The sequence below is a fragment of the Eublepharis macularius genome, chromosome 1 (genome assembly GCF_028583425.1).
Source record: "Eublepharis macularius isolate TG4126 chromosome 1, MPM_Emac_v1.0, whole genome shotgun sequence".
Classification (NCBI taxonomy): domain Eukaryota; kingdom Metazoa; phylum Chordata; class Lepidosauria; order Squamata; family Eublepharidae; genus Eublepharis; species Eublepharis macularius.
This window is the reverse complement of record NC_072790.1, coordinates 182,900,988-183,189,345: the sequence shown is the minus strand read 5'-3', so window position 1 is coordinate 183,189,345 and position 288,358 is coordinate 182,900,988. Positions and strand designations below refer to the sequence as shown.

Sequence of the window (288,358 nt, the reverse complement as noted above, 5' to 3'; positions counted from 1 at the left end):
ACTGAACAAAACAGAGCATGTTCGAAAGAAAGGATTCTAATGTACACCACTCAGTTCTTCATAGAATACAGGGTGCTGTATTAACTTGATTTCTTCCATTGTTCTCTTCTTTATGTGGTTAATAGAATCATAGAGCTGGAAGATATACCAAAGGTTATCTAGTTCAACCTCTACACAATGCAGGAAATTCTCAGCTATCCTTCCCTCCTCCAGCAACCCCTGCTCATTGCTCAGAGGAAGGCAAAAAGCCTCCAGGATCCAGACAGGGGACAAGGCGATGGCAGGGAGGTGTGCTGGCATCACCATGCATTGGTTGGCTGCTTCCTTGTATGGCCGACCTGGGGTGTTGTCAGCATGCCATTCCATGATAGGTGGGTATGGGCAGTGCTGCTTTAGATTCCAGTGCAATTGCAATGTTCTAAACTCCTAAGAGTTGAGTCTCCTCCACATTTTCCTCTCTCTTTTATATAGGATGCAGAATTGCAGACTAGTTACTCCAGTGGGGCTGGTTGAGCTGCCAATCAATTTGAGTGGAAGAATTTTCAACTTTTAGTAAAATTCTTAACATCTTTTTTCTTTTAAATCACCAAATATTGTGGAACCAGTGGAAAGTTTTTCTTTCAAAGCTAGTTTCAGTGAATATGTCTGTTGTATCAACGAATTCGAGCTTTTGCTTGGAAAGACAAATCCTTAAATGACTTTTTAAAAAGATGTTTTTAGAAATAGCTAGTGAAATATGCCTCACTCTGCTGTGTGACGCATGCACTAATAAATAATGTTGCAACCTGTAGGAATGTTAATTTGAGCCAATTATAACCTGACTGGCCTGCCCTGCCATTATGCATTCAAACACTCTTTATTTTTATTCATCTTGATCTGGGATTATCAGTTTCCTTATTCAGAGAACAGAATTTCAGTTCTTCTATTACTATGATCTCAGTATTCTGCATCTAATGGTCATAGATGTGTATGTGTGTATTATATGCTGTCAAGTCACTTCTGACATGGCAATCCTATGAATGAATGGCTTCCAAAACATTCTCTAATTAACAGCCTTGCTCAGGTTTTGCAAACTGGAGGCTGTGGCTTCCTTTATTGGGTCAAGCCACCTCATTTGGGGTCGTCCTCTTTTCCTACTGCCTTCCACTTTTCCTAGCATTATTGTCTTTTCCAGTAAGTCTTGATTAGAGGTGGGCACGGTCCGCATTACGGACCTAATTTCGTCACGAACTTACCCAGTTCGTGCTTCGCGAAAACGCGGGCCGTGGGCTTGTGTTTTTCTCACGAAAGCGCCGAACATTGGGGCTTTCTGTCCGTGTGTCCATTGGCCCGTCATGCCAGGATTCCCGCTCAAACAATTTCCTAGGCAACGGTGGAACCACCTTCCCCGTTTGGAACACACCAATCGTAGCCCAGGAAACCTTGATTGGCAGCTCTGTCAGCCAAACAGAGATCACCCTTTCTGTATAAAAGACAACGCGCGCAAAGCGTCGGCTCCATTCTCCTGGCGCGGGGACGCGAGTTAGTTCTAGCCTAGCAACTGCTTGCTGTGGGGAATTTTTGTGTGTGCGTGTGTGAGAGCGCGGCTTGTGCCTTGGGGCTTCAGCTGCAAGAGAGCATTCTCTTTTCTCCATTTCTCCTCCTTTCTATTCTAGAGCACTTTTTAAAAAATCCTTTTACCGCGCTGATTTCTTTCTGCGTTGTGAGTCCTTGGGTTCTTCTCGGGCTTAATCCCCCCCCCAAAATCTCTTCCTTTTATCTGGGTTGCCGGTGGATTCTATTGTGCTGTGACGCCCCCCCCACTCACAGACCCACAGTGGGTGCAAGGCAGCTTTGGGCATTGTCTGCTTGAGTTCTTGCCTTCATTTCCCCACCTTCTTTTTTGGCTGCGCTTGTGCCTTAGCCGTGCTTTGGGGCTTCTGGTGCAAGAGAGCTTTCTCTTTTCTCCATTCCTGTTTAATTTTTTTCTCCTCGTTTCTATTCTAGAACACTTTTTAAAAAATCCTTTTACTGCACTATCGGGTTACTCTGATTTCTTTCTCCGTTTTGAGTCCTTGGGTTCTTCTCGGGCTTAATCCCCCCTCCCCCCCCCAATCTCTTCCTTTTATCTGGTTTGCCGGTGGGTTCTATTGTGCTGTGACGCCACCCCGCTCATAGACCCACAGTGGGTGCAAGGCAGCTTTGGGTGTTGCCTGCTTGAGTTCTTGCCTTCATTTCCCCCCCCCTTTTTTTTGGCTGCTGATGAGATGCAAGGGGAGGAAGACTGCTGTTAGGCTCTGTGAAACACCCACTCTCTGATGACCGGCAGCACATTTTGGGGGGCTCTCTCTGCTTCACTTCTTTCAAAGCCTTTTTAGTGGGTGACTTGGGGGGACATTTCCAGCCTGGCTTTTGAGGTGCAAGGGGGAGTCTGCTCCTGGCATCTGTGAAACACCTACTCTCTGGTTACCGGCAGCTCGCTTTGAGGGGGCTCTCTGCTTCACTCCTTTCAAAGCCTTTCACTCCCTCAATTGTGGGTGACTTGGGGGGACATTTCCTGCCTGGCTTTTGAGGTGCAAGGGGGAGACTGCTACTGGCCTCTGTGAAACACCTACTCTCTGGTGACTGGAAGCTCGCTTTGGGGGGGCTCTCTGCTTCACTCCTTTCAAAACCTTTCATTCCCTCAATAGTGGGTGACTTGGGGGGACATTTCCAGCCTGGCTTTTGAGGTGCAGGGGGAGATTGCTACTGGGCTCTGTGAAACACCTACTCTCTGGTGACCAGCAGCTCGCTTTGGGGGGGCTCTCTGCTTCACTCCTTTCAAAGCCTTTCACTCCCTCAATAGTGGGTGACTTGGGGGGACATTTCCAGCCTGGCTTTTCAGGTGCAGGGAGAGACTGCTACTGGCCTCTGTGAAACACCTACTCTCTGGGACCACTGGCAGCACGTTTTGGGGGGCTCTGTCTGCTTCACTCCTTTCAAAGCCTTTTTAGTGGGTGACTTGGGGGGACATTTCCTGCCTGGCTTTTGAGGTGCAGGGGGGAGATTGCTACTGGCCTCTGTGAAACACCTACTCTCTGGTGACCGGCAGCTCGCTTTGGGGGTCTCTCCCTGCTTCACTTCTTTCTAAGCCTCTCTAGAGTGTCTTTTGTGGTGCATTCTTCCCTCAACTGGGGTCCAGCTGGGTGCCACTTGACTCTGCCCTGGGGAGGGGGTTGTGGCTCAGTGGTAGAGAATCTGCTTTGCTTGCAGAAGGTTCCAAGTTCAATCCCTTGGATCGCCAGTTAAAGGATCAAGTAATAGGTTATGTGACAGACCATTGTGTGAGACACTATAGACATTCACTGTTAGTGTGAGTAGAAATATTGACCTTAACAGACTGATGGTTTAAATCAATATAAGGTGAACGATGATGACTTGGCTCTGCCCTACCCTGCTCCAAGCTTTTGGGGCTCTCTGCTTCATTTAAAATTCTCACTTGTTTGTAGAGATCTTTTCTCATAGCACCATGAGGGGTGGAAAGAGGAACAAGAGTGGTCGTGGTGGGAAGAATTGCAAAGGTTGTCCTGGGTGCCCATCGGTGCCCAGTACAAGTGGCACCAGGGACAGGGAGACCTCAGAGGCAGCACCTCATTCTACAGATTTGCTTTTGGAGATCAAGGAGCAGGCAGAAGAGCTCTTAGCATTGCCCACTGAGGATCAGCTGCCAACACTCTCCATGGATCGATCTCAGGGGGCACTGGAGGGTCCGGCAGAAACATCCAGCTCCTTCCCATCCCAACCTCCTGTGGCTTCCCCTGCCTGCACTCCACCCCGCCCCCCAGCCCAGCCGCACACTTCAACCATTAAGGCTTTGTCCTCTTCCTGAGCCACAGATTCCTGGTGTCCGTTTTAACCCCATGCTTTGGCGGCACTTCCGAACCATCCCAAATGACCCATGTTCGGTGCGTTGCCAGGTATGCAATGCCATGGTGCGTAGGGGTGTGGACCCCCAACACCTGTCGTCCAGTGACCTCTGCAGGCATCTTCAGAGACATCACCCAAGCCTGCTGGCTCACAAAAAGCCATCAAGCAGTGGTGTGAAGAGGGCTGCTGATCAGGGAGAAGGGCAAGTGGAACAGGAGTCCACCCCTAGTAAGGCTCACACCCCTGAGAGGGCTGTGGGTGGGAGTGGAACTTCTAGGCAGGCTACCCTTCAGGAACTTGTTCCCTCTGGTTTGTCCCTGCCAAGCAAAAGATTCAGGGGGAAAGCTCAGGAGGCGGGAACTCGTGTACTGGCTGAGATGATAGCCCTGGATGGACTCCATTTGTCTGTGTTGGAGGGTGTGGGCTTTCGCAGGGCAATGCATCATTTTGTACCCTGGTTCACGACGCCCACACGGCGGACTGTTGGCCGGCAAGTCTTGCCCGCCATCTACAACTGTGTGGCAGAGATGGTCAGGAACCAGCTGGCAAGAGCAAGAGGGTGGACTGTGCACTTCACAGCAGATCTGTGGAGCAGCTGTCATCACGGCTAACTTGCCATCACTGCCCACTGGTGGCAACCGGAGGACCTCCGGAACACCGTGGTCAAATTGGGGGCCCAAGAGGAGGAGCCACCCCTGCCGGCGGGCTACAGAGTGGTTCTTCTCCAGGCACGGGGGATGGATGTGGATAAGAATGGGAAGAACATTGCCGCTGTGCTGAAGGGTTCACTGAGGGACTGGTTGTCCCCAGGCATTGCTGTCTGTGGCTACATGGTCACAGACGCCGGTAGAAACATGCTGGCGGCCCTGAATGAGGCATCCCTGGAGGGCATTGTCTGTCTGGCCCATAAGCTGCACCTGGTGGTGGGGGATGCTCTCGGGTTGGGTAGCGCGGTCAAGCCCAGCTGGGACCAGGGAACATTGGAGATGCACAACCTCTTGGATGGCTTTCGTCATCTCGGTGCCCACTTTTCTCGCAGCATTAAGTCTGCCCGACAGCTGCACAAGAAGCAGGGGGAGGGGGGAGATCCAGAGCACGAGCTCTTCCAGGACATGGCAACCCGTTGGAACTCCACCTACGTGATGATAGCTCATCTGGTGGAGCAAAGACATGTGTTGGAAGACATCATGTCCTCAACGCCCATCATGCATGCAGGAAATGGTGTGTGTCCTCAACCATTTCGGGACACCACCTATCTCCTCTGTTCCTACCAGTCCAGCCTGGGGCAAGCCATTCCCCTGATTCGTGGGCTGGACCGGGCACTGGCCAAAGAACTGGAGCGGGGGGAAACCCTTCCAAGTGTCAGGGCCTTGGTGAACAGGTTGCAGGCAGGAGTGGCCGCCCGCTTGCATCCTCTCTGCAAACAGTGGCCATACAGAATAGCCTGCATGTGCGATCCACACGTGAAGGGTGCTGTTGCCATGCACCAGTGTGAGCTAGAACGATGGAAGAAGGAGCTTCGCAAAGAGGTTCGCAGGTTTCAGGCTAAAAGACACGGCCAGAGGGAAGAGGGCACGGAAGAGGGGCTGGTGGCTGAGGAGCTGGAGGAGGAGGAGGAGGAGGGGGAAGTGGCAGAGGATGAGCCTGGCACTTCATCCCATGAGAGCCCACCACACTCCAACTACTGGTCCTCAGTGCTGAACTGGGAGGTTGCTGGCATGAGGAAGGACAGGATGGCACCTGCAGAGGACTCAGCAGAGGTGATGGTGCGGGAGTACCTTGCCGAGACCCCAGAGTCCCCTGAATCCAATCCCCTGGAGTACTGGGCATGTAAATCTGCCTTCTGGCCAGACCTCTCGTCTGTGGCCATGAATTTCCTCTCCTGCCCTCCCACCAGTGTCCAGAGCGAGCGGGTGTTCTCCCACCTGGGAGACATCCTCCGTCCCCGCTGCTCACGCCTGGATCCCGCCCTAGTGGATCAATTGGCTTTATCAAGATCAACCTCCCCCTGCTGGGGTATCCTTCCCTAGACCTTGGGGACCTGGAATCTTGGCTCTGACTAACCCCAGTCTCTCTCTGCACTGATGGCAGGTTGCTTCACTTTAAGTCATGCTCCAGAGCACCCCCAGTCCATGTTAGGATAGGAAGCCCTCCTCCTGAAATCGTCCATTCTTCCCCACCACAGCTGCCTTCCCTCTCTGCTCCAGACTTTCTTTCTCACCTCTAAGCCTCTCCCTTCATAATCTCTTACGACCTGCTGCAACCTAACAGCAAATCCAAGATCCATCATTTCAATACCCACTCTCTCAGTAGATCCTCTGTCCTGAAGGAGCAGGCTATGAGTCTGGTTTTCTGGACCATCAGTCTGGCCCAGCATCTCCTCTCCCTGTCCTTTCTTGTTGTGGCCTTCTTCAATTTCATTATTTTCTGCAAGTTCAATTTTGCCTTCACATCAACGATTCAAACACAAATTAAAAGGAAATCACATAATTTCTTTTTTAGAAAATATTTTTATTAATTTTCCACTTAACAATTTCATTAACACATTCTGTACTGTTCTCCTGTCCTTTGACTCAACTTAAACTGGGACAAATTTGTAAAAGAACACTGTGCTGCTGAACTTGCTTGTGGCATGGGGCTCCGCACAGGCCTGTTCCAGAGAAGTAAGTTGAAACTAGGGGGTTCCTCTCCTATTTCACTCGTATCAAATCCTTACTTGCTGGTGGTGCAGTACTCTGATCAGGTCATGCTCAGATCGGTGGTGGTCCCCACATCACAGGGGCAGGGCCTCCCTGAGTGCAGAGGCCAGTTTCAGCAGAATGCAGGGCATGTTCAAGGAGGGGTGAGGCCAGGCCACCATCAAAAGACACCTCTCCGGTGTGGTGGCCGCCCTCTGGGCCGGCCACTCGAAGTCCAACCTGGGCCAGTGAGGGGGGCCCCCGCAGGGAGGGGGTGGCCACCGTCGATACCCACCTCTCCCACGTGGTGGCTGCCCTTTCACCAGCCACTCGAACCCCAACCAGCATATCCTTCCTTTGCCAATGCCACCACGTTTGGTGAAGTGAAGTGACACGCCCTGGCCCTTTCTGGCGAGGCAGGAAGGTGGGTGAGGTCGGCAGCCACCGCCAAAATGTTGTGGGACAGTCGGTTAAGGACACTAAGCATCTGTGGGACTTCATGGTCCTCCACCTCCTCCCGACTACACCCCACTAACAGTCTAAGGCACATGATGAGCTTCCTTGATTGACTGCATCACGTTCGGTGAAGTGGGTTTCGTTGGCGACCGACCCTCCTGCTCTTGCGAGCACAAGGGCCCCTCCGAGGGTCAATCCCCAAAGTCCGGTGACAAGGAGGACAGTGGCCCAGGTCAGAGCTCTGCCCCTAACCCAAGCAAGCAGACACAGAAGCCCTGTCCCTGGCACCTTCTAAGTACTTTGTCTTTTTCTTGATATGATTTGTGTGTTAACATACAAACCAGTGTAAGGCACATGACGACTGACTGAGCTTATACAAACATATAGTATCCTCTTCCCGACGACAAGGCCTTTCCGTGGCACCTTCTAAGTACTTTGTCTTTTTCTTGATATGATTTGTGTGTTAACATAAAAAACCGGTGTAAGGCACATGACGACTGACTGAGCTTTAAAAACATATATTATCCTCTTCCCGACGACAAGGCCTTTCCGTGGCACCTTCTAAGTACCTCCTCTTTTTCTTGATATGATTTGTATATTGACAAAACAGTCTAAGGCACATGATGAGCTTCCTTGATTGACTGCATCACGTTCAGTGAAGTGGGTTTTGTCGGCGACCATCCTGCTCCCGCGAGCGCAAGGGCAGGGTGGGATGGTGTCATGCTGCAACTGACGAATCTGGCTGCAAGGCAGGAAGGTGGGTGGTTGCAGTCGGGGGATGTTGGCCGCTGTGCTGCTCTCTCTTGGGTTTGCCAGGTTGTGTGATCCCGCATCTGAAGGATATAGTCGCTTGAGCATGTGGAGGATCCAGGACGGGACCTCTTTCGGCTGGGTGGGGGGAATGTGTCGTGCTGCAACTGTGAGTGGACCTTTCCGGTGAGGGAGGAAGGTGTGTGGGTGCGGTCCGGTGCTTTCGGATATTGTGCTGCTCTCTTTGGTTTTACAGTGGCCGGCTGCGTGAGGATACATTTGGTTGACAATGTGGACGGGACCTCTTTTAGTTGGGTGGGGATGTGTCCTGCAACTCTGGTCCTTTCTGGCGAGGCAGGAAGGTGGGTGATGCCGCCAGCCGTGGACTGTTTCTGAAGCTGGAGCCTCAGGTGAGGACACCCGGTAGCTGTGGGATCAGGCTTCCGTAGGGCAAATCTCTCCTCCTCCCCCACCCCCACCCACACAGGGCTTAACCACGTGATGGAGTTTGGCCCGCCGGTTGTAGGGGAGCTTTCCCCCCCCCCCCATGATGACACGTCGTGTGCCAGAAATCTTTTTCCGGCCAGACAGGAAGGTGGATGCTGCCAGCGAACGTCACAGACTAGTTCTCGGTGGGAGCCTCAGCTGAGGACACGCAGTTGCTGGGGGACCTTCCCCCTCCCCCTTCCCCCCTCATGATGACATGTCATGTCCCAACAATCCTTTCGGGCAGGGCAGGAAGGTGGATCTGCTGCCGCTGCCACACTTCCAAGGTGGGACCCCCGGCTAAGGAAAGGAAGACACTCAGTACAGTAGCTGTGGGACTTGCCCCCTCCTCCTCCTCCTCCTGACGACACGTCCTGTCCCTGGTATCCTCCTCCTGATGACAAAGTCCTGTCCTGGTATCCTCCTCCTGACAAGCCCTGTCCCTGGTATCCTCCTCCTGACAAGCCCTGTCCCTGGTATCCTCCTCCTGATGACAAGCCGTGTCCCTGGTATCCTCCTCCTGATGACAAGCCATGTCCCTGGTATCCTCCTCCTGACGACAAGCTGTTTCCCTGGTATCCTCCTCCTGATGACAAGCCCTGTCCCTGGTATCCTCCTCCTGACGACAAGCCCTGTTCTGGTATCCTCCTCCTGACGACACGTCCTGTCCCTGGTATCCTCCTCCTGACGACAAGCCCTGTCCCTGGTGTCCTCCTCCTGATGACACGTCCTGTCCTGGTATCCTCTCCTGATGATAAGCCCTGTCCCTGGCACCTTCTAAGTACCTCCTCTTATTCTTTATGAACTCTACTACTTCCATTATAATTTGTATATTAACAAAACAGACTAAGGCACATGATGAGCTTCCTTGATTGACTGCATCACGTTCGGTGAAGTGGGTTTCGTCGGCGACCGTCCTGCTCCCGCGAGCGCAAGGGCCCCTCTGAGGGTCAATCGCCAAAGTCCTGTGACAAGGAGGACAGTGGCCCAGGTCAGAGCTCTGCCCCTAACCCAAGCAAGCAGACACACAAGCCCTGTCCCTGGCACCTTCTAAGTACTTTGTCTTTTTCTTGATATGATTTGTGTGTTAACATACAAACCAGTGTAAGGCACATGACGACTGACTGAGCTTTACAAACATATATTATCCTCCTCCTGATGATAAGGCCTTTCCGTGGCACCTTCTAAGTACCTCCTTTTTCTTGATATGATTTGTGTGTTAACAAACCAGTGGCTGCTGACAAAACCCATGGTCTGGCTGACCATGATGACTGACTGAGCTTTACAAACATATATTATCCTCCTCCCGACGACAAGGCCTGTCCCTGGCACCTTCTAAGTACCTCCTCTTATTCTTTATAAACTCAACGACTTCCAGTATAATTTGTATGACAGAACAGGCTAAGGCACGTCTGTTGTCCATCTCATTGTTTCTAGCGAGGCAGGAAGGTGGGTGAGGTCGGCAGCCGCCATTGTAATGTTCCTCGGGAGTGGGACCCTGGCTTCAGGATACTGGCCATTTGTGGTACTTCATGGTCCTCCCCCTCCTCCCAATGACACATCCAGTCCCTCCCTGTATCCTCCCAAGGGTGACACGCCCTGCCCCTTTCTGGCAAGGCATGAAGGTGGGTAAGGTCAGCTGCCGCCGTAAGCATGCTAAGTCAGCAGTTGGCACTTCAGGTGCAGTCCCCCGATAGCGGGGGGGAATCAGGCTGCCCACTGGGCAAATGTCAACTCTCCCCCAGTGACAATACCGGCACACTCCCGTGGGGCCAGACCTCCCCGTCCCCTGAGGGGAGGCATTGCGACGCCGCCTCCCCAGGCCTGCGAGGCTTGGCGGCCTAAGTCATCACCCACCTCCCTTCCTTTGCGGGGATTCTGCCCCGCTGTCCTTTGGCTCGGCGGCCAGGCACATGGAGGTTGCTGCCAGCTAGCGGCCAGACCCCCCACCCCCTCAGGGGAGGCAGCTGGGCCCCGCCTCCCCGGGCCTGCCGGGCCCAGTGGCCGCCATCCTCACCCACCTCCCTTCCTTTGCGGGGATTCCGCCCCGCTCTCCTTTGACCCGGCAGCCGGGCACATGGGGGTGCTGCCGGCGAGCGGCCAGACCCCCCACCCCCTCAGGGGAGGTGGCTGGGTGCCACCTCCCTGGGCCTGCCGGGCCCAGCAACTGCTGCCAGCAGACACCGTCCTTCCTGGCGGGGAATACCGCCCTGCTCCCCTCTTGCCAGCCACTCGAAGCCCAACCGGGGCCAGTGAAGGAGGCCCCCGCAGGGAGGGGGTGGCCCCCATCGAAACCCACCTCTCCCACATGGTGGCTGCCAGCCACTCGAACCCCAACCAGCATATCCTTCCTTTGCCAACACCGCCACATTCGGTGAAGTGGGTTTTGTCGGCGACTGTCCTGCTCCCGCGAGCGCAAGGGCCCCTCTGAGGGTCAATCCCCAAAGTCCGGTGACAAGGAGGACAGTGACCCAGGTCAGCTTGCTTGAAAGCAAGCAAGCTGACACACCACATCACTGAAATTGGACTCGTTGTCCACTGCCCAAAGAGGCTCCTTCTGAACAGGGTAGCATGAATTTCCTTCCCTCAAGGTGTGGAAGACATCCTTTCCCTCCCTCGCATGCCTTCCATTCCAGCAAGGGGCCTTTGAATTGCTGCATGATCTCCTGTTGCGGAGTTGGCTTTAATTCAAGTACATCCATTCATTTCCCATCATGGAGAGTTGGTCTCCCTGCCCCCAGGGAGGGCGTCTCTTGTTGATGCAGCCCCATGTAGGTGGGTTTTGTGGACAGCCACCTCTCCTGGACAGGAGCACAAGTCTCCCTCCTTCCCCCAAGGGCGGGTAAGGGTCAGTCAGAATAGGGGAGGGGAAATTGTTGTTTGTCTCTTTGGAAAAGTGCTAATCAAGGAGTGTTACATGAGAACCTTTGGTGGGGAAAGTCGACTGAAAATCTGTGGGAAAACCAAGGCTTTTCTGACCCGAACCGGGCCTGGTCCGTTAAAAGTTCGTGGACCATGGTCCGTGGAAGCCCACGAACCCCGAACGAGCAGTCCGTGGGAAAATGCCGGTCCGTGCCCACCTCTAGTCTTGATGTGAACAAAGTATGTTAGCCTCAGTTTTGTCATTTTAGCTTCTAAGGAGAATTCAGGCTTGATTTGATCTAGAACCTACTTACTTTTCTTTTTGACTGTCCATGGTATCCATAAAATTTTCTCCAGCGCCACATTTCAAATCAACTTCTTGTCAGCATTTTTCACTGTCCAGCTTTCACATCCAAATTATCATAGATAGATGATAAAAATCATACACTGCAGAGAAGAAAAATAACAATGGCCGTTTTATTTTAATTTAATCCACATATAAAAGAAATCCAGAAAATGACACAGATCTTTACAATGTACAGTTTGAACATATTAGACTCATTTATTTTTATGTTAATAGATTTGCTTTATATACCAGACTGTAGAAACTCTTTCTGTAAAAGAAGGGGAGATGAGACCATTTTGTATTTTATATTGTTCTGGTAGCAAACATATGAAGCCGCCTTTTAATTAGTTCAAACATTGATCCTTCTAGCTCAGAACTGTCTACTCTGATTGGCAGCAGCTCTCCAGGGACTCAGTCAGAGAGCAGAGTCGATTGAAGTTGAACCCTGTGAAGACGGCGGTCCTATATCTGGATCATGGGTCAATGGGTTTAGGAATATGGCTCCCAGCCCTGGATGAACTGCCGCTGGTGCCCATGCTGACGGTGAGGAGCCTGGGTGTGGTCCTGGATGCTTCCCTGTCAACGGAGGCCCAGGTCACGGCAGTTGCTAGGTCTGCATTTTATTATCTTTGACAGATCAGGCAGCTTGTTCCTTACTTCTTGACTAGTGACCTGGCGGCAGTGATCCAAGCAACAGTCATCTCCAGACTAGACTACTGTAACTCGCTCTATGCAGGGCTGCCCTTGAGGTTGATCTGGAAATTACAGCTGGTCCAGAATGCAGCAGCACATATCCTCACCAGGATTCCAGTTAGGATACACATTAGACCTATTTTGTGCCAGCTGCACTGGCGTTCCGGTTGAGTTCCAGGTGAAGCTCAAGGTATTGACTATGTTGTTCACAGCCCTAAATGGACTGGGACCTACATACCTGCAGGACCGCCTCTCACCATATGTTTCCCAGAGGGCTTTATGTATAGCCAATTAACATCTTCTGGTGGTCCCTGGCCCCAAGGACATTTGCCTTGGGCCAGGGCCTTTTCGGCCCTGGCACCGGCCTGGTGGAACTCTCTCTCCATTGAGACCAGGGCCCTGCGGGACTTATTATAGTTCCTCTGCGCCTGTACTCTTGAAATATTCAGATATCCTGAAAATCTTGTTGGTCTCTGAAATCGTGCTGTTCTACCAATGCAGCTACCAAGATAAAATTAACCATTTTTATTTGTTTATAAATCATATTTTTTCTATGATTTGTGTGTGTGCTTGAGCAAAACAGTGAATGTTCAAAGTCTGATGAAATGTTGACATGGAATGGGCACAGTTCCATGTAGAGTGAGGAAATAGTGGCCTGTATCTCAGTTCCTATGAACAGCATTTCCATTTGTAAATTTCCTCTGATTTCTCCATTGCAGACTTTCTGTTTCCTGTGGTGTTCCTTAGGCTCCACTGACCCCTAGAACACCATTTTGTGGGACTGCAGCAGGAAAGGGAATCAGAAAAGTCTCACTCTGCAAAGCCCGTTAACAGGCAGGGAAGGGATTAAGTATTTGCTGCCTATTACTTCTTGCTTATAATTATCCCTACCATGGCTTTCTAAATTGGCTACTTTGCTCCCAGAATATACTTATGTACCTAATATATAGCAGTAGGGTTACCAACCCTGGCTTGGGAAATTCGTGGAGATTTGAGGTGGTGCCTGGGGAGGGAGCTAAGTGAAGATGCAATGCCTTAAAGGCTGCCCTCCAAAGCTGCCATTTCCTCCATGTCAACTGACCTATATAGTCTGGAAATCAGTTACAGTTCCTGGAGAACTCCAGGCTCTGCCTGGAAGTTGGGAACCATATACAGCAGCTATAGGCAACCTTTTGGCCTGAGTTTACTTGTAAAGATATTGATGAGTCAGCAAACAAAAGAGAGGGTTGTACTTGGCCAGTGGGAGCAAGTTGAGCCTCAGGCCTTGCTTCAGATCTGGCTGATGGCTGTGTGGATCTGAGAAACATTGAAAGACATAAACCATGTCCATCACCTTATCCCATACCTCCAGCTGCAGGCAGTCATCTCCGTTGCTTAGATGGGGAACCAGCCCGTCTGGTATACCACACTTGGAATTATATGCTAGGAGTTACATACATCCTTGATACATAATTTAAAATCACAGTTGGAGCTGGATCAAAGTCATGAAGCTCTGCCATTTTGCATAGGTGGTTATAATGAGGGGAGAAACTGCACAAGGGAGCTTTCAGTACTAGAGGTAGGCAGGGACTGAAAAATGGACCAAGATTTGACACAGATTGGCCTGGTTTAGCATTTGCGAACAGGCGGGCCATGGGACACGGGTTTTTTACAGATGTGAAGCTTTTGCTTGAGATTCTGGCTTCTTCTGTTCCACAGCCAGGCTCAGGGGCTAAGCTTGTGAGGACTCACAGAATACTTTTATATATTATACTTATTAACGGTATCATTATTATTTAGAGCACTTGTCCCGGCTGGGAAGGTGCCCGGGTGGGTCAGCACTCTGGACCACCCCCTGTCCTTGCCAAGTGTGAATGCACCCCCCCACACACACACACAAGGGGAATCTTAACCTCCTTCACCATGGGTCCTCCCATCCCCTAGTCTACCAGTGCCTGCCACCCTCTGGCTACATCCCAGCAGAGGGAATTATTAATAGTTGGGTTCATTCCAGGAGGATCTGACCCTCCTTTTGGGAATTCCTTACCACTAGACCATGAGGATCCGTGGCATTTTCTCCTTAACTAGTGATCTCAGCTTACACTGACACAAAAGAGTTAGAATGCAGGTGTACATTCATTTTGCCACTGTAGCGAAAATCAGGGACATACTAAAATAAATGACAGAGAATTGCCTTATGTTAGTTGGTTGTACTGTGAGTCCTGAATTTAAAAAAAATCTGTTTACTATATCTGTCTCTGCCTGATCTGATCGGTGTGGATATTTTTCGGAAGATCCATGGAACAGAAACTGACATTTTGCCGAGAATGATCTTTTCCTCCTATGGACCCCAGAGGACACACCGTTGGCCCCTGTGAAATGGCAGTCGAGCCAAGAAAGAGCAGTCTGGTGAAATCCAAAGGAGACTAAGGAACTCAGTGGGATACCGCAGACAGACCTGGACTTCCTACCCTGGCTGGCAGTGACTCCCGAAGCTGGGCTTCTCGTTCCTGTACCACTGCAGACAGCGAGCTTAGAGACAGGAGGAGGTCTAAGCTTTTCATGCCAAGTGGGGGGAAGGAAGAAGCCATCCTGAGTGATGAGAGGGAAGAGAGCGAAGAGGAAACAGAGGGGGAAGACTCCAAAGGCTGTGACACCAGGGAAGTACAAGCTCTACAGGAGGAAGTAGAAGAGCTTAAAGTGGCAATGACGGAGATAGTGGGAACTCCTGCAAATCACCCAAGTATTGAGAGCCCCAGCTGATTTGCCACAGAGACTGTCATGAGTTAGCCTCAGCCTTGACTGGCCACTTTACCTCTTGCCCCAGAGTCTTCCTCAGAGGACGAGCAGGAAGAGCCAGCAGGATCTACTCTGGAGCCAGAGCCAGCCGTGACAGCTGGTGCTCTGAAGGAAACTCAGCAGGAGCAGCCAGAAGCCTCTGCAGAGGCTGTTGGAGACAAAGACTCCCCAGAGCAAAAGAGAAACCTGGGCGCCCTGGGCCAGCTGAGAAGAGGAAAAATAAAGCAAAGAGAGCTCTGTTGGAGAGGAGAAAAAGTGCTCATTTGCAGGCACAGCACCGGCTGGGGCTATTAGGCAAAGAGACAACACCTGCACCTTGTTAGGACAGTATAAGAGAGAGAAGCTAAAGAAACCAAGTGTGGAAGCAACTCAGCTTGCCACTCCCTGTGACCAGAGCGCTGCGCCTGGAAGCTCCTGACCTGACTTGCCCTTGCCTTGTGCCTTGCTCTGCTTCTTGATTGATTGAACTCTGACCTTGGCCTGCCTTCTGACTTCCCTTCTGCCTGCTTCCCTCTCTGACTGACGTATTGGCTCTGACACTTGGCCTGACTTCTGGACTCTCATTTGCTGGCTCCTTGACTACTGACTTCCTGGCAATTAACCTTGGGATCATCTGCAGTACCAGTGAGCCACCTGCCTGTCATGTCCATCCCTGAGCATGACAGAGACATTCCAATTTACCCAGGGACCCTTCTCCCTTACCACCCTTTCAACAGGGAGTCCACACACCATCTTATCACAATCAACCAGTGAGGCCCTTGATCCAGGGTCAAGCCCCCCTGAGTTGGCGGAAGTTAGAAGCATGATTTGAGGGGGACCCTGAAGACCTGACATACTTCCTGGTACCAGTGGGGGAGTTTTTATGCAAGTGGGGCTATACCTTCCCCAGTGACCTCAGCCGGGTGAGCTATATCGGGTCTTATTTAGGGGGATCAGCAGCCAAATGGTACATAACCCTCTATGCAGCACAAGCCCCCGAGTTACAAAATGTAAACACGTTCATACAAGCTCTTAAAGAGCAATATGAAGACCCTTTGGAGGAAAGAGCAAGAACCCACCTGAAGAGCCTGAGGCAGGGCAATTGCCCTGTACGCAAGTATGCAGACGAGTTTAGAGAGCACGTGGCTAAACTGAGGGATTGGACAGAGGGAGCGAAAACTGAATTTTTCCAAACCGGCTTAAATCCAGATTTGGTGGCTAAAGCCCTGGTACAGGATGATCCGAAAACCTTATTAGGATGGATCCAGCTAGCTTGCGAGATCGAAAACAGGGAACAGGTGGTGAAGTTGCTGCGTCTACAACACCAGGCCGGACAGCGAAAGAACCTTGGGGAAGGGTGACCATGAGATCTAAGGAGGGAATGGAACAGCCCCCTCCCTCTGGATGAGAACGGCCAAAGGATGAGCCAGGGGTTATGCCTACGATGTGGGGAAGGCGACCATTTCATAGCGGAGTGCCCCGAGACTAGAAGAGTGTACCCAGAACAAAGACAGAAGCTGAAAAGGACTGAAGAGAGGCGGCCTAGACCCAGACCTCATCACGCCAAGAAGGAGATGGCAGGGGCGGTGGATCAAGCATACAGGGACACTGAGGTATACAGTGGGGGTCATCCTCAACTGAAGAAGGAGACACCAAACCACTTGTGGGAAATGATGGAGACCTGCTGTAAAGGGCACCGGTCAGCAGGTCACAGAGGAGCAGGTGCCAATGAAGGTGAGACAGAAGGGAGCTTTATTCTTCTGTGTCATCATCCTGCTGAATCCGAGGTGGGAGACCAATCTCCGAGTTTGGACATTGATCAACTCGGGGTGTACTAGAGATTTGATTGTCCCCTCTCTAGTGACTGAACTGGGACTAAATGTACACCAACTGCCAGAACCATTAGTGTTTGAACAAATGGATTGTACGGTCATGAAGGGAACACACACACCCCGGGATTTGAAACCAAACCACTTCTGATGGGGCTAGGGCACCACTGGGAGGATAGGACTTTCGTGGTCAGCCCAGCCACAAAGTTCTCGCTGATGCTAGGGGTGAGATGGCTGTATGATCATGACCCATATGTTAAGTGGAAAGTAGGCAAGTTGGATTTTCCCTCGAAACATTGTCATAAACATACATAGAGTGACCAGTGGGGGTCCCAACCCCCTCCTATCATTGATGCTATATGTTTAACCATGGAAGAGAGGGATAAGATTCCTCTGGAATATCAGGACCTGAGCAAAGTGTTTGAAGAAGGAGAGGTGGACGAACTGTCCCCTCATCAGTCAACTAATTGTGCGATCGAACTAATACCGGGGGGAAAGCTACCAAAAGGGAAACTGTATTCAATGAATTTAGGGGAGAGAGAGGAATTGCGCAAGTTCATAGATAAAAACCTAGCTAGGGGTTTTATCTGCCCAGTGAAATCTCCCCAAGAACGATGGGGTGGTTGAGGTTATGTACTGATTATCGGGGAATTAATGCGGTCTCCATGTCCAATGCTTACCCCCTCCCACTTATTAGGGATATCGTGGGGGAAGTAGCTCAAGGAAAGATATTAACAAAACTAGACTTATGTGATACGTATTTCAGGGTACGAATAAAAAAGGGTGACAAATGGAAAACGGCATTTAACACCCAACTGGGCCAATTTGAGTACCGATTAATGCCGTTTGGTCTACAAGGGGCCCCAGGAGTGTTTATGAACCCAATTAACAACGGTCTGCATAAGTGTTTGTACAAAGGGGTGGTGGTCTATTTGGATGATGTGCTGGTGTACACGCAGGACCTCGCTTCCCATGTGAAGCTAGTAAGAGAAGTGTTAAGAACCCTGCTTCAGCATCGATTATTTGCCAAACTTTCTAAATGTGAATTCCACAGGAAAGAATTGGACTTCCTAGGCTACCGGGTGTCCCCCAAAGGTTTGGGCATGGATCTGGCAAAAATTGAAGCAGTGTTAGGGTGGGAAGCCCCCTGAACTAGAAGACAATTGCAATCTTTTTTGGGATTCATGAATTTTTATAGACCCTTTATTAGGAATTTTGCTCAAGTTGCATTACCACTCACTGATTTACTAAAAACCAAAGGGAGAGGCCCGAATGGAACTAAACCAAGCACAAAGTTAGTATGGTCTGGGGAATGCCATAGAGCATTTATGGAATTAAAATCTAGGTTTACCTCTGAGCCGGTATTGCACCACCCAAATGAAGCTCATAAGTTCGTAATACAGGTAGATGCAAGTGATGTGGCTATGGGAGGAGTTCTATTACAAGAAGGGGAAGACAGGAAGATGCATCCCTGTGCTTACATATCAAAAAAAATTTCAGATGCCAGGCGGCACTGGGCAGGCTGTGATAAGGAAGCAGCTGCTGTTAAACTGGCTTTAAGCACATGGCAGCATTGGTTGGAAGGGTACCTTTCAAGGTGTGGAGAGATCACAGGAACTTGGAAGCTTTAAGAAAACTGTGCAAACTGGGAGCGAAGCAGCTAAGATGGGCAGAGTTTTTCTCCAGATTTAATTTCACCCTTAAACTCTTCCCAGGGAAGTCAATTTTTTTGGCAGATGCCCTGTCTTTCCTCCCACAGCATGCCAGCCAGAGAGAGGAGGTTGTAGACACAATGTTTCCCCCTGCCCAATGTGGGGGGCAGTAGTTACTAAGAACCAAACTAGAAAGGGGACTTCCCCGCTGCCTTCCCTTTCCATGGATTGGGAAGAGAGGGTGAAGAAAGAACTAAAAAAAGAACCAGGGGAGGGATTACCAGAGCAATTGGAAAAGAGGATAAATGGATGTTGGTATCAAAATGGGAAGATGTATATTCCATCAGGACTGAGGGGAGAAGTATTAAAAAATTGCTATGATAGTAATGATGGTAGTCATTTTGGCTACCTCAAAACGTTGAATCTAACCCAAAGGCAGTTCTGGTGGCCCAAAATGAGGAAGGATGTGTCCCAATATGTGGCCACCTGTCAAGTATGCTTAATGGGAAAACCGAGAGAGGGGAAACCACCAGGATTGTTACAACCAATGGAGAACCCCCCTCAACCTTGGTCTGTAGTATCAATGGATTTTATCACGGATCTTCCTCCAAGTAAAGGAAAGACAGTGATTTGGGTGGCGGTGGACCTGTTGTCTAAACAGGCTCATTTTATCCCTTGTGCCAAGCTACCCACAACCAAGGAGCTAGCCAGTCTGTTCATGTTGCACGTAGCGAGGCTTCACTCTTTCCCTGATAAAGTAATTTTGGATAGAGGCCCACAGTTTATTGCTAAATTTTGGAAACAGTTAATGGAAGTGACCAGCATCACCCAAGGGATGTAATCAGGATACCATCCAGAAACAGATGGGCAGACGGAAAGGGTCAATTAGGTGTTAGAACAATTTCTAAGGTGTTATATAAACTATTAGCAGGATAATTGGACAGAATATTTAGCTTTCGCTGAACACTGTTATGACAACAGCATTCACAGCTCTGCCAGAGCATCGCCTTTCAAGATCACCCAAGGGTTTAAGCTATATGTTTGGTGTGGATTAGAGAATGAGTAACCTTGACCAATCATAAATTACTAATATTGGACGGACATAATAAAATATTTGGATGGCATGCATATATGTGGTATGAAAAATATAAAATGGATGCAATGTTTCAGCACCACTGCTTAAGAAAAAATTTACTGTTAACCTGGCTCAAATACAAGAAATATATAGAAGAAAAGAAACCACTTTGGATTGTGCTGGCAGAAGTAGTTAATCCAAATTTGGAATATCAGGGGAAAGAATGGCTTACCCTCAAAGAACTGACAGTACTAGAAAATGATCAATTGAAGCTTAAAAGAAATGAGGACTTGCCATTTAGATATGGTTGGCTACAATACAGACAAATCAAAGACTTATTTGATTCAGAGCAAAGAAAAGTAGGTTTTAGAACTAAAAACTCAGACTTGGAAGAGATACTATTGGGAGATAATATTAAAGTAATATCTAAAATGTACAAGTTGTTATTGAAGTGGTTCACAGAAGATGGGACAGTAAAAGTTCAAATGGTAAAGTGGGCTATAAACTGTAATAAAGAAATAACTATGGAAGCATGGGAAAAGTTATGGAAAAATACCTTAAAAATATCAACTTGCACCAGTATTAAAGAGAATGGTTATAAAATGTTGTATAGGTGGTATTTAACACCAAAAAAGCTAGCCATTGCTAACAAACAGTTGTCAAACAAATGTTGGAAATGTAAAGAGCATGGAGGTTCTTTGTTTCATATGTGGTGGACTTGTCAAAGGCTAGGGACTTCTGGTCTAAAATATGTGCTGAAATGTCTTTGATATTACAATATAACGTTGCAAAAAATCCAGAAAAATTATTATTATCTTTACATTTAGAAGAGGTTAATAGAAATGATAAGATATTGCTATATTATATGATAGTAGCAGCAAGAACTCTGTATACTCAGTATTGGAAAAAAGAAGAAATACCGAATATTGAAGAATGGACAAGGAAGCTGTTGTACATGGCCGAAATGGACAAACTAACTAGAAATCTGAAAGAGCAAGATCCAGAAATTTTCTTGGAAGATTGGAAGAAGTTCAAGAAATATTTGGAAAAGAAATGCGATGTTAAAGGGCAATTGTGGTCTTTTGAGGGACTTTAAATTTTATACAAAGGACTTTAACGAAAGAAAATATATTAAGATCTATACCATGGTATAAATATTAGCAATATAGTGTAACAATAATAATATCTATGAATAAACGGGGGGCTCGAGTGTTGTTGGAAGTCAACAAAGAAAAGGGGAAGGGGAGGGGAGGGGTATATAGACATGTAGAAGAGTTAAATTGGATAAATATATTGTATTAAGTAATGATTGTATATTACCTCATCCAATAAAAATTTTATTTAAAAAAAAAACATCACCCAAGGGTTTGAGGGCAAGGCGATGCCGTTTATTAGAGACTCATCCAGAGAAAGGAGGAGAGGAGAAAACTGACCTCCACAACTGGTGGAGGGGAATTGTAGAACAGTGGGACCTAATTTCACAGACCCTGAGAAAAGCAAAAGAGGCTTACAAGACCCAAGCAGACAAGAAGCGCTTGCCTCAATGGGACTTAAAAGTAGGAGGACAGGTATTTATACCTACAAAGAACTTATGGGGAGAACAGTCTAGTAAAAAAATTAGGTTGGAAGTTCATATGCCCATTTGAAATAATAGAAGTCATTAATGGAGTAACAGTAAGATTAAAACTGCCAAAGAATTTAAAGAGCATCCACCCTGTTTTCCATTGCAGCCTCCTAAAAAGGGCACCAGATCTGGATCAGTGGCACCCAGAACTGGGGACTCCCCCCCGCCCCCCGTGATGGTGAACAGCCAACCGCATCATAAAGTAGAATCTATTCTAGATTCAAAATGCAAACGAGGGAAACCTTATTTGGTGGAAACATTTTAATCAAAGTCACCAAGAGTGGGTCACAGCGGAAGATGTTAAAGCTCTAAAATTAGTTAAGGAGTTTCACAAACGATAACCAGATAAACTGAAGGGGAGTTGAAAATAAGGGGGGGCAGAATGTCAGACAGGGGTTAACCTGTCTGGCATAGAAGGCAGAAGTTACATAGTTGCAGTTTAATGTCTGACAGGAGTTAGCCTGTCAATTATAGCAGGTAGGGAAGTTACATAGTTACAGTTTAGTTTTCTAGTGTTGAAAGGCTGTCAAAGCCAAGAGTTCTGTTCCATAGGAAAAGGGAGGGGCAAGGAGTATATAGTCAGCATTGTTACAGTTAAACAGTCATTCTCGGCAACTGCCTTATGTTAGTTGATTGTACTGTGATTCCTGAATTTAAAAAATCCTTTTACTGAATCTGTCTCTGCCTGATCTGATCAGTGCAGATATTTTTGGGAAGATCCCATGGAACAGAAACTGACACTTATTATTGAATCTTCCATTGCCTAACAAGATTCACATTTATTAAATTATTTTGGAAGATATTAATTGTACTAATTTTATTACCAACATTTCTTTTTAGAATGTTCTGAGTAAAATTACGATAAAGAATTGCAAACAGGTAGCATCCAGTTAATAATCTTTTACTCCCAGAAGAATCACCCATCCTTGTTTGAATGCTTTCCAATGGCTCTTAGAAAGTTCTGATTGATAAAATAAGACTCTTGATCCCTATTATGGCAAGGAGTGGGAGGACTCCCCAAACATGTTTGCTCAGATCCTGGGCTTCTGTCGTGACAAGGTAGAGTTTGGAGCCCTTTTAAGTCATGCAAAAAAGGATCCAACAAGTTGATTCCTTGCTGCTATATTGATGGGAATTTTCACCTCTTCTTCCTCTGGCCCCAGTAGAGCTCCACAATACAATCCATCCACTCCATAGGCTTAGGAGGATGTCACTCTATTTAGGACTGCACAGCCAGCTCCTCCCCCTGTCTCTCCCTTCTACTTTATTGTCTTGACCCCTGGTTGATGGGAGCTCCCAGCAGGTATTGATTTGGCCTCCCACACTAGCAACCTCCTTTCCTTGACTCATTGTTGCTATACTAAAGGCTCACCTGTCATTTAAAACCATTTCATCCAATATTATCACAAAATAAAGCCTATGGGGTTGGTGGCAAAGACTTTTTCTTCTTGGTAAAATAGGGTTTATGTGAGGAAAACACATCTGGATATGACTGTGATCTGTGACCTGATGTTCTTCCCTCTTCAGGAAGGCTGGGTCTAGGTTTCTGTAAAGCAAGCCATAAGATTTGGCTGACTAGTCTTAAGAAAATAGACTGGAACTTGGAGCTGACCGCAGGGATCCTGGAGTGCATAGCTTGCACCTAGTAGACCAGTTGATCCAGCAAGGCAGCCTTCTCAAGCCTCGGCTAAAATAGACTGAGTGTCAATCAGGCTCAGCTGCACCTGCTGGCAAGTGTTGAAGTTCTTGATTCTGTGCTATGCTCTAGCCAGGATCCTGTGAGGAAGTACCACTCTCAGCACTCTGCTCTAGGTCTACAAGGAGGCTGTGAGTAACCAGTCTGGCACTTTGCCTCCTTTGTGCCAGCTCATCCTGGGCCTTCCACTGCTACCCTTCCTGCAGAGTGAGAGAGGATCCTGGAGGGATACAGGCATAGAGTCAAATTCTGCCTGGAGGCCTACCAGCTAACTCATAGACCAGAGACACAGTTTCTCTTGCAGGCTTTGGCAGGGTGACCTCTGGTACTGCTGGTTCACTCAGCAGGCACCATTGCAGTGCCGGTCCATGGTCCCACTAGTCCTCCTTAGCCACCGACATGGGGTCCTCAGGTCCCTCCCCTGAGAACTGTCAGTCAGAGTCACTGAGATGGTCAGAGGGGGTCATGACTAGACATGGGCACGAACAGAACCCCCCCGAACACTTTGTTTGTCGTTCATTGCCATCCACAAACAACAAACAACAAACATGGACAAACATGAACTGTTCCTGGACATGCTCATTGTTCGTTGTTCATGGGGGCAAGAACCACCCCAACCCCAAACCCCCCCACTTAGCCCCCCCTCCCCTCAAACCCACTTACCTGACCCTTTAAAGACCCCTTTAAATTATCAGCTGGCAGGCAGCAGGGGGGATTCCTACTGCCTGCCAGCTGATAGTTTAAAGGGCCCTTTTCTGCACATGCAAGGCCCTTTAAACACCCCACAAACTGACCTTCCCAATGTCCAATACCCACCAAATTTGCAGGGGACATAGTCCTCACTGTCTGAGGAGCCCTAGGAGTGTATAAATAACATGTTTGTGGGTCTTCCTAGTGTGCAGGGGCCAAGCCAGTCAATTTCAATATCATAATAATGTGGGGAGTATTAGGGTCAGCCTAGACATTTTGATCTTTCATTTGGAGACAGTTCCTAAAAAGAAATCAATCATCCATGCTTTAATGTTTTTCAATTGCTATTCAGAAACTCAATTAATTCCTTTAATCATTCAGAAGGAACCAATAGATTCCAGTCATTCCCTGTCACTAATTTTGGAATAGTTGTATTCTTATCTGGTGAGTATAAGTTAGGGAAAGGAGAGTACTGTTAATCAAAGCTGTATACAATCCATGTGTCAGTGTATATGATGATGCACATCTGTGTATACATTTGGGAAAAAAAGGGAAAGCAGCTGTGGGAAATAGGATCTGAATAAAAAATGTGTCTGGGCACATTGCTGTATACGGGATCCATGCCCCTCACAACTTGTGAAATCTCTGCAGACAGAAGCTGATAAGACAGCTGGAACCCATCATTAGTCACTCACTAGAGGACAGTATAGTACTATTCATACTTAAGGAGCATATAGTTAAACCGCTATTAAAGAAACCATATTATCCAGTCAGATCTGAATAATAATAGACTGGTCACCACTTTTTGGAGAAGGTTTTAGAGAAGATGATGGCCAAACAACTCCAGATAACTAACATTATTTTCAATCAGGATTCAAGCCAAACTGTCCCTGCTGACCCTCCTGAACCTCTCAGTGGCTTCTGATATCACTCACCATGTATCTTTCTGGTTCATCTGATGACGATGAGCCTGGGAGGTTCTATGTTTTGCAGGCTTCCTGGAAGTAGGTACTAGAAGGTGGTGCTTAGGAATAATTGTTTGTCTCTTTGGTCATTAATTTGTTGAGTATTGTAGGGTTCAATCTTGTCCCTGATTCTCTTTGGCATCTACATGAAGTCACTGGGATAAATCTGACTCGCCCATGGGAACAAAGACACATGTGAAGTATATGTGAAGAGTACTGTGAAGTGAAAGATCAAGATGGGCAGCCATGTTAGTCTGTCTATAGCAGTAGAAAAGAGCAAGAGTCCAGTAGCACCTACAAGACTAACAAAATTTGTGGTAGGATATGATACAGTATCTGAAGAAGTGAGCTGTGACTCACAAAAATACATACCTCAAACCTCATACCTCATACATAGTAGATATTAAATTCTGCATTAACCTTAGCTTTATTGTACCACAAGTAACCATGCCATCCAAATCTTAAGTCATGTCCTTCTAAATCCAATAGTATTCTATTTTTTGGCAAAATCCATTTTTCCATCCATACAAAACAGCTTGCGGCAAATATGATTTCAAATCAGGTAGACACAATCCTCTTCTTTCCTTTGCATCCTGCAATACCTTAAATTTAACTCTTGATTTTTTTTCCTTTGCCATATAAATCTACGCATATTTTTCTGCCATTGATTGAATGGTGCCTCCATTGTCAAAACCAGAATTGTCTGGAATAAAAATAACATTCTGCGAAAAACATTCATTTTAATTGTAGCTGTTCTTCCCAGAAATGATAATTGGATTTTCTTCTGTGTTGCCAAATCTCTTTTAATTTCATTCCAAGTCTTAATGTAATTATTTTGAAATAGCATATAGTTCATATTTGTCAAAACAATACTCAAATATTTTATCTTTTTCTTAATTTTAAACCTTGTTTTATTTTCCAGTTTTGATTGATCCTTAGTTGTTAGGGATGCCTCATGTTTTAGTGATTAAAAAATATTTATTTCTCATTGTGGATTTTGAGGTCATTTTCTCAGAAACTGTTATTAAATATCGCACATATCTCCAATGACCTAATAGACTAATGGTGCAATCTTATTCAGAGTTACATAAAAAGTGTTTTAAGCATTATTTAATTACACTTATACTCTGATTTTTGGCCAGATTTACCCCCAAGCAGTTTACAGTTCAAAATCCACAATGATATACAGCTGAGATAACAATAAGATTTGAGTCTAGCGGCACCTTAGAGACCAACAAATTTTTCAAGGTATTTGAAAGTTAAGGCTCCTTTTTTCAGAATTTTGATTCTTGAAAGCTTATATCCTGAAAATCTTGTTGGTCTCTAAGGTGCCACTGGACTCAAATCCTGCTGCTCTACTGCAGACCTACACAGCTACTTACATGAAGCTCAGATAATGACAACACTGAAGTAACTTGCAGAATGCTGTCTGATTGATGGAGTAGTACAGTTTTTCTTTTGGACAGAAGAAAACACTTGCTTGCCTATGTTGGACAGATTTTTCAAGGACTGATGTGCTAGAAATATGGAACAGATGATTAAAGGATGCCTCTTTCAAATATTCAATCCTAGTTGACTCCCCAAGCTTCTTGCTAACCCAGCTAGTAAAGTCAACAATGTGAACTAGCAATGGAAAGTATTAAGTACCTTTAAGGTAGTACCTTAGAGATTAACAAATTGACTGCAGTGTAAGCATTCATGGGCTTGAGCCCACTACATCAGAGGCAAGTTTATGCTACTGTAAATGTATTCCATTTTTAAGGTATCATTTCACTGTTTTGTTTTTGCTGTACTAACACTTCTTTATCATTGGAAATTATGACACCTAGTGGCTTTGTACAGAATATGATCATTTTAGAAATTCCTAGATTTGAAAGACCTATCTCAATTATAGCTTTAAATTGTAAGAAGAAATGTGATTATTGGAAATGTAAGACATCCTGCATTTTAGGATGCAAAGAGACTTGTTTGTTTTTGTGCTAGTGAAATGTAAAATGCATTTTAGCAAATATACAAAACCAATTTTTGTATGAATATGAATTTGGAGAGTGCCCACTAGCATCTGGTGATAATGTCTGAATTCAAAAGTCAGCATTATAGCAACGTACATGCTGTGTGGCTAGCATGTCCTGTTTCGGAACTCTAACCGGTACCCCATTTCCAGGGGCACAAACTGAAGGGATGACCATGTAGTGACACATGAGCAGCAGCAGAAATCCAAGTGCCTGGGATGGGAGTCTGCCCCTGCCTCCTCTGCCCCCGCCCCCTCACATGAACCTGGGCATCACCTTGACAGTGCTGGTTCCCATATCTGAGGCTAGTGGTGTATGCATATGAGGGTGACCTGAGCTAGCCCACCCAGCAGTATGCCCCATGTCATGCAATGGGGAATTCTCCCAGAAAAGTGTACCCAGGAGAGCTGCGGGGGGGGGGGGAGTTGCAGGGACTCTGGTGGCCCTGTACTGAGCTGTTAGCACACTTTCTTGCCAGGATGCCCCACCCCACCCCCAGGCAGGGGTCAGGGTACAACTGTGGTTTATGGAGCCTAGCAGCTGCCTCACTGTGCTCTGTCAATCAGCTGGACAAGCAATGGGACTAATTGCCTTGCAGGATAGAAGCCCTATGCTGCTATTGCTGCTGCTGCTGAGGATTTCCTCATGGAATCACTTCAGTGTCTTTTGGATGTTTATGGCATGCACATGGGGGGTGTCCCTTGGCAACTGGAGCTGGGAGGTGGAACCCCATAGGCATGGCTGCAGTTGGTGTCTATGCTGTTTGCCATCACTGTGCATATTTCTGTATGGCATCCCTATAGGTGGGGATTCAACAGGGAAACCTGGGAGCATGACCAGTCACTCTGTTCAGTCACCTATTCCAGCTTGCCCCCTGGAGCATCCTGCCTCAGGCAGCTTTCTGCCTGGCATGCCTGCCCCACTCACAAGCATGCTGTGATCAGCCTACATCTCCGTGGTCCATGGGAGTGGATAGCAAAGGCACAGGAACAATCCTAGACAGAGGGAGTTGGCAACCATATTCATTGGATCTCTTCATTATTTGCTGTTCAATAAAGTCTGGGGTGTTCTATAACTCTGCACCTGTCTGTTTGTTTTTTAAGCAGGAGGAACTTGCTCCATTCCCCTCCCTGATCCACCTGCTCCCCCCACCATCCGAAACATCTCCTTAGAGCTTTCTGAAGTGATCTCCCCTTCTCATATCCAAGGGGTATGGGCTCTGGCTGAGGTATGCTCATGCTGGGATCACTGTTGTTGGTTTTTATGATGCCACTGGACTTCTGTTTTGTTCAGCTACATAATACAGCAGAGGTCCACTGGCACCTTGAAGACTGACCACACATATTGGTCCCCACTGCTTTCCCACATGCACACTCTGCTGGCTGCTGTGTGCAGCTTGCCTGGGGAATGGACTGGTGGGTAGTTCAAGGGAGTATATGGCTGCTCTGGCATGGTGAGGTCTCTGGGTCCCACACTATTCACAGCATTTCTAGCATCTGATCACCCCTACAGCTTGGCAGTGTAGATGTGCAGAGGGCTAGGGGGCAGAAGGGAGCTGCTGCTATGGATGCAGCCTGGAGGGGTTGTGGTCTCCCTGCCAAAATGACGAATCTGCAGTGTGGTCTATCATCTTGGCCATCCCATCCTCCCTTTTCTGGTTTGCAGGGGGGAGACATTAGTTCTTTTAAGGCATTTGCTTGCTTTCCCCCACAATACAGCTGGGGAGCTGGGGCCGAGAGGAGTAGCTTACCCAAGGCCACCTGCTGAGCTGGAATTGAACCAGCAAAGTGCTGATTCACAGGTCAACCACTTACTAGGACTTCAACCAGGTCATCAAAAAGGGTGGGGATCCCAGCTGCTTATATAAGACTACATAAGCTTGAAAGCTTTCCTAGTTCAACAGCTCCATGAGGTTTGCAGTTGCAGTCTTGGTTTTGTTTTAGGATGCAAAACAATGGCAGGGATAGAATGTGAATAAGTCTAAAATGCTGTATATGTAATTTGATATTAGAAATAGTGTATGTATGTATGTGGATGGGTTAAATGCATGGAGAGAGAATGAAAGTGATTAATTATCAATTTATTCCTCAGTGCCAAAGTATTTAGATTTCTTACTGGTGTTCTGTGCCTTTCCAAATCTTAATATTTTATTCCACATGCTGATGGTTAAAAAGGACAGTAGGGGGCACCAAATCTGTATAATTCTTGTAAAATGAGTCATTTGGAAAAAAGGAATTTATAAAACTGATGTTAAATCAACCATCGGTTGGTGGGATATTAGTTTAGTTACTTTCAAGTGGGTTGCCCTACTGCACTGCAGTAGAAGAGTAAGATTTGGCTCCAGTAAGGTACTACTGGAGCTGAATCTTGGTTTATTTACTTATTTCTTTTGTAAGTGGGTATGACTGCCTAAGCAGATAGGATGGGAGAAATAAATACCGTTTGCCACAAATGCTTTCAAATATTCAATCTTTAGTCATCTTCTTTTGAAGAATCTTGATTATAACAGCATGTTGGTTAGAGCTCACAGAGTATGTTCTTTTTTAGTTGGTATTCCTCCTCCGATAAAAATGCCAAACTATTTGAATTAACTCTCCCAAAGTACAGAAGGGCAAATTTATGCTTGCACGTTTGAATACTTTGCCATCAGCAGTATTTTTTAGAAGGTTTTGTGGTATTCCATACTCTAATGGACTCTGTGGATATGGCACTAACCAAATTGATTCTATAGATCATATTCTTTTGGAGTATCCTGAATTAGAGCCAATTAGAGCTAAATTGATTCTTCTTCTGTTTAAGCAGAATTTTATCTCTCTTGAAGCTAAATCTTCTTGGCTATTAAGAGATGAAGATAAAAAAGTAACTTTGTGTGTCGCTAAATTTTTGGCAACTGTAGTAAAATCACATAACTTTGACAGTAAAATGTATTGTCGAAGGCTTTCACGGCTGGAGAACGATGGTTGTTGTGGGTTTTCCGGGCTGTATTGCCGTGGTCTTGGCATTGTAGTTCCTGACGTTTCGCCAGCAGCTGTGGCTGGCATCTTCAGAGGTGTAGCACCAAAAGACAGAGATCTCTCAGTGTCACAGTGTGGAAAAGATGTAAGTCATTTGTATCTACTCAGGAGGGGTGGGGTTGAGCTGAGTCATCCTGTAAAAGTTTCCCAGGGTGTGGAATGCTAATGCCGGGAGGCTTCACTGTATCCTGAGGAGGTTCTTTTGCATATGGATTGGTGCTTGATGTGCTAATCTTCTCTGCAGGGCTATTGTCGGGGATAGAATGTTTTGTTAGCCTGGTGTTTTTCAGAACTGGAAACCATGCTCTGTTCATTCTTAAGGTTTCTTCTTTCCTGTTGAAGTTTTGCTTATGCTTGTGAATTTCAATGGCTTCCCTGTGCAGTCTGACAAAGTAGTTGGAAGTGTTGTCCAGTATTTTGGTGTCCTGGAATAAGATACTGTGCCCTGTTTGCGTTAGGCTATGTTCAGCCACTGCTGATTTTTCAGGTTGTCCAAGTCTGCAGTGTCTTTCATGTTCTTTTATTCTTGTCTGGATGCTACACTTTGTGGTCCCGATGTAAACTTGTCCACAGCTGCAGGGTATACGGTATACTCCTGCAGAGGTGAGGGGTCTCTACTGTCTTTTGCTGATCGTAGCATCTGTTGTATTTTTCGGGTGGGTCTGAATACTGCTTGAAGGTTATGCTTTTTCATAAGCTTTCCCATCTGATCAGTAATTCCTTTGATATATGGCAAAAACACTTTTCCTGTAGGAGACTGTTTTTCCTTGGTTGTTTGATTCATCCTGGGTTTGATTGCTCTTCGGATTTCATTTCTGGAGTAGCCATTTGCCTGAAGTGCATGGTTTAGATGATTAATTTCCTCATTGAGAAAGTGCAGCTCACATATCCGTCTTGCACGATCCACTAATGTTTTCATTATGCCTCTTTTCTGTCAGGGGTGGTGATTGGAGTTTTTGTGTAAGTACCGATCAGTGTGAGTTGGTTTCCTGTAGACCTTGTGACCTAACTGAAAGTTTGCTTTGCGGATGACCAAGGTATCCAGGAATGGGAGTTTTCCCTCGATTTCTTTCTCCATTGTGAATTGTATGTTCAGGTGGATGTTGTTGAGATGATTCAAAAACCCCATCAATTCTTCCTCCCCATGGCTCCAAATGATAAATGTATCATCCACAAACCGGAACCATACACTAGGTTTGTGGGGTGCTGATTCTAGAGCTGTTTTTTCAAAATGTTCCATGTAGAAGTTTGCTATAACTGGGCTGAGTGGGCTCCCCATGGCCACCCCATCCATCTGTTCATAGAATTCGTTGTCCCATTGGAAGTAAACTCTAAATTTCCTTTTTAGTAGGTAATGGCTTGCTGTTTACAAGTCAGTTGTGAAAACAGTAATTAAGAAGCCTTTCATCTTTAATTTATATTTCCTATAGGTGTTTATGAAGTGGGAACCAAGCCTACAAAGACAAAGTCCACAGGCTGTACTTGTATGTGCCCATTTTTTAAAAAGCCAACAGAACTTCCTTGGGATCTGTTTAACACTGAAATGCAAGAGCTAAAAATATGTCTAAATTTGACACTTCTTTCCCATTGGGAGGTCTGAATGTGTGCATTTTCATGAAGATGACTTCTGCAAGAGAGAACTACTTGTACAGAAAGTATGCAACCTGACTCTGTGTATGTTTACTTGGATATGAGCCTTACTGTGTTCAAAATGTGTGTAGTAGCAATCTTTAAGCACAACCCTCTGCATGTTTACTGTGAACTAAGTCTCAGTGCACTCAATGGCCTGCCTGTGCCTGCTAAGTGTCTCTTTCTCAATAACACATCTGCATGCATCTGACGAAGAGAGCTGAGGTTCTCAAAAGCTTATGCTACAATAAAGTTGATTAGCCTTAAAGGTGCTACTAGACTCTACTATTTTGCAGCTACAGACTAACATGGCTAACTCCTCTGGATCTACTTCTCATTAACAAGAACAGAATGTAGGGATATTCAGAAACATACTAGAGGGACTCTGTGAAGCAGATAGATCTTAAACATCCAATTTTTATTTTATTTATAGTCCACCTTTCTCACTCAAGGGGGATTACATAATGGAAGTCAGTACAATCAACAGGATGAGGACACATCTAATAAACAACGTAATAGGACTAGGATTGCTTAAATTTGAAACAAAGCATAAGTGTTAGACATGACATGTTAAACAATGCTAGAAATGGTATTATGTAAGTAGAAATATGATACAATAAGATCTAGACAAAACTTACAGCAACAGATAATGCACATTAGCAGTATAGTCCGCTGTTCTGTTTTCTGTATTGAAATGTCTTTTTGAATGATTATAATACAGCCCTATTCCTTTATAAAAGGCCTTTATGAATAGTTCTATTGTACATAGCTTGTGGAAAGCTGAAAGTGTGGAAGTCTTCCTTATGTCCTCTCAGGCAGGCCATTCTACAACTTGGGAGCCTCTACAGAGAATGTTTGTCTACGAGCAGTTGATCATTTGCAGGATGGCACCTGCAGAGTGTTCAGATGAGTTAAATTGTCATGGCAGAACATAGGCGGTGGTCTTGCAAATATGAGTGTTCAAGGCCATGAAGGGCTTTGTACGCGATGGCCAGTACCTTAAAATAAACGTGTTGATGAATGGGCAGTCAACAAAGTGACTGCAGAATGCATACAAAGTGACTGTAATATGCATATACTGCCTAGTTTCAGATGATAACTGAGCTGTGGCATTCTGCACTAACTGGAGTTTCTGATTTGATTTTGAGGGGACAACTATACAGAGTACATTACAATCTCAATGGTACTGTAGGATGGGTCCTGGCTAAATCAGCCAAGTCAAAATAGAGGCCATCTTTCAGGCAAACTAAGGCTCATTCTGCATGGCACACTTTAAGCTGGTGATGCTGAGCATTCATGTGGATCAGTGCTGAAATGGCTTGGGGTCCCATCATTCTGCGCTGCACGACCTTGAGGTGATTTGATGTCTGCTGATGAGTTGATAGGTGTCTGTTTGGAGCTCCATTTTCTGGGGGCTAGAGTAGATGTCATTTTTTTTTTTTAAAAAAATTGCTTGCATTGTAACATTGCAATGTTGGATCCCATCCCTCCCTTTATTTGCTGATTGGGCTGTCCCATGTCACTGGAGACGCAATTGGTGGCAGAGTTCTGGGGGGAAACATACTTTTTATGCTTGTTCCACTCTCATTTTTTAAAAGCCAAGCCAGGAAAGGGTTAAAATGCTGCTTTCATTGTTTTGCAAACAGCTGTGCAAAACCCTTGTTTAAGACTGAAACACACCCGGAGGGAGGGAAAAGCAGCCATTTAACCCTTTCCTCACTTTTAAAGCCAGAAGGAATGAGCAGTAAGTTGCAACTCATTCCTGGCTTTAAAAAAAAATAAATGAGAGTGTGCACATACCCCCAAGAGAGGAAGGGAAAAGCAGCCATGTAACCCTTTCCTGGCTTTTAAAGCCAGGAGGAATGAGCAGTAAGATTACAACTCCTTTCTGGCTTTGAAAAGAAATAAATGAGAGTTTGCGCATACCCCCTGAGGGAGGAAGGGAAAAAGCAGCCATTTAATCATTTCCTGGCTTTTAAAGCTAGCAGGGAATCAACAGCAATGTTAGGACTCATTCCTGGCTTTGGCCATTTTCACATGTCCTTATTTTAGTGACACAGCATCACAATTGTTCCACTATACTCAGCTGTACACACATCCTCGTAATTCACCTGTAAAAAACCCATCCTCCTCCTATCATCATGGCTCTTTCTTCGAGAATGCAGATTTCCCATTTATTCTGCTATGTAACATGTTTTTAGTGCTTTTTCACATGCATGAGAACGCTTGGAAACACTTCTCCAGAGACCACCCACTCAGCCCCTCCTCCTTTCTCGGTTTCTGCTCCCTAGGAAGAGATTTTCCTGGTCACAACCAAGAATCCCACAAGCCTGTGCGGGCTCCTAGTGACAGTTATGCCTAATTTTTTTAAAAAAAATTAAATTTAAACCTTTGTTGCGCTATTGCAATGTCTCATTTAAAAGGAACCGACTGCACTAACAGACAACTTTTAAAAACCAAGGACATTAAAATGTTTAATGTTTTTTTTTTAAATTTTTTATTGGATTAGATTATAATATCATTCAGCACATTCATTACCCCCTTGTAAGTCTATTTCTAACCCCCTCCCTTTCCTCCCCCCTTTTTAGTTGACTTCCAACAGTTTTCCAACCCTTAGTCTATTTTATTACTTAATTACTTAATATCTCATATACCCTGTTAAACACACACTTAATACTCTTTTCTCTAAGCTTATTAAATCTCTACTAAAAATATCTCTATATCTCTATGGTACAAGATGTATTGTCGAAGGCTTTCACGGCCGGAGAACGATGGTTGTTGGGGGTTTTCCGGGCTGTATTGCCGTGGTCTTGGCATTGTAGTTCCTGACGTTTCGCCAGCAGCTGTGGCTGGCATCTTCAGAGGTGTAGCACCAAAAGACAGAGATCTCTCAGTGTCACAGTGTGGAAAAGATGTAGGTCATTTGTATCTACTCAGGAGGGGTGGGGTTGAGCTGAGTCATTCTGTAAGAGTTTTCCAGGGTGTGGAATGCTAATGGCGGGAGGCTTCACTGAATCCTGAGGAGGTTCTTTTGCATATGGATTGGTGCTTGATGTGCTAATCTTCTCTGCAGGGCTATTGTCGGGTGTGGAGTGTTTTGTTGGCCTGGTGTTTTTCAGAACTGGAGCCCATGCTCTGTTCATTCTTAAGGTTTCTTCTTTCCTGTTGAAGTTTTGCTTATGCTTGTGAATTTCAATCTTTCCATCTTTTCTCACAACTAAAAGAATCTTCAAAACCACACAGGCGAACCGCATTTATGACCGTCTAGAACAGGCCCTCTTACGTGAGAGAATCCACACTACCCGCAGAGAACTTGCTGCCACAGACAAGGAGCTATTTTGCTTGCATATCAACACCAGCCATAAAATGAGAAGTCAGGATTGGGACAAGGTCGATAATCTCACCTACAGGAAGATGGAACAAGTGTTTACCAACCACACATCCAGACAGAAGCAGAAGTTTAACAAACTACAGGAAAAAAGACAGACAAGCCCAATGCTCGACAATGCACGCATTGTCATCAATCTGACAGACCGTCAACTCTCACCAGAAGAAACCTCCATCTTGGCAAAGGGAGGAAACTTTGCAGTCACCCCCACCAGAATTCCTGTGGAAGACATCATTGCAAATGTAGAAGCGGCCATCCGTCATCTACCGGAAGAGGAAGCTGAGGAAATAAGAGGAGAGACAGCCAGGATTCTACGAAAGGCAAAGCTTCCCACCAGCAATTTAACACGCAAGGAGAGAAATGCCATCAAGACCCTCAATGCAGATCCAGACATCATCATTCTACCAGCTGATAAAGGCAATGCTACAGTGATCATGAAAACGGAGGAATACAAAAAGAAGATTAAGGAACTCCTGGACCCCTCCACCTACAAAAAACTAAAACGAGATCCCACTTGCAAAATCACCAGGCTAACAAATGCGCTGATCAAGAATTCCTCACTACATCCCGACAGGCACAGAAAACTATGCAAGACTGAAGCACAGCCACCTAGACTATATGGACTCCCCAAAATACATAAAGATTCAGTCCCACTCCGACCCATTGTGAGTGCCATTGGTTCACCGACATATGAATTAGCTAGACATCTGGCAGATCTCCTGCAGGACCACATCGGGAAAACCTCGTCTTACATCAAAGATTCAGCAGATTTCATCAACAAAATCAGTTCTCTGAAACTCAATCCACAAGACATACTTGTTAGTTTTGATGTTGTATCCCTGTTTACCAAGGTTCCAGTAAAAGACACTATTGCACTGATTAATCAGATTTTCCCAGAGGATATAACAGCCTTATTCCATCATTGTCTGACAACCAGTTACTTCCAATGGGACAACGAATTCTATGAACAGATGGATGGGGTGGCCATGGGGAGCCCACTCAGCCCAGTTATAGCAAACTTCTACATGGAACATTTTGAAAAAACAGCTCTAGAATCAGCACCCCACAAACCCAGTGTATGGTTCCGGTTTGTGGATGATACATTCATCATTTGGAGCCATGGGGAGGAAGAATTGAGGGAGTTTTTGAATCATCTCAACAACATCCACCTGAACATACAATTCACAATGGAGAAAGAAAGTGAGGGAAAACTCTCATTCCTGGATACCTTGGTCATCCGCAAAGCAAACTTTCAGTTAGGTCACAAGGTCTACAGGAAACCAACTCACACTGATCGTTACTTACACAAAAACTCCAATCACCACCCCCGACAGAAAAGAGGCATAATGAAAACATTAGTGGATCGTGCAAGACGGATATGTGAGCCGCGCTTTCTCAATGAGGAAATTAATCATCTAAACCACGCACTTCAGGCAAATGGCTACTCCAGAAATGAAATCCGAAGAGCAATCAAACCCAGGATGAATCAAACATCCAAGGAAAAACAGTCACCTACAGGAAAAGTGTTTTTGCCATATATCAAAGGAATTACTGATCAGATGGGAAAGCTTATGGAAAAGCATAACCTTCAAGCAGTATTCAGACCAACCCGAAAAATACAACAGATGCTACGATCAGCAAAAGACAGCAGAGACCCCCTCACCTCTGCAGGAGTATACCGTATACCCTGCAGCTGTGGACAAGTTTACATCGGGACCACAAAGCGTAGCATCCAGACAAGAATAAAAGAACATGAAAGACACTGCAGACTTGGACAGCCTGAAAAATCAGCAGTGGCTGAACATAGCCTAACTCAAACAGGGCACAGTATCTTATTCCAGGACACCAAAATACTGGACAACACTTCCAACTACTTTGTCAGACTGCACAGGGAAGCCATTGAAATTCACAAGCATAAGCAAAACTTCAACAGGAAAGAAGAAACCTTAAGAATGAACAGAGCATGGGCTCCAGTTCTGAAAAACACCAGGCCAACAAAACACTCCACACCCGACAATAGCCCTGCAGAGAAGATTAGCACATCAAGCACCAATCCATATGCAAAAGAACCTCCTCAGGATTCAGTGAAGCCTCCCGCCATTAGCATTCCACACCCTGGAAAACTCTTACAGAATGACTCAGCTCAACCCCACCCCTCCTGAGTAGATACAAATGACCTACATCTTTTCCACACTGTGACACTGAGAGATCTCTGTCTTTTGGTGCTACACCTCTGAAGATGCCAGCCACAGCTGCTGGCGAAACGTCAGGAACTACAATGCCAAGACCACGGCAATACAGCCCGGAAAACCCCCAACAACCATCTATGGTACAAGTTTCCCTTTAAATACCTCAGGTAAACCATATATTCTACCTAAAATAATGCTAGCATAATCATATATATTAGCAATCAAGATATTAAAAATATAACATTACATCCATTTTACTTTCCGATTATTTAAACTCTTTACTTTCCACAATCCTCCTGATTCTAATATTAACTTAAACTCTAATATTCTATTACACACCCATCTTTTACTTTTTCTTGTTCTGAGCTTATTTTAAGTCTATAAAGTAACTGTTATACTCAAATATCTATTATATACTCTTTACTTAAACTATATATTATACATAATATCTAGCTAGCTTAATCTTATATATCTTATATATCCATAGTAAAACATCTATTATTTAATACTCTATAATTTTTACTTTTATCATAACCCCAATGGTAGCTTAGATTTCTATAATTATATTCCCCCTTTCCCGGTAAAGTCACTTCTCTCTTCTTCTTCTATTCCATTTCAATAATTCTCGAACTGCCACAGTCCCCTTTCACGTCCCATTTTTTTTCTAGATATTGTTTCAATTTCTCCCAATCTGCATTAAATTGTCCTGGATCAAGATCTTTAAGTTTTCTTGTCATTTTGTCCATCTCAGCCATGTACAGCAATTTATAGATCCAATCTTCTGTAGTTGGTATTTCTTGTACTTTCCATTTCTGCGCATATAAAAGTCTTGCTGCTGTAATCATGTAAAATAACAATGTTCTATACTGCATTGGAACATCTTCCATTCCCAAGTTCAGTAGCAGCAATTCTGGGTTCTTGTTTATTTGGGTTTGCAAGACCTCATTAATTACTTCGATTATATCTCCCCAGTATTGCTTCGCTACCTCACAAGTCCACCACATGTGGTATAGTGATCCTTCATGTTTTTTACATTTCCAGCATTTATTCGACATATTAATATTTCCTAGCGCAATTTTCTTTGGTGTCAAGTACCAACGATAAATCATTTTGTAAACATTCTCTTTAATACTTGTACATGTTGTAATCTTCAAAGTCGTTTTCCACAGGTATTCCCACACCTCCATTGTTATTTCTTTGTGAAAATTTATAGCCCACTTCACCATCTGGACTTTTACTGTCTCATCCTCTGTAAACCATTTTAAAAGTACTTTATAAATCCTTGAAATTTCCTTTTTACCTTCTTGAAAAATTGCATCTTCTAATTCTGCATTTTCCATTCTTATTCCTCCTTTCAAACAGTCCGAATTGTAAAGATCTCTGATCTGTCTATATTGAAACCATCCATAACATGGAGACAGCTCTTCTTCTGTTTTTATTCTCAATTTTGAAAATTCTACTCGAGTTATCTCCTTGTAGGTTAAACATTGCTGCTCATTATCAACAGCTCTCGGATCTATTACTTCATATGGAACCACCCAAGAAGGAATTCCATCTTGTAGGTAATTTTTATACTTCTTCCAAATTGTGAAGAGGCTTCTCCAGATATAGTGGTGTATAAACATAGAGTCTGCTTTTACTTTATTGTACCACAAATATGCATGCCATCCAAATGTTTTTTTGTATCCCTCCAAAGCCAATAACTTGCAGTTTTTCAACGTCATCCATTCTTTTATCCATGCCAAACATATTGCTTCGTGATATAGTCTTAGATTGGGCAGCTGCATTCCACCTCTCTCTTTAGCGTCCTGCAATACTTTCATTTTCACACGAGGTTTCTTGCCTGCCCACACAAAGTCCGATATTTTCCTTTGCCATTTTTCAAATTGTTTGGAGTCTCGGATAATTGGAATTGTTTGTAACAAGAACATCACTCTTGGCAATACATTCATCTTTACTGCTGCAATTCTTCCCAACCATGACAAATTCAACTTATTCCATTTTATCAAGTCTCGCTCTATTTGTATCCACAATTTCTCATAGTTATTCTTAAATAAGTCTATGTTTTTCGCAGTTAGTTCAATACCAAGATATTTTACCTTATTTGTTACTTCACAGTCCGTTATTTCCATTAGTTCTTGTTGTTTCTGTTTAGTCATATTCTTACATAGTATCTTTGACTTCCTTTTATTTACATAAAATCCTGCCAAATCTCCAAATTCCTTTATTTTCTCCATTACCTTTGGCATGTTCTCAATTAGATCGTCCACAATTAACATTATATCATCCGCAAATGCTCTGACCTTGTAGGAAAACTCTTTTATTTTTATTCCTCGGATTGCATCATCTTCCTGTATCTGAATCATCAATATTTCCAAAACCAAAATAAACAACAATGGTGACAAAGGGCAACCCTGTCTTGTACCTTTACCTATTGTTAATTTTTTAGTCACATCATCATTCACCACAATTGCTGCACTCTGGTCCCTATAAATTTCTTTCACTGCTCGTATGAACTTTTCTCCTATTTGCAGCTTCTCCATAGTGGCAAACATAAAGTCCCAGTTCAAGTTGTCAAATGCTTTGTCTTTGATTTGTCTATTTGGCAAAAATCCAGCTTGCTCCTCCGCAATAAATTCAGACATCCATCCTTTTATTCTCTCAGCCAAAATCTTCGCAAAGATTTTGTAATCATTGTTCAGCAACGAAATTGGTCTATAATTTTTAACATTGGTCAAATCCTGTCCCTCCTTAGGAATCAATGATATATTAGCTTCTCCCCAAGTATCAGGGATCCTCTGATCTCTCATGACTCCATTAATCACTTCTTTCAGGAAAGGCGCCAGTTCATTAGCCATTACTTTATAGAATTTAGCTGTTAGTCCATCCGGACCTGGTGCCTTTCCTAATTTTGTTGACTGAATTGCCTCTTTTATTTCCTCCTCCGTCACTTCCCTATTCAATTTTTCTCTCCAGCTTTCAGAAATTGCAGGGAGCTTCATCTTTTCCAAATACCTCGTTATAGAGTCTTTATTCACTTCCTTTTTTTGGTACAGCTTTGCATAAAATTTAAAAAAAGCTCTACTAATGGCTGCCTGCTCCAAATATGTCTTATTCTCCTCACAAATTTTATTTATGATTCTCTTCTCTTTTCTTTTCTTCAGTTGCCACGCCAAATATTTCCCAGGCTTGTTTGCACCCTCAAACGACTTCTGGTTCATTCTCTTAAGATTCCATTCCAATTCCTTGTTATTCATTGCCGTCAATTGTTCTTGTAGGATTTTAATATCCTGATATATCTTCTTTTTTCCCGGTCTCTTCTTAAGTTGAATCTCTTTGGCTTTTATTTTCTCCATAATCTCTAATCTCTTCTCCTCTTTTTTCCTTCTAGCTCTTGCATTTAAATCCATTAGTATGCCTCTGGTCACTGCTTTATAAGTGTCCCATACCTTATTAGTCGAAACTTCCTTATTCATATTATGTTGTATAAAGAATCTGGTCTCTCTTTGTAACAACTCAATGTTTTCTTCTTCATGCAAAAGATCTTCATTTATTCTCCATCCTTTTCTTTTATTTCTTTTCCCAAATCTCCACATAATTGGGTTGTGATCTGAGCCTACCATAGGCATTATTTCCACATCTTTAGTCCATAACGCTAAGTCTTTGGAGGCCCAGATCATGTCAATTCATGATAAAGTAGAATGTCTTGCAGAATAAAATATATATTGTCTAGTTTTGGGGTTCTGTCTCCTCCACACGTCTTCTAAAGTCTCTTGTTCCTTTATTGCAAAAAAAGACTTTGGTAGTAATCCTCTTTTCTTTTGTGCAGTTCCTGATTTATCTTCATCCAAGTTGGTAACTCCATTGAAGTCTCCAGCTAAAATTATCTGATCATAAGATAGTTCATCCAGTTGTTTTCCCAAGTCCTCAAAAAAATTTTCTTTTGCTCCATTAGGTGCATATATTCCAATCACCAACACCTTTTTAAAATTCCACATAATTTCCACTGCTAAATATCTGGCTTCCACATCGCTCACTACTAATTTCGGCTGTAATTCTTCTTTTATATACAACACCACACCTTTTTTCTTTTTTTTTTTAAGCAGCCACAAATTCACTTCCCAATTTTGCAAACTTTAAATACTTTATATCTTGCTTTTTAATATGGGTTTCTTGCAAACATACAATGTCACATTTTTGTTTTAATAGCCAGTGGAAGATATTTTTCCTCTTATTAGGCGAGTTAAGTCCATTTACATTCCAAGATATTATTTTGCACTCCATAATCATAATCTTGTTGTTGGTAAGTCCTTTACATTGTCCCTAATGAACTTTTCCATCTCCAATTCAGATCTGATGCACTTTTTAGCTCCTCCAAATTTGAAGGACAGTCCTTCTGGTATTTCCCATCTATATCTTATCTTCATGTCCTTCAAAATCTGGACTAAATCTTTATATTTTTTACGATCTAACAGCACCGATCTGGGCAATTCCTTCATAATAATCACCACCTTGCCGTCAACCTCCAATGGGTCCTGGAATTGTTTACTCACAATCATTTCTCTTGTGTTTCTAGTCGTGAATTGCACAATCATGTCTCTTGGTAATTTCCTCTGGGTCGCGAATCTTGATTTTATTCTGTATACCACATCTAGGAAAGCCGCAATTTCTTCTTCCTCTTTCCCCAGGTATCCAGCCAAAACTTCTATAATCTGTTCTTGGGCAGATTTTCCTTCACTTTCCGGCAAACCACGAAATCTCAGTTGTTTCTCCATATGTTTACTTTCTGCTACAGCCATTCTGCCTCTCATCGCCCTCATCTCAGTTCGTTGCGTGTCTGCTAAAGTGTCCATTGCATTTTCTACTACATTAACTCTTTGCTGTGTGGCTTGCAAGTCGTTTTGTATTTTTTCCATACCTTTCGTCAGTTCCACCAATTCCTTCTTAAGTGTCTCTTTAAACTCCTTTGCCATCTCTTGTATCATATCTTTAACTTCTTTGTTTCCTTCTGAAACTTTTTTATCCAAACTTTCAGTTGCTGCTTGCCACTCCTTTTTCGACATCGTGGGGCTAGCTTTGCCTCGCTCCCATGAGTCCGCTCTTTTTCTTAACTCCGTGGCATTTAACTTTATATACTTTTACTTTTGAAAGTCCTGAATTTGATCTATTCCTTTAAGAAAAAAAAACACATTTACACAGTCCAAAATGTTGGGCGTTTTTTCTCTATGGTTATTTCAACTATACTTCTAATCCAAGATGGCCTACTTCCTCTTCCGCTGAAGCCATGACCTTTCCCTTCTTCAAAATGGCGATCTTCTACTTCCTGTCACATAGAAAAGGCCGCTTCTCTCCAGCTTCTCTATCGTTCTGACGTATTTCCTGTTCCTCTGCCACACACAGCAGTTCTCGTGTTGTTGAGACTTTCCCACAGTCCACTATCTCTTACTCTCCGCAGGTATGTAAATAATAATCAGCTTTCTCTTCTAACTCCTTTATACATAGTCCTTTTTAAAAAAAATTTCTTGCCGGAACTTCCCCTCGTTGTAATCAATCTGTGGCAGTTTTTAAATTTCCTTTAGTACTTTATTTCTTAAAGCAATCTGTCCCGTTTCAAGAGATAGTAATCTTTACCTTCTTAGTCGTTTTCGCGGGTTGTAATCACTGTTTCTGCATTCAATTCACTTCAAGTCCCCTTGTCCCTGTATGAAGCTTGGGCATGCAGGTCTTATGCCAACCAAATTGGCTCCAAAACTGCTGTAGAGATCTTGGCAAAACCTTTCTTCGGGTGGGACCTCAAGGGATGGGAGAGAGTCCATTGTGCAGGACCCCCCCTCGCCCGAGATCAACACGCCCTCTGGTTCTTGAGCGCTCTACGCCTGTTCTCCGCCTGAGAACAGTTGGCTACGGGCAAATCCTCGCCCCTCTAGCCTCCAAAACAGCAGCCCGGACAGCTCAGCTCTTAGAGCTGCGTTAGACCTTCATGGATCCCAAACCGGAAGTTTGGGATCCATGTTTAATGTTGAACTTATGCTTTGCAAATAATGGAACATCTCTATATTGTTAGATTTTTTTAAAAAAAATTATAGTGACAGCACAATTGTGCAAATTCATTGAAAAAATGCAAACTGGGTTTTGAGCAGGAACATAACAGCTGACATAACAGGAATATAACAGCTGAGCATGCAGATGCCATTTTGAGATCACTGACTCCCAAGGTTCTCCCTACCAATGATGCTTGATCCACCAATGTCTTTTAAAGTACATTAGTTAGCAAAAATTACAGCCTATCACATGCTACCGTTGGGGAGCAGAGGTTCAATCTTGCATATAGAAACAGCGATATAGCGCAAATCAGAGTTCCTGTTTTTTAAAAAAAAGGCAAAATGAACAGGAAGGTGCTTTCATCAGCTGTGACACAAGCTCATCCTCCACCCAGAATTGCTCTTTTTCTGTGGTATGTGAACTTCTGGAAGCATGACACAGCCACACAAGTCAAGGCAAAGTGAACAGTGCATCTTTATTGCAGGATTGCAACTAACAGACTCATAGTGCAAAAAAGAAGCTAAAATAAGGATGTGTGAAAACGGCCTTTGGAAAAAAAAATAAGAGAGTGTGTGTATACCCAGGAGGAAGCAAGCAGACAGAAAAGCAGCCTTATGGCCCTTACCTTACTTTACTGATAACCATGGCAGAAAAGGAGTTCAGAGAGCTGAGGAGGGTGGGAGTAGTTACCAGCAGACAGACCAATCAGCTCCTGGGGGAAAGGAAGAGGGGGGCACGAGAAGTAGAATGGGAGCTTTTGATTCTTCATGGACATAATGTGCCGGTAGCAACTGGGCAGCGGCTTTAAAAAAACTGTAGAATGTGTGCAGGGGGGAAAAATTGAGAAAAGACAGACAAAAAAAAGTTACTTTTCCCAATGACCCTTGCATATGCAGAACCCTGAAACGGTGTAAAGTGACTGTGCGGAAAACACCTAAGTTAAAGGAAGTGCTTTTGCAGCTGCATTTATTTGCTTCTCCAGTAGAAATGCTGGATCCAGTATAACCCCTAGGTTTTAGGCTGTTGACCAAGTCATAAGGGTCAGTTGAACTCCATCAAAAGCAAGCAGCAGAATGTTTGTGCTAGTAAATGATTATCATCCCAAAATTTCCTGTTCCAAAGATAGCAAAGGATCAGATTTAGGATACCTTCAACAATTGGGATGGCCATGAACTTAATGCAATGATAGTCGAGAAATAATACTTTTTTTTACTATTGTTTTTTTTAAAAAAAAAATTTGGATTAGAAATCACTATAATATCCATTACTATAAATTTCCTTTAAATATTCCAGTTCTAACCCCCTCCTTTCCCCCCCTTTTGTTGACTTCCAACAGTTTTCCAACCCCTTATCTGTTTTCCCCCTACTCATTTCAAACTTATTTTATTCTATTAAACATATACTTTCACTCTCTTCTAAGCTTCTCTATTATAACACAGTGCTATCTCTATTCCCTTTCCCACTTAACTTATCAACTAAATATTACATTCCTGGCATATATTCTTTAATAATAACAATCATTTGTCTAATTTTTGTACTCCATATTCTATCTTGTTCATTCTTGTCTCGTCAATGTGGGACAAACAATTTGTCCCTTATTCTACATAACTTTAAGTACTTCTATAAGCATTGTATACATTCACTATAAGTCAATCAATTTAACTTGTACTCTATATGTTGCTCTTTACTTCCTTCTGTCTTATATTCATTCTATTTTAGTTATATAATTTCTCCATTATACAATTATCTGCCAGAAATAAAATTAGTTAGTTTCTATCCTTATAATTCTTATAATAACACCTCTATTACTTAATACTATGTCTAGTAGTCAAATAAAATATTTGCTTAGAATTTCTCATTTAATTCTCCTCCCCTCGGTAAAGTCACTTCCCTCTTCTTTTGTTATATTTCAGTAATTTTCAAACTGCCACAGTTCTCCTCCCACCTCCCATTTTTTCACCAAATATTGCTTCAACTTTTCCCAATCCATGTTAAACTGTCCTGGATCAAGGTCTCTCAGTTTCCTTGTCATTTTGTCCATTTCCGCCATGTACAGCAATTTGTAAATCCAGTCCTCGATAGTTGGCACTTCTTGTATTTTCCACTTTTGCGCATACAAAAGTCTAGCCGCTGCTGTCATGTAAAATAACAATGTCCTGTATTGTGCTGGAATATCCTCCATTCCCAAGTTCAGTAGCAGGAGTTCTGGGTTCTTATTAACTTGAAATTGTAAAATCTCACTTTTTTTTACTATTGTTATTGCTGTTTCATAGGTGTTTCATTGAGCTCTATAATACGTTCTCAGATTCATTACGAGTTTTTAACCAATGTCATTCTAGACATCTGCTGGCCTTCTTTAAGTTACCCAGCTCTATCATAAACAATTTTGCAAGTTCTCAGTGCATCCTCAGCAGAGCTGTTTGGATCCTAAAATCCCCCAGAACATTCTAGAATCCAGTAGGATCCGTGAACCGCCATGGGTAGACCATTTTAACTTGGCCCCCTCTCCTGTGAAGTATTGGAGCCCCACAGGAGTAGATAGTGACAGAATATAGTAACGGCACCCCCTGTGGTAACCAGGATAGCAAAAATAAACCCACAGCGAACTGGTCTGCAAGACCACAATTCCTTAAACAGCACCGTGTATCAAATACATCAATGAGTTAACGAATCCTTAATGAAATTACTCAATTATTCTCTTTATAATATAAAGTGCCAGGTGCTTTGTAATTGACAAAGTTATTAACAAGAATACACAACCCAAAAGCATGAAAAGATAAGTTCTCAGTCCCAAGTCTTGACAAATTCCAAATGAAGAGCAAACTCTCTTGTTCTTATGCTGCAGTGGTCCCTGACACAGTGTGCTCTGAAGACCAACTCCTGGACAAGAGGACCCACAGTGGAACTGTAGAACTTTGAGTAGATAGTGGTCAGACCATGGTTTAAGCCAAGTCTTCATCTCTGAAATAAGACCTTTGCTCAAAGGCTCAGTGCAAAATATGAAGTACTAGCATAAAAGAGGTCACACCATCACAACTTGAGAGAGGCCTAGGCCAGTTAAAGAAGATGTAGCGTATTTCTACTGGGCAAAGCTTCACCCATCCATTGGGGTGTATTAGGCTGGGTCTGACATATGGGTGGCTATGACAAGCCTTCTTGCACTGTTTTCTGTTTTATTGTATTTTAATGTGATAAATGTATTTAATGTATTCTAATGTGATTTTTACTGATTGATGTTACCTGCTCTGAGCCCTGCTCCCTAGTTTCAGTTTGTTGTTCTGAGGTAATCAGATACTAGTTTCACTGATAACTACAGGTGATAAAAATGTCTGAAAACTAAAACTGATCTTGGCATTACATCAGCAGCATATTGAATTAATTCAGTCACTGCAGCCTACCAGTTAGAGATTAATTTATTTGACTCGCTTGGAAAAATAGAGAAAATGGAGATTTCAACATTTTCCACTTCAGGTGCTTTATGTCTTATCTATAAGCAGGTAAATTCAGACCATTGTCCAATCAATCAGTTACAAACTGTTCTATGCAAGTACCTAAACTGCTAATAAATGTCATTTGGTTGGAGGCAGCTAAATGAGACAAAAGGAATGATGGGACTTTATCAGTATGGTATACATGCAAAGAACAAATAAAGTCTATAATATAACTAAACATCATGTCAAATCACTTTGTGATGCTTTATGAAGATCACCTGTTTAAAAAAACATGAAGTTTTCAGAAGCTCTTTATGTGAGCCTAAGAATCTTTTTGAATCCTAACTTATCTCATTTTATGTGACGAAGAGGCATCAGGAAGAACAAGACAAGACTAAGACTTGAGACAGACAGTATTTACTGACTTATTTAAAAAATGTCTATACCACCTGTGAGGAAACAGGCTCACAAGTCCCATTATCTCAGACTCTGGTAGCTTGGAGCAGTCCACAGTTGTCCCAATTTACATGATGAATGTATTGCAACAACTTCTGCTGAGCCTGTTTAAAGATTGTCTACAGAGTGGTAACATTTTAAGTTTCTGAAATGATGCCAGTGTAACTTCTCTTTACATGGGTTCTATGGGGCTTAGAAAGCAACTTTCACAAAATTTTAAGAAACAACTTTTTTTTCTTTTAAACTTTTTAACAATTAATAAAATACAACTTTAACAAAAAATTAACTTTTAAGTACAACCATACAAAAATACTCCAAATCAACAATGTCCTTGAAAAGGCATCCAAGAAGTGATGATGTGTCCTCTCTCATCCATTTAAAGCAGCTGTACCCCAGGCTTCAGGCTTCTGGTTGGGAATTATAGCCCTTATTCAAGGTGATAAGAGCTTATAATTTATTAAGCTCCCCTGCAAACAGCCTCCTCCTCAGCAGCCTGCCTCTAGCTTCTGACTCCACCCCACTGGGCTAAACCAATTAACCTCACAGGGGTTACACCAGCATAATATTTATAAAAAGAATAAGGATTCAACTACACCTAATTAATACAGACCAATACCTTTGCTACACATAGATTATAAACTATATCAGTTCTTGCAGCAATGTTAATCAACATTTTACATAAATATATCCATTCTGACCAAACTGGTTTTAGCAAAGGTTGTTACTTAACAATTAACACCAGACGTGCAGTCTTAAGTTATGCTGGCAAAAAATGTATAGCCAAATGGTCTTAATGCTGTCAGATGCCAAGAAGGCATTCAAAGAACAGAATGGAAATTTTTGTTTCAGTCTTTAGAGGAATTCAACATTAAAGGCAATTCTTTGAATATAATGAAAATATTTACAATTGCCCCAAAGCATGCCTGCAAGTGATTAAAATTTTATCAGTACCTATTACTAGGCATGTGTGCTGAGAAAAAATTCGTTATCATTTTGGATCCAGATTTTGGTGGGGTGGAGAAGATTTTTGATTGCTTATTTTTGGGTATGACATTATTGGCTCAGGATTCAAATTATTCTGGTTTCGGGGGTTCCAGAGGTTTCAGACCATTACTTTCAATGGGCAATATATTGGAGAGTCTGGAGTTGTTTGTAAAGATCATGGCCCCAAATTTGCACATAACATAGTCCTCCTTCTAATCTAAAATGTCCCACACATTTCAAGTGATTAGGACCAAGGAATCTGATTACCCCCAAAGTAGGTATCTCTGGGCACAGGCACATTTGTCTATCTATTATGGGGAAATGGTGCCAGCTACTACCATTTAAAAAAACTTCATTCATTCATTTTCCTACTATTATACTGACTAACAATTAAAAAATGATCTTTTGTCTGAAAACTCTGCACTTGCCATCTTTCCTTGTTGAGGTCTGTTGTTTGTTTCCTTTCACTGAACGAGGAAGGCTTCCTTACAAAAAATTCTGATCTTGGCTGGGGACTTCCGGTTTGGGATTCATGGAGGTCTAACGCAGCTCCATTTGTGGAGCTGACCGGATTGCCGTTTTAACCGGCCGGAGGGGTGAAAATAACCCGCGGCCGACTGCTCTCAGGCGGGGAGCAGGCAAAGAACGCTCAAGACCCTAGGGTGAGTTAGATCTCGGACGAGGGGGGGCTCTACACAAGGAGTCTCCCCCCCGATCCTTGAGGTCCCACCTTGCGACGGGTCGGCTATAATCTCTGCGGCAATTTTGGGGCCAATTCGGCTGGCATAAGACCTACATACCCAAGCTTCGATCGGGGAGGGAAGTCGAGAGGAGAATTTAAGATCGAAACAGCGATTACAACCCGAGAAAGCTGGAGAGAAGGTAAAGATCACTATCTCTTGAAACGGGACAGATTGACAAAAACAGAGAGGAAAGAAAGTAGACTTTTAAACTGCAACAGACTAGCGAAAAGGAGGTGAAGACTCGGCAGGAGTTGTATTTTAAAAGAGACTAAGTTTAAAGAAGTTATTACAAAAATCGGACTATTGTTTTGAATACCTGTGGTTTTGGAGCTGTGGGAAAAAGACACCATCGCGAGACCTGCTGTGGGAAGACGGGAGACAGGAAGTGCGTAACAACAATAGAGAGGCTGGAGGGAAGCGGCCCTTGCCAAAGGACAGGAAGTGGGGAATCGCCATCTTTGAAAGTGGAAGGGTCGTGGCTTCAGCGGAAGAGGAAGTAGGCCATCTTGGATTATAATAACATAGAGAAACCATAGAGAAAAGACGCCCGACATTTTGGATATAAAAAATTAATTTTGGCAAAGATTGGGACATTTAAAAAAAAGGAAAACGTTTAATTATACGCCACGGAGCTGAGGAAGAGAGCAGATTCGTGGGAGCGAGCTAAAGCAAGCCCCACGATGTCGAAAAAAGAGTGGCAATCGGCAATAGAAAACTTGGACAAAAAACTTATAGACATGATGAAAGAACTTAAGGACACGAAATTGGAGCTTATTAAAGAGGTCAAGGAAGTTACACAGACAGTAAAGTCGGAGCTGTCAGAAGTGAAAAAAGGTGTGGAAACGATTAGCAGTGAATTACAAGGAACGCAGCAGAGAGTTAAAACAGTAGAAGACGCGATGGAGAATTTAATAGACACGCAACAAACAGAGATGAGGCTGGTGAAGGGGAGGATGTCAGTTGCAGAAACTAAACACATGGAGAAGCAGCTTCGTTTTCGTGGTCTGCCAGAAGTGGAAGGGAAGTCAGCGCAAGAACAGATGACTGAGGTGTTGGCTGATTACCTGGGGAAGGAGGAGGAGGAAATTGTGGCTATCCTAGATGTGGCGTATCGTGTGAACTCGAGAATTGCAACCCAGAGGAAACTACCAAGGGATGTGATTGTGCAGTTTACAACTAGAAATATGAAAGAGAGGATTGTGACCAAACAATTTCAAGATCCATTGGAGATTGATGGCAAGACGATTATTATAATGAAGGAACTGCCCAGATCAGTGTTATTGGACAGGAAAAAATATAGAGTGCTAATTCAGACTTTGAAGGACATGAATATCAGATACAGATGGGAGTTACCGGAAGGAGTGTCCTTTGAGTTTGGAGGGGCAAAAAAACGTATCAGATCTGAGCGGGAGATGGAGAGATTTATCAAGGACAATGAAAAAGACTTACCAACAAAACCATGAATATGGAGTGTAAAGTATTATCTTGGAATGTAAATGGACTAAACTCACCGAATAAGAGAAAAAATATTTTTCATTGGCTACTAAAACAAAAATGTGATATTGTTTGTTTGCAGGAGACCCACATTAGAAAACAGGATGTAAAATATTTAAAATCTGGAAAATTGGGCAAAGAATTTGTAGCGGCTTCCAACAAGAAAAAAAGAGGAGTGGTGTTGTATATAAAAGAGGAGCTGCAGCCAAAATTTGTTATGAGAGATGTGGAAGCTAGATTTGTAGCAGTGGAATGTAATTGGAACTTAAAGAGAGTGTTGGTAGTCGGACTTTATGCACCTAACGGTGCAAAGGAAAGCTTCTTTGAGGACTTAAGGAAGCACCTAGACGATCTTGTATATGACCAGATAATTCTTGCTGGAGATTTCAATGGAGTGACAGACTTGGAATTAGACAAAAAGACTACAAAAGCACAAAAGAAAAGAGGACTATTGCCAAAGCTTTTTTTTGAGTTGATTCAACAAGAGACTCTCGAAGACGTATGGAGGAGAGAATATCCTAAAACCAAACAGTTTACTTTTTATTCTGCAAGGCATCTTACATTATCAAGAATTGATATGATCTGGGCCTCAAAGGACTTAGCGCTATGGACTAAGGAGGTAGAAATAATGCCGATGGTAGGCTCAGATCACAACCCAATTATGTGGAAATTTGGAAAAAGGAGAAAAAGGAAAGCCTGGAGAATAAATGAGGACCTGTTACAGGAAAGTGAGAATATGGAAACACTGAGAAGAGAGACTAAGTTTTTTATACAATACAACGTGAATAAAGAAGTACCAACCAGTAAAGTTTGGGACGCGTACAAGGCGGTTGTAAGGGGCATACTAATGGACTTAAATGGTAGAGCAAGGAAAAAGAAAGAGGAGAAAAGACAAGAGATTGAGGAGAAAATAAAGGCCAAAGAAGTACAGTTAAAAAAGAGACCAGGGAAAAAGAAAATACATCAGGAAATCAAAATTCTTCAAGAACAGTTAACAGCAATGAGTAACAAAGAATTGGAGTGGAACCTTAAAAGACTGAATCAAAAAGCTTTTGAGGGTGCTAATAAACCTGGGAAATATTTGGCATGGCAATTAAAGAAGAAAAGGGAAAAGAAAATAATAAATAAAATTTGTGAAGAAAACAAAACGTATTTGGAGCAGACTACCATTAGCAGAGCCTTTTATAAATTTTACGCTAAGCTGTATAATAAAAAAGAAGTAAATAAAGAATCAATAGCATCATATTTGGAGAAAACCAAACTTCCAGAGATCTCGGAAGCTTGGAGAAATAAGTTGAACAGTGAAGTAACTGATGAGGAAATAAATATGGCAATACAATCCGCAAATCTAGGAAAGGCGCCAGGGCCAGATGGACTTACGGCTAAATTTTATAAGACAATGGCCAATGAACTGGCACCATTCCTAAAAGAGGTGATGAACGGAGTTTTTAGGGATCAAAGAATTCCAGACACTTGGAGCGAAGCGAATATATCATTGATCCCAAAAGAGGGCCAAGATCTGACTAGCGTGAAAAATTATAGGCCTATATCACTACTCAATAATGACTATAAAATTTTTGCGAAGATATTGGCGGAGAGATTGAAGGGGTGGCTCTCGGAAGTCATAGAGGAGGAACAAGCAGGCTTTTTGCCAGACAGACAAATAAGAGACAACTTAAGGACAGTGATCAATGCTATTGAATACTACGACAAGCGTTGTGACAAAGAGGTTGGTTTCTTCTTTGTAGACGCTGAAAAAGCGTTTGACAATTTAAACTGGGACTTTATGTTTGCCACTATGGAAAAGCTACAACTGGGAGAAAGATTCGTCAGAGCAATCAAGGAAATCTATAGAGACCAGACTGCAGCAATTGTAGTGAATGATGAATTGACCAAAAAATTGACGATTAGTAAAGGAACAAGACAAGGTTGCCCGTTATCTCCATTGTTGTTCATTTTAGTATTGGAGATTCTGATGATACAAATTCGACAAGATGAGGAAATACGAGGAATAAAAATAAAGGACTATTCATATAAGGTCAGAGCATTTGCAGACGACATAATGTTAATTGTAGAAGACCCACTGGAGAACATGCCAAAAGTGATAGACAAGATCAAGGAGTTTGGAGATTTGGCAGGTTTCTTCATTAACAAAAAGAAGTCAAAGATATTATGCAAAAACATGACTAAGCAGAAACAACAATTGTTAATGGAAACAACGGATTGTGAAGTAACTAGTAAGGTGAAATACTTGGGAGTTGAGCTGACTGCAAAAAATATAGACTTGTTCAAGAATAATTATGAAAAATTATGGACTCAGATAGAGAGAGACTTGATCAAATGGAATAGATTGAACCTGTCATGGTTGGGCAGGATTGCAGCAGTTAAGATGAATGTGTTACCAAGAGTAATGTTTTTGTTACAGACAATACCAATCATCAGAGACTCTAAACAATTTGAAAAATGGCAGAGGAAAATATCAGATTTTGTTTGGGCAGGCAAGAAGCCTCGAGTGAAAGTAAAAGTTTTACAAGATGCAAAGGAGAGAGGCGGAATGCAACTGCCCAATCTGAGACTTTACCATGATGCAATCTGCCTAGTTTGGCTAAAAGAGTGGATGACATTAAAGAATAAGAAACTATTAGCCCTAGAGGGATATAAAAAAATTTTTGGATGGCACGCATACCTATGGCATGACAAAGTAAAGGTCAACTCGATGTTCCTGCATCATTTTGTAAGGAGAAGTCTATTTACAATCTGGAAGAAGTATAGAACTTACCTACAAGAAGGAACCCCCTTGTGGGTGGTTCCATATGAGGTGATAGATCCGAGAGCTGTGGATAATGAACAACAATGTTTAACGTACAAAGAAATAACTAAGATTGAAGTATCTAAACTTAGAATAAAGATGCAAGAGGAACTATCACCTAACTATGATTGGTTTCAGTATAGACAGATTAGAGACTTATACAACTCAGACTTTGCAAAAGGGGGCATACGAACAAAGAACTCGGAACTAGAGCAGACCCTTCTTAAAGAAGACAAGAAAAGAATATCCAAGGTATACCAAGTATTGCTGAAATGGTATACTGAGGACGAGATAGTTAAAACACAGATGGTGAAATGGGCTATAAATTTCAATAAAGAAATAACAATGGAGGCATGGGAATACTTGTGGAAAACTACAATGAAGACAACGACATGTATCAATATTAAAGAGAACATTTTCAAAATGATCTATCGTTGGTACATGACACCAAAGAAGATTGCGCTAGGGAATTTGAATACTTCTAATAAATGCTGGAAATGTAAGAAACATGAGGGCTCCCTCTATCATATGTGGTGGTCGTGTGAGGTAGCTAGGCAGTTCTGGGGGGAAATAATAAGAGAAATGAGTGAAATTTTACAGTTTCAAATAAATAAGAACCCAGAACTCCTGCTGCTAAACTTGGGAATGGAGGGAATTCCAGCCCATCATAGGACGTTGATTTTTTATATGACTGCAGCAGCTAGACTTTTGTATGCGCAGAAATGGAAAGTACAAGAAGTACCAACTATTGAAGATTGGATCTACAAATTGCTGTATATGGCTGAAATGGACAAGATGACAAGAAAACTGAGAGATCTGGACTCAGGGCAGTTCAACACAGACTGGGAGAAGCTGAAACAATACCTGGAGAAGAAATGGGAGGTGGGAGGAAAACTGTGGCAGTTTGAGAACTACTGAAATATAATAAAAGTATAAAAGAGAGGGGTGACTTTACCGGGGGAGGAAGAGAAATGTGAATTTATAAGCAGTTAGATTAATTGATTGAGATATATATAGATATGTATAGGTCAACTGATAGAGAATAATTAATGATAAGGTTTAAACATGAGGATTGACTAACTAACAATATTTTCTCTCTTTGACAAGATTTATATGCACCAAACTGAATGTATAGAAGAGTTAAATTGATTGAGTATCTGAGGAGTTATATAGAATTACCATAAAAAGTTGAAATGAGTAATATATAGAGAACAAATCAAATTGTTTGATTTAAATGTGGGAAATTTTTATGGTTTATGATATATAGGTTTATATAGAATTATTCAAAATTGGAAAATGGGATAAATTGTTTATCTAAAGACGTATAGTTTGGGTGTATAATAATTAAAGGAGTTAATGATGCACTGCTTAATATAATGGAGAATGTATATCTGTTTTAGACAGAGGAATTTAATAGAAGTAAGGGAAAAGGGACAGAGGGTGGGAAAGCTGTTGGAAGTCAACAAAAGGGGGGGAAAGGGAGGGGGTTAGAAACGAAAAATTAGGGGAAAATTGATTGTAATGTAAAAATAAAAATGTTCTAACCCAATAAAAAATTTTTCAAAAAAAAAAAAATTCTGATCTTGGCCCATAGGTCTACCATTGTTCTCTATGAAGGACTTGGCAGATGGGGGAGTGGGCTAATGTGGCTGTTTTTAAACTACATGACACCAAAATTTCAGGACAATTAGTGCTGGCTTACGCTAAAGAATTCCCAATTTTTGATCAAGTTGGATCAAGGGATGCAGTTCTGCGCCCCCTTGTATTTGCAAAGAAGTATAGCTCATTCATTATTATCTATGGTGATTATTGGGAGAGGAGCTGGAGTGGCTGTTTTTCAACCAAATGCCACTAAAATTGCAACAGAGGTAGTACTGCCTGTCCAATAAAGCTCTTAGAAGTTTCAAGCAAATTGGAGCAAGGTATCCAATTCTATGAGCCCTGTACAAGATACCCCCAGCCATCATACCTGCAAAGAAAAAATGGGCTCTATCTCCACCAAGGATGGAGGGAAGGAAAACAGCAGTTCTCTGTGGCATGTGTTCAAAGATAAGTGCTGGGATTGCTCTGTGCTCCTCCCTTGCAATGATCCAATTGGTTGGGAGAAATGCCATTGCCTGAAAAATCATTGGAATAAAAAACAAACATAAGTGTCTGCTGTAGCTGGCTAATACTCTCTGAAGATGAAATACAACACGGATTGTTCAGGGAGGGGGTTTTCATAATAGAGCCTGGATTTCCAAAATCCTAGTCTGACACTACATCACACTATCTAGATGAGGGGTGGGGGACGTCCGGCTCGCAGGCCGTATAAGGCCCGCGAAATCATTTGGTCTAGCCCTGCCAAGATGTCTGGCTTCCGATGGGCCCAGCAGCTCCAGCACTAGCAGGGAGATGCTGCAGAGAGAGATGAGCAGTGATGGTGCTGCAGGTGAACACATCAGCCCAGGAAGCAAGGCTGCTGCAGCGGAGGCCCACCAGCTGCCCAGCACAACTTGCCAGCCTTGCTCGCCGCTGCAACTGGCCTGGGGACTACGTGAGCAGCCAGTGAGACAAAGAGCCGCAGCGGCACAGCCTGGGCCAGGCATCAGATGGGGGAGGTGAGGAGAAGTGGCAGCATGACAGAGCTGCAGGTCGACGTGCCAGCCCCCACAGCAACAGCAGCACTGTGCCACCATGGCAGATGCTCACCCTGCCTGGGCTGAGAAGGCCCAGCCCCAGGGCAGGCATGCCCCCACAGCCCACCAGAAGTATGGGGATTAGAGGGCGAAAGGGCAGCTTCCTAGGGGAGTGAATACTGGAGTACCTCACTGCACACCAGAGCAACCCCATTCTAAGGACTGTGGGGGGAGCCCTCTCCCTCTGACCCCCAAGGTCATCAGTGCAGGCCGAAGAGGTGGCCAAGGGTAGGGAAGGTAGGATAGACCCGCGCTACAAGGCCCGCACGGCCAGCCTCCCAGACCCAACACTGATGGACCCGCTCAGCGCTCACACAAGACAACCGCAGGCAGGACTCGATATTCAATGTCTAGGAGCTTTTTTCATAGCAACATAAATGTATGTTAAGTGAATAATAATAACGTAAATTTTGAGGGACAAGCAAGGAACTTCCATTACAGTTGTGAGGGGCAACATCATCAATACCAGCTAACATCACACGCCTCACCAAAGAGAAGCAGTTCCAGCCATCACATTAGGGGTGAGTTAATTAAATGTTTGACCAAATATAGCAGGCTAATTTTTAAGTTGATAATATTGTATGACCCGCGAATGATGTTATAAATATCCCAACTGGCCCTTGGCAGAAAAAAGGTTCCCCACCCCTGATTTAGATCATGGCGATCCTTCAACATTTCCCCACTTTTAGTATGTTCAAATTTATTTCACTTTCCTTGTATCATATCTTGGTTATACTACCATTTTCTGGGTCTTGAAATTCAAGTTTCTTGTTTTCTCATGTAGGAGAATTTTATAGATCTGTCAATCATGACCTACCTGCATTCTCTGCAATTTATTCTGTTGTTTTGAACAAAGACAAAATTAATTTAAACCTCATGTGTTAATTGCTGCTCCACTTTCTTCTGCATCCTCTGTCTGAAAGCACCAATAAAAAACTAGAACAATTTTAATGTTCCACTAGCAGGAACATACACATAACAAAAGATCAAAGTGTTAAAGCAGAAACGTTTTGTTTGAAAAATGTGCTTTACAAATAACACCAATTAATAACTGGTTAGGTAGTTGGAAGATGCCAGACAATTCTGGTTGTGTTTTCCTGTTTGATACTTAGAAAAGTGCTAAAGGTGGATGACTATAGAAGAAACTAGAAAACTGGATTAAAATTCTAAAATGAGCATTTACAAGGAATTTGTGGGACTGACCCTCTTGCACGGGATGCAAATTGTGTACACTTCTTTTAAAATGTAATCCTTGCAGCAGTTCAGCTTGGAATGAAGTAGCTGCACGGGGCCCAGCCAGATGTTTGGGAGGAGGAGGAAGACTTAAGCAAAAGTTTTGTATCTTTTGTAAGACAGTAGGGCTGATATGCTTTTTTGGGGAAGAGCCAAAGAGCCAGATGCCAACCTTCCCTCCTTGAGATTGGTAGGAGTATTTTGCAGAGTGGGCTCATGCTTCTCCCTCCCCTAATTTTTTTTCCAGGTGGAGGATGGTTCAACTCAAGAACTGGCCGCATCCCTTGTTGCTTGTCTTGCAACTATGAAGTTGCTTCAAGAAAAACAAATCCAAAATATTGGGCAGTATTTCACCATCCCCAATGGTAAGAAATATGGATTTCCCACACATTCTGCTACATTGCTGCAGCTCTTTCCAGTCCTCCCCAAAGATCATTCCTGGGATTGCAGGATCCATGCAGAGGAACAGCTGTGAGGGTAAGAGGGCAGCAATTAGGTTTACCATCCCCCCTTACCACAGAAGCAGGGTGGGGAGGTTGCAAGACATGTGTGGGTCCCAGTCCAGGCTCCTTGTGATTGTAAGCACGGCCAAAATCAGCCCCGAACATAGCATTTTCACTATGCCTGGCCATTTTGCTGCATGCTTCAGTGGCTCCAGGCCTGCCTCCCCCCATCTTGCCCTGCACCAGCCAAGTGAATAGGGCCAGGGGCAAAAGGTGGGGACAAGGGATCCTCCATCCCACCAGGAGGGCTGGCATCCCTAGACTGGAATAAGGAGTGAAAACCTCATACAACTAACAGTTTGATGGAGGATGTGATTTCACAAACTGGAATATGGTTTGCAGAACAGAAAGAAACAATCTCTGTCACTGTTCTAAACTTTAGTGGAATTGAAATAATATAATAAAGAAAGACAAGTAAGAGACCTTCAAGGACTTCAGAGACATCTCATTTCCCCTCATTTCCCTCTTATCCCCCCTTCCACTATTTCCTCTTTCCATCCTTGGCAACTCCCATAGCCTCTCCTAGGGTTGCAGGTCTCCCTCTAGGTTGGAAAACCTCCCAGCAGCAACTCCTGCTGCCTGCCACTACTCTGTTGGCTGGTGAGAGAAAAATGAAGAAAAAGATCACAGTCAGTATGATGACATTGCAACATGTCTGGAGAAAACCCTGAAGTGATGTCATGCTCCTCGAGGAATCCTAGAGAGGCATGATGTCACTTCTGAGTTTCCTTGGAAGTGATGAACACCATTGTGCCAACAGCACCCCCCATGTCCTTTCCTCCCTAAACTCCCACTGATAGCCTTTCCCCCTTTCCTTTCCTGCTTCATTATATCCTTCCCACCCACCAGCCAACCTATCCTCCTGCCTTCAGCTTCCCTCCTTCTTTCCCTTGGCAGCCTTAATCACGAAAGTCTAGCTAAGTTGTGTGGGAGCCACTGCCAGTGGTCGCTGAAAAGTTGCACAGAGGCCACTACTGCCAGGTCTGGCTGGGGTGCATGGTAGCCATCACTGCAGGGCTTGGCTAAGTTGCATGATGGCTACTGGTGCTAGGCTGATCAGTACAGGGTCCACTGCCACTGGACTAGTTTGAACTGCAGGATGGCTGCTGATCGACCAGGCTAAATTGTATGGTGGCTGCCGTTGAGCCAGGCTATATGGTAGCTACTGCTGGGCTGAGCCAAGTTGCACAGTGACTGCCGCTGTTGTATTTAGTTGTGTGGTGGCCACTGCCAAGTCAGACCCATCACAGTTGTGTGGGTGAGTCTCTGGTGGTTGCTGGTGGGCTTGTCCTCACAAAGACTTCTGCCATCAGGGGACAGGGCTCCCTAGCAGCCCTAAAATGTTCCTGAGCTCTCAGAACATGGCCGAATCCACACTTCCTTTTTGTTTCCGCGCCTTTTTCGCAGGCGGTGTGCTGTTCATGCAGATACTCACATGCTTTCCCATTCCGCCTGTTCCCCGCCATCACCACTCCACGATTGCGCCTTCCTTCCAAACCACATGATAGTGGCAGAAATCCGTTTTCTCTCCGCCTTTTTTTTTTTTGCACAGTGCAGAAAGGTCAGTATACCGGTAAACCAACTGTAGTGAGCAGCGGTTTGCGCTGGAAAAGAAACGGACACCGGAGCATGCGCATGTCACACGGGGATCATTTCCCTACTGTGTCCTGCCATTTTTAAGAGCACGAGGAGCCAAGCCGAGCAATCCTATATTTCCCACAACGATCGTCTCCAGTAAACAGCAGGTGTGGAAAACAAATATATTCCTGAAATTGCCGTGGTCTTGGCATTGTAGTTCCTGACGTTTCGCCAGCATTTTGAAATGGAACATTTTGAAAAAACAGCTCTAGAATCAGCACCCCACAAACCTAGTGTATGGTTCCGGTTTGTGGATGATGCATTTATCATTTGGAGCCATGGGGAGGAAGAATTGATGGGGTTTTTGAATCATCTCAACAACATCCACCTGAACATACAATTCATAATGGAGAAAGAAATCGAGGGAAAATTCCCATTCCTGGATACCTTGGTCATCCGCAAAGCAAACTTTCAGTTAGGTCACAAGGTCTACAGGAAACCAACTCACACTGATCGGTACTTGCAAAAAAACTCCAATCACCACCCCCGACAGAAAAGAGGCATAATGAAAACATTAGTGGATCGTGCAAGACGGATATGTGAGCCGCACTTTCTCAATGAGGAAATTAATCATCTAAACCATGCACTTCAGGCAAATGGCTACTCCAGAAATGAAATCCGAAGAGCAATCAAACCCAGGATGAATCAAACAACCAAGGAAAAACAGTCTCCTACAGGAAAAGTGTTTTTGCCATATATCAAAGGAATTACTGATCAGATGGGAAAGCTTATGAAAAAGCATAACCTTCAAGCAGTGTTCAGACCCACCCGAAAAATACAACAGATGCTACGATCAGCAAAAGACAGTAGAGACCCCCTCACCTCTGCAGGAGTATACCGTATACCCTGCAGCTGTGGACAAGTTTACATCGGGACCACAAAGCGTAGCATCCAGACAAGAATAAAAGAACATGAAAGACACTGCAGACTTGGACAACCTGAAAAATCAGCAGTGGCTGAACATAGCCTAACGCAAACAGGGCACAGTATCTTATTCCAGGACACCAAAATACTGGACAATACTTCCAACTACTTTGTCAGACTGCACAGGGAAGCCATTGAAATTCACAAGCATAAGCAAAACTTCAACAGGAAAGAAAAAACCTTAAGAATGAACAGAGCATGGTTTCCAGTTCTGAAAAACACCAGGCTAACAAAACATTCTATCCCCGACAATAGCCCTGCAGAGAAGATTAGCACATCAATTACCAATCCATATGCAAAAGAACCTCCTCAGGATACAGTGAAGCCTCCCGCCATTAGCATTCCACACCCTGGGAAACTCTTACAGGATGACTCAGCTCAACCCCACCCCTCCTGAGTAGATACAAATGACCTACATCTTTTCCACACTGTGACACTGAGAGATCTCTGTCTTTTGGTGCTACACCTCTGAAGATGCCAGCCACAGCTGCTGGCGAAACATCAGGAACTACAATGCCAAGACCACGGCAATACAGCCCGGAAAACCCACAACAACCATCGTTCTCCGGCTGTGAAAGCCTTCGACAATATTCCTGAAAGCTTAGGATGCAGGTGGGAGATTCTACCATGTGCGAAAGACAGAATGCATCATCTCGTGGTGTCGCGTGGCTGTGCTGCGAAGCATGCCAACCACAATCTGAGCCATCATCTCAAATATCACACTCTGAGCATCCATGTTGTTAACTACTAAAAGCAGAAAACCACTCTGAGCAGCAGAATTTCTGGACAATGTCTTTAATGTGACAATCTAATTTCAAATTTGCCCGCCATACCAACCAGCCAATTGTTAGAAAGTGGTCTGTGATGAGCAAAAAATGAGCCAATCAAAGATGAGGGGGAGGGTACATTGCCATTTCTTAAAAGTCGGAATATCGGTATACTGGAAAATTGACTTTTTTTTTTTTTTATAAAAAAAGGGAAGTGACGTGCGCCATCAATTCTGACTGCGAAGGATGGAACCGCCCACTGTAATGCTTTATTCAGTGGCGTGTGGAGAAATGATTGTGCCATGAAGACGCACTGGAAGGGTGAATGTGATGATGCACAGCATGGTAGCGGAATGAACCCGATTGCCACGACTACGCAAGATAAGTGGATGGTGAGTGAGTGTGGATTCGGCCCATGTCAATGGGTGTTCTTTTCTTAAAGCTACAAGTACTGTTTCTGTCATTCTGGGGAGTTTTAATTCCTTTTTTAAAAAAGGATTTCAGGTTTTTCTGTAAACCTGCAACTTCCTTTGGGTTTGTGGAAAAAATCTCCCATCTTTTCCTCCCTCCATTTTGGGGATTTTTGATTCACACTCTATGACTTGGTTCAGAATTAGATATATACAAGCAGGGACTTGGGGGCATTTCCCCCTCCACCACCATGTCCTCTTTTCCTTCCCTGCCCACCATAGCCTTTCTCTCTTTTCCTGCTTCCTTCTTTCCTTTCCACCCACCTTCGGCTACTCCCCATCTTCACCTCCCCCAATCCAGCAGTCTCTCTCCTATGGCCCAGTTATGTTGTGCCAGCTGAGCTGAGCCCAGTTGCATGGCAGGGAATCTGCAAGGACATGGGGGGGGGGGAGGTACTTCAATTTTTCATGTATCTCCTTTTTCACACTATTTCCTCTTTCCCTCCTCCTGGCTGCCTCCACATGCTCACCTTTCCTTACATCCTTCTCTCTTTCAAACCCACAAAACAGCTTAATCTTTTATCACCCCCTATCTTCATATATATTTCTGAATCTACTTCATTTATATACTGACTTTCTCCACAATGGGTACTCAGAGCAACTTATGTAATTTTCATTTCATTTCATTCAGGTGAGAGTAATGGATCAAAATCACCCAGTGAGTTTCCATAGCAAAATGGTGATTTGAACCTGTGTCTCCTAGATCCTACTCTAAAACTCCAACCACTACATTACACTGGCTTGGGGTGGGGGTAGCAAGCAGCCAAACCTGGGTGAATCATACAAATCATGTAGTATCAAGTTGCCTGGTGGTTGCTTCTGGGCCTAGCCCCAATGAGCCCTCCCTCTAAGGCCAAAACAACACAGGAAAGGGCCTGCCCCTCCCTCTTTTTCCTGACCAAAACCAGTCTTGGAATATTGGCTAAACTGTTATGGTTGCCTAGCAACAGCCACTGAGGCTGTCTTGTTAAAGCTATAGTGCTTTGTTTGTCTTTTTGGGGATGGGATTAAAATCCCCAATGCTTTTTTTTAGATTTCAGATTATTCTGCAAACCTGGGGCATTTTTCTAGTGTGAAGGAAGATCTCTCTTGTCCATACATGGCTCCAGTCTCTGGATTTAAGTATCCTCAGATCATGGCCACTTGGCTATTAATATAGAAGATGATATTATACCATTTCAAATGAACTCCCAGATTTCAGGCAAAGGGGAGATTCCATTCCTTATTTTTAACATTATGCATAAAAATATGTATTCAGAATAATTATTCATAGAATGTATTTAGAATGATTTCCAAATTACCTTGATTGTGCAGCATCTAACCCCTCTATTCATGGGTTTGTTTAGTCATGTGGAGTAAATTAGAGCCTTGTGTGTTTGACTTTTTAATGAGGAGATGATTAAGACTGATGTAATTCAAATAAGCCATAGCATTAAACAATACTGAGACTGAGGGAGAAACCTTGATATATATGTGACATGAAGATTGAGTTGTTTCCTCCAAGTGCACAAAGTAGCAGAAAGATTACTTTTATGGAGTTCTAGAGAGTTTGCAGTTCAAATATCTTCATATATGTGTGTCTGTGACATTTCTCTGAGCCATGATACTTTATTGACTGTTCATGCTTCACAAGTTGTCAAGTATCATTATTCTCATTCAGGTAATGAATAGAGTTATATTTAGCCGTTTCATTTTCCAGAAATTATATTTCATTGATCTTCTAATCAACCCTGCCTAGAGGATTCTGAGTGGCAGTACTCTTTGTAATAACTTTGGAAACTACGTAAGACAAACAGGGGACTAGCAAGGACTCATGGTGGAAGACAAAGCCTTATCTGCCTGTCCAGCCCTGCCCACATTGTCCACTCTTGCTGTCTCCTTCTTTCTCTTTCCTTGCTGCCTTAGTTCTGCTTCATTCCCTCCTCACTCCCTCCTTCCTAGTCTTCTGCCTCTGCTTCATTTCCCTCACCTGCTCAATCCTGCTTTCTTTCCCCTCCTCCTGTTGCCTCTTTCCCTTCCTATCCCTTCCTGGCTGTCCTCCCTGTCTCACAGCTCCTGCAGCCTTTCACCCCTTTTATCTTCTATTTCCTAGCTCCTGTTTCCAGCCCTCCTCACCACCATGGAGGATTAAATAAACACACAATAATTTAAAAGTAGCAAGATCTCACAATACTGTCGAAGGCTTTCACGGCCAGAGAACGATGGTTGTTGTGGGTTTTCCGGGCTGTATTGCCGTGGTCTTGGCATTGTAGTTCCTGACGTTTCGCCAGCAGCTGTGGCTGGCATCTTCAGAGGTGTAGCACCAAAAGACAGAGATCTCTCAGTGTCACAGTGTGGAAAAGATGTTGGCAGGTCATTTGTATCTACTCAGGAGGGGTGGGGTTGAGCTGAGTCATCCTGTAAGAGTTTCCCAGGGTGTGGAATGCTAATGGCGGGAGGCTTCACTGTATCCTGAGGAGGTTCTTTTGCATATGGATTGGGGATTGTTGTGCTAATCTTCTCTGCAGGGCTATTGTTGAGTATAGAGTGTTTTGTTAGCCTAGTGTTTTTTAGAACTGGAAACCATGCTCTGTTCATTCTTAAGGTTTCTTCTTTCCTGTTGAAGTTTTGCTTATGCTTGTGAATTTCAATGGCTTCCCTGTGCAGGCTGACAAAGTAGTTGGAAGTGTTGTCCAGTATTTTGGTGTCCTGGAATAAGATACTGTGCCCTGTTTGAGTTAGGCTATGTTCAGCCACTGCTGATTTTTCAGGTTGTCCAAGTCTGCAGTGTCTTTCATGTTCTTTTATTCTTGTCTGGATGCTATGCTTTGTGGTCCCGATGTAAACTTGTCCACAGCTGCAGGGTATACGGTATACTCCTGCAGAGGTGAGGGGATCTCTACTGTCTTTTGCTGATCGTAGCATCTGTTGTATTTTTCGGGTGGGTCTGAATACTGCTTGAAGGTTATGCTTTTTCATAAGCTTTCCCATCTGATTAGTAATTCCTTTGATATATGGCAAAAACACTTTTCCTGTAGGAGACTGTTTTTCCTTGGTTGTTTGATTCATCCTGGGTTTGATTGCTCTTCGGATTTCATTTCTGGAGTAGCCATTTGCCTGAAGTGCATGGTTTAGATGATTAATTTCCTCATTGAGAAAGTGCGGCTCACATATCCGTCTTGCACGATCCACTAATGTTTTCATTATGCCTCTTTTTTGTCGGGGGTGGTGATTGGAGTTTTTGTGTAAGTACCGATCAGTGTGAGTTGGTTTCCTGTAGACCTTGTGACCTAACTGAAAGTTTGCTTTGCGGATGACCAAGGTATCCAGAAATGGGAGTTTTCCCTCGATTTCTTTCTCCATTATGAATTGTATGTTCAGGTGGATGTTGTTGAGATGATTCAAAAACCCCATCAATTCTTCCTCCCCATGGCTCCAAATGATAAATGTATCATCCACAAACCGGAACCATACACTAGGTTTGTGGGGTGCTGATTCTAGAGCGGTTTTTTTCAAAATGTTCCATGTAGAAGTTTGCTATAACTGGGCTGAGAGGGCTCCCCATGGCCACCCCATCCATCTGTTCATAGAATTCGTTATCCCATTGGAAGTAACTGGTTGTCAGACAATGATGGAATAAGGCTGTTACATCCTCTGAGAAAATCTGATTAATAAGTGCAACAGTGTCTTTTACTGGAACCTTGGTAAACAGGGATACAACATCAAAACTGACAAGTATGTCTTGTGGATTGAGTTTCAGAGAACTGATTTTGTTGATGAAATCTGCTGAATCTTTGATGTAAGATGAGGTTTTCCCGATGTGGTCCTGCAGGAGATCGGCCAGATGTCTAGCTAATTCATATGTCGGTGAACCAATGGCACTCACAATGGGTCGGAGTGGGACTGAATCCTTATGTATTTTGGGGAGTCCATATAGTCTAGGTGGCTGTGCTTCTGTCTTGCATAGTTTTCTGTGCGTGTCGGGATGTAGTGAGGAATTCTTGATCAGCGCATTTGTTAGCCTGGTGATTTTGCAGGTGGGATCTCGTTTTAGTTTTTTGTAGGTGGAGGGGTCCAGGAGTTCCTTAATCTTTTTGTATTCCTCTGTTTTCATGATCACTGTAGCATTGCCTTTATCAGCTGGTAGAATGATGATGTCTGGATCTGCATTGAGGGTCTTGATGGCATTTCTCTCCTTGCGTGTTATATTGCTGGTGGGAAGCTTTGCCTTTCGTAGAATCCTGGCTGTCTCTCCTCTTATTTCCTCAGCTTCCTCTTCAGGTAGATGACGAATGGCAGCTTCTACATTTGCTGAAGATCTTCCAACCTGTCTAAGGTAGGATTTTAAAAAATAGTTAGGTATCATCATGATCACCACACAGATCTAGTTAGTGAGAAGGAAGACCAAATCTCTTTATTTTATTATGACTGTATGACAAGAAGTTAGAAGACTGTTCTTCTAAAATCCAAAAAAGAACAACTTGACTCATAGATCTGAAACAAACATGTTCTAATTTTTAATCACTGTTTTGCCTCAATCCACAAACATACAGATTTGAGGAAGGCAGCTTTTGTCTGCTTTTCCTTTTCTCTAGAAGGTGAATACTGGCCAGTTTTAATCTTCAAGCTGCTTGCACCAATTTAGAACAATACTTAATTAAATGCTGATGAATATGCTAATATGAAGCCATGCTTTTGGAAGCTAACCTTTTCATCTGACAACAAAGATTGCTAATGCCATATGTGCATCAAAACTACAGCATGGTGAATTTTCTGAATAAATGTATTTGTACTTGTTGTATATAAATGATTCAAAGCAATTCTGCATGCAGAGTTTTAAATTACTTACTCATGCATGCTTGTACTTGCTAAAATAAATGTTCACAACAGTAATTGATTCTGTTAGGACCCTTAGGTTGGCCTAATGGTCAAATGATGTGGTTTCGGAGTTATGCAATAAGTACAAAGATTTAGATTTATACTATACTGGCTTATTCCTTGGATAGAAAGAATATCAGTTCATAACAATATACGGGGTAGGCAGGGCTTTTTTTCAGCAGGAACATGGTGGAATGGAGTTCCAGCACCTCTTGAAAATGGTCACATGGCCAGTGGCTCCGCCCCCTGATCTCCAGACAGAGGGGAGTTTAGATTGCCCTCCGCGCTGCTCAGTGGTGTGGAGGGCAATCTAAACTCCCCAAAACATTCCAACTTCCAGCAGGAAGACACTAATATCTAAAACTCAAATCCTACTGTGATGGACTCAGCTTCAGATGCTGAGATTTCCAGTCAGTGAGCTATTACTGAGATGTTTCCCCCCCTCCCCATGTGGCTAGCCTGAAATGACAGTTGGGGATGGAATGTTGGGGAAGCTGTCAGTTGGAGTGGGAGAGTAAACAAGAGAGTGAAAGGGAGTTGGAGCCTGGCTTTAGACCAGAGAGGGTCAGCCAGAGGATCCTCTGTGAGAGGAAATAATGTTTGTGAAACACTTTTAGTCCTAGGACTAAAGTGGGGAAAACCAGCACTAACTCCTACTTAGACTCAAGAGATCTGGGAATTATAGAGGGCCAAGGAAGTGGGTAGAGAGGAGTCTCCCCTTCAGTGCCAGGAACAGGGTTATAGCTCATAATTATAACGCCTGCCCAGTATCTAGCAAGGGTTTGTCTCAGTGGAGCACCCTTAAGTCTGGAGAGGAGGGAAAGTTGTGCTGTGTTTGGGTTTGAGTATATAAAGTGTAACATCTGTGAAGCAGTGTCAACCTCTGAAAGAAGCCAACAACCTACTGTTAGTCCAAGTGTTTTGTGCCTCACACCTGTGAAGTTGCTGTATAAAAATCTTTCTGTTACTTAAATGCAAACATCTGCCTACCTGCCTTTTGATTGTAACCTTCTGTAAATAAACCTTCAGTTACGTTTTGAACCTCCCCAAGCCTTGTGTGCCAGTTTCTGCTGAAGGGAAGCGCAAACCCCTGATCTGTCCCCTACTAAGACTTGGCTGGGTAACCATTTTTAATAATCCTTAAGGATGGGACAAGAAGAAAAGTTGAAGCTTAACATTAACCACACTACCAGAGGCTTCCCAGCCCAGTATACAGTTTCATAGGCTTAAAGAGGAGAAGTTTTACCTCAGGGTAGGGGAAGGTCAGCCTAAGCCTGAGTTGGACATGGGTTTGTGGCACCTACATTTTGCCGGCTGCATGATGGTTCTGTGACTTGGATTTACTCTACCTCTTGTCAGGGCTGATGGCCTGGAAGTGAGCCAACATGCAAGGATGCAGGCAGGGACACTATGAGAACTTTATATACCTAAGCAGACTGAGAAATTACCCCATAGTCAGCAGCTTTCTAGGACCCAGAATCCTGTTGGTATCTTTGTTGAGTTTAAAGTTGTAGTACCATCTTCTAGTCTTCAAAAATGATGGTACTAAAAGTGTGGCAGAGAAGAATTCTGCATATCCCTCCTCAAAGAAAACTACCACAATAGCATGAAGAATCAAGTATATTGGTACTGTTGCTAGAGTCCCTAATTTGACCACTTTATACCTTTACTTAAATTTCTTCTTGCATGTATGAAGCATGATGGGAAAAAATGGGAAGGAGGGGGACAAGAGAAGATTTCTCTTTCCACTTCAGTGGCTCTTGCATTGAATATGAGAGAGAGGGGTAGAAGATTAGGGAAGTTGCTGGCAGCTTCCTCGTAGTCATTTTAGTTTTAAGAATATTAGTGATTCTTCTAGGCAGAACAGGTTCAACATTTATTGACACCAATAACATTTATTGGCACTATTTTTGTACAGGAAGAAAAACAGCACTGGTGCCATTCTTATATTATCTTATGTCTTCTGGGACATGCCTGTACAAAGAGGATGCTGATATTAATTATGTATGGCCACCATCATTGCTAAGTGATTTTTCTAAACATGGGGTCTGTCACAGGCAGTGGAAGCACTGGTTCACCTGTAGACCATGATTAATATTTTGTACATCCATGACCCAAACCATATAAACAGTAGGTAACTGCTTCTTATATGCTGACTGGAGTTAGTTGTAGGGGTCACATCATACCAGTCTTGTTCCAACTACAGTAGCTCCCAATTTGTTTCTGAGACCAATTCCAGGAACTGCTTATGAATCCCCAAACTTGTGCAGGGAGATTTATGGTGAGTGATAGTTTATAGGGTGGCCACATAAAGTGTTGCATCAGCAGTGGGATACAAACCCCAAAGCAAAGGTGTTCTTGAGTGAAGGAGAGAACACCTGTAGCTGTGTGAAAAAATTCATGGTCTGACCAAAGCCCTTTTGAGGTAAAAGTTAAAAAGTAAATGTAAGATGGTGATGTGAAGAAAGTCACAGAGGGAATTATGAGAAAGGAGTGATTTAATAAAACGGGGTTGTCCTCCTGAGGTAAAAGTTTATATGATTTCCCCCCTGCTACCAGAATTGGTCTCCTTGTAAGTAGGGGGGAGTTAGCGGCAAGAAGAAGGCTATGCAAGAGGGTTAACAAGTGGGATACTCCACCAATTTTTACAGGGTCCCCTCCCGAAGGAAACTGACAAGACGGGTGTTCTTTGAAATAAAAAGTAGTTTTTATTTAAAGGGGAAAACTCACACACACAAGAGACAAATAAACAGTTCATACAAGCACACCTAAGTCCTAGGAAATTACCCCAAAGTTGGAATAGAGTAAGGGATTTGAATTATAGTTACCATCAGAGTAGTGTAGTCCATGGAGGAAAAGGATTTTGAACATCCTCCGTCTTTAACCAGAGAGGAAAGTTCAGAGAGTGTCAGACTATGGAATCTCAGTTATCCAGAGTTCGTTTCCCCCCTATTGCAAGAAGCACAAGGTTTCTTGATTCCAAAAGGTTTATTGAAAGACTATGCTCATGATACAGGTGTCCATAATTCAAAGGCTGATGAGGCCCTTGGCTGAACGAAAGCTTTGTTGAGAATGGCATGCAAAGCGAAAGTTACAATACTTCAAACACCCATTCCCAGCCTCCCCCCAGTCCCATCTGCGAATGCATGAGAAGACGAGGACATCAAGGTCATTGGCTGGACTGGGTAGATAAGGACTCTTCGCTCCCATGGATATGAGCGGCCTGGATGATCCAATTTGAGATCCAATTTCGAAAAGATCTTACCCTGCGCCACCACACTGAGTAGGTCTCAAATCAAAGGAATGGGATAAGCGTTGGACATAGACACAGCATTAATGCCTTGAAAATCGGTGCAAAGCCTGAGTCCCCCATCCTTCTTCATGAACAACACTGGGGCTGCATGCGGGGAGCTGGCGGGGTGAATGAAGCCTCTTTCCAGGTTCTTATCAATAAACTTTCTGAGTTCTTCCCGTTCTGCGGGGCTCATAGAATATAACTTTCCTTTGGGGAGCCTCTCACCCAGAACTAGTTCAATGGCACAGTCTGTGTTTCAATGGGGAGGTAACCCATCCGCCTCCTCCTCACTGAATGCTCGGGCCATATCCCGGTATTCCGGTGGAATTAGACTTAGCTCCTCCGTAGTAAGGAGAGCGACCTCCAAATTAGCCAGCGCTCCCTCGCCCCATTCAGATCTCCAATGATGTTTCTGGCAATATTCTCGGTCAAAGACCACCATCCCCTTTTCCCAGTTGATGTAGGGGTTGTGGTCCCACAGCCTTCTACTGCCCAGGATGAGTGGGTACTTGGCTACTTGGCTGACAACGTAGGGGCAGTTTTCCCAGTGCTTGCCCATCCCGGTAGGTACTAACTCTGTTTCCAGTACGGCTGGGTTCATGTTAGAGCCGTCCATCTGCTCAAAAATTAGAGGGGGTTCTAGGGCATGGGTTTCCAACCCTAACCCATTTACTAGCGCCGGAGCAATAATGTCCCGTGAGCACCCAGAGTCTATTAAGGCTTGTACTCGCACATGCATTCCTCTTTTTGGATTAACTAATGTGACGGGGATAAATGAAATGGCCCCTCTTTCTCTCACCTCCTCCGGGGTGGTTCTTTCTTTGATCTGTCGTTGAGGCCTCCTCACGACAGATCCTCCTCATTTCCCGGCTGCCCAATGGAGGTTTCGTTGTCTTGAGTCTGGACTTCCAACTCCACTAATACCTCCTCCGCCTCTAATCCAGTATCAGGACGTCCTCTTTTGGCTTGCCCTCTACCCCTTCCAGCCCACGGCGCGGGGACTGGACGGGCCGGTGGAAGCTAGGGGGTCTGCGCCCGATGAGGGCATTGGGCGGCAAAATGCCCACTACTCCCGCATTGTAGACATAGCCCCTGTCTCCACCAAGTCTTTCTGGCTCCCCTTGTTAGGGGAGCGCCATGTCCTCTTCCCGGTGTTGGAGGGCCCTGACGAGACGCTGAGGCCTGCTGCTGCTCTACCAGGCGGACTACTGGGGTGCGGTTCTCCACTTCACACGCCAATTGAATCCAGCCCAGGAACGTTGGTGGATCATCCTGCATTAGCGCCCGATCTAAAAGTTTAGGATTAATTCTGTTACAAAACAGTTCTACTTTCACTGCTTCTTCATAATGTGGGCATTTGGCAGCTAACTGTCGGAACTTTGCTGTATACTCTCTCACAGACTGTGATTCTTGCCAAATGGTGCGGAGTGCGGTGCGGGCCCTCTCGCCCTCCAGCGGGTCTTCATACTGGGCTTGCAGTGCTGCTATGAAGGCTTGTAAGCTTCCCAATTCCAGGGCCCCCATATCGTAGAGAGTCACATACCACTCTGCCGCTATGTCTTCCAGGCGGGCCGCCAGATGCATCACTCGGCTTTCTTCATTTGGGAACAGGTGGCCCCATTGATTGAAGAACTGTAAAGCTTGCACTACAAAGAATCCCAGCTTACGTTGCTCCCCATTGAACGTAGCTTCCAGCTTTATCCAACTCATAGGTAGCTCGATTCCACCAGCAGCTAGCGCTTCAAAGGGTTGAGCTGGTTGATGGGGCGGCAACTGTGGCGCAAAGCCTCGAGCTCATGGTGGAGCAGGCTGTTGTGGTTGAAACAGTACCCCCGCTCTCGGCGCAGGTCTCGGCGGTACCCCCCGGGGCCCTGGTTGTGGTTGTGGTTGGGGGGGAGGCTGAGGCCATAGAGGGGTGTGCGGGCAGACATGAGGCCCCGCTCCTCCAGGGGGTGGCGGAGTCCTTGGCCGTGGCTGACGAGGCACCGGGATGTGGGGTGGAAAGATGTGAGGTGTTGGTGCCACTGGTGTGGTGGGATCCGGCCCTGTTGGGGCAACTGGTGCTATTGGACCTCCCGCCGCCGGCACCACTGGGCCTGCCAGCAGAATCATGGGACCTGCTGGCCCGGCTGGAGCTGCTGGCGCTGGACCTCCAGGTGCGGCGGGGACGGCTTGGCCCAGTGGAGGTGGTAATGGAACTGGCGCCCTTGGGGCTGGCGGGGCAGGTGCCAGGACAGGGACTGGTGGAGCCGGCAGGGCGAGGAGTGGGCAAAGGGGTGCTGGGGCCAGCCTTGCAGGTTGCGCTGGCCCAGCCGCACTGTCAGGGCCTTGAGGGCCCGTCGCCCCCGTAGCAACTCCCGGTGCCAAGCTCGTATCTCCCATAGGCCCCTGGACCATCAGACCTATGAGATAGGTGGCCTGCACCAGATCCTCTCTCAGTGCCTCCATTTGTGCCTCCAAGGCTCGGTAGTGGTCTTCTTCTTGTTCGCTCGGGCCTTCAACGTCCTCCCATCCAGCTGTCTGCAGTAAACTCTCCTCCCAAACTCTCTGGGTGCGATCTGCCCACTGCACCTCCTCCTCTGGAAAGTTGGAGCCAGCAATCTGTGGGCCCGGGGCCGCAGGGGTCTCAGAGGCGGACAGGCCAGGCATCTCCGAGGCGCTTGTGACCCAGCCTTTGACAATCCTGGTCATGGTGAGCAGTTTGTATTGCATCACCTGGGCTTGGTCTTGCAGGGCACTCCAACACTCCTCACCCGCTGGGGCTCCCGACTCACTGTCCCAGGTTCCAACCAAACGACATCAGCATAGTCCCAGCTCATGAGCTCCGTCCGGGGTGTGGTCCAATCCTGGAAACTGCCCCCCTCACCCAGCGGGGAACACTCCACTAAGCAACCCGTGGCCTCGTCCCAACGATATTGGGGAAGGGTGCTTATTTTGGCAGCTCCTGCGGAGAAAGTGGACATCTAACCGGTTTCCCAAACCGGACCACCAGTAGCCTCCAGGTTTTCCGACACTGGGGCTAAACTCGAGTCAATCATAGAGTGAAAAAACATAGTTCCACGGCGTCTTTCTCGGCTATCCCGGGGTCGCGGATCCCACTGCTGGGGCGTAGGCACAGATGTCACAGGGAGGAAGCCTCGTCTCGCGCTGACTCTAGGTCGTGCTCCTTCCCGGCTCGCTCTCGCCTGCGCGGTTCCACCGTCAGGCAGTGTTGATGGCCCCGCACCCTCCATTCCAGGGTCAGACGGGTCTGTCGGAGTAGCTCCGGTATCCATCCTTCCTGGGTGAGGGGTTGGGGGAGTAACGAGGATTCTCAACAAAATGTCAGACTATGGAATCCCAGTTATCCAGAGTTCGTCTCCCCCCTATTGCAAGAAGCACAAGGTTTCTTGATTCCAAAAGGTTTATTGAAAGACTATGCTCATGATACAGGTGTCCATAATCCAAAGGCTGAGGAGACCCTTGGCTGAACGAAAGCTTTGTTGAGAATGGCATGCAAAGCAAAAGTTACAATACTTCAAACACCCATTCCCAGCCTCCCCCCAGTCCCATCTGCGAATGCATGAGAAGACGAGGACATCAAAGTTGTTGGCTGGACTGGGTAGATAAGGACTCTTCGCTCCCATCGATATGAGCGGCCTGGACGACACCTGGGCCTGGAGGGAGGAAAACTAGACAACTACTGATTATAACATAAGTTAATATGGTGTGACTCTGGCTAGAGAACTGACATCCTGACAGAGAGAAGAGAGAGACTCTGAGGGAGCAGTGCTAAGATTCAAAGTAGGTGCCTACCACACTGCTCAATTTGATTGGAGCAGTGCTAGGGTTCTTATAGGGCTGAATGTGCCCTGAGGCTGGGGAGTGACTTCAGCCATTAGGACAAAGACCTTAAAGGTCACCTCCTGGGAATGACAAAGGTTTGAGTATCTTAATTGGTGCTGCTCAGGCATGACAAAGGAATTGGATTGGTTGCTTTGGGTATTTTACAAAGAAATGGCAGATAATTAAATGTTCCCGGAGATGGCTGATGAATTTAGACTTTTGATTAAATGTTCCCATGAAGTTTTTAAACTTATCAGAGTTGATCGATGGCCCTCCATTGCAGGATAGGATTTAATCAATGGTAAGAGGGGAGATTGGAATGTTCAAGGTGGTGAGTTGACTCACAAACACCTCTACTGTCAAGATAGCACATTCTGCAGTGTGGGGAGGCAGGAGCCAATCACGCCCAATCATTCAGCTTTGCATTCATATTCCATTCATGACTCACTCTCCTGGGTGGGATCTGACAACATTCTGCCAGCTGGGCAGTTTGCTAATGCGAATTAAAGCGCATTGGATTCAAAAGGCTTATGATTTTTATATCATAAGCAGCTATTAAAGATGGCAGAGGCTGGGCTGACTGCTCATACACACACCCTTACACACTGCCATCTAACATAAATTTCCCTGCATAGCTCTGGGGCTTCACAGGCAGTTCAGGGCAGTCACCAATCACCACCTGTCTGGTCCGTAATAGGCAGAGAGCCCTGATTCAAATCCACACAGGGTCTTCCCTATTGTCTTCCCAGGGACTTCACCAGATAGGCAGCCGTTCCTCGTATTCACCACCCCTCACCCTTTACAACCCAAGGCTACTGGAGAAAGGGAACTCAGTTTATTTCCCATATACACTGCCACCATTTAGTTGATTAAGCTCATTGGTTGTGTGACCAGAATGTTTGATATTTGTGAGTCTGTTATTTCCCCTCAGCCAACAACTTCCAGTCAGCCTGGATTAAACAGGGGAAAAAACCCATTTTTATTTGCAAGATATATAACATAGGAGTGAATTATTCAAACACATAGATACATTGTTGTTAAGAGTTGAATTTATAAGCTCCAACAGTGGATGGTTAGGTTAAAATATAAGAAAACAACTGTCAACAGCCAGCTTTTTCTGCTGCCTTCCTTCAGCAGCTTGTTCATTATAACTACATAAATAATTTGAGGAGAGCAATTACATGAGTCCAAAAAAGTAACTTACTCAAAGATAGAAAGGTCACAGGCGAGGAGCCCCTTCTAAGAGGAAGCTCCCAATCAATTCAGTTTGTCATATTTATAAGGTTTCAGAACCATCTCCTTACAATAGCTACCTGTCCTGCTTCAGAGGGACCCACATTCTCGGCTATCTATCTTTTAACTTCAACCACCAGATGAGGTTATCCATATTTAAAACATCTTCTTAAAATATATAAAAATAGTTCATTCTTGCTGCCTTTTATCTTAACCAAGGCTGTGTAAAATTAGCGATTACAAGTTTCTCATACATATGAATATCAGTTATCCCTCAACCAATACATTAAAATGGTCATCTAATAAAACAAAACAAGACCTCTATTATTCTATGGCCTACCTTTAACCATTGTATATATTGATTTTTCTTCTTGTAATATTAGACTCTCAGTAATCTGGGCACAGAGAACAAGAGATGTGAAGATAACTTTCACTTTATTTATTTTTTGTGCTGGTTTTTTTGTGAGTTGTAGCAATTTCTAAATGTTATTTGTTGGTGTTCATTGTTGTTGTAGTTATTGTTGACTATTGTAAAATCAAAAACTAAATAAAATACTATTTGAAAAACCAATACATTTATCCTTGAGTAATACTGCCAGCTTCTATGAACATTCTCTGCACCTGGGCTTTAATATATTGTATATAGTGATATGAGTTAGATGGCTCTTCTCGTATACATGAGGCCATATAACTGTTACTCCATTGTTTCATGTTCCTCCCCAAGGTTGTTTTATTCTAAGCCTCTAGGCTCCCTTTGAGGCAAGTCTAGTTATGGGGCTGGGTTATCCCTGTTTCTGTGTGCAAAGGAAACTTCTTTGATTTTCTTAGTTACATCCAGCAACTGTTCTCCTATAGTTTTAGCTATATCCATGACAAGCCTAAAATCCTTTTCCTCCTCTCACTAAATGCCCTAACAGATTTCAACTGTCCAAAGCCCCAGCATTCTACCAGCTCCCATTGGCTGTTCTCCAGGAGAGGTGGAGCTGGAACAGGTTCTGTCTGTCACACTGATATTGACCTTTAAAGTCCGATTAACGCTTGGGACCAATATATCTTAAGGACTGCCTACTCCCATATGAATCTATCCAACCACTCCTGTCTTCTTCAGGGGCCTTTCTTTTGATGCTTCTGCTGTCTGAGGCTGTAAGAGTAGCAACCCAAGAAGGGGCTTTCTTGATTGTGGCACAAATATTATGGAATATCCTCCCAAGGCAGATCCCTCTTCCCCCCCTTTCATTTTTTTTTGCTAACAGGTAAAGACTTATCTGTTTCTGTCATTCCCTAAAATGTGTTAAATAAATAATATCACAACATTTGTAATGTAGTATCCTGTCAGGTCCTCCCTTGGGCATCGCCCTATGAGGCGCCAGCATGCCTGACTTTGGAACAGGGGTACCATCAGGGATTATGCAAGCTCCTGCTCTGTGGTAGGAGGGGGGGTATACCTCACCCTCGCACTCTCTCAATCCTCTCGCAGGCCCACTCAACCTGACAGAGTCCCGGCTGCCTTCCATGACAGCTGGCCCCTTCCCTCCTCCAGACTTACTCTTCCTTCTCCCCTTCATCTTCCTTCTGCTCAGTTTCTCTCTTGCTCACGCGCACGCTCTCTCTCTCTCCTAGCCTCCACACTCCTACACAACCCACCCCGCCCTGTGGGTGGACTTCCCTTCACCAATTCCCTGCTCCATCTGTCAGCCACGCCCCCCTCCTGCACTCTAGCCACAGCCCTGGCTGACTCAGGCAGCTGCTCCTGGGTTTGCTCTGCACCTGGGTTTCACCAGTTGGACTTTAAGAAATATTGATTGATCCTGCTGATTTATACTATTAATTGTATTTGTGTAAGGTTATTTATACTCTATGTAGATGGGTTTGTTGATCTTTCCCCTACATTAGCACTTTGCACTTTAATATTAGATAAAATACTAAATACTATTTGAAGTCTGTTTGTGGAACCTTTGAGTTCCTTTACACCGGAGTTTCTTTTGTATTTAGGAAGCTTTCTCTACTGAGCTGGCTGCTTGGGGCAGGCACACCTGTGCCTCCTTGGCTAGCTGCCAAGCTTTTCCTGCAGAGTGCTGCAGGCAGCCCCACCTGGGGTTGTTTTGCTCCCAGCTTCGCCTGGACCAGGCTACTGCCTTCTAACTGGCCTGCAGGCTGGGGCGTGGTTCTGTGCTGCTTTGGCTGCCTCTCCTCCCTGACTGGTAAGGCTGCTGGCTGACTGCCCTTGCTTCCAGCGCCTCCTCCCTCAGGTCTACTCCCCTCCTGGGGGTTCTCACTCTCCCTGCCTGGCCCCCTGCCCCCCCACCAGAAGGTGGGGCTAGCTGGCTTCCACCTGCCTTGTCCGACTCTCTGAGGCTTGGGTGCTTCTATGCCCTCCTGTGCCTCCCCTCCTTCAGTTTTGGTCTGTTTTGGTCCTGGGTGCCCATTGGAGTGGCTGGGTGACTGTCCCCAAACTGCCTCCTGTCCCCTCCTCCTGGTATGTCCGGGGGCTGAGCATCAGATCCTGGACAATATCCCATAGCACTGCCTTAACATTCCTGCCTCACTGGTGTAAAATTAAATGTTGTGATGTAACTTTGCAGTTGCAAAGGAATTATGTTTTAATTCAGTAACTCTTACTAGTTAAAAATGCAACACTGAATTGGAATTGAACCTCTACAATAGAAATCATAGTTAATCAGTTTGCGCTACAATTATCTGGACTCTTAAACTATATTCTGTGTTTTCTGATGATAGATTTGCTTGAAAACATGTTTTTCATAGATTATCCACAAGCCATCTGCTATTTTTTTCATCCATATTAATGAAGATGATAAATATTCAGGTGTTGGAGGAAATGTAACACAATACTGTTCAAATGAAAGTGACTGTTGCTTCAAAGACTTATTGTTCCATAGTCTTTTAACAGTCTCTGTCTAAAATGTGCTGTTATTGATAAATAATTTATCTTCAACATTTGCAAGAGAAAAGGACTTTCAGATGTAGAAAGACAAACAGCCTAGAGAACTGGAAGTGAATTCAGCAGATTCCAGCATAACTGAGAAACTTGATTTGCACTGGATTAAAATAAACACTGTACCCATGAGGTAAAAATGTATGCTAGCTAAAAATAAAACCTAACATGACTAGAAAATTAGCTTTGAGAGCACTGTCATTCAAGGGGTAAACTGCGCTTAATTGGCTTCTCAAAGAATTAGGCCTTATTACATCTTAGTGAAACATAATTTCTCTACAGTAGTAAAGAACTAGTTTTTCATCATGTCTCTGTTTTGAATGATATTGGAAAATTTCAGTCATATAACTTCCATAAGCCAAAAGCCTACAGTTTAAGATTCTTCAATAACAGAGCTATGGCGAGGAACTTGTGCAAGGGAGCTGAAGAGGCATAGAAGATCATATAAAACATAGACATTTATAGTCATGATGTTAAATGTTGTCATATTTCTGCTTCTTAGTTGTCCTGAGTTGCACCCTAGTGCAGTAATCCATATTCAAACCACTAAATGTTGCTGGCAGAGGAGAAGAAATGCAGATATGTAACACTGGAGTATAGCAGCCAACGTGCACAAAAAATTATTTGGTTTGTTTTGTATTCATTTTACTCTTAAAATATTTCTATTTTTATCTTCACTACAAATGTTATAAGTGTTTGGATTCTTGGCTCAGTTCAGACATAATGCAAAACCATGGTTTATTATGTTTAGTTTGTGAAAAAAGATTCAGTTTGCAGATGATCATCCAAAACTTGGTTTGCCTCAACAAATACTGGTTTCATTGCCTTCACTCTTTTCTCTGCAGTATCCCAGGCCCTATTAGGCTGATGATGGTACCAAAACAAGCTACAATTAACCAGAACATCTGTATTCACATCATCCCAAACCATAGCTGGCTAACTTGATCCAGGGCTGGTCCAAGGGCTTTTGGCACCCTAGGCCAGCCAGCCAGCTCACACTTTGAGCCACTAGCCAACCTGAATGCATCCCCCACGCTAGCCAACCCAGGTGTGCTCTGAGTGGCTGGCCAGCAGCTTGCCACAAGCAAGCTGCTCTTGGTACCCCTGGTACTCTCACCCTCTGGGGTCCTAGGTCCAGTAGGCAGACTGCCTCTAACTTGGTCCAAATATCTTATCTTGATAAACCAGATCCTGGTTTCAGATTCTGCTTTGATGCACCCTAACTAACGATGGTTAGCTCAATAGCCTGAATTTGGACAATCATACATACCACAGTTAGTTTAATTAAACTATAATTTTGATATATTCAGTTTATGTTTTATTGATTACAAAGGAAACATAGTCCTACCTGTAACTTTTTTTGTTCCAATCAATAGAGATGAAATTCCAAGGGGTTTTATCCCTTAGCAAAGCTATCTTTCCTGCTATATTTTGGCCAAATGGGTAAAAGAGTTCTTGTTTTACAGTCAATTAAAATTCTCAGAGAACAGGCACAGAGAAATTTGACAGCAATAGTATGTTTGCAAGTGGGGGTGGGGTGAAATTAAATTTTAAACAAGCTGGACTATGCAGGAAAGAGAAGCACACGTTAATTTGCTCCCACATCTTAACTTGCTGCACTTGGGGGAGAGCTTAGCATTTTCCTAGGTAGGCTGATTTCCAATACTGGAGCTATGTGTGTGTGTGTTATGTACTGTCAAGTCGCCTCTGACTTGTGGCAACCCTATGAATGAAAGACCTCCAAAACATCCTATCATTAACAGACTTGCTCTGATCTTGCAAACTGGAGGACATTGTTTCTTTTATTGAGTCAAGCCATCTCATTTTAGGTCTTCTTTTCCTACTGCCTTCTACTTTTCCTAGCATTATTGACTTTTCCAGAGAATCTTGTCTTCTCATAATGTGACCAAAGTATGATAGCCTCACTTTTGTCATTTTAGCTTCTAGGAAGAATTCAGGCTTGACCTAGTACCTACTTATTTGTCTTTTTGACCGTCCATGGTATCCGCAAAACTCTCCAGAATTTTCTTCCTGCCAGCTTTCTTCACTGTCCAACTTTCACATCCATACATTGTAATGGGGAATACCATTGTTTGGATTATCTTGATCTTGGTCCTCAGAGAGACATCTTTAAGTATCTTATCTAGCTAGTTTTAGTATGTATATGTAGCCTGCCATTCAAGCCTTATGTTTTACACTTGTTTTTAATCTATATTGGTGCACATCTATAATAAATACTCTCTAATACACACACACACACACACACACACACACTCCAGGTGCTTTGTTTCTTCCAATTGCTTTGAATGCAGCTTTTATTTCACTTTCTAAGATTTCTGGTTCTTCATCAAAGGACTCTTCTTCAAAAATATCTGTCATCCTTCCATCTCTTATGTAGAGTTCTTCAGTGTATTGTTTCCACCTTTCCTTTATTTTGTCCTGATCAGATACTGTATTTTTGTGTTGATCTTTCAGCATCCCAAGCCATGACTTGAATTTCCCTTTGATTTCCCAGATCTTGTGGAATGGATCTCTGTTCTTCCTTTTTTCTTGTTCTCTTCTATTTATTTGCACTGGTTATTATAATAGATTTCTTTGTCTCTGCGTGTAAATCACTGAAAAGCTGCATTTACAATTCTGACTCTCTTTCCATCACCGTTTCTAATTTGCTTCCTGTCTGTCTCTAGCAATTTTAAGAGTTTCTTCAGTCATCCATTTAGGCTTCTCCTTTCTTTTGGCTACAGGAATATTTGCGCATTTTTCCTTGATAATATATCTGGTTTCAGCCCATAGTTCTTCTGGTTCATGATCAATTAAACTTAGTATTGCAAATCTATTCCTTACATGAACTTTAAATTTTTCAGGAATAACCTTTAAATTGTACTTGATTGTATTTTAGCACTATGATTCTTTTAGTATTTCTCTTCAGCTTTATTTTAATTTTTGATATTAGCAACTCATGATCTGTACCACACTCAGCTCCTGGTCTTGTTTTAGCAGACAGAATAGAGCTTCTCCATCTTCTGTTTCCAATTATGCAATCTATTTGGTTCCTGTATTGGTTACTTGGTGATTTCCACATGTACAGTTGTCTTTTTGGTTGCCTGAAGTATGTATTAGCAATGAACAGGTAGTTGGCTTCACAAAATTCTATGAGTACTGCTTAATTTTGTGATCCTAGTCCAAATTTCCCCACAATATCTGATTCTGCTTTGTCTCCTATTTTTGCATTCCAATCACCTATGATTATCAGCATATTAATGGGCCTTCCCTAACAACGACAACAAGCCTCACCAAGGGTGCCATCTTGCAATGGTGGCGGTGCTTGTGTGTTCCGATGAGGCTGAGAGCTATGCTGGTGGTAGCGCTGCTACGAGTATGGTCACCCAACCAGACAGGTCTCAACTGAGGAGCCAGACTAAGTGCACCCAACAACCATCAGTAATGATGAGACAAAATAAACAGAAATCCATACCAGATTGGTCATTGCCTGGGTCAACAAGGACCGCAGCAGGTGCTATGGCTCCTGGACACCTGTCGACAAATGGGCTACGGGACTCAGCAGATTCTGTTGAGGAACCAGGACAGACTGCTATAGTGCTACTGGAACGAAGTAAGCGCAAAACTTGGACAACTGCTGAAAATTGAGAAATAATGAAATCTTATTATAAGGCAAATCCATCTGCCCATGGTTTCCAGAAAAGAATGATGCAAATTTGGAAGAAAATTACCCACAATGTGGTATAACAGAGCAAAGAATAATGGATCAAAGACAGTTCATTATTCGGAATAAAGTTTTCACAGAACTGGAATTGCAAGAATTGGGGAAACTGGCAAAAAAAAGAAACTACAAAAAATAATGACCAAAGAAGGGAAAATATCACGGGTGAACAGACTAAAGCCACAGTGGAAGAACATGCTGTACCTGAAATACAAGCTATGGATCAGCCTGATAATAATGATTTGAATGAACAGCAAAGATTTCTGAAAGAAAATATTTTGAGACATGTCAACCAAGGCAGGGAACGACCAAGACTGCCTATAATTTGACAAATACAAAGAAAACAAGTGAAAACTTTACTGAATGTAGCCAATGACATCATCGATACAATTCCAACCAACACTTTAAAAGAAACAAATCAACTCATGAATAGTACAGCTGCTATAATAACAGCAGAGCTTGGCTACAAACTGCCAAAAAAGAAAAAGCCTGGCATACCAAAATGGAAAATCCGACTGGAAAAGAAGATTAATAAACTACGTGGAGTTATCAGTAATACCTGAAAGATGGAAAATTGAAAAATGAGAGGATAAAAGATGGACTATGCCAAAGGTATGATTTGGAAAGGACAACAGTTGCTGAAACCATAGAAGAATTAAAACAACGGGTAACAGCAACAGCAAAGAAAATAGAAAGATATGATGGGCGAATAAAGCAGTATAAAGAAAATTTGCAATTTCGAAGCAATCAGCGATTATTCTATAGGTCACTGGGAGAAATACAGTGCAGGAGGACATCGTCCCCTGTAAAGAAGATGCCCTGAAATTCTGGCAAGAAATTTGGGAAAGCCCAGTAGAGCATAACAGAAATGCCCCATGGATTAAAGACATTAGTAAAGAATTTAAAGGGAAACAGATGAATGATGTGGTAATAACAACTGAAATAGCTGCCAGACAAGCAAAGAATGTGAAGAACTGGAGTGCACCTGGGCCAGATGAATTGCATGGGTTTTGGCTAATGCATCTAACAAGTTTTCACTGATGTATATAGATCCAGAGGAGTTAGCCATGTTAGTCTGTAGTAGCAAAATAGAAAAGAGTCCAGTAGCACCTTTAATACTAACCAACGTTACTGTAGCATAAGTTTTTGAGAATCACAGTTCTCTTCGTCAGATGCATGGAGGGTAAGAAGAAACTGGTCAGATATATAGGTGGAGAGGGGAGCAGGGAGTAGATGCAATCAGTAGCTTCTGATAATGGGATCAGTTTGCTTCTGATAATGAAATCAGTTACTTCTGATAATGAGATAACCATTCATAATCCCTATTCAATCCAAGCCTGACTGAGTCAAATTTACATATGAATTCCAATTCAGCAGCTTCCCGTTGGATTCTGTTTTTGAAAGGTTTCTGTTGAACTACAGTGACCTTTAAGTCCTTGATGGAATGTCTTGATAGACTGAAGCGTTCTCCCACTGGTTTCTGGATGTTGCCATTTTTAATGTCAGATTTATGTCCATTTATTCTTTTGCACAGTAAAGTTCATTAGTCTTAAAGGTGATACTGGACTCTCATCAATGTATGGCAATGTAGTTAAATGAAATGCTTCAAAATTCTACCAGTGAAGAATGGCTCACAAAAGGCCGCACATTTCTGATTGTGAAGGATGATGGAAAAGGCAATGAGCCTGGCAATTACCACCCAATCACATGCTTTCCAACAACATTCAAATTTTTCACAAGGATATCAGCGACATCAGTATATGATTATTTAATGGAAAACAATATGTACCCTATTGAACAGAAAGGCAATTTTAAAAAGTCAAGAGGCACTAAAGATCAACTGCTAATAGACAAAATGGTACTGAAAAATTCAAGAAGAAGAAAGACAAATTTGAATATGGCATGGATTGACTACAAAAAAGCTTTTGATTCACTGCCACACAGTTGGATTTATACCTGTCTGGAAATTTTGGAATTAGTGAAAACATCAAGCTGTTCCCTAAGGAAAATATGTGAAAATAGAAAACCATGTTAATGGCCTATGGTTAAGAAATTGGGGGAAGTTTGTATCAAAGAGGTATATTTCAAGGGGACTCCTTGTTGCCTTTATTATTCAACTTCTCATTAATCCCCTTGATAATAGTCCTAGAGAAAACAAAAATGAGTTATTATATTTCTAATCAGGCTGGGAAAATAAACCATTTCCTGTACATGGATGATTTGAAATTTTGTATGCAAAGAGTCAGACTAAAGCAAATGAGTCCAAAACGTTCCAAAGTCTCAAGGTCCAGAGTCAAAGATCCTGGGCTGACACTAGGCTTCCCTGCCTAGGCTGGGGATCCCTTGCTCCCACCTGCCATCCTCTGCCCTTGCTGATTTGACTGGTGAGGGTGAACATGGGGTGGGGAGAAAGCATGCACAAACTTCCCCTCTGCAGAGGAATTGCAGTGCATTCTGACTGAAAACCACCTTTTGGAGGCAGTTTTCACTTTGAGTGCACACGCACGTGCTGCAGCTCCTTCCTTTGTCCCGTAGGAAAATGAGCAGAACAGGATGAAGAAAGGAACTGCAGTGCATACTTGTACACTCAAAATGAAAACTGCCTCCAAAGGGAGGGTTTTCACTTAGTGTGCACTACGATTTCTCTGCAGAGGAGGAATGTGGAAGCATGTGTGTGCATAGCATGTTCATGGGAGGTAAGTGCCCCTCTGTCCCCTGCCTCCCAGCTCCCTGCACCCCCGCTTGGGCCCCTGAGAACCCTAGCAACTCTAGCAGGCATCAATTTTAGTGGGCAGAACCAGAGCACAAAAGCAGGTAGCAGCAGATATCCTTTAGCAACCACACAGAATCAAGTAGGGGAATGGGGTGCAAACTAGAATGAGGAGGACCCTTGTTTTACCCAAAACTGTTGCAACTAGCCTGACCTTAATTAGCCAGTCAAGGACAATGCTTGTATTCTCACCAAAGGTCCTTTGCTAGGATGATGTTATGTAGGTGCAAGACCTTGAAATGATCTTATTAGACCTGCATAGTTCAGTCCCAGCTCTGAAACTGCAGGCTCATGATTAGATATGGGCATGAACCAAAAAAATTTAACGAACCAGCAGTTTGTGGTTCAGTGCCAACGACGAACCTGAACCAGTGAACCGAAATGAACTTTTCCCATTGCCAAAATGGTTCAAGGTTCATGGGCGTCAGAATGGCTCCTGTTGGACGTAGAGAGCCCATATTCCCAGGGAGTGTTTAGCAGGCTGTCCTCCAGCCAGCACCCAAGTTTGGTCAAGATTGCAATAGGGATCTTAGAGTTATACCCTCTCCAATCCGAGGCCCCCAGGAAACTCCCATTCGATACAATTAGAGCCACCAGTTGACGCTGGCCCAGTGTACAAGGGGTTGGCCATCAGAACTGCCTATCAGGGTTTGCAGGGATGAGATTGGAGTGCCCATGGCTACAGAACACCCCCCTTCCCCCTTCCTCCCCCCGGGTGTCTTCTCCCATGTAACCAATTGTAACCAATTTGCAGCTCCATGGTTAGAAGGAAGACCTGCCGATCAAGGTAAGCTGGGCTTTGATTCGGGTTTCCAGGGCAACAGGAGTGCAGACAGAGTTCAGGCATTCCACCAGCTCCGTTTCCAAGGGAACTGATTGATGGTCCTTGACTGTCTGGCTTCATGAACCACAGGCGAATGCAACAAACCGGGCTTCCAACGAACGCTGGTTCATGGACCCTCACGAACCGCTGGTTCGCGAACGGACGATCAGGCGGTTTGTGGGGTTTTTGGGTTTGTACTGCGGTTTGTGCCCATGGGCAAATCCACACTCACTCATCTTCCGCTTATCTTGCACTGTCGTGGCAATCGCCTTCATTCCGTTACCAGGCTGTGCATCCTCACATCCACCCTTCTGGTGCGTCTTCATGGCGCAATCAGTTCTCCACACACCACTGAGTAAAGCGTCACAATGGGGGGTTCCATCCTCCGCCATCAGAATTGACGGCGCTCGTCACTTCTCGTTTTTTTTAAAAGGGTCAATTATACGGTATACCGATATCTTGACTCCGGTCACTGTTTCTTCCCGCGCAAACCGCTGCTAACTACGGTTGGTTTACCAGTATACTGACCTTTATGCACTGTGAAAAAAAAGGGGAGAAAATGGATTTCCGCGAATATCACGTGGTTTGGAGGGAAGGTGCAATAGTGGCGCGGTGATGGCAGAGAACACGCGGAATGGGAAAGCGTGTGAGTATCTGCATGAATAGTGCACCAATTGTGAAAAAGCCGCGGAAACAAATAGGTAGTGTGGATTCGGCCCATGTCTATTCATGATGACTATATAGGCTTCTATCAGACCCAAAGCCTGAACTAAACCAAGAAACAAACTAAGCCAAGGCAGTTTCTTGACATGCTGTGCAGCAGATTATTATGTGCATACCTTTCAGAGAATACAAACAACACATTTCTCTCTTTCTCTGAAGTTATGTAGCTTATTACCAGGAAGTGGGGTGGAAATTTCCCCCTATTCCTTCCCAGTCTGTACCATGTATTGTTCTGGATCACTATGGTCAGGCCTGATTAAGATATAGGCACTTAAGAAGCCCTAAGCATCTAATTAGCTTTTCTATGTCAAATCATTTAACCTCTAGAAATAGGTACATTTAAATAATGTTTTAGGTTAATTATTGGATACAGTACCCAAGTAATATTACTACAGAATCTCTTACTTCCAGCCTAATCTTTTATTAAAACATGATTATTCAACATTCTTAATATTAACTCAATCAACAGAAAATCATCTCATCCATTATTATTATATAGATCATTAAAAGAGAGCAATTACATGAATACAAGAAAGTATCTTACCCAAAGATAAGCAGGTCACGGTTAAGGAGCCACTTTTAAGAAGAAGCTCCCAATCAATTCAACTCCTCATATTTATAGGATTTCGGAATCATCTCCTAACAATTAACTATCCCACTTCAGAGGGGGTCACATTCGTGGCTAACTAATTATCTTATAACTTCAAACAACATAAAAGGTTATCTATATACTTTAGGAAGATGTTTCAAATATATAAATTATTAGTTCATTCTTGCTATGTTTTGTCTTAACAAAGCTATGTAAATTAGTGATTACAAGTTTCTCATATATATTATTATCTTTTGGCCCTCAACCATCACTTCCATCCTTGAATCATATCTTCAACTTCTGTGAAGTTAGATATTCCTGCCATTATCAGATGCTGTCTGCATCTGGGCCTCAACGCTTAGTATTTATTGATCTAGATGAGATGGTTTTTCTAGTCTACAGAAGACCATACAACTGTGTTACTCCTTTGTTTCATCCCACTCTCCAAGATTGTTTTCACTTCAAGACTCCCTTTGTGGCTTGTCTAGCTGTGCAGCCAGGCTATTCCTGTTATTGTGTGTAAAGACATCTTCTTTGATCTTCTTCTCAAATCTAGCAATATTTCCCCTATATTTCTAACTATATCCATGACATTATCTTCATAAATTATAAGCAAAACATTTAGAATAGCAAAGAAACAGGAACCTTTCTTCTTATACATTGTAGAATCAAGAAACACCTTGGTGCAATAATTGAAGAAAATGGAAACAATGGGCATAAATACCTAAGGGGTAATGGTCCTCTTCAATGGGAATGACTGCTAACGGGTTGGATAATAATCATGTCAGATCATCTGCTGTGTCAGTCTCTCTGTGTGAAACCTTTGCCTCATGATACTAGAAAAAACATACAATGAAGCACCACAATAACAATAATTTCCAAAGATTTCTGGTGATTATTAACTTATATTTAATTATCAATTTAGTTATCTAAAAGATACTGATGGAAGGGGGAATTTGGTTCAGATTTCAATTACTTAAAGTTGTGGATGCTCATCCCTAGAAGCTAAAAGCTTCAGCTTTGATCAGGAACAGTTTATCTGAACAATAAATTTCATTGCCCTTAAAAGTTAGCAACCATTCTTGTCCTTGTGTCAGTTCTACAGTATAGGGGGCATAGAATTAAGAGTTTGCCTTGGGATTCGAAATAACTGTTGATGGTGAAGAAAGATGACTCAAGAACATAGTGATTGTGAAAGAGATGTATTAAATCATGAATGGTGAAACTAGAAAATAGATTGCTATCATTTAGAATAGAAATGTCTAATTATGCTTTTTATGCTCATACTTGCTGTCTCTGCTATTTTGGCTAGTAACCACTGTTAAAACTTGTTCTTTATATGTTTATCTAAGCCTTGAAAATCCATTTAGCTAGAAGCTATAATAACACCCTTTGACAACAAGTTATGACGTGGGCTGTTCACAGGCCTGCACACCAGCCATCACTATAAAAAGCTTTGCGATATCATTCAGTTGTCTTCACTTTCTTACAGCTGATCCAGCTTTTGTGTATCAAATTATCTCTTACCCCCATTTCCCACCCTTTTTATGCCTTCTCAGTCATGCCACAACATCCTTTCTGAGAACTGGATCTGGTACAGGTGAGAAGGAAACAATAAAGGTTAATGGAAGATGTACTTACATAGATTAAAGGTGCCTGAATGATGAGAGAGAATTTTTTTAAAAAAGTTGAAGAATAAGGATGACAGACTGATCTTTAAAAATATTCTATTAGTTTTTCTCCCCATTTGTCTCTATAACACAGCCAGACATCACGACCAAATTTAAATTATAGTCAAAATAGCATTTGCAATACATCTGTAGCTGAATCATATATCAATTAAGTTTGCATAACAGGTAAGTAAAGATTTTAAAAATTCTATTCTTGTTTCTAAGTCACAACTTCTATATACCTACAGTTTTTTGCTAGATGTTGAAGCTGATGCTAAAATTGCAGAGAAAAAATTCAAGGGGAAAGAAAGCATAGCCATAGTAACCACAGTGAATGAGTGAGAGAAATATTAACAAAAAGATGGATACATATCATCAGGATTTTCTCAAACCATAAAACTATTTGAAAATATTTGTGAATAATTGAATGACTTAATCTAGTGGTACCTTGCCTCCCTCCATCCCCAATGTTACTTTTTTCCTAATGCAACAATCAGAAAATGTATATATTTTGAAACTTTCAGATAGTCCTTATTATGTCCGTTTAGCTATAGACACACAGTTGAGAATTAGCATTTGCATCAGCTTCCCAGTCAATACAATGGTGGCTGAAAAGATTGCGAGCAGCCTGGAAAAAACTTGCCCAGTTCCTTTAATGGAGAGTTAAAGAGATGCTATTTATCATGTAGTGTTATTTACTTCCATACCCTGAAAAGCTTCACCAGGCTGTTTTTGCATATTAAAGATTCATTAAAGGGAGGGGACATTTTCCTCTACCTTGATGTGTGTGTGCTCCCATGCCATGCTTTTACCAGCACACAGATTGATCTTTGTTGTTAAAAAGAGTATTGGATAAAATAGACTTGAAGTATGGATAGATGTAGGCAGAGTTTTTGAGGTTTGTAGATCACCTAAGAAAACAAAGTCTTGCAAAGCCCAAAAGCCTGTTCACATGATCATATACAAAATAATGTTGCTGAAAATTTGTAGCATTATGATTAGCCATCATAATCCATAACCAGTACAGCTGTCAACTCTGAGTTGGGCAAGTCCTGGAAATCTGAGAGCGGAGCCAGGGGAGAGCAGAGCTGGGAGGGATGGGAGCTCAGCGGGAATGTAATGCAATATGGAGATCACTTGTAATTCCTAGACAACTCCAGCCCCATTTAGAGGCTGGCAACCCTGAATAATCAGATAGAGAAAAATATCTAGGCAAATAATACAAAGTGGTTTATTGTCCTTCAAAACTAACAAAACAGCCCATGAAATACAACTAGTCTGCTTTCTCTAGTTGAGAATATTTCATTATAGACTGAAATGATTTTGTGATTTTCTGGTTCATTTAAGTAGCAGAGAGAGATGTCAAAGGCATATTAAAAAATTCTTACCTGCGGGGGAGGATAAATTTTGCTTATTCTTTTTTTCAGAATGAGTAAATCGAATGGTGCCTATCAAGACAAAGCTAAGAACACTTTCTGGGAGTCAAGCCACTGAATAGCCCCAAGTAGGAGTCTCGATTTGCCCCCCTTTTTTACCATTTAGCCTGGAACGACCCTGAAGTTAAACGACCCCACGAGATCAATTTGGCAGAGGAGCAGAGTGGAGGGATGGGGGGTGGGGGAGAAAAGAACCGGCATCGATAAGGAGCCACGTGGTTTCTTCCGGGCTTCTGCTAAAACTCGGAGGGATACGCACAAGTTGGAGGGGAGGCAAAGAAGCCTCATGAGTGAGAAAGCAAGAGGAATCCAGTCAGCTTGTGCCGCTAGAGGTATAAGTCTGAAACTGTCGCTTTGTAAAGGAAAGGGAGAGTCCCCCAAAAGAGGCGGCAGCAGGTGACTTTCCTTTTTTCGTCCAAAGCAGCTGCCTTCAGTGCTGGTTGAATGGAGGACGTTCCCCTTACTCTGCATTGTCGCCAAGAAGGCGATTGTGGAAGGCAGTGAGGAGGATGCCGCGGAGCCCTCGTCAGGAGACCGAGGAACAAAGGAAGTCTTGCTGAGAAGTCGAGGAAGCCGGTGAGCGCGTCTCTCTGCTGTGACCCGCTTCTAGGGAGCAGAACTCGCTCCTGGAACCGCGAACCAGGATCGAACGAGGCTGTCTCTAGTCCGGTTTCGTTTAGACTTGTGAAATACGGATGGCTCTTTCCTGGGTAGGGAGCTTAGGTTTGGGATGATTGGTTTGCTAACCGCGCCGTGGGACTTCCCTTCGTTGTTCTTTTCCCTTTGGATGATTTTCCCTTTTAGGCCAATTTGACCCATAGTTTGGAAAGAATTTGGCCTCTTCAGCCTCTGTTCCTGGGTGGCTGTTCCAGCGGATGGTTTATCTGGATATTTGCCTGCTGTTCATGCTTGAGAAATACCTTTCCTACGTTCACGGAACTTTCCTGGTGTGAGGTTCTCCCTTTAATTTGAAAGGAAGAAACTCTGTCCGCTTCGGATTCCTGCGAAGGCGGCTGGAGTTCCGAGTTGGGTGCATGCGCACCAGTTCGGCTTGGTGCTTCTCCCGCCATGGCCTTCACGTTTGCTGCCTTCTGCTACATGCTTTCCCTGGTGCTTTGTGCTGCCCTCATCTTCTTCGCTATATGGCATGTGAGTAAATCTTTAAGATCTCTTTCGTCTGTCTTCTCCACATGCGACTCAACATGGCATATACATAGCATTCCCGGGAGGTGTTTCATCGAGACGCTGCCCAGAACTGCTTAGCTTTGGCAAAGTCACTTGTGAGCACGTTTCTCCTTTGTACCTCAAGAAGGTTGGTTTTTGCAGTTATGTATGGCTTTATCTTACCTGGCAATCGACTTCTTAATAGTAATAAAGGAATGTCTATAAATATATATTATGCATTGATTGTTAGGATAAGAGCTCATTAAGAGCTTTCCAAATTACACCCCCCCCTTCAACAATGAGATTTAAAGGACAGCTAATATGTCCAAAGTTATATAATTGTATAAAATATCAAAATGTAACTAGCATTTTTTAAAGTTCATGGTGCTTATTAGTTATCTTAGTGCCTTTGTTTCATTGGCCAGGACACTGGTAGATGGGAGGTTTGATTGTTAATAGCAATCTGCCCAGAACCCTGGATACACATTTTGCCATGTTGTTTCTCTGCTAAGGAACAAACATTATTTTGAAATGAAAGCTAAACACTAACAAGAATGCATGACAGTGCTGGGCCTCTGCAGGCCCTCTTGTGGCTGTAACTCCACTAGGGCAAGTGCTCTTTAAAGAAAGGAGGTGATGGGAATCTTAGTGATTTGTTTTATGCTATCACACAATCAGATACCATTTCACTAAAAAGGGATACTCTAACCCCATCCAAATGCTTCAGTGGAGATACAGCAGGACTTCGGTCCAGTCGTACCTTAGAGACCAACAAGATTTTCAGGGTGTAAGCTTTAGAGAGTGAGAGATCTCTTCTTTGTATCTGAGCTTTGACTCTCAAAAGCTCATACCCTGAAAATCTTATTGGTCTCTAACATGTCATTGGATTCAGATTCAGCTTGTCTCCTGCAGACCAACACAGCTATCTACCTGAAACTATCTTCTGTGGAGATGGTTTGACAGCCAGTATTGGCAGGGTAAGGAGGATAAAGTGAACATGCTTCCTCTCTGCTAACTGTGGTCTTTCATCTAAATAGTAATGTAATTTCTCTCTTTGTATAATATTGTTTAGGTATAACATTACACAGATTTTTTCATTCACATTTTCTTTTGTGCACTAAAACCTGATTCCAAGTATGGACTACTGAAGGGCACAGGACTTTGATTTCTGTGGCAGAGCAGGCTCCATTGGCCATGAATATGCATTTGGCGTGGCGATCTGAAAAAAGTTGTTCTATTAACTTTACCTGGCTGCAGATTTGGGGTATTGTTATGCAGCATTTTTTTAAATATATGGAGGATCTACATTTGAATTTTCTGTCTCAGACAATGAAATAACTTGGGCCAGATGGGGTGGAAGTATAAGAAAGTTGTGATCAAGAAGGGATTGGGTAGCAGTAAAAATGGTGCCAAAAGCATGTTGAGGGGGAAGGGAGTTTAAAAGCCTTTAAATACCACTGAGTTTTGTGAGTGAGGTGATCAGGCTCTCTCTCTCTCTCTCTCTCTCTCTCTCTCTCTCTCTCTCTCTCAGCATTCCTCTTTAGAGGATGGGGGTGTAAAGACAGACAATTTTTTCTGTCAAAGTAGCTCAGGAAATGTAAAGGGCAAGAGAGCTCTGACTCCCTCCGTCACTGAGTGCTTCTTGCAATTAGTCAAGTAACTATAACAACTGAACATTGAAAATGCCTCAACAGTTTCTGTGGTGATGAAACCAGGAGGTAAAGGAAAAGAAGAGGCACTCAGCAGCACCACAGAGATAGGCGTTGGAGGTGGGGAAGGTAGAAGCACATTTCTGTTAAGGCTATGCTTTTACAAACAAATCCTGCGCAACCTGAAGACCTTCTCACACTTGACCCACACTTTAGCTCAGACTATGAGAGCAATGCAGTGAGCATTACTGTATTCTTTCTTTCAATAACTTTTTAAGAAGATAAAAACAAAGCCTTTTACTTTCTTCAATTAAATTGATAATGTTCTAACATTAGCGGAAGAAGTTCTGAAAACTCCTTTGCTAATTTAATGTGTTAATTCCTCTGTTTCTCACACAAATCAAAATGATCTTAAAAAGCTGGTCTGGTTCAGGTTGTTTAAAAAGTTTTCACAAGAGATGTAAGTAAGACATATGAGAAATGTTAATCAAAGTCCATAAATTAAAAATATGAAATTTAAAACAAATGTTTATCTTCCCCTTTATATCTGTAATTGAAACATCTGTCTTTGATCCTGCAAGATCTTGAATAGTCTCAGAGAATTCTTCTTATTTCTCTATGTATTCTAGTTTCTGATTAGACAATCTGTGAAAGTCTTTTTTTTTTATAATATTTTTATTTTTTATTAACTACATTAACTAACAATACAAAGGGAAGAAAGGGAACAAGGGGAGGAAGGAAAAAAAAAACACAACAACTACAACATGTAACAACTATGCTACACAAAATGTTTTCCCTTCATACTGCCATTATTCAAAAGTTAAAGCTTTATGTTATATTGATGGAGTGGTTGACCTTACTAAATGCAAATTACAATTTAAATTCAAATTAAATTTTCCTTCCCCTCCTGGGTCCCGGACGCAATTCTCTCTGAGCAACTGCAGCCGCAGTGCTCGTTTCCTCCCCCCCCCCCAGACTTCTCCTTTTCGTCTTGCTTGGTGCACTGAAATTCCGGATTTTTATCCTCAAAATCCCTTAGTTGATCTTCTGATAATATCTTGAAAGCTTGATCTTTGTGACTGAACCAGATTCCTTCCGGAAATAACCATTTGTACTTTATTCCACGTTCTCTCAGAAGAGCTGCGAACTTTTTATACTTAAAACGTCTTTTCCGAACTAGAAATGGGACGTCTTTCAATATCTTAACTTTATTACCCAAAAAGTCCAAATCTGCATTGTATGAATTATATAGGAATAGTGTCCCGGATCCTCTTAGATGAAAAATCAATGATGATCTCGCGAGGCAGCTGACGCTTCATTGCATATTTTGAAGTAGCCCGACGGACTTCCAAAATGGTGCTTTTTACATCTTCTTTAGTTGGCCTCGTGGGTGTCGCCAGTAGTTCCGAGACCAGACCCCGTAAATCCTCATTTTCCTCCTCTTTCACATTCTGGAGGCGCAAAATTGTCTGTGTTCGTTCCACTTGTAGCCCGATCAGCTGGTTCTCCACCAGCTTAAGCTCTTTACTCGTAGCCTTCACAAGTGATGCACTTTCCCGAGCAGACTTCTCTGCCCCCCCCGCTGCTTCCTTAATGGTTTTCACTTCGCTCTCAATTAAGCCCACCCTTTGATCTGTTTCGTTCAGCTTGTCAACAAAGGGTTTTATGGCTTCACCAACCGCCCTCCGCACTACTTCTTCCAACGACTCTCCCTTCAGGGCAGCCGAAACTGACTTGCCCAGAGCGGGACTTTGTTTTTTCGTTGCCATTTTAGGGGGGGGGAAACTGCCAACCAGATTCTGAAACTCAGCGAAGGGGAAGAACGAGCCTTCTTAGCTTCAGATCCCACCACTCCTTCGCGTGCGCTTGTAGTAACAGAAGGGATTCCCTTACTTGCAGGCTTTCGCCTAATTCTGCTCTTTGCTGTTTTCCATGGCCCGGCAGCACTCGAGGCGCCGCGCACGTCTGCCGGCCTCCGTAGGGACAAACGGGCAATTAACCCCCCGCATTGATTCCGGGGGGCTCTTCCCGCAGCGTCCCGGACCCAGCCTCCCTCACTGGGAGTTTTGGGGGCTAATCTTCGCAGATCAGCCGCCCGGACAGGGTGCTCGGGCGCTTCCTCTCGGACCTGCGAAGAGGAGCGTCTGACATGGCTGAGAAAACGAAACCGAATCACAATCTGTGAAAGTCTTTAAAGGATTGTTTTAGACAGAGGGCACCTTGAATGCCAGGTGCATAGATTGAGTGCCTGACACCCTTAAGTTACCTAAGGCCTATGAACAGCCAGTATAGACCGATGAACTGGCAGCATAATTGCAAGTGACAGTCCAAAAGGTATTTTTAGTGGGAAACCTCTGGTTGGCATCTCTCTCTTAAAAAAATTGACCACCCTATTGAAGTTAGCAATACAATACTAAATCAGCCATGAGAGTGCTTCTGTTTTGTCTGCCTAGTCAGTTGTAATATATCGGCATGGTAGTACTATCATTAGTTCTTATGTCTTTCATTTCCAGCTCCAGTTTTTCATTTCAATGTGACATCTGCTCATGAAATGTTCCAAAATGATTTTTGTTAAAAACTTGACTGCATTGGATGCAGTCCAGTTAAGTTTAAGACCAGCTAAAAAGCTGAGACTTGATTGCACTGAATTTTGTATTGGCTGACACACCATCTCTCTCAGTTCCTTTTGCAGATTCCTTGGTTATTGGACTTTTCTAAACTATATTGCTATGCAACGATTTACACTAGCGTTGAAGTTATCTTTTATGATACAAATCATTTTAAAGTTGCTGTATACTTTGAGATTCATTGAGTGAAATCTGTTCAATTCAAGGTGTTTACACAAGACAATCTGGAGAGGAAGAAGCACCATAAAAGCATGCAAAATTAATCCAAATTCACATAAGTGAAGAAAACTCTCTTTATGTTGCTATGTTAAAAGAATTACTGGCTTAGGTTTTATGCCTGGTTTATGAAAATGTGCCATGCGTGGACACTGATATATACAATTGGCAAAAGGAACCTGCTGATAAAGATCCTAAGCATATCAGCTTAGCAGCTCGCATCTGTTCAGTGAGCCTTACTACCACGGAAGTGTTTCCTGGATTGCACTGTGACACAATTCCTTCTTGAAAGGGATACTGAGGACCCAGATAGAGTGAAATCAGAGATAAAGTTTAATAATACAAAGTGTTGGCTAGGAGGAATGGCAGTAAACTTCAAGCATGCAGCAATAAGACCTATATGGGTTATGGTGGAGACTGGATTGTGATCAGAAGTAATCCAGATAGAGAAACAGTAGACAAATGGACAAGAGGGGAAAAACCATCAGGGAGAGCACATGATCAAGGAAAATGTTCACAGAAGATATGGGACAAACAAATCATTGACCGTGTAGGCTATTTCAATAGTGTTACATGAGATGCAGTCAGTTTATGGAGGGAAAACCGTGTAGGTTAGTTCTTCATCATTCTTTTCTTACTTACTATTATAGGGGCTTCTGAAATGCAGTGCACAGTGGCTTCTGCAACGGAGCCAAAACAACCAAGTAGCTGTATTCCTTTACATGAAGAAAACTAAGGAATTCCTTTACAGAAGAAAACTAAGGAATGTGTTTTGACATAAAGACTGCAATGCTATGTACACTTATTTAGGAGTAAGTTCCACTGAATCCAGTGTACTCTGATATACATCTGTATAGTACTGTTTGTGACATTACAACAGCTGACACTGGTTGACTGACTCTGACCTTGTGCGGTGGCTGAGAATGTTCCGAAAGATTCTAGCTTCTTAGGAAACTTCTCAATGATTCAGTTTCTGACTGGGTTTAAAATTTACATACAATGGAGAAAAAATCACCCTCTACTCAAGTTCTTTTGACTTTACTTTCTAATCTGTTTTCTTCCCTTGTAACCTAGTCTCTTCTAAATTCCCCTCCCTCACCTATTCAAGGCTCATCTTTTGCCTCCAAATTGTTTCGTCTATTCCTTTGGGCCTTTTCCTTGTCCATATCTTTAGTTACTTGTCTTTAGCAAACATCTTCCATCCCCTTTGACACACGTGGACACTCCCTTCCACTTGTTCACCATCATTGTGATTGACAAATTGTATATACCCTCTCAGCTACGTGACAGTTTACCCCACAACGTGACCTATCACTGCAAATTTGTTTTAGTTGTGAGGGAATACACCTAGAGAACTATGCTTCATATGATTAATTTTTCCTCCTTTATTACAACACATTGCAGATATTTATCTTGATAAATTGACAGTACCATCCAAGTAGAGTTGCACCATTCTAACTCCATTGGAGTCAAATGGCTTAGAAGAGTGCTGAATGGCATTGCTAGTATGACTTTTGGATTAGTAGCAATCAGCACAGAGTTTGCCACAGACTCCTTTTTCATGTCGGTGTCAGGCATGATGATGCCTGGCATTGAAAACTCATCTGTTAGGAAGTATCTTCCAGGATTCCTGAGAAGCCTTGAGTTACAGAAGAATGTACTGAATTTTGTTGCACCTCCATCATTTTTGAGAAGCTGCAGAATGGCATGAGATGTTAAGATATATTTGATCTTACACATGTTAGCCCTAAATAGTTAGATCCTACATTCTCTTGAGGCCTTCCCCCCCCCCATGTTTCTTTGTGGTCTTCAGTGTTTTTTTTAAAGAGTGTAAGTATCCTTTTTACAGTACTACAGTACAGAACTATAAATGACATAAATAAATAAATAATATACTATCCATGCATAAGGTTCTAACTGAAAACAGAGATGCATTTTCAGTGGTTGCTTCACAACTGTGGAACCCCTTCTCTATGAATTTAGCTGAACATATTCAAGAAGTTGCTGTTTGACCTTTTTATGGAAGCCATACTTATGTAAGTAAAGGTATTAAATATTATAGATCCTGAGCATTAATGATAAGGAGGACTGTGAACTTTGCAAAAAATGTGATCGGCCTTTGAACTTACCTTTCTTGCAAAGCCTATGATTATCTTGGCAATTTTCTGTCAATCAAGGGTCAGACTAGATGCAACATTTATTTTAATTTATAGTCCATTCTCCCTGCTCTGTCATTTAAATGAGGCAGGTGCAGGTTCCTTAGAACTGACTCACTTTTCCTACAGCTGCTCATTTTTACTTATTTTTAAAGCACCACAGAAACCCATGCAACTCAGAGCCAAGCCATGCCTTTTCCCATGCTGTTTTCCTGGGCTGAAATGGCCATGAGGCACATGCAGTAGTTAGTGTGTATACAGCCCCTTGATGGACCAGTTAAGAGCCCCTGAGACTTTTTGAGATCAGGAAAATGGGGCTGGGGGGAGGGTTGAAGAAGTCTCTTCTCCACTGCATACTACAATCCTGAGCCAAATCAGGCCCCTGTAGTGGTTTAAAAATTAGTTTAGTACTGTGGGGAAAATGAGTTAACTTGTTAAAATAGTAATGCCTAGTAGGAGTGTGCATGGAAAAAAATTCAGTAAATCTGAACTGAGAGTACCAAATTAGAGGGAAAACATTGGTATTCCTTGAATACCAAATTGATTCTCTAGTTTAGTTCAGTAATATAGCAGAAATTTGCTCCAATTCAGCCATTCTTTCCTATGGGAAACTCAATCCAGGGGCTATCTGGTGGGCTGGGTGGGTCATTTTTCAACCAAACTCCACCAAATTTTCAGGGAACCTATTCCTGATTGTCCTCTAAAGACCGCCCCCCCCCCCAGTTTTATAAATATTGGATCCCAGGGGCCAATTTTATTGACCCCCCCAAATATGGTGCCCCAACAAATCCCCATTATTCCATATGGGGAAAACTATCTAGGGGTTATCCAGGAGGCTGTGGTGGCATTTTTAAAAAACTCACCAAATTTGCAACAGATCTGCTCCTGACAGTCCTCTAAAGACCTGACAAGTTTCAGAAACTGTTGTAACTTAGCCTGACAGAACCAGTATCATTCACAGTAGCCAGACACTGGGTTCAGCTAGCGGGGAAACACCAGAAAACACAACCAATCATTACCCAGCCACAAGCACAAGGCATACCTTTGCTTCAGTTTGCTTCTTTTGGGCCAAGTTGCAAGGGTCCCTTGCTTCAGTTTGGTTTGAGTGGAATGGATGTGATTTTCTGATGTGATGTTGGTCCTCTTGCTTCACTGTGGTTCTGGGAAAATTTCATTCCCATGCTTCACTTTGGTTTTGTTGAGCTTTCTCTTGCAAGTAGTTTAAGATGGTTATCATATCACTTCTCAGTTGTCTCCTCTCCAGTCTAAACATACCAAACTCCTTCAACCCTTCCTCAAAGGACTTGGTCTCTAGACCCTTCACCATCTTCATTGCCCTCCTCTGGACATGTTCCAGTTTGACTATATCCTTCTTAAATTGTTGTGCCCCAAAATGAACACAATACTTTAGGTGAGGTCTAACCAGAGCAGAGTAGAGTGATACCATCACTGCATGGTCTGGAGTCTCTGGACACTATACCTTGTTTGGGGAGCCCATAGTATTGGCCCCAGATTGGAAGATCCAGTCTTCCTGAAGCTTGGCAGGTCTTTAGAGAATAGTCAGCAGGAGGTTCCTGACTGCAAATTTGATGATTTGCTTGAAAAATGTCATCCCCAGTCAGCCCCCTTGAACACTCCAGGCAGTTTTCCCCTAGGGAATAATGAAGAATGAGTGGTGGCACCTTCTTTGGGGGCCCATAGAATTCCCCCCTAGTGTCCAATCTTCATGAAAACAGGGGAGTCTTTAGAAGACAGTCAGAAGTAGGTTCTCTGCAAATTTGGTGGAGTTTGGTTGAAAAATTACCTCATACCATCTCTGCAAAAAAGGCAAAAATAACTGTTTCTTTGCAGGGAAACAGCAAAAGAACGGCCAAGCCTGGTTTACTGAATTTCACCAAATTTTACCAAATTAATTTACTGAATCAGCTAAAGTCCAGGTTTTAATTCTGAATGCCAAATGAAACTGCACACCCTTAATATCTAGTTTGAACATACAAGTATGCCTGTTGACCAGGAAGTTGTTGCTGATGTGTGCTCAAATGTAATGGTCTGTTTGGCTGATCTTACACCATTTAAAATCAACTTTGTTAGAATGAATGTGTTGCTTGTGGGACTGCATACTTCACAGCATTCATCAGTGGGTGGCATTCATTGTAATAGTGCTTGCTCAGAACTGAATAGATTTGAACTACATTTCCCAGGTAACAGTGTGAGAATGTATTAATTAGATTTAGGCAAATACAAATGTGTTTAGCTGTGGGAGGCAACATAGATAGGTCTGGAATGCTACAGAGACAAGCAACATTCTCTACCCCCTCCTCTGAAGGACCAAGACTATCAAGAAACCTCTTTTGTAAGGTGAGTATTTTCTTGGTTGGGTGTGAGGGGAAATGTATGGGGGAGGAAGACAGCCACAACAAAGAGTCAGTCCACATTAGTTCACTCAACAAAGAAATTACAATCTGGACCCAATTAATAATAATAATAACATCATAATATTCTATTTATATACTGCCCTTCAGGCTGACTTAACACCCACTTAGAACAGTTTACAAAGTATGTTATTATTATCAGCACAACAAAACACCCTGTGCGGTGGGTGGGGCTGTGAGATCTAGAAGCTGTGACTGACCCAAGGTCACCCAGCTGGCTTCAAGTGGAGGAGTAAGGAATCAAACCCAGTTCTCCAGATTAGAGTCCCACACTCTTAATCACTATACCAAACTGGCTAATTCAATTAACATTGAATTAGCCAAACAAAATGGACAAGGCTAAAATAGAGGGACAAACTATGCAATTTCTCCTTCCCTGCCCCAAAGTACAATTGAATACCTCCTTTAAAATTGATTTTTAAACTCAGAAGATAGCTAATAGGTGGGGAAGGAGAAAGTAGCATGAGAATGTTTGGGTGCAGAACTTTTTTCATCCAATTTTGAATATTTGAAAAACAATTGAAACATTTTCAAGGTCTGAAGTCCTGCTTGCAATGAAGCCGCAATCTGTATAAAAAGATGCTCAAGTATTCCTGCTGAAAATAGCATGCAAGTTATGAACACAGATATATTGAGCAGGCTAAAACCATAAAATATATTCAAAATATTTATTATACAGTGTAAACAGTAATTAAATTAAAAGTGTAAAAAAAAGGGCCTGAATGTCAGGCTACGTAGGAAAGCTTTAGATAAGCTGTAACATTCTTCAAATACAGTTGATGAACATGTCCAATGACCAACATAAGACCATATGTGTTGCGGCCTGAGGGCCTTCCTCAGTTGTCAATAATACACTCTTAAAAATATACCCTATATTTGACTTCAGTTACAGATTGATGATACACTTATCCAGAAATATTGGAAATTTAATACCAGAAAATCAATGAAGAACTTTGTGTGAGTGCACTTACCATGTGAAGGGATCCATGGCCTGCTGTAATTTACATTATACTACAAAATACAGGAGATAATAACATCAAGGCAGAACTGATATATATTGGTTTCTGCATGTTTGGGTCTATTTATTGCTCAAGTGTGTATTATTGATCACTGAAGAAGGCCCTTGGGCCGAAACATGTATGGTTTTGTGTTGGTCATTTGACATGTTCATCAACTATATTTGAAAAATGTTACAGCTTATCTAAAGCTTTCCTACGTAGCCTGATGTTCAGGGCTTTTTGTTTTTAATTTTTTAATTTAATTGCTGTGTACACTGTATAATACATATTTATTTTGAATATATTTTATGGTTTTAGCTTGACCCTTGTAGCATCTACAGTATATTTCAGGTTGTGGGTTCCCCCCCTTCTTTGTTCACAAATATATTGAACAATAACTCAGTTGTGACTTGCTTCTATGTACTCACGCATATTCTGTGCTGTAACCCCTGAGATGGTCTTTAAAATGCTGTTTTATTGGAATAGACATAAATGTGACCATCCCCTTGAAAAATAAGGGGGAAAGATCATGCAATTAAGGCATACATTCTTTTCCCCCTAAAGTTCCAGAACCGTTGATGCCCAACAATAGGTAGAAGATTCTTTGATAATTATATGAATTGGGCATCAGACTATAAAGTATGACTTGTGATTCATAAAACATAGCAATACTCATAAAATTAGGCAACTACTGTCTTTATAACTTACTCAGCCTCCTACTTCAGAGCTCTTGTGCTGCAAATGCTTATTAGTATTTAGCTGTCAGCAGCCTGTCGAGCAAGGTCTTCATCAAGCGCTCCTCATTTCATAACACTTGGAGGATTTATTAACAGTCATTAATTGCTTGCCTTGTACATCAGCTGGTGCAGCCTAGAGACCACAAAAAAACAGAAAGTTACCTTGGGCCTAAGTGATCCTTCCATTTCAGGTCCTAATTCTATGGTGTGCAGGTAATAAGAGTCATTAAAACCATTAGGAGTTAATTGTATTCTGTATGCAGAAGAGTACAGTACCAGCATATCACTCCCACACACACTTCCTCTACCTTTTAAACATTTGCAAAGTGGGAGATGAAAATGGTAATCCTTAAAAACCTGCATTTTTACAACCAGAAAATAGATTCACAACTAATTGGATTTATAATTTGCTCCCCCACCTGTTGTGCCTAGACAATGCGGGGGCAGAGAGTGCTTTTCAAACAGTGATAAAACCTACATAATTTGTTCCATTGTATCTATAGGTATAAATGGAATTGTGGATAATTATACAATATTAGGTAGGTCCAGAAGAAACTTGACGATAATTATCTCAATTCTATATGCGAAGACAGGTTTGTTCTTGACAATGTGCCTCTACCATGGCTGTATGTATTCTGAGTATCAGATGCACAGGCAAAATTTAGCTTGTGTTGGTCTAGTGTCCATGATACTTAAAGGAAAGGAGTACTTAGTGGGCAATGTTTGCAGTGGCCTAGTGGTAGGATACTACAGAGGTGGAGAAGTGCAGGAGGGCAACCAAAATGATTAAGAGATTGAAGAACTTTTCCTATGAGGAAGGGTATGGACCTTCTCAGTTAATTGTCAATAAATTCTGTTAGCCAACCAGTTTTGTTAACTTCCCTTTCCACAAACTATGTTAGTCATTTGTGCTGTATTGACAGCTTGGAAAAGCAAATAAAAAGGACCAACTTTGTGGCTGCAAAAGATTCACTGAAAGGATTCTTACTGGTAACATGCGATGTGGTAAAAAAATTGTTTACAAGCCTGACTTACATCAGAAAGTAGCTGCAGACAGAAGATTGGCATCCAAGCCCAAAATAACAGGTGTGAAATGTGGTAACCTGCACTGTGAAAAATCCCAAAACATTCAATAAAACTTATGCTAAAATAAATGTCAGGCCTTTATCAGGATCAAAAGGTAGTTAGCATAACCCTAAACTCCTTATTTTGCAGCCCTACAGTGTAAACACAATTAGACTGTATCTTTCATTATGAGAAAATGGGTAATTGAACAAGAGGAGAGCCAGTTTGGTGTAGTGGTTAAGAACATGGGACTCTAATCTGGAGAACTGGGTTTGATTCCCCACTCCTCCACTTGAAGCCAGCTGGGTGACCTTGGGTCTCAGCCCAACCCACTTCACAGGGTGATTGTTGTGAGGATAATAACACACTTTGTAAACTGCTCTGAGTGGGTGTTAAGTTGTCCTGAAGAGCAGTATATAAATCAAATGTTATAAGGTGATGTTATTATTAAAAGTTCTTAACTGTGTGGAAAGAGGCTTTTGTCAACTCTGAGATAAGAGTTTCTGATGGTGGAAAAAATCTATTGTACGCTAAACTTTTATAACACTCTACAAAAATATGTCTCTAATGTGGACAACAAAATTAAATTTAATGAGAGAAATAATACACTGGAAATAAACTATTGGTCCATTTATTCTGCTTTATTTACAAAATAGATTTAAGTGTTTCCTAATAGGTTTCCCCCTTTGCTACTGTATTAAAATAACAACAACAACAACAACAACAACAACATTCAATTTATATACCACCCTTCAGGACAACTTAATGCCCACTCAGAGCGGTTTACAAAGTATGTCATTATTATCCCCACAATAAAACACCCTGTGAGGTAGAAGCAGCATTAAACTGGGTGTTTCTGTTTGAGTTAAGGAGGCTATCTTGGATAGGATTGCTTGATCCTCACACCTCCAAAGAATTAGTTGCTCAGGCCTCTGGAGTTAAAATGGCTGCTGTATTGCTACTAGAGAGCCTCTATCAGTTGCTGAGTCCCTCCCAGGAGAACACAGCATGCATGGAATGCCACACAGGAATGCGGAGTGATTAAGAGGTGATTGGATTTGCAGTTCCGCCAGCCCCATAGGTGTCCAGTGCAACAAAAGTCTCGCAGGGTCATCCCCACTTAACACGTTCCTTTCCCTTCTTCTGTGATGAGATCTCCTGTGCTTGACTGAGGAGCTAATCAAATGACAGGTATGAGTCGGGGCCTGTGTGTCAAAGTGCTTTCTAATGGAGCTAGTGGATATGCTAACAAATCACCCTCCACTCTGTTTTTACTCCTGTTGCATGTATCTGTTGTTCTACTCTGGTATTTTTTATGCAGGCTGAATTTTGAATTATATAATTTGAGCTTTTTATCTGATAGTAGTCATAAGACTACTATCCAGTGCCAAAACTGAGGAATGCTCCTTCCTATTCCGGGACATGGAGGTGAATGGGAGGATCAACTCAGTTGAGGATAGCAGGATTCATGTCCAGTGGCACTTCAGAGACTAATGAGATTTTCAAGGCATAAGCTTTTGAGAGTCAGAGCTCCCTTCTTCAGATGCCAGAGAACTCTGACTCTCAAAAGTGCATACCCTGAAAATCTCATTCATGTCTAAGGTGCCAGGGGAGTCAAATCCTTCTGTTCTACTGCAGACCAACATGTTCAATGGAAGGCACCAATTGAGAATATTGTCTTTACCTGAGAAGAATGAAAAAGGGCCAAATTTTGCGTTTGGTTCTAATGATATGGATCATATTAGGAGGGGTTCATATGTTTAAATTGTTTTACACATTTGAATAGATGAATACCTATGCATTGAAATGTGTGAACAAACAAATATATTTACATTTTAGTTTGACCATTATGGTAAGGTTGTCCTTGTCTTACTTGCTCAGTCCATGAGGTTGTAGTGTGCGAATCTGTTCTTAATTAGAGAAGTAACTCTCCACAAGGAAGTTACCATCATCAGCTCACAAACAGTTCCAGATGTTCCCCAAATCTTTGAATCTTCAGTGTCATTGATCCATGAATTTTCCTGTGGAGTGTCATGTGTTCTTTTACTGTGGAGAACTCTTGTAATGGGATTTGATCACCAGCCAATACTATTTTCTTAGCTTTTGTTCTCTTGATAACAGTGAAGTGTGTTTATTCCTGGAATGTTGTCAAAGAATTACTTTTAAAAGGTTTCCTAATAAACATGGTAGATTTACTTGAAAGTAAACATTCTGCTTGATACCCCCACGTGCATCTGTTTGCAAGCCACTAGTTGCTATACCTATTCACAACCCAAATATTCCTGCAAGTAAACGCCTCCCCCACCTGCTAGTGTTCCATGTTTGTTCCTTTGTCCTTTCTTGTGTGCTTTCCCCCCATGCATGGGTATCCTATGCAGCCCAATAACAGTGAAGTACATGAGCTACAGAACTTGAGATGAATAATAGGAGAAACTGCAACTAAAGGCAATGATTCAGCACAATGTTATACATTTATGTTAGGCAGGTGGGCATGAGAGCCCCACATAGGCCCTGTATCACCACCGGCTTGGCTGAACTTAAAAGCAGCAGGGTGGGACAGCTTCCTCATCTTCGGGCTGGAACCTGATAAAAGGTAGGCCCAGCTAGCAGGAAGGATGACAGACTGCTAGGAAAGAAGGCTGCCAAGGGCAAGCAAGGGAAGGCTTATTAGCAAGCAGCTTACTCAAGAGAAGAGAAAAGATTGCTTTTAAGGATAGGAAAGGCTCTGGGATGGAGATGGTGAGGAGCAGGCAGCAGAGATCAGTGCTAGGCAGAGTTGCTCCCTAGGTGAGCCAGGGCCAGAAGGCAGTGTCCAAACCTCAGGAACAGATTGCAGGGTCAAATTACTGCAATCGCACTCTTTAGCTGTGTGCGAAAGGGGGCAGCTGATGATGAGAGTGGGCGAAGGGGAGGAACTCTGTGTGGTAGGTGCTCTTTCCCCCTGAGACACCATTGAACCCACATTCTAGTCTGTCATATATTGCGGAGATGGACAGAATCCTTATACATACTGCTAGCTGAGATCCTCATCTCAACCCAGCTCTCTATGCTCCTCACTTGCAGAAGTAAGGTGAGTGGTGACTAGATACAGAACTTTTAAAATTGGTGGCACCTTATCTTTGGAATGGTCACTCTCTTCAGGCTCATTTGTCACCTACTTCACCCTCCTTTGGGTGCCATTTCTCTTTACCCAGGATTCTAAGTGAGGGTTCAATCTATTTAGATGCTTTAAGGCTTGAAGATTGTTTTATCAATATCATTTTAGACTACTCTGTTTTATGTGCTGTTATATCCTGGATTGCTTTTTTTGACTGTTTTTCTTGGCATGGTTTTTATTGACTTAGATTATTTTATTGATACATTTTATATTTTTGAGAGCCTTGTGTGTTGTAGTGGCTAGAGTGATGGACCAGGATCTGGGCATCCCAGGTTCAATTCCCTGCTCTGCCATCGAAACTTGCTGGGTGACCTTGGGGCAGTCACACACACTCAGCCTAACCTACCTCACAGGATTGTTGAAAGGATAAATGGAGGAGAGGAGAACAATGTAAGCTGCTTTGGGTCCCCATTGGGGAGAAAGGTGGGTATAAATGAAGTAAAAATATAAGTAAAATTTAGTGGGAATATTTTTAAAAATTATTTTTACTGTCTTGTTTCGTTGTTGAGAGCAGATCTGGAGAGGTGGCATACAGATTACTTAAATTCATTTTAAGAGTTAAATATGGTTAAGTTTCATGCCAGTAAAAGCTTTTGCTACATTTAAGGTCTTGGAGGAAATTTGTACTACAGAACACAAGGGCAAGGGGAGGGAATGCATATTCCTCCTGCCCTATCTTTTAACCATGGCTAACAATTTGGGAGGATTATATGTTCACCAGCCTTTTGTTGTTCTTGAAATTTATTGGTAGAAGTTACAAATGTGTGTCATCAAACCTGTTTTTATGAAATTTTATATTGCAAATTTCCTTAGTATTCACTGAGGAAAAAGTGTGCTAGAAATTTTTTAACTAGATAAATATATTTCTGCTTTGTGTTTCTGCTCAGAAATTGGATTGCTGGAAGTAAAGAACAAATAAAACCACTCTTGAGTTCCCATGCCATGTTTCACACCATATCCACAAGGTGTTAATCTGAAAGAAGAATCTTTTCCTTGTCTCAAAAAGCTTCTTTTTCAGTGTGTCAGTTCAGATGTAATGTGACACCATGGTTTAATCAAACTAGTTCACTGATTATCTAGCCACCAGACTAAATTTTAGTACCTCAAACTAGGATCTGAAACCAGAATATAAAGTCAATTTATTAACCACAATTAGACTACTTTCAGACAGGCTCTCTTTGCAGACTTCATCTCCTAGCAATGAATTAGCTGTCTGAAGAGGTTGTTTTGATTCTGGAGGCTACGCTGGGACTTTCATGGTGCATTCCTTATAGAGCCAACTCCCTGTTTCCTTCCTTGTTCTTGTTAAACTGTCTGAAACCTTCCCATCTCTCTTCAGAGAAAGACAAGGCAGCACGGGAGGAAAATTATGTTAAGGTAAAGCCCTTAACTGTGGTTTTGTGTTACAGTATCCTTCCTTAATCCTGGTTTGTTTCCTGCCAATGCTTGTCACATGCTCCTACAGAAGTGCCTGTGCTTGCCTTCAGTTGGTGCTTGCTAATGCCAAGCTTCTCACTGCCCTCAACTCCAAGTTCGCCCTCTCACTACTCTTCTCTTTATAGATATGGCAATCCCTAATGGAAAAAAGCTCTGACTATCCTGTTTCCACAAGCTTTTTTACAGAAGCACATAAACCTCTCACCTTTATTACCCTGGCAGGGCTGGATTGACGGGGGGCAGGGGGGATAGTCTGCCCCTGGCGCCACCAGGGAGGGGGCACCGGGAGCAGGCGCCGGCTGCCAGAGGGCGCAGGCAGCAACATGGGCAGCCTTGCAGCCCCCCGCACTGCCTTTCGCCTGCCCCACAGGACAGGGGGCGGCCGGCTTGCCGCGCACCCCCTGTCCTGCAGGGCAGGCAAAAGGCAGTGCAGGGGGCTGTGGGGCCGCCCTGCTGCCTTTTGCCTGCCCAGCAGGGCAGGGTGTGTGTGGCAAGCTGGCCGCCCCATCCTGCAGGGCAGGCGAATGGCGCAGGCGGCCTCGTAGCCCCCCCACGCTGCTTTTGCCTGCCCTGTAGGGCAGGGGGTGCGCGGCAAGCCGGCCGCCCCCTGTCCTACGGGGCAGGCGAAAAGCAGTGCGGGTGGCCGCGCTGCCTTTTGCCTGCCCTGCAGGGCAGGGGGTGCCCGGCAAGCCGGCTGCCCCCGTCCTGCGGGGCCGGCGAATGGCGCGGGCGGCCTCGCAGCCCCCTATGTTGCTTTTGCCTGCCCTGTAGGGCAGGGGGTGTGCGGCAAGCCGGTCACCCCCTGCCCTGCGTGGCAGGCAAAAGCAGCGTGGAGAGCTGCGAGGCCGCCTGCGCCATTCGCCTGCAGGGAGGCCAATGGCGCGGCAGCTTCCCAGCCCCGCACGCTGCCTCTGCTCCGTCCCACGTGATGATGTCACCAAAGTGACGTCATCACGCAGTGCGGGAGCACGTGCACGCTGTGCGCGTGCACAAAGCAGCCCAGCGAAGGTTGCCCCGGGCGTGGGCAACCCTAGATCTGGTGCTGTACCCTGGCGCACACAATTCATATTTATGCCACTGAGACAATGGACTTGGGGTGGGGGCTAGGTAGAGTGGGAGCCAAGCCTAGTGTTCCCCCAGCAAAGCCCCCTCCCATTTTATATCTAACCTTTCTATGTTAACATTTACAGTTGTTACTGATATCTTTGTTCAGTAAAGTACATTTGACACTTCCCCCCCAACTTATATACAACTTAATGCCACTCAGAGTGGTTTACAAAGTATGTCATTATTATCCCCACAATCATAATTACCCTGTGAGGTGGGTGGGGCTGAGAGAGCTCCAGAGAAGCTGTGACTGACCTAAGGTTACCCAGCTGACTTCAAGTGGAGGAGTGGGGAATCAAACCTGGTTCTCCAGATTAGGGTCCTGCCACTCTTAACCACTACACCAAACTGGCTCAGTTTAGCACAATTCACTCTTGTATTTATTGTGTAAGTGAGAAACTGCTGTGGGGCAAGCAGGCTCTTCCATGGGCTTTGATGGGGTTTTGGACACCAGGGAGACAAAAACTTATCAGGGCATATGAATGCAGTTTGTGTGTGTGTGTGTGTGTGTGTGTGTGTGTGTGTGTGTGTGTGTGTGAGAGAGAGAGAGAGAGAGAGAGAGAGAGAGAGCTTGCCTGCCTTTGCCAAAGGCCCAGGGTAAGCAAGTTGGTGGTACAGTGAGGCATTGCCATCAGTTGGGCATGGTGAGGCAGCCTGGGATAGTGGCTGGGTCTCTGGCAGGGTGGTTGATGAAAGAGCAACAATTCAGAAACTAGGATTTGATGAGACAAGTCAGGATTCAATTATTGTGTACATGCTGTGAATCCTGGGCCATTTCCACACAGCTCCCCGCTGCTCGTAACAACCCGGAATATCGCGAAAAACCCGTGGAAGATCACATTGTCTCATGCGAGATTTGCGCGACGTCATGTGATGTCGTGCAAATCTCGCATGAGAAAACACGAACTTCCGCATTTTTTTCGCGATATTCCAGGTTGTTACAAGCAGCGGGGAGCCATGTGGAAACGGCCCTGATTTCACTACAGCTAAAATAAGCCATGGTTTCATGTTGTGGCTGAACTAAGTCAAAGTATCTTGTGTCTTTGAGGTTCTCAAATTAATTTGAGTCAATCATCTTTTCAAGACCAGCAGAGAACTCTGTGGCTCTCTCATCTTTAAATATTGCATCATACAAACTTTTTTCAAACATCAATAAGCAGGAATTCAATGAGTTCTGCTGAATGGAAAAATTATAGCCAACCTGAGACCTGTAGGTTCTATTTTGCTTCTATATGGCATGATGTGAACAGTTTGCCCTTTAGATTCTTTGATGCAGTACAAGTGGGTGTGGTATGATTTTTGTTTTACACGGACAAAATGGTTTGGATGAATTTGCTTTATATTTTAAATGTCAAACTCTTCTGTGCTGTGAGTCAGCTAGTAAAGGATTTTAATGTCAACTTTCTTGTCATTGTTCTGGTTCAGCATTATGGTATGTTAAGAATGCTTCCTAAGAAGTACAGGTCCACAACTAATGTCACTGTATGTTATTTTTTCTCTCTTGCTTAACAAAAATTTAAAGCCAATTTAGTACTTGCAGAAAGCACCACATTGTCATCCCTGGAGACTAGTTCTTTACATGACCATAAAATGGATACAGATGAGATGAGCGCCAGTAAAGCTTAATCATTTGGCACCATGTATCTCAAATATATCTTGTTTTAAATATGACCTGAGCATTGGGGTACAGTTGACCGAACAATACTTTCTAATATGTGTCATATTCAAAGTGACATGGAGTATGTATTTGAATGGAGCTGGTAGAATAAGAACTGAGGAAGCAAGCTAAGAAAATTTTGTGTAATTTCTGTGTCTGTAAATTCATCTTCTTTGCTTTGTTGCACCATATTTTTATTTATAGCCTCTGAATTAAGTATGTCTAAGCCCATTGAAATCCACATTAGCGTTAAGAGGAAGTAAGGCAACATGTCCCTTTGTTATGTTTGTCTTCAGTGATGTTTACACCAGACTTGCTGATAGCTAAGGGTGGATGCCTGCACTCCTGCCTTGAATGCCTTTGCCTACCATAGATCTGCTCCCTTATGGGCTCTGCTGCAGTTGACATAGGGCAATATTGCATTTGCCATTTCTAGCTTCGAAGAGCTACTAGAAGAGAGAGGGAGAGTGCCCAGTAAAAGGCAGGTTCAGTTTGCTTACTGGTGCAAACTGGTCAACAGTACTCTCTACTGGACATATCTGAGAGCCAAGCTACAAGTGACACCTGACACAGGTTGGACACTTGTCAGCTTCCCTCAAGTTTTGATGGGAAATGTAGGCATCCTGGTCTTGCAGCTGTAATGGAGAGCCAAGCTGTAAAACCAGGATGCCTACATTTCCCATCAAAACTTGAGGGAAGCTGACAAGTGTCCAACCTGTGCAAGGCGTCACTTGTAGCTTAGCTCTTAGAGAAATGCAAATATGGAGGGTTTGTCTTTCTAGCCTCAAGAATGCTAACTTTCCCTATTGAGTGTGTTCTGTTTGCCAGTGGCCAACTGGGGCAACTGTTATTGATCTTGGTGAGCAGTAACATATAGACATATTATGCAATTACTATGTATCTCTTCAGTGATTCTGTTTGCAAAGGGAACAATTATTTTATTTGGTAGAGAGAAAGAAAAAAGTCTTCTAATCTTTTCTCTAAGGTGTCATATACCTCTACAGTTTTCCATATCCGTTCCTAACTATGATCTCTTCTCAGGCTTCAGTTGTTAGAAGAATTTGAGGTCAAGAAAAGAAGTGTATATTTTCATATTGGTTTTATATCTTATTTCTAAGTTATGAAAAGTCAGCCTGGGGAGAACTAGAAAGTCCTAATAGCATTTAATGAGTGTGAAGGTGAGCTTGGGAAATAAGAAGGGAAAGAAGTTTTGAATGTGAAAATTAGATAATGGAGGAATGTACAATGTCTTGTTGGAAAAATGAGGAGATATTGTGTACATCTCTTGGTGCTGTAATTCTAATTACATTTGCGCTGTTTTTATCTAATCTTATTTGCTTTGTATGTTTTATTTCCACTAATTTATATAAATGCACTTTATATGTCTTAATTTAGTTGCTAAGGTCTTTCTATAGCAGTGCTACAGAGATATGGTAAAGTCTATGGGATTTTTGGACTGGTCTTGAATAAAAAACTTTGCACTGTTACTAATTAACGGCATACTATTCCAGAAAGACTTTATAGTCATTTTTGTACCTCCTTGAAAAGCATTGGGTCAATGTGCTGTGGTCTCAAAAATGCATAAAGAATATATAGATTATATTTGATATACCAGTTGTATAAACAATTAGGTGATCAAAAATGCGAATAAAAAACTGTAAACATGCAGATAGATCAAGATGGGTAGCCGTGTTAGTCTGTCTGTAGCAGGAGAAAAGAGCAAGAGTCCAGTAGCACCTATAAGACTAACAAAATTATGTCCTACCACTAATTTTATTAGTCTAAGTGCTACTGGACTTTTGCTCTTTTCTGCTGTAAGCATGCAATTATTGAATTGGCTTGCTCTAATCACTAAATGAAATTTAGCTACCTTCAAATTGTTGTTAAACCTTTGCCATTTTAATAACAACAACAACAACATTTGATTTATATACCACCCTTCAGGACAACTTAATGCCCACTCAGAGCGATTTACAAATTATGCCGTTATTATCCCCACAACAAACACCCTGTGGGGTGGGTGGGGCTGAGAGAGCTCCAGAGAGCCGTGACTAGCCCAAGGTCACCCAGCTGGCTTCAAGTGGAGGAGTGGGGAATCAAACCCAGCTCTCCAAATTAGAGTCCCGCACTCTTAACCACTACACCAAACTGGCTCTTTAGGATTGCCAATGTACAATACTATGGATAGAGTAAAAGTGAAACTGCCAAAATTCCCTTGTACTTAAAGGCACAGCAGGGCCCTTTTCACACTGCTTACCGGGACTCGCAACGACATGGAACATCGCACTACAAACGCGGAAAACCTCGTTTTCTTGTGCGCGATTTGCACGACATTGTGTGAGATTTGCGTGATGTCGTGCAGATCTCGTGCGAGAAAACGCGATTTTCTGTGTTTGTAGTGTGATGTTCCGCGTTGTTGAGAGTCCCGGTAAGCAGTGTGAAAAGGGCCCTGTTCTCAAGGCTAGATTCAATAACTAATGGTTCTTAGGGTTGTCAGCCTCCCTAGGGCTGTAATCAGAAGTGACATGCTAGTAGGGGTGTGCGATTCGGGTTTTGGCAAACCTGAAAAAACCCGAATCACCCCGATTCGGATCAATTCGGAGAAATCCAAATCGATTCGGAGAAATCTGAATCGATTCGGGTTTTCTGAATCACCATAACCAAATCAATTCAGATTGATTTGGATTGATTCGGGTTTTTCAATGGGAAAATGCCTCCGTCTTCCCGGACGCCTGGGGGAGGCATTTTCCCACTGAATCAAGCCACAATTGGTGGGGACCTTCCTCTAACTCCCCTCTAACAAGCCCCCAAGGTTCAGACCGATTGGACTTTGGGGGACCATGTTATGGCCCCCCAAACCAGGTCCCCCTATCCTCGCATAAGAAATGGAAGGGTGAGCATATTGTTAGCTCGCTGCTGCTCATCTTCTTCATTATTTCCTATGGGGAAAAATGAAGAGGTAGGCTTCCTTTGCCAGGGGTGGCATTTCGCATGCAAAATGCCCCCCAACCCTCAGGGGCCCTTCTCCTACCTTTCCTCCCACCCCCCACCAAGGCTCAGCCTGCTCCCACTTGGGGGGGCCATTTCATGGCCTCCCCAAGTAGGTGCTCTTTTCTCTACTACAGCTGGGGGAGGCTTGTCTTGCCAGGGGTGGCATTTTGCATGCAAAATGCCCACCTACCCTCAGGGGCCCTTCTCCCACCTTTCCTCCCACCCCCCTCCAAGGCTCAGCCTGCTCCCACTTGGGGGGGGCATTTCATGGCCTCCCCAAGTAGGTGCTCTCAGCCCCCAAAGTCCACCCCTTACAGCCCCACACAAACCCAATTCCCCCCCAGCTGCCACAAACAGACCCAAATCCCCACATTAGCCCCTCACAGACCCAAATCCACCCCCACCAGCCCCACACCCATAACCCCAGGAACAGGCTGGCAAAGGCCAGCCCTCTCCCTTTGTTCCCTATGCTGGGAACTTCTAAACTCTCTTTCCCTGGGCAATTCTGCACAGCCCAGGGGTGCCACAATGGTGGGCACACTTTTGAGTGCCAGCTGGTCCCTGTGAAAGAGCACCTGAACCACAGACACCCTCCCTCAAATTCCCCCACCGCCTACAGAGATGGCTGGCCAGCCAGCCCCATTGTTCCCTATGATGGGAACCAACTGCACAACAAAGAATAAAACACGAACAACACAAAATAAAGTTTTTAAAAAATTATTTTCTCCCCTTCAAAGTACAAGTAGGCAAAGCATTATGACACATTACACCAGCAGTCCCCCACGCAGAAAAATAACACAACTCACTTAACATCAGAGAATCAAAAAAGCACAATTCCTGTCAAAAACACTATTTCTCGAACAGCTTTCAGTTACACAGCAAAGGGCATTCCAGCATTCCACCTCACAAAAATAACACAACTCACTTAACATCAGAGAATCACAAAAGCACAATTCCTGTCAAAAACACTTTATTTCTTGAACAGCTTTAGGTTACACAGCAGGGGGGCACACCAAAGGGCATTCCAGCATTCCACCTCACAAAAATAACACAACTCACTTCACATTAAAGAATCACCCCAAAAAATTGCTGTCAAAAGCACTTTATTTCTTTAACTGCTTTAGATTACACAGTAGGAAGGCACAACAGGGCATGAAAGCAGTGTACTATACAAAAATAACACAACTCACTTCACATCAGAGAATCACCCAAACACAATTGCTGTCAAAAACGGTGAAGTGGGTTGTATTATTTTGTGTAGTACACTGCTATCATGCCCTGTTGTGCCCTCCTACTGTGTAACCTAAAGCAGTTCAAGAAATAAAGTGTTTTTGACAGGAATTGTGCTTTTGTGATTCTCTGATGTTAAGTGAGTTGTGTTATTTTTGTGAGGTGGAATGCTGCCATGCCCTTTGGTGTGCCCCCCTGCTGTGTAACCTAAAGCTGTTCAAGAAATAAAGTGTTTTTGACAGGAATTGTGCTTTTGTGATTCTCTGATGTTAAGTGAGTTGTGTTATTTTTGTGAGGTGGAATGCTGGAATGCCCTTTGGCATTCCAAAAAGCTGTTTGAGAAATAGTGTTTTTGACAGGAATTGTGCTTTTGTGATTCTCTGATGTTAAGTGATTTGTGTTATATTTCTTCGTGGGGGACTGCTGGTGTAATGTGTCATAATGCTTTGCCTACTTGTACTTTGAAAGGGAGAAAATAATTTTTTAAAAACTTTATTTTGTGTTGTTCGTGTTTTATTCTTTGTTGTGCAGTTGGTTCCCATCATAGGGAACAATGGGGCTGGCTGGCCAGCCATCTCTGTAGGCGGTGGGGGAATTTGAGGGAGGGTGTCTGTGGTTCAGGTGCTCTTTCACAGGGACCAGCTGGCACTCAAAAGTGTGCCCACCATTGTGGCACCCCTGGGCTGTGCAGAATTGCCCAGGGAACGAGAGTTTAGAAGTTCCCAGCATAGGGAACAAAGGGAGAGGGCTGGCCTTTGCCAGCCTGTTCCTGGGGTTATGGGTGTGGGGCTGGTGGGGGTGGATTTGGGTCTGTGAGGGGCTAATGTGGGGATTTGGGTCTGTGTATGGCCGCTGGGGGGGGGAATTGGGTTTGTGTGGGGCTGTAAGGGGTGGACTTTGGGGGCTGAGAGCACCTACTTGGGGAGGCCATGAAATGGCCCCCCCAAGTGGGAGCAGGCTGAGCCTTGGTGGGGGGTGGGAGGAAAGGTGGGCATTTTGCATGCAAAATGCCACCCCTGGCAAGACAAGCCTCCCCCAGCTGTAAGTGGTAGAGATGAGAGCACCTACTTGGGGAGGCCATGAAATGGCTCCCCCAAGTGGGAGCAGGCTGAGCCTTGGTGGGGGGTGGGAGGAAATGTGGGAGAAGGGCCCCTGAGGGTAGGGCATTTTGCATGCAAAATGCCACCCCTGGCAAGACAAGCCTCCCACAGCTGTAAGTGGTAGAGATAAGAGCACCTACTTGGGGTGGCCATGAAATGGCCCCCCCAAGTGGGAGCAGGCTGAGCCTTGGTGGGGGGTGGGAGTAGAGGTGGGAGACGAGCCCCTGAGGGTAGGGGGGCATTTTGCATGCAAAATGCCACCCCTGGCAAAGGAAGCCTTCCTCTTCATTTTTTCCCCATAGGAAAAAATGAATGAAGATGAGCAGCAGCAACCTAAAGCTATGGCTTTTTTTTAGGAGAGGATAGGGGGACCTGGTTTGGGGGGCCATAACATGGTCCCCCAAAGTCCAATCGTTCTGAAACTTAGGGGGTTGTTAGAAGGGAGTTAGAGGAAGGCCCCCACCAAATTTGGGGTGATTCGGTGGGAAAATGCTTCCCCCAGGCTTCAGAGAAGCCTGGGGGAGGCTTTTTCCCATTGAAAAAACACCCGAATCGATCCGAATCGGTAAACCCGAATCGGCCTCTCGATTCGGATTTAGCAGATTCGGAAAAAACGAATCAGGGTGCCTTTGCACACCCCTACATGCTAGCAACTAGGCTGGGCATTTTTCCATAATTTTTCTCACACTGCCACTTGGAGCAGTGGTAAACAGCACATTGAATCCATGGGAGACTGCCTGCCATAAGCAGGTCCATGGTAATATTGGAAGTAGCAATGTCTAGTGTACAAAGATAAAGAGAAGACCCTACAAGGGGGCAGAATGGATTAGTTAGACAGGAACATGAGGACAGCACCTCTCTATTATGTGTCACTTCCTTGTCTTATCTCCAGATTGGTACTTTTAGGGCAATATCCTTCTTCTCATCACAACACATTCTCCTTCTTAGCCAGCTAGATAGCTACACACTGTCTCTATCTCTCCTCTTCATTATCAACTATGTAGTTCCTAAATAAACTTTCTTTACTCTTGTCAGATTCCCCTTATGGGGGTTGTTGGTTCCTGGAGGGGCAGGCCTCCAGTGTGGCCTATGCGCAGATGTGGTGCAGGGATGACCTCAGAATTTGGTGAGGAGCGGGGTTGACAACACCCTTGGTCTCTCGCTCGCTCTGTGGGGTTAGCACAATAGCTTCTGTGGTCTCTCTTTCCCTTGTCATGCTCCAATACTCGCTCGCTCTCTCACTGTGCCTCCATCCACTCCCACCTACTTCTCATTGGTCATTCTGGCACTCCTTATATACCTCGTCTGGATAGAGCCTCTGCCTTTCCCCTCAGGCTCGCCCTGTCTGGTTGGGCTTTTCCCTTGCTCCTTGATGGACAAGCTGACCGGCCAGCCTAGGGTTGCCAGCTCCAAGTTGGGAAATTCCTGGAGATCTGGGGAGTGAAACCTGGAGAAAGTGGGGTTTGGGGAGGGAAAGGACCTTGGTATGGCATAATTCCATAGAGTCCACCCCCCAAAGTAGCCATTTTCTCCAGGTGAATTGATCTCTGTGGCCTGGAGACCAGTTGTAATTCCGGGAGATCTCCAGCCACTACCTGGAGGCTGGCAATCCTAGGCCAGCCCCTGCTCCTCCTGGAATGTTGCTTGACTCCTGACCCCTCCCCTGGCCTGCTGCCCTGCACCATTGGGTGTGGCTCAGCTGCTGGGCCTGTTCAGCCTGTGGGCCTTGGCCTGGGGCTGTCAGCATATCTGGGCCCCTGATGCTGCTCCCAAGTGCTCTGGCCAGCTGAGCAGTGGTGTAAGCGGCGGGGTGATGTGCCCTCTGGCCTTGCTGGCAGGCTGACAAGTCCAACCGCAGCCCCAGCACCTCCGGGCCTCCCTGCCAGTCCTCAGCTCCATGCCAGGCTCTGCTACCTCCAGGATGCTCCTCAACTCAGTGGCGGGCTGTGCTGTGGCTGTGGTTCACCTGGATGCCTCCCTGCCACTCCATGCTCCGGAGGTGCCCTTCTTGGGCAGCTGTGGCACCTGCTGCCTGGCTTTGCTGCCACTGTGTCCTTCGGCTCCCAGGGCTCTGTGTCCTTGCTGCCAGGTAAGTCAGCTGCTGGGGCCCGGGGGATCAAGTCTGGGGGGCAGACCTCTCCCCCCAGACAACTCTTTAATCAGTAATCTGTGGCTATTGTTGTGTAAGGCACTCTGTCAACAGGTAAGGCTACTCTTCCCTCAAATCTCTAGGAATCTACCAACTTGGAGTTGGTAGCCCTAGTGGTCCTTGACCTACTGTCCTCCTGAGATGTACTCCAGAAAAAAGCTGGCTGCATTTCCTCCATGGACTAACAGTGGAATAACTAAGGAACACTGACATTTTTGAATGGGTGAAATGCTTTTAAAGTCAATGTTTTACTCACTAAAAATGCTTTTTAAGAACTGTACAATATGAAAATGTTTATCTACAGTATTAGACATTGATAAATCATGTATATTCTGAAATACAAGCTGCATTCCTTTATATACAAGATGCTGCCATCTTCATGAGATAAGTATACAGGGGCAATTTGCTACATAGATTACTGCTGGTGTTCCTGGGGTGACTTTTACTTATTTTTGTGGTGTATTTGCTTTACAATGGAACAGTCTGTTTCCCTGCTATGATATTTTTGTATGTTGGTTTAGTGTCATGGAATGAGTCCCTGTTTTTTTGTTTGTTAGAATGAAAAACTGCATGAGCTCCCTTGCCCAGCAGCGGGGGTGGGGGGATGGGGGGGATGGGGGACGGGGCCTGGCACTCACTGTGGAAGTCTTCTCATGCATGCGTGTACTCCTGGAGAGGGTGCGATGACGTCAGTTCTGGAACGGGCATATTGTCTTGCTTCACAGAGTCCAATGTGGGCCCCTGTGAAGTGTGGGAGCAAGCCTGGCATGAAGATACCACTTTTGAAAGTGATGTCATTGCGCTTGGTGGGAGCATGCCCACTGTGCACTGGCCTGGGAGGTTTTTGCCTCCTGGGCCCGTTGTCCAGGCCTTTCTCCCCTGCTAGCCAAGTGAGCGGTGGTGGAGTGAGGCTGGGGAGGCAGAGGCTGGGAGCAGGGGATCCCCTGCCCTGACTAGGGGGTTGGTAGCCCTACTCCCCCTCCTTTTACATGTGCTTATCCTACACTGCTGTTTCTCAGGCCATTTCTTAGTTTGTAATAGGCACCACTCCACTATCCTCCTCCTGCTTTCTTATTTCCTTGGACTTCATTACAGTCTTTAGCTTTCCTCACAAAGCTATTCTTATCCTTAGTGTCTTTGTGAGGTTTTAATCCGAGCAAGACTGACTAGAAAAAACAATAGTGCTAGGAAGGGTGGGAGGTAGTAGGAAAAGAGGAAGATCCAAAATGAGATGGCATGACTCAATAATGGAAGCCATGGCCTCCAGTTTGCAAGATCTGAACAAGGCTGTTAATGATAGAATGTTCTGGAGGTTGTTAATTCATAGGGTCAGAAGCCACCTGACTGTATATAACACACACACAATCCCAGAAAACCCGGGATTGAAGTTAAGCTGCAAACACTGTAGCAACTTGGTTCATGAACATTCTGTTCCAGTTCCGCAAGTCATTCATAAGCATCTCCTTCAGAATGCAATCTAGATTGCTGGGACTGTAGAAAAGAGCATTCAAATGAAGAAAGAATGAAAGATCCTGTAAAAAAAGTACAGTGAAAAACTAAATATCACTGAAATTAGTAACTGTGATGGCTTGAAAACTAACATTTTTTAAATCAAAAACCAGAAATCACCTGTGATTTCCTTAACTACAGAACCCTCAACTACAGAGCCAGTGTGATGTAGTGGTTAAAGTGTCAGACTAGGATCTGAGAGAACCAGATTCAAATCCTCACTCTGCCATAAAAGTATGCTGGGTGACCTTGTGCTATGGTTGCCAGCCTCCAGGTTGGGCCTGGAGACTTCATAGAATTACAACTGATCTCCAGACGACAGGGGTTAGCTCCTTTGAAGAAAATGGCTGCGATGGAGGGTGGGCTGTATGGAGTTTATTATAATCTGCTGATCTGATTGATTGTGCAATATGAGTGCAACTCTTTTAATGGATTATTTTATTGATTGATGTTTTAATTTATGCTACCATATATTTTATTGGATTTTGCGATCCGTTCAGAGCCCGCTTGCAGGGACAGTAGAATATAAATTTGATAAAATAAATAAAATAAATCTCCAGCCCTTCCCCAAACCCTGCCCTCCCCAGGATCCATGGCTAAAATCTCAAGGTATTTCCTAACCCAGAGCTGGCAACCCTGCCTTGTGCCCAGTCATATACTGTCAGCCTTAACCTACCTCATACGGTTGTTGGGCAGATGGAATGGAGGAGGGGAGAATTCTTTAAGCCACCTTGGATCCTCATTGGGTAAGTCTGTGTATATACAAACATACTTTGGAGTGATTTTAGGAAAGAAGAGAGACAATTCTAAAGGTTGCAAGATTAATTTTATTGGCTATAGAGAGATAGAGAAAGGCAAGAAAACATTTAAAATGTAATTCTAAAAAAGCAATTCCTAGTGTAGATAATAATAGGGTTCCCTGCCCCCATCATTTGCCCCTTGCCACCACTTACCTGGTCACCAGGGGGGAAGGGCAGGGAACAGGCCTCCTGGGTGTGCTCCTGGGGCTGGAGTGATGACATCACTGATGTCATTGTGCTGGCCCGAGAGAGCTCCCATGCTTCACTGCAGGCTGATTTGGGGCTGAATTGGTCCCATTTGGGGCCTAAATTGGCCGACTGTGAAATGTGCAGGCATTCCCTGCCTTGCGCCAGCATGCACCAGAAACCTGCAGGAGGTAAGGGCTGGGTCCCCCCACCCCTGCCAGGACAGTAAGGAGACCTGGTAACCCTAGGCTGTAGTAGTATCCAAGAGTGTCCCAGCCATGGCCACTACAGTAAATCTCAGCCATGTGATGTTGCAAATATAGTACCCCACATAACAGGGGGAGAGAGCAAGGGGGGAGAGGTAAGTCATACATTGCCTTATCCTGAATTATGAGTGTAGTCCAGCTGCCTGGCCATTGAGGGCAATTTTGAGGAAAACTGAACGTCATTTGCCTTCTTGAAAACTGGTCTTTTTATCTTCTACATTCACATACTTTATGGTTATGTGAATCTAGTAGAGGGATAGGAATGATCTAATCAAGAGTTACTCTGGGAGTTATGCTTATCTGTGGCAGGAAATGTATCTTTTTAACTCCAGCGGTCATTTTTGATATTTACTGAATGTGCTGGAATCTCTTAGTTGCTCAGAAGGAGCTTTGCTGCATGGTTTTTTCCTGTTGCTTTTGACTCCATAGTGCTTTGGTTCATCCATTCATTTTCATTTTTGATCTTTTTAAAACTTCAGCCATTATATCCATATATAGCTATTATTTCAATATTTGAATCACAAAATAAAATAAATAATAATAATAATTCCATTTCAAAACAATGCAAAACCAAATTATTCAAAAAGGCTTTTGTAGGGAGGAGTCTCAGATGCTCCACTAATGAGTGAGGGACCATAGACTTCACCCATAAACTTCACCACTATATTGCCTTATCATTAAAATATAAAAAATTATTATATATCTGTTGCTTCAAATATGTGCTTCTATGTCAGCCCTGGAATTGCTTATGTTCTGTTTCAGCATTTCTTCAACTCTGTATTGGATTCTTGCTAATGTTATGTCTGTGTAAACGTGTGTTTATTTACCCTATGGTGTTGTTTATGAAATTGTCCTTGATACTGACTGTATGAATCTCACACTGTGTAATCTGCCTTGAGTCTCAGTGAGAAAGGTGGGCCATAAATGACATTAAATAAATGCATAAATAGATGCACTCCACAACTGTAGAAATGCAGAGGTAGGGCAGTCATGCAGAAGAACTGTGCCCAAACTGATTCCAGTGCTTGTGGATTGACTGCCAAAGAAATCAGGGCTAAGTTGAGCATGTTGAAAAGCCCAAGTGTTGGTTATCCTGTTTGTCCTTTTTTAAGGTGATGTCAATCACAAGCTCAGAGGAGTTATACAGTTCTGTTACCTCATAATGAGACAGCATTTTATTTGCTTTAATATCTTCTGAGTTCCTTGGCCTGACAAAGATGGAGACTTCCTGTTATACCAGTGTCTTCCCTGGACACAGGATGTAACAATGGGCTGGTATAAAAACTGCAGAAAAATATTATATATAATATAGAAGCTGGTCATCAGAGGGAAAATATTGACTTGAGTTCAGACTAGTTTTTCCTTGGGTGCAAAGGTTTCTGCCTATGAAGTGTGATTTTTCTCACACACACACCCCTTGCAGCAGCCTGAAATGCCTCTCCCCCTTGAACATGTTCTAACTTTACAAGTCCCCTGTTGCCTAGGAACAGGATTATGGGGAGCATCTCAGGTTGCCATGGGAGGAGGGTGATGAGAGAGTCATGCTCTATGAGCAGAAATTCTTGTACCCATGGAAATGATAGTCTCGATCCAAGCCATTAGAGGGTGTTTGATAGATGAAAATAGTAATCAAATTGTGTTAAACAAGTAAACCATTTTCCTGTAGCAGAGTTTGGCAATGTGACAAGATACTTCATAATTTTTTTAAATGAATAACTTAAAATATGTGGTTTCCTATAAAGCAAAGAGTAGTTTTATATAGCAGTAGCACAAGCTGTTGTAATTAGAGGTAAGCTATGCCTTAGGATAATGATGGCTCTCTTGCTTATACATTTCCTGAGAATTTTGCTTTTTTCCTGTTGAACATCATCTTTTCCGTTTGGTCCCTCCCGCAATTCTTCTGTTATCCCATCTGTTATTCTTTGCTTGAAGTTGTGTGTCCTTTATAGTTTCATTTTTCCAACTTTCTATAGATCAGTTATTTCTTAATGCTTCATGCATATAGACAATTCTTTATCATTTCCTGCTGAGAAAAGTAATCTCTGAGTATCTGCATCTTCTTCCTTGGAGCATGCATATGGAGAATCAGGTATTGACCAAATGCGATTTCGGTTTCGTTTTCCTGGCCATGTCGGACGCTCCTCTCCACAGGTCCGGGAGGAAACGTCCGAGCAGCCTGACCGGGCAGTTGACCTGCGAGGGTTAACCCCCAGGACTCCCAGTGAGGGAGGCAGGGTCCGGAGTGCGGCAGGAAGAACCCCCTGAAAGCAATGCAGGGGGTAAATTGCCCGTTTGCTCCAACGGAGGCCGGCAGACTTGCGCAGCACTTCGCATGCTGCCGGGCCATGGAGAACGGCAATAAGCAGATTTAAGGTGAAAACCTGTAAGTAAGCGAATCCCTTCTGATTTCTAAGCGTATGCGAAGGATTGGTGGGAGTTGAAGCTAAGAAGGCGCGGATTTCTTCCCCTTCACGGAGTTTCGGAACTTAGCTGGCGCCCCACCCCTAAGATGGTGACGAAAAAGCAGAGCCCTGCGATGAGTAAATCGGTGATGGCGATGTTACAGGGGAAGGGGGAAACCCTGGAAGAGATGGTCAGACGAGCGGTCTTTGAAGCTATGCAGCCCTTTGTAGCGAAGCTAAATGAAATGGGGCAAAAGGTTGATTCAGTGGAAAGCGAACTGAAAACCATTAAAGAAACAGCGTCTGGAGCAGAGCAGTCTGCACGCAAAAACGCAGTACTCATGAAAGCAACAAGTAAAGAAGTGAAGCTCTTGGAGAATCAAATAATAGGATTACAAGTGGACCGTGCCCAAACGGTACTGCGTCTCCAGAATGTAAAAGAGGAGCAAAGTGAAAATCTAAAAGATTTGGTGTCGGAACTTTTGGCGTCATTCGCAAAGGCAACTAAAGAAGAGTTAAAAAGCGATATTTTGGAAGTCCGTTGGACATCTTCAAAATATGCAATGAAGCGTCAGCTGCCTCGCGAGATTATTTTTGACTTTTCATCTAAGAAGACTTGGGACACCATCTTATATAATTCGTATAATGTGGACTTGGACTATCTGGGCAATAAGGTTAAGATATTGAAGGATGTTTCATTTTTGGCTCGTAAAAGAAGATTTAAGTATAAAACACTTGCGGCTTTCCTGAGGAAATGTGATGTAAAATACAAATGGTTGTTTCCGGAAGGCATCTGGTTCAGATACAAGGATCAAACCTACAAGATAATATCGGAAGTACGGCTGAGAGACTTTTTGTTTAACCATCAGGAGTTTCAGCAAGAAGAAAGTCCAAAGTCTGAAGGGGAGAGTGGGGGGGGGGGAGGGAACGAGCGCAGCTATTGTAGCTGCGCAGAGAGAACTGAGACCGAGACGCGGGGGGGGGGGGAGAAGACCTGATCCTGAATGTAGTCTGTATTTTATAAGATCTACCAATCTGATAGCATGTTAGAAAGTTAACTTTAAAGAAAAATTGCAGCATGAAGGGAATACAAGACATGTAGACGTAGTGTGTGTTTTCTGTTTATATGTTGCTCTTCCCTTTTCCCCAGTCCCCTTTTTTCCCTTTATATTTCTGTAGTTTTTTGTAGTTTTTATGTTAGAAATTAAAAAAAAAAATTAAAAAAAAGGTATTGACCAAATGCATGTGTAACAGAAAAAGGAAGAAATTAAAACAAGAGCATATTGAATGTAGGGGAAAGCTGTAAAGTATCACAATTATATAGAGAAAGAAGATTATTGTGAAAGAAAGTTTTTCCTCTAGAGGATTGATTAGTTTTCTACGAAGATGCAAACAGTTGTCTTAATCCTGCAAAAGGTGCAAAGGCACATCTGAAGATACATTTCTGTGCCCCAATGTTCATCCAGGCATGATCAAACTTACTAAATGCTGAATTTAATGTAGATGGGAATTTTGGGAATACACATACCCCTCTGGTGCTCTTAATTCTTGCATAGGATCATTTGTATTTGTATAGTTGTTGAATTGTGGCCAATAAGTTGAAGCCAGTGAAAAGCTTGAGCCAGACAACAGTTTAAAAAGGTTCGACAGAGGCTTCACTTCTTTTTTTTTTTAATTTTTATTGGTGAGTACATACAATATTATTCAATACACAAATTCCCCATCTTATCTAAATTATATCAGCCCCCACCCTTTCCCCCCTCCTTCCTTACTTCCAACAGCTTCCCAACCCCAAACCCCTCTTATTACTCAAATTTCTCTTAACCATAATTTTACTAAATCCTATATATGTTATATCACTTATTCTAAGCATGTTCAAATTCTTCTGTATCTCCAGTTTTCTAATATATCAATCTACATTTCACTATTTAAACTATCTATTTTTAATACAATCTCCTTATTACTAATGTTAGCTTAGATTAATTAATTGCTAAATTTCCCCATTAATGGTAAAGTTACTTCTCTCTCCCCTTTGTAAAATCACATATTAATAATTCTCAAACTGCCACAATCTTCCTTTCACATCCCATTTTTTTTCTAAATATTGTTTCAATTTCTCCCAGTCTGCAATATATTCTCCTGGATCAAGATCTTTAAGTTTTCTTGTCATTTTGTCCATCTCAGCCATGTACAGCAATTTGTAAATCCAATCTTCTATAGTTGGTATTTCTTGCACTTTCCATTTCTGCACATACAAAAGTCTTGCTGCTGTAATCGTGTAAAATAACAATGTTCTGTGCTGCCTTGGAACTTCTTCCATTCCCAAGTTCAGTAGCAACAATTCTGGGTTCTTATTTATTTGGGTTTGCAAAACCTAATTAATTATTTCTATTATATCTCCCCAGTATTGCTTAGCTACCTCACAAGTCCACCACATATGATAAAATGATCCTTCATGCTTTTTAATTTCCAGCATTTATCTGACATATTTGCATTTCCAAGCGCAATCTTCTTAGGCGTTAAATACCACCTATACATCATTTTGTATACGTTCTCTTTAATGTTGGTACAAGTTGAAATCTTCAAAGTATTTTTCCACAAGTATTCCCATGATTCTATTGTTATTTCTTTATGAAAGTTTATTGCCCATTTCACCATCTGGACTTTGACTGTCTCGTCTTCCGTATACCATTTTAAAAGTATTTTATATATTTTCGAGACAGAGGCTTCACTTCTCATGGTTTATATGCACATTCCTTTTATCCAAGTATTGCCTATGGTCAACAAAGTTTAGAAATTTTAAAAGCAACACAAACCCCAGTTTTTTTAAAAAAGCAAAATAAATGTAGACAACTTGAGTAGTGATCTCCCTTGCAAAATGCCTTCCGCTCTCTAAAGATAACTATTCCTGTGTCTAGTCTGTTTCTTCTTTGAATTATGGATGTGGCAATGCAATGTGGCAATTTAAATGACTTGGCGAAAATCTTCTGCGGAGATCTGAATCAGGAGCCAAGGCCAAACAGAGTCACAGTAGCTATGTATTTTATATAACTAGAAACAATCATCATAAAACATGCCAAAGTTCAGAAAAGAACATTCTGTGGCTATGAGGAAGTAGTTCAGTCCTGTGCACATAAGAGGGGTTCTCCTTTTGTCAACACAGCTCCATCTGCTATAGTTGGCAACAGGAGTGGAATAGTTTGGTAGCAGAAAGCAGAGGAAGAAAAGGCTGGTACTAGGCAGAGTAAGAAGAGGACAGTAAAGCGATTTCATTGGTTATTGATTGTTCTGATCATAGAACTGGGACTTAGTACTAATTCTACATTTGTTTTGTGCCCATTGCTAGGTACTGGATAAACAACACAGCAGCAGGTAGACAAAGTGTGAAAGCTGACAGTGTTAAATGTCTAGGGTGAGATCATAAATGGCATCACTACTATGGGAAAACCCCACCCCAAAGGGAAATTAAAATGGTACAGAAAAGGGTTTACAGTAAAACTGGAGTTTGTGGAAGATTTGAAAGAGGACTATAAGATGAAGAAAATACAAGAGTCGGAGGTGGCGTAGTGTCAGACTCCAAGAGATAAATTCATAGGGTTGCCTTGGCAAACACTAGAAGATTTTGAGGGTGGGACCTGGGGTGGGTGGAATTTGGGGAGGATGTGACATCATTTCCATGAGATACTCAAGGAATTCCCCTAATCTTTATGGGTAAAACCATAGAGACTTGGGGAAATTTCTAGAGCATCATCAAGGGGGGTGGGGGTGGAATTTCCATCCACTTTTAGTTTCCACTCCTCAATTTTTCAAGGGTGGAAGCCAAGGGTGGGAGGTTATCCTCCACGAACAGGGATATGGCAAGCCTACAAGATCAGCTGTTGAAATTCAGAAGGGAGTAGGCTGTCAGCCAGGTAGGATCCAGGCTAGTCATATATAAGATAGAGAAATGGGTTGGTTACCAACGCACTAGCTAATATGTGGAAGGACTGGAGATAAGCAGCATAGTTCAGGCAAGCAAATATTCAAGTTATGGAGACAGCATGTGTGGTCTCTGGTATGATTTTTTTTTCAGTAGGAGATGTCTATGTCTGATAAACAGACCATGGGGCTGTGGCTTTAATGGACTAACTGGGGTTTTATTTGAATCCCTTGGAGACACTCCTAGGTGCCAAATCGGCTAATAGGGCTTGTGTAGATAATGCCTCTGGATAGTACAGTTCAGACAGCAATTCTTTTGCCTGTCCCTTTAGCATAGGAGATAAGATACGGTAGCCTGTTTGCTGGGAGTCCTAATTCTGATGCCTTATGGTAGCAAACGGATGTGAATGGAGCAGAAGAAGAGAGAGAAGAAATGACTACGCCGCCTCCGGGGCTGTTTGCAGATGGCTTACCTGCCTCCGGAACGTTGCGCCATCTTGCGGGGAAAATGCGAAATATCGCGTTTTCTCGAGCGAGTTTTGCGATGTCGCGCAAAACTCGCGTGAGAAAACGTGATATTTCGCATTTCCCCCGCAAAATGGCGCAACGTTCCGGAGGCAGGTAAGCCATCTGCAAACGGCCCAGCTCTTGTATTTTCTTCACCTTATAGTCCTCTTTCAAATCTTTCATAAACTCCAGTTTTACTGTAAACCCTTTTCTGTACCATTTTAATTTCCCTTTGGGGTGGGGTGCCCTCATTTGGAGGAGGGCAAAGAGCTGTTCCAGTTGGCAGCAGAGGGCAGGACCCGAAGCAATGGGCTTAAATTACATGCACAAAGGTACAGGCTGGATATTAGGAAAAACTTCAAGAGTAGTTCAAAAGTGGAATCAGCTGCCTAGGGAGGTGGTGAGCTCCCCCTCACTGGCAGTTTTCAAGAAGAGGCTGGATGAATATTTGTCAGAGATGCTTTAGGCTGATCCTGTACTGGGCAGGGGGTTGGACTAGAGGGTCTGTATGGCCCCTTCCAACTCTATAATTCTATGAAATTAAGGGTTCTCCCACATAACCCGAATTACCAGTATTTACCATGCTAAGAACACTAGTTGTCTGTATGTGGATATAGGGGTGTGTGATCCAGGTCCAGGATTTGGGGGAAAGCTGGATTTCTGCCAATCTGGCTTTCCCGAATCAAATCAGAGTAATTATTCCTCTTCCCTTCACTTTGAACTCTTCTAGAATATTTGCCCTGTTGTCACAGTGATAGAATCTGTGGCGGAAGTGATACCTCTCATCTTCTGTTTTGAACCTCCTGAGAGAGAGAATACAAATAAGATATATATTACTTTCAGTCTTCATGTATCTGCTGTTGGCCCAAATCTTTTTCATCGGTTATGGAAAACACAGTATTTGTACTCTCTCACTTCCTCACTTTCTCCTGCATACATGCACACAAACATACTCTCCTTTAAACTTTCTATAAAAGCTAAGAACAACTTTGAGTTTAGGAGTGTGCAATCTGGATCTGGGATTCAGGAAAAAAGATGGATTTTTGTTAATCTGGCTAAATCTAGTTTACCCAAATCAAATTTGAAAATTCTGGATCAGATCTGGGAACCCGGATCCAGACCCCTAGATAAATCTGGATAAATCTGGGAAATGTGGCTTTAGCCTCTGGATGACTCCTTCCTGGGCTTCTCCCAGTTTTTTTTCCAAGAAGAGAGGGAGAGGAGGAAGGGAGAATGAGGCAAGATGAGGGGAGTTAGTGGCCATTCTGTGCAGGAGTTATGTCTGCCTGGCCCTGGTTCAGTTGGGCTAAGTTGCAACAGTGTCTCTTGCTTTCAGTATGGTTTGGCTGGAATTCATTGTTTTGACATAATTCTCTCATTTGATGTTGTCCCCTTGGTTTGCTTTGGTTCTGGGGGGGAGGGGATTCCATCCATTCCCTTGCTTCAGTTTGGTTTGGGTGGAATTCTCCATTTTGACATGATTCTCTGGTTTAATGTTGGTCTTGGTTTGCTTTGGTCCTGGAAGAATTCCATTCTCTTGTTTTGTTTTGGTTATGTTGGGCTTTCTGTGTATTGAGCTTGCATTTGGGAGTGTGCCTCTGGCCAGTGGCAGCCTTGCTTCTATGTGTTTCTTCCTGGGAGAGAGGTTGGAAACATTCCTGCCATAGGAATCAATGGAGAGTGGCTGGGCAGCTTGCTCAGGGGGCACTTGGGCTTGGGGGACATCAGTTTGGTTCTGTTGGGCTTTCTGTGTGTTGAGCTTGCATTTGGGAGTGTGCCTTGTCCATGGCAGCCTCGTCCCAGTGTGCTTCTTCAGTGGAAGTTAACTTTGACTTTTTACCTGTATGAAACAATGGAGACTGGCTGGGGGCACCTTGTTTAGGGGCCTATAGAACTGAACCTCAGATCCCCAAGTCCCTCCCCCCTGCCGCAATTGGAATTGGTTTCCACCATAGAAAATAATGGCCAAATATATCTGAGATTCTCTAGTCTTGCCAAACTGGATTAGAGAATCTTACCCAGATTTCAGGGAACCTGGATTTTGTTTTTGTTTCCCTGAAACCTAGATCTAGATTTCTTGGATGGGGGGGGGTGCTGGTTGGCCCACACCCCTATGAGGAGATTTTTTCCTGCTTGTTAAGAATAATAATAGCTGTTTCTTCATACTTCCTGATTTGGTACTGTCACAAGTTGGAGAAATATCTGCAAGTCAGGTGTGGAAAGGACTTGACAGTTGTGCTATACTAAGGAATAGCTCATTATGGAACTATGATTATTGGCAGTATCATCAAAGATCAGAGCCTGATTGAATTTGGTATTACCCTTATATTATAAAATATCCTGGTAGTTCTACAAAGTTTGTCCGGCGACGCCGGCCTTTTGTCCACCCTCACCACCAGCCTTGCAGCAGCAGGCGCCCCCTTTAGGTCCTGCAGCACAGCCTCTGGCAGTACCTCAGTTGCAGGAGCCCCTACAGGCCTCCAGGCCTCTCCCACCCTTAGGCCAGTTGCAGCCGACGCCCAGGCACAACTCTGGGGAACAGCCTGCAGCCACTCAGCAGACTCACCCGTCTCCTGCAGTTGCCCAGATGGCTACACTTCATCCAGGCTTACAGGAGGTTGCCATCAGCACAAGGCAGGCAGGCACAGGCCCCAAGATGCCAAGGGAGCCACTGGGGAAGGTTCAGAAGCAGCAGGGGCGAGCCAGGCAGAGAGCAGACCAAATGCCACACCCTAGGTGGGGATGGAGGGGGTGGAGCCAGGAGACTACAGAGTCTACCCAGCCCTCCTATCAGATAGGCTGGGAGCAGGGCCAGTCAGGGAGATGGGGTGATGATTGGGGCCAGAGCCAGGGAGGTGGGGCCAGGGGAGGCCTTTAAATTCAGGTTCCTATGAAGGCCGAGGAGGATTTTGCAGGGAGAGACAGCTGCAGCGTGCTGCTACTCCCAGGGCAGGAGAAGGAACAAGGTGGTGCAACCCCCTTTCCTGCCCATCTGAGGCCGGAGGACACCTGCCTGGAGAGTTGGTAGGATGGCAGGCCATCAGGAGAGGGTGCCAGTGAGGGAGGATCCTCACAAAGCTGTTTGGACAGCAAACTGTTTTTGGCAAACACACTGCTTGCTTGTTCTTTTCTTGTCTGTTTTAAAAACCTGTCCCACCATATTTCAGGCTGTATTCCAGTTCTGTTGGGAAGTTTACAAAATCACAAATATCAAAGACAGTAAGTACAATAGAGCTGTAATATTTGTTCTGTGGAATTCTAGGGGAGGTGGGGTTTTTCCATGCAGTGTGGAATATGTTCTATGGATTTGTACCAGTCTAGATTAAGTGGCAATCTGGCCGTTTTTCCAGATGAATTAAAAGTAGTGGTGTATTCAAGAATTCTTATTCTGTGCATGGTTGTAATGTGGCACCACTAAAGGTGCTTATTATAACCTTGATCAGTCCTGAATGGCTTAGGCCCCAAATACTTATTAAAATGCCTATACCTTCCTTTTTTTTCAGTTACCCGGAATCTCAAGGAAACTTGCAACAATAAAAGGAAGACCGTTAAGGTACAAAAATGAAAATGCAGCCAATCCACAAAGGCCATAGCTCACTTTATTAAAACAACTCTGCTACATTCTATCCAAACTTAAATGAGCCCCCAAAGAGACAAAGCAAAATCATTCTGCTTCCTTAATGATAACAGTAGAGCCACAAGCCTCCCTTGGGAGGGATCTTCCACTACTTTCAAAACCATATGGAGTAGCATTAGTGCAAGAGCTGTTCTGTAGCTAAGAAGTGCATCACTGCCATCTGTTGCAATGGGCAAAGCAGACATTGTCTACATTCCTTCAAAATTACAGCTATCTAGAATTGTCCACATATTGGTAATGGACAACATGACCCATATGCACAAATCTTCACGGCTGTGTCTTTTAATGGCATTGTATGTATAACACAATAATACTATCATATGTTCACTGAACCAGCACACTGTAAACCTGGTACAAGGACATTATTCATTTGAGTTGTACAGAACCTTTTTTCAGTGCAAAACAGTTTCTCTGGAAGGATATAAAATTATAATGAATCTAGTGTTGCTGAGCATGTAAAGAGTTTCAATCTATCAACAGTGAATGAACACAACCAATGAGTCCTGTGTGTTAGATTAGAGGTAAAGAAAGGTGTGCAAGTGGAAATTGAGAGTTATTAAGTAAGGGCAAGCGAGCCTGGTTGCAAATCTTTACATTTATATCCCATCTTTCTTCCATCATGGAACTCAAGGCAACTGAGGGACACACTCGAAGTTACAGTGGCCACTGTTCCTACCTGTGGCTGCCAACACCCTTTTAGAGGGCGTTTAAAAATGCTGCAAGGTCCCAATCCTGATTGGGCCTGCAGCATAACAGGAACAGTGGATCTTCTCCCCCCCCCTCATTTTCAAGTGCAGAAACAGCTCCTCAAAGCATTTTTAAATGGCCATATTCTTATATTGAAGAAGGCTTTCACAGCCAGAGAACGATGGTTGTTGTGGATTTTCCAGGCTGTATAGCTGTGGTCTTGGCATTGTAGTTCCTGATGTTTCGCCAGCAGCTGTGGCTGGCATCTTCAGAGGTGTAGCACCAAAATACAGAGATCTCTCAGTGTCACAGTGTGGAAAAGAGGTTGGCAGGTCATTTATATCTACTCAGGAGGGGTGGGGTTGAGCTGAGTCATCCTGTAAGAGTTTCCCAGGGTGTGGAATGCTAATGGAGGGAGGCTTCACTGTATCCTGAGGAGGTTCTTTTGCATATGGCTTGGTGCTTGGCCATATTCTTGTCTAAAATGGTAGTACCCATGGCCACCATGATGTCTAGTTTGGCCTTTATACAGGACTCCCAAGATCTTCCATATACCACTGTTAGCTTCAGCACAGCTGCTGTACCTTGTGCCCTCCAACCATAACCTGGATCTGTGTATGAGCAGCAGATATAGTCAAGAGAGGCTGCTTGAAACAATACTAAGGTATATAGTATATAGTATAATAGTCATAGAGATCGTGGTGTATGATGGGCCCATGTTACTTTGTGTATTCATTTGTATTTATTTAAAATATTTATATGCTGCTTTCCCACCTAAAATAGGGTCTCCAAGACAGCAAACAACAGATAATTAAAACATTACAATTAAAATACTTACATAAATGCACTAAAAACAAATTGACATATACATATTGACATATACAAACACACACACCCATGGAGGAGGCTAATAAGAGTTTGCTGGGGGTATGCCAAACAAAACAGAAAAAAGTCTTCACCTGCTGGCAGAAGACAATGACAGAGGGAGACAGGTGATTCTTGCTGGGAAGAGAGTTCCAAAATCTCAGTGCCATGGCCAAGAAGGCACTTTCTTGGGTTGCTCCCCATCTGGCCTCAGATGGTGGGGGAACCTGAAGCAAAGCATCTGAAGATGATCAGAGTTGATGGATAGGTTCATATGAGAGAAGGCTGTCTAGTGACAGCATTACTATAACTTTCTTAAGATTTGCCAAATACCTTTATAACCTTTAAGAAACAAGTTGTGTAAACAAATGTTGTATAATAGTAAAGAGTCCAGTAGCACCTTTAAGACTAACCAACTTTACTGTAGCATAAGCTTTTGAGAACCACAGTTCTTTGTCAGATGCATCTGATGAAGAGAACTGTGGTTCTCGAAAACTAATGCTACAGTAAAGTTGGTTAGTCTTAAAGGTGCTACTGGACTCTTTACTATTTTGCTACTACACACTAATGCGGCTAACTCCTCTGGATCAAATGTTGTATGATTACCAGTTTGAAATGAAGCAAAACAGTGATTTCCCATTCACAATTAACATTCAACTGCACAGAGGCAAAGCAAAGCAAAATGTTCTGCAAATACTTCATTTCACAAATCCGACTTCCAATGAGTTCATTGCTATTAGCAACCTCTTCTTATAATACTTTAAAAGACACCACAGGCATGTCAGATGCCCTATTTTACCCTTATACTTGTTTGCCTTCACTGCTGATTTTTAAGATACTCCGTGCCCAATTCAAATTCCTCTGTCCCTTTTCCCACCTTCAGCTGCTGTTTTTGATTATTCCTGTTGTCTAGGTCAGTTTTATTTAGTAGTTGCTGTAGTGACAAAATGAGACATGTAGTAGGGATAGTATGAATGCTATACATACTGCATCAGATGAACTATTAATCCTATTGGCTCTTTCCTCAGAAAGGCTATAGTGACACTCTGAATACAGGTGGAGTGAATTCAAATATTTGAGTTGTAAATCAATTTTATATTTGAAAGTTTAGTTTCAGTGGAAAAGAACCTACATTTAGTTTGTTCAGATCTGCAGTCTGCATCCTATTGAATTTAATGACAAAAGCTCCAGTGAGGTTAATGAACCAATCTCTCAAGTGTTCTTGTGAGAATTATGCTCAAGATAGCAAAGGCTTTGAGACTGTCTAATCTCATTATAAATTCTTCAGAAATTATGGTGTTGTCATATCTGAACTTGTATTTTCAACTATAGCTTAAAATCATCAGGATCCAGTGAATTACTTAGTCTTGGAAAGGCTTGAAATTGTCAAGGACTCCGTTCTAACTACATTCAGAACTCTGTGACAACAACTGGTGTTTATTAGCTACTGGGGACTCTAGTGATGCAGAAAAATTCCTGTTGCTAAGAAGCCTGGGGATTCACAAAACCTTCCTACACAGAAGGGCTGTTTCTAACAGCTTGTTTAGTAGCTTGTTTCTCAGGAGTCAATTGCAGCAGAAGGACTTTACGAAGCGTATCACTTGTGCTCACTATACCTCCTGAGCTAGTCCTGGCACAAATGTACCATTTGCCTGATTCAGAGGCTGGGCTTCAGCATATGCGCATGTATATAACACACACAGTTTATATAGAGTATTCAGAGATATTCTTTAAAGGCCAATAAGAGAAAAGAAAAAAAAATACATTTCTTAGGTTCTCTGTGTGTCTCAATGTTAAATTGATATTTTCAGCTTGTTTGTGAAGACTCCCAGTTTCACTGGAAAGTTCTGAAACCCCTTTTCTTGTATAATCAAAGGCATTTAATTGAAAGGGCTGCCATTTGATGACAAAAGATAAAGAATACAGAATAATAAGTTGTGGGGTATCAGGAAGGCTCCCTTATCTGTTTTGAAAGATTTGGAATGATCCTGAAAAACAGCTGCAAATGTGAAAGAAGTTATTTATAATTATAAGAAGTCAAGAAGGTTGCATTTCCAGTGAAATTATATTTGACACTGTAAAGATTACCCTCAAATTATATTGCTTTATGTTCTATACTTGCTTTAGCATTCATTCACTTTCTAAAAGGATCTAAAGCACTTTAAAGTTAACAGAGATGCAGATGTGGTTTTCTACTACAACTTAGTGCATCAAACAAGTAGTTAAGCTCATAAAGAGAAAAGCAAGGAAACAACAGTGCAATCCTAAATCTGTTGAAATAAGTGGATATAGAGGGATGTAGCTGTGTTCAGAATTGTACGGTTAAACAACCAAAATCTAAACTAAAGAACAGGATAACATGACTAGTTGACTAATTGGAAGGATCTGACATTGGAGAGACTGCTGAGTTTTGAAGCCAGTTAATTAAAAAGAGAGAGAAAGGGAGAGAGAGATCAGTGTTAAAGTTTGACTCTGATGCTGTGATGAGTGCATTAGAAGCTATACATATCTTGCTCTATAACAAAATGTGCAGCAAACTAAAATCGTGAGAAAGTTTATGAGACTAATTTTTCCCACCACAGAATTTTACTAGGAATTAATGTTGTTCAATTATATAGCAATAATATGACTATTATTAGATACTTTTTAAAAATCATTGTCTCATTTGCAGCATCCTCATTTTCTGGAGACAAACATAAAATTGAAAAATTAACTGAATACATATGTGGGGATTCTTTTCATGCAGAGTAAAGCAAATCTGACATTCAGTAGGCAAAGCCTGGGCACGTTATATAGTAAATCCTAACACAGCTCAGTAAAAGTGAGAAGTATGATGCTATTATTGGGGAGGGGGAGGGTTCAGTTATCCTGGCATGTGGCCATTAATTCCTCTACCACTCTTCATTGTGCGATTTTTTAGATATCTGAAGGTAGAAAGGAAGAAAGGTGTTCTTTGTACTACAGCCAACAGAGCTGGATAGTTGCTTCATGAATGAAATGACTTTGGTTGGATACAAATGAGATTTAGGATGCTGTATAGAGGGACCCCCCCAGTGTTATTGTCTATATATACAAGCAATAATCCAATCTAATAATGTGACTGTTTCTCTCGCTGTATAAATTAAACACAAGGACTTTATCTGTATGTCATGATATTTAGTATATCACTCCATGCTGGCACAGGTGCTTCATCAGAGGTTTAGATTTCTTTTCTACTTCAGTTTTTTTAAAACTGCTCACTTTTCTCCTTTCCTTCCATCTGAAACCAGCGGTAACTATTCAGCCTCATGTTAAGAAAAGAACAAATTGCAGGAAAAGAAACCCATTTGGCTGCTTATGTAAAATGATTCATGAAAGTAAATCTCTATGTACTTTTGATATGATAAGTGGAACATTAGGGTGTGATTGCTCACTTCTCACTATGTCAGAGGATTAAATATCACACCTGCTCCATGTTAATTCTGAAGTGATGAGACTTTGATGCAAGGAGAGAGATGACAGCTGTGTCAAATATCCCCACTTAGGCGAGAGTCTCAGGTTGAAGGAAGCTGCTGCTGCTTCCCAAACAGGAGGTCTCCTTAATTGGTTGTGGGAATTATCATTAAGGAGGCAAGTGAGAGGGGTTAACTAGGAATCTCCACCAATGTTTATGGGGATTATTCCCTTAAAGATCTCTCAAATAAGTCAGGCAGATGTTCAACTGGAAAGATTTTTTATTAAAGAGAAATAAAAAGGGCAATAACACAAATACACACCGCTCACATACAAGGCTAACTAAGAAACTCAGAGAGGAAAATGGGAGAAAGCAGTTTCAGGGAGCGCAATAGTTACCAGTCTCAAAGAGCAAAAGGTTCACAGAGGCAGCAAAATGACCAGCATTTCATGGAGAGAAGAAGAGGGAAGAGAAGGCCTAAACGAATTTGGGGGTGTGTAGATGGGTCCCAGAACACACACACAGAGCACATCACTAGAGAGCCCAGTTATAGGACAAAACGTTCCCTCGGGCAAACTTGACATCTTGCTCTCAAAAACAATGGCTTAATAGTTTGTCCCGAGGTAGAACAATCAGTGGGGAGAGGTTTGATGGTTCCTATCTGGGATGGACTTACTTACTTCATTATGGACTTACTTACTTCATTTATACCCTGCCTTTCTCCCTGCGGGGACCCAAAGCAGCACCATTCTCCTCTCTGCCATTAATAAGCATCAATTAAATAAATTCTACCCCTGCTTTCTCCTGACCATTTCTCACTTGGTCCTTTATTTATTTATTTAAAGAATTTCAGCTCCTCTTTCCCAGCTAAATAGGGTCCCCAAGGCAGACATCAAAACACATAATTATTAAAAAATTTAACACAAAGTACATGTAAAATAATTCATTAATATATATATATAAACATGCATAACACCACAACCAGGGAGGAGGGCCAATAACAGTTAAAAGTGGTATGTCAAACATAACAATAAGCAGAGGGAGATACACATGTCTCCCTGGGAAGGGTGTTCCAACTTTTGGTGCAGAGACCAAGAAGGCCGTCCTTTCTTGCCTTACCACCTCTGACTATCGCTGCAACCTGTTTATCCAACAGGAGACCTGGGACCAACAACACCCCCCCCCCGAGCTATGAACCTGTTCCATTCAGAGAAGTGACTAATAAAAGAATCAGAGGAAGGATCAGGCAGAAGGCGGTGTGACTGCTGCATCTCCCACTTGCTAGCTTTAAAGGTGCAGAGATATTAACTGTAGTCAATTATCCTTAATCCTTACGTAAAACAGAGTCATCCGTAGAACTTTGCTTTTGTTCTCAAAATCTAGTATTCGGGGGTGGAGTTTTACCACATCAGCCCCTGGTGTGACCTGGGGAATGACATCATTCCCAGTGTGATGTGGAAGCATTCCAGAGCCCACAGGAGCATGCTCCAGGGGTTTCCTGGCCCATTCCCACACCTTTCTCCCCTGCTGGCCAGTTGCCAGATGGCAGCGGGGTGGAGGTCAAGATCAGGGGATCCCCTGCCCCTTCCAGGGGAATAGAATTCCTAGCCAGATCCCAAGACTCTTGGGGGGAAAATGAAACCGCTCCCTGAAATATACAGTCTGCTCTTCCCTGGTTCGTCTAGTCCAGTATCATGTGTTTTGACTGATGGAGGTCTTTGGGGAAGAGGTTTTTCCCAGTCTTGCCATTCAAGATCCTACTTGTATTACTACTGGGCCCATGTCCCCACAGTTGGGGAAGCTTCTGGATTTAAATCCACAGGTTAAAAATTTTTAATTTAATTTTAATTTTATCATATTTATATTCTGCCCTCCCCGCAAGCAGGCTCAGGGCGGATAACAGCAAGAATATAATAACAACAACAACAACATTCGATTTATATACTGCCCTTCAGGACAACTTAATGTGCACTCAAAGCAGTTTACAAAGTATGTTACTATTATCCCCGCAACAATACATCCTGTGAGGTGGGTGGGGCTGAGAGAGCTCCAGAGAGCCGTGACTAGCCCAAGGTCACCCAGCTGGCTTCAAGTGGAGGAGTGAGGAGTCAAACCCGGTTCTCCAGATTAGAGTCCTGCGCTCTTAACCACTACACCAAACTTGCTGTCTGTGGCCTAACCTGCTGGCTCATTTCAGACATAATGTGCAACCATGGTTTAATTAAGTTAACTATGGTTAGTGTGATTGTCTGAACTCTACTAACTATGGTTAGTTAGGATCCCAGGTAGAGAGATACTTAGCCAGAATGATAGAAATGAACCCAGCATTTGAAAATGATACCAGAATTTAAATGATTGTTTGTGAGTTGTTTCCTGGTTTCCCAAATAGTTGAAATAAACCAAGGTTACACGTTATGTCTCAGCATAACTATTGAGTCACACTTTTGTAATAGGGAAAAATGAGTACTGAGTCTGCTGACAAAGGGAGCTCTGATTCTTGAAAGCTTATACCCTAGAAATCTAGTTGGCTTTAAAGGTGCTACTAGACCCAAATATTGCAGGTATAGGGAATCTTTGGTATTGATTATGTATTTAGAATTCTGTTATGTTCATTCATTAATACCAAGGAGCAGAATTTTTTTTAAAAAATTTCTTTTAAAGAGAAATCATATACAAACATGTAAATAATATTTTGGGGAAGAATCGGATCCTGAGCATAGGGGAACCTAACATGGAAAATGCTGTTTTTTGATTATAAAAATTGAAAGCTAACCATGTTATTCAGTGCTTAACTTAACGGTTTGCCATTATTAGCTTTGTCTTTGCACAGTGCTGATTCTCACCTTTGTTGTGCAAATTGAAATCTTTTATCATGGAACACCAGATGGATTACAGTGCCATCAAGTTGCAAAAATATTCAAAATGGACTGGGATTCTTCATGCTGTTCAGCAGTAATTGGCACCCTTGTGGACATTCTCTGCTGGATAGGGAACTAGCATGGCTACATAAATGCTAATCTATTTTGAAAGGGAATACATCTGTTTTTCCAGCTGTCCTCTTTTGTAGTCATTCTAGAGGTGAGGAGTCGCTCCCAACTTGTTCTACCTCTTTTGTGAACTAATAGTGAAACCATTGTTCTTTTTACCAAGTTTGTTTTTCGTGTCTACAATTTATAAAGACCATCCGGTAACCAAGGGAATATGGTGTTAATGCTCAGATGTTCTATGCAAGCAGTCCTCAGTCTTTCCAAGCTTGCACCCACTTTAAATTCTGAAGCAAGGAGGCACACACTGCTACAAAATGGTTGCCACAGGAGGCAGAGCTAGGTATACACACACACAAGAGGAAGGGGTATGGGGAAGATAAACACATATACACAGAGAAGAAGATGACTGGGGATGGGGGGAAGGTTAAAATACAAAGAGGAAAGTACACCAAGGGAAGAGTTAGGGTTGTCAACTCTAGATTGGGAAATTCCTGGAGATTTGTGGTTGGAGCCTGGAAAGTGTGGGGTTTGGAGAGGGGAAGGGCCTCCTTGGGGTATAATGCTACAGAGTTTAGCCTCCAACGCATCCATTTTCTCTAATAATAATAGCAACATAATAACATTAGATTAATATACCGCCCTTCAGGATGACTTAACACCCACTGAGAGCGGTTTACAAAGTATGTCATTATTATCCCCACAACAAACAAACACCCTGTGAGGTGGGTGGGGCTTAGAGAGCTCCGAGAAGCTGTGACTGACCCAAGGTCACCCAGCTGGCTTCAAGTGGAGGGGTGGATCAAACCCGGTTCTCCAGATTAGAGTCCCGCGCTCTTAATCACAACACCAAACTACACCAAACTAGTCCAATGCACGCACACGCACGCATGGAAGTGGGTGCTAGGGAGCCCACAGATGCCATGTTAGAGAGCCCTATTCTAAGCTATTCATTGTAGTAAGATTCCTCCCCACTTTTAAATTTCTTCTTCTGAAATCACATCAAAAAAATCTGACAACTGTGGCATAATAAATGGTTTGGATTCCACAGAAGATTCTATGGAAGGGATTTCCAGCCATCAGTGGAGTTCAATTTCCTTGCCTCTGCCTCCTGCTGCAGCCCAAAATGCTCTTGGAAATGCTGCTTCTGGATGATGGGATCCCTAGGAACAGTATGAGGGGGGAGTTGGCAAATATTTACCCCTTCAGTCCATAAAAATCCTCCATGGGATCGAGCCTTCAATTTTACTTTCAGAATCTATTGAGTTTAATGACAAAATGAAACATCCAAGACAAAGACATTTGTTGCAGATCCCAGTAGCACAAGCACCTAAAACATAGCTCCTCAATTTATTCAAACAAATCCAAACAAAATTCATCTTCTTTTATTTTTTCTAAAAGAAAAGAAATAGGATGAAAACCAGCCTCATTCTTATCTAATACTTTCTGTATTCAGAGCTGTCTTTGTCTGGGAGAACATGTACATCTATAAATATCTTAATTGTTGCTCTGTTGAAACAGACAATGCTATTGCAGAATTTTTGAACTATGTGTCATGAGGATGCGTAATCTAGAATCCTTACTTGAAGCTAGTAAGTTTGGATGAGATATATAGCGCCTCAGAATATGGTCAATATGTTCATAAATCAAGGTGAAACTTGAGGAATTAATTACATGTAATGCAGAAATGCATGTAATGTAATGTAATGCATGTTATTAGCCTCTTTGGCTAATAAATAGGTATTTAGGATCCATTTTAAGAACAAAAGTTATTTTAACCACTTCTGTTTTTATGAAAAGATATATAATATAATCAACATTGTAAAACAGAGGAATGGACCTAAACTGAAAGCAAAATAAAGAAGGCTGCAAACTATTTCACATCTCAGAGAAATCCTCAAACAGCTGAATAGGAGTAGAAATTATAAAGAAAATTTGCATAAAATTATGAATTAATATATGATTAAGCATTACAGTTGTCCATATGGGAGCTTACCAATTGCATGTAGAGCCTCCTAGTACATGTGGTTGCTATCTTGTGTAAATAGAGACAATGCACATATTTACTGTATATGCATAGCTTTGGTATGTGTAAATTGACCACTAAATTTATCAGAGTTCATATTCACATATACCAAGGTTGAATATGCATGATAAATACATGTGTTGCCCCTGTTCACACAACTTGATGACTGTCCATATCTGAAGGATCATGAGTAGTATGCTCTCCTGATATGTGTGGTTGGTAGGCCTGGTATGCATGATTGAAAAAGACTCTTCACGTGCATCCTTTGGGTGCTCTGTCTGAAGCTGTTTGGATGTTCTCATTATTTGTTTTGTACAATTAGATTAAGAAGAGTGTGTTTAATAGTGTATGCACAAGTATAGATTTTGGTCTAAAAACATCTTTAGGAAGCTAGAATGAACAAAAATATTTCAATATATGCATTAGGGCCCAAAATTTACAGCTTTCTATATGTTACTTTGCAACACTGTTTCATCAATGCATCAGAATTCTCCTGTGGTCTGGAGTGGGGCAGTCGTCACTAATGGGTAGCTCCTCCTCCTTCTCTTTCGCAGGGCCGGCAAACTTGCGATCCTTCGGGGGAGGGGCTCCCAGGCTTCCTCAGTTTTTTCCGGCCCTGCTCAGCAGGCGGATGCAAGTTTTTGTGCTCTCCGGAGCAGCGATCCTCAGAAGAACAACTTTGCAGGCGCGGGCTCGCCGGGGGCAAAGGAAGGCTTAGTCCTCCAACCCCCCCCTCCCTCCCTCCACACTTAACATCTAGAGGCGAGCGCAGAGCCAACGAACCTAGCCAGCTAGGTCCCGGCTGCTGCTTAGAGACCCAGGGGAAAGCGGCAGGAGTCGGAGCCGCGGCAGCACAGCCGAAAGGAAGCCCGGAGGCTCCAAAGCGGCGGGGACTCTGCTAAACGCGCCAAAAGGAATCGTGAGTTTAAAAGGCCCCGAGGAGAGGTTTTTGGCGCCTCGGGGAAGTGGGGGGGGAATGGATTGGAGGGCTGGTGGATTGGCAGGGGCTTAAAGCAGCCCTAGTTTGTTACAGAAGGTCGGAGCAAGCCGTTAGTAAACGGCGCGGGCCCCAGATCATGCCTTTTGATTACGGACCTAGTTTTGTGCAAGGGAAAATAACTCTGGCCTCCCTGAGTATTCCAACCACAGGGTACGGAGGGGGGATGTAATTATGGCCAGACACTAATTTGCGCCCACGCTTGCTTTCGCTTTAGGCTGCAAGAATTTGGCGGGAATGGCATCCCAGGCTGGCACGAGTGACAAACAACCAGGGGAGTCAGACATTAATAGCATGGACTCCCTGGAGAGCTCAAGTCAGCAACACCCCAACCAAGGGGGCAATGCAGGGATTGGTGACCCTGACCTTGCAGGTCCAGAGGCAAAAGCAAATATTTTAGCATGGCTTCAAACAGAAATTAAAAGAGGCATTGATAATGCAGTTAAGGAATTAAAGACAGCCTCTCAGGGAAAATGCAAACAGAAATCCAGCACCTCTAAAGGGAAAAGGAAACTGGAATCTAGTTCCCAAACTGAAACAAAAAAGAGAAAATTAAGGGAATGGCTAGTGGAGGACTCCAGTGAGTCAGATGAGTCTCAGGGTAGTTCTGTACAGTCACCTCACTCATCAGGAAGCGAGGAAGGGGAGTTGTCAGAGGAAGAAGAGACAGACTTAAATCAAACGCAACCTAGGCTTTTTCCACAGGACATGTACTCCAAGTTACTTGCTAAAGTGCTAAGAACCCTGGAAATCTCACCACCAGTGGCAGGGAAAGCAGAAACAGAGCCTGTCCACCCGCAAGGCCTGGCGAGGGCACTCCCCAAAATGGGTCCCAAACACTCAGGGGTTCCCTTGCCTGCTATCTTCCATGACACCCTAAGGATGGAGTGGGATAACCCTGCAAAAGCAAAACTCTACCAATCTGTTTTTCACAAGTTCTACTCACTAAGTCCTGATGATGCAAAAAAGATCAAGCTTCCGGTGGTGGATGACCCAGTCACCAGCCTGGCAACCACATCAGTCCTCCCTATGGACTCAGAAGGCATGCCTAGGGACCCCTCAGACAAGAAAATTGAGCAGGCCCTATGCAGAAACTTCGAAGCTTCGGCGGCGGCGCTGAAATCCTCAGCTACTGGCTCCTTGTTTGCTAGAGCGGCATACACATGGGCATCGGACCTGGCGGCGGCTGGTAGGGAAGTTCCAAAAGAAATCAAGAATGAAGTTAAGAAGATAGCGTTGGCAGCAGCCTTTGCAGCGGATGCCACCCTGGATTCCTTTTAAATGTCCTCTAGGGCCATGGGCTTCAACGTGGCAGCTCGGAGGAACACGTGGCTGAGGAACTGGGACGTGGACCCCCAGGCGCGCAGTAAGGTTGCAGCGATCCCATATTCCGGGGACAAGCTTTTTGGAGAGGCGCTGGACAGGTTCCTGGTGGAGAACGCTGAAAAGAAAAAGGTGCTCCCATCAAAAAAGAGAGATACAAAGTACAAAGGAAGGCAGTCCTTTCGTGATCTCAAAAGACCGGCCAGACAGCAGTCCGACAGGCCATTTAAAAATCGCTGGCAAACCAAGCATAGATCGGACAGCAGACCCTTCACCTTCAGGAAATCATCCTTTCAACCTAAAGGGCAGAAGAAAGCCAGCCAAGCATGACTATCCGCACAGAGAGACAACAGAACCAGTAGGAGGCCGCCTTCAAGCCTTTGCGCTCCGATGGAGACAAACTGTGTCAGATCAGTGGGTACTGGAAACAGTATCCAGGGGCTATTCCTTGGAATTCGAGAAGGCGCCACGCAGGCGTTTCACCCAGATGTTTCGAAATCCTTTCCGACGGAAACACCTGGAGATAAAAGGAGCCATCAAGCACTTGTTACAGATCAGAGCAATAGAACCGGTGCCAAGACTTTGCAGAAAACAGGGTGTGTACTCAATCTTCTTCACCGTCCCGAAGAAGAACGGGGAGATCAGGGCCATCTTAGATCTCAAATGGCTGAACCTCCACATCAAGTCCAGGAAGTTCAGGATGGAGACGATGAAGTCCACCACCTCAGCCATTCAACATGGGGACTTCCTCGCGTCCATAGATCTATCAGAGGCCTACTTACACATCCCCATTCGCACAGGTCACAGGAAATACCTACGCTTTGCATACGACGGGGAGCACTATCAATACAGAGCCCTCCCCTTTGGCCTGAAATCATCGCCGAGAGTCTTCACCAAAGTGCTGATCACTCTAGTGGCATTCCTCAGAGTACAAGGAGTAGCCCTGTCCCCGTACCTGGACGACATCTTAATAAAGGCCCCATCCCTCCATTCAGCGGAGGAGGCGGTAGCAACGACGATCGGTTGCCTGGAGGAACACGGATTTATCATAAACCAACAGAAGAGCTTGCTCTTACCGAAGCAAAGAATTGTCCACTTGGGAATGATTGTGGACACAGCTCTGGACAAGACCTTCGTATCCTTCGAAAGGCGACAAAAGATTCTCTCACTGATACGGGATCTCCAGTCACGGAAGTCGGTGGAGATCTTGCAGCATGGCATGGGCATGATGGTGTCCTGCCAGGATGCTCTGCAATGGGCCAGGTTCCATACCAGACCACTACAGAAGTTCCTACGCCCCTACCAGAGGTCCATAGCCCAGCGGTTGCAGATAACAGTGAGGGTTCCCCAATCGCTTTCCAGGGACCTGGATTGGTGGCTGGCACTGAACAGATTCACCAAAGGCTCCCCTCTCAGGGAACCGAACAGAATGACAATCACGACGGACGCCAGCCTACAGGGATGGGGAGCCCACAACGGCGACCGGATTGCCCAGGGGCAATGGATGCAAAGCGAGAGAGAGGCCAGCACAAACCTCCTAGAACTCAAGGCCATAAGAAACGGGCTACTGGAGTTCGCAGACATCATACGGAATGGGCACGTCATGGTAAACACGGACAATATGACAGCAAAGGCCTACATCAACAGACAAGGAGGCACCAGATCCAAGCGCCTGGGGGAAGTAGCGGACGAGATCTTCCTCTGGGCAGAGAAGAACATCAAATCGATAAAGGCAAGCCACATAGCGGGTCAACAGAACTCGGTGGCGGACTGGCTAAGCAGAAACAAAGTGGACCAGTCAGAATGGATACTGAACAGCCAGGTGTTCTTGTCGCTATGTCAAAGGTTCGGCACTCCAGAGGTGGACCTATTCGCTACCCTCGCCAACAGAAAGGTTCCGCACTTCTTCTCCAGGTTCAGGGAACCGGAGGCGAGGGGAGTGGATGCGCTGAGTCGGGATTGGCCTCGAACACTTCTCTACGCTTTTCCTCCAACCAAAATTATACCCAAGGTGCTTCAGAAAATTCTGGAACAGAGGGCGAACATTATCCTGGTCACACCGTTCTGGCCGAGGAGACCGTGGTTCCAGGACCTCATGAGGATGTCTTGTGCGGAACCATGGACCTTGCCATCCAGGGAGGATCTACTGACACAAGGGGAGATCAGACATCCGAACCCATCGTCCCTAAAGCTGACAGCTTGGCGGTTGAACATCGACAGCTCAGGGAACTAGGATACCCGGAAACAGTAATCGCCACAATGCTGGCTTCACGGAAGAGTTCCACCAATAAAAGCTACAGTAAGACATGGAAATCGTTCACAGACTGGTGCACCCAAAGGGGTAGAGATCCCATGTCAACATCAGTGAAGCAGATTCTCTCCTTCCTGCAAGATGGATTGGAAAAGGGCCTGAGCACCAGCACCCTTAAATGGCAAGTGGCGGCACTTTCAGCGATTAAAGGATCTAAGACTGGGATGTCTCTGACTTCGCATCCTCACGTCAAGAGGTTCCTGAGGGGAACCATGCTGCTGAACCCACCTCAGGTTCACCGCTTTCCAACTTGGAACCTCAACGTGGTACTGAAGGCACTCACTAAAGAACCTTTCGAACCGATGGCGACCTGTTCCTTAAAGATATTGACCTTTAAAACAATCTTCCTAGTGGGCCTGACCTCAGCCAGGAGGGTATCTGAGATAGGGGCCCTATCAGTAAATAGGGAGTTATGTATTTTTCACCAGGATAAGGTAGTCTTGAGGACGGATCCGACCTTCATTCCTAAAGTTAATTCATCCTTCCACAGGGGGGAAGATATTGTTCTGCCCTCATTCTGTGCCAACCCCAAGAATGATAGAGAAAGGGAATGGCACAAATTAGATGTGAAGAGAGCCCTAAGCTTCTATTTAGACAGGACCAAATCGATTTGAGAGGGAGAGCATATGTTCATCTCCTTCAAAAGCAGCTCCATGGGCAAGAAGGTTTCACTATCAACACTGAATAGATGGATAAGGGAATGCATTGTGTTAGCCTATAAATCTCGGAACCTTGCCCCACCTGAGGGGATCAAGGCCCACTCCCTTAGAGGGGCGGCAACATCAGCGGCCTATAGGGCCTTCCCCTCTTTAGACAGGATGTGTAAGGCAGCAACATGGAAGTCAGTACACACGTTCACCAAACACTATAGGGTTGATCAGCTGGCTTCAGCAGAGGCGGCGTTTGGCAGAAAGGTGCTACAGCACGTCCTGGCCTAACCGAATGCCCCTCCCCTTGGGTAAACTGCTAGCATATATCCCATTAGTGACGACTGCCCCACTCCAGACCACAGGAGAATGGAAGATTTATATTCACTTACCGTGAAGCTTCCTTTCTCGATGGTCTCGGAGTGGGGCAGTCGGGAACCCACCCACAAAATAAATAAATATTAATATTAATAGAAGGGGAAATGGAATGAAGAACGAGCAAGAGGGAAAGAAGGAACATTAAGGTCAGGGGACTACAGTTGTAAATAGTTCCACCTTGGTTAGTGGCCGATTGGTTTGGCCGAGTTGGACTCTTGCTGTTTTTTAGTTATATAAGTTGCAGGACAGGGAAGACCTGGATTGAATCTGCTTTGGGGACCAAAGAGGGCTTGGAAAGGAACTGAGGAAGCCTGGGAGCCCCTCCCCCGAAGGATCGCAAGTTTGCTGGCCCTGCGAAAGAGAAGGAGGAGGAGCTACCCATTAGTGACGACTGCCCCACTCCGAGACCACCGAGAAAGGAAGCTTCACGGTAAGTGAATATAAATCTTCCATTTTCATGCACAAAAATACACAGAAAAATACTGAACATTGTTTTTTAAATGTCTGCAAGCATTTATGATGCAGTAACACAGACTGAGTCTACGCTAGCCGATAGTCTACAATCGCTTCTTCAGTTCGCTCAGTTTTTATACGAAAAAATCCGGATGATATCAAAGTCAGCCTGTTGCATTCCAGTGTTTTCTGTGCTGTTTTTTCCATCCTTTTCTGATCCCATTTGTTGTGATTAAAAAAATAAAACTTAAGATGCAGGTATAGCGTCAAACTGTCCCATTTAGACAGTTTAAGTGCTATTGAAGTTTCCCAGGGCTACTGTCCCTTTGAAAATTTGTCACTTCTCCTAGCTTAATTACTTTCTGTTTTTTCTAGTGTTCATGAATCAATTGTAAATTATCAGCCTTGTTTCCCAGGGTAGGTGGTGTTTAAATTCTGTTTTGCACCTTTTACTCAATCAAAGCTGCTGCTGCTCATTTTTTGTTATCATTATTTTGTGAGTGTAGTATTATGATCATTTACAATAAATTTTTTAAAATGAGCTATGACTTTGGCTGGTTTCAAAGTAAAAAGCAGTATTTAAGCCTCCATCTCCCAAAGTGTACAGAAACCATTAAGCATTGAGTCATAAACTTCCTAAGTCAATCAACTGTTTGTTAGAAAAGAGGAAGTTACAAATTAGGCTGAACACAAAGTTACAAAAGGAAAACTGAGGAGAGAATTAGGAACATTGCTGAATAGGACACTTTGGAGGGGAGGAATATGCCTGGAGGTGTGTGAATTTTTATGGGGATTATATGTGTGTATTAAGTGCTTTGTCCCACTTGATACACATGTATAATCCTGCTCCTTTCAATATTGTTTGCAGCCAATGTGGAACAGAAAATCTTCAGCTGTGGAAAAAATTCATAGTGTAGAGCTGTCCTTCATGTCTATAGTCTTTGTGCTCTGTAATGAGGGTGCTCTTCTAGAATGATCTATAAGATACAAGTACTAGTAGTTGAAGAAGGTTTCTTCGGTGTTGGTCCTAAAATATAGACTTTGAGACAACCAGTCATTATTACATTTCTAAATACTGAATTTCTTATTACTGAAATTAGTTTGCTAAGACCTCATCTATGCTGGAATTAATCTACATTAAATCTATTAAAATAAAATTGGAATGAGGTTCCTTCAAAGTAAGAAAGAATACATTTTGTTACTGATTCTGGTTGAACAACGTAAATTTGCAAGTCCTACTGATGTAATTGCAATGTTTGAAAAAAATTTCTCTTGCAGATAATTGCATTTGATGAGTTAAAGACAGACTTCAAGAGTCCCATAGACCAATGTAACCCAGCACATGCGGTATGTTCTATTCTGATATTTTGCAATAACTATATTTTGATAAAAGCACTAAAATGTTAATAGAAAATATGATTTTTGAATCAGGATTTAGAATTACCAAAAACTGATATGAAAGCTAATTTTAATGTGAAGAAATTGTGTTCATTTTGATACTATTATTTCTGATTCAGAAATGATGGAACGGAAAATCAGAAACCAAGGTCTGATTCACAGGTCCCTCCACCATGGTACCAGATAACTTTTAACTGAAGATCACAAGGACTGAATCTGGAACCTGTTCTACAATTATGTTATAACCCCTCCCCATTGCGTATATATGTGCGGGAGAGAATGTAACCCAGTGTGGATAACTGTGAGCAACCCATTTGTAAGTATAGGTTTCATAGACCATCTGCTCAAAAATAATTTTGTCATGGAAAAATAGTTGTGTTAAACAGCCTACAGGTGACTCAAAGTAAGCAATTTTCTATGTGACTGCTTTGCAATAATGTGTGACTCAGGGACTGATTTATAGGTTTTGTCTTGTTTGATCCTGATCATTTAATAACTACTTTGCTGTTGCCAGATAGGAACACAGACTACCCAGCCTAAAGTCTTAAGGAGTAATTTTTCCTCTTTAAACATTTCAAGTTTTGTAACAAAAAAGTTATCTGCATTACTGTGCCTGCTGACTACTCAAGAGTGGTGCTCTTAACAGCTAGGCATTCATATAACCATCTGGCCTAGAGAAGCAGATAGAGCTCTTGGTATAAGAGGGAGTTGGCCATTGTAGCAAATCAAATTAAACTTGCTTCTAAAGTGAAAGAATTCAGCTCTGATGTAGTAGCTGATATATTACATGGCTAAAGGTGCCACATCCACATTTATCTAAATGGAACTTGAAGGAGGAAGGGGACCCAACATTTCTGAAAACCAATGGAGCAACCTGAGTAATGAAATGAGTGAAGTAAAATCATACAAGGCAAGTGACAATGTCTGCTAAATGTAGCTGGTGTTTGAGCTAAACTGGAGCACTGGAAGGGGCTTTCTAACACTTGGTAGGAAAGTCCAAGTTTTCACATAGGATGAACCAGCTGAGTGCCTGATCCAGACAGCCCAGCCACTGCTGCCTCCTCAGAGTGACAGCAGATAAGAGAGAGGGGCCCCTCTTCCACTTGGTTGTGGAGGTTTCTTCCTACACACCAGACACTTCCAGGCTGACTAAAAATAAAATATAATAAGAATAATTCCATTGACTTCAAATATATGTCTACATATTTACAGTGTCATAAGAGAAAGCAGTACTTGCTTTAAAGTTTTAAGTTTGAAGTTCTAATATGAATGGGTTGTGCTTCAAGCCAAAGCTCAAGAGATACAGATTCCAGTATAACTTTATATAAAAATAATGTTGAGTTTCATTCTTTGAATAAAGGCACTAGTGTTTATCTGTTGAATGATCAGAACTCTGTACTGCCTTGGGAATACAGAAAAGCTGCAGAGCTTGGTACTGGGGCACAGAAGTCACTTTAGTGAATATCATATCTTTCATTTTAAAAGTAGGATATACTATGCAAAGTCAGAGATGATCATGCAAATCTGCTTAATATATATATGTCACAGAACTCAGAATTTATATTTTTGTTTGCCCACATTTCTCACTAAAACTCAAGGCAAATTACACAGTGGAGGACAATGCAATGAAGTGGCAGGAGCCAGGAAGGAATTTTTCCCCATGGAGCCCAGATTGGCTGTTGGTCCTTTGGGCATGGGGCAGGAATCTCCTGAGTGGAGGGGGGTGGCTCCAACTAGGGGCTGCAGCCATTGGAGCATTGGTAGGAGATGGACGGCACGTCTGTTTCTGGTGGTGGTTTTAGGGCATTGGACTGGATCCCCGGGAGTGAGTCATGCTGAGTACGCAACTCACTCCCCTTTTCAGGATCCTTTAAGGGATCTGGCAGAAGTTGAAGGTACATACCAGATTGGGCCATTGCAGACTTCACCCTGGGTGGCATGGAGCACCGAGGTCACGCCTGGATGGATGCTGTACCTTCTGCCACCTCATAGTGCTCAATACAAAAATTAGAGGTGCCTACTCAAAGTTTACAAAATAAGAGTGAAACCACACAAGTAAGATGAATACAAAAAATCAAGACATAAATAAAGGAAGTCAGTCTAGTCAAGTGACTCACAGTCAAATCAATCACATCCGGCATCCTCACACAAGGTGATTGTACGGTGCTGTAAACTGTAAATTGTTAACTGCTTGATTTTTACATGGTGCAAGTTTCTTGCCCCTGAAGAGGTGGCTGCTACGAAACCTCGGACTCAAGCCGCCACTGTATGTCAGGCAACGCGGGTCTGTAGTTGGTGCCCTGCCTTCACTGGCTCCACCTGTAATTAAACACAGAGATATACATGAATATACTTAGACTTTTCTAACACTGACCATGTAACTTCTTTTGGAAGCTTACTTGTGGGACGTCTTGTGGGATGTACTTTTGCTGCACCTAGATAATTGCCTTACTTGTATATTTGCTGGTGTCAGACTATGGATGACAGGATATGGTGCACCAGACCCTGGACCATTGCAGCAAGAAATCCAAGCTCTTGAGTAAATGGTTTTATTCAGAAATTTAGGCTTTGCCATATATATGTCCATAGGATAATCAGAAGCAATAGAAAGGCCTCTGGCTGTACACAGGTCCTTTGTTACGAATAGGAACTTGAATACAGTACAGATTCTAAATACCAACTCCCTGCTCCCCCTCCCATCTAGCGTATAGTATCACAGAGTATAGTATCAACAGCAATGTGAACAATAATAGTGTAGCCATCTCAAGGCCAGAGTGGTAAGCCTCCAACTCAAGATAAGCCAGCTGCATTCCCAGGCCCTGAAGAAACGGAAGCTGTAGAAGCAAAAGTTAAACAGATGCACGTTGGTCAAGACACAGAGCAATGGCTCAGTACAGAGAGCAATGGAATGGCTGTGGGGGACAGACATGACAGCTGGACGCCTTCTTATTCAAGAGTTTTCCTTTTTGATTTGTTTACAGTGGTTGTGAACTCTGGATTTATAGAAGAGATCTTTGTTCCAATATATACTGATTTGACTTCCTTTATTTATGTCTTGGTATCTCATAGTGCTCAGCAGGTGGGCTGGGGAAGGCATGTCTTCGAATGGCAGGTGGGTCATTTGATGCTGGGGATCTGTGCCCTGTTCAGTGCCAATGCTGTAATAGCTGTAATTAATGAAGTTGTGGGCTATTTTCATCCAAGAGCCTGTGTGTGTTTATTGTATTGTGCACCAGATTCATAATAGCCAATATAGCTGCAATGCAATTAAATCACATGAGACATCCAACAAACAATGCAATAAGACTGATGACAACAATTAGAAAAAATGCTAAAAAAGTATCTTACAAGATATGTCAAAAGAAACACATAAAATAAATAAAGGAAAAGCAGAAATAGTACAGTAACAATACAATAAACCTTGGAATAGACTATAATTTCCCTTTATAAAAGCATCCTCCTCTCTATTATACTACGTCGGGGTTCCCAACATTTTTTGTTCCTGTGGGCACCTTTGTAATTTTGAGATGGGGTGATGAGCACCACGCCAAAATGGTTGCCACAGGAGGCAGAGTCAACTAACAATGGCTGCCATGGGAAGTGGAGCCAAATGCATCTCCCTCAGTACTTGTAAAAGAATCACATGGCAACCACACTGAACACATGAAGCTGCTTTATTCAGAGTCTAGCCATTGGCCTGTTAAGATTATCACCTGTACTTTGGTTGGAAGCATGGTCCAGCTACTGTGAGGGACAGCAAGCCTGGAGAAAGATGGGCTAGTGCTTCTACTTCTGACACTTGTCTCTCCTTATGCTCAACTCCCTGGACTCAGAATAAAGCTCCATCTTTGCTTTGCAAAAGACGCTTATGGCACCAGTTGGTCAGGTCACAAACTCCAGTCCTTCATTCTCACCACCTCTGCCTCGTTTTATTCCACAATGAACACAATGAAGCAGTCTTAAACTATTGGTCTATCATGATCAGAATTGTCTTTACTCTGACTGGCAAATGTTTTTGGTGACATGTCATTGAATTTTTTTTCTGGCTTCCCATATTAATAAGCCTCTTATTTTGGGGGGGGGACTGCTTTTAAAAACATTTTTTCCTGTAAAAATGATAAAATCTTGTTTCTCAAAGAAGAGAAAGGGATATTTAAAAAAAAGAAGGAAAGCTTGAGAGGGGAGGTGGAGAGAAAGAAAAAAGTGGGAATAAAGAGGAAAGCCTGAAGAGGGAATAGAACCACAAATTGACTAAGGAAAGCTTATTAGTCTTCTTGATCCTCCCGTGGCTGCAGCTGTTATTGCAGCCACAGAAAACTTTCATTTGAATAAAGGCAGCCAGTAACAAGCTCTACTTTTCAGTGGCCCTGCTCTCTTTTTAAAGAACTCTGCAGGCACCGTGGCACCAATGGGCACTGCATTAGGGGACTCTGTACAACATCTGTATTCCCTTTATAGAAATGCCCTCCTGAACAATTCTGACCAAAGTGCTTCTCCACTCATTTTAGTGTTGGGGAAAGTTCCATGCACAGAATGGAGCATAATGAATTTTTAAAGACTGAAGACAATGGTTCTATCTCTAGTCATACAAAACTATGAGTGGGACTGCCTGATGCTCATTGTACCTCAGCGAAACTTAGAATCAATGCAAAAGGTCATTGCAAATGCTTTATCCCCATCAAAAGTAGGCCCAAGTTTAGGGTTGCAAGTTCCCCTGGAGTCCAAACCAGGGGATGGGGGGGGTGTCTTGCGGGGGGGACATGCTCAGGAGTATGCAATTCCCGGTGCAACAATGAAGGCTCTGATGTATGCAGGAGTATGCTCCCAGGCCCATTCACTGCACCTTCCCCCCTTGCTGGCCAGGTAAGAGGTAGTGGGGGGCAGAGGCTCCCCTGCTCCCATCAGGGGACTTGGAACCCTTCCCAAGTTACTTCAGATGCAATGCTTAGAGTCAGATGCTAATTCTAAAAAAATGGTTTTCTGATCTCTTGTGCACCACAGTAGAAATGAGATTGAGTATCAGCTTTGGGAACTGATATAGCGTAGACTCATCTAGACCAAACACACACTCTGGCCTTAAACAAGCTGCTCTCTTATATTCTCTCTGCATGAGATGCCTGGGTGCATGTTTGTCAAGTGTTGGGAGAGGCAATGTTAGCCGGGAAGCATAGTTTTGAAAGACAGAGCCAGTGAAGATTGCTCTGGAGGGGACGGATTCTCTCACAGCCCTACACCACCTCTGGCGTGCTGAACTGTCTCCCCTTCCAGAGCTTTTACCCTTCCACCCGTGCTGCTTAAAACTTTGAATTAACCAAGCCTCGACAGGGCAAAGGCTCTGGAAGGGGAGATACCAGAGGTGGCAGAGTGCTGTGAAAGAATCCATCCCCTCCGGAGTGATCTCCATTGGTTGTGTCTTTAAAAACTACCCTTCCCAGCCAACATTGTGTCTTCTGACATGTGAACATGTATCAAATGTCTTATGTTGAGAGATTCTTAGTCTCAGTCTCCCATCTACACTATGAAAATGGAGATTGGATCTGCCTTAGAGGACTGTTGCAAGGATTAACATGACAATATGTGTCTGTCATTTTTTCAAAGCACTGTAGAAATGCTTAGCGTAACTTTAATGAAAGTTCTGTGCTTAGGGACCAGTGGTGGCTAACTTCTGAATTTGTGAATACAAATGTGGTATTCAACCAGAATCAGTTGAAGGCCATCTACATTGGAGTCATTACATTTGTGAAGTGTTTTCCTTCATTTACAAGAGTCTCTAATATTCCATACCTTCTCCCCATCCTGCCCTCTTTTTTTTCTTTGACAGAGAGAGCGATTGAGAAATATTGAACGAATCTGCTTTCTTCTGAGAAAGGTATGGGTTAACCTTGCACTAACTGCATATTATATGAAGGGATCTGAGCCAATAAGTTTGGACTAATAGAAACAATAGTTAACTTTCCTTAGGTCCCCCCTCTGTTGTCTTCAGTGAGGATGTGGTAACGGCAGGACTGAAATTGGAACTGAGGTGACCTTTGAAAAAAAGGAAGGAGGCTAATTAGAAGGGACTTTCATCAGTCAATAATCCTCTGAAAAGAAACAAACTTTTAAAAATATCATTAGGTTCACTTTAATAACCTCATTTCTGAATGCAATGGAAGGAAGACTTTTGGAAGCATAATATATGTCTGGCATGTGAATCAGGTCCAGGTGCCTTGGTCCCAAGCTTTCCACACAGACACAAAGGAGCTGCAGGGACCATTGTTTTAAGAGTCTGCAGGGGCCTGATTTGGCTTGGGATTGCGGTACAGGTTCTTCCTTTGGTAGAAGGGCCACGTAAGTTGAAGGAAGGCTCTTTGGGGGATGGCTAATCTACCCCAATGTGTTTCTCTTTTCATCTTGTTTTGAAAACTAGATTTCCCTCTTCTAGTGGCATGTGGGTCTATCTAGCCAAAATCTTCACTCTCCTGTCCAGTCTGTTCATTCGATGAAATGGGGCCTTGCCTTTGAAAGCTGATGCCAAAATAAATTTATTAGCCTTTAAGGTGCTGCGGTGCTCTGTGGTTTTTTGCTAAAAGACGGTAACACTGTTGCTCTTCTGGAAGTAGTTTTATTGCCAACACAGCAACCTTCTAGTTTCAAGTTGTGTCCCAGTTTTTGTAATGTAAAGCAACAGACAATGGTAATTTTATTAATATATGTGTGTTGCCTGGAGCTGTCTTGCCCACACAGGTGTTTAATTTTTATTAAGCCTAAGCATCCTTGCTAACAGCAGAAATGGCACCTTTCGGCTAATTACATACTCTACACTGAACATACTCTAGGGGTCAGGTTACTTTATGTACACTTAAATTGTTTGTTAATGTAAACTCTCTTCCAAAGGTCTTCTGGGACACACTGCTTTTAATTGGGAACTGTGTACAAGGAAAACAGGATAATTCAACAGAAAGGCAGCATTCATGCTGGACAACTGCAAACAGTAACGTTTGTCTACATAGCAGTTTTGAGGTATTCATGGTTTGTGGCAGAGCTTTGGGGAGCAATTAGAATACAAAAGTAGTTTATGAATACAGGAAAATGTTAGGGCAGGTGCAGTTTTCAACAAATCCTAAAGGTATCTGCCTTCATTAAGATATTGCTCTCTATGTGGCCTTGAGTAATTAAAAATGTTGTGTCTCTTTCTTTATAAAAATACTCTGCTGGGAGAACCTTTCGAAACAAAAAACGTTGCTGGTCTTTTTCAGATTTGATTGAATGCAGGATCCCTAGCGTGGTGCCTCTAGGCGCCATTGCACCTGCCAACAGCTTACCTGGTGCCCGCCCAGCATTTTTAGAAAGTGGGTATGGCCACGTGGGGCTTTTGCCAAGCATGTCTTCTTTTTTATTATTTTTTAAAATAACAATAAACTATTAAACTATATACAATCATGAATTTGCAGTCATACAAGAAGTTAATACTAAAATCCATTAATAAATACATACATCAAAATTAATAAACACATAACATGTCATAGTAAGTAACAATTGAATGCATATTAAAGCAGTTTAGAGGGTTATATCTGAGCATATATCTGAACAAACATAAGGAGAAAGTACTTGTAAATTCTAACATATTAAATTAACAGATTACTTATATATTTGCATATGTATGAAAGAGTTTAAGACCAGGTAAGGAGCTATTATTTTCGAGGTATTCAGAGAAAGGAAACCATACTTTTGGAAACCATACAAGCATGGCTTCTGATTGACTATTGGAGATTTGATTGGCTATGCGGATTTTTAAAAACACTGCTTTGGAAGACGCTGTTTCCACAGCACAAGGATCTTCTTTATGTGACTGAATGTAAGCTGCAACCGTCATTTTGTGGCTGGATCTGCCTCCTGCGGCAGAAATTTTGCAGCAGCCATTTTGTTGTTGCGCCCACCACACTGTATCAGAGCTCGAAATGTGCCTGCAAGCTCAAAAAGGTTGGGGACCCCAATCTAGTGAAATATTTCACTAGTATTCACTAGGGTACAAATTACTGTTTATCCATAGCAATTTAAAACCCCATTGAATAAAATTGGAGTAGATTGGTTTAGGATTGCTTTCATACCTTATGTGGTTAAAGTCACATTATATATTACAGCAAAAAATTAGTTCTTGTATTGGCAGGTTTTCTATAGCTTTCTATAGCATTTGGAGATTATTAGCATGTTTGAAGATGCAACAACCGTATATTAAGGGAATTCCTGCTAATGCGAACTCCTAAGGGCATTTTTACTGTGTATTTTCTGATGGTGGATACCTTTCACAAGTTACAGAAAAAATACAGCCAACCTGCAGCAGAAACTTGTATGGCCATTTATTATTTTTTTTGTAATGTGTGAGGTGGCTCTTTTGTGTTTTTTTATTTCTATAAAATCTTAAGCACAATCCCTATTTCCATCAGACATATGTATGGCCTGTGTTGTGAAAGAAAATCAAGAAATGAGTCCAGGAGCACCTTAAAGACTAATAAGGTTTCCAGGGTATAATCTTACAAGAGTCAAAGCTACTTAAGGTGCTCCTAAACTCAAATCTTGCTCGTCTATTGCAGACCAACATGGCTACCAACCTGAAACTGTTTAGAAAATGTAAACGTTAAAGATTACTAGAACTTGGCACTGTCTGATGTTTTATTTTAGATCCTACATCCAAATGTATTTAAAGTAGAAACTCTCTAAAAATAACTAGAGGCATGATTCAGCCAAATATAAGTGCATTTAAGTCCTATTGATATCAGTGGGAGAATTTAGGACAGACAACATTGAAATTTAAATTTAGTACAGATTTAAATCATATTCATTTTAGTTGTAATTATTGCTGCAATTCTAAGCTCACTCACTTATTAAGCTCATTAAATTCTACATTATTTAAGATGACAAATTTTCACAGGCGCCATACATTTAGAGGAGGGGCTAACGATTTATACTGAGTTGGTGGCTGATGGCTACAGGACACCTATATCCTACAGCTTTGTTTGTCTCTGAGATTTTCATCTGTTGTCCTGCTACTGGAATAGAAGCTGCACTGGAGAAATCTGAATCAGAGGTCTGCAGTCTTTTGAGACTGGAACCTCTCTTTAACTGCTTTTAACCAATAAGGGACCTACTTGTAATTTTTATCAAATATACCTTTTATCATATACTTCCTCCTTTTTTTCTCCTTTGGAGAGGGTGAGTTTGCAGTTGCCCACCTAGCATGCATATTCCACCTCCAAGGCACCAGAAGTCCATAGGTGGTTTTAATCTTTGAATATAGTAATTGCAGGCACACAGAAATTAAATGGGATAGGCTTGAAGAGTGATTAATATCCCCAATAAAAATTGAGATTTACAATCTAGAAACAGGTGTACCTTGGATTTTACATGTGTAGACCCCAGTAAATGTTTCTTCCATAGGTGGCCACACAGGTGGTATAGATGCACTAAATAGAGATGGAAGGGACACAGTCAGGCCCTTCCTTACCCAACACTTGGAGAAAGCATATCACGGGAAAGAATAAGCAAAACTGAACTTATATATTTCTTCCTTCCTGCTTTCTATAGAATCATTAAAAACTACACACGCACACAGAAAATAGTGGTGTGTGCTACACACACACACAAAATGGTGGTGCTCCAACTTTAGGTTGGAGTATGTCCCAGCTGTGCACTATTGTTGGAAAACTGTTAAAAGCACTTAATTTATATTGCATCTCGCAATCCTGATAAACATCCTTATTTATCTGTAAATGGATTGTAGCAGGTTTGAACAGAACTGAGTGAGTGGGTGGATGAGTGAGTGAGTGAGTATGTGTGTGTGTTTATGGCATACTGACTTATATGACATATTTTGAAAGTGCATCTAGAGAATCATAAATAGGACTGATCACACAAAATACTGCGACCATTCATTTTAGTGTGTGTAATTTTGAGGTAATATATTTAGATAGCATGACAGTATGTGTCACAGAATGTCTATGCTACTGGTGTTTAAACAGATAGTAAAAGTAGGAAAAATGTCCAGTGAACATTAGTACAGATTGCATTTACACATTGCAATTATATTTGCACAAATATACATAAACATCCTCAGCATAACCAGTCCCCTTGCTGCCTAATGAAGTGGTTTAAGCTGGGAAGAGGCAGGAAGAGTGGCATGATGGTGGAGGAGGAAAGGTGGAGGACCTGATGTTCCCCCCTAGCTTCAGCAGAAGTGGAGGAGGACTGAGAGAAGCACAGGAATTAAATCCCTCTTAATTAGTTAGTGGAGGAGGGGATACCATGGATGTTGTGTTTTTAGATACCAACATGATGTTGGCTGGCCTAACCACCACACTAGTGACTAACTCTACTGTGAGGAGCTCCCCCCTATTTTGGTGTATTTCAGCATAGTGTATTGGTTAGAGCAATGATACCTAATGTTGCATCTGCTTGCTCCCCTCCCCCTCAATATTTATTCCTCAAAGCAAAGAGCTCATCTCATTTTCTCTCCAACTCAGTGGAGCAGGAGATGCTTCAGAAGACCCTAGGAGGCATCCCTTTGGGTCTACAAGAGAGCCTGTTTGGAAATATCTCTGCCCATCATAGGAGGATGTTTGGCATGAAACCATTCAACACTTTGTAACTGCCTTCATGGCAGCCAGTTTGGGGTTGGTCCTGCGTCCCATGGCAGCTGTTTAGTGATAGGGCCCATTAGGAAAATTTCAGAAGTGCCCACTGGCTCCACAAGGTTAAGGACCCATAGGTTAGAGTATCAGGATAGGACTGGGAAAACCCTTACCCAGCCATGAAGATAACTGGATGCTCTTAGGCTTGTCACACTCTTTCAGCGTAACCTCCTTCACAGGTGTGTCTGCTGACTTGAGCAGTAGCAGCTAAGAAGTTTAAATGGCCCAGAAAGAAGCCAAGCTTAGCAGCTGCTGTGGTACTTTAAGCCGGTACTGCAGAGGCCGCTCGGCTTAGACTTGGTCACCAGTACCAATAATTTGCATTGGTTCACCCATTGCTTTTGGTGGTGGTGAGGAAGTAACTGGTGAGCTGACACTGATCACTGCATAAGGGCCTGAACCAAGGAACTCCTACAGCACTGACAGAGCTACTGGGGCTTAGCTCTGCTTGTTCTCAGCCAACAAGGGGCCTCCAGGGCAGCACCCATCAGGAACGCTTTATGGCAGATTACATGGTCAATCTGTTTCTTGGAGAAAGGGCAGGATAAAAATGACATAGATGGATGCTTCCTATTTGGAGGAAAATAGGAAATCTTGAGTTCCTTGGAAGAATTGTAGAAAATAAATGTAGTACATAAAATGCTTATTAAATATTGCTGCTATCACTGTGGGAAGCTGCTGTCTGGACACAGACAGAGTTCAAAGCCACAAATAGAATCTATAGTCATGCCTTGATTAGCTCCATAAATCATTGTCATTGGAAGCTAACTTAGGTCAGCCTGTTTCTTAATTTAGAAATGGCTTAATAGGAGATGTAAAACTTTATTGCATAGTCACATGGCAGAGAAAGTTTTCTTTCATTTGAGATGCCCAGAATTCTTATCTATGGTGTTGACAGCTTTTACATGGATGTTTAAGGCTCTTACTGTCATGCATGCCTGATGGGATTTATTTATTTGAATGTGAGTGCAGTTCTGTCTACAAATTTCAGAGTGGAAATTTGTACAATTGTCTCTAACATCTAAAATTAATTGAAAAAAGCACTGATGACTTAACCCCTTTAACAAAGGGAAGGAAAGGAACGGAAAACTATTAAGGAAACTAATTTCATAATCAGCTGACACCCATGGTGTTTTCATTAGTAGGACAAATTAGTGCTCTGCTAATTTCTCATATGTTTAATTTTCAACACAGAAGTTTTCACAGTTATGTGATGACAGTAATGAAGCCATATTGCCCATGACCCTCATTTTCCAGTCCTATTGCTTTGCACCGGTATGCAGAAATGTCTGAATTGAAGAGGCTATGTGTGGACACACACAAAAATCCTCTGTAAACATTAAGTGTATTTTTCAAATGGATTGTCAGAGAAACAGTGAAAACAGGAGGGCAGATTTTGAGATGTGAAGATGTTCATAACTGTTGCCCCCCTAGTTTGGCTCAGCACTATCAGTTTTTTTATTTCACCACTCAACCTAACTTTTAAAATATTTATGGTTACTGTTTCCACTAGACCTTGTAGTTTTTCTTTATCATGAAAAGCATACTCATATTTTGAGGGAAAGGAAATTCAGAACTCTAGAGAACTCTTTAAAAAGAAGTAATTTTAGATTAATTTTGATAAGTACTATCTGTTTCTATGTGCATGAATAGCAGCTGCTGGCAATTGTTGTTATGCTTTGAGTCAATAATGCTGCTTATCAAACTATTAGTTTCTGTTCTTCATTATTAAAATGAAGGTAGGGGTGGAATTGTAGGCAAATTATTACACAGGGCTGGGGCAGATTGTTTTGCCTAGTGAGGTCAACACACTTGATTGTTTTGCTGTTACTTTTAAAAAAATAATAAAGGGGTTTTTTTTAAAGGTTCATATTTGTCAGATAACCCTCGAGCATATCTGCCATGGGTTAAATGTTCCAGCATATCTGTCATGTGTTATGAGTAGAGATGGGCACGAACCGCATTACAAACTTCAAAAACCCACGAAAATGGCGATCGCGATCCGGTGGTTCGTGATTAGCCACGGCTAATGAACCAGCAGTCTGCAAAAGCCTGGTTCAGTGCGTTCGGCCGCAGTTTGGGAAGCAAGACAGTCAGGCACCAGCAATCAATTCCCCTGGCAACGGAGCCAGGGGAATGCCTGAACTCTGTCTGTGCTCCTTCTGTCGCCCTGGAAACCTGAATGGAAGCCCAGCTTACTTTGATCGGCAGGTCTTCCTTCCAACCACGGAGCTGCAAAGCGGTTACAAGTTGGGAGAAGACACCCAGGGGAGGGAGGGGGAAGGGGGTGTCCTGTAGCCACGGGCACTCCAATCTCATCCCTGCAAACCCTGATAGGCAGCTCTGACGGCCAAACACAGACCTCCTGTGTTGCTCAATGGGACCTGTGCTTATAAATAGCCATGGGCTCCCAGGCTGGGTTTTACTTTCAGCGAGCAGTGGAGTGGGACAGAGCTCTTGCTTGCCACTTGCTAGACTTTGGGGAGAGAGACAGAGTATAATTGAGCTTGGATTTTTGTGGGAGTTTCCTGGGGGCCTTGGATTGGAGAGGGTATAACTCCAAGATCCCTTTTGCAATCTTGTCCAAACTTGGGTGATGGCTGTAGGGGAGAGCCTGCAAAAGACTCCCTGGGAATACGGGCTCTGGGAATATGGGCTCTTTCAGGCAAATGGCTACTCCAGAAATGAAATCCGAAGAGCAATCAAACCCAGGATGAATCAAACAACCAAGGAAAAACAGTCTCCTACAGGAAAAGTGTTTTTGCCATATATCAAAGGAATTACTGATCAGATGGGAAAGCTTATGAAAAAGCATAACCTTCAAGCAGTATTCAGACCCACCCGAAAAATACAACAGATGCTACGATCAGCAAAAGACAGTAGAGACCCCCTCACCTCTGCAGGAGTATACCGTATACCCTGCAGCTGTGGACAAGTTTACATCGGGACCACAAAGCGTAGCATCCAGACAAGAATAAAAGAACATGAAAGACACTGCAGACTTGGACAACCTGAAAAATCAGCAGTGGCTGAACATAGCCTAACTCAAACAGGGCACAGTATCTTATTCCAGGACACCAAAATACTGGACAACACTTCCAATTACTTTGTCAGACTGCACAGGGAAGCCATTGAAATTCACAAGCATAAGCAAAACTTCAACAGGAAAGAAGAAACCTTAAGAATGAACAGAGCATGGTTTCCAGTCCTGAAAAACACCAGGCTAACAAAACACTCTATACTCGACAATAGCCCTGCAGAGAAGATTAGCACATCAAGCACCAATCCATATGCAAAAGAACCTCCTCAGGATACAGTGAAGCCTCCCGCCATTAGCATTTCACACCCTGGGAAACTCTTATAGGATGACTCAGCTCAACCCCACCCCTCCTGAGTAGATACAAATGACCTGCCAACATCTTTTCCACACTGTGACACTGAGAGATCTCTGTCTTTTGGTGCTACACCTCTGAAGATGCCAGCCACAGCTGCTGGCGAAACGTCAGGAACGACAATGCCAAGACCACGGCAATACAGCCTGGAAAACCCACAACAACCATAGACTGAGTAGAGCTCATCCCTTCCCTCCTCCCCTCTTCCAGGCTCTGCGTGTCAAAATCCTAATGAACTTTCTTTCCCACTGGGGGTGGGGGCAGGGACTGTTACCTATAATTAACGTTGCTTTGGTACCTTGGGCCATTCCAGCCAATACTCCTGTCCTAGCATCTTGATACTGGTATTTTTCTTTAATAAAAACAACTTTAACTCATACACCTGAGTGATGCAGTGAAGTGTTGGGGGAAATACCTGGCAAGACCTGACAATACCTAAGTGCCAAATCATAGTCTGTGTCTTTGATGAGTACCTCAGAATTCAAAAGAAAAGCCACACACATTATTCTGTGAATTAGATCTGGTATGATGTTTCATTTTCATTGTCAGCAATTTTACAACTACTCCTGCCTAAAGCACAGGTAGCCTGACTTTTCTTCCTATTTCCCTCTTGTATATTGAGGATGTTCCTTTTTAATCAGGTTCATAAAACAGAGAGGATCTCAGACCTGATATTGTTACATATTAGGCATTCAGTTTGTTTTCAAATTTCTGCAATCTTTCTCTGAAAAAAATTCTGCAATCTCTACCCTATTGTATTGTTTTATTTAAAGTCCCTGCTTTTGATAATACTGAATTATGTAATCCACCTTGAGTCTCTGTGAGAAAGGCAGACTATAAATAATGTAAATAAATAAAATAAATTTAGTGCTGAGGTGTTCTGTGTAGTGTTTTGAAGGGGCTGTAAAATGATGGAAGAGCTTATGCTTTACAAGTAGAAGCTTTCCCTGATGAATTCCTGGCATCTCCAGTTAAATAATCATAGGTATGAAGTGCTGGGAAAGACATGAAACCCTGAAAAGTGCATTTTTTATAAACAGCATTTTTAATAAACAGGTCACCTTGCCTGTGTATGTAGCCATAGCATGCCAGAGATCTATGGCCTGCAAGGGGCAATGTATTGGTGCACGAAGGGCAACTACGAAGAAGATTTTTAATATGTCGCGTCTGGGGAACTTGTACCCAACTTGCTCTCCCTGCAGCTACAGAAAAGCTGCAGGGAATGTCATTTTTAAAATCTAAAGGGCCTAATTTGGCTTAGGACCACAGTGTTTGGGGGGACGAGAGTCTCCTGCCCTCCTGCCATTTTCCTGGGCTAAAATAGCCCCAGCGGGGAGTTATTTCTTTAAATTTGAAGCTACTTGAGGAGTAGTCTGTGCATATGCAGCTCCAGAGTTGTGTAAATAACTCCCCAGCAGAGCTGTATTTAGGGCTGCCAGGTCCCTCGGTGGGGGCAGGCAATCCCCCGCTCCCACCCTCTGCCCCTACTACCACTCACCTGGCCAGCAGGGGGGAAATGTGGAGGAACAGGCCTCCAGGGCGTGCTCCTGGCATGGTGCAATGACGTTACTCCTGGGAGTCATGTCATTGTTCAGGCCCTGGGAGTGCTCCTGTGCTTCACACTGGGCCAATTTCATGTCATTCCACTGCACTAGTAGTGCACACACTAGGGACTCAGTAAGGTGAGTGCCAGCTTCCCCCCCCCCCCCCCGAGAGGTTAAGAGGATTTGGCAACCCTAACTCTATTGCCTTGGGAAAACTACATGCCTTGGGGGGAAGGCAGGAGCCCATCCTCTGCCATACCAGGGTACTGAACTGAATGGGACTGCATGGGCTTTAAAAAAAAAAATTCCCATAGTTGATGTGAGGAAAGCAAGTCGGGTCCAGGCAACCCAGAACTTGGGAAACGCAGATCAGACTCATTAAAAGGCTTGTGTAGCTTGGCTCTAACATTACACATGTAGTGGGAGAAGGATTCAGTTTAAACACGAAGTCAAGCATGTGGACTGCCACAGGGACACTTTTTTATTTTTTTTGCACTTCCAACATGACTTCATATCAGGCCTACATTGCCAACCTGTGGGATAAGGACATTTGAAGTCATGGTAGTAGGTAAAATGTATGTTGGCAATTTTGCCAATAAAATATATTCTTACTTTTGATGAATTACCTTTTTGACAAAAAACATAATTGAGATCAGAAAATGGTGCTACATGGGTCCCTTTCAGTGACAGTGATTGCAACAAAGATGGATTCAATGCACTTTACTTGCTCTCGTTAGAGTCCAAAGATGGCATCTCTGTTAATGATGTTTCACGGCATGCTCTTTCTGAGAGTCCATAATGCTTTTCCTACTCAAACTTTCTTTATATCATGACACTCTAGTGAGTCTGACTCACTAGATGGGCAGCAGGAAACCTGTAGAAAGCAACTCCAACTGTGTGATCAGTTGCAAAGACCTGCCTCAAGAGCCAACAGAGATGATTTATGAAGGCTTACAGGTACTTGTGAAAACTGTGGCACAGTTTTTCAGAAAATCACTCAATTCATACTTTAATAGCTTAAATGCCCTATGAGACAATGCACAGATAGAACAATGTGGTCTGGCAAACAGTTTCCAGCAAAGTAAGCTATATTTAGAGTTTCTATTCAAGCCGCTTGCTACTAACAATGCAAGATTTTTAAACCATTTAAATAAAGTTATTTTAGACTTTGTTTTCATGTAATTTTAAACTTCTGAAAATATCAAGAAAACAAAAACTGTAATTATTTCACCTATTTCACTGTAATTAATACACACCTAATAAATTCATACTGACCACGCAATGGCCCGCTGTGATCAATTTGCTACTTCGCAGACAAAATCTTCCAGATCCGCTCTAATGATGCCATGGATGCATGTTCAGAAGATGTACATTTGGCATCTGCTTGTCTCATTCATATGGATTTTTTTCAGCTTGTGGAGCCCAAAGAAGTGGGCAAGATCCTTGGAGAGGTGAGGCCTACCACCTGTTTTCTACACCCTTGCCCTTCCTGATTAATAAAAGCTGCCAGAAGTGAACTAGCTGAGTGGGTTAGGGGAGTGGTAAATGCTTCCTTGAGAGTGGGAGTTGTGCTGCCCATACTCAAGGAGTTAGTGATTAGACCTGTTATGACAAAGCCCTCTCTGAGACCTACTATGCTGGAGAACTTCCAACTAGTCTCCAATCTTCCATTCTTGGGCAAGATACTAGAGTGGGTAGTTGTTTCCCAGCTCCAGGGGCTCTTGAAATAGACTGATTTTCTGAACCCATTTCAATCTGGCTTCAAGACAGGATTTGGAACTGAGACTGCTGTGGTCACCTTGGTTGATGACCTCTTCCAAGAACTAGGAGGAATGTGATCCTGCTAGTCCTGCTGGATCTCTCAATGGCCTTCAATACTATCATAGTATCCTGCTTAGCTGCCTTTTAGCATTGGGACTAAGGGGCACTGTGTTACAGTGGTTCGAGGCCTATCTGGGAGGTTGATCTCAAAAGGTGGTGCTGAGGGATTCTTGCACTGCTGCTTGGCCATTGGCCTGTGGGGTTCTGCATAGGGGTTGCCAGGTGTCCGGAAGTTTGGCCTGTGGTGTCACCAATATGCAGATGATACCCAGCTAAATCTTTCCACCTAATTCAAAATATGCTGTTGATGTTTTGAACTTGTGCTTGGAGTCAGTAATAGGGGTGTGCACCCTGAAAATATTCAGGTTTCCCGATTTGAGTTTACCCGAAGCGGGAAAAAAATTCAGAAATACCCAAAACCCGAAGTGGTAAGCTACTTCGGATTCAGGTATTTGAATCACTTTGGAATGCTCCATAAAGATTCAGAGCATTCCAAAGTGATTTGGGGGGGGGGGAAGGCTTTTTCCCACCAACCCCACCAACCCCCACCCCTCATCCCCCACTTAGCCCCCCATCCCCTCCACCCCACTTACTTGGCCGGGTGGGGAAGGCCAGAGCTGCATCCTCCACCACTGCTGCCTCCTCCGGGCCTGCAGCAGCTCGCAGGGTGGCGGGGAAGGCTGGGGAAGCTTTGATTCAGGAATCCCGAATCTTTACAGATAGGGTATAATTCGGGTATTTTACCCAAATCAGAAACCCAAAGCGCACACCCCTAGTTAGTAATGGTCTGGATGAGGACAAGCAAGCTGAAACCGAATCCTGACAAGACTGAGGTTCTCTGGGTTAGCAGAAAAGCAGATCAGGAACTTGAGATCTCTCCTGTCTTTGGTGACAGGAGCATGATTATGGAACAGCATCCTCAAGCAGGTGTGCCTGGCCCACTGACTACTGATCTTCGGGAAGCATCTAAAGACATTTTTACTTAGGGCTGATTTTAATTAATTTCATGTATATGTTCATTGGCAGACCTAAACTATGTTTTTAAACTTTATTTTATCTCTATTGTAAGTTGCCTTGAGTTCCTGCAAGGTAGAAAGGTGGCTAATAAATGTTTAAATAAATTATGATAATAATAGTAAACACTAATGAAGTTTGATTAATTATAAAAAAACTGTTCAAGAAATTAGTACAGTATTTCTTTCTTTGAACATGGTAGGTAGTATAGTATTTTTCTGCAAGTGATCTGTATACAAAGAGAGCTTCTGGTTTAGCCAAGTTTTTGGATATGTATTTGATACATTAGTTTGTCAGTAATTTGATAATTAGATGATCCTAAATCCTTGTGTATCTGGTTTTAATGTTAGGTTAAGCTTGTCCTTTTCTGAGTTCTTTTCTAGCTTCTGTAGGGAAAATTTGAAATTAAGTCTTTTTGTAGTACTTTTTGTTGGTCTTCAGGGAAAATATAACAGTGACAGGATCTAAATGCAAGAATTTGTCCACAGTTGCATTCATAGAATCAACTATTTCCTTGCCCTCCTCCTAAAGAAAACAGACATCAGGGCATTACCATATATGAACAATATTTGTCAGGCAACAGAGGATATATCTCATGCATCTGAAAAAGTAAACTGTAGTCCACAGAAGTTCAGGCTAGAATGAAAATGTGTTAGTCTTCACGGTTTTCTAATATTCCTTTTTGTTTTCATATGTGAATAAGTATCCCTTTTGAATGTGATTGTCATGTGATTCTGCTTAACCTGCCACCATCAAGTGGTGGCTGAGCATGGTGCTCCTGGTCTTACGAAGGAAAAGCCCATTGCCACACATCACTTGCAAAGGAGTTTATAGCAGCCTGTGCTGGGATAGACAGCACCAGCATCTAAATAGATGTTGTGAAAGAGTGGCAACATCAAGCACATCAGGCTTCCTCCTACACACTAAATCCTGAGGTTGTAGAATAGATTCGACAACTGAAGACTGTAGGTAGTGGATATGTTTCTGAATGCTATGTTAGAAAAAGGGACTAGCGATGTCTCTGGCTCAGACCTTCAAGACTACAAACAAAACAAAAGGAAGGCAAGAAACTAGCGTTAGACAGATAGATAGGCTAGCACCAGTCTCCTCCTGGCTACTCTACTATAACTCACTTTCTCTGATTGGTAGAATGTAGTCCAAGGGAAAACCTTCCTTCTTCTCTCTTCTTCCTTTTCCCTGCATGCACCAGGAGAAGCAGCATGGTATTTCCTCCTGGGACAAATGAAGCAGATGGCCTGTTGTCAATCTGAAGCCATCCTAGTTAGCTAGATTAGTTAGTCACTTTTTCTCTCCACTATAACTTCTCTAAATAAATAGATCATTATTGGCTCTTTAACTCAAAGGAGAGGCTCTCTGTGTGAAATTTGTAAGACAGTGTGGTAAATAGAGGCTAGACATGGGCATGAACAGCATTACGAACGGAAAAAAACCATGAACAGGCCGTTCGTCTGTTCGCAAACAAGCCGTTTGTGAGGCTCCGTTCTAAACAAACAAGTGGTCATTGCAAGCCTCGTTCATTGCCTTCCTCAGCCGTTCGTCAAGCCAGACAGTCTGGGGCCTTTCAATAAATTCCCCTGGCAACAGCAGGGACTGAACTCTGTCTGAACTTCTCCTGGCTTTCCTTCTGGTTTTAACCCTACAAAGTACTTCCAGCAGAGAGTCCCAGTTTTACCACTGTGAAGAGAAAATGACAACAAAGTCACTCCCATGCAGCAAAGCGCTCTTAATTTTAGCCAATCCTCTTCTGGAACAAATGGTGACCTGATTAACATAAATTGCTGTATTAAGTTAGACCAGAATAAACCCCTGGAAAATCATCCAGAGTCTGACTGACTGCCAATGAAACCCCAGCCCCCAGCCATGAAGCTGCTATCTTGGAACATAGCTGGCTGGGGCAGTAAGAAAATGGATTATGACTTTTGCACTTATCTAAAGCAATTTGAGATCATTTTTCTGCAAGAAACTTGGACAGATTCCATTATCTCTCTCGAGGGTTTCCTATCATACTCTGTGCCTGGGTTTAGGAGTAACCCGGGGGGTCATCTCCAAGCAGGCTTAACCCTTTTGTTTTCCCAGCATTCCAGATTTAAGTTGTTGGAATTACTTGCTTGTACTTCTTTTGCCCATGCTTTCCAGTTTAGTTATGAGGACTTTGTTTTTGTTGCTGTTAATGTTTATTTACTTCCTTTGCCTGACTAGTCGTCCCTATGTTCTCTTTGGGACTGCTTGGCTTTATATCTTGAGCAACTGGAACTCTGTTTTCCTAGGATAGATATCATCTTACTTGGTGATTTTAACGCCAGAATTGGCAAAAATGTTTACGATCTCCTGGCTGCTCTGAATTTTGATCCAAATGACTCCCTTCCAAATGTTTTTAGCCTCGCCAGGTCTTCCAAAGACTCTCATATTAACCAGGCGGGCATTTTCCTCTCTAAATTCTGTGTGCAATTTGATAAATTGGCCCTGAATGGTTCTCATGATGGTGATACCTCTGGGTAATTCACCTTTGCATCCAGAAGAGGTTGTAGTGTTTTAGATTACATTTTAATCCCTCTACCTTTTAAAGCTTATGTAGAGCTCTTTTACATTGATGTTCGTATGGAGAGTGATCATTTTCCCCTTGTTGGTTTAATCAACCCCCAGATCCTGGCTCTGCTCCTCTAGTTAAAGAATCACTTTCTGAGTCTCTCCCCAGACTCATTTGGTCGCGTAACCTCACAGAGAGAGCTCAAAAGTTAACTACCGAGCAAGCGATTAAAGATTTGTGTTCCTCGCTCATGTCTTCTTCAAACCCAGTAGAGGCTATAGCTTTATATGATATTTTAGTCTCGAATTTCATTTCTCTACTTGATTCTACTCCCAGTCTGATTCCTAAACATAAACCCAAGTATAATGCATGGTATAATGGAGAATGTTTACATTTGAAATCCACTCTTCGCTCCATTTATCATCGCTTTCAGTCCCCAAAAAAGCCCTTCTTATTGAAGGAATATTTTAATGTTAAGCAACACTTATCAGATTTAGTCAAGGCTAAGAGGTCTCAATATGCTAGGGATCAGTGGGAACGGATGATAGAGGCAGTCAGGTCAAACGATAGCGGAAAATTCTGGGCCTTAATTTCTGGCGTCTCACAGGCAAAAATAATTCCCTCACCATCAATTCCTTCCCAAACCTGGTTGTCATATTTTCTAAAGCTTTTTAGTGATGATGGCACTAGCTTCTCTAATGTCATCGAGCCTAACATCTCTAGGATGCCTGAATGGCCTCCTGTGTCTCCGGAGGATGTCATTACTTTGATTTCACACCTCAAACTAAAAAAAGGCCCCGGGCCCTGATGCAGTCACCCGAGAACTATTGAAATCTAACCCTGAATGGTGGGCTCACCCCTTGGCAGCTCTGTTTTCCATGATAAATAACACTGGAATAATGCCAAAGTCATGGACCAATGCAATCATCATACCCATTTTTAAAAAGAGTGATCCGTCTTCACCCGATAACAATAGGCCAATCAGCCTACTGTCAGTAGTTGGTAAACTTTATGGTAAATATCTTTTAACCAAACTAGAAGGCTGGATGTGGGACCATAACATTCCAGGCCCAGAACAAATAGGGTTTCGTTGAGGAAAATCTACCTTGGATCATTGTATAGTATTGTCCCATCTAATTGCTAAATACAGTGGGAAACCCAGTAACAAGCTCTTTGATGCCTTTCTAGATCTCAAAGCAGCATTTGACTCAATCCCAAGAGATCTTCTGTGGGATAAGTTGGCCAGAATGAACATGGAGCCCAGGCTACTCTTTTTAGTTAAAAAACTGTACACAGACACTAGCTGTCAGGTTAAATTCAATCTTTCAGGAAATCTAACCCCTGAAATTCCAATTTGCAAAGGGGTCAAACAGGGCTGCATTCTTGCCCCCTCATTGTTTAATCTGTTTCTAAGTGATTTGGCCCCTACCCTGTCCGAAATTGACAGTCATTTCCCCAAAATTGGCCACCGCCATATTCCAATTCTCCTATATGCGGATGTGCCATTTTATTATCATGCTCTCAAATTGGACTGAAGTGACTTCTACATCAATGTTTGACCTATTGTAATAATAACAGGCTAACTTTGAATTATAAGAAAACAAAGATCATAGTCTTTGCTAAAGCCTGGAAACAGTTTGCATGGTCAATTCAAGGAAATCCTATTGAGCAGGTAAAAAACTTTAAATATCTGGGGATTAACTTTTTCTACAAGGGGGGATGGGCTACACACCGCAAAGGTGTTATCAATGTAGCAAGAAATAGTGCAGCCGCTATCACCCAATTTTTCTATCTGAGAGGCAATAGGTACGTTCCCATGGCTTTAAAAGCCTTTAATGCCAAATCGAGCTCTCAACTCCTTTATGTAGTGCCCATATGGATTAGTGCAGTCAATCACTCAATAGAGGGGGTACAATCTTATTTCCTACGGAAAACTCTGGGTCTTCCTAACTGTATCCCATATGCCACAATCTGTCTTGAAACCGAACAGATGTTGGAAACTCGGGCCTTCTAACAATTAAATTCTGGCTTTGCCTTCTATTTAATTCCGACTCAAATTCCTTTACTTTTCTAATGCTCTCAAATTTCCACAAATTCAAGTGGTTGGAACTAATCCACAAAAAAGTTAGGTGTATGGGTATATCCTTAGAATCACTTTACCTTGCATCTGCTCCAACAGCATTTCAGGCAATTAAACGGAGGCTCTTAGACATTCAGTTTCAGTGCCTGACCAAGGCAGCTAGGAAAACCTGTTCGCCAATTCACTTGGGACTGCCTCTGTCATCTGGCCAGTTAGCCACCTATTTCTGCTCTCTAACTGATCCCCATCAAAGAAGGGCAGCAATGTTGGCCAGATTCAACATACTGCCTTCGGCCATTTTCATTGGCAGATGCCAAGGCACCCCTTATGAACTCAGAAAGTGCCCTTGTGGCCTGGGTGTCATTGAATCTGTTTCCCATGTTCTATTATACTGTTTATTTTATTCTAAGATCCAAGACAAACTTTTGAACTCCCTTTTTTATTCATGGTGCGGCCTTTCTGATAATGTCAAGGTCCAGCGATTACTATCTGGTCACAACTTTTCTATAACCTCTAACGTGGCTAGTTTTCTTCTATCTGCAATCTGTATCAGGGAAGCTATCAACTAATTTTAATGTACCTTTTTTGCTCTGACATGCCAATAAAGGGTGTGTGTGTGTGTGTGTGTGTGTGTGTGTGTGTGTGTGAGACAACAAAGGGAAGGACCCATGGATCATGCCTTTCCCGGGGTGCAATCTCTCTGAAACTTGGGGGGTCTTCGGAGGACAGTGAGGTCTATGTCCCCTGCAAATTTGGTGGGTATTGGACATTGGGAAGGTCAGTTTGTAACCCCTCAAATTAGCTGCCTTCCAACAGGCAGTTCCGTTTTTGCCACTGTGAACAGAAAATGACAGCAAAGGGGGGGACACACATGGATCATGCCTTTTCCGGGGTGCAATCTCTCTGAAACTGGGTGGGGGGTTCTTCGGAGGACAGTGAGGACTATGTCCCCTGCAAATTTGGTGGCTACTGGACATTGGGAAGGTCATTTTGTGGAGTATTTAAAGGGCCCTGCCCCTTGTACGTGGCAGGAAAGGGCCCTTTAAACTATCAGCTGGCAGGCGGCAGGGGGGAATTCCCCCTGCCACCTGCCAGCTGATAGTTTAAAGGGTTCTTTAAGGGGCCACAAACAACGAACTTGTTTGTGAACAGGGTCATGTTCGTTACTGTTTGTTGTTCGTGGATGGCAACAAACAGCTTGTTTGGTTTTTTTCCCCATTTGTGCCCATGTCTAGTTTAGGCCACACTTGCTGCACTGAATCTCAGGAGGAGCACTCTGTTTAATAAAGAAAGGAATGGCTGTCTGACTGGTCCAGCCATCCTTAACTAAACCCAACATGCTACCCATATAAAAACTCATTACAAACAAACAAAAACTAGCACACGGAGTTTCAGCCCAGCCTTGCTTCACTAGTTTTCTATTTGCAGGGTTTGTTTTTAAACCAAGGGAACATTCCAAAATGGCACCAGCAACTGCAATCTGAAATTGTACAGTCTATTCTACCAGTTCAGCACTGTCCCACCTCATTCTGCTACATGCATTTGTGGGATCTCCTCTGTCATGCCTCTGTGGTGGTTGGCTATGAACAGGGCTTTTTTTCTGGGAAAAGAGGTGGTGGAACTCAGTGGTGGAACTCAGGACCACACAATGACGTTACTTTGGGTCAGCTGGAACACGGGGGGAGTTTTTTAAAGTTTAAATTGCCCTCGGTGAAAATGGTCACATGGCTGGTGGCCCCGCCCCCTGATCTCCAGACAGAGGGCGGTTTAGATTGCCCTCTGCGCCATGTGGCGTGGAGGGCTATCTAAATTCCCCTCTGTCTGGAGATCAGGGGGCGGGGCCACTGGCCATGTGACCATTTTCAGGAGGTGCTGGAACACCGTTCCACCGCGTTCCAGCTGAAAAAAAGCCCTGGCTATGAGTAAATACTTTGTCACATGAGTAATTACTGTTCCAGAATCTAGTTTGGTCAGAGACGGTGAGATAAGAATAGTGCAGTCAGAAGCAACTTAACTGTAACTTTAGTGCTGTAGCTACAGAGGCAGGTGGCCAAGGCCTGTTCTGCAGGGCTGCTTGTCCACTGCAATCCCATTCTGCTACTTATTTGCCAGCGCCAGGGTTTCTGGCACCTGTGGCAACCCTCTGACACAAGCAGGCACGGCACGCACGCACCACGGACTGCGTGATGATGTCATCAGGTGATGACGTCATCACGCAGCGCAAGCCAGGGGCATTGGCTGGTGGATGGGTGGGATGGCGGGCAGAGGTTGCTCTGTGCTCTGCACGCTGCCCTGGCAGCGGCTTATGGCTGCTGCACCCGGCTGGGGGCGTGTGGTGGCGGCGGCGGCACAGGGCTGGCTGGCTGCAGCAGCTGCGGCCCAGCCACGCCAGCTCCATGGCATGCACCTCCACCCCCAACACCCCATCCGGCACCCCTCCGATGCTCTCGCACCCTGAGGCTACCGCCTACCTGGCCTCAATGGGCGCGCTGGCCCTGGCTGATAGGGCCAGGTCATATGATTAGAAAGAAAGGGAGATCAGAGGGATGGCTCCACAAAGAGAAGAGAGATTGAACTCAGTCATTATGGCACATTTTGAACACCTACAATTAAAAAAATAACTCGCTCTAGAGTGCAAGTGAGCACTTGAACGTCCAGGTACATTTCAGGGCACCAGCGTGGCTTCCTCAGCATGGTGACTTTAATTGTGGAGATTCCAGCAAAATGTATCAGGTGAAATATAAAATAGACCATCTCCCTGGAGTCTTGCAGATGCAGGTGTGAGGCCTGACTCCTGACAGCAAGTCTCTTAATGATGGCCCAGAAAATACTTGCTGGCTGCCTATTTCATTTTTCTTCCTGTCTTTTGAGAGTGTACATTGCTGCTTGTGCTAGCTTGCCCTAGAAATAGCTGGGGAAAACAGTGTAAGTTTTCCTCTCTGCACCAGTGTTTATACAGTGAGTTGAAAAGTTTTCTTGTTTTTAAAAAATGTCACTTTGAGTTACAAAAGTACCAAACAATGGAGCTTTGAGGCTAAATCCCAAGGTCTTGTACTGCAGTTTCATAAAATTGTGGCTTGCTTTTTCTTGTTTGCATGTTTAAAGTTTGTTGAATACTTTCAGCATAATTTATGGTAGATTTTCCTTGAATCTTAAATAGTGGTACCATGCGTATATTACCTCAGGTACAGTGTAGTATGGGCACCTGCAGAAAGGAGCACAGAGGTGTTCTCTCACTAGGGAAAATATTTCCCATAGGAGTTACTGTCTACCTAGGCTCTGATTAGGGTGCAGTCAGCGGACAATACAAATTCATGAAATGTTCTTCATGTAGCATCGACATTTGAGGGAAGACACTTGTGAAATGAGATGTAAGCTAAAAGAATAAAGATGGAGGCATAGTTGTGTAAAACCTCAAGATAAGCCTGTAAACTCTTTGAAATACTAGTTTTAAGGTAAGCGTATGAGAACAAGACCCAGTTCACTGTTCATAGACACTTATGATCACTATCAACAGGTTAGCACTGGAATGATAACATTTAAATGCATTATTTATGGATTGAATACGTTTAAGATAAATTAAGCAGTTTCTTTAAATTTTAACCACAGGAAAATATTATTTTGCATAACTATATAACCTTCAGAAATAATAGACTCATAAGAAAAAGTCTGTGTTAGTAGGAAAAGCTGAGGGGAAAGGCTATTTCTATAGTAACACAGCTTGGAACAGTTGATTGTCTCCCCTAAACACTGGGGTTGCTCTCTCATTACTTAGGGAACAGCCAAGTTGCTGCAGTATAGAGATTGTTTCAGTGCATCAAATACCTGCAATAGTCAGGATTCTTCAGCTTATTCTGGTCTCCTGAATGCCCATGGGGATTTGCAGTCCATATGGCTGGCCTCCCAAGGAGGGTTACCAGGTGCCCACTGGTGGTGGGCAAACTCTCGGGGATTTGCCGCCTTATCTGCAGATCGCTCAGCGGGCATGCTCCCAGAGCATGCCCGCCACTGGCACTCACCTTAGGAGCGTGTGCCATGTGCACGCTCCCACCCCTTGCACTGGCCGCGGGAGCATTCCTGCGCTCCGAATTGCCCCCAAACCGGCCAAATTGGAGTACGGGAGCACTCCTGCAGCCGGTGCAACAACGTCACTTACGTAAGTGATGTCGCCACGCACTTGGCCTGGTGATGTTATCATGCTGGAAGTGATGTCATCATGCCGCCACCGGAGCGTGTGCATGAGGGTAAGTTCCAGGCTCTTTTCCTCCTGCTGAGAGGATAGAGGGACCTGGCAACCCTGCTCCCAAGGCAAGATGGATAAGCTATCTCCCATTATCTGGATTGCTTCCTGTGTTTCTAGATGTATACTGTCTTGCCAAAGTGAAAGTGTAGGAAGCTGCCAATCAACCGATCTTTCAGAGGTCTATATTTATTACTAATATTAATATTCTGTAATAAAAAACCCTCTGCATTGAGGTAACTCACACTGTGCCCTCTGCAAAGCTGCACTATACAACCACTGTGCAAATTAAATTTGCATAAATTTATTCTGCCTCCAAGTCAGAGATGAAACAAGTTCTACATGTTCCAGTCTGTGACCCTTGAAAAGCTTCAGCCATTCCTTTGGTTTTTGAGATTTCATCACTCATTGCCCACATTCTTTCATACCCATCATTGCAGTTCTGAGGCCTACTATAAGGAAACTCATTTACTCAATTAATTTCTTTTTTAGTTTAAACATCTTGATTCAGGTTTTTGAGACTTTTTTCCTTTGGGGAGACTAAGGTTGGTTGGTACTGTCAGTTCATTGTCCGTCTTCTGTGCATCCCCACATGGGACTGCGCGTGTGCAGGCCTGCTGACCGGATATTTTTTCTTCCAAGTAGAGTCCACTAGGGGGCGCTCGTCCGCCGACTGCGCAGGCACGGGACATCCCGCCCAAACGGCATCCGGCGACGGCACCCCTTTACCCTCAGTTTCTCTTTTGCCGCCGACCAGTGTAGTCTTCTAGTCTGCTGCGGAGAGAAATCGGAAGTGCATCTTGAAGATAGTCATTCTTTTTGCTTGGTGAGATCCTCTCTCAAGATGTCTGAGAGAGCCCTTTTTAAACTCTGTGCTACCTGCTCCACCAAGATGACCAAGACCGACGGTCATTCGGTTTGCTTGGAATGCCTAGGGGAGGCCCACAAGCTGGAGGAATGCGAGCACTGCCAACACTTTACCCCCAAGGCCAGGGCCGAGAGGAAACATAGATTACAGGCCTTGCTATGGAATCGGGCCATGAGTGCTACCGGGGCCCCTTCTTCCTCTCCAAAAACCCCTTCCCTCGGAGGCTCGGCCCGCAGTACTCCTTCCTATAGACTGCGCTCCCCGGAACAGGCCCACATGAACACATCAGATCCGAAGAGCCCAACGGTCCCCTCGACTCATCTAGCGGACTCGGATCCGACCTGGGTCCATAAGCACTGGGGCGGGTCTTCTTCACACTCGGAGTCTGCGGTTCCATCGGTTCCGAAAGTCAAGAAGGCGTCGTCGGATCTGATATTGCCGTCTCGGAAGGAACCGAATGAAAAGGATCTGAAGACCCCGGACCCGATGCCCTCGGATCCGGCTCCTCCCTCCACTAATCCAGCAAGATCTAAGGGCTCAGATCGCTCGGCTGAGCGTCCCACAGTCGCCCTCGGATCTGATCCGATTTTGGAACCTACCTTGTCAGAGAAAAGGGAGTGGAAGGATCGGAAGCGTAGCTCAGCATCTTCGATCGAGGCTCCTGCAGGGAAGAAGGCGAAAAAGAAGGCAAAGCATTGTCTGACTACGTCAGTTCCGACCGATCATTCTTCTTGGGATAGGCCTAAGATGCCTTCTCCTCGGATGAGATCTTCATCCTGCTCATCATCTGGAGAGGAAGGGGAGATTGTGACCAGCCATAGGGATTACCCCTTTCAGGGGGATCTATCCCTTCATTTTTGCAGTAGAGATTACCTTGCTGATTGATCAGACTACCCAAGATCCCACCAATCATACTCTCCTTTTTCCGGCAGGGAGGACTGGGGGGGAGGTCGTAGTGCATACTCACGTTACGACTCTCCCGAAAAAGGTCTCTTGCATCACTCTTCTGATAGGATCCGAGAACCGAGTCCTAGCCCTCCTTAGGATCCGTCACCGGAGGATATCATTGTCGGAACCAGGCGGGTTTCTCCATCTGAGGATTACAGACTCTACGCGGAACAGATGCTCCGTCTGGCTCGGTGTCTGGAGATAGAGGTTTCTACTACCAACCCAAAACCCAAAGACAAGATCCTCCAGTATGTGCAATCTGGCAATCCATCCACCATTGCCTTCCCCATGACTGAGGGTTTGGCAGAGGTCATCACCTCGACTTGCGAAAAACCTGCCTCTGTATATCCCACCTCGAGGAAATTGGAGGCCCTCTATAAGACCAGGGACAATGACTGTCCTTACCTTTTTTCTCATCCTCCTCCTTCATCATTAGTCACTGAGGAGATGCAGGCGAGACAACGCCAGAGCACGCATGCGGTCCCTGCGGACAAGGAGAGCAGGAAGCTTGATACGCTGGGGAAAAAGATCTATTCCTCGGCAGCGCTGATCTTGAAAATTGCAAACTACTCGGCCATCATGGGAGCGTACCAGATCTTCCTGTGGAACCGAGTGGCCGTCTTCCTCGAGAAGTTACCCGATGACCAGAGGCCCTTGGCTAAGGTTATCATGGATGAGGCCTTGCGTCTGTCTAGGCAGCAGATTAACACCGGCTGTGACTCTGTTGATACAGCAGCCCGATCACTTGCGTCAGCTATTGTTTTACGCAGACACTCCTGGCTCCGCACCACGGCCTTGCCTGTAGACACGCAATAAAGTAGAGAACCTGCCCTTCGAAAGGCAGACTCTGTTTTCCTCTAAGACAGATGACTACCTGTCGCAAAAGCATAAAGATCGCATCACGGCTAGATCCTATGGCATTCTTCCTTCCAGACAGCCAACTGATCACCGCACCCAATACCATTCCTATCAGAACTACAAGGGGAACTACCAGAAGTTTCACCCGTATCCTCCTTATGGGTCCTACAGGCCTTACCAACAGGCCTCTGCTCCCTACCAACATAGGAGACCTAATAACAGGTCCCGTCGCAACCGGCAAGGCTTGGATCCTAAGGAACCTCCTGCTCAGACCAAGCAGTTCTGACTAGATGACGGACGGTCGGTGGTGTTTGGGGACAGACTGTCTACATTTGCACCGGATTGGGCCGAAGTTACTAGTGATAGTTGGGTGTTGAGCATTGTTTCAGTTGGCTATAAAGTTCAGTTTGAAAGTTACCCTTAATTGTCTCTGCCTGATTTTTCGCAGCAGACCTCTTTGGACAAATTTCAAGCCGAAGTGTTAGCCTTACAAGAGAAGGGGGCAATTCACCCTCTTCCCCCTAATGCTTCCCCTCTGGGATTTTATTCCAGGATGTTCCTGGTGGACAAAAAAGATGGTGGTATACGCCCTATCCTCGACCTGAGGAGGTTGAATAAATTTGTCAGGGCTAAAAAGTTTAGAATGCTCACGCTGGCCACTGTGCTACAGCTTATGCCAGATGATATGTGGTTCGCTGTCCTAGACTTGAAGGATGCGTACTTCCACATAGCTATTCACCCAGATCATAGAAAGTACCTTCGGTTTCTTTGCAAGGACAAGGTTTTCCAGTACCAGGTTTTGCCCTTTGGGTTGTCCTCCGCCCCCAGGGTCTTTACGAAGTGCGTATCTACTGTGGTGACTTACCTTAGGAGGCAGGGTTGCACGGTGTACCTCTATCTTGACGACTGGCTTCTGGCAGCGTCATCAGCTGAGGCTCTTCAGGAACAGATAGGGTGTGTTGTAAGCACCTGTTCCCGTTTGGGGCTTTTGGTTAATTTTGACAAATCTACCCTTCTCCCCTCTAGGAGACTTACCTTCATTGGTATGGTGCTCGATGGAATTGCCAATAGGGGTTTCCTCCCAGTTGAGCGGGCGCAGAGGATTTGCAGGATGGTTGCCTTTTTTAGGAGGTGCAGATTCCAATCTGCAGCTACGATACAGTGCCTACTGGGGCTGATGGCTTCCGCTACGGCGGTCACCCCCTTTGCCCGCTTACACATGAGGCCACTCCAATTGTGGTTCCTATCTGTCCATGAGTTTGAGTTAACCTCACAGAACCGGAAGTACTCGATACCTAGGGGGATCATTCGTTCCCTGGGTTGGTGGGGCGTGGAGTCGAATCTCCTCCAAGGTGTTCCCTTTGGTCCAGTGCAGGCCCAAATTACCATTTCCACTGATGCGTCTAATGTGGGCTGGGGTGCGAAATGTGGATCCCTCAGGGCCCATGGCACATGGTCTGACCTTGAGCAGGGCAGTCATATTAACTTGTTAGAACTGAAGGCCATTCGTTACGCCCTTATCGCGTTTACAGATACACTGCAGGGGAAATCTGTGCAGGTCCTTACGGACAACAGTATACCCATGTGTTACCTGAACAGACAGGGTGGCACGACTTCGCGGGTCCTGTGCGAAGAGGCAATCCGCATCTGGGAATGGGCCCGGGCCAGTCACACTCATGTCCAGGCAGTGCACATTCCCGGCACTGCGAACGTTGTTGCAGACAAGTTGAGCCGCATGGTGCAGGACAATTACGAATGGACTTTAACAGACTGTTACTTGAACAAAGTCTTCCTGATGTGGGGGTTCCCGGAAGTGGACCTATTTGCTACAGAGTCCAACAAGAAAGCCCCCATGTTCTGTTCCAGGGGGGGCTTAGGTCTCCACTCCTTGGGAGACGCTTTTCAACTAATTTGGAAGGGTCATCTCTTTTACGCTTTTCCCCCTTTCCTGCTGTTATCAAGGACCATCAGCAAAATTCAGCGGGATGGTTCCCAGGTGATCCTGGTGACCCCCTTCTGGCCTCGCCAGCCCTGGTTCCAGCACGTGCTGTCGCTGTCCCGGGGGCTGTCCTACCGCTTCGAGCTCAGCCCGGACCTCCTGTTGGACAGGGGGACGTGGTATCACGATTTACCCAGACTGAATCTCACAGCATGGCGCTTACTGGGCAAGGGGAAATGTCAGATAGAGTGACTCAAATTTTGCTTAACGCTCGGCAAGACACGACTAGGAAGTCTTATGCACTAAAGTGGCAGTGTTTTGAGGCCTGGGCTGCTCCTAAGGGACAAGATGTCTGGGACTGCCAGTTGGCGTTTATTTTTGAATTTTTGTTGTCCCTGAAAGATGATGGGTTATCTAACTCGTCCGTTAAGGTTTATTTGGCAGCCATTTTGGCGTTTTATCACAAAATTGACGGAAAGACAGTCTTCTCTCATAGTCTGTCAAAATCGTTTCTGAAAGGGTTAAATAATGTGTTTCCTCAGGCCACTGCTGTTGTGCCCCAATGGTCCCTTACACTGGTTCTGGCAGAACTTATGAAGGCCCCATTCGAACCTCTAGCGACTTGTGACCTGAAATGGCTCTCCCTTAAGGTCTCCTTTTTAGTGGCAATTACTTCTACAAGGAGGGTTAGTGAACTAGCGGCCCTCAGATTTGACCCTCCTTTTCTTAAGATTCACCAGAATAAGGTGGTGTTGCGACCTGATAATCGTTTTAGGCCCAAGGTGGCAACCCAATTCCATACTTCTCAGGACATTGTCCTTCCGGTTTTCTTTCCTGCTCCGACTAGCACAGCGGAAAGGGCCCTCCAGTCTCTGGATGTGCGTAGGGTGATTTTGTTTTATTTGAACTGTACAGCTGCCTTTAGGAAGGATAAGAAGCTGTTTGTCTGTTACTTTGGTGCTAGACAGGGTAGGGCTGCCTCCTCTCAATCCATCTCTCATTGGGTATCTCTGGCTATTAAGACTTGTTACTCTCAGGCTAACCTACCTTCTCCCTTGGAGGTTAAAGCGCACTCTACCAGGGCGCAGTCTACCTCGGCGGCCTTCCTGAAGGGCATCCTGCTGCGGGACATCTGTAACTCCGCTACCTGGTCTTCCTCGGAGACATTTGCAAAGCACTATGCAATGGATGTTATGGAGAGGAAGGATGCCTCGGTGGGACAAGCTGTTCTCCAATCTCTCTTCCTTTGAGGGACACACCCACCTCCGAGGTAAGCTACTTGTTAGTCTCCCATGTCGGGATGCACAGAAGACGGACAATGAAAACAGAGTTTCGCTTACCGTAACTGCTGTTCATTGACGTCTTCTGTGCAGACACACAACCCTCCCTCCTGCCCCGCTGTGTCCTTCCTGACCTGTGTTTTAGGGTTGGACGGCGGCAACGGAGAAACTGAGGGTAAAGGGGCGCTGTCGCTGGATGCCGTTTGGGTGGGAAGTCCCGCGCCTGCGCAGTCGGCGGACGAGCGCCCCCTAGTGGACTCTACTTGGAAGAAAAAATATCTGGTCGGCAGGCCTGCGCATGCGCAGTCCCATGTGTGTCTGCACAGAAGATGTCAATGAACAGCAGTTACGGTAAGCGAAACTCTGTTTTCCAGCCTGATAAGAGAGAGGCCTTGAGCCACAGGTGCAAATCTGTAACAGCTGTCAAGGACAAAGCTTGATGGAGGCTGGCACTGGCCTCCTGGCTTGTTAACAAATAGCATTATGGGGGTGGGGCGGTGAGTAGAGATGGGAACGAACCTAAATATGAACCGAAAAAAGGCATGAACCAGGCCGGTTCATGGTTCGCGAACCAGTGGTTCATGATAGCTCGTTTCCACAAACTGGTCTACTGGTTTGTTTGGTTCGTTTTAAAGGGGCAGTTTAAATGGCCATTTCCCTGGGGAAATGGCCATTTAAACTTTTCCTGCCCCTTGCAAGCAGTAGGTCCCTTTAAAATATCAGCTGGCAGGTGGCAGGGGGGATTCCCCCTTGCCACCTGTCAGCTGATAGTTTAAAGGGACCTGCCCTTTGCAAGCAGCAGGAAAGGGCCCTTTAAACTATTAAATGCCCCTTTCCCTGCTGCTAAGCAGCCGGAAAGGGACATTTAAACCCCACGAACCACGAACTGGTTTGTGAACTTGCACAATGTCATGTCTGAGCTCCATCCATGCCAATACTCATGCTAATACTGAACTGCTGTTCTGAACCAATATTTCATGCTGTAACTCTATGTCATATTGCCAATGCCATAACTCTTTCTTTCACAGACTGTAGCCACAGCCACAGCAACCTTTATTGGCATAAATAATACAGACAAAACAGGAGAAATGTTGTGAAATAAATTCATAGGGCAGCACAATCATGTCCCCAGACAGCAAAATTATCTCAGGATACAGCACAGTTATAGGGGGCTTTATAAAATGTTACCCTTGACTTCCACACATAAGCCAGGAATTCAGCAACGGATAGGGTTATTGCTGGACTCTTGTCAGCTAAGAAAAATTTTAGATCCTTATCCAAAAAATCCCTCTGCACAGGAAAAAGAGGACGAATCAATAAATTGTGCATAACAGAATATTTGGGGCAGCGAAAAAGAATATGTGAGATTGAATCGGGTTCCCTCAGAGTACAGTCACACAGCCTATTCCTATACGGAATACCCCCGTATCTGCCTGTGACAACTGCTGAGGGAAAGAGATTGAACCTCGCTAACATAAAAGCCCTCCTAAACACAGGGTTTATCAGATCAGCAATATACACCGCCATGGTGGTGTGCGAGGAATAGAGGGACAGTGAATGAGGGGAGCAGACTCCGGAGCTGCCGGCATTAAGATTCTGTGCCTCAATATCCCAAATTCTCCTCTTAACCACCTGCAGAATTGCCACCTCACCACTATTATATAAAGGCTCCAAGTCAATTCCTAAGGAACCAATCTTTTCCACTACAGCCTGTGACCAATCTGAGATAAAGGGATCAGTTAGAAGTTGAGCCATTAGGCTAGTAGACTGCTGGCAGGTGCTTTATCTAATGGACTGTAGGAACTTTCAGTGCTTCTGACCTTGTAGACAGCTCAGTCCCATGCATTGTTATGTCTCGACTTTGATCTTTTGCTTTCTCAGTGACTCTACTTGATAGTACAAATTTGTGAGACGTTCTCATACAAGTTCGCACCAAAAATCCTATTTACTATTGGAAGGGGGGAAGGAGCAAACGTGTGTGCTAAGAGGAAGGATTTTTCCACATATCACTATTCCTGTCAGTCTTGCTCTTACTACTCAGACACTTCCCTTGCTTCTGAGTAACCCTATGGACATATCTGTGGAAATGATTTGATTTCTGAATAAAAACCATTTAACCAAGAGCCTGGATATCTTGTTGCAATGGTACAGGGATCTGTCTGCCATATCCTGTCATCCATAGCCTGACACACCAGTTCATGGCTGTTCGTGGTTCATGGTTTGTGAAAACCCATGAACCACGAACCCCATGGTTCATTTTCTTTGGTTCATGCCCATGTCTCATGGTGAGTTCTTTCTCCCCTTTCTTACCTATGCAGACAGGCTATGGCTGGGCTTGTGAGAGGTTTTTTGCCTTTTTAATTGGCTAAGAATTTAGGCCGGCTACAAGCAGCTGGTCTTGAAAAGAGGTTTTCTATATTAGACTATTCCCCCTCCCTCTTTGGGAACATACATTCTCGGAGGAGCCTTTTTGTTCCTGCTCATGAATGCTATGTCATTGTTGAATTCCTGTTTTAGCAACTTGTGCCTTCTAGACCTAAGAGCTCAATCTCCCATTTGGACTCTGAAATTTGCTGAAGGTAACATCTGGAACAAGTTTAGGGGTTTCTAGTGTATGTAGCCTAGCTAAATATCCTGTTGTTATTTTCCTTGGTTCTCCTGAACACTTCTATTTTTGATGTATTGTCGAAGGCTTTCACGGCCGGAGAACGATGGTTGTTGGGGGTTTTCCGGGCTGTATTGCCGTGGTCTTGGCATTGTAGTTCCTGACGTTTCGCCAGCAGCTGTGGCTGGCATCTTCAGAGGTGTAGCACCAAAAGACAGAGATCTCTCAGTGTCACAGTGTGGAAAAGATGTAGGTCATTTGTATCTACTCAGGAGGGGTGGGGTTGAGCTGAGTCATTCTGTAAGAGTTTCCCAGGGTGTGGAATGCTAATGGAGGGAGGCTTCACTGTATCCTGAGGAGGTTCTTTTGCATATGGATTGGTGCTTGATGTGCTAATCTTCTCTGCAAGGCTATTGTCGGGTGTGGAGTGTTTTGTTGGCCTGGTGTTTTTCAGAACTGGAGCCCATGCTCTGTTCATTCTTAAGGTTTCTTCTTTCCTGTTGAAGTTTTGCTTATGCTTGTGAATTTCAATGGCTTCCCTGTGCAGTCTGACAAAGTAGTTGGAAGTGTTGTCCAGTATTTTGGTGTCCTGGAATAAGATACTGTGCCCTGTTTGAGCTAACTCAAACAGGGCACAGTATCTTATTCCAGGACACCAAAATACTGGACAACACTTCCAACTACTTTGTCAGACTGCACAGGGAAGCCATTGAAATTCACAAGCATAAGCAAAACTTCAACAGGAAAGAAGAAACCTTAAGAATGAACAGAGCATGGGCTCCAGTTCTGAAAAACACCAGGCCAACAAAACACTCCACACCCGACAATAGCCTTGCAGAGAAGATTAGCACATCAAGCACCAATCCATATGCAAAAGAACCTCCTCAGGATACAGTGAAGCCTCCCTCCATTAGCATTCCACACCCTGGGAAACTCTTACAGAATGACTCAGCTCAACCCCACCCCTCCTGAGTAGATACAAATGACCTATATCTTTTCCACACTGTGACACTGAGAGATCTCTGTCTTTTGGTGCTACACCTCTGAAGATGCCAGCCACAGCTGCTGGCGAAACGTCAGGAACTACAATGCCAAGACCACGGCAATACAGCCCGGAAAACCCCCAACAACCAACTTCTATTTTTGTCTGTTTGTTTGGCTTTGCAATTTTCTTTAATAAAGGTCTTTTCTAGGGGTGTACAATTCGGTTCCAATTCAGGATAAATACCCAAATCGGACCCGATTTGTAAAGATTTGCCATTTCCGAATTGAGCCCGGCACTGAGGACCCAATTCGGGAATCCCAAATCAAAGCTTTCCAAAGCAATTCGGATCACTTAGGAAACCTTCAAGCACGTTTAAACCCTGCACCCTTGCTTCAGCTGTCTAGGGGAGCGAGGGGGGGTGTTTAAGTTTAAAGCACCCCCCGCACCGCTTACAAGTGGCATGGAGGGCACTTTAAGTTTGTGCCCTTGCTCCAGCTGACTGGTGGGCTCCGCCAGTCAGCTGGAATGAGAGTTGGGGCAGTTTAAACTTTAAAGTGCCCCCCGTGCCACTTGCAAGCAGCGCAGTAGTGCTTTAAATTTGTGCCCTTGCTCCAGCTGACTGGTGGGCACAAACTTAAACCGCTCATTACCCTGGCAGTGAGGCTTCTCTTGCCAGTTTGCTGGGAGGGGGATTCTGCCCTTTGACATCCCCACTCTTCCACTTGAAGCCAGCTGGCTGACCTTGGATCAGTCACAGCTTCTAGGAACTCTCTCAGCCCCACCCACCTCACAGGGTGATTGTTGTTGAGGGAATAATAATAACATTCTTTGTAAACCACTCTGAGTGGGTGTTAAGTCATCCTCACTTGAGCCAAAGACAAATTTATTTATTTATTTATTATATTTTAGTCTGCCTTTCTCACTGAGATTTAAAGGGATTAAGTTGATTCATTCAGTAAGAGATATCTAATGCACAATAGATGAGGACTAGGCTTACGGAAATCTTGAATAAATATAGGATATTAGACATGATACAGAAAGCAGATGCAATGCAGAAAAAACAGTATTACCTCAATAGAAAGCAATGCAGCAAAGAGTAATACATGCAGCAAAGAGATAATGCTTCCTATATATAGTGATATAGCCCACAGTCCATTTCCATTTATAAAGCACTTTGCAGAACCATTCTGTTATAGTATAGTCCTATTTCCTTTATAGAAAAGGCCTCCATCTTACATAGACTGAGAAATGGCAGAAGCATGGGAGCTTTACTGGCCTCCTCAGGCAGGCCATTCGACGAGATGGACACCACAACAGAGAACTCACATGTATGGGCAGTTGTTAATCTTGCCTATTTGCAGGGCAACACCTGCAGAAGGCCTTGTTCAAATGAGCAAAGCTGACATGGTAGAAGATAGGAGAGGTGATCATGCAGATATGAGGGTACAAAGCCATGTAGGGCTTTGTATGTGGTACTCTCCTGAATTCCAGTAAGATGTTGAGAAGATGCTACTGTAACTTTCTTAGCATAGTACCACTGAAAATAAAATTTCAAGCAGGCTAAAAATACATTAGGTACAAAACTTCTAGTTAGTTCATGGAAATCCTGCTTCGTGAATAATTTATTTTCATACTATTTCTGGAAAGCATCCCTTGCTTGTCAGAGGAGAAATGGAACAATTTGCTGTTTATGCAAACAGCAGGGCTGTGGCAAGATTGTTCAAGCCACTAAAAAAGATTTCCTAGCCTGCTGTCTTGTGAAATGGATGGAGGAGGCAAATTGAGAGAAGGAATGGGAAGAAAAATGAAGTATTTTAAAGAGGCTTTGGAGAGAATTTGCTGGAGCTTACAAAATCAGTTTCATCCAGAGCACTGTCCTTGCAAGCTACTCTGAGCAATGTCGTATGTTTCTTCATCCAACACAGAAAAGGTCTTTATTTCATAATGTATGCATGACTTGGGGTTGAGGGAATTTTCTGCCTTGGTACAAACATTGTGAAGTTGCAGCTTCCCCATGCATGCACCCAAGGTGAAAAAGACATTATTCATATTTTCTAGCATGGAAATAAATTGGAATAATTAAACATGGATAAACTTGTGCAATGAAATGAAGAGACTGTAATATTTGGACCTGGGGGAGGACTTCGGCTGAATTCCTTACTAGCCATGAAACCCATTCAGATAAGTTAGGTCAGTCAGTCCATTCTACCATGAGGTGGTTGTGAGGATAAAATGGGAGAGCCCCATCATGCCCATCACTCTGAGTTCCCTGGGAAAAGAGCAAGATTCAAAATGAGAGGGATATTGGAAGAAAAAGTAATAAGAAGTAGCCCTGAGACAGTTAAAACATGTATGAATACATACTTCAGTATGAGTATCACCTTGCTGTCTTCACATTTAGAAAATCTTAACCCATGCTCCAAGTTACATTTCCATGAAGGTACACACCATGCCTAGAAAAGTATGGCATCATATTTATGCCTGGGTTAAGTGCTCCAAAGCTGTGAAGGAAAATGTGATATAAAAAAGAACAGCCATCATTTAATCATATGCAGGGCTTTTTTTCTGGGAAAGAGGTGGTGGAACTCTTAAGAAGGAAAAGAGGAAACAGAGAGGAAAGAAAGTAGATTTTTAAACTGCAACAGACTAGTGAAAAGGAGGTGAAGACTCGGCAGGAGTTGTATTTTAAAAGAGACTAAGTTTAAAGAAGTTATTACAAAAATCGGACTATTGTTTTGAATACCTGTGGTCTTGGAGCTGTGGGAAAAAGACACCATCGCGAGACCTGCTGTGGGAAGACGGGAGACAGGAAGTGCGTAATAACAATAGAGTGGCTGGAGGGAAGCGGCCCTTGCCAAGGGACAGGAAGTGGGGAATCGCCATTTTTGAAAGTGGAAGGGTCGTGGCTTCAGCGGAAGAGGAAGTAGGCCATCTTGGATTATAATAACATAGAGAAACCATAGAGAAAAGACGCCCGACATTTTGGATATAAAAAATTAATTTTGGCAAAGATTGGGACATTTGAAAAAAAAGGAAAACGTTTAATTATACGCCACGGAGCTGAGGAAGAGAGCAGATTCGTGGGAGCGAGCTAAAGCAAGCCCCACGATGTCGAAAAAAGAGTGGCAATCGGCAATAGAAAATTTGGACAAAAAACTTATAGACATGATGAAAGAACTTAAGGACACGAAATTGGAGCTTATTAAAGAGGTCAAAGAAGTTACACAGACAGTAAAGTCGGAGCTGTCAGAAGTGAAAAAAGGCGTGGAAACGATTAGCAGTGAATTACAAGGAACGAAACAGAGAGTCAAAACAGTAGAAGACGCGATGGAGAATTTAATAGAAACGCAACAAACAGAGATGAGATCGGTAAAGGGGAGGATGTCAGTTGCAGAAACTAAACACATGGAGAAGCAGCTTCGTTTTCGTGGTCTGCCAGAAGTTGAAGGGAAGTCAGCGCAAGAACAGATGACTGAGGTGTTGGCTGAATACCTGGGGAAGGAGGAGGAGGAAATTGTGGCTATCCTAGATGTGGCGTATCGTGTGAACTCGAGAATTGCAACCCAGAGGAAACTACCAAGGGATGTGATCGTGCAGTTTACAACTAGAAATATGAAAGAGAGGATTGTGACAAAACAATTTCAAGACCCATTGGAGATTGATGGCAAGACGATTATCATAATGAAGGAATTGCCCAGATCAGTGTTACTGGACAGGAAAAAATATAGAGTGTTAATTCAGACTTTGAAGGACATGAACATTAGGTACAGATGGGAGTTACCGGAAGGAGTGACCTTTGAGTTTGGAGGGGCAAAAAAGCGTATCAGATCTGAGCGGGAGATGGAGAGATTTATTAAGGACAATGAAAAAGACTTACCAACAAAACCATGAATATGGAGAGTAAAGTATTATCTTGGAATGTAAATGGACTAAACTCACCGAATAAGAGAAAAAATATTTTTCATTGGCTACTAAAACAAAAATGTGATATTGTTTGTTTGCAGGAGACCCATATTAGAAAACAGGATGTAAAATACTTAAAATCTGGAAAATTGGGCAAAGAATTTGTAGCGGCTTCCAACAAGAAAAAAAGAGGAGTGGTGTTGTATATAAAAGAGGAGCTGCAGCCAAAATTTGTTATGAGAGATGTGGAAGCTAGATTTGTAGCAGTGGAATGTAACTGGAACTTAAAGAGAGTGTTGGTAGTCGGACTTTATGCACCTAACGGTGCAAAGGAAAGCTTCTTTGAGGACTTAAGGAAGCACTTAGACGATCTTGTATATGACCAGATAATTCTTGCTGGAGATTTCAATGGAGTGACAGATTTGGAACTAGACAAAAAGACTACAAAAGCACAAAAGAAAAGAGGATTATTGCCAAAGCTTTTTTTTGAGTTGATTCAACAAGAGACTCTCGAAGACGTATGGAGGAGAGAATATCCTAAAACCAGACAGTTTACTTTTTATTCTGCAAGGCATCTTACATTATCAAGAATTGATATGATCTGGGCCTCAAAGGACTTAGCGTTATGGACTAAGGAGGTAGGAATAATGCCGATGGTAGGCTCAGATCACAACCCAATTATGTGGAAATTCGGAAAAAGGAGAAAAAGGAAAGCCTGGAGAATAAATGAGGACTTGTTACAGGAAAGTGAGAATATGGAAATATTGAGAAGAGAGACAAAGTTTTTTATACAATACAACGTGAATAAAGAAGTACCAACCAATAAAGTTTGGGATGCGTACAAGGCGGTTGTAAGGGGCATACTAATGGACTTAAATGGCAGAGCAAGAAAAAAGAAAGAGGAGAAAAGACAAGAGATTGAGGAGAAAATAAAAGCCAAAGAAGTACAGTTAAAAAAGAGACCAGGGAAAAAGAAAATATACCAGGAAATCAAAATTCTTCAAGAACAGCTAACAGCAATGAGTAATAAAGAATTGGAGTGGAATCTTAAAAGACTGAATCAAAAAGCGTTTGAGGGTGCTAATAAACCTGGGAAATATTTGGCATGGCAATTGAAGAAGAAAAGGGAAAAGAAAATAATAAATAAAATATGTGAAGAAGATAAAACGTACTTGGAGCAGACTACCATTAGTAGAGCCTTCTATAAATTCTATGCTAAGCTGTATAATAAAAAAGAAGTAAACAAAGAATCAATAGCATCATATCTGGAGAAAACCAAACTTCCAGAAATCTCGGAAGCTTGGAGAAGTAAGTTGAACAGTGAAGTAACTGACGAGGAAATAAGCAAGGCAATACAATCTGCAAATCTAGGAAAGGCGCCAGGGCCAGATGGACTTACGGCTAAATTTTATAAGACAATGGCCAATGAACTGGCACCATTCCTAAAAGAGGTGATGAATGGAGTTTTTAGGGATCAAAGGATTCCAGATACTTGGAGTGAAGCGAATATATCATTGATCCCAAAGGAGGGCCAAGACCTGACCAACGTGAAAAATTACAGACCTATATCACTACTTAATAATGACTATAAAATTTTTGCGAAGATATTGGCGGAGAGATTGAAGGGGTGGCTCTCGGAAGTCATAGAGGAGGAACAAGCAGGCTTTTTGCCAGACAGACAAATAAGAGACAACTTAAGGACAGTGATCAATGCTATTGAATACTACGACAAGCGTTGTGACAAAGAGGTTGGTTTCTTCTTTGTAGACGCCGAAAAAGCGTTTGACAATTTAAACTGGGACTTTATGTTTGCCACTATGGAAAAGCTACAACTGGGAGAAAGATTCGTCAGAGCAATCAAGGAAATCTATAGAGACCAGACTGCAGCAATTGTAGTGAATGATGAACTGACCAAGAAATTGACGATTAGTAAAGGAACAAGACAAGGTTGCCCGTTATCTCCATTGTTGTTCATCTTAGTATTGGAGATTCTGATGATACAAATCCGACAAGATGAGGAAATACGAGGAATAAAGATAAAGGACTATTCATATAAGGTCAGAGCATTTGCAGACGACATAATGTTAATTGTAGAAGACCCACTGGAGAACATGCCAAAAGTGATAGACAAGATCAAGGAGTTTGGAGACTTGGCAGGTTTCTTCATTAACAAAAAGAAGTCAAAGATATTATGCAAAAACATGACTAAGCAGAAACAACAATTGTTAATGGAAACAACGGATTGTGAAGTAACTAGTAAGGTGAAATACTTGGGAGTTGAGCTGACTGCAAAAAATATTGATTTGTTCAAGAATAATTATGAAAAATTATGGACTCAGATAGAGAGAGACTTGATCAAATGGAATAGATTGAACCTGTCATGGTTGGGCAGGATTGCAGCAGTTAAGATGAATGTGTTACCAAGAGTAATGTTTTTGTTACAGACAATACCAATCATCAGAGACTCTAAACAATTTGAAAAATGGCAGAGGAAAATATCAGATTTTGTTTGGGCAGGCAAGAAGCCTCGAGTGAAAGTAAAAGTTTTACAAGATGCAAAGGAGAGAGGCGGAATGCAACTGCCCAATCTGAGACTTTACCATGATGCAATCTGCCTAGTTTGGCTAAAAGAGTGGATGACATTAAAGAATAAGAAACTATTAGCCCTAGAGGGATATAAAAAATTTTTTGGATGGCACGCATACCTATGGCATGACAAAGTAAAGGTCAACTCGATGTTCCTGCATCATTTTGTAAGGAGAAGTCTATTTACAATCTGGAAGAAGTATAGAACTTACCTACAAGAAGGAACCCCCTTGTGGGTGGTTCCATATGAGGTGATAGATCCGAGAGCTGTGGATAATGAACAACAATGTTTAACGTACAAAGAAATAACTAAGATTGAAGTATCTAAACTTAGAATAAAGACGCAAGAGGAACTATCACCTAACTATGATTGGTTCCAGTATAGACAGATTAGAGACTTATACAACTCAGACTTTGCAAAAGGGGGCATACGAACAAAGAACTCGGAACTAGAGCAGACCCTTCTTAAAGAAGACAAGAAAAGAATATCCAAGGTATACCAAGTATTGCTGAAATGGTATACTGAGGACGAGATAGTTAAAACACAGATGGTGAAATGGGCTATAAATTTCAATAAAGAAATAACAATGGAGGCATGGGAATACTTGTGGAAAACTACAATGAAGACAACGACATGTATCAATATTAAAGAGAACATTTTCAAAATGATCTATCGTTGGTACATGACACCAAAGAAGATTGCGCTAGGGAATTTGAATACTTCTAATAAATGCTGGAAATGTAAGAAACATGAGGGCTCCCTCTATCATATGTGGTGGTCGTGTGAGGTAGCTAGGCAGTTCTGGGGGGAAATAATAAGAGAAATGAGTGAAATTTTACAGTTTCAAATAAATAAGAACCCAGAACTCCTGCTGCTAAACTTGGGAATGGAGGGAATTCCAGCCCATCATAGGACGTTGATTTTTTATATGACTGCAGCAGCTAGACTTTTGTATGCGCAGAAATGGAAAGTACAAGAAGTACCAACTATTGAAGATTGGATCTACAAATTGCTGTATATGGCTGAAATGGACAAGATGACAAGAAAACTGAGAGACCTGGACTCAGGGCAGTTCAACACAGACTGGGAGAAGCTGAAACAATACCTGGAGAAGAAATGGGAGGTGGGAGGAAAACTGTGGCAGTTTGAGAACTACTGAAATATAATAAAAGTATAAAAGAGAGGGGTGACTTTACCGGGGGAGGAAGAGAAATGTGAATTTATAAGCAGTTAGATTAATTGATTGAGATATATATAGATATGTATAGGTCAACTGATAGAGAACAATTAATGATAAGGTTTAAACATGAGGATTGACTAACTAACAATATTTTCTTTCTTTGACAAGATTTATATGCACCAAACTGAATATATAGAAGAGTTAAATTGATTGAGTATCTGAGGAGTTATATAGAATTACCATAAAAAGTTGAAATGAGTAATATATAGAGAACAAATCAAATTGTTTGATTTAAATGTGGGAAATTTTTATGGTTTATGATATATAGGTTTATATAGAATTATTCAAAACTGGAAAATGGGATAAATTGTTTATCTAAAGACGTATAGTTTGGGTGTATAATAAGTAAAGGAGTTAAAGATGTACTGCTTAATATAAGGGAGAATGTATATCTGTTTTAGACAGAGGAACTTAATAGAAGTAAGGGAAAAGGGACAGAGGGTGGGAAAGCTGTTGGAAGTCAACAAAAGGGGGGGAAAGGGAGGGGGTTAGAAACGAAAAATTAGGGGAAAATTGACTGTAATGTAAAAATAAAAATGTTCTAACCCAATAAAAATTTTTCAAAAAAAAAAAAAAAAAAAAGAAGGAAAAGAGGGAGAAACACATGGGATTCTTTTAAATAATATTATTTTCATGCGCTATGGACTCACATCAACTTTAAAGAAGGAATGAAATACACAAGAAAGAATGAAATACACTGTGCCTCTGTGCCAGTTTCTAGTCTACACTGAATTGTATTTAGGATGTTGGCACAGGTCCTGAAAACTGCTCCTCACACCATTCCAGGCTTGAAAGATCAGAAAGCGAAGCCACACAGTCTTAAGCACATGCCCCTCCGACCCAGCAATCCTGCACGCATGCGCTTAAGGGCGTACGGGGCTTCCACCTGAGCTAACGCAGCCTGGCAGTAAGCCCGCTGAACTTTGGTGCACTTGAGGCGAGGGGCAACACATGCGCAGACCCTCCTTGCGCGCCAGTCATCGGATCTGAAAGCAGCAACACAAATGCCACTGCAAGCCTAAAGACCGGGGCTGCCTCTGTGTTACCTTCCTGCCTTCCTCCCGTGCTGAGGCGGCAGTGCTGCTAGTGTGGGACTGACTGAGCACGGTGCCCGCAGAGGAGCGCCCAGCATGGTGAGGGGGGGGGGCTGGCTCTAGGAACCGCAAAATATGGCTCAAAGAGCCACATGCAGCTTACAAGCCGTCTGGCCACCCCTGCTCCAGGGGAACTGATCACTGTCTGGAGAGCTGGTGGAACACGGTTCCACTGTGTTCCAGCTGAAAAAAATCCCTAATCATACATTATAAGTTGGACCAGGATCTAAATACTATATAAATCACAGAGAAGAGACCAATATTAGGAGAAGCAGGACTTCCAGATGCCCCTACTCAGAACTATATCGTTATTACCCTGTGTTTGATTGAACCTTATTGAACAGAACTATGCTCTTAGCTTTATACCTCTGCTTTATGCTTGTATCTTCTGTGTAGGTATGGAAGTGTCTGCTAGGCCCCCTTGGAGAACTACGACAATTGATGTTACAATGAGTGATGTTATATTTTTCATTTAGTCATTACAGGTATCATATGATTATCCCAGCATGTGAAAAGTAGGTTAGATCCAGCCACCCTCTAAGGATCCTTCCTCCAACTTAAGTGGCCATTGAAGGAAGGCTTCAAACTTTGTTCAGTGGAGCAGTAGAACAGAGATAGGATCCGTCCTAGAATTGTCAAGGGCCACAATGGTCATGGGGTCACTAGTGGTTGCCACAGCCTACTCTACTCCTGTTTTTGAATTATTTGCTGACATTGTAAGAGAAAATGGTCCTCAGAGGTACACTGCAAGCCACCACTTTGAATTAGCTTAGTCTTATTGGATGATGTGTTTGAGGATTCAAGACTGTTCCAAAAATATCACATAAAAGTACTTTTAATCTATGCTACCTTCTTATAGGTATTCTGCTTTCGCTGTTCTGCCTCTTTTTCTTTCTTTTTAATTGAATCTGACTCCTGCTTATATTCCATGTAAGGAGAATTACCATGTCTTCATTAGATTGTGTCAAATAATATATAACCATTTTCAGTCATCTGGTTAGAGAACAGACAGCTACCAGATTCTTAAGAGTTGTTTTTGACAGTGTACTGTGGAAATGAGCTGGTGATGTCCAACAGAGTGGTAATCTGTGACTGTTCTTTACATTAACTAACAATACAGAGGAAAGGAAGGGGAACAAGGGAAGGAAAGAAAGAAAAAACCAACAACATATAACAACACTACACTACACAGAATGCTTTCCCTTCATACTGCCATTATTAAAAAAAATTAAAGCTTTATATAATATTATAGCTTTATATAATATTGATGGAGTGGTTGACCTTGCAAAATACAAATTACAATTCAAATTAAGTCTACCTCCCCCTCCTGGGTCCCGGACGCAATTCTCTCTGAGCAACTGCAGCCGCAGTGCTCGTTTCCTCCCCCCCCCTCTCAGACTTTGCCTTTTCTTCTTGCTTGGTGTCTTGCTGAAATTCCGGATTTTTGTCCTCAAAATCCCTTAGTTGATCTTCTGATATTATCTTGTAAGCTTGATCTTTGTAACTGAACCAGATACCTTCCGGAAATAGCCATTTGTACTTTATTCCACGTTCCCTCAGAAGAGCTGCGAGCTTTTTATACTTAAATCTTCTTTTCCGAACTAAAAATGGGACGTATGTCAGTATCTTGACTTTATTGCCCAGTAGCAAATTAATATTACTTTGTGGAGGGAAAATGCAAAAATGACAAAAATATGATTCATTCTATTCACAACTATAAGTAAATAATTGCTTGTAAATTGCATAGATTAAAGAAGTTAACCCAACCTTATGAAACCACAAATATTAACACTGTTTTTCAGGGAATGATTTTAGAATAATATTCTAGTTTTATGTTACTCTGTAGTAGTAGTAGTGTAGTACTGTGGATCTTCTGGCCCTAGGTTCATGAAAAAAATCAGAAACTGTATGTTTAACTTCTCAGTGTGACATCAAAGGGATAGGTCTCAAAGAGATCACTTTCAGAAGGGAAAAGTGCATTAATTAATGCTAAGCTTAGTGGGTACTTTATAAAAATGCCTTGAAAGGAACTTTAATGTGACTTCAAAATACCTATTTTCACATGTGGCTCTTGAGAATTAGAAATCCTCCTCTCTTTTTTCCTATTACAGTTATTTAAAATCTCTCTTTCTCGCTCTCTGAAGCCAACAAATGAAATGAGAGCACTGTGAAAAGAGTTGGGAGGGGAGAAATAAAAGGAATACCGGATATGGAGGTAAAGGGACTCCTATGGAGGGGCAGAAAAAGGAAAGTTCTATATAGGGTACAAAGAGAAAAACATGGAGTAGTTGAGAAATGCAGGTGTAGAGAGAAATGTGGGCAGGAGAACAGGAAAAGGGAATAAAGTGGAAGTATAGAGATCTATGGAGTGAGGAAAACAATGCAATGGGATAATGTTAATGGTGAAACAGTGATCTATGGAGTTGCAGAGAAAAAAAGAAGTGTGAGAAATGGGGCTGCAAAGAGACCTGTGGGAAGGGAAGAAGAAAAATCTGGGGTACCAGATAAGAGTATAGTCCTGTGGTAGTTCAGACATAAAATGGAGCATGTGTATGAGATGCAGACAGAGAAGCATTGTGCAGTGAAGAGAGAAAAGGAGAGAGAATTCAGAGTGATCTGTAGTGATGCAGAGAGAAAAAATGTGTTACAGGGTCTCTCTGTATCCCATACCTCCTTTTGTCTCTGCACCCCTCATCATCTTCTCCTATCTTCTTTCAGCCTCTATTTTTGCTATCCTCCCAAACTTTATTCCTACTTGGTTAGTTTCATGGTAATAGCACTTAAAGCTTTTCACTCTCTTGGCAAATCACAGCAGTGAAGGAATCTCAAAAGACTCATGCAACTCTGCCAAATAGCTCCGAATTGTGGGATACTAGAAGCATTCCAGATATCATTATACAGATACTCCTGTATCCCAACTCCCAGTTTTGTACACTGTCATTTCATGGGTAAAAATAGGGACTTGCCTGTTCATGAACGTGTGTAACTATGGGCAGAGTCTGGCAGTCGAAGAGCATGGCAGGGCAAACAATGGTAGGGGCAATCTAGTCCAGACTCAAAGGTGACAGAAGCAGAACTTAATACTGCATACAAGTTGATGTCTCCAGGTGGTAAAGTAGTGAGGCAAGTTAGATGCATATTGCATTCACACACTTATTTATACAATTTAGAGGATATTGGTCCCATTCACACACACATTTATACAATTTAGAGGATATTGGTCCCATTTTAGAGCCCAGGAATACTGAGGCATGGTAATAAGCCCAATATCCAGGGCTTTTTTTCAGCTGGAACGCAGTGGAACGGAGTTCTGGAACTTCTTGAAAATAGTCACATGGCTGGAGGCCCTGCCCCCTGATCTCCAGACAGAGGGGAGTTTAGATTGCCCTCTGCGCCACGGAGGGCAATCTAAACTCCCCTCTGTCTGGAGATCAGGGGGCAGGGCTGCCAGCCATGTGACCATTTTCTCCGAGGGCAACCCACTGAGTTCCACCACCTCTTTTCCCAGAAAAAAAGCCCTGCCAATAACAGTAAGTACATTTATTGCACAGAATTTTATAGCAGAAATAACTAGTAATAATAAAGAACCTCTGAACATATGCAGAATAATTTCTCCTTACTACTGAACAACTTCCACCTTTGTATTCCTGATGCACTTGGAATGAAGAAGATGCATACAGAATGACTACTAACCAAACCCGTTGTATAACCTGGTGCCCTAGCTGCACACTCAGTCCTCCACACCGAAGCACTGAGGCTCCCGCTGCCCCTGCCGCTGCTTGGGCCAGCATCTGCAACTCAGAGGGTGTCAGTTGCTGCCCTTAGGGTGGCCTGCACTGAGGCCCCAGAGGGACTGGCACGGCTCCGCTGGCTGCTCCAGCAGCTACTTGGGCTAGCATATCTCCTTCCTGTGCCCAGGCAGCCAGCCGCAGCCCAAAAGGGGCTAGCGTGGCTCCACTGGCATGTCTTCTCCCTGCACCTGGGACGGCTGTTGAAGCTCAGGAGGGGCCAGCATGACTCCGCTGGCTGCTTCAGCGGTGGCCCATGCTTGAGCATTTCCCCCTCTGCCCGACTGAGTCCATGGGCATGGATTCTGTTTCTGGGCTCTTGCGGCCAGGTAAGTCCGTTGCCAACAACTCACTTCTTATCCCTGTGAAGTGTGCTTGTGCAGGGATAAAAAGTGAATCAACTCCAAACTGTGCCCTCCCCAGCAAGGCCCCCACCCCAATCTCCAGAAATTTCCCAAGCTGGAGCTGATATCCCTAAAAGCGCTGCAAACCATGGGTATTTGGCAGAGACAGAGGAGACCTTGTTATATGCAAACGTGGCCAAAAAGGAAAGAACCTATGAGAGCGGATGAAGGGAAGATAGCTGAGTGAAAGAAGGCTAGAACCATGAGTAAGCAGTGGATGGGATTTATTGAGATGGGGCTCAGAGGGTAAAGGAGCCACAATAACTTTTAATAAAGGGGCTTACATCCTAGGGTACATGAAAAGTTAAGTAGTAAGAAAACATTTCTCTCCCCCACCACCTCTTCTTTTTGGGAAAATCTGACTCTAGTGATTATTTTATTCATAGCTGTACTGTATAGTTTTAATGCAAAATCTTAAATGCAAATAAATTGCTGGCAGAACTGCATAGTGCTGGAGTGCAACCAGTATTGATACCTTCTGTATAAATGTTTCTTTTAAAAATGTAAATATCAGAATTCTTAGAAATTAACTGATAAGGATCTGCCTGATTCACCACTGATTTGTAATGCTTCCTCATCCAAGATCACATCCCCCATTGCTAAATGTTGCTTCATCAATGCTAATCTTAGGTTCTTTTGTTTCATTTCCTTTATCACACCTAATGCAGCACCGAGAGATGCAATATTTTTCTGCTCCCTTCTCTTGCCTTTATGAGTTCTGTTCTGGATAGCATCTTACTAATTTTGTTCACCTCCAAAAAGTTTCCAAAAGTACTTGTCGTTTAAAAGCCAAATTTATACCTTGAACAATTCTGCTTCTCCTTACAAGCCGTTTTAATGACCACCTCAATCCTTTCTCACATTGCCGCATATCTTCTTTATGCTTCCCCCTCTTTCTTTACCATGCCACAATTTCTGAAACCATAACCCTGCCAGAACCAAAAGAGAAAGTATTAAATTAAGATCGATGGGTTTCGAAAAATGTTTGTTGCCTGAGATAAGTGTAGATACAAACCAAGATATCCAGACAGATGTCTGGCACCAGCCATAATGCCTACTTTTTATATGTTAAGTGGTAATAATGAGCAGATACCAGGTTGCATCATTTTTGCAGATCTCTGCTTCAGTACCCTCCAGTACTCATAACAGAATAATAATTATCCTATTGATTGTGTATCTTCTCTTCCTTAGAGCAACAATGGGAACAGAATTATAATAAAACAGTGCCAAATATTGGAACCCGCAATACATGCAATTGTGTCCTAAATGCAGAATCATAAACAGGAATATAATTGCATATTTGTATTCAAATAAATACCATAATTTGGGCCAGTTAATTTCTTTTGTTATATAACTGGAATATAGATATGGGCTTGATCCAAACATAAGAACAAACATGAACGAAAGCAGAAGTGTGTAAGATTGCCATTCATGAGGTGAAGAGGGGGGAAGGTGCACATGAGCCTGAGGATCCCTTACAGTCAGATGTCCTGGGAGTTATATGCTTAGAACTCAGTTCCTAGGTGCAGGGGGCCAAATTGGATCAGAGCTGGTGGTACATAAGTACAGGTAAAGTTTCCTCTCCCACATAGCATTGTCTTGGCTTTGAATGGCCCTGTTGACTAAATTTATATGTAGCCCATCAGTCCAAATAATTTTCCTCAATGGGCAGAGCAGCTCCCATGCCTTTTCAGTTGGGTAAATGGCATATGGGGGGAGGGTTAAACTCCCGCCCCTCTATGCATGCCATTTTCCTGATAGGAATTGGCCTCATGTGCCTGGGTAGGGGCCCCATGTGGTGGGGGAAAGACTCCAAGTTTACTGGGGCCCAAAGGCCCAGAGGGGCCCAGTGGTAACCCAGGCTACAATGAAGAAAAAATTGAGGATAAATGGTAGATCATGCCTGAGGATATTTAAACACACTTATTTCTTTTTACTTGTGTATCTGTTGTCTAGATGTCCTGTGAGATTTGCTGGACCCAATCAGTGTTGTGATAAGGAAATGCAGGATGCTTTGATTAACACCTTGAGATGGCCCTAGCCTCAGAAAACCCTCTAGCCTGGGAACCAAGTAATAAAATTCTTGAGTTTCAGGCTGAGCGAAATTGTTCCTCTTTTATGGAGATAGGCGGGGAAGAAATTACCTTTGACTCTCCTGCCAAGATGAGGCAACACAGATCGCTGTTTGGATATCCTGAGTTAGAGTCATAAACATCTAGAACATGCTACTGATTATGATTGGGTAACAGGAATTCTGGGAAGCATGTGGAGTCAACCTCCATTTCAAGGTAGAATCCTCCCAACTGGCAGAGAAAGAGTGAAAAGGTTTAGTACACTGTTTGAAAGTGCACAAGCCAAACTGAGAAACAGGGAGAATGGAGGGAAGCCTGCACTGGCCAGCCTCTGCTTCAAGCTTTGCTTGTGTCCATTCCTGTGAAGAGAATGTCAAGGTAAAATCAGTGGCTTGTACAACTTAGCTAGCTTCTTGGCTTTGTTTCTTTTTATTACGCTTCTGTAACACTTTTGCTAATGTGCTGCTATTAGTTTCCTATACTTCTGTGCCACTATAAAATAGAGATGTATGTTAGTAAATAAAGATCTTTTTCCTTCTAAATATCTCAGACTATGGCCAAAAGATTCTTACCCATATACCTGACCTTTAATCCATGCATATACTAAAACACCTGACTGGCTAGAGGGTCAGCAGGCAGAGTGAGAGGGGAGTATGTTGCTGCAAGCACATGCAGGTAGGTCACACTATCAGTGCCTCAAACTGCTGACATCAAGAGGTGGGCAAATAAGTTTGAGTGGTGGCAGGTATGTAATCTGTATGACAGGAGGAAGGAGAACAGTGGGCGCAAGACAAGGGGCAGAGCTCCCACCAACTTGGAACTCATGGGCAAGGAGAGCAGGTGCGTGTATGTATTACTACAATCAGAAGCAGGGTTGCCAGGCCCCCACCCCCAGCTCCATACCATATGATATATTCCATACTTCTGAAGTTCTGTGGATAGGAACCATGATCAGAGTTGTATTTGTTTATTCTTGTGGTTCAGAGGATCCCAAAGGCAAGGAGCAGGGAAACAGAAATTTGAAGACCTATATATGAACAGGTAAATAAACTGTATGTCAAAAAAACCACCCTAATTCCACTGAGTTTATTCTAGGCTACTATAAAACATTTCCCAAGATGATATTCTGGCAAGATTTTGTCAAAGCTCTAAAGGAACTAAATCACATGTTGGGCATGTACAGAAAGAAACCTTCATATACACTATTAAATGCATAGATAGTATTTTAAGTGGGTACTCTTTTGTCACAAAAGGCCAAAGGAGAAAGGCTTTTTCTCAGATTTGCTGAATGTAAGGAAGCACTGTAAGCACAAATAAGGTTCAATGCCTTAAATTCTGGGTGGCAAACAACATGGAGTCAGTGCTGATGGTAGCATAGTGGAGAAATATGGTTATGGGAACTCACTGCCATCTAAGTGGCTAATACATTCGTGCTGTATTCAAATAGACAAAAGGGGCAATGGGATTTGTGATCTTAAAAATATTGTCATCTCTCTCTGCAATAACCTAATCTTTTTCATGCCCAACATATTTGGGGACAAGTTCCACTTTTTTTAACCACATGTAAAACCGTCCTTGGTTATGGAAAGAAAGGCACTGCATTTGTTCTCTGTTATCTAAGATAGCTGCAGATGTGTTTTGTAACTTTGAGCATGTAACATTCCTCCAGGATTTTAAGGTTTCCTGCATTGGTGGTGGGGGGAGGGGATAGAGCTGCTACTATGTGCACATCCCAGCTGGGTGCTTATTCTGGTTCAATGCACACCGTTTTGAAAGTACTGCTACTTGGCGTGTTTCATCCGGTTCTCTTGCTTCTTCCCCTTGTTTGCTCTAAACCCATCCTGCATGCAGTCTGTAGCTTGCAATTAGCACTACTTAATAGCTGTTAAATAGGGTAATTGGCTGTTATCTTCACAGAGGTGTTCCTTCAGCAGCTGATACTTCTCAGTGCATCACGCTAGCTAGTAGTTGAGTACCAAGAGGAACTTGAAGTGAAATTCAATTATTTCCTTGCTCTGAAAACCATGGGTTCCTTCCTGGCCTTGCATTTTTAAAACGGATTTTCACATATCTGTTTTAGTACATTAAAATGAAGAACAAATTGCCAGAGGTCACAGATTTCCACACGGATGTATTACTGAGGTTCCCAGATTTTCAGAAAGAGATAATGAAGACTTCAAATGTTGTTCACTAATTGGCTTGTTCTCCTATAGTGTACCATATGTGAGAAGAGAGAATTGGAAATGCCAGATGAAGAAAATAGCTGTGGGAATGGAACCATACATGGTCTGAAGGTGGTTCTTACTCATGGTTAGCTGGCACTAAGACGCTTCATGTGTCTTCCTTAAAGCATACTCACTGAGGTTGCTTCAAGAAGCAAGTCTAATTTGGGTCATGAGAATGGCTCAGCTTTGTTATCATTTCATTCTGCATTGACTCATTTTAAAAAACTATTTAATAATAATAATAACGACAACAACATTTGATTTATATACCGCCCTTCAGGACAACTTAATGCCCACTCAGAGCGGTTTACAAAGTATGTTACTATTATTCCTGTTATGTATTGGTTAAGCTTCTAGCTCGAACAAGGGTACTGAAGCCTGCACTGTCATTAGTTGTGTTTTGCTGGTAGCAGCCAGTCAGGGCGGCACAATAAAGACCAATCACTGAGCTGTAAATAAGTTATAATGTATATAGTGGATGCAAATGAAGGGTTCCTGTTCTGCATATTCTCATTGGATGTTAAGATAGTTGGGGCATGGTTTGGGAATGAAAGTTGTGTATATATGTGCGGCTTGCCGCCTATGTTTTCAGTGATGTACTGATCGAATAAAGAGCTTGTTGAGTCACTCAGCATCTGAACCCACTATTTAACAATCCCCACAACAAAACACTCTGTGAGGTGGGTGGGGCTGAGAGCGCTCCAGAGAGCTGTGACTAGCCCAAGGTCACCCAGCTGGCTTCAAGTGGAGGAGTGGGGAATCAAACCCGGCTCTCCAGATTAGAGTCCCATGCTCTTAACCACTATACCAAACTGGCTCTTATGACATCTATATCTTGCCTTTTTTCCATGCAGCTCAAGGTGGCATACTTGGTATGTGCAGGGTTCCAGACAGTATGGCCAAGCTCCAGTCCTATAGAGCTTTAGCAAGATGGTTGCTTTCATTGCAGCAGAATTGTCTAGATTGCCTGGCCTGAAGGTATATGCAGCAATTCTGTGGTTGAAACTATGCAGGTTTGGCTCTGTAAACTGCTGGAATGGAAGATTCCCTTACAACCACTTAGAAGTTGTTCTTAGCTCTTATAGAAAGTGGAAAGGAGGAGTACATTTGTGTGTATGTGTATGAGAGGGGGGGAGTGAGAGACAATTCAAATATTGTTTTTTCTAACCATTGAAAAAGGTTTGGGCCAACAGCAGCTACATGAAGAGATGCAGACAAGAGTGAAAGTAACATGTATCTTACTTGTACTGTCTGTCTCTCAGGAGGCTCAAAGTAGAAGATGAGAGGCACCACTTCTGCCAAAGATTCTATTACTATGACAACAGGACAAATATCCCAGTACTTGAGTTCAAGGTGAAGGGAAGAGGAATAATGTCTCTGATGCCTCCAAGTGCGGATATACTTTCATACTGCACTTGTCTTGTGTGAAATATTTAGTGTACATCAGCTAATTCATCTGTTTGAGTCTGTCTAAAGCAACCCAGTAGAAGAGCAAACAGCACCTTACCTACCTTTCCTACTTATATACTATAGTATAGTAATCTGCTTTATATATATATATATATACACACACAGATTCATTTCCTAATGTAGAATACCTTGTTTATGAAATTATTTCCTAGCATGGTTGACAAAGATATACTGCATCTGTTGATAAAGGTACTTTGACTTTCACTGGCGCTCACAGATCTTCCTTCAAACCTCCATAAATCTTTTTAATAGTTTCTGCTGTAATCCCAAACTGCTAAGATTTGAAGCTTCTACTCTCGACTAACATTTATAAAGGTGTTATATTTGTAGTATCCCATCTGCTTTCCACACAAGATGGCATGCTTGGGAACCACTGGAGAGTAACACAGCCCCAGTCAGCCTTGTTCTACTCACCAAATGGTAGTATAGCATTTCATTTCCTTGTTTGTGCTTTTGACATAAACTATTAGATTAACATGTTCATCAAATAGGATAGGCCAGATTTTTCCATTGCAGAAAGAATCTAGAGAGATCAGGCAAGGATTTTGGAGACAATCTGGAGACATCTTCTCTTTTAAGAAAGCCATTCTCCATACATCTTGCTACTACAAGATTTGATAATTGCTGCAATATGACTTAAAGTGGGATGAGACAGCTTTATAGAGGGTAAATCCACCAACAGCTATTAATTGTGATGGCTACCTCCATTCTAAGAGGCAGTGTGCTACTGTACACTGCATCAGCAGTGGAAGTGGATTACTGTCATATTGCATTAATTGTGGGCTTCATCATAACATCTAGTTGGCAACTGTGAGAAACAGGATAGTGGACTAGATGGATCTTTGTTCTCATCCAGCAGGGGTTTTCTCTTGTTCTTATAAACACTTTTGAAGAGTCAAGAATAAAAAGAACATATTTCATTTTTATTCAAGTGAGATTTAGCCAGTCTTCCCTCATCCTATTTACATGCCAGAGTTTCATTTGGTCAGATTTTTTTAAATCTGCTCACGCCCAGTTTTAGGACTTTGAACAGTTGACAGTACAAAAGAATTTGTTGCTTTCTTTTATTTCATCAAAAGAGGATGATTTGTTTTTGGAACTCAGGCATAATGGGTCCCATAAAGCAACTTTTCATAAGTCACCAATATGGTTGGAGGTCCATCAGTACGGACAGTGGGAAATATGAAGACAAGAAGAGAAACACTTATCACTATAATGATAGCAACTGGTGTACTTTAGACCTCCTCCAAGGTAGAGAAGCTTCACAGGAAAGGAAAACTCCCATTTATTTACTTTGCATCTCAGGGTTGATAACCATAATATATAGAGTGGAGCTGAGTGTCTGAAAACATGCAGTATGCCTGGGAACCTCACCCAGTCCCACTTGTGGTTATATTTATTTTGTTTTAAGGCATATTCTATTAACAGCAAATTAGGGCATTCATTATGGGAGACATATCATGGACAGTGTGGGAGCTGGTTACTCATTGTCTGTTTAAGAACATGTTTCTTGTAATGCTGCATGGAATTATAGATGCTGATAGTATCCACATAGTGTCAAAAGTCAAATACTGCATAGGAATCTTCTGCTAGTGTTCTGATACCATCTTGCCTGTACAAAATTACATAGGCACTTAATGCCAGTGGCTTTTTTCAGGGCACTGCTTCAACAGCTGGTGTCAAAGATGCAAGAGTGATGAGTTACAGCTTCAAGATTGCTGTATTAATGGGCAAATGACTACCATACTACATGTTTTTCAATCTTTATTTCCTGTTTGGTGCTTTCTGCCTTAAAATAATTTAATTGGTAAGTGCTTTTAACATTCCTGGATTTGCTACCATAGTTTATGCATCCTGCCTTGTGCTCCTTTTCCCCCTTTCAATTACACCACCTCCATTATCAAAAAGAGTCCAGTAGCACCTTTAAGACTAACCAATTTTATTGTAGCATAAGCTTTCAAGAATCAAGTTCTCTTCGTCAGATGCATGATCCAAACTGGTCAAATACAGAAGAGGAGGGGAGATAGGGGAGAGAAGGAGACATATATCAGAAGGGGACAGGATGCAATTAGCGGGGAGGCAACCAAAACATTCCTTTGCTAGTAAATGTAAACATCTCCTTTTGGTGTGGAGTCAGTTTGCCGTATTAGTTTGTAGCAGTAAAAGCATCCAATTCCTATGTAGTATAAGCCTTCGATAACCATAGCTCTCCCTGCCAGATGCATCTGACAAAGAGAACTGTGGTCCCCGAAAGCCCACACCAGGCGTCACTGGGCTCCCCCAGACCACGCCTCTGTAAAGGAAATCTGTTACCTGTGATAATGTGATAACCATTCATAGTCTCTATTCAGTCCCAGCTTGACAGAGTCAAATTTGCATATGAATTCCAATTCAGCAGCCTCCCGTTGGATTTTGTTTTTGAAAGGTTTCTGTTGAACCACAGCGACCTTTAAGTCTTTGGTGGAATGTCCTGGTAGATTGAAGTGTTCTCCCACTGGTTTTTGGACATTTCCATTTCTAATGTCAGATTTGTGTCCATTTATTCTTTTGCGTAGAGGTTGGCTGGTTTGTCCAATGTACAGAGCAGAAGGACATTGTTGGCACATGAGGGCATATATCAGATTGGAGGATGAGCAGCTGTAAGAGCCAGAGACAGTGTAGTTGATGCCATTGGGTCCTGTAATTGTATTCCCTGGGTAGATATAGGGGCAGAGCTGGCATCTGGGTCTGTTGCAGGGCCTGGTACCTGTGCTGGTGACTCTGCTGGCCTATTCATGATTGTAAGTGAGAAGTCGTTTAAGGTTGGGGGGCTGTCTGTAGGCAAGGAAAGGTCTTCCACCCAGGGCTTCTGAGAGAGAGGTATCATTTTCCAGGATGGGTTGTAGCTCACTGATGATACGTTGGATGGGTTTGAGCTGAGAGCTATAGGTGACAACCAGTGGTGTTCTGTTGTTAGTTCCTTTAGATTTGTCCTGGAGCAGACTGTTTCTGGGTACTAGTCTGGCCCTGTTGATTTGTTTCTTCACTTCATTTGGTGGGTACTGTAGTCTCAAAAATACTTGTTGTAAATCTCTTAAGTGTGAGTCTCGGTCGAGAGCATTGGAGCAGATACGGTTGTAACGTAAGGCTTGGCTGTAGACAATAGACCGAGTGGTATGTTTAGGGTGGAAGCTGGAGGCATGTAGATATGAGTATCGGTCTGTTGGTTTTCGGTATAAGGTGGTATTTATTCGCCCATTATGTAGTTGTACAGTGGTGTCCAGGAAGTGTACCTGTTGTGTAGAGTGGTCCAGGCTTAGGTTGATAGTAGGATGAAAGTTATTGAAGTCCTGATGAAATCTCTCAAGGGCTTCCTTCCCATGGGTCCAAATGATGAAGATGTCAATCGGGCGTCCTGAGTTAACGACCAGGAAGATTCTACCTACTACCCAAAATCCACAAACCAGGTAACTCAGGATGCCCGATTGTTTCAGGAAAATGCACTATCACAGTAGGAGTCTCGGGATACATGGACTCTATCCTCAGGCCCTATGCCACCAACACACGCAGCTACTTACGGGACACCACTGACTTCCTCAGGAAAATACAGTCCATTGACAACCTACCAGATGACACCATCCTAGCAACCATGGATGTGGAGGCCCTGTACACCAATATCCCGCATGCAGATGGACTGCAAGCCATACGGAATATTATCCCGGACAAAACCACAGCACACCTCGCCACTGAACTTTGTCACTTCGTACTCACTCACAATTACTTCAAATTTGGTGACAACTTATATCTACAGGTTAATGGCACAGCCATGGGCACACGCATGGCACCACAATATGCTAACATATTCATGGCGGACTTGGAGCAACGCTTCCTCAGCTCCCATCCACTGGAACCACTACTATACTTAAGATTCCTGGATGACATCTTCATCATTTGGACCCATGGGAAGGAAGCCCTTGAGAGATTTCATCAGGGTACAAAGGCCAAAGCCTCCTCATAAGAATATAAGAAGAGGCCTGCTAGTTTAGACCAGTGGCCCATCTAGTCCAGCAAGCAACCTGTTTCACACAGTGGCAATCAGTTACCATGAAAGGCTGGTAAAATAGATCATAGAGGTCAAGGCGTTCCCTTGATGTTCCCTCCAGTACTAGGCCGTTTTCACACGGCCATGTGCCTGGAAGATCGCACGAAACTCATGGCATAAAAGCGTCTTCCTAGCGCGATTTCCCGGCATGATCCCATTTAATGGCCCTTTTTCTGATGTCATCGGGCCATTAAAGGGGATTGTGCCGGGAGATCGTGCTAGGAATATGCTTCATGCTGTGAGTTTGTGCAATCTCTCGGAGCGCGTGTGAAAACAGCCCTAGTATTCAGAGGTCTGCTGCTTCTGGAAATGGAGGTTCCCTTGGGTCACTAAGGCTAGTACACACGGATGAATCTATCCTCTATGAATCTGTCTAATCCCCTTTTAACACCATCCACGCTTGTGGCCATCTCTACATCCACTGCCATCGAATTCTACAATTTATTACTCATTGAGCATTAAAACATTTCATTTTGTCCTGCAACTATTGCCCATCAACTTCATTGGGTGTCCCCAGGTTCTAATATTAAGGGAGTGGGATAAAAAGTTTGCTCTAACCACTTTCTCTGGTGGTGGGGGAAAGTGTAATCAAGTCATAGCTGACTTATGGCAACCTCTGCTGACATTTTCAAGGTAAGAGATTAATAGAGGTGATTTGTCATTGTCTCCCTCTGCAACCCTGGTCTTTGTTGGAGGTCTCCCATCCAATTACTACACAAGGCTGGCCACGCTTAGCTTCCTGGGCATCCACATTCTCTACCGTGCATAATTAGGTAGCAACCATAATGGTCGTGGCCATCACTACACTGTGAGTTCTACAAGTTAATTCTGCATTATGTGAAGGAATGCTTTCTTTTAGTCTGCCTTGAGTCACCTGCCCATTAATTTCATTGAGAACTCCTTATTTCTAATACCAGGGAGGTGGGGGGGGTTCTCTTTGTACTTCTTTCTCACCCCTTCTTTGCAATCAGTTGCAGCTACTGGTAATATATTTTATATTTAAATGGCTTTAAATATTAAGGGGCTTTGTTTGAAAGATTAGTGTTGCCTTTTAAAAATCTGATGCCAGCAGTGACATTTAGCTACCATATCACACTGCTGATTCATGTTCAGTGTATGGTCTGCTAAGACCCCTAGATCCTTTTCACACATACTACTGCCAAGACAAGTCTCCCCCATCTTATAATTATGCATTTGATTTTTCCTACCCAAATGCAGAACTTTACATTTATCTCTGTTGAAATTCATTTTGTTTCAGCCCAGTTTTCTAGCCTATTAAAATTGTCCTGTATCCTGACTCTGCCTTCTACTGTATTTGCTACCCCTCCCAATTTAGTACCAGCTAATAAGCATTCCCTTTATTCCTTCATCCAAATCATTTTAAAATATGTTGACTAGAACAGGTCCCAGGACCAATCTCTGAGGAACTCTACTTGTCATGATTTCAGTTACAAGATCCATCATTACAGCTGAGACAAGTGGACCAAAATATTTTTTTTCTTAAGGAGAACCATGCGGGAAGAAGTAAAATATTTGGCTGTGAATCTATTCATAATTTAGACTATCTTCCCTGTTCCAAATCTGTTCTGCCTATATGCTCTTTATTCATTGTAGCCTGCCTTTTAATTTAATACTTTTGGCTTTCTCCAAATATAATTTCATTCATCTACTGAAAACTGTATTTGTAGAAAAATGCCTAATATTTCAGGTCCAAAATAGCAGAGCTCCTAGGGTGTCTGTGAATGGATCTGGCCAGGTGTTTTTAATTGGTAAATTGCGACTATAAAGGATTTCCAGTGATCCTAAACCTGATTGGGATTAGGGGGGGATGCATTTTGTTCCATGACATTTGCTCAGTTGCAAATGGTCTCCCAGATGTACAATTGGCCTCATTGCAGAAAACATAGCAGATGCAAATACATTGCCTGTGTTTCTCCAACAAGGTAAATTGGAGAATCATTTGGGGGTCAGGAAAACAGCATGGGGAAGGATAAACCCCCACCATCTCACACTGTATCTGAACTCTGAATCAGGCAATCTATTGTTTTTGTTTTTTTAAAAAACCTGAATCACTCAAGAGGTCCATTAACTGGTCTTCTAGCATTTGTCTAGTTTGGTCCTCTATCTCTCACACACCTCCCTCCACCCTCTGCCACAGGAGAATCTCAGTACAAGGATTCTTTTTTATGCTGTTGCAGGTGGCTGAATATTCAGCCTTAGACTGTGCAGGGGAGGCCAAATCCAAAATGTCTTTTGCTTAGGGTCCTGATAAATGTGATGCTGCTTGGTGTACCATGGTATACCCAAGCAGGACTTCTAGCAGAATATAAAACTTTGCTGATATGGCTAATTTTCAGGCTAGATGATTTTTATAAAAAAAAGAAAGAGTTCTTTCCAACAATTATGCAGTCTTTTCTGTTTTTTTCTTTCTTCAGCTAGTATTGCCAGAATATTCCATCCATAGCCTTTTCTGTATAATGTTTCTGTGTGCTCAAGAATGGCTGACCCTTGGGTTGAACATCCCTCTGCTTTTCTATCATTTTTGGAGGTAAGTCATAATTCTGCTGTGAGGGTCATTCACACACACACACACGTGTGTGTGTGTGTGTGTGCACACACTTTAAGGGCTGCCACCTGTTCTTCCTTCTAAGGTTCTGCTTCTTTAGTGACTATGTCAAGCCCATCAAAAGGCACAAGAGCTTGATTCCAGGAAAATGGGACGACCCTTATCCCAGCTTATGTCCTTAGGATGCTGAATACTAATTGCTGCATAACAAAACATTACAGAGAAAGTCTGTATCTCAGTGGTAGAGCACATGCATTGCAAACAAAATGTTCCAAGTTCAATTCCCAGCATCCTCAGATGAGGAATTTGGGTAGCAAATCTGGGAAAGCCTCCCTACCCCACCCTGAACTTTCTGCTGGACAGAATAAAATATGCATTTCACAGAGATGTTACATGTGCTCAAGAGCAAGTAGACTTAGCAGAAGTACAACTGCTACATTTGTTCTAAGGCCTACACAGAAGGAACACCATGTGGCAATCAGTTTGTATGAAATGGCTTTTTATTTCAACCACAACACTATCTCTTCTTTTCATGATTTGCAGTGTTATGCTTGAAGGAACAAATGATCACATAAACGCATAGATCACACCTGACTGTGTTTCTAAGAGCAGTCATGCTGATTCTGTCATAAAGTTTTTCCTTCATTGACCAGAAGAATGTGCAAGAGAGGAGTAACAGTGTTAAACACCTGTGGGTTTTACAGGAAAAGTCCATGATCAGGAATCCAGTATCCTGCTTGTTCATTTTTGCCTTCAGTAGCCTTGTGTGTTTTCCCTTCTAGTATAATATTTCTATAGCTGTCCTTCAGTGAAGAAAAAACCTTATATTTGAATTAAGTTTGCATTGTAGCTGTTTAATCGAAGGAGAACAGTTTGTGACCCAAGATAATGAGCAGGGTTCACACCCACATTTTTCCTTAGCAGTTCAGGACCCAGTGTTTGAGACCCAGTTTGGTGTAGTGGTTAAGAGCATGGGGCTCTAATCTGGAGAACCGGGTTTGATTCTTCACTCCTCCAGTTGAAGCCAGCTGGGTGTCTTTGGGTCAGACACAGCTTCTAGCTCTCTCAGCCCCATCCGTTTCCACAGTACTTACCTTCATCCGGAAAGCCATGGAACACCGCAAAACGCCCCTGGAAGATAGCTATCCAAGAAGACGCTATCTTCCACAGGGTTTTTTTTGGCGATGTTCCGCAGCATTCCAGATGAAGGTAAGTAGTATGGAAATGGCCAGGGTGTTTTGTTGTGAGGATAATAATAACATATACTTTGCAAACTGCTCTGAGTGGGTGTTAAGCCATCCTGAAGGGCGGTATATTATATTATATAAAAGACAACACTATGTACAATCACAGATGTAAAAAATTAATTATTATGAAGATTTGTGGCTAATTTTAATCAGAATATTGCAGATTCTCTTCAGGTGTTTTCTTTTCTTGCAGGTATTTCCATTGTCCAGCAGACAGTTCAGAGCTAGCATATGATCCACCTGCAGTAATGAATGCAGATACCTTGAGCTACTGTCAACGAGAGGCCTGGTGTAAATTAGCTTTCTATCTTCTCTCATTCTTCTATTATCTTTACTGGTAAGCTTTGTCTCACTTTCCAAAGGAAAATGGCAAGGAACCGTAGAGGGTGGAGCACTTATGGGGAGTGGAAAGGTGTGAAGCGACCACTAGTACTTTAGCTAAGAACACACTTGTAAAGAATTAGCAGGGCATGTGATTTTATATTCTTTTGGTGAGACTCCCATTCTTTGTAAAGGTGTATGATAGCAGTAAAATTAATGATGTTTGTATATGACATTTTCGTTGCCATCCTTTTTTTTAATTTTCTTTTCATTAATGTTTCTGAAGTATTATTTCTAATTCACAACAAATCAAAGATGACTATACAAGTATCTCAACCAGCTATATACAAATGCTAGAAATGTATTCGAGTCTATAAGTTAACATGAGATCATATATAGCAATAGTATACGCATTTTAACAATATTAATATGATTATATTAAATGAACCTAACTAGAAAAGTTTAAGAAGTTTCATAGTATTGTTAAATCCCTTCATTCCTCTTTTCCCCACCCATTCCCACTAAAGGTTATATTTACTAACAAATATAATTCAGATAAACTTAGGCTGAATCCACACTTACCTAACTTCCGCTTTTCATGTGCATTAATCACGCTGGATTCTATCCTGCAATGTCCCAGACTGTGTTCACATCCCTTCTCTTACTGCCGCTGCCTCGCGCTATACTTGTCCACATCCCTGGCAGAATCGCGCAATACGGGGTGGGTTTAGATTCGACGTCGCCAATGACGACATCATGTTCATTTTTTCCCCATTTTTTCATCAGATTTCCGCTATAGCATTTTTTGCTAAATTGCTATGGCAAGGCCATACCCCTATGATGCTTGTGGTTGGTTAATGTTATTCTATGCCTTCTTCTTTGAAATCCATCAGACCATTATTCTGGTGGGCAGACTAATTATTTGATGCTTGAATGTAATGTTAGCATGACGGATTTCTGCTATAACAGTAATTTCAACAGTAAAAAAAATTAATTTTAACAGCCACCAATATTTCTGACTGTTCGGCATCCTAAAAATGACACAGAAATGGAAATGACGCCACCCCTTGATGTCTCTGGGGGGATTTTGGAGCATCTCGATTAAGATTTATGGCCGAGATTGTGCAACAATGCTGGGAAAGTCCCCTTTTAAAAAAGGGGGGGCGGGCGGGCGGGCATGCTGTGGAGAGAGTGGAGAAGCTTGATAATTGCATGGCAAAGAGGGATGGTGTTCCGGAAAGGCTGCAAACATGGAAGTGGGGTGGTTTGAAGGGGGCGGTCTCCTTGTGAAACGCTTCTATTTGTCCACATTCACGGTGAGAACTGCGCAAGAGAAGTGTTTGAACGCATGACAAATTCGTCTGAGGCACAACGCAAAAGACGCAAGAGAATGGTGGGATTGAGGTAAGAGTATGTGAACAGCCCTCTGAGAAGTGAATAATGGGCGGGGGGGGAAGTAGAAAACTTGAGAAGTGTGGATTCAGCCTTAGTTATGTTTAACTCTCCCCCTTTAACCCACCCACCTCCCCCCCTCAACAAATAATTATTAACTAGTAGTATTCACACACCCCTCCTCTATGTTAAACATAAATATATCAAACTAGCAACAAAGCCCATTGTGGCAAAAAAATACAACAGGCTCTAGAAAGTGGAGGATGGGCAGGCAGGCATTTGTTCCTCCTCCATCACTGATTCCAGCTAGTGAAGGAGGGGGGTGGGCATTGTCATCTGTTCCACGCCTGATCTCAGCCATGTGAAGGTGGTGGTGGGCTTTGTTACCTGCTCCATGGCTAATACATGCCAGGTAAAGGGGGGGCATTGCCTCCTGTTCTGCACCTGGCTACGGCTGGGTAAAGGGGGGCAGGCATTGCTGCTTGCTCTGAGCCTTTCCAGCTGGGTGAAGGGGGGTGGTAATTGCCACCTGGTCCCCGTTGGGTGAAGGGAGGAACAGGCATTGCCTCCTGCTCCGTGCCTGATCCTGACAGGTGAAGGTGGGCGGTGGGCTTTACTACCTGTTCTGCTCCTGATCCCAGCTGGGTAAAGGGGGTGCAAGTATTGCTACCTGCTCTGCTCCTGATTCTGGCAGGTTGGGGGGGGGGCAGGCATTGCTGCATGCTTGGCTCCTGACTCCAGCAGGGTGAAGACAGGGTGGGCATTGCTGCCTGCTCTGAGCCTTTCCAGCTGGGTGAAGGGGGGTGGTCATTGCCACCTAGTCCCCACTGGGTGAAGGGAGGAACAGGACAATTACACAATTACAATTTTCAAAATATTTTTCTCTTTGATCTTGTTTTTTTTCCATCCCAGGGGGAGAAAACCCTCTTAAAGCCTCTTAAAGCAACTTTTAAATGCAAGTTAAGCCTGTACTTTGGGGGATTACTGGCAGAATTTTCAAAGGTCAAATATTGCATAAGGTTTTTATTTCTTAGTGTCAGACTCAGCAAATATTTAAACAGCATGGAATGCAGTGAAAAAATAGCCAAAAATGGTCATGTTAAATCCATTGTAATTTAAATATATTGGCTATATTGTGTAGATACAATGAAATTATCTGCTACACAAATATAGTAAAGAAGAAAACAAGTCATGTGAGTCAAGCTTAAACTGCAGAGGGTGACAGGTTACAAAAGTAAAATTGGTTCTATATGCCTCAACAGAATTCTTTCATTCTGTACCTTTTCCCTTCATATTCAGCATGATCTACGCTTTAGTGAGTTCCTAACTCAAACATCATCATTAAAGACTGGAAACAGCAAAGGATGCAGAATAAAGACAAGCCAGCCTACAGTGATGCTTAGCACATAGGGTGCAGCCAGGAGATGGAAGCTTTGAATCTGACAGCCGTACAGGAGGTCAAAGGAAAACCCCTTGGGATTAACAGTTAACAGCAGAACTGGAGTAACATGGAGGTGACAGACTGCTGAGTAAACTGTTTCTCTCTCTTACTTCTCTGAATTTTGCAGCCTGGATTTCTGAATTCCCAGCACAAACTAAATAAACATGACTATTTACAAAGATAAAGGCAGCCACATATAAGGATAATTTCATCTGCATGTGATGGGAGCAAATGTTTCTGTACTCATTCTTCACTAAGAAGCTGGAAATAAAGGTGGCTGCCTACAGAAACTGTGGCCAAGAAAACTGCTGTTCATAAGAACATGTATCCCTCTGTTTGTAGAGTGCAAGTATTTGGTGGAAAAATTTGTTTAATTGCTCTCATAATTCATATAACTGGGGAAGAAGAGACTTGTCTTGGCTTGATAAAAAGATTCGAAACAAACTCCTAGTTATTCCTGAGGTTGGCTCTCCAGTGGTTTACATTAGTATGTTCCTACTGTGCTGAACCAACTCACATGGGGTACTGTAAAATAGTACTAGAGCATTGCATATGATGGCATAGTTATTATGCCAAGCATCCTGTAGTATAATGTTCCTCATACTGGAGGGAATATAGGCTGGTAAGGTAAGACATATGAAGGAATAATGTAACAGAATATTCTATAACCTAAATACAAACTGTAAAGGACCACATTACATTGGTCTGCAGTCTTGTTATGTGGCTTCAGCTGTATGATTCAATTGAGTCTAAGGTTAATGGAGCTGTTCAGTTATTTTCTTGCATACTAAATGGATGTTATAAAACAGTAATAAATGGTCATTAAAATAATAATGCAAGTTTTATACGTTCATTGAAAGACATGTTGCTGGAAAGGTTGGCAAAGGAACTATGTGTACCTGTTGTACTTTTTAATATACACATTATCTATCTTGTTTAGATACAAACATATGTGCATCTGGGAGTGTAGGGTGAATTTTTATATCTTTGGCGGGATTCAAAAAAGCTCTTTGTAATTTTTTTTAGTATACGTGGTAAATTAATTTCTCACCTGAGATATCCATCCTTATTATTAAAACATACTATTGTAGTTAGCAACTAGATTGGCCATATTCCTTCCTTTTACTCAGTCCCTTTTACTCAGCTAGCATGATCCTAGCTCTAAAACTCAACAAGGTACATTTGGCTAGCAGGAAGGAGAGACTACTGTAAATAGACTGGTGTTTCTGGAAGTCTCCCCCTGCTAGACTAACAGTCCAATCCTAAGAAGAATTGGATTTTACCATAAGACTGTAGTCGTAAGAACACTTTCCAGCAATACGTCCCAGTAAATAAACATGTGCATGCTTATTTGCAACTAAAAGCCATTGAATGTAGCAGGACTTTCCCCCAAACAATTAGCTGCATGGTTAAATGTGAGTGGTAAATAGTGAGCTCGCTGCTGGTCATCTTTGCACCAGATTTGGCTCACAGGTCATACCACATCTTTGCCAGTGTTGTAAGTTTAGAGGAATTGCTATTAGATCATTGATTTACACTGTGATCCTTTGATCACAGTGAGGTTGCAGGCCCTAGAGATTGTCCTTAATCAGAAAATAATTTTGATCAAAATTGGTTGAATCCAATCAATTGGCTCCCAAATCTAGTCAATGAAGAACCAGTTTCTACAACTGTTACCATGCAAGTTAATGACATTTCCCCTTTTTGTTGCAAATGGAAAAAAGATATGTGGTGGCATGGTAAAAATTGGCACAGAGAGATGCCCACCACTTATACAAGGTGCAGCAACTAAATATAGTAGGGCTGGCTACAGAACTGCTACAGTTGTGCACATTCGGCATTCTGCTTGAATGTCCAATGGTGTATGCAAGGTTGATGCAAACTGCCAAAACACATTATAGATGACATTCAGTAATATCAGTTTTTTTTAAAGTCTGGAATACCTCGTTGCATGGAGATGGAGATGTTGCATTGTTATCAAGTGTCTGTGAATGGCTGAAATCTTGGCAATGTTATGCCAGCAACCATGATGAGATTCAAGAAAATTCTCTATAGGATCTATACATTTGTTATAATGAAACATCTTCTGACTGGTCTCCCAAAAGTCTGTAAAACAAGACCATAATTGGAACAATTGTCTTTTTGTTTGTCAAAGCATCTTATTATTATGTATGATGCATACCATTTGCCTGGTTGGTTCTTTATGTTAATAACTGGACAGATAATCTGAGTAATAGCCAAGTATAAGAAATTCATGTTGCCAACACTAAACCATGGGAAACAAAGTAGAAATGTGTGTTACATCAGTCTTGTTTGGGGGAAGGCAGGGAACAGATTATGAAGGGAAGAAATGGGGCAAGAGTGGGATCCAGGTTTGAATCCTCCTTTGGAGCAAGGAGTTCTGTTCATTCTTGTGCCCTAAAAAGAGATACTGCTTCTTCTAATATGTGATCTTTTGCAGGTGCTCATTTCTACTCTTGTGACCAAATCCAATGAGTGTTACACTGAATGAACATTCAAAGAGCTTGGGTTTGCTGCCACATTCTCAAATTCTGAACCTAATGATACAGTCTCTTTCCATTTGGGCTTGGCATCAGTTTTTTTATACTCCCCATTAGCTGTGTAAAGAAATCTCTTTACATGACCCCCCCACCCTTCATTTTCCAGCCTTGCTTTGTTCTATATTTTGTTATGGGAAACTGCACTAACATTGAATATAAATGTCACTGTTTTGACTGGGTTTATTTAAAATACAACAAACGAATGCAGATAATAAAATCCTTTGTCTACAGACAATTAGCCACTTGACTTTAAAACTCTTTGAATGGCTTTCTTTCACACAATGAGTAACAGAGACGTTTACCACATCCCTTTGCATACTGGTGGAGAAAGAACAGAAATCTCAGGGATGAGAGTATGGAACGTCCCTGACCAGGTAACCACCTGACCAACAACATATATGATAAACTGGTATTTGTACTGAAATCAAACAGCTTTGCACTAGACACAATATAGACTCCTGGCTGTATCCAAAATTTACTCTACAATTTTTGAATTAAAATATGTTTGGCTTGCTTCAGATGCTATGTTTTTCTTATAAAGGAGATATTTCCATGTAAGAAGAGACATGAAGCCCATATACACATCATCACATATATGCTTGTTTTATGCACTAGAAGTGCAATGAGCGCAGCAGCCTTTTGAAATTGTTGCCTTCTTTATTGCTTTTTATACACTCTGGTTGTACAATTAGCCTGCGCTGTGTCATCTTAAGAGTCCATCAAATCTACTGTGGCATCAAACCAGAGTTGTCCTCTTTTCTTACAAAAGCACATTTTAGAGGTAGAAAATCATCACTTTTCCTAAAGTATGTTTCCATTTTCTTCAGTGGACATTGAACCAAAACGTCTAAGGGGGAGGAATGATCTGTTCGGTGAATATTTTGTAGTATAGCATCCGCTTTGCATGCAGAATGATCCAGGTTCAATGCCTGTCATTTCTGGTTAAAAGGATCAGGGAGTAGATGGTGCAAAAGAAGTCTGCCTAAGACCCTAGAGAGCTGCTCCCACTCTGAGTAGACAACACTGACCTTGATGGGACCAAGGCATAAGGCAGGTTCATGTGTCATTCGGTAGAACCTATACAATGTTTTTGAATTCTTGCTGTACCCCCCAATAGAGAATTATCTTCACTAAACAATTTATGTCTCTGAAAATTAAGAAGAAAGAAAAAGAAAAACTTGATTATGAGTAAGAAAGTGGCACTGACTGCTAAAAAAAATTGGTCGCTCTTGTTTCTATAGATAGAAGATGGAAACAGAATGCTGAAATAAACAAGCTATTCCTAACTACGGAAGAACAGGTGGAAGTGTTCCATCTGTGCATAAGTGAGCTTGGTATCACTGATCTCAAGCAAATTATGGTTTTAAGGAGTTACTCATTTCTGATTTACAAAAATATTCTGTTTATTCTCACATTCTATGCCCTGTAATAAAGTGCACATGAGTCAAACATCTCAACTTACATAGTGAATCATTTCATATTTTCTTTGCTCAAGCATGCTGCCAACATGTTAATGGTGCACTGTGACTGTCCATCTGAATTAATATCAGACTGTTGTTCACACTGATGCATGTTTTCCTGGGATTCAGAAAGACAGAGTGCCAGGAATAGACTAAAATATGTGTGCAAGCTTTCCAGTAAGTTGGTTTTAGTGGATCTGGATTGTAATTCCCTCATTGTTTACCATTCTAAAGTGTAAAATAATAGTATCTTGCCTGGTAGTTACATCTAACAATGTGTTGATATTCCTTTAGGCCAAAGGGTCAGTATTAGCAATTTCTGTTGAGATGTGTTTCTTTTCTTATTACCATTATAACTGTTTACAATAGTATGGATTTGCTGGAGGAAACTAGAGACAGATATGCAATTAAAGTAATAATAAATTAACTGGAAATAATACGTTTATAAATTACTATAAATGACAATTTCTGAATCATAAAATTGAGCCAGTATAGAGTCCTAGAAGGGGAAGGGGCCTTATAGGATTAGTTCAACCCTCTGCTCTTGCCTGGAAATCCAAAACTGGAATATTCCCAATAGATGATTGTTTAGCCTCTGCTTTGAAGACCTCCAGTGGAGGACAACTCATCCACCCAAAGCCAATGTATTTATGCCACATTATAACTATCAGAGGTGTGCGATTCAGGATTCCGATTCAGGAAAAAAAACCCGAATTGGGCCTGAATCAGAAAGATACAGTATTCCCAAATCAGGCCCAGTATTGCTGGCCCCGATTCAGAAATACCAAATCAAAGCTTTCTGAAGCGATTTGTATCACTTCTGGAAACTGCGCAAAGCGGCAGCAGCCGCTCCTGCAGCACTTTTCTAGCTGTTTGCATTGCAAACAACAAGAAAAGTGCTGCTTGCTTTCAGACTTCCTGCCCCACTGCTTTTTTCCCTCAATGGAAGGGGGAGGAGGGTTCCTTCCTCTCCCTCTGATGGGGGAAAAAGCTTTGGAGCGGGAAGTTTGAAAGCGGCAGAAGGGGTGTTTTCAGTTTCAAACACCCCATACCCGGCTTCACCTGATGTACATCAAGTGAAACCGGCATGGTAGTGACAGGAGAATGGACGCTTTCAGTTTCAAATGCCCCATGCTGGCTTCACCCAGTGCACATTGGGTGAAGCCAGGTGCGGAGCGTTTTAAAGCGCCCCTTCTCTTGCCTCTGGCAAGCAACAGAAGAAGGGTGCTTTCAGTTTCAAACACCCCACACCGACTTCAGCCAATACACATCAGGTGAATCTGGGCATGAGATGTTTGAAAGTGCCCCTTCTCCCACTGGCAAGCGACAGGAGAAGGGGCGCTGTCAGTTGCTTCAAACGCGCCCCGTGCCTGGCTTCACCTGATACACATCAAGTGAAGCCAGGCGAGGGGCATTTGAGAGTGCCCCTTCTCCTGCCACTGGTGAGTGAAAAGAGAAGAGGCACTGTCAGTTGCAAACACCCCACACCTGGCTTCAGCCAATGCACATCAGGTGAAGCTGGTATGGGGCATTTGAAAGCTCCCTTTCTCCTGCTGCTGGCGAGGAAAAGAGGCGCTGTCAGTTTCAAATGCCCTGCTGCCAGCATCACCCAATATACATTGGGTGAAGCTGGCACAGGGTATTTGAAAGCCCCTCTTCTTCTGCCCCTCATGATCGGCACAAGAAGGGTGGCTTTGAGCTTCAGTGTGCTCCAAATCTTTATGGAACATACTGAAGCTTTTAAACACCCGAATCCCAAAGCAGCTTGCCCCTTCGTGATTTGGGTCATTCCAGATTTTTTTCCTGCTTCGACTAAACCTGAAGCGAGAAACCTGAACGTTTTTTCGGTGCACACCCCTAATAACTATTACAATCAGTTGTCTATAATAAAGTGATCTGAATCAAGAATGGTGGCTATCAGAAGTAAAAAGGTTCTTACCTTTCTGCCTTCATGTTGGACATTAGACTTCCATGTTGGATACTAAAGTTTTTCCACCACCACGTTGTGCATCAAAACCAGACAAAAGTCATGCAAGGGTTCTCTTAAGTAGCAGAGAAAAACTAGTGACCAAAGAGAGGAGAAGGACTGTGCCTAGTTTAATCATGCTAACTAGAAAGCCACTGGGGAAAGCATCTGAAACATTTCTTTACACAAAAAATAGCAGACAACAGTGATTGGATTATTACTTATCAACCCCTAATGTCATTAGTGAGCTTTTTGCCACAAAAATCCTCTCCATTTCAGGGCAAAATAAATATACATTAAAAGATAAGCACAGTGACCATTCACAATAGCTGCAGTTTGTGATCATGAATAGGTCACACAAGCTTGCAATTCATAGTCTTTTAACCAAGTTTTTTTTGTCTTCCCTTCATCCCACTTTGTGTGTATGTATACGCACTGAGAGAGAATACTACAATATGTGTGTGTGTGTTTGCTGATGAGTTTTCATTTCAGCATCAGATGAAGTAGCCTCCAGCCCATGAAAGCATATACTTCAATACACCCATTAACAGCCTTTCCAGTTCCAGAAGATTACCTTGTTTTGCTGAAACAGACTAACATTGCTACCTCACTGGAATTTCTTACTAGAGGCTGCTTTTGGAGGACAAGCACTTCTCAGGTATGCTTTAGTTATATCTCTTCCCAAGACAGAGAGGGAACAAGGTCTGTTGAACTGATCTATTGTCTGGCAATGCTGTCTTTCCACACACACCCCCCACCAGCACTGCAACCGGCACTTTCCCCAGGCCCTGCATCGCCTCCTGTGGCAGCACCTCAACAGCAAGAGCCTCTATAAACCCCAGGCTGCCTTACCCATCCTGAGTAGCAATTCCTGGTCATACAACTGACGCACCTGCCTTCTGCAATGGTGCAGGCACCCAACTTTAGCCAGGTCTGAAGGGAGTCTTTTGGCAGCCAGGATGAGGCAAGCACAGGCCCCAGACTGCCAAGGGAGCTGCTGGGGAAGTGTCAACAGCAGCAGCAGGAGGGAACCCGGTAGAGGGCACAGCAAACCCTGGACTGAGATGAGGTGGGAGGAGCCAGTGAACTGTGGAGTCTACCCAGCCATCCCACTGAATAGGCTAGGAAAAGAGCCAGTTGGGGAGGCTCGGTGGGGATTGGGCAGAAACCTAGGGAACTAGGAAGGGAAACCCTTTAAAAACAGGTTCTTGTGAAGACCAAGGAGGAAGGCAAGGGAAGAGACTGCTGGAGCATGCTGTCATTCCCAGGGCAGAAGGAACTGGGGTGGTGCAACCCCAACCTGAAGACATCTGCCTTGGACAGCAGGTGAGCCGGTGGACAGCAAGACGCGGGCATTGGTGAAGGAAGAGCCTCACATCTACCAAAGGTGATCTAGGCATTTGATGGATCTCCCTGGAGGTAAATTGAATGCATATCTGTAGTAAAATGGATAGTAATGAGTTAATTGGAACCTGATTATGGGTTGGAGGGAAACTCCACCCTAGATAGTTTTCTTTCCTACTTTTGGTTTCTGAGTCAGTTCGTTGTTGGTTGCGAATAAAGTAGTGTTAAATCCAGCAACTCCCGTAAGTTCAGCAATTTATTGCATTACCAGGGATGGGGTAAAAGCCGGAATGGGCACTAAAGAAATGCCAGTGCCACAAAAAACAGTGGGATGTGTTAGAGACACTCCAGAACAATATTTTAGAAATGAAAACTCTGGACTGCCCTGCTTTTATTAACCTGTTCCATGCCAAAAAGCTCCTGGAACAGCACTAAACAGCCCGGAACGGGCACTAAAGAAATGCCAGTGCCACAAAAAACAGTGGGATGTGTTAGAGACACTCCAGAACAATATTTTAGAAATGAAAACTCTGGACTGGCACCCTTTATTAACCCTTTCCATGCCAAAATGCTCCTGGAACAGCACAAAACAAGCTGAAACAGGCATGAAGTTCCAGTACCACAAAAAACAGTGGGAAGCAATACAGAGGCTGCTGAAAAAGTTTTTAAACCTGAAATCACTGGTACTGGCATGCTTTTATTAACTCTTTGCCTGCCAAAATGCTCCTGGAGCAGCATAAAACAGGCCGTAATGAGTTGCATGAATGAGTGCTGCAAACAATTAAACAGACAAACAAACAAAATAGTGGTAACCCGTAAGGAAACTGGAGCTCAATATTTTAGAAATGAAAACACTGTAGTATCATGTTTTTATTAACTCCCAGTTTCAGTTTTGTTAACTTTTTTCATACTGAGGTTTTCAAGAAAAAACATAACACCAGTTTCCAAGAGACATTTCACACTCGCTTTTTACAGCGTATCCGCAGCTGACTCGCATCCCATGCTTGCAGACTTTTCACATTACAAGGGTAGTCATGGGACACCGTTCCGCAGCAGGTCCGTGTTTTCTCCGACGTTTCTTCCTGCGGAGATACCGCGATTTTATTTTGAATTCGCCGCCCACTCGGTGTTGATCCGAGTAAACCCAGTGTGAAATGTTTTGTCCTCTTTTTGCCTCTCTCCCCCCCCCCATTCTTGTCCTCTTGCGCTGATTGGTCTGTTCATCTAACCACACCCACAGTCCTCGGCTCTCCTGTCCGCTCTATCCGCCATTTTTCCCCCCGAATGTGAGCATGACATTTCTGCAATTTTTGATTGAACCGTCTGCTGAAAGATCATACCCCCATCTTCGAACCCTCTCTGCTTCAGCAAACATTATGTTCCGTTTCTGCGTTCGCCGCACCAAACACCCCCCCCCTGAATTGCTATGGTTTATCACTGTTGTAGTCTCAAGAAGAGTGATTACATGGTGAAACTCTGCGCCTGTTGGACTCGCTATTCACAGAATACCCTATCGCCTCCCCAACCAGAAAGTCGATTTTTTTTCACTCTCTACAGGAAAACATCAGCGTCAATTCCTCGCGTGGGTGCGTCTAGACATTTTTGACACTGTGACATGGCGGGCTAGGTCTCATTGAGACGCCATTTTTGATATGCGTTTTGTTATGGCGGGCGGTTCATTCATGCAGTTCCGCTGGCTCTGCACGCCTCTTTTGATCACGTGACCACGGCGGGCCAATGGTTAATCAAGATCTGCTGGGCGGGAATTTCAAATGTGCAGCTCTCAGAAACAACCATTCACTCCCAGCCAGTTGTTCGAGACCATGGCAGCACCAAAATCATCTGGGGGAAGAGGTGTCTCCTGGAGGGAGAAGGAAACCCTGGACCTCTTGGAATTTTGGGGAGAAGAGAAGGTACAAGAGGCGCTGACAATCTGTCATCGAAACATTGATGTTTTTGACCGCATCACGGAGCAGATGGTCTCACGAGGCCATGCAAGAACCGCGCTAGAATGCCGAACTAAGACCAAAGCTTTGCGACAGGAATACAAGAGGGTTGTGGCTCACAATGGAAGATCTGGAAATGCCCCCGCCACATGCCCTTTTTATGCCCAACTCGCAAGGATTTTCAGAGGCGATGCTAGCATCAGGCCGCAAAGGGTGGCGAGAAGTCTTCAACTACAGTCTGCAGGCCATGAGAAAAACATGAACCCAAATCCATCAGTCAACGGAGACAATGCTATTTGGGAGGGATCGGAGGAGCTCTTCACGCATCCGATGGTGACCCTGAATCTCCAGGAGGTCCACACCGCAACACCCAGTGACTCAGGCAAGTTGTCATTACAGACCAATATGCGAGTACCTTGCTGTGACTGAAGGGGGCAGGTGGAAAATGGCCCACAATATCAATAATGTCAGTGGGATGTTCCCTTGGCCGGCCCGTTCTGTGGACTGTCATTGAATGGTTAAGTAATGAGTTCTTTCTGGCGAAACCTGCCATAAAAAAATTTTATTCTGTCTGGGTTCTAGGGAAAGTGGGCCAGTGCAAGGGAAGGGTTCAAAAAGTAGATCTGACAGGGCAGGAAGGTTGCTTTCCCTAGGCTTGTTATCAATTCTGGCAGTGCCCTTTTTCAAAGCGCACACTTTTTACGGACTCAAGGGCAGATTTCGCAACTCTGCACTTTCTTGACATTTCACCTTAGTGTTCAGTCAATGGGCTACGCGGTCATCCACACCTCACCCCCAAAGATGCAAGATGTGTTGCCACCGTTAGCCACAACTGCTCAACCGACAGACATCAAATGTTAGACCATTTTTTAATATTAAATATAAAGAATAAGACTCAAGACTGTGGAAAACTGTCCATATGTATGTCCTGGTATGCCAATAAAGGCATTTGGTTCGATTCACATGAAGAAAACTAACCTCCCATTCTCTGTGTGCTGCATCCAGGTTCTCCCACGGAGACCGATACATCCACAGATGGCGGATCACTCAATTCTGGACAGGCTTGCGAGGAAGATTCCACCGCAGATGGTAAGGAAAATTCAAGAAAACCATGGGGTGCATCTGGTCAACGGTCAGGCATGGAAAGCCGTTGAGAATGGGGGTGTGCCGACGCACATCATCATTTCTCAAGAACATCCCCAAATGAGTGTTCATTTTTGGAGGGCTGAGATGCGGCATTAGTGTCTTCAATGATGTTATTTGGGGGATGCGTCGTGGAATTTTGCCTTTTTAGCTGTTTTGACCAATTATCTCCTCATCGTGATCAAAATCTCTTTCCTTCTGTCCAGATCAAGACATGACACAGATTGAGGACTTCCCTGAGGTGCTGGGTCAGGAACTGGAAGATGCCCAAGGTAGGACACCCCATTACTGGTGAGCTTAGAGTGCTCCTTGAATAACAGAGAGAGATATATCCTTGTGCTTCTTCACAGGTGTACGAGAAAATCCACAGGAGGAAGAACGACCCATGGCAACAACGGCACAACTTTCTCCAGCCACGCACTTGGAGAAAGCTCGTACCAGGACCAGGCGTGTCTCACTTCTAACGAATGTTGCTGAGAAGATGCTGTCTCAGGCTCAGAGGGAGGATCTGCAACAAAGACAGGAACGCAGACAACTTCTAGAAGCGACCACACATTGGCGCTCAGCTATGGATTCAGAGACGCGATGGCACGAGGATATAATCATGGAGGCCAGAGAGGACAGAAGAGCTTTCGTTGAGGCACAAAATAAAAATGCTGCTCAGTTGGAAATGTTTTGGAGGATATGTTAAGAGATAGACTTGTGTGTGGGGCGCAGAAAGAAAAAATTCAAAGGAAGTTATTGTCAGAAGAGAACCTGACTTGGGCCAAAACTGTAGAACTCGCAACAGCCATGGAGGCAACAATGAAAAATGTTAAGGATTTATACCTAAGCAGCAAGGGACATTCATGTGAATACCTTAAATAAAATACAAAGTTAGAAGCAAACGACTTCAGCCCTAGAAGGATGTTTCAGATGTGAGGGAAGTCACTTGGCCTTGGTCTGTTGACATAAAGGATCTCAGTGCCATAAATGCTTAAAAGTGGGACATTTAGCCAAAAAAATGTAGAGGCAGTTATCAGAAAGTGCAACATGGTCCAGGGAGAGACACACATTCTACTAAAAGACAAAGGAATGAAGCTGGAAGCTTGCTATTTGGAAGAGGCAGAGAGGGGGAAAGGCCATGTCCACACAATGTATTCTATAAAGGAGTAGAACCCTATATAGTCATTGTTGAACTGAATAACAAACCAATACACATGAAGATAGATACAGGGGCTTCAGTGACCATGATTAATGAAAAGACTTATTAACAGAGCAAAATAGGCTCCAAGGCCTGGAAAATGCAAATGTAAAATTATAGACACATACTGGGGAAAATATTCCAGTAGTAGGGTCAGTGTGGATTGCTGTGAATTATAAAGGGCAACAACATGATTTACAGGCCTTAGTAATAAAGAGGGATAGACCAAATTTACTGGGCAGAAACTCGTTAAAAGAACTAAGATTAGACTGGGAAGAAATAATGTCAACTGGGCTTGAAGGGAATGCCAGCAGTACAAAAAGTCCTGAGTGCTCATCTGGTAGTGATCCAAGAAGGACTAGGGGACCTTAAAAGGTGTTAAAGCAAGGATATATGTAAAGGAGGGGAATCAGCTAAAATATTTTAAACCTAGGCCTGTTCCATATGCTATCTGGGACAAGATTGAGGTGGAACTGGACAGGCTGGAGAAGGAAGACATCCTCTCTCCTATGCAGTATTCAGAGTGGGCAACTCCCATAGTCCCCGTAGCTCAACCCGATAAAATCATTCACATTTGTGAGGACTATAAAGTTATGGTAAATCAAGCCTCAAAATTAGACAACTACCCGATTCCATAACTACCCTGTGCAATGCCAGGTCCATAAATAATAAGACCAAAACCCTGCAAGATGTCTTTGCAGCAGCAGATATGGACCTGGTATGTGCGACTGAGACCTGGGTGAGGGAAGGCTGGATTTAATCTTCAGGATGGGGATGAATGTGGTTCTGGATGAGGGGTTCCCTGGAGGCTATTATCAACTTGTCCTTGGGCTCCAGGGTTTTTCCCGGGGTGCTAAAGGAGGCTGTGGTGAGGCCTCTTTTAAAGAAGCCATCATTGGATCCCACTGACCCGGTCGATTACCGCCCAGTCTTGAACCTCCCATTTCAGGGTAAGGTGATTGAGCGGGCAACAGAGGAACAGCTGCAGAGATTCCTGAAGGATACCTCAGCCCTGGATCCTTTCAAGTCCAGCTTCTGCCAGGACATGGGATAGAGACATTGCTGGTCACCCTCACAGACGATCTCCACAGACACCTGGACTAAGGCGGATTGGTGCTGCTGATATTAGATCTTTTGGCAGCGTTCAATACGGTCGCACTGGGGGTGGCACTGGGGGAGAAGTTGTCATCCTACCACCTGTTGATATGTAGTGTGCTGCAGGGAGCAATACTCTCCCCATTATTGTTTAATATCTATATGCACCCCCTTGCCCAGCTGGTGTGGAGTTTCAGACTTGGGTGTCACCAGTATGCTGATGACACCCAGTTATATCTGTTGATGGATGGCTCGGCCCCAGATGTCCAGGAGCATGCTTTTGAAGTCGTGACTGGATGGTTGAAGCAAAGTCAGCTGAAATTAAACCCTATGAAGATGGAGATCCTGTACTTGAGCTGCAGGTGCGTGGATTCAGGGCTCTGGCTCCTGGCCCTTGATGGGGCATTGTTTACGCCAGTTCCAAAGGACAGGAGCCTGGGGGATGATCCTAGATGCCTCCTTGAAAATGGAGGCTCAGGTCGCAGCAGTTGCCAGGTCTTCTTTTTTACATCTTCGACAGACCAGGCAGCTTGCCCCTTATCTCTCAACCCGCAACTTAATGACAGTGATCCAGGCAATGGTCACCTCTAGGCTAGACTACTGTTAATGCGCTCTACGTGGGGTTTCCCTTGAGTCTGATCCAGCAGTTGCAGTTGGTTCAAAATACAGTGGTGCATGTCATCACTTGAGTGCCTAGCAGTGCACATATAACAATGGTATTGCGCCAGCTGCATTGGCTACCAGTGGAGTACCAAATCAGATTCAAGGTTTTGGTACTTACCTATAAAGCCCTATGCAGACTGGGACCAGCATATCTGTGGGACCACCTCTTCCTATATGTGCCCCAGAGGATGCTCCAATCAGGTGACAAACAACTGCAAGTGGTCCCTTGCCCCAGAGTGGCCCGCTTAGCCTCAACCAGAGCCAGAGCCTTTTTTTTTTAAATAAACTTTTTATTAACTTTAAAAACAACATACAATGCGTAAACAGGAAAACAAATTACACAATATTAAAGTCAACTATAATACAAGAAAAAACAGATAGCTTATAATATACTACCAGTTTTCAAATATAATATTAACAAAGGAAAAAGAAAATTTGCTTAGAGAATTGCAATATACCTAAGCAGAGAAGGAGGTTCTTTACAGTTTGTATGGAACCTAACATATTGCTCAGAAACACCATGAGACAAACAATAAATGCTTTGGAGGGTGTATATCATTGGTTAATAAGTAGTCAAAGAAAGGGATCCATTTTGTCATAAAATCAGTTTCTTTTGGAAAATGCTGAGATATATAAATAGAATCATAAACCTTCTCCTGGATATAATAATCCCAGACTCTGGAAAACCAACTGTCGATAGATGGGATCTTGGGGGACTTCCAGTTAGCTGCCAGCCAGGGCCTTTTTGGTCCTAGCTCCAACTTGGCAGAACACTCTGTCCAATGAGACCAAGGCCCAGCAGGAACTGTTATCCTTCTGCCAGGCCTGTAAGACAGAGCTGTTCTGCCAGGTGTATGGTTGAGGCTGAGCTAGGTCCTCACAGGCCAAATAGAGGTGAACACTCCTCCCTACTTGAGGCATCCACCATCAAACTTTTTAACCAACCGCGCAAGTAATTTTTAATATGGCGGATTAGGTGGTGGACTGATTGATTGACTGATTACTCCTGCACTGCTTTCTTGTACCTTTTACATATTTATATTGTACTGTTTTATATTTGCTGTTTTAAAATTGTAAAATGTGAGTTTTCAGTGTACTGTTTTACAGAATGTAATCTGCGCTAAGCCTGCCAGTTCAGGGAGGGTGGAATAGAAATTGAAAACAAACAAACAAACAAACATACCAAGGACCTGTTAGCAGTCTAACCCTCCCTCACACTGAATATGGTGATATCATAAACCCCACTCCTCATGTGCACCAAGCACATGGCACATTGCCTGGCTAGGTAGAACAGTCTGGCTGGAATGAAAAATTACTGGAACATGAATCATGAGGCAAGACTAGCTAGCAGTCCTACACTCCAGAAACGTGCAAAGATGTAAAGACAAAAGAGGTCTTCCAGGAGTTCCAGAGTTAATCTCATCCATACCATTCTGATCATCCCCCTTCCTAATCAGGCATCTGATAATTCTTCCCTTCTGCTAATCGCGGGTCATCAATCACTATTTTTATCTATAGTTCTGCCCAGGTATATTTGTTCAAGCCTTTCTCATTTTATTTATTTATTTACTTGTTTTATTAAAACAGAAAATAGCATTGGACTGTAGAAAGAATATCAAAAGCAAACTGTGTAACAGAAAGTAACATTAGACAGTAAACATAATATCAAAATAAAATATGTAACAAAGTATTAAAAAAACATAATAATATAACAAAAGGAACATTAGAGAATAAACATATCAAAAACAGAATGTATAGCAGATTATTAAAACTACATAATATTTCTTCTCTCTATCCCTTCAGTTAGGGCTAGTCACAGCTCTCTTTGGGCTAGTCACAGCTCTCTGGAGCTCTCTCAGCCCCACCCATCTCATAGGGTGTTTTGTTGTGGGGATAATAATGACATACTTTGTAAACCACTCTGAGTGGGCATTAAGTTGTCCAGAAGGGTGGTATATAAATCGAATGTTGTTGTTGTTGTTGTTGTTATTGATGTTAAAATACATTATACTTTCCATTATATATTCATCATATATTAAAAAACTTATCTTTCAGCCACATAATCAAAAGACTTTCCGTTTTTCTTGAAATTCTAAAATTGGTCTATTATGCATATAAGAAGTTAATTTAGCCATTGTCACGTAAACATACAATTTATTCATCCATTCAATCACATCTGAACAAAGTTCCGCCTTCCAAATCACAAATCACTCTGCTAGATCCAGTGCTTAACAACATATCTGATGTCAATATGTTTCTCTTCACATCTGGTAATGACAGCCATTGCCACCAAGGCACACGACTGAGGGCAAAATGAGATGTTATATTCAATTCATGGTTGCTGTTAACAATGGCAGCTGCATGCTTAGTTCCTCCCTTCCCTGTAAAGATACAGCAAATATAAGAATCATCACATGGGAAATGTCGTATCTTGTAAAATGTTCCCCTGTCTGCCTATCATGGTATATTGTTCCTTCCCCTGTACCACATTACTTGTTATTAGAGTATAGGAAAACATACAATATCACATCATGGGTACATTTTACGAGATGTTATGAAGAAAGAAGGGGGATTAAATATGCAGCTAGTGTTTTAAATGGCAGTCATGTGTCTAATGTTGTGTCTAGTTCCATCCCAAGCCAGTACAACATTCTGAGTGACCATTTATTGCATTGTGTTTTTGTAACAGTTCACCTCCTGTACTCTCACTTGACAGTGCAAGATCTTATAGGAAAAAGTTCTTAATTGATGTAGAAAGACAGTGTGGAGATAATTCTCTGATTTAAGCCAAGCAAGTTAATATGCTTATAAATCTATTTCCGGATGAATCCTTGCATAACTAATTCAGTGCTTGACAAGCAATCTCATGTCTCAAGTACGAAAAAGCAATCTCCATGCACAAAGTAATCCAAGTCAATTGTGTTCTGACCTCAAGAAGCAATCTGTGAATAAGAAATATACATTTCTATTTGTATGCTCATTTGGGGAATCATTCCAGGTTTGCTATTAATACAATGATATATTAATTGCATGACAATATTTATCCCATTTTTTATTTAATTTGTTTAGTTATCATCCACATTTCTCACATAAGGGTAGGAGTCAAAAGCAAAACCCAAGCTAGCAATTATCTATGTTCAGTGATAGAAAGTTTGCATCCAGATATCATCACACAAAAAAATCAATGCATATATAATCCTTGTAATAGTTTGGTGCTCTTATTTTCAAACTGACAGACTTGCCGCTGACCTTTGCAAAACATAGAGAAGCACACTGTCCAATTTTCATAAACAATGCCTTGGTTTCAGCATTAGCTGCTGGGTTTCTTTTCCAAATAGAGATGTGTTAAGTATTTTAGGCTGCAGTACTTGTCTGGGAGAAAGACTCATCATGAATAAAATGGGACTTACTTCCAAATAGACCAGTTTAAGATTGCTTCCCAAGTCTACTACCTACTAGCTGAACATATCACATTATCTAACAGTAAAGTAATTGGACCCTAGGTGGATATTAAAAGGCTCCACAGAAAAGAGAAGCGTTTAGAGATTATGACTGTTACAAACCCCTTTCTTTTTCAGTTAGATTTTGCCCTTAACTCTTCTCTTACACCCCCTGGGTAGATTGCATCCACCAGGAATTATATTCCAAAATAATTAAATTTTTCCTTTAATAACATGCCCAAGTGTCAGTCTCCTTTGTGGGTTTATGTGGCCCTGAGGATAGGAATGGGATATATAGGAATGACAGATACCCTGGGATAAAGAACAAACAAAAATAAACTTATTTTTACAAGAAACATATTGGTTTCACTCTAGTACTCAAGCTTGATGGTTTCAAAGATAGTTCTCAGTTCTTAAAGTTTCCTCACATAGGCTCAGTCACACAGAACTTCATAAACTTTCTCTTTCAGGCGCACACTCAGTTTGCCTGCTTCCGATAGATCAATCAATCACTCAAATGTATATAGACTTTCTCTCAGGTGCATACACAGATTGCCTGCTTCAGATAGAATGAATATTCTCTCACAGACACACAAAGTTCAGGCTTCCACACATGTTGCCTAACTGAACTAGAATGCAAATCCCCTCAGGCTTCCACACAGGTTGCCTGCTTTGCCCAGACTGAATGTTCTCTCTCTGCTCAGTAACTAAAAACAGCAGTTCACTCTGCCCACACTCTCAGTCATCAACCAGTCAACTCACTCACTCATCCCTCTTTTTCACCCCTCTTCATCTGTATTATACCAAGCATTTAAAGACATACACAAAAATCATTGCAATGAAGTCTTAATTCTTAATTTCTTGAGCTCCACATGTCCTGCGATCAAGGAAAGGGGCAAACAACACAATGCAGTGGTTTTTTCTACTTGTAAAAATGGTGCAGAAGGGAATGCTGAAGCCTCTCCTCCCCTCTCAGTGCTCAGATATTAATCTAGCAGTGGAATGCTTTATAAAGTGAGTTCCCGTATATACAAGTAGCTGAGATAGGGCATTTCTGATATGACTCATACCCAATGTAATGTACAGATAAGCCCACAAGAGACCCAAGTGTTTCCAACCAATTAACAGATGGTGCTTGCCAAATCTATGCCACGGGGCCAGTTATGATAATAATCTAGGATTCTGCCATCCATAAAGAAACTCCCACCCCAGGATTGCAGACTTGGAGAACTAATTTGGGGTAACCTCCCAAAGTTAATAGTGACATAAAATGCAAATTGCTGGAGTTCAGGCATCATTTTGGTTTTTTGTAGCAACCCAGACTGGTGCTGAAATCTGTGGGGAAGAGGCTGCAATCACAACAATGGTGAACAGGAGGAGGCAAGAGGGATAGCTGGCAGCAAGTGAGAGAAGGGAGCCAAAGCTAGAACTGATGGTGATGGGGAAAGAAAAGCCAGGGGTAATTGGATACCTACAAAACAAACAAACAAACACTAATTTTGGGAAGCATGTGCCCAAATGCAACATGCAGAAACTCCTTCTAGCTATCTGTCCCACCCACACCCATCCCACTCAAAAGGCTGAGAGAGCTTTCCTCTTCTCGAAGCAAGCCTTGTTCTGTCATCCTTTCTGGGTATGCTACATAAGTATGTATGCTACATGAATAGTAAAAAAGCAGAATATATACATTTAAAATTAAAAAAAAAATCTTCCTTCAGGGTTGGTGACCTACTTTGCATAGTGTTCTATCAGTTAAGTATATTCCAGTTGCCTTAAGAAATCTACCTTCCCTTTCTCACGCCTCATCTGTTTACTTATGCCCTAAGTATGCTTTTCTAATGACACAAATTCAGATCTCAAGAACACTATCTTATTTGTGTTCAAGACAAATGCCTTAGCAAAATTAGTCACAATATTTTGGTGTCCGGAAATGTCAGAAAGGTTTTTATAAAGTGCCAGTTGCCAGTTGTCAGTACATCAAAGGGAGCCGGTAGGTAGGGAGTTGTGCACAGTACTTATATATTCACAGTCCATAATTATGAATGTAATTAGACGAACACCGACGGGAGTTTGCTGGCAAATATCATTAACCCGTTTCGTGAGTGACACGACTCACTTCCTCCTGGGCTTAAAACAATTCGGACTGGTCATACCACATATGTACTCAAAGCCCTCAGGTTCGAGAGGAGGTTGCCCATGTTGATCCAACTGCTGTCTAGTATTTTCCAGGAAGTATCCATGTGCAGGACTTTGGTTGCCAGCAATCTTGCAATGAGTCTGGTGCGCCGAGGGGGGGGGCCTCTCGCTCCCGCTCCTCCCCCTCCCTTCTCCGCCGCCGCCGCTTCGCCTCTTTTTGCCGCTTCTCCTCGCCTTTAGTTTGACCTTTTCCGTCTCTCCGCTCTTCTCCCACCCCGATTCCCTGGCCATATGAGAATGCTGGAGGGGGCAGAGCAAGAGGCCTTATAGGGCTGCTCTGCCCCTCAGTGTCTCATTTGCACCTCGTGCTCGGCCTACTCTTCTCACCCTATTTCAGTGCAGGGGAAAATCCACATTACTCATTCTAAGTCTCATGTTCCCCGCATTCCCCACGCAATCCTGAGTGCCAGTCACATTACCTCATTAAACAGACGCATTTCATTCGCATTTCTCCTGAATATGTGGTCACAGGTTTTCAACTGGAGTTTCATGGTGGCCGTGAACGGACCAATGCGCAATTTACGCGGTTTTTTAAAAAACCATCCCCCTTCCTGTCTCTCCGGCCGTTCCGAGAGTTTCTATTGGCTGATTCAACTTGCAAGTGCTCCGTAGTCTGCAAAAGACTGTTTTTGACTTCATAGCATTGGATTTATTGATTATGCTGTTTCTGAATCAAATCTGGTAGTTTGAAAAATCATTTTGGGGTGAATCCATCCTCAGAACGGACTCGTGAAACTTCCTTTTTACCTGTTTTTTATTTTTTTTATTTTATATTACTGTAATATCGAAATTACAATATCCTTATAAGGAAATACAATATCCTTATAAGGCAAGATCGAAATAATGGAAAAGTAATTTTAAAAAAAAGGCGGGAAGATTTGTTCCCTCCCTCAAAAGCGGAAAATGCGGGTGTGGGGTGAATGCGGATTCGGCCAGTGACTATTGGGAACATAATGACACTCCAAGGAAGTGAAACTTCAGTAAAATTCAGGCACTGAACTGTCCTGCATAGGAAATGCCCACGAAAGCTTCCCACATGCTTCCAAATTTCCAAAAAAGAAATGGGAGAGAGCCATCAGTGCTGTCAGTGGGGGAAAGAGAGGCATCATTATCTTCAATGATGTTTCTTTATAAGGCAAGATCGAAATAACGGAATGCACTCAAAAAATTCTTTAAAAATGGGCGGGGAAAAAAGGTCCCGCCCAAAAAAGCGGTTTTCGAGCGGCCGTGTGACCGGAGGGACGCGCAAGAAAGACGGATTGGAAGCAGGAATGGGAACGAAGAGGAAAAAATCGCGGATTGGAGGCAAACGGAAGATATCTGATAAACATGCAGGTAATGGGTGAATGTGGATTCGACCCAGGTTTAGCTAGTCGCTGTTCATCAGGGCCAGATAGGATTTTTTTCTCCTTGTCCCACAGTTGGCAAAAGGTAAGGACTTTTTCACCTACCTTGCACTGTTTGTATGAAGAGGTAAATGGCTTAAGGTGAGTCTATTAGCAGCTGCTTCTGGCAGGTTAGAAGTTGGGGGAAATCAGTGACCCAGTGAACTCCCTTGGCATATCCCCATTGGTAGGGAATTGGGGTCTGTCAGGAGCAGCTGGCTGCTTTAGGGCTCAGTTGCAAGGACAGATGCCCTGGTGGGAAACTCCTGGACAATTCAGTCCTCCCCTAGCTTCAAGGCAGGGTGGGGGAGCTTTAAGAGGGAGAACCATTTCACCTGGCTGGGCCAGGTCCCAGCTATGCACATGGATGGTTCGCACCCTGGGCAGTGGGGGCTAGCCCAGACAGTCAGGGTGGACATCCAGGAGTGACCCCAGGGCCTGACCTGTACTTCTAGTTAGGCCCTTGCTGTGTTGACAGTTATGTTGTTGTAATTTAATCAAGTATCCCTTTCGTTCCCAACTCTTGTGTCTGCCTCTTCATTCCAAATGGGGAGGCAATGTATTGTTCCAAACAAAACAGAAACAATTGGCAGTTAAGTACCAACTAAGTTAAAGTACCAATTTAATAAATACTTCCTCTCTGTTTATGAGTAACAATGGACTCATGACCACAGTCCAGTTGAGTAACCACATACTCATGTTAGCTAAAGTCTAAATTATTTTCAAGATGACCAGCAAAGGTACTACTTATGCCTTTGATATGAATAAATAACCACCAAGATGATGATAAAATCACGATCAAATTCACTTTCTCTAGCACAAATGTCATGTCTGTACCCCTACATCCATGTCATTGTTCTAGGTGTTGAACCATTGCTAATGCTGTGCCTTGATTTCATTTTGCAAATGCTCTAACCATCACTTTTGTTTCTCCCTCTAGCAGCCTGAGAATGCAGCTGTCTTATCTTTTTCTTTCTTTGAAGCTCACAGAAGTGACCTTGTACTGTCTAAAATGTTGCCGTTGACTCTTACACCTCTTTGTCCTGTCTAGGCTGATGTATAAACTCCAGAAGAAGTTCCCAGACCTTTCCTACGCAAACCTGTGGTCTAAGTGGGAGGGGGGAAATGATTGAGTATTTAGAGCTGTACTTTCATCAAGTTTCTAATCCTATCAAGGAAGTGTGTACTGCTTAGATGCTTTCTTGCCTCTGAGTAATTCTATGGACATATATATGGAAATGATTGGATTTCTGAATAAAACCATTTAACCAAGAGCTTGGACTTCTTGTTGCAATGGTACAGGGACCTGTCTAACATATCCTGTCATCCATAGCCTGACAGCAACCTTCAGCAAAGGTACATAAAAAAAAATAGCCTTGGACTGTGGTCTCTAGCATATTGAATGAGAGGTCTTTGTGGAATACTGTTGTGGTTGTGGGGGCAAAACTTGATCTGGACTAGGATGTATGGGGAAGGCACTATCCTTGTGCAGATGGAAGCTGGGAGACAGAGGGGTGGGATTTATCAAAGATGGCCACTATTAGGCAAACATGCTTGCTGCCTAACACCTGCAGCACCCCCGCAGTCAATGATGCAGGGCCCCCTCTTCCCCCTGGCCATTTGCTAATACTATGCAATTCCAGATAAGTGAGGCGCAAAACTGTGATCTTACAGGAAGAGAGAATTGACCTGATTTGCATAACAGAGATGTGGTTGCAAGAATATGATGTGGTGTGTCTATACCACATGCACAGTGCAATCCTAAGGAGAGTTACTCTAGTCTAAGCCTATTGACTTTAATGGGCTTAGACTGGAGTAGCTCTGCTTAGGATTGCACTGGCAGTCTTCCACTGACCCCACACAGAATGCCAGGGAGGAGGGGTTGCTATTATTGCCCATGAGTCCTTTAACTTCCATTGACTCCTGACACAGACTATAGCTGGAATTGACTGTATGCTCCTTTTGGAAACCCTTTACTCTGATCACTGTAACCTGCTAGAATATCTTTGGTTCTGTTGTCCAATTTTGAGCATTTTTCATTGGAAAGACAGGCGTAGTCTCACTGAGAACTATAATTAACATGAAATACAGAAATAAATTAATTTAAAAAAAGTGTCTGTATTAAAATACTGTGATGTAGTAGCTGTAGAGAATAAGGATCCAGTCTAGAGAACAATCCATTTTTTAAGTCAGCAGTCCTCATTATAAAAAGCCTTGTTAGCCCATGATAATAAAAATAAATAATTCCCATATCATGGAAGAACAGATCATCTTGGTAAACCAATTCAATGCCATGAAAAATCAGAATGATTTTTTGCTTGACACTAATTTCAGTCTTTTGGTACTCTGTGGTAAGTTAGAGAATAAACTGAACTCTGTTATAAAATGAATAGTAGGAGATAACTCTAGCTAACAGCAAAGCTGCCAGCTCAAATGCTGTTTTGATTTCGTATTGTCTGCCATTTTCCTATGCTTTACTGATGTACAGCAGCTGACTCTAATTTTCTCATCTTGGTTGTATAAGAGGTTATACTATAAATCTACATATAAGCCAAGCACATCTCTGCTTCAGTATTTTCAGCAACTATCACACTGATAAAACTGAAGAGGAAATCATGGTGAAATACTGACAAACTATTTCTCATTTTGTGATGTTTTTGAAAAAAATAATAAAATAGTAGCAGGGGTGCAAAAAGGCAAGTTTGTTGCCTTTGTTCTGTTGGGTGGCAATCTGCTCCAGGCTGTGGCACACTGTAACTGTTTATGAGGCAAGACTGGAAGTGATGTGTCGGCCCAGAACTGGCACAGGAGTGCATGGCTGCCAAGAGGGTGGAATTTTCTTTTGTGTGCTGCTAAGTCATATAGGGTTTTCAAGACAAAAGACTTCAGAGATGGTTTGCCACTGCCTGCCCTTGCAACTCAGTCCTTCTTGGTGGCCTTCCACTCAAACACTAACTAGGACTGACACTGCTCAGCTTCCAAGATCTGATGAGATCAGGCTATCTGGACCCCCCAGGTCAGGAATTAGGGGCATGAATTTCTAGGGGACCAGGTTGCCCTGGGGGCCTCAGCAGCTTGCATGTGAGTAGGGGCAAATGTGGTGTGAGAGGGAATTTTAGTCCCTTGGCAGCCGTATTGCCCTAAACTGTCATGCCTCAGGAAGGAGGGTAAGATATCTCATTGCTACAGCAGGGAATGCAGAGTGAGAGTGGAATAAGATGATCTACTATGACCCCATGGAATGGGCTCAGAAATGGAAGACACTTGTCAGTTACTGATGGTTGATTTATGGCCAGAGAAAAGGTAAGACCTCTTATTTGTTCTATAATAACATATTTCCCAGTTTTTGTGATGGAAAAATACAATATGCCTAAAACTCAAATACTTTCTTGGGGAAAAATAGCTTGATCTCTTGCAATAAAGAAGTTACTCTTATACATTTGTGACATTATATAATGAAGGTCTGCATTAGCCCTTAGAAATCAGACTCATGGATTTGTACAATGGAAGATGCATTCTTCTTTTACTCATGTTTATTAATTTTCATAGGGATGAAACAGTGGTGGATTAAAGTGGAAAGGGCTCACAATGTGTTCTTTGGCTTGGGATTTCAGAGTGTAAAGTGATGTTTTCTACTGAGATAAGATCAGTTGCTCAGAGGGCTGCAAGATTCTCTTTGTGGCACATTACTGTGTATCCTCAACAAGTTCATCCTATTTTTCCTTGGGATTAAGAAGCCATGCACTGAAAATTTCCATCAACATAGTATTATCCCATTCTAGCCATATGTCATCTTTCAATTGTTCTTATGGTGTGCTGCCTCATCACAGGCAAACAATTATTACTTTGTAAAGTGTTACTCTCGTCAGTCCAAAATATAGCTGTAGAGTTGGCAAATAAAAAAAAATTAGCCAGAAATAAATGAATCATACTTATTAACTTTTATTTTACTGTTCCGAGCTTATCCACAGATGTTTCTTTTCATTAGAGCATTTATAGAAGATACTCAATCAGCAATTTCAAAATAATTTAAAGTATCATAAAGACAGCCTCATCACATTTAAAATCCAGAAACTGGGGACTCTGACCTCAGTGCTGCTATTTTTTGTCATCTGCTGCGACTGAAGGTGGATTGTATCATTTGTCCTCCATTAACAGCAATCACAAATGAGTCAAATGCACTTTTAAATGTGCTTTGTAAAAACATTTTCAATGCTTCACCTGCAGCTCAGATTTTTAATGAATGCATGAGTGAGAGGATTTTTCAGGTTTTTACCTTATACATTTTTCTTTACAATGGCACAAACAACTTCTTTGCAGATTCCCAAAAATACATAATATACTTAATCCCCTTAAATGGCCAGATAGGTTGGAGAGAAAAGATAGTGCTACTATTTTTTGTTGTTTTTGTTCATCATGTACACAATCTTCAATCTGAAACAGAGATAGATCAAGGTGGGTAGCTGTGTTAGTCTGTCACACATGGACATGTTTAGTGATATAAAACCTCCTATGTTGGTTTGAACATAATAGTTATGAGTACCTAGACTTTACCATGATGCAATCTGCCTAGTGTGGTTGAAAGAGTGGATGACGTTAAAGAACAAGAAACTACTAGCCCTAGAGGGATACAAAAAAATATTTGGATGGCACGCATACCTATGGCATGATAAAGTAAAGGCGGACTCGATGTTTCTGCATCACTATATACGGAGAAGTTTATATACAATCTGGAAGAAGTACAGAATCTACTTACAAGAAGGAACTCCTTTGTGGGTAGTTCCATATGAGGTGATAGATCCGAGAGCTGTTGATAATGAGCAACAATGCTTAACTTATAAAGAAATAACTAGAATTGAAGCATCTAAACTCAGAATAAAGACTCAGGAGGAACTATTACCTTACTATGATTGGTTCCAGTATAGACAGATCAGAGATTTATATAACTCGGACTCTGTAAAGGGAGGTATACGAATAGAGAATTCGGAACTAGAGCAGACCCTTCTTAAAGAGGACAAGAAAAGAATATCCAAGGTATACCAAGTACTGTTGAAATGGTATACTGAGGATGAAATAGTTAAAGTACAAATGGTGAAATGGGCTATAAACTTCAACAAAGAAATAACAATGGAGGCATGGGAATACTTGTGGAAGATTACAATGAAGACAACGACATGCACCAGCATTAAAGAGAACATTTACAAAATGATTTATCGTTGGTACATGACACCAAAGAAGATTGCGCTAGGGAATTTGAACACTTCTAATAAATGCTGGAAATGCAGGAAGCATGAGGGCTCTCTCTACCATATGTGGTGGACGTGTGAGGTAGCCAGGCAGTACTGGGGGGAAATAATAAGAGAAATGAGTGAGATTTTACAGTTTCAAGTAAATAAGAGCCCAGAACTTCTGCTACTAAACTTGGGAATGGAGGGAATTCCAGCCCATCATAGGACGTTGATATTTTACATGACGGCAGCAGCTAGACTTTTGTACACGCAAAAATGGAAAGTACAAGAAGTGCCAACTATTGAAGATTGGATTTACAAATTGCTGTATATGGCAGAAATGGATAAAATGACAAGAAAACTGAGAAATCTGGACTCAGGACAGTTTAACACAGACTGGGAGAAGCTGAAACAATATTTGGAGAAGAAATGGGAGGTGGGAGGAGAACTGTGGCAGTTTGAGAACTATTGAAGTACATTAAAACGCAGAGGGGGGTGATCTTGCCGGGGGGGAGAAGAGGTATAAGTAAATCTCTAAGCAGTTATGTTACTAGATTGATATATATAGAATAATAAATAGAATATTGAGAGAAAACAACTAATCATAAGGGTTAAATATAGGGATTGATTGACTAATAATATTTTCTTTCTGATTCTGTACAATGTACCAAACTGAATATGTTTATCTGAAGGTATATATGAGTCAAATTGATTGATATCATATATAGATTTATGATTGAAGGAAATAGAAATATTAATGTAAACAAATATAACTAAAACAGAAAGAAGAAGATAGAATGAATAATATATAGAATATAAGTTAAGCTGGTTGATTTATATGAATGTAGGGTTTACATAGTTTACGTTATACAGAAATATTTGAAAATGGAATTATGGGATAAATTGTTTATCCATTATGGAAAAAGGGACTCATAGTTAGGGTACAGAGTATTAAAAATAGTTAAAGAAGTATTGCTTAGAATAAAGGGAGAATATATATTTGTTAGATAGAGGAATAAATAAAGAGTAAGGGAAAAGGGACAAAGGGTTGGAAAACTGTTGGAAGTCAACAAAAAAGGGGGGAAAGGGAGGGGGTTAGAAACTGAGAAATGGGAAAATTGACTGTAATGTGTAAATATATGATCCTAACCCAATAAAAAAATTTTCAAAAAAAAAAAAAGTTATGAGTACCACCTCTAAGCAGGTCTCTTTTTTTCTGGGAAAAGAGGTGGTGGAACTCAGTGGGTTGCCCTCAGAGAAAATGGTCACATGGCTGGTGGCCCCACCCCCTGATCTCCATGTGGAGGGCAATCTAAACTCCCCTCTGTCTGGAGATCAGGGGGTGGGGCCACCAGCCATGTGACCATTTTCAAGAGGTTCCGGAACTCCATTCCACCACGTTCCAGCTGAAAAAAAGCCCTGCCTCTAAGTACTGCAAAGCTTGGTTCTACTTACATTCCAGATAGGAGCAATACTTGCAGTATATGACACATAATATATTTTAAACAAAGCTTGTATATATGAAAATTAAGCCATGTGAATTGATAGTGTTATGGTGGAGGGACAGGCTCTCATTAAATCCTTTTTGGAAGATGGATAGAGCATTTGAATATGAAAATATGTCACAAGATTGATAGCTTAATTGCTATATAAGCATATCTGAACAGATATTAAAACAGGGAGATGCTTTAGCAGCTCTTGTAATTGGGCTATCACTAATTCAACTCGCAGCATTTACGACCTAGTCCAAGAAGATGTACTTGAAAAGCAACTGACTTTAATGTGCCTATGTTCCTATTACAATGTCTTGGGTATGTAGTGTGCTAGTATAAATGACTCTCCAGGTTATCATAATGTGGTAGATGTCTACCTAATCTTTATATCTTTAAAAGATATTATGAAATGATTTATTTTAGAATGTCTGTGCAAAGAAAAATACAAGATGACATTTTATTCGTACAGATGATCATTTCTTCAACATGATTTTGGAAACTTTTCTTTCACCTTTAACACCTCAGTTTCAATTTTTATGTTCTATCTGCTGGTGGTTTGCCTTCAATAATGAATTAATTAATGAGCAAACCAATGCAGCTGGGGGAATGGAGTTGCTCCCCTGCTGTTTTCAGTGTGCTTAGGAATAGCCTGTGGCTTCTTTCATACTGAGTCTCCAGCACAGTGTTATTGTATCTGACCTTATAAATGGATTGGAGAGTCCAAATCTTTACATTTTCCCACTGTTCAGAAACAAATCTCTCTGAAGTAAGGGCCATTAAAATGCTATTAGGAACAGCAGGCAATAGGTTTGGAGATCTGTAAAACTGTTCTATGAAGGATGAGTGGAAAAGGCATTATTCTTTATTTATTTGTTTTCCTATTTAGACTGATTAAAAAATCAAATGTCTGCTAAATAGTTAGAAGGGATTCTATTTTTAAAACATGACCATGCTTCTCTTGTTTACTACTTTTAGGTTGCTCTATATAGCCTGTTCTAACTAAGGCTAAGAACACTTTCCTGGGAGTAAGCACCACTGAATAAAATAGGATGGACTTTTCAGGAGATGGGCTTAGGATTGCTCTCTAAAAGTTTCTACTTAGGTATGACTCTTATATTAGTTATTCTTAACACTGCTGGAGCTATGTTCTTGCTGAAATGGGAACTTAGTATCTTTGCCTGCTGTTTCTTCTTATTTGCCCCATTCAATTTATCTTATGCTTTACTAATGTTATCCAGAGGCTTTCTTCCTCATGCTTCTTACATTAAAGAATGTCACACTGTCAATATGTAACCACTGCCTCTGAACTCTCTTTGGATTATGCAGCCAAGAAGTGAAGGCTTCCATGAAAATTTACAGTCTCCTCCCCAGGCACTGGATAGCCACAAAGTATGTTCAATGAGGAGAAGACTGTCCTCCTCTGACTTCTCTATGCCTACTGCAGCTAGTAATATCGTAAACAAATGAAGTAATTTTAGTCCTTTCTCTCCCTCCTCCACCAATCTTCATTCTTATGGTAATTCACTCCACCAAGCACACTATTTAGGATGCTGGAATTTAGCACTGTGTCAGAATGGGGGAGGTCTGCAAGGAAGGCCCAATTACAGAAAAAAGTTATTCTCTTTCTTTGTGCTGACTCAGTTAGCAAATTAGCAACATTTAAACTCATCTGAGTTCGTGAACATGATGACAAAGAGCCCTGACAAGGTCATGGGGATATACCAACTCAGGATAGCTAGATTCTTCCTTCAGCAGCAATCAAGAAGGGTTTGTACTTGCAAGTATATGCTGAATTTCTCAGCTAATGAAAGGACATCTACTAGGGTTGCCAGGCCCCCCTGGCCTCCTGGCGGGAGGTAGGGACCCCAGCACTTATCTGCTCTGTTGTGCACGTTCACTCCTGAGGCCCGCACAATGACATCACTTCAGGGAAGTGATGTCATCATATAGGCCACCCCAGGAGTGCTTCCGCGTTCCATGGGTGTGTGTGTGTGCTTTGGGCCTGAATCAGCCCAGAACAGGCCAATACAAAGCACAGGAGCTCTCCCATGCTCCACAGCAACCTGATCAGGGCTGATTTGAGCTTGAATCAGCTCAGATCAGGCCACTGTGAGGCACAGGAGTGCTCCCACACTCCACAGCAGCCTGATCTGGGCTGATTCAGGCCTGATCCGGGCCCAGATTGGGCCCATGGGAGCATGCTGCATTGCCTGGGAGTGCACTGCACTGCCTAGAAGCATGTCCCCAGGAGGCCCGTGTCTCCCCTGCCAGTCAGGTACTGTAAATGGCGTGGGGGTGGAGGGTGGAGTGGGGGATCCCCTGCCCCCAGCAGGGGCCTGGCAACCCTAAGATCTACTGACTGTGCCCTGAGAAAACTTTCATTATAATTTCTGATCTGAACTTTAGGGGGGGAGTTTTTACTCTTATTGCTTATTTCTGGGTAGGATATTACTGGTTCGGGAGACAAATCCATGTTTTTTTTTCTTTTGGGACCATTATTTTCAATGGGAAACATATTCAAGGGTCTGGGCCAGCTATTTATAAAGATAAGGGCACCAAATGCAAAAAAAACAATGTAAAGTCTTCCTAACTTTCAAGCAGATTGAACAAAGGTGGTTGATTTTACAGACCGCTGATGTAGGTCCCTCTCTGCTCAGCTGCACTTATCTTTACTGATTTCTAAAATGGCAGCAGCCTAGCAGGAGAACTCCAGACTGGCCAACCCTCTAATCTGCATTAATTACATTTTCTCACTCTTACAATGACTGACAGACAATAAAAAACTTTTACTTTTCCACTGACAACTATCCATCTACCATGCTTTCTTGTTCGGGTTTATTTAATAAAGGAATGAGATCAGCAGTTTTCCCTTTACTCCCTATGGGGGACTTTTTTGGTGGGGACTGGAGTTGTTGTTTTTTAACCAAATATCACCAAAATTGCAGTGGAGTGTCCTCTGCCTGTCCTTCAACGAACCCTCAAGCTTCAAGAAAATTGGAGAAAGGGTTTGAATTCTATGGGCTCCTAAAGAAGCACAAGCTTTGTACTTTCAGAGGGAAAGAAAACTCTCTCCAACCCACAAAGGAGTGTGGAAGAAGAATGACAGCTCTCTGAAGCTTGGGATTGGCTGGGAGTACTCTGTGCTCCTCCCCTGCAAGGGTCTGATTGAAAGGAAGAGATGTCATTGTCCAGGAAATTTGTAGTTGGCTGGGAGTGCTCTTGCTTCTCCCTTGCAAGGGTCTGATTGGAAGTGGGAGGTGCCATTTCTAGGAAAACAATACAAAGAAAAATATGCTCGTTCATGGCTGGTAAGCATCATAACTTAAAAAAACAATGGATATTTTCAGGGAGGGGCTTTTGTTATTCTAAGCATCTTGCATTTGCATTACTGTTCTGGGGAATCAAGGTAATTCTTTGAAACTGCAATTTCCATGTATATTTTCACCCAGGAGTCTCATTTTGCACACCCCTACTATAAATTTGAATGCACTCTCTTCACAAGGCCATCATTTCAGGTTTCAGGGTGAGATACATTCAGAACAGTGGTCAAAAGCTGATGTTTGGATATATTCAAAATTAAATTTCAAGAAAGCAATGTATTTTAAGAACAATCCTGATAAATAATTACAGATGGTCTGAAACACAAGGTACAATCCCCCCACCTTCATAAATTGTGATCATCTCAAAAAGTTAACTAAATTCCAAACTATTTTGCCACTTTGACAGGCTTCTCTGTCTGCTTTTGTCTTTTGAATGACTACATCCAGATTGCAGGTCAAAATGAGTTCTGGATACTCACTGGACAAATCTTCTACAACTAGTTGTGTTATTCTGAGATCTAAAAGTTTTGGAACCCACTTACAGGGTTGAGATCCACATGAAGATCCATATGAAGGTGACTACAAAAAATCTTTGTGTGGAGGATAACATCCTCAGGGCAATCCTAAGATCACTTTCCTAGAAGTCAGCTTCACTGAGTAGGCCTGGGTAGGATACAGAGTAGACCAGCTTAGAATTGCACTCTGTCATGTTCAGAAAGGCAGGAGAAAGCCAAAGTCTTCAGCCCTCACTGTGAGCCTTTTCTTGTCGTTATACATCTCAACAGGGAGTATTGTGACACACTCATGACACATGCTGGAGTGTTGGACTAGGATCTGGAAGACCCAGGTTTAAATCCCTGCTCTGCCATGGAAGCTCACTGGTTGACTTTGGGCCAATCACACTTTCTCAGCCTAACTTATTTCACAGGGTTGTTGTGAGGATAAAATGACAAAGAAGAGAATGATGTAAGCCACTTTGGGTCCCCACTGAGGAGAAAAGGTAGAGTATCAACAAATAAAAACATTAAAATATTGGTTTTGAGTTACTTCTGCTTCATAACTGGACTTAGGATTGCTTCTTCGATGTTGATGCAGTAGTCCTTTGATCAATTATAATGTATTCTTTTGAAAGTTTCTAAACAGCTTTTCCTCACAAACGTTGGCTAAAGATGATTTATAATATCAAACAACAGTAACACAGAGTTTAAATCTGTATATACATCATCAAAAAACTACCAAACAACTCTTCATGATGAAAATCAACTGAAAGCATTTCAAAACAAAATAGCTTTACAGACTGTCCTAAAAACCAATAGAGATATATTAGTCCTGATCCCCACTGGCAGCCTATTCTTGAACATTGGGGCAACCATGGAAAAACGCCTTGGAACAGGCTACCATCATCTGTACCTTGATATGGGAAGGGAAGTAAGGAAAGCCTGAGCATAGCTAGCATACAGGCCATGCAGAATGAGGCAGCCCTTCAGATATAAAAACATACCAAGTTTTTAAAATGTACCTTTCGTAATAACAAACAAAACCATATCACTGGACTGTATGCTAAATGAATCTTTTTAAATGAAATTATTTTTAAGGTACCATTACTGGATAAATACAGAGTGATATAATTTACTTTTTGCCTTCATCATTTTGTCCTTATACAGCTATTAAACACTGTTGCCATGGAGTTGTTTTATACATATCTTCTTAAGACTGTAAAACGCCACTTCAGACAAGAGTGCAAGATGCTGCAACACTTGCTGAATACTAATGCAGATGTGGCATTTTACATTCCCAGTTGAATGACTACACTTTTCACCAAGAAGACTTAAAGGAAAACATATCAACTACTGGTTGAGCATGACAGCTTTATGAACAAAATTAAATCAAATAGTAAGCCTTATTCACAAAATATACAGAGAGTTCTTTTGTTTTTATGATTAGGAAGTGCTCAGCAAAAATAACAGTTAGTGTTAGTCTGTATGGCCTTTACTAACAGTTTCTGGAATGCAGCCTTAAAATTTTAAAAAATGCAAAATGTACAGAGGAAGTGAATTATGGTCCTGTAAACAGCTGCTAGCTTCAGCTGCTTTAAAGTGGTTTGGAACATCTACGCAGCATTTCTCAGAACTGTGTCAAACCATGCCCCTTGAAGCAGGAACAATAATAAGAAACTATACACAATCACAAGCAATTCTTATGAGGAGGAGCCTAAAGAAGCCAAGGTGGCTCCATAAACAGCTTTCTAATTAATAGAGAAATAAAAAAGACTCATTTAGGAAATGGAAGAAGGGACTTATACCCAAGGATGTAAACAAGTAAGTAATGCTTGTAGGGAGAGTGTTAGGAAAGCTAAAGCTCAGTATGACCTTAGGCTAGCAAGAGATGCTAAAAACAACACAAATGAGTGATTTGCTTATATTCAAAATAATAAAAAGAGCAAGGACATGGTAGGCCCATTGCAGGGATAAGAAAGTGAAATTGTAACAGGCAATGAAGAGAGGGCTGAACTGCTTGATTCCTACGTTTCCTCAGTCTTATCCTGTGAGGGAAATGGTGCTCAAAATGGCAATAACAGAACACATGATGGGGGAAGAGAATTACAACCTAGGATTGGCACGGGGGTAGTACATAAACACTGAGGGCCAAACTACAAGTGATGAATGACACAGGTTGGACACTTGTCAGCTTCCCTCAAGTTTTGATGGGAAATGTAGGCAGCTTGGAGGAATGTTGGACAAGTGTCAGTTGAAAAGTCCATTGGACAGCAGTCGGAGAGCCAAGCTGCAAGACCAGGATGCCTACATTTCTCATCAAAACTTGAGGGAAGCTGACAAGTGTTCAACCTGTGCCTTTTGTCACTTGTAACTTGGCCCTTAGTCTCTTTAAATGAATCTAAGTCCTCAGGGCCAGATGAATTGCATCCAAGGGTATTAAAAGAACTCACAGATGTAATTTCTGAGCCTCTGTCCATTATTTTAGAGCATTCTTGGAGAATAGGCAAGGTGCCAGAAGATTGGAATCAGGCAAATGTTGTCCCCATCTTCAAGAAGGGGGAAAAAGGAGAATCCGGGTAACTACTGACCCATCAGCTTGACATCTATACCCGGAAAAGTTTTAGAACAAATCATCAAACAGTCAATCCTTGAGCATTTATAAAGGATGGCTGTGATTACTAAGAACCAACATGGGTTTCGCAAGAAGCAGGCATGTCAGACTAACCTTATCTCTTTTTTTGGGAAAGTTACTACCTTGCTGGATCAGGGGAATGCTGTAGACATAGTTTCTCGATTCCAGTAAAGGTTTTGATAAGGTTCCACATAATATCCTTGACGAAAAGTTGGCAAAATCTGGTTTGGTTGCTACTACTGTTATATGGATCTGTAACTGGTTGACAGTTTGCACCCAAAGAGTGTTTGTTAATGGTTCCTCATCCTCTTGGAGAAGAGTGACAAGTGGAGTGCCTCAGGGATTGGTCCTGGGACCTGTTCTGTTCAATATTTTTATAAATGATTTGGATGAAGGAATGGAGGGAATGCTTATTAAATTTACAGCTGATACTGAATTGAGAGGGGTAGCAAATAGGGTAGAAAACAGAGTCAGGAGGATACAGGGCAATCTTGATACGCTGGAAAAATGGGCTAAAAATATAAAATGAATTTCAACAGGGATAATTGCTAAGTTCTGCATTTAGGTAGGAAAAATCAAATGCATAATTATAGTGTTGTGTATTGGGCTGAGTTAGGCCGAACAAGACCTCTACTGTATTTAATGTTATGCACTGTGTTGAGCTTTGTAACATGTCAAGGTTCCTAAGGCACTTCATTCCCATTGGTTACAATTGCCTGCACTTCACTATCATTGGTTACATTCGTCTGCACATTTATTGGGTAATTTCCATAGGCAGCAGCCAATCGGTTCTCTCCAAAAAAGACCAATCAGTGGCCTGCCTGTATAATACATTGTATATAGTTCATGCAAATGATGGAATTCTAAAGTACGTGTTCCTATTGGTTACCAGCTATTCTTGGGGCGGGGTTTATGTGTATTTACTGAGGGCATGATGGTGGTTGACTCCGGGTCAGCGCTCTCAATTGTCTCCAGGGACACCTACGATCGCCTGTGCCACCAGCGCAAGAATCAGCAGCTAGAGCCCTGCAACATCGTCCTGATTGACTTCCAGGGTCATTGGGTTCCGGTGGCAGGAGTTGGCCGAGTTGCAGTCACATACAAGGGCTTCCACGGCTCCCTTCGCCTTGCTGTTGTTGAAAGGCCCTGCACATCCTTATTGGTTTAAGGCACTGGGCATCTACATTGCTGGGCTCCAGCGGGTCAGCCCATTCTCAAAGAAAGCCATGTGCGTCAAGTTCCCTGCCAAGTGCCAGGACTCGCCAGGGGGCCACAAAGGGCTGCCCATCATCAAGCCAGCAGTGAAGCCAAGCCATCGGAAGGAGCATCAGGTCCACTTTGCACTCAACCTGACCAGCTTCAACTGCACTGGCCTCCACAAAAGCAGACGCAGCACAGGGACTTTTCCCCACGACCCGCAGCCTCAAGCGGCTCAGAAGCTCCCACAAGAGACTGTACCTCTGGAGCGGAACCAGCAATGGACATTGGGCCATCGGCCTCAAAGGACTCAGGCGCAACTACATCGCGCAAGCTCCAGAAGGCTCACCTTTCCCTAGCCTACCTCCAGGATTGTTGACAACAGGTTGTTCCAAGCTTAGGGGGGAGGGGTGTTATGTATTGGGTTGAACTAGGGCTTAACAGGGCCTCTAATGCATTCTGGTTCACCTTCCCCCAGTCTATGTGGACAACAGGGTGCTCCAAGCTAAGGGGGGAGGGGTGTGGTGTATTGGGCTGAGTTAGGCCAGACAAGGCCTCTATTTAATGTTATGCACTGTGTTGAGCTTCATAACATGTCAAGGTTCCTAAGGCACTTCATTCCCATTGGTTACAATTGCCTGCACTTCACTATCATTGGTTACATTCGTCTCCACATTCATTGGGTAATTTCCATAAGCAGCAGCCAATCGGTCCTTTCCAGTAAAGACCGATCAGTGACCTGCCTGTATAATACATTGTATATAGTTCATGCAAATGATGGCAATCTAAAGTACATGTTCCAATTGGTTACCAGCTATTTGGGGGCGGGGTTTATGTGTATTTATTGAGGGCTTCTGTTCTGCTTCTGTGTTGCTTGTGTGTGTAGTAGTAGTCTGCTGTCGTCTGTCCTGGCTTGCAATAAAGGGCATTGTTTTGGCTGAAATCACTCTGGGCTGCAATTATTCTGAGTTCCAGGCTCAATACACAACATATAGGATGTGGGAGACTTGTCTTGGCAGTAGTATGTGCGAAAAGGATCTAGGGGTCTTACTAAACCATACATTGAACATGAGTCAGCAGTGTGATGTAGTAGCTAAAAAGGCAAATGAAATTTTTGGCTGTATCAACAGAAGTATAGCATCCAGAGCATGTGGTGGTATCGCTCTACTCTGCTCTGGTCAGACCTCACCTAGAGTATTGTGTTCAGTTTTGGGCACCACAATTTAAGATAGATATAGACAAACTGCAACATGTCCACAGGAGGGCAACGAAGATGGTGAGGAGTGTGGAGACCAAGTTCAATGAGCAAAGGTTGGTATGTTTAGCCTAAAGGGAAGACTGAGAGGTGATATGATAACCATCTTCAAGTACTTGAAGGGCTGTCATATAGAGGATGGCATGGAGTTGTTTTTTCTACCCCAGAAGGTTGGACCAGAATCAACGGGTTGAAATTAAATCAAAATAGTTTTTGGTTAAACATTAGGGAGAACTTCCTGACAGAGTGGTCCCTCAGTGGAAAAGGCTTTCTCAGGAAGTGGTGGGCTATTATTAATCTCCTTCACATACAGTTTGTTCTGTTCATGTAGTATTCTGTGAACCTAGGTAGATCATGAGAGGGAAGGCAGGAAGGGTTACATCAATACTTTGTTCTCGTGGCCCCTTCTTACATGCTCAGGGTAAGTCTGATCACCACCTTGGGATCAGGTAGTAATTTTCCCCAGGCCAGTTCAGCTAGGGATCCTGACGGTGTTTTGCCATCTTCTGGGCATGGAGCAAGGGACACTGGGTGTGCGTATGAGGGGAGAAGGAGGTAGTTGTGAACTCCCTGCATTGTGCACGGGGTTGGACTAGATGACCCTAGAGATCCCTTCCAACCCTATGTAATGGAAGTCACCCCAAAGTTCAAACTGCTACCAAATAAGCAATTCTCAATAACGATACAAATGGATACCTGGTGAAATAAGATGAGCTGCAGACCTATAGAAACAAACCCCAAAAAAACCACTTGGATCTTTCTGTTGTACGAAAGACTGTTAATGATCCATAATGGTTCTACTCCTGTTATAAACTGTGACTGATAATGAGAAGCAGATAATTTTCCAAATAAGGACTCAGCCATGAGGTGATATGGCTAGATACGGATCATCTCTATATGATGTAAATAAGTTTCTATCTCCAGAATCTTTTACAACTGAAACAGAAAAAGTCATTTGTGGCGATCAGCCTATTTCTAGGGCTCTGAGCCAATCCTGGGGGGTTCTGCCTTCAAGCAAGCCCCAAAGATTGGCCAACCAATCAGAGCTCCTGGAACTTCTTGGATGGGAAGGAGGTGAGCCACCTCAGCTTAAAAAGGAGATAAATTATATATTTTCCTTTGGACAGAGATTTTGGTAGCTGTGGATAATAGCATAAGCTTAGACAGGGTTTTTATTTTAGGCCTTTTAGTTAGGATTCTGTGGTCAGGGATGGGTAGGAATCTTGTCTTAAGGAATTAAACAAGCACTTGTCCAAATTCCAACTTTTCTGGTACTGTTTCTAAGACCAGATTTTTGAAAATTTAAATAGTGGCCTAGTACTTGAATAGAAGCCTATCAGCTTGTCAACTGAGATAAAGAGGTTTCAAATGAACCTTAAATGCGGAAGGTCCTTGTCTGGAGGAAAAACATTAATTTCTACCCTCAGTGTCTGAGGGTAGTTTTCAACTTAGAGTCAGGTTCAACAAGTTAAATTCCAGTGGGGGGGGAAGTATAACCTCTGGGAAGTGAACTAATTGTACATTTGTTCTTACTGTTTATTCCACACAAAAACTTTTAAGTGTTTCTACAACATTTTCTGTAAATAAAACTATGGTGGTCGTTCTGTTTCATCTGTATGCTAAGTCAAAATAGCTGTGAGAAACGGGTTTTTAACCACCTCACTATCAAGTACCACATTATTAGGTTACAAATAAAAGCCCTTTAAGTTAATAAAAGCTTGTGCTCCCTTTTTATTGATATTGTGGCGACAGGGGTTTAAACAGAAGGAAAACTTCTAGTGGGAAACTTCTTCCAACAATAGTTTGAGTTACCTGCATACTTTTCCAGATGACATTCCATGTAAATGTGGCAAATTAATATGGACATCTTGTACAAGGCTCAACCCTTTACGCTAATTTGGTCTGAACCCCTATATAGTATGTAGCAAGAAAGTTGGGAAGGCTTGGGGGGACTTTTCATTTACTACCAGTCCAATAATGATGGCAACAAAAAGTCTTGACAATACACAAGAGTGTTTAATGTGTTTCACTCTGTCACCTCTAACAATAACACCGGGGTGTTGAGAGGATGAAAAGTCTTAAGTTTGAGAGAGAGATCTTGTTTTTCCTGGGAATCCTAAAATAATGTATTTGCATTATATGTATTAGGGCTGTGAATAAATGAAATCCCGAGTCATAAAAATCATGGGAAAATGTTTTCGACCCTTACTTGTGACTCTGGAACAGAGCTGATCTGGGCTGCTTAGTAGTTACGGGAACTCCTCCCCTGAACATTCAGCGATCTTTTCGATTTCGAGTGCTTTTGACTGTGTTGCCTCGTCACAGCAGCACACAGGTGCTTCTCAGTTATCACATTTTTTTCTCTAGGCAACTGACTGCATTTATTTGTTCTGATCTGAGCAATCAGCACAGGAATTGTGCCAGCCAAACACCACAGCCTTAGGTGAGTATAGACGGCAAAGCACACCTTGTTTTTCTGTTCTGATTTCCCAGGTCATTGGCTGCATTTCTCGCTTCCAATCAGATCAATAAGCACAGTACCATCCAATCATTTGGCACAGAATGTTGAGCATTAAATGTAATTGGATATTGTGCTTCATCACATGCAAGAACCACACACCCACTTTGCCATGGCAGTTCATATGGCCAATCATACACTCTGAGCCTAACCTATTTCACAGGGTTGTTGTGAGAATAAAATGGAGGAAAGGAGAATGATGTAAGCTGCTTTGGGATCCCACTGGTGAGAAAGGTGGAGTATAAATGAAGTAAATTTTTTAAAAACTACCTGACCATACCTAAGGGCCTGTTGGACTTGCTTACTGTTCTACCGGTACTGTTCCTCTATTTTGTTTTAGTAACAATAACAACAATAATTTTATATACCACCTGTCAGGCCTTGGCATGGGGGCAGCTGCGCAGGGCACTAGTGGGTCTGAACTACGGCTCCCAGGCGCGGACAGGGACAGCACAGGTTCCAGCTCTGTGGAAGGAGGGGAAGTATGCATCACCCTTGCTCCCTCTCTGCCACTCACAGGCCTGCTCAACCTGTCAAGCTCCCTTCCACCTCTGCTTCTTGCCTCCAACCCTCATCCTCCTTTCCTCTCCTCCCTCCCCTCCCCCTCCCCCTCCCCCTCCCCCTCCCCCTCTCTCGGCTTGCATACCCTCCTAAATTCTCCACTTCTTCACCACTCTCCACCTCTCTACCACCACTTCTACACAACCCACCCCTACCCTGTGGGTGGATTTCCCTTATATACCTGCACCCCTTTCCTGTCTCCACCTGTCAGCCACACCCCCAGCACTCTAGCCATGGCCCAGGCTGTCCTAGGCAGCCACACCTGGGATTGCTCTGCTGGCTGCTCTGGCCAGCCATAGCTGTGCCTCCTTTGCTGGCTGCTGGGCTTTCTTTGCTAATTGCCTCAGGCAGTCCCACCTGTGGTTGCCTTGCTCCCAGCCTCACCTGGTCTTTGCTAATCCCTTCTAGCCTGCTTACAGGTTGGGGCATGGCCCTGTGCTGCCTTTCCTCCCCTGCTGGTAAGGTTGCAGGCTGGCTGGCTGGCTGATGGCTTTCTTTCCCTGTTTCTTGTGCCTTCTCCCTCTGGTCTGGTCCCCACCTGGCTGTCCTCACTCTCCCTGCCAGGGCTCCTAGCCTCTCACCGGAGGGTGGGGCTAGCTAGCTTCCACCTGCCTCATCTGACCCTCTGTGGCTTGGGTGCTTCTTTCCTCCCCTCTGTTGCCAGCATGATTGGGACCTGGGTGTCTGTTGGGGTGGCTGGGTAGCTGCCACCCGGCTGCCTCCCATCCCCTCCTCCTGGTAAGTCTGGGGCCTGCACCTCAGACCCCAGACACCACCCTTCAGGATAACTTAACACCCATTCAGAGCAGTTCACAAAGTATGTTGTTATTATCCCCACAACAATCACCTTGTGAGGTGGGTGGGGCTGAGAGAGTTCTGGAACGGCTGTGACTGATCCAAGGTCACCCAGCTGGCTTCAAGTGGAGGAGTGGGGAATCAAACCTGGTTCTCCAGATTAGAGTCGTGCCACCCTTTACCACTACACGAAACTGAGAATGTGTAGTTGAATGGTAACTAATCAAAACCCAAAGCTGATAGTGGTGTAATATTCTACAATATCGGTATTATAGCAAACTGAACTGCCACGAACTTTAGGCTGGTTCGTTTGGTTCATTTTTTGGTTTGTCACTGCAGACAGCCTGGCGCTGATAAATCAGTTTCCTCGGCAACCGAGGATGGACTTCCTGCAGACCTTTGGCTGACCTGGAAGTGGCCTTTTGCTGGCCTGGAAGTGATCCTCTGCTGACCCGGAAATGACAATTTGCTGACCTGGATGTGACGTTTTCACAAACCAAATGAACCGGTTCACGAACCGGGACAGGTTCTTGAAAGTTCTTGATTTGTGAAATGCAACGAACCACAAACCGCATGGTATGGTTTTTTTCTGGTTCGTGCCCATCTCTAGTCTTGAACTGTACCTGGTACACAGGCAAAATTTGTGTCTTTACATTCTGGTATACAGGCAGGTAGTGTTACAGACTAGGAGAGTCAACAGAAGCAACTGCTAGACTCTCCCCTCCACACTAATAGACAGTCTCTGCTACACTACTTACTTTCAGGGCTTTTTTTCTGGGAAAAGAGGTGGTGGAACTCAGTGGGTTGTCCTCGGAGAAAATGGTCACATGGCTGGTGGCCCCGCCCCCTGATCTCCAGACATAGGGGAGTTTAGATTGCCCTCTGCACCGCTCAGCGGCATGGAGAGCAATCTAAACTCCCCTCTGTCTGGAGATCACGGGGCAGGGCCACCAGTCATGTGACCATTTTCAAGAGGTTCTGGAACTCTGTTCCACTGCGTTCCCGCTGAAAAAAAGCCCTGCTTACTTTCATATGGACTTAACCACATATTATAATCTGCCTCTGAGACCTCTCAACATGTGCCACTCCTACTGGAGATTCAGGAGGTTTCCACATAGAATATGCAACCATTCTAACACTAGTGCCAGGAATGTTGAACTCCCTTTCCTGACAGGCCTGCCTTGAGTTTTCTGTGATGGCATTTCAGCATCAGGCCAAAGAAATGCTGTTCAGAAGTATATTTTGGCGCCTTAGTCAATGGTATTTGGGCTATTTATTTTCAGTTTGTTTTTGTTGCTTGCAGGCATCTGATTGATTGTTCTCATAAATTTGATGCTCTGGTTCTATGGTATCTGTTTACTTTATGTTCTGGCATTATTGTGTTTTTAAATTTATGGGTATTGTGAGGCTTGTTTTAGATTTTTGTTAGTCATCCTGAAGATTATATAAAGCAAAAGGCACTTTGGAAACTATACACTTTCAGTATCCCAAACAAACAAAAGATACAACAAACAAAATAAAATAATTTCACCGTGTCTACAGTATCAATGAGTTGAGTTGGACATGTGGTGAAACGATTTCATGATTGCTTCAGCTCAGGGCCGGTGCCAGAGGTTCTGGCGCCCGAGGCAGCGCGCGCACACCATGGACTGCGTGATGACATCATCACAGATGTCATCTCGCACCGCAGGGGGGCTGGGCAGCTTGCGGAGCCCCAAGCAGAGAAGCTTCAAGCTGCTGCTGGGGCAGCGAGCGGAGGCTGCTTCGTGCACCGCCCCAGCAACAGCTCATGGCTTATGCGCCCAGCTGGGGCAGAGGAGCGCGCAGCGGAGCTGGCGTGGCTGGCTGCAGCAGCAGCTGCAGCCAGCCAGCCAGCCCTGTGCCGCCGCCGCCACATGCCCCAGCCGAGCGCAGAAGCTGTGAGCCACTGCTGGGGTGGCGCGCGGAGGCTGCTCCGTGCGCCACCCCAGCAACAGCTCACGGCTTCTGCGACCGGCTGGGGTGGAGGAGCACGCAGCGGAGCTGGTGTGGCTGGCTGCAGCTGCTGCTGCTGCTGCAGCCAGCCAGCCAGCTCCGTGCCGCCACCGCCACGCACCCCAGCTGGGCGCACAAGCTGCGAGCCGCTGCTGGGGCGGCGCCCGGAGGCTGCGGCTGGCTGGGGTGTGTGGCGGCGGCAGCAGCAGCAGCAGCATGGAGCTGGCTGGCTGGCTGCAGTAGTAGCTGCATCCCAGTCATGCCAGCTTCGCTGTGCGCGTCTCCGCTCCCGACACCCCCTCCGGCGCCCCTCCAAAGCCCGTGCGCCTGAGGCCACTGCCTACCTGGCCTCCATGGGCGCGCCGGCCCTGCTTCAGCTCATGTAGAAACCAACACAAACTTTACACTTTCAGCAGGGCAGTTTGGAAATGTTAATTTACTCTTATTGTTCCTTTTAAAAGAATAAATGTAAATAAACTTGCCAAACTTTGTCTAAAAAATCAGAAGATGACCAAGCTGCATTTTAAAATATGAATATATCATTAATCTTTCTTCATTATTCACTTAATGCCAGATGCAGCAACTTCTTTTTTTCTGCTTCTGCTGTTAATTAGTCACAAAAGAATGTGGAAAAGCAGTCATTGGTTGAATTCATAATACTGGCACACATCAGTATTTGCTGCTACATGTTTAATGAAATTCTATAGCTACAATGATGCCTGCAGATGGCAAGGTCATCAGAAGCCCTGTCAATTTATTTAAGAATGTTACTTCACTGGCTGCCTCTTAAGGCAAAATATCAACTCTAATAAGGTAGAAATATTTCAAACTCACAAATTTGTGTTGTTTATTTGAACCTTGCAACAGTTCACTGTACCTAGCTGTTTCAAGTGACAGGCACCATATTCAGTATTTCCAGAATGTTAAAAATGGAAGTTCCTTTCTTATCTTCCACTGATGGAAAATGGTCTCCATTTTCAGAAGATAGAAGTATGACAATACTTGTGATGAGATGGAGGTGTTACTGAAAGGTGAATTAGAAGCAACACTGATTTGACAGTTGTGAAAACATTAGTTTATCAAAACTGGAACATGATCACTTATAAAGAATTTTGTGTGAAGTAGATCAATAAATATTAATTGAAATTAAAATAACTATTAAAATTAAAATAACTATTATCATTTTAATTTGATCATTTGCAGAAACCCCTGGTTGTGCATTATTATTCTTTAATCCTTTCTGTATATATTGAAATGAGGAATTTTCTTTCCGTATATAGTTCCTTTGCAAGGGAATTAATGGCATGTTGGTTCCATATTGTAACAACACTGACCAACCACATTAATATTAAATACATTTTAATATGGATGAAGGAATTGGCCATTACCACATTATTGCCTAACCTATAGCATAATATGTTGGTTCTGGTGGAAATACAGTGTCTTGTGTATGGAGAAGGCAGAAGACACAGAATACATACAGGGGCAGCGGAAGACACAGAATACATGCAGGGGGCAGAAAATCTAACTAGGGGTGTGCAGCCCGAAAATATTCAGGTTTCCTGCTTCGGGTTTACCCGAAGCGGGGGGAAAATTCAGAAATACCGTAAGTGGCTTGCCACTTCGGAATTATGGTATTTTACTCGCTTCAGTATGCTCTGTAAATATTCAGAGCATACTGAAGTGGGGGGCAACCCCTCCACCCCCACCTCCCACCCCCCCTGGGGCAACCCCTCCACCCCCCACCCACTTACCTGACTGGAGGGAGAGCGGGAGGGTAATCAGCTGGGCGGCAGGTTGCTGCCGCCACAGCAGTGGCGGTGGCAGCAGCAGCAGTGGTGGAAGAACGAGGCTGTGCCGGCCTGCAGCCAGCCGGCTCCTCTGCCGCCACACCGCCTCTTCCTGAGCCTGCAGCCAGGGTGGTGGGGAAGGCTGGAGCCACCTCCTCTGGCCCTTCTTGCCCCTCAAACGGCCGCCTCAGCGCTGCGGCCATTTGAGGGGCAGCAAGGGCCAGAGGAGGTGGAGAAAGCCCTTCCTTCCTGCCCCTCAAATGGCCACCATGGCACCTCGGCCATTTGAGGGGCAGGAAGGGCTTTCTCTGCCTCTTCACAGGGCCGCTTTGCAGCCCCGTGGCCCAGCGGGTGGCAGGAAGGGCTGGAGCCACCGCTACCGCCAACAAGGTAAGTCGGGGTAGGTGGGAGGCTGGGGTGATGTTTAAAGGGCCCCGCCGCTGCTTGCAAGCAGTGGTGGGGCCCTTTAAACTCAGCCCTGAAGCTTTCCGAAGCATTACAAATGCTTCAGAAAGCTTTGATTTGGAATTTCTGAATCTTTACAGATCAGATTCAATTCGGGTATTTTACCCGAAACAGAAATCTGAAGCGCACACCCCTAAATCTGACAGTTAGATAGGCTACTTCCTGCTTCTTCCCAAAAGTCCCTCCTCTCTCCATGTTTAGTGAGGCAGTTAGTATCTACTCTGTTTCTCTCAGCTTTCTATCAAAGTTGTAGTTCCCAAATAAACTCTCTTCATTCATTCCTTAATCAGACACAAGATCTTTCCCAAGATATACCATACCCAAGATTCCTGTTTAGAAAGTGAAAGCAAGACATCACATGAGAGTCCTAATTTCATTTTAAGCAGTTTATTTCTGTTTAGAATATTGTTGTGTGGCATGCAATTTTGGTATTTTATAGCTTATGGAGCAAAGCCTGTGACATTCTTGAGAAAAATCACGAAACAAGGATCAAGCCAGGCTCCTTGTTGAATTGCACAGCTACTACATTCTCCGAATCACATGGGTATAGCAGTCTTTGGCTATCTGCAAAATATAAACAACACATTAGAAGAAAACTTGAACCACACATGGACTTATCTTGTTAATGGTTAGACTGGAACCTTTCTGTTGGAAATGGAAGTCAGAAACGGATGTTATGTATTTACATTGTTACTGAATGTCATGAATTGTAATAGGATGTTGACGGTGGATAATTGATATTTTGCACTTGCACCTTATATAAACGCTTACAGATCCACAATTACAAATTGTAACTCTTTAATTGCTCTTTAAGTGTTGCTGAAGTAAAACTTCTATTCCCTATGAAGAATTTACTGTGTGGTTTCTCTTCTTTTTTGTTATCTATAATTGCTGTGATACTCCTTTGTTTTGTAGTAACCTATACATACAACAAAACAAGGTAAAATATTGGGGTGGCAAAATGGACTGTATCAATGTAGACTGCAGGTGTGGGATGCTGCTTTTGAATTCTTCTCCATGGAAACTGTGCAAATATAAAACAGCATCAGACAGAAGGAAATTCTAACCTAAAATATTCCCTGCTGTACTAGTTTTCTACTGGGACTGAGTATTTTTGTAGGGTAACATTAAGTGACACAGTTTGTTCTATCACCTCATGTCTCTGCCTCCTCTTTACTACCTCGTTCTGCTCTATGTGTACGGACCAGGCCTTTTAGAAGTCCCCGCTCCGATATTTTCCAGGATACATTGACAGTATCTGATGTAAACGTCTCCACATTCTACCTATATGGTGTCCTTAATCAGGGTTCTATTGCCAGGTTTCATAATGGGAAAGTATCTCACTCAAGAACTTTTCCACACTGTTCCTTGCAGTATTTGAAGGAAATTATGAAATATAGGTGAAGATGGCAGGCAGACAAAAAGTAGGTTGTTTATTGGGTTTGAAGGCAAGAACGGCATAGAGAAAGATGAGCATATGGAGGCTGCCAGGAAGAGGGAAAGAGGAAATAATGTGGGGAAGGGTATACAGAGAAAAGTGAAGTACCCTCTGCAAGTCCTTGCAGGTTCCCTACCATGCAACTGAGCTCAGCTCAGCTGGCTCACAGGACTGGGCCAAAGGAGAAAGAGGAAAGATAAAGACAAAGGCAGATAAAGGTGGGTGAAAAGGAGGGAAGGGAGCAGGAAAAGGGGGAGAGATTATGGGGGGCATGGAAGGGAAACAGGACAAAATGTGGGAGGGGAAGCCCCTGCTTAGGCTAGCAAGAGATGCTAAACACACCTATAATGAGTTTTTTGGTTATGTTCGGAGCAAGAAAAAGGAGTGGTAGGCCCACTGTGGGGAGAAGAAAATGGAATTTTAACAGGTGATAAACAGAGGCCAGACTGTTCAATTCCTACTTTGCCTGTCTTCTCTTGCAAGGAAAAATGTGCTCAACTTCATCAGACCATTTTGGATTTTTCCGTTTTATTTATTATTTCATTTTATATTTTTCTGCATACCTAGGAATTTCCTAAGTCCATAGAAAACATTGCCTTGTCTATGGGTAATCTGCTTCTGCACTTGTTATGGGAGACAAACACTTTACTATTGTTTTATTGTATTTTTGTTTTTGTTTTATTGCTGTGAGCTACCTCCAGCAGGTCTGGAGAGGTGGTGTATGCATCTTTTAATAAATAAATAGACTACACCTGCCAAAAATTCCCTTCTGTGATAATTTTCAAAAGAAATAATCCTTAGGGCCAAATTAGACATGATGGCATCCTCGTTTCTGCCACAAAGATGTCACTACTATTTTAAAGTGATTTAAAATACGCCACAAGGGTGTGATCTTGATCAGGCACGCAGCATGGTGGACTGAGGTGCTCTTGCCTTCCCCCGCTTTTTCAAGTGCTTAAACAGTGTGTTTGTGCATGTGTGACCATTTTAGCAGTTCAAAAGGCATGGGTGGGGGAGTGCCACAGCATGCTGAAGACCCTCACAGCATTTTAAAATCACTTTCAAATGGAAGCAGCATCCCCATGTTGGGCATGGGAACATTGTCACATCTAGCGTGGCCCTTAGTTCAGCGCCAAGGAAGCTTGAAAAACTGGCTGGGTTCTTTAAGCTCTATATACATGCCTTTTTAAACATTCTTAATTAAATGAGGATTGAGTAGATGTCTACTTTTGATCAAGCAATTAACAAGCCTTGTAGTCAGGTCTGAATTTATATTTCATTGTGCACTGACATTTCAAGATTAAAACAAAATGTTCCAGAGTTTTAAATTATATAAGTTTGACATTTTAACTTATTATATATTCATTATCTTTTATGTTTTCTCCTGACACTTTTAATTTTAAAATAAGATAGTGAGATAACACATTGCGATTATGATCTCTTAGCAACACTGAGCTATCTGTTGTCATCTCAGTTCTGGGAGGGGCTCTGTTGTACTACCATGTTTCTATATATCAGTTGTCTGGTTTAATTTGAGGCTAATTATTAAACAGAAAGATTTAGTTTGAGTCTAATTATGTACCTTTGATTCGTATAGCTTATATAACAGGAAACTGTATTAATGATTCCATTTAATTTTAGAAAGGAACAACTGCCGAACTGTACAATAATTAATAAAGGAGATGCTGATGACAATGTTGCAGCTTGAAATCAGACTATTAATAACAAGGCATTTTCAACTGCTGTGAAGATGTGTTGCTAAGCTAGAACTTTGTCTCCATTATATTAGATCATTCTTTCCTTTGCATACGTAAGGACATTTCACATCTGTCTACAACTGGGCTGGAAAGAAAATAAAACTAGCTCTCCTTTAGTGTTGTTGACTTGGCTACTTTAAAAGATTCCCAAATGGTGGTTTATACAAACATACTGGGCTGGTCACCAGGTAGTCAGTAGTAGATTTAGGGAGCAATCCTAAGCAGATCTACTTGGACGTAAGTCCCATTCTACTCAATGGCACTAACTCCCAAAAAAGTGTTCTTAGGATTGTTGCCTTAGACGCAAGGGAGAAGAGTTCTAGCTTAAATTTCTCCCTATTAGTTTCATATATACAGGGAACTTTTGTGTTTCAATGAGCATTCAGCCTTGTGAGCCCCAACCTGGAGTCTGAACTAATATACAGCCCAGATACTAGAACATTTCAGAGTTAAACTAGGTAAGTTGATGGAAGATATGTACACAGATATCCAGAATGTTTTTTTTTTTTTTGTAAACAGCAGTTTATAACAGCAGTTGTGGATGGCCCAATTTGAACCAGTGGCTGCAGTTTGTGAGGGACCTAATTCTTTGCTTCCATGTAATTTCTCAACCTCAAAACAGCTCCTTGGAGCTTCTATTTGTTCTGTTGGAGAAAACATACAGGCAAATTTTCTCCCAGATTTCTTACTTACAATGCAATTAAATGGCCTTAGAAGGGTATTGTTTAAGAATGCATTCTTAAGTTACTTCCCTTAGTGCCACAACCTGGCAACAAACTTGAATTTCTGAAAACATCTATACTTCCAGACAGGTAAGTATAAACCATGTTCCCCATAGAACAAGATATGGTGCAGGGGAGAAAAGCCCCTCTGTATATTGCTCTGAAATCTGGTCACCTTGTAATCTTCATCCAAGAGATCTAGAAACCAAATTTCATCCATGTAGGAAAATCTGTTTTCTAAGGAATAGAATTTTCATGATTTTTAACAGAGAATTTCTCACATATCAACTGTAGAGATGCCTCTACAGATCTATAGTAAAGAATTTCTGGATAACTACAGCACTACAAAATAGAAAAGAGTCCAGTAGCACCTTTAAGACTAACCAACTTATTGTAGCAGAAGCTTTTGAGAATCACAGTTCTCTTTGTCAGATGCATGGAGGGTAAGAAGCAACTGGTCAGATATATAGGTGGAGAGGGGAGGGGGGAATAGATGCAATCAGTAGCTGCTGATAATGGGATCAGTTGGCTTCTGATAATGAAATCAGTTACTTCTGATAATGAGATAACCATTCACAGTCTCTATTCAATCCAAGCCTGAGTCAAATTTACATATGAATTCCAATTCAGCAGCTTCCCGTTGGATTCTGTTTTTGAAAGGTTTCTGTTGAACTACAGTGACCTTTAAGTCCTTGATGGAATGTCCTGATAGATTTAAGTGTTCTCCCACTGGTTTCTGGATATTGGCATTTTTAATGTCAGATTTGTGTCCATTTACTCTTTTGCGCAGAGGTTTGCTAGTTTGTCCAATATACAGAGCAAATGGACATTGTTGGCACATGAGGGCATATATCATGTTGGAGGATGAGCAGCTGTAAGAGCCAGAGATAGTGTAGTTGACGCCACTGGGTCCTGTAATTGTATTTCCTGGGTAGATATGAGGGCAGAGCTGGCATCTGGGTCTGTTGCAGGGTCTGGTGCCTGTGTTGGTGACTCTGCTAGCCGATTCTTGGTTGTAGGTGAGAAGTTGTTTAAGGCTGGGGGGCTGTCTGTAGGCAAGGAGAGGTCTTCCACCCAGGGCTTGTGAGAGTGAGGCATCATTTTCCAGGATGGGATGTAGGTCATTGATGATACGTCGGATGGGTTTGAGCTGGGAGCTGTAGGTGACAACCAGTGGTGTTCTGTTGTTAGTTCCTTTAGGTTTGTCCTGGAGCAGGCTGTTTCTGAGTACTAGTCTGGCCCTGTCGATTTGTTTCCTCACTTCATTAGGTGGGTACTGTAGCCCCAAAAGTGCTTGTTGTAAATCTCTTAAGTGGGAGTCCCGATCAAGAGCATTGGAGCAGATACAATTGTAACGTATGGCTTGGCTGTAGACAATCAACCGAGTGGTATGTTTAGGGTGGTAGCTGGAGGCATGTAGATATGAGTATTGGTCGGTGGGTTTCCGGTATAAGGTGGTATTTATCTGTCCATTATGTAGTTGTACAGGAAGTGTACCTGTTGTGTAGAGTGGTCTAGGCTCAGGTTAATAATAGGGTGAAAGTTGTTGAAGTCCTGATGAAATCTCTCAAGGGCTTCTCCCATGGGTCCAAATAATGAAGATGTCATCCAAGAATCTTAAGTACAGGAGTGGTTTCAGTGGATGGGAGCTGAGGAAGCGTTGCTCCAAATCCGCCATGAATCTGTTAGCATATTGTGGTGCCATGCGTGTGCCCATGGCTGTGCCATTAACCTGTAGATATAAGCTGTCACCAAATTTGAAGTAATTGTGAGTGAGTATGAAGTGGCAAAGTTCAGTGGCGAGGTGTGCTGTGGTTTTGTCCGGGATAATATTCCTGATGGCTTGCAGTCCATCTGCATGTGAGATATTGGTGTACAGAGCCTCCACATCCATGGTTGCTAGGATGGTGTCATCTGGTAGGTTGTCAATGGACTGTATTTTCCTGAGAAAGTCAGTGGTGTCCCGTAAATAGCTGGGTGTGCTAGTGGCATAGGGCCTGAGGATAGAGTCCATATATCCTTCCTGAGACTCCTACTGTGATAGTGCCAATTCCTGAAACAATGGGGCATACTGGGTTACCTGGTTTGTGGATTTTGGGTAATAGGTAGAATGTTCCTGGTTATGGTTCCTGGGGTGTGTCCGTATGGAGATGTTGTTGTATGTCCATGGAGAGTGTCTTTAATATTTTATTGAGTTCTCTTTTGTATTGCTCCGTAGGGTCAGAAGGTAGTGTTTTATAGAATGTTGTGTTGGAGAGTTGTCTCTCTGCTTCCTGTATGTAGTTATGTTTGTCCATGATGACAACTGCACCGCCTTTGTCAGCTTCCTTGATTACGATGTCAGAATTATTTTGGAGGCTGTTTATGGCATCTCTTTCTGCATGGCTGAGATTCTGCTTTAAATGGTGCTGTTTGTCAATTATCTCAGCCTATGTATGTCGACGGAAGCATTCAGTGTAAAAGTCCAATGAGGAGTTGCGGCCCTCAGGGGGTGTCCATGTGGAATTCTTTTTTTTGTAGCTTTGTAATGATGATTGTGCATTGCTGAGTTGGAAGGGTGATTGCTGCTGTTAATGTGTCTGTTCATGGTTTTGTTAGTACAGGAGTGATTTCAGTGGATGGGAGCTGAGGAAGCGTTGCTCCAAGTCCACCATGAATATGTTATTCTAGTCTTACCCTTCATGCAACTGATGAAGAGAACTGTGATTCTCAAAAGCTTATGCTACAGTAAAGTACTGGACTCTTTTCTATTTTGCTACTACAGACTAAGACGGCTAACTCCTCTGGATCTACAGCACTACAATATGTAATACTGAAGAATGAGCACATTTGTTTTACACCTTCCCTCGGGTCATACAAATGATCATTGAATATATTTATTTAGTGCATTTGAATCCTACCTTTTCTTAAAGGAGCTCAGGGTGGTGCAGTAGTGCTTCCCCTGTTTTATCCTCCCAACCTCATGAGCTAGATTACGCTGACATGACCAGCCCAAGGTAACCCAGTACCTTTCATGGCAAGCTGAGATTTGATCCTTGGTATCCCTAGTACAGCCACTACGAACAATTTGTTACCTGAATGTCTACATGTGTCTGTTCTTTGGCCCTAGAGGCATCACCCTGAGCACATCCAAAGCATGGACCAGCACCAATAGGATTAACTTATATTGGGATCTTTTCCTATGTATACCAGGGTCCAGTGCTGTGATGAGGAACTTATTTCATTAGATATTGTGGGGATTAGCAAAACAACATTCAGGCATGGTAATGGGGTTTTATTACTATCAGAGAGACAAACAACAAAGGCACAAACTAAAAGATATACTACAAATAAGAAAATGGGAATATTCACTTGTACAAACTGCATATCATAAAGAGTCAGAAATCACACATACACACATTACTGATGGTTTAATATTGAGGATAACCCTGCAAAAAACTGATGTTCCTGAAAATTCTGGTGTATTTGTAGGCACGCGTGCAAAAAACCCCATACAACTTATCCAGAAGAGCATGGATCCAAGAAGATACAGCCCCCCAAAACTCCAAAGACATTGGAAGTGGACGTGCAGTAGAGGACTTTCGAAAACACACACAGGGCACCAAAAGAGCTTCTTGGCAATAGGGCACAAAAGAGTATACTGGGCGAAAAAACATAAAAGGGAGTATAGAACATAGAAATAGTCACACAAAGCACAAAGTGTGCATTAGACCTGTGGGTGTGCTGTATTTTTACTAAAGGTATATGCCTAGAATGTAAATTAAGCTACTTAATATGGACACCAGGTGCGTTGCTCAGTCTGGATTGGGTTGTACTGACTATTTCTGGAGAAGATCGGAGATCTGGGTCATTGAGGATGCAGTGGGGGTGTAGGGAAGAGGATGAGTGACTGATGAGAGAGAGGGGTTGAGAAGAGACAGGAGTCTGGGTGATTGGGTTGATAGGTTTCTTGGACACAGATATTTGGCATAACCCTGCTAAAATCAGATGAATGGAACCTAACAGGATAAAGCCTGGAACTGTAGTATGATTCACTTCTTTGATGCGAGTGCCAGGGGGTACTTTCAGCCTAGTGATCAAACATATATTTGAGGGATAGCATGGGAATCCACTTCATTGAAGCTACTTAAAAGTAACCAGCTAGCTAAGACTAAAAGGTGGGTCTGATTGCCGTCACAATAAAAGATGGGCAGAGTAAGGTAGGAGGAGTCCATATGCTTCAAACTATTGTGTTTTATGTATTGTCGAAGGCTTTCACGGCTGGAGAACAATGGTTGTTGTGGGTTTTCCGGGCTGTATTGCCGTGGTCTTGGCATTGTAGTTCCTGACGTTTCGCCAGCAGCTGTGGTTGGCATCTTCAGAGGTGTAGCACCAAAAGACAGAGATCTCTCAGTGTCACATTGCCAAGACCACGGCAATACAGCCCGGAAAACCCACAACAACCATCGATTGTGTTTTACATGCAAGAGAAAACAAGGTCATGCCTACAGTGCACTGCCTTCCCCATAGCCCTCTGCAGTTTTAATATCTGACCATGGATCCAAGCTGTGCACAGTAATCAAACTTTAATAATGATTGTTCTGTATACATATGTCAGTGAGGAGTGGGGCTGTCCCTACTGTCACAGCTTCCCTACCTCAAATGCAGAGACACAGAGTTGCATTTAACAGTAATGCCATAGTACTTTGGTTGCTGTGACATCACAAGTTGATATTGTCAGAGCTGAGAAATTTTTTTACAGTTTGAATTAAACTAGATTAATCGCTCCAGTACTTTAATGCAATTCTCAGCTCTGCAAATCCTTGTTTTTACAGTGGATCTATGCTTTTACAAATACTGTCTTTCCTTTATGTGGATAAAAAAGTATATTAATATGGTGAAAATATATTGTCAAGAACAGAAATGCTGTATCTCCATTCTCACTTAGTGGTGTGAAAGGGCATAAAGGGCAAACTTTCTGTGGTGCATGTTCCAGAATTAGGGAGACAAAATACACAAAAAAGGACAGGGGGGAAGAAAACAGTGTTGCAGCTACTTGTAACTTGTTCATCTAGATCTTTGTGCAGGCACACATTGGGACTGTGCAGGCGCAGGCCAGCCACGGAGATAGATTTTTCAAACTCTCAATAAGTAGGGGGCATTCCGCCCCTGCACCACGCATGCATGCGGAGCTTCCTGCCGAAATGCGGAGTTGCTAGACAGAGTGTCCGATTCCCTCAGTTCCCTCAAGCCACCGAAGGTAAGCTAATTACAGTTCTCTCACAGTGGGGTAGAGAGGAGGGAATGTATGCCTGTATGAAGAACTAGATGAACAACAGTTACAGGTAGGTACAACACTGTTTTCATTTTCGGTCTTCTGTGCAGTCCCACATTGGGAGTATAGCAAGCTACTCACCAAAGGAGGGAGGTGTGAGATGTTAGTTGAAGAGAGAGTGGAGTGTTGCTTTTCCTACTGATGCATCCCTTCTGGTGTGTGTCAACAGAATAGTGCTTAATCAAAGTGTCTACTGATGACCATGAGGCAGCCTGGCAGATGTCATTGTGTGGAGTTCCCCGAAGGAAGGCTGCAGATGAGACTGAACTCTAGTCGAGTGGGCTTTGATAAGACATGGACACAAATGGGGGGAAAAAAGAACACGCTGTTCATTATTCGTTGCCAACGACAAACATGAACAGACGAACAGTAACGAACATGTCCTGTTAATGAACATATTCGTTGTTTGTTTTTCATTGTTCGTGGGGGCCAGAACGGCTCCCATTGATGTATTGTCGAAGGCTTTCACGGCCGGAGAACGATGGTTGTTGTGGGTTTTCCGGGCTGTACTGCCGTGGTCTTGGCATTGTAGTTCCTGACGTTTCGCCAGCAGCTGTGGCTGGCATCTTCAGAGGTGTAGCACCAAAAGACAGAGATCTCTCAGTGTCACACCAAAAGACAGTGTCACACTGTGACACTGAGAGATCTCTGTCTTTTGGTGCTACACCTCTGAAGATGCCAGCCACAGCTGCTGGCGAAACGTCAGGAACTACAATGCCAAGACCACGGCAATACAGCCCAGAAAACCCACAACAACCATGGCTTCCATTGAACTTAGAGAGCCCATATTCACAGGGAGTGTTCAGCAGGCTCTCCTCCAGCCATCACCCAAGCTTGGTCAAGATTGCAAAACGGATCTTTGAGTTATACATTCCCAAATCTGACGCCCCCAGGAAACTCCCATTCGACACAATTGGAGCCACCAGTTGACTCTGGCCCTGTGTACAAGCGGTGGACTCAAAGGCAGGCTGCCTCCCCTCTCGGGGGCAGGGGTATGGTTGCTCGCCGGTGGCACCCCCTATGTGCCCGCCCGCCAGGCCTCTCAGAGGCTACTTTCCGCCAAGGCCGTAAGATGGGTTAGGTCGGTGGCCACTGGGCCTGGTAGGCTGGGGGAGGTGGTGGTGGGCTGCCTCCCCTCTAGGGGGCGGGGTGTGTGGCCGCTTGCTGGCGGCACCCTCTATGTGCCTGCCCACCATGCCTCCCAGAGGCTACTTTCTGCTAAGGCCAGAAGGTGGGTGAGGTTGGAGGCCGCCAGGCCTGGCAGGCTGGGTGGTGGTGGGCCTCCTTCCCTCTAGGGGCGGGGGGGATGGCCGCTCACCAGCAGCACCCCTCATGTGCCTGCCTCAGGCCTTCCAGAGACTACTTTCTGGCAAGGTATAATGGTGGTTTATGTCGGCAGCCGCAGGGCCTATCGGGCTGGGCAAGGCAGTGGCAGGCTGCCTCCCCTCTTGGGGTCGGGGGGTTTGGCTGCTTGCCAGCGGCATCCCCCATGTGCCCGCTCACCAGGCCTCCCAGAGGCTACTTTCCGCCAAGGTATAACAGTGGATCATGTCGGCGTCCGCTACATAACCAAATGATCCAGCAAGAGTCTGCAAAGAAAACCCTCCAGCAAGACATGATGGCATATGCGGAGGCCTTGCACACACAAACACACACCCTGGTGTGTCAGAGACACCAACATACGTTCACCAGATGGGGACATCATGGCATCGGGGCCAATGCTGTTGTCCACACCTCGTGTGGTGCAGAGGCTGTTGCTGCCCAAATACACCGGCTGGACATGGAGCACTGGACGGCTAGGTACACGGGATAGACAGGTTTCTCAATAGACAGGTGCATAGCTGTGTGGGATAGGTGTATCGGATAGAGGGATGCATGGATACACTGAATACCTGTATTGGATTGACAGGAGAGACAGATACCATGTACTGGCATATTGGGGAAACGTGGATTGCATAAATATCTGCGTTATCCTGTCATTAGAAAATTGGAAGGAAAGAACCAAGGGTGGGAGGTGGGGCCTGCCCCTAACATGTATAAGCGGAGGCTAATGTGCTGGTCATGGAGGTGGTGGAGGATACCTCCCCCCCCGGTGTGGGGGAGGCATCAGTTCCCCTAGGAAAGAGGATTGTGGGCAGACAGGTGCCCACGTGGGGAGCTGTGGGTTGCCCCCTGCATCACCCACCGGCCTGCTGTCACAGACATGGCAGTCTATTCAGTGCACCCTACAGAAGACAGCAGTTTCACAGAATCCGCACCACTTAGAGACAGCTTACCTGTGCAGGCAGTACAGGCAGGCTGCTGCCAGTATCACCCACCTTCCTGCCTTCGCGGAAAGGACGGGTGTTGCAGCCGGGACCCATTTCACCTGCTCAGAGGGGACAGCAGGTGCCCATGGATAGGGGCCCCTGTGCTGTACAACCATATGCACAGCAGCAGCTGAGCTGTCTCTCATGCCCAAAAGCAGAAGCAGCAGACAGCACCCACCTTCCTGCCCTCAGAGAAAGGGTGGGAGTTGCGGGACCCATTCCCCCCTGCTCAGAGGGGGCAGCCGGTGCCGTTGATAGGGGGCACCATGCGGAACAACCACATGTGCAACAACTCCTGAGCTGCCCCTCGTGCCCCAAAGTAGCAGCAGCAGACAGCACCCACTTTCCTGCCTTCACGGAAAGTGTGGGAGGGACCCATTCCCCCCTGCTCAGAGGGGACAGCAGGTGCCATGGAATGGGGGGCACCATGTGGCACAACTGTATCAGCAATAGCTTTTGAGCTTCCCCTCGTGCCCAAAAATGGCGGCAGCTGACATGACCCACATTCCTGCCTTCATGAAAAGGACGGGATGGGCAGGACAGGAGAGGTCATTGGAAAGGGTCATATTGGTTCCGTCCACAGAGGGTGAGCATGAAACAGGGACCATTTGGGAACCTGTCAGTGAGAGGATGCGATGGGCAGGACAATTCGTGGGGAAGGGTCGTTTGGGCACCATCCAGAGAGGGAGATGTTGAAAGAGGGACCAGGATCTTGTCAGGAAGAGGGGGACAAAGGGTTGCCAGCCACATCAAGGGGAAGGACCGGGAAGACCCCTTCATTGGCGAACCATGAGTCGAAAAACCCACTGAGTTGTAGGGCAGCAGCAGCAGCTGACATGACCCACCTTTCTGCCTTCGCAGAAAAGATGGGATGGGAGAGGTTGGGAGGCATCTGAGCGGTTCTGGAGAGGGAGAGGTTGAAAGAGGGACTGTCAAGGAACTTGTCAGGGAGAGGGGGACAAACGGTTGCTGGCCCCATCACAGAGCCGGACTGGGAAAACCCCTTCATGGGCAAGCCATGAGCCGAGAAACCCAATGAGCCATGAGCCGAGAAACCCAATGAGGTGCCCCCTATCCATGGATAGGTTGATGCCATCCAGAGGATTGGTGCCATCCAGAGAGGGAGAGGTTGACAGAGGGACTGGGACTTGACAGGGAGAAGATGCGATGGGCAGGACAAGTTGTGGGGGAGGGTTGTATTGGTGCCATCCAGAGAGGGAGAGGTTGAAAGAGGGAATGGGAACTTGTCTGGGAGAGGAGGACAAAGGGCTACCAGCCGTGGAAGCAGCCTCGAGAACTGAGGGGGGCTAGAGCCCACTGCAGAGGGGCTTGGCCTAGAACCACAGTAGACTTGGGGTGGCTCAGAGCCCAGGTAGGTCTAGGTCCACGGAGGGATACCCAAGTAGGTTGAGGTTGACCTTGACGAAGGTCAACATGTCCACCAGGTCCGGGTGCAGAAGTGCACGGCGGGGACGGAGGAGGTCTCCCAGGTGGGAGAACATCCGCTCGTTCTGCATGCTGGTGGGAGGGCTGGTCAGGATGTTAGTTGCTATGATGGACAGCTCCAGCGATAAGGCAGATTTATTCACCCAATACTCCAAGGGGTTGGAATGGGGCGGGCTCGGTGGGCTCCGCAAGGTACTTTCGCACCATAGCCCCCGCCAAGTCCTCCACTGCAAGAGACGTGCCCACTGTGCTGCGGCCAACCACACAGCTCACAAACAAGGCCAAAAGATCAAGTGGGGCTGTTTGGGTGGGTCTCTCCTGGCATGGCTCTCTTCCCACCTCTTCCCCCCTCCTCCTCTTCCTTCTCCGCTGCCTGCCCTGCGCCCCTGCCCAGTTCCTTCCATTCTGCCTTCTCTTTCTGGAAACAGGCACTGCTTTGCGGGGCTCCTTTTTCCAGCACTGCATCTGACCTGCCCACATGGCGATGCTGCCCTTGATCTGGGGGTCACAGAGGGAGGCCATTTGGTACAGCACCTCGTGGCGCAGATGATGCAAGTGCTCGGCCATGCATGCCTGCATCCTCCTCACAAAGTCCCTGACCCTGGGGAGCAGCTCTTTCTCGTGCTCAAGCTCCTTGGCCAGGAACTGGTCGAGCCTGTGGATCAGGGGGATGACCTGACCCAGGCTGGCCTCGTACGCGCACAAGAGCTTGGTGTCCTCCTTAAAGGGTTTCAGCATCCGGGACATATGGGCAAGGCCTCTCCATTCCATGGAGCTGAGGCTCAGCTCCTCTCCCCTCCTCAGAATGTCCGTAGATGACAAGATGTCCTGCCCCTTCTGCGCCACCAGACAACATATCATATCGTCGGTGGAGTTCCAGCGGGTGGGCATGCCCTGAAAGAGTTGGTGTTTGGGGTCCCCTCCCCCTGCCTCTGGAACAGCTCGCGGGAAGAGTTGATGCTGCAGGAGAAGTGGGAAGTGACATGGCGGGAGCTGTCCAGCAGATGGCGCATCCACAATGTTCCCTCATCCCAGTTGTCCCTTGGCTTGCTCCCCAGCACGAGAACATCCCTCATCACAGATGCAGCTTGTGCGCCATGCATACCAGGCCCGGAAGGGATGCCTCTTTCAGGGCTGCCAACATGTTGCTTCCCGTGTCTGTCACCATGAAGCGACGGACAAACCCTTCCCCCCACCACCCGTCCACTCCCTCAGTGTTGCCTTTATGGTGGTGGCGATGTTCTTCCCAGTATGGACATTGTCCATCCCCCGGGCCTGGAGAAGAACTACCCTGTAGCCCTGTGTCAAGCATGGCACCTTTTTCCGGGTGCCAGTTTTTGGCCTGGGGCGGCAGAGGTCCTCTGGTTGCCACCAGTAGGCAGTGATGGCAAGGTAGCCATGATGGCAGCCGCTCCAGAGGTTGGCCGTGAAGTGTACTGTACGGCCTTTGGCGGCTGACAGCTCCCTGAGCTCCATGTCTCGCACAGACTGGTAGAGGGCAGGCAGGACTCGACGCCCAACAGTGCGCTGTAACGGCATGGACAACCATGGGGCAAAGTGCTGAAGCAGCCTTTGGAAGCCCACACCCTCCACGATGTATAGGGGGAATCCTTGCAGGGCAACTGTCTCTGCCACAACATGAATGTCCGCGTCCTGAGCCCTTGACCTCACCCTTTTCAATGACACTATCCCCGACCCCAATGGAACAACCTCCCCAAAGGCGGCCTGCCTGACCGTTCCGCTCCCACCAGCAGCACCCTTGGGGCAAGGCTTCTTGCTTGGGGTGGATTCCGGTGACCCTCCCATTAATCCCAGCTCAGAGGAGCTGGTAGCCCTCTGTCTCCCACCGCCGGATGTTTCACTGGCTGGGGACGGAGACCACAGTCTCGGGTAGTGCGTCTTCAGGTGCCTAGTCAGGACTGTCAATGACAGGTGCTTCGGGTCATTGCCCCTGCACACCAAGTCATCACAGACACGGCACCGCACCACATGAGGGTCATTCGGAAGGGCCCGAAAGTGCCTCCGTACAGAGAGTTTGAACTGTGGCCCACTAACTGTTCCAGGGGAAGGAGGACGCAGGGTTACTGGCCGCACAGTGGAGCTGGCAATAGAAGATGGAGGGGCAGAATACAGGCAGGGACAGCACCGGGATTTTGGGATGGGGACGGGATGGGTGTTTCATCGAACCCCAACCATTCCTCCACGGATCCCTCGCCTTCCTCCTCTTCAAACAGTTTAAAGAGTTCCTCTTCCCCCGGCAGCAAGAGCTCTTTAGCCTCCTCCACAGCCCCCATAGGTGATTGTTGGGGAGTGGGAGTCTCTTCTGCCGCAGAGCTCTGCCGAGTACTACTTCCTGCGGGGCAACTGGAACAATCTTTGCAGTTCCCCCCACGACCACCCTTGTCCCCCAGCCAAAGCTTCATTGTGCCAGCAAACAAGAATTAAGGAGGAAAGAAAAGGAGAGAACACTGTGAGCCCTCAGCTGAGGTGCCCACTGAGCTTGGTCCCAGGGCCTGGCAGCAGCCCTGGAACCAGAGGGAAGGGGCTAGAGTCCTAGTACAGCACTCTGAGATACCTGACCGGATCAGGCACTAATAATAATGTGAGCCCTCAGCCAAGGTGCCCACTAAGCTTGGTCCCAGGGCAGGGTGGATTTGATTTAAATCAAACTGATTTAAATCACGATTTAAATCACTAGTCAGTAAGGCTTGATTTAAATCATAGTTTTCTACATAAAGACTAATTCTTGCTGGTATAACTTTACTATGCAAGTAGATGAAGATTGTTCACAAACTGTCATCAGAATAGGCCAGTTCTTGATATACTGCTCAAAACAGTCCACCACAGAGTTCCATCTAACATCTTGTGGGAGCGTTAGCTTGGTTCCACCCATCCTTTTCAGAGCTGCTGCAGCAAAATGATTGTTACGGAAGTATTTAGCAATTTCAACAACATGAGTCTTTATTTCTGGAACACTTAAGTCTTTGGCTAAGAGGTGCAGCAAATGAGCACTGCAACCATATGTTATTAGCTTTGTATTCCCTTCCTGCTCTTCTAAATTTCTTCTCATCTTGGATACATTTGCAGCATTGTCTTTAAGGTCTTTTTCTCAACTCTGTTCATGTTATAACATTTTTGCTGTGAAGAAGAGGCATGTGATCTCTGCTGAGCTGACACAAATTCAGTTTTGAGAACTGCAAAACCAAACATCTGTGATAATATTTTGTAGGCAGAGAAACTGCCCAATAATCTTACAAAAACCTCTGGAAGAGCATGACATTGTGAATGGATTAATGGAATTTATTTACCAAAAAAATTAAACATATACAGCCTTATTCTACATAATTAAAAACGAATCTTTATTTCATGATGGAATAACCTTTGGATGGTAATATATTTTCCTCAAAAAGCATTTTATTTAAAAAAATCCGATTTAAATTAAAAAATCCGATTTAAATAAAAAAAGTCCGATTTAAATAAAAAAAATCTGATTTTTTTTAAAAAAAGCATTGATTTTTATCCATCCTGCCCCAGGGCCTTGCAGCAGTACTGGAACCAGAGTGGACAGATCCCTATCCCACACCACACACAAAAAAATCCCAGCTCCAATGCACTCTCCCTGTCTCTTTTCCAAAAGGTTAGCAACAGCTCTCTCCCACTCCACTGTCTGCTGAAACTGAAAGCCAGCCTGGGAGCATAGTGCCTTTTATAACCAGAGGTCCCATAGAGCAACACAGGAGGTCTGTGGTTGGCAGTCAGAACTGCCTAACAGGGTTTGCAAGGATGAGATTGGAGTTCCCATGGCCACAGAACACCCCCTCCCCCCTCCCCCCCTGTCTGCTCCCATGTAACCAATTGTAACCAATTTGGAGCTCCACACTTGGAAGGAAGACCTGCCCATCAAGCTAAGTTGGGCTTAGATTGGGGTTTCCAGGGTGACAGAAGGAGTGCATACAGAGTTCAAGCAGTCCTTGCCTCCATTGCCAACAGAATTGATTGAAGGTGCCTGACTGCCTGGCTTCACAAACAGTGGACAAACGCAATGAATGAGGCTTGCGACAACCACTTGTTCATCTAGAATGGGGTCTCATGAACAGCTTGTTCGCAAACCACCAAACGGGCTGTTCGTGGCTTTTTTGCGTTCATAATGCTGTTCGTGCCCATGTCTAGCTTTGATCATCACTGGACACGGATGGTATCTTGGCATGCTTGTACGTTGCTTTGATTGCTGCTACAATCCATCTGGATAATGGCTGATTCACCATGGGCATACACCTGCGTGGACCTGTGTAACAAAGAGAACCTTGGACTTTCTAAAAGCCTTGATGCTATGCAAATAATAAAGTAAGGCTCTTTTTACATCTAGAGTGTGGAATGATTTTTCATACTCTGAGGATGGGTGGGAAAAAACACTGGTAGGGTTACCTTCTGCTGGAGATGGAATCTAGAGACTACCTTGGGAAGAAATTCAAGGTTTGGGAGTAGAATCACCTTCTCCTCAAAGAATTGTACAAAGGGGGTGTCTGAGCGGAGTTCATGCCAGTTCACCCACCCTTCAGAAAGAGGTGATGGACACTAAGAAAGCTACTTTCCACAAGAGTAAGAAATGTCACACTGGGTGAATAGCTGGACTGGGGATCTCATCAGTTGAGACAGGACTACGGAGAGACTCCACTAGGGTATGGAAGGTGTTCTACAGGGAAACATATTATTGATCCCTTTGAGGAATTGTTTAGACACGTAATGAGAAAAGACTGTTTTGCCATCTATATCGGTTCATGGAATGCCAAGATGGCTGCTAAATGGACCTTGATGGAAGAAGCATCAAGGATCTGTTTTAACAGAGTTAATAGGTATTCAAAAATGAAGTTCAACAAGCAGGTGAACAGAGAATGTTGCATAAGAGCTAGACATGAACTAAACCTGTTACACTTATGGTTGTAAACCAATTGAGTGGAAGTCTTACAGGCATTAAGTAGAACCTGAGCTACCTCCCTAGAAAAATAGGAGGAGGTTAGGGGTTCAAGCGCCATGCTGCGAGTCTGAGGGCGGGAACATTGTGACGCAGGATCTGACCTCTGTGTAGGCGGTCTGGGACCTGTGCGAGATTCCTGCAATGTTCCTTGGCCATATTCCCCAGTATTGGGAACTAATCTCTGCGGGGCCAAAAGAGTGCAATGAGAATGCAGTGGGTGTTGAACTGCTGAATCTTGCCTAATACTCTTGGTATCAGGGGGAGTGGTAGAAATGCATATACAGGCCCTGATCCCAGTTGAGTAGGCTGTAACAAGACAGTAGTTGATGAAACGGTCCTTGGTCGGTACATGGTTGAAAGAATAAATGCGGTAATGAGCGTAAGAGAGCAAAAAAAAAAAAAGAACCTTCTTTGTTGGTGGCGAAAAAGGAACTGAGAGAATCAGGGGTGCCCTGCCTAGCAACACCACATTTAGGCGGAAAGCCCTGCATGCATGCATGTTGCACGGGCAGATCACCCCCTACTTACTGACAGCTTGAAAAATCTATCTCCATGGCTGGGCTGCACCTGCACAGTCCCAATGTGGGACTGCTTGGAAGATCGAAGATGAAAAGAAAGATATTCAGAAACATAAACATTTCAGAATTTGTTCTGGAATTGTCCGACTGATCTCCCTCTTCTACTTTCCCCCTCCACTTCTCATCACTTCTGGCTCTTAACTATTAAGTCTGTAAACCTGAGGGGAAAATTTATTTCTTGTTTTCATTTCTGTACAATGGCTGTCTGCTATCAACACTGTATTTATTCTGAATTGCTGTGAGTGGCTTTGAGAGATTTTTTCCCTCTAAAAAGTGAGATTAAAATATTAAAAACAAAATAAAACAAAATGGTCAGTGATGGAAACATTTCTATGACGGGAAAGACCAAATGGCGGTTGGTCATAACTAAGCTAATGGACAAGCCTCACTGCCTCACTTCTCTGTCCAATGGCTGCTAGGTAAAATGTCCTTTAATTGTCTTAGATAGCAATCCTATGCATACGTACTTGGGGTGCAGGGAGCTCTAGTGAACTGAGTAGGGCTTACTTCTGAGTGAATATGCATAGATTTGAGCTGCAGATGTGAAGGTACACTTTACTTACAATGCAGTCCTAAGCAGACTTACAGCCATCTAAATTTACGGAAGCTTAAAAGAGAACAACTCTGCTTAGGACTCACTGTCTCTATTCTACAGCATGTTGGCTGCCCAGGACACTTCTACTGTCAGATCCTAAGATGAGCAATCAGTGTCAGAGCCACTTTGCTTTATCTTGTCTTGGATTCTACACTTGGATTCTCCTACATTGTAACAGGTACTGGGAATCTGGCCCAGATAAATCTTATTATGAATAATCTTTTGAAGAGAAGACTGTGCTGTGCTATTTTGGTAGTATTAATATGTTAATAACTTTAAGGCTTCGCTTGTATATTAAGACAGAAAATCTGAATGCATATTTGTAATGCAGTGCCTTAAGCTACTGACAGAATAATAATGTACAGCCACAGCATTCATTAAATACTGATGTCTGAACTATGTTCAACTGTTGCCACTGCATTTTCTTTCAATAGAAAGGAACTAATTGATCTTTTGATTTGCATGTAAAAATTATTTTTCACAAAAGGATTTTTTGTCCTAAAAGACAAAATATAGTTATATTGGTAAGTTGCACAACATTTCATTCCAGAGGGTCAGTAATGCTGCCGCAGTCAGAATAAAAGAATTTTGTGGCCCCTTAAAAACAAAAGAGCCCTGCTGGATCAGACAGTCATCCACATTGCCCAGTATTCTGTCTCACAGAGAAGCAAACCAGTTACTCTGGAGGGCCAACAGGGCATAGAGGCCAAGGCCTTTCCCTGATTTTACTTCCTGGCACTAGTATTCAAAGGTTTACTGTGTCTTAATGCAGACCTTCCCTTTAGTCACCATGGCTAGTATTTACTGAACTATCCTCTCTGAATCTGTCTAATCCTCTTTTAAAGCTGTGTGTGCCTATGGCCATCACTATGTCTTCTGGTAGTGAATTCTACGTTTTAATCACTTCTTGTGTAATGAAATATTTCCTTTTGTCTGTTCTAAATCTATTGCCCATTAACTTTCTTGGATGCCATTGAGGTCTACTATTTTAGGAAGAGAAAAAGTTGTCTTAGTCCACTCTCTCCACCACATGCATAATTTTATAAACCTGTATCATGTAATCGCTTTTCTAAATTGAAAAGTCCCAGACTCTTCAGCTTTTCCTCACAGGAAAGGTGTTTCAGTTTGGTGTAGTGGTTAAGAGCATGGGACTCGAATCTGGAGAACTGGGTTTGATTCCTCACTCCTTCACTTGAAGCCAGCTGGGTGACCTTGGGTCAGTCACAGCTTCTAGATCTTGCAGCCCCATCCACCTCACAGGGTGTTTTGTTGTAGGGATAATAACAACATACTTTGTAAACTGCTCTGAGTGGGTGTTAAGTCATCCTTAAGGGTATTTCAATCAAATGTTGTTGTTGTTGTTGTTATTATTATTATTCAACCTCTCAATCATCTTGGTTTCCTTCTTCTGTACTTTTCACAGCTCTGCCATGTCCTTTTTGAGATAGAACTGTACACAGTATTCCAAATGAGGTCATGTGAAGAAAATGCCTGTATTTCTGATTCAAATTGTAGCCATGTTCTTGAAACTTTGGTTAAGGCTTTCAGGCCTCCCTGAGAAATCTTCCTGAGAAACTTGCAGAGCTTACAAGAGCTCTTGGTACACAGTGACCTTGTAGATAAGATACCATGCTAGTTCATTAGCACAATAGAACTTCCATGGCACAGTTTATTGCCAATTAACATTCTTGTCTGATCACACCATTTTGCACCTGTGGGAGAAAGGGGTGGCACAAAAGCTGTAGATTTGGTCTTACTCCTGCCTCCTCACATATGCACCTAGCAATGGTGACATCAATTCTTGGACTCTTGATTGGCCAGCAGGCCTGGATCATTCGAGACTCCAAGAACCATAAATTAACAAACCAACATGAAGCTGTAGGCTTTGGTCAGGTTATAGCAACTTAAGCTGTGACCCAGCTATGGCTTCTACTCTGGCTCTGATTCTGTAAGATGGAAGCTCTGTTGTAACCATCTTTGTGTTTTGCTCTGCTGGACAACTAAAGACCTGTGTGCCTCTGGAAAGAGACTCTGTACTTTGCCTTTTGGAATACCATGGTATGTATAGGTAAAGGTGCAAACACTGAGTCATTACTGACCCATGGGGGGACGTCGCATCACAACGTTTTCTTGGCAGACTTTTTACGGGGTGGTTTGCCATTGCCTTCCCTAATCATCTACACTTTACCCCCAGGAAACTGGGTACTCATTTTACTGACCTCGGAAGGATGAAAGGCCGAGTCAACCTTGAGCAGGCTACCTGAACCTGGCTTCCGCCAGGATTGAAATCAGGTTGTGAGCAGAGCCTGGGCTGCAGTACTGCAGCTTACCACTCTGCACCACGGGGCTCTACTGTGGTATGTATAGTTAGAGCTTATACGCTTTAGGATTTTATTATTTTATCCCCACATTGTCTTGTTTAATTTTGAGTATCTTTGCACCTTAAATAAATTAATTATATTTTTTATCTTGAGTGGTTCTTGACTTTGAAATCTCAAAAGACCTGAAAACCCCATGCTTTGACCCTGGACCACCTACCAAGATAAATTTCTGTTTTGGAAATTCTGCTGGTAAGTCAACCTTGCATGGTAGACTTTCTGTTTTATTTCCCAGTAGGCTTGGAGTTTTATCCCTTTACTCCAGCGCCTATGGATAAACAAAGAGATTGGTGGCAGTGTGTAAGGCTAATGTGAGAGCAGTCTCTCATTGGCAAGTTTGTTAACTTCTGTCTAAAAAGGAGCTGTGGGTGTCTGTGCGTCTTTGCCCTCTTAAGCTGGGTAGAGTGGCAGAGCCCCGGCTACCTTGATAGGTTGTCCCACAGATCTATACGGGGCATTATAATATTGGCCATTTTATTTTCAATCCTTTTCCTAATAACCTCCAGCATAGAGCTTGTGTCATATATGCCTGTCTGCATATCTGCCATGAATGTATTTTGTGTTCATATCTGCCATGAATGTATTCTGTGTTATGTACTGGTCCTCTGAGTGCATGAGAAGTTTCTTATTGATGTTAAGGCAGTAGGTTATCTCACAAGTATTTATTTCTCTTTCCCCACTGCCTCCAGAAGTGTCCTTGAAGGCTGGCTGCGGCCATCTCGAAATGTATCTTTCTTGGGAACGGAGATGATTTCATTCTTTGTTCTGTCTAGCCTAAACCTAGCTTCTCCCTGACAACCCCCCTGGCTCTTTTGCCCAAAAACTTTAATGGCCCTTATCCTGATGGCAGGAACGTTCCCTATAACTAACATCACCAACTCCAGTTACATCACTTCTGCCAATGCACTTGTCTAAGCACCTTGAACTTGCTGGATCTCTAATAAAGTTACTTCAACCAATACACCTGCATGTTTGCTGTGGAGAACTTGGGGATTCTACCTGTCAAAGACTGACAGCTTGCCTTTTTCACTGCTGCAGCACACTAGGTTGACACTTTTATTAAGCTATCTACTATGATCCCACTATGACTTGCCTTCTCAGTGTCATCAAGTTCAGACTCTATTAGCATATAGTTAAAATTACAAATTTTTGTTCCAATGTGCATCACTTTGAAGACCAACACATTTATTTATGGTCTAAACTTTAATGAGCCAAACTTCATCAACTTTACAATGCCTCATTCTTAAATAATTAATTTATGAACTCAAAAGTCATGCTGAACATATGTGATCCCTGATCCAGCTAGGGAGATCCACTCATGTAATACACAAGCCACAATATAATAATGTATTTTAAAAGCAAAAGTTGACCTAGATCAGGACATATGTAATTTGGTTGCCTTTCTATCCAATAGTGAACTCTTAATTTTATATAGAATAATTCCTATTCTTTCGATTTGACTCGCTAGTTGTAAAATTGGGGATCTCTTCAATTGGTCATGGAGTGTCCATTGAAAATATTTTATTGAAAATATTTCAAAGCAAGTTCTTTTTTTTTTTCACTATGTAGATTTCGGCTTAGTTTTATCTAATGGTTCCAGATTGTTTAAAGCCAGTTAGTTGCATGAATTCTGTGGTGGGTTCCCTTAGTAATCATTACAATCAGACACATACTAATATTTGGTTTTAACCTTGTATTGGGATCAATTGAAATTACTATGTCATTTCTCCGCTGTTTTCCTCCTACGAGTATACCATGTTTATTAGAAGAAAAATTCTTCCTTCACATAAAGCTGCCTTGTATTGTATCCAACCCTTGGTCTATCAAAGACAGTAGCGCCTGTTCAGTCTGGCAGAGTCTTAGGCAGAAGTCTTTCACATCACCTATTACCTGATCCTTTTGCCTGAAGATGCCAGGGATTGATCTTAGGGCCTTCTCCATGCCAAGCAGATACTCTACCACTGATCTGTAGCCCTTTCCTTCAGTTGTATTCATCCCTGTGAAAACTGACATAACTTTACAAATTAAATATGTCACTTTTAAAAACCACGATGCCTAAAAATTGCCACATTTCTAGTGGCAGCCCTGATAATCTTCGTTAGCAAATAATGCTTTAGATTGCTTTTAATAGTTAGAAGGTCATGCTGCCATTTTGACAATGAATTGACACTGACTTCATATTAACATGCCCTTCTGGTCTATCATCCATATATTTCACAGTTACATTTTATTAAATAAAGAGGTTTACGATATGATCCATCCAAAGTTAAAACTTACTTAGTTACTATAGATTTAAGTGGGAATGTACATGTGCCTTACTTTCACACTGAAATAATTTGGCTTTGAAATGCTAAAATTTGGCGTAATTTTTAAACAAAAGTAGCTCAAAGGAAGAATCTGAGGAAAGTTTATTTCTAACTCCCTGTGACTTAAATCCTTCCACTACATTTAAGAATTGCTAAATACTTTTGAGTCAGCACTTAAGAAGCTGCCAGCTTAGAAATATAAGTAAAAGCGTAAAATAAATTAGATAACAGTTATTGTACTATGCACTTAGATGAGATGGGTCTGCCTTTAGCAGACTCAGTTAAGTGCTTGAAAGTGCAATCCTAAACTGAGTTACTCCAGTTTAAGCTCATTGATTTCAATGGGCTTAGACTGGAGTAACTCTGCTTAGGATTGCACTGTCAGTGCCCTATAGACCTAGACCTTCTGCTTGAAAAGTAAATTCATATGGTTGCTGACAGCTTTTTTCCAACTTCACTTAGGTCATGAGCTCTCTTTCCTTCTGGACTCAGCTGATCTAGCCATACTGATGCATGCTCTGATCTAAGGATACTTACATCTGAAGATGTAAGTATATAAGCTGCCTTGAATGGAGCCATGAATGGACAAGGCAGATCTTCCTACACACCTGAGAAATGTCCCAGGTAGCATAAAAATCCGAAATCTTAAAAAAAACCCACATGGGGTTGTTTTTAAGCCCTGTATGATAAAAAGGAGTACTTGTAGCTTTAACTAGATGCCCTCAGTGGCTGTTGCTAGGAAACCATTTGTCAGTATTCCAGGCTTGGTTTCTGTCAGGAAAAGACTTGAGGGAGGGAGCCGGGGCCTTTTCAGGGCTGTTTTGGCCTTTGAGGGAGAACTAATTGGGGCCAGGCCCAGAATCAATCACAGTATGACTTGATACCACTTGACTTGCACAACTCACCCAGGCCTGGCTGCTTGCTGATTTTCAATAGCACCCCCACTCCCCAAAAGCCAGTGTAATATAGTGGTTAGAATTTCAGAGCAGGAGATTCATGCTTGAATCACCATGCCGTGGAAGCTTACTGGGTGACCTGATTCATTCACATATCCTCAGCCTAACCTACTTCTCAGGGTTGTTGTGAAGATAATCGGAGGCAAGGAGAGTGATGTAAGCTGCTATAGGTCCCAATTGTGAAGAAAGGCAGTCTATAAATGAAGTAAATTAATAAATATAGATGAAGATGGGGAGGGCAGATAAAAGGTAGGTTGTTTAGTGAGTTTGAAGGAGAGAAGGATGAATGGAAAGGTGAGCTTATGGAGGCTGCCAGGAAGTGGGAAAAAGAAAATAGTGTGAGGAAATAACAACAACAACAACAACTGCACTTATATATCGCTCTTCTAGACAGATTAGTGCCTCACCCAGAGTGGTGAACAAGTTAGTGTTATTATTATCCCCACAATACAGCTGGGGGGCTGGGATTAAGAGGAATGGCTTACCCAGGGCCACCTACTGAACTCAAGGTAGTAGTGGGATTCGAACCAGTAGAGTTCTGATTTGCAGCCGAGCCACTTAACCACAAGTGCCATACCCCTGCAAGTCCTTGCAGATTCCTCACCATTCAACTGAGCCATATGGGAGATACTGCCTGTGGAGAGGGGGAAGGATGAAGACATGGGGGCCAGACAAAGGTGGGTGGGAAGGAGAGAAGGAAGCAGGAAAAGGGTGAGATGCTATGGGGTGCAGGGAAGGAAAAGAGGACATGGTATGAGGAGTAGGGCTGTCAGCCTCCAAGTGGTGGCTGGAGAGCTCCTGGAATTACAACTAATCTCCAGATGACAGAGATCAGTTCTCCTGGAGAAAATGGCTGCTCTAGAAGGTGGACTCTAGGATATTATACTATGATGAGGCCCCTTCTTTTTCCAAATACCACCCTTTCCAGGCTCCACCTCTAAAATCTCTAGGAATTTCCCAACCTGGAGCTGGCAACCCTAGTGGGGAGGGAAAATGGGACCCCCTCCCACACACACAAGTCCTTGAGGGTCTCCCCTTGTACTCTTCTAATGTGCTGTGTGTTGGATTGCCTTTGAAAACTAACTGGAAACTTCAGTTGGTTTGGAATGTAGCAATCCAAATGGTACCTGGAATTTGTAATTTTGTTCATGTCACTTTGATTTTGAGATCTTTGCATTGGCTGCTCATTTATTTCTGTGCTTAATTCAAGATGCCAGGGCTTCCTTTTAAAGCTCTTCCCAAACTGGGACCCGCATACTTGATGGACTGTCTTTCCATGTATGAACCCAGCTCTAGTTGTCTCAACAGTTTCTTCTTGTAATTTCCTTATACAGGCAAGTCTGAGGTGTTTTGTTTTTTTTCACATCCTCTACATTATGGAATAGTCTTCCTACAAATATCTGGGAAACTTATACTCTTAGGACATTTAAAAGGGAATGCAAGGCAGAATTGTTCAGAAGAGTATATGTGGGGTTGTTGAATTGACTTCAGTTTCGTTTTTTGGGCTCTCTATTCAGATGTGTTCTTGTTTTAGTGTTGTAAACTTTTTGATAGCTGCTTTGGGTCCCTTTTTTGGGAGAAAGTGGGATTATAAATGTTTTAATAAATAAATAAATGGTTGCTGGAGCATAGCAAAAAATGCTAACAGGGATACATTATGTGTGGATGCTTATATGTACTGAACTCACTTGACACTTATTGGGGGGGGGGCTGGCTTCTACTTCTCAACTACAGTTCTAAAGTTTTAGACCCCAACCCAGCTACATAATTAAGGCTACATTCCTATGCACCTGAGAGTAAGTTCCATTGAACACAGCGGGACTTACATGCATTGAAACCTACAGAAAAGGTTAATGGTGGCTAAATGAAGTCCCACTAATTTCAGTAAGTCTTAATCATTGCTGACTTGAAGTAAATCATAGTTGTATACTACCATCAGGATAAATTAGAATCCAGCATATTTGCTTTGCATACAAACTCTGAAGAGCACGGTTGTTCTACACTTCAGCCTTGTTTTAATGTATTCAGGATGGTGACCTGACAGTCTCCATCTTATAATTAGGTTCAAAACATTAATAGCATTACCTTAACATAAAATTGTAAATTAATACATAATAAAAAATAATAATAATTTCTTAGTTACCTAATTATATAAATGTTTTAATGAAGCTGGCTCTTGAGTGAAAGCTCCTATTAGCTTTGATGACACTTTTGTGTCTAAATCTGTTCAACAGTGAGAAATAAATGAGTCCACTCACTAGGCAGTTAAAGAGGGAGGGAGTGTGTGTGTGATACTGTATATTAATTCTGTGAGCATAGCTGCTTGATGTGACATTTGTTCCTGATTCATTCAGTCAGACCTGATTAAAGTAAATGTCTCAAGAATTTCATATTTGGAGTTAAGGATTTGACATTAACAAATCAAAGATTAGTCACTATTTAAATCTTTGGGACACCCACATGAGGATAAACTAAGAATGGATTAACCATATTTGAGCAGACTTTTTATACAGTGATCAGGTTTTAAACAGAGCCTGGAAGCTTAGATAAGATACACTTAAAATACACAATTTTCATTTACTTTAATTATGGATATATTTTACAGTTCATATGCCACTAGATTGTGAGCATCATCCAAATATGAAGGCATTTAAAAAACCCTTAATATGTGGTTTCATTGAACAGCCAGCCTAATAATTTAGGGCAAAATTTTTCCCCATGAAAGAGCGCAGTATCAATTTGCAATGGGATCCTATCATAGCTCAACAGAGTGTGTTTCACCCAGGTGAGCCTGATCTCATCAGATCTCAAAAACTAAGCAGGATTGGCCTTAGTTAGTAATTGGATGGGAGACCGCAGAAGCAGGCAAAAGCAAACCACCTCTGTTTGTCTCTTGCCATGAAAACCCAGACAGGGGTTGCCATAAGTCACCAATGACTTGAAGGCACTTTCCACCACCATGATCTACACGCATGGGCACATATATACCCAGCACATCAGAACATTATAAGGAACAGAAGGTCTGTGGTGCCTCTGATATCCCTCTCTATCCTTTTCTTTCTGAGATCTTAACAGTCTGTAGGGATGTGGCACAAATATTCCCTGGGCCTATAAATTACATAATTAAATTAGAGTGTACGGTAACCAAAGCTTAGATAATCAAATTATATTATATAATTTAATATAATTTAATATTATATACTTACGGCGCCTTCTGGACTTTACTATCTTAGGCATCAAATAATGCCTGCTTCCTACATTTTCTTTTCACCGTTGTTCCACTTGTCCGAAATTACAGAACGGGGAAAGAAACTGAAACTAAGCAAGAAGGCTAAAGGCTTTTAGCGCCTTTGCAAAGCTACGCGCGCCTGCGTCGGAAAAAGCGCATTCCGACGCGTGGAAGAAACGAGAAGGCTCCGCGAGGCTTTAGTTCGTGAGCCGCCAAGCAGCCAATTCCGAGTAAAGTAGGGGGGGGGGGGGGATTCCTACCGTTGGGGGCGGGGGCGGGGGCGGGGGCGGGATTGGGATTCTTACCGTTAGTATAACGGACTCCGCAGCTAGGCTAGTTCGGTTTCAAAATATGGTAAGGAAGCGACGGTCTCATAAACTCATTTATTCCTAGGGGAAATACAGTAGCTGAGAACCTGTTTTTGTACTGAGACGCGTTCTTCTTCCTAACGATTAGGTCCGAGGTGTAAGGAAAGAAGCAAGAGAAAAAGGGAAAGACGCAAGGGGAGAAAGAGATTATTCATCAAGGCAAATGGGCATGGAGCGGGAAGGGCGGGGTGGACTGGGGCCCCCAAATGCCCTCGGGAAGGGCGGGGTGGACTGGGCCCCCCAAATGCCCTGGAAAATCGAATGAAAGCACCATCATCCTGTTCCTCTTTCCGGGCTATGCCTATGCTCTTCTTCTCATGCCTCAATGCGGCAGGGGCAGAGAGGAGAGGCTGCTCCTTCGCCAGCCCCAGCATGCCAAGATATGCTTTCTTGCTGGCTTCAATTCAGGGTAGGGTTGCCAGCAGGCGTGAAGAAAAATGCCCTATCCCTTTAATAGAAGTTGAATGTGTAGTTCTTTTTATGGTATGGAAGAAAATAACATCACTGGTAAGTAACACTAAACTGCTATTAAAGGGAGAGGATTTCCACCCTCCCCCAGGCCTGTTGACTCCCTTATCTCAGTGAGGTCTATCAGAAGGGTTATAGCAATGACCCAGTGGGATTTTCCCAGTAAAGTAAATGGCCAGTTTATTCCTCAAAATAACAAAATATGGAAATACAAGTTAAAAACAGGAGGCTGGTGCTTTTTTTTTAATAATAGGTATAGGATCACCATGGCATTTTTCCAGAGGCGTTAGCTGTGTTAGTCCGCAGTAGCAAAATAGCGAAGAGTCCAGTAGCACCTTTAAAGACTAACCAACTTAATTGTAGCATAAGCTTTCGAGAGCCCCAGCTCTCTTCATCAGATGCATCATGCATCTGACAAAGAGAGCTGTGGCTCTCAAAAGCTCATGGCATTTTTGTGCCTTAGAAGTGAGGCTTCCAACACAAGTGTAGCTTTCCTCACTATGGAAATGAAAACATTTGCAAGTCTTTATTAATTGAATTTCTGCTAATCATGCAGCTTTTTAAAGTGCCCCATACCAGGAAAAAGACTGACAATTCTGGTATTTTTTGATGGGAAAATCCAATACATTATCCAATGTTAAGGGATATCAGTATATTTAAACAGATTTACCTATGGGTTTACTGTTAACATGAGTTGAACCCCCCCCCCAGCCATTTTGTAGTGACCCCCCCTCCATTTCCACACCCAGAAATGAGTATGAAAGACCAACATAAATATACCAAGCCTAATTTCTGCACATTAGATGGCCATATATGCCACAAGTAAATTTAGCAGTAGCCTTTTAAAGTTAGGTTTAGTTGCAATAAAGTGAGCAGATGTAAAGCAATCATGTATATCTGATAACGTGCAATACATCTTACAGATCTTTAAGCTTCCAGGACGCCTACAGATCCCGGCAAACCTTGAGGTAAGAGAACACGTGCTGAACCTGGGTATTTCTTAACGTGTGTTTTGGCTCTCAGTTGTACACATTCCTTTAGATTCTCTAACCACTTCTCTTTATTTAGAGTTATGTTCCTTTTCCAATAACTATCAAAATGATCATGCAGAGGTTATGGCATTTAAAATAAATAAATCAACTCCCCCCCGCACATTAACACACACAAACTTATTCGCATGCAAAACATTACAATTGTTTTTATGGCTTATTTTGGTACTGATAATTTTATAAGTTTTATGATCTTTCTTATTTGTTGTTACTCTGAGTATCACCTTGAACAAGTCAATGGAGTGACGGGATATACATTTTCAAATTTATGCATAAATAAATGCTTAACAACTCCTACCCCAAATTTCATATTTGATTCAATGTAAGTACGAAAATGAAAATTTTGGCATAGCAAAATGGAGACAAGTGGAAGAAAAGTCTGGTGGCCTGGAATGAGAGCTC

General features: G+C 43.3%; 1 protein-coding gene across 2 annotated transcripts; it reads left to right on the top strand.

The window, feature by feature from the left end:
• The first annotated feature begins 89,811 nt into the window (after nucleotides 1-89,811).
• CNIH3 (cornichon family AMPA receptor auxiliary protein 3) lies at nucleotides 89,812-213,906 on the top strand. Of its 2 annotated transcripts, XM_054986361.1 has the most exons (6): nucleotides 89,812-89,892; nucleotides 147,222-147,290; nucleotides 153,163-153,210; nucleotides 209,430-209,542; nucleotides 211,001-211,144; nucleotides 213,820-213,906. In XM_054986361.1, exons 1-6 carry the CDS (start codon nucleotides 89,812-89,814, stop codon nucleotides 213,845-213,847), a joined length of 483 nt encoding a protein of 160 aa, XP_054842336.1. In that variant the 3' UTR covers nucleotides 213,848-213,906. The 2 variants fall into 2 exon arrangements, with proteins under 2 accessions (XP_054842336.1, XP_054842347.1); XM_054986372.1 differs by lacking the exon at nucleotides 153,163-153,210.
• The last annotated feature ends 74,452 nt before the right edge of the window (nucleotides 213,907-288,358 follow it).

Excerpts from the sequence above, each read along its gene's own strand:
- CNIH3 (XM_054986361.1), top strand. The coding sequence starts at position 89,812 with ATGGCCTTCACGTTTGCTGCCTTCTGCTACATGCTTTCCCTGGTGCTT. Across the intron at positions 89,893-147,221 it reads TCTTCTTCGCTATATGGCAT|ATAATTGCATTTGATGAGTT; the intron begins GTGAGTAAATCT and ends TTTCTCTTGCAG. Across the intron at positions 211,145-213,819 it reads TTCTTCTATTATCTTTACTG|CATGATCTACGCTTTAGTGA; the intron begins GTAAGCTTTGTC and ends CTTCATATTCAG.